The 272,042-nt window shown below is 41.8% G+C and overlaps 3 protein-coding genes across 9 annotated transcripts; 2 read left to right on the top strand and 1 right to left on the bottom strand.

Annotated features, from left to right (window-relative positions):
• The first annotated feature begins 15,686 nt into the window (after nt 1-15,686).
• ASB4 (ankyrin repeat and SOCS box containing 4) lies at nt 15,687-26,037 on the top strand. Its single transcript, XM_005010941.6, has 5 exons — nt 15,687-15,900; nt 19,028-19,327; nt 21,979-22,469; nt 23,703-23,816; nt 25,270-26,037. The coding sequence occupies exons 1-5, from the start codon at nt 15,687-15,689 to the stop codon at nt 25,456-25,458; spliced, it is 1,308 nt and encodes a 435-aa protein (XP_005010998.3). The 3' UTR covers nt 25,459-26,037.
• A 14,451-nt stretch (nt 26,038-40,488) lies between these two features.
• PDK4 (pyruvate dehydrogenase kinase 4) lies at nt 40,489-50,380 on the bottom strand. Its single transcript, XM_027450819.3, has 11 exons — nt 50,115-50,380; nt 49,450-49,591; nt 48,388-48,459; nt 47,649-47,833; nt 47,085-47,174; nt 46,507-46,584; nt 45,819-45,895; nt 45,020-45,118; nt 44,624-44,734; nt 43,889-44,002; nt 40,489-43,015 (listed from the first exon to the last, which is right to left on the bottom strand). The coding sequence occupies exons 1-11, from the start codon at nt 50,281-50,283 to the stop codon at nt 42,884-42,886; spliced, it is 1,269 nt and encodes a 422-aa protein (XP_027306620.1). The 5' UTR covers nt 50,284-50,380; the 3' UTR covers nt 40,489-42,883.
• Nucleotides 50,381-82,027: 31,647 nt separating this feature from the next.
• DYNC1I1 (dynein cytoplasmic 1 intermediate chain 1) lies at nt 82,028-270,754 on the top strand. Of its 7 annotated transcripts, none has more exons than XM_072033627.1 (18): nt 82,028-82,209; nt 82,696-82,768; nt 97,783-97,897; nt 99,813-99,927; nt 102,196-102,337; nt 119,111-119,170; nt 123,614-123,729; nt 182,013-182,102; nt 190,878-191,040; nt 192,212-192,311; nt 197,262-197,387; nt 218,701-218,847; nt 223,076-223,189; nt 226,005-226,138; nt 229,467-229,611; nt 245,630-245,770; nt 251,424-251,549; nt 269,781-270,754. In XM_072033627.1, exons 3-18 carry the CDS (start codon nt 97,790-97,792, stop codon nt 269,889-269,891), a joined length of 1,938 nt encoding a protein of 645 aa, XP_071889728.1. In that variant the 5' UTR covers nt 82,028-82,209; nt 82,696-82,768; nt 97,783-97,789; the 3' UTR covers nt 269,892-270,754. The 7 variants fall into 7 exon arrangements, with proteins under 7 accessions (XP_071889728.1, XP_027306625.1, XP_027306630.1 ...); XM_027450824.3 differs by having other exon boundaries at nt 97,780-97,897; XM_027450830.3 differs by having other exon boundaries at nt 82,029-82,209; nt 97,780-97,897; nt 102,280-102,337.
• The last annotated feature ends 1,288 nt before the right edge of the window (nt 270,755-272,042 follow it).

Raw genomic sequence — 272,042 nt, 5'->3', positions numbered from 1 at the left:
TATCTCAGCCTGCTGCAGCACCACTTTGTTGGCATGTTATTTTTCATTTAGTTATTGACACCGCAGTTAAATTTGAAAAAGCACATACTACTTACTGCCTGTAGTGTCCCAAAAGTGGGTGCCATTCATCTGAAAAAATGTGGATATCCACGGGGGAGATGAAGAGTAGACATCAGAGCTGGTCATAATGTGCCAAGTGTCTGTCTCGACAGCCAGCAGCGGCTGTAGCCAGGGGCTTAAGGAAGCATAAGAAAACGAGGGGCAAGTTGGATTAATCCCCCAAGTCTCTTTCCCAGCTTCTAATTTTTTTTTTCAGCTCAGTTTGATGAGCTTTGCCTGTTTAGTGACTCTCGGTAGATCTCTTTCAAGTAGTTCCCTGTCTCCTCTTGAAGTGAGTGGTGCTTTTATCACATTCGTTGCTGATACCACACCACCTAGGCAGTCTGTATAGTCAGGGCAGGAAAACAGTTACATGGAGGTAGTAATTCCTATGAAAGGAGTATAAAACTTTGTGATTGGGACGTCTTCCCTAAAAAGTGGCCATTTCTCTGCGTTCATTAGACAAGGAGCCTCTGGTCACTACTCCAAGCACAAAACTCTACTCTCTGGGGGAGTGAATCTCCCTTGAACTCTCTGCCCATCAGGTCCTCCTTGACTGAGAGAAGAGCCTGGCTGTCTCAGCAGCTTACCTCCAGCTTACCTCCTCAACATAGCCCCTCCAGCCCAGGATCTGCCCCTCGGCACTGTCAGCCCCCAAGCAGCCCCTCCCCAGCACCCCCTTGGCCGGCCGAGCAGCTGCAGCAATGCTGGAAACCCCCTGTTGCTCTTTGGTCTGTTACAATTTCCCCTGAGCTCTTTGCCTTTGGGAAAATCCGTGAGAGACCTGGGAGTGATCTCCTGCTGTGTAGAATGATGTCTGAAAGCTGAAATGAGTTGTATGCACATAATCAGCTGTAGAGTTCATGTCAGGGGAAAATCTAACAAGCTGGGGAGCAGAGGAAGTGAGCAGGGCAGGGAGGTGGGATGTATTCTTCTGATTTAATCACTTAGACTCCTCTAGAGACAAGGAAAGCAGAGAGGCCCCCTGTAAACATGTTGGAGGGGATTCATTTCATGTGGAGAACCAGGTGAGTAGCACTCCGTAGATGTCTAGTCTTCCTCTCTGTCTCTGCTCACAGTAGAAGGACATTAGACAGCTCTCTGAGTAAACACAAGGTAACAGTCACATGGCTAAAGGTAAAGGAAATCATTTCTACTAAAACCTGTGGAAGCCTTAAATGTCTCACTTGTGGAAGATATGCCCTTTATGCCTGCTTCTCTATCACGTATCATCTTTTTTGGGAGATAAGATACAGAAGCTGTGTCCACACAGATTTGGATTTCACAACAAACTATTTCAAAATGCATCGTGTTTGAATCATTAATGAAACACAATGTGTGTTACCAGAGCAACTTTTAAAAAGCTAAAACATTTTTAATGGCATTTTTTACAACACAGACGTGACAAACTTAACTGGACTCTTCAGATTATTTCAGGATGTATCAACACAAAATGGGCCCATGCACTCCTCATGAGGTTCAACAAGGCCAAGTGCAAGGTCCTGCACCTGGGCTGGGGCAATCCCAAGCACAAATACAGGCTGGGCAACAAAGGCATTGAGAGCAGCCCTGAGGAGAAGGACCTGGGGGTGTTGGTGGATGAGAAGCTCAATGTGAGCTGGCAATGCGTGCTTACAGCCCTGAAAACCAACTGTTTGCTGGGCTGCATCAAAAGCAGTGTGGCCAGCAGGGCGAAGGAGGGGATTCAAGGCCAGGCTGGATGGGGCTTTGGGCAACCTGGTCTGGTGGGAGGTGTCCCTGCCCATGGCAGGGGGTTTGAACCAGATGATCTTTAAGGTCCCTTCCAACCCATATTGTTCTATGATTCTATGATAAGTAACTAATAAATTAGAAATCTTCCTAATGTGTTATCTCACTGTTAGATGGAAGAAGCTTGCAAAAACATTTAGGAATAGATCATTATTGCACTGATTGTAGAGCAATAATTCCCAAGCTATGGAGGGCATTGAAAGCAAGTCTGATCTATAACCAGTGAGGAGTCAGACAGCAGCCACTGTCTGAGAGCTACTTTACAAATACTGAGTCAAATTTGGAAGAGGACATGTGGGCATGAAGACAAGGCAGACATGAGGAAGCAACCAGAGACCAACCTTGATGCTGCTACAGCTTAACTTTAGAAACAAGCTGAACATGGCAGCACAGAGGGGAATGTCTCAAAGACAGACTGCTGAAATCTTAAACTGAACCCGTCAGTTTTGCTGAACACAGATCATAGAAGTGGACTAACGACAAGGGCAAATCCAGCAGATGGCTGCTGACATGCAGGTGCTGAACCAGCTTCAGGTAAAAATAAAATCTGGCAAGCAAGCAAACTGCTTACCATGAAATCAGGCAGAAAGCACAAGCAAAGCCTGTGGCTTGCATACTGAAAGATAAAAATGAGGGAAAGAGCTTCAAAAGCTGCCAATCATAAAAAAAAATACAAAAATCTCTGCAAAGGCTATGGCCTAAAACCATTTTAACCCCGTTAGCTGATCAAAGGGAAATTGCAGATTGCTTACTCAAAGATCTCAGCAATTTCTTAAGCCCTGCGTTCTTCGTTTTTGCTGGAGCTATAAAAAAAAAATAATAATACTTCTCTGCTCCCCATTCAAGAGCAAGGAGCACAGATTCCTACAGCTGTTGGGCAGCTGTCACAGAGCAAGGCAAAGTCCCTGCTCACACCTTGCTGTTATATGTAAATGTGGTGGCACCAATTAGTTTGAAAGCTGGAATTTATGATAATTACCTACTGAAGAGTTGGCATCCCAAGGGGTTCAGGAATACAGATTCTTAGTGTCTTTGCAAAGAAAAAGGTAAAAAACATTCCTGCAGTGACACCAAGGTATATCGATTTTCTCAACTGCTGAGAAAAATCCATGTCAAAATGACATCAACAGATTTGTTCGGGAGGCTGTTGAAAAGGCTTTTGCAGAAACAGTCTGGCTTTCATCCTCGCCCTAGTTTGAGGAGAGCAGAGTCAAGGTCTCTACCTGGCCTTTGCAGAGCCAACCAAAGACTCCAGCACTGCCAGCCACAAGCAGCCCGGAGGCATATGCATAAATTTGGATGTCCAAATAAGTTTGTGAACATATTTTGCTTATTTCGTGATGGCACGGGGTAATGCAGTGGCTCTTGGTGATGACAAGATGTCAAAACCTGTCACTGTCAAAAACAGCCCCAAGCAAGGCTATGTCCTAGCACAGCTCTTGTTTACTGTCTGCTGTGCAGCACTACTTCTTGCTGCATCTGGAAGCAGCAGCGAAGGGAGATGCTTTAATTATTTTATAGGTGGCAGAATTGCTAAGCTGGAGAGATGCCAGGCTAAATCAAAAGTCAAAGAGGTCCTCCCAGGGAATCTGCCCTTTGCTGCTGACAGAGCACTGGGTGTGCAGGGTATTACTGATGGCTTTGATCGCGCTGCCATGGCTCAGCCTTGTCACAAGCATAAAGCAAATAATGCTGCCTTTTTCCAGGCAGAAGCATGCTGAGCTAGTAGTGTGCCTTGCAATACAATACTGAAGACTTACAGGTGAAATCCCGCTGTCTTGGCTGCAAGCTGCCTCGAACAAACACCACGACTGATAACAGTCATGCAAAGGAGGGAGAGGGTCATGCAGCTTTTGAAAGATTAAAGCTGTGTGTGAAATAAAGGAGCCACTTTACTTCAAATGCAAGTAAAGGTGAGTTGTGTTCCTGTCATCATCACTCTTCTGCTCATTCGGGGTCTCAGGCAATATAAAAGCATTGCACCGAGAGTATCAGCCCATTCTGTGTGCGCTACTTTCATGCTCTTTCAGATAAAAATGCAGTCAGGACAACACTGAACAGTCAGATTCAAAGCACTGTCAAATATTAACCACTGTCAGTGTCTCTTGGAGGCTTGGCTGCACTGGTGTGAGCACCAGTGCATGCAGCATTCAAGGCACAGCACATAGTTGTGTGCTGAGCTGGAAGGTAAGGTAAAGTCCAGCCCAGCCTTATGAGAAGACATCCACAACGCAGGAGGCTCGCTGCTGTCTGCTGTGATAGTGATGATGTATTGATGCCATCACAGCCTCTCACTGAAGTGGAACAACCCAATGACACAGAAAAGGAACGAGAGGGAAATGCCTAATTAAGCATTATTTCTGTGCTACCATGATTTTTTTTTTATGCGTTGCAAGTAACAGGCAAGTTGCTCAGAAAAGAAAATTCAAGCTCTGAATTTTCAGGGTACAACATGCCAGTAAAAAGATACAAAGAGAGATTTTTTAAATTTTGCAGCTTTTAAAATACTTCAAGACAAAGAAAGGAAGGAGTTAGCCTTGACACACATACCCTGTAACAAACAAGAAAAGCTATTATACACACTATGCTCGGATATTTTGTGCTAAAAAAGATACTTTTTGTTTAGGGGTTTTAGTATACAAAGCTTATTTATAAAATGTGGGGAAATGTGGGGTTCTTTAATTGTATTGACACCATGCAGCATAAAGAAAAGGATGAAACGGAAATGAAGAATAAATACAGAAGTGTTTGTTTCTTCATGAACTATGGTTCCTACACCTGGTTCCTCACTTTCTCGACTGTCCCACATGTTTACCAAAACCTACTTTCAGATTTACATCAATGTAAATCCAGTTTAACACCACCAAGATTGCTTTAATCTCGCAGCTCCAAGTCCTGGTTACTCTTGCATTACCAGAGTTGCTTCAAATACGTAAGTGTAGGTGTTGCCTGTGTAGGTTTTACATGACTCAAAGGTAAGGAAACCTTCAAAGCAGAATGTTATAATAGTATTATCATCAATTCTGTGTCATGGAAAGTACTTCGTACTCCTTAATTGGAGGGATGGCAGCCACACCCTGAAACTCTACAAGTGAATCAAGACTACAGGCAGTGTATGGCTGGAATATTCAGAGAGCCAGGACCAGCAGAGACCAAAATTAACATCCTCACCTCCAGGTGAGATGGGAACAAGCCTTCGATGGACCTGTTTGGCCTGATCACCCAGTGTGCAGTGAGCTGGCTGAGCCACTCTCTTATCGGGCAGGCAGAGATTCGTGTACAGCTACAGGCAGGAGATGTGCAGGGAGAGGCAAGGGCTGTTGGCAGGGTGCTCAGGGAGCTCCAGCTAAGGACCTTCTCTTAGAAGTGAGAGAATCAGAGATTCAGAGAAGACAGAGTTGCTGTGGTAGGGAGATTGTTTATATGGGTAAACACATACCCATAACCCTTCATCATTCATTTTGTTATTGGTGTACAGGGCAAAGTGTTTACAAACCTGAGAGCAGCATTGCAATGAGCAGCTATTGCCTTTAGCATGGGAAACATACCTAGAAGGAGGCAAAGCAGTCTGGAGGCCAAGACAGCAAGACAGAAGAGTCAGTGCATGAGAAGTAACAGAATCAATTCTGCTCGTATTTTCTGGCAATTTTGAGTAATAGTCTTAAAAGATATTTGGCAGTTACGCTGGGTTATTGCAAACCCAGCCCACGAGCCTGCCTAAGCACCAGCAAGCAGAGTGACACATTCTTAGTGCTGCTTTCAGTGGGAAGAACTTTACGCAGGTATTGCTTTATTGTTTTTGTCTGTGTCTAGATTTGTTTTCTGAAATTTCAAACCCTTCTGGTACAACTGATGTGAAAACTAAATATACTGTCATAAAGCAATGACTTGAAAACATACTGATATCTAATCCTCAGGGTATACAGGGTGAGGCAGACAACTAAATATAGAGTATGCAAGTAACATCTGGTCCCTACACACAGGATGATTACCCTCCCTCCACTAGAATTAAGATGAAAATAATGTGTAAAATCTTTCAGCTAAGATTTACTTAAGCTAGAAGGGCAAACAAAACCAATACTAGCCCCATGGAAGAGTCCATTTAAATTATACTCACTGTAAGTCTGAAAAAGCAAACAGATTCCTGTAGTTACACTGCTAAATACAAGATGGTTTACCTATTTATGGTAACGCTCTTGTTATTTAGCTCTCATAATATTTTCATTCAGATATAATGTTATACACATATATACAGATATACACTGTTGTAACAGTGTATGTACATGTAAAGGTATAATTCATAAGCTATTTTCATATTTCATAACTCATAAGCTATTTTACTCTTTTAAGCATAAAGCGTGAACAGATAATGTGGGGAAAAATCTAGGATCTGATCCAACTCTCACTGAAATCGCTGAGTTGCTACATCAGAGCCTCTTGCATGCAAACATGTGCCAAGGAGCAAAGAATGTGGCCTTGGTGGAGCCAGAGCCTTTGCAGAGTCCAAAAACACCCCTTCTGCACTCTGCCTTTCTGCAGGAGGTGAAATACGAGTGGCAGACTGAGAAGGCATCCATGGGGTGCTGCAGAGCACTGCCTGATGTGAACTTCCACCCTGCTCTCAACCTTATTCAGCTCAACAGCAGGTTGAATTCCATTAGGCCATGATGGACTTTCTAGAAAAGAAACTAGACTTTGCCTTTTCTGCCCAATATCATCACAAGGAAAACACAAAGAAGAGCTAGAAGGTGCACAGAGCGGGGTGTTGGACCCTTGATACCCAGAAACACTGAAATTTCTCTTCATCTGCTTTGAGTACCCTGGGTGGCTGGTCCTAGCAGCCCTTCAGCAGGTGTACAGCATGAGCAGCGTGGTATCGTGTAGTTTAAACTTTTAGGATTTGGCTGCCAACAGCTTTTTAGGAGACACTGCTTGATTTTGACTTTGATACAGATTTTTTATAGCAGACCTATCCTCCAAGAATCAGGTATATTTGCAGGATAACTAGTTCTTTCACTGCACTTTCCCTTTACTCAGTGATGAGCAGTTAGATGAACTTAATTCATTTTATTCTGTTGAACAGCACAGCAGTTGTTTTTATCACAAGTTTGATCTGGGTGTTAGACAAATAAGACATATAAATAATAAAAGAAAAATAATGTTCTATTTCTTCACAGGATTTGAAAGTAGTCTCTAGTATGACCACGGCACATTCCTTATTTACTAATTAACTTTTATTTCTGTGTATTTTTACTAAGCATGCTAAAAATCAGCTGGTTTAACTAAGTATTGATGAAAATACTGCATTTTGAAAAATCTGTAATTTCCTTTTAAAAGAAGGTTGGAAAATTCTTTATAGGACTTGTAAATGTTTATATTACTCTTGTATCTGGAAGTCCTAGTAACAAACCCCTATGATGCTGCACTAAGTTCTGCACGTATAGAAGAAGAAAAAAAAATTACCCTCTCAGAGCTAGCAAACTATTAAAATAGTAGTGGACTTTAAAAACAATGCCTCTAGAAAAGGTATTATTGAGTTGTGCATCGTGTATGCCTAGTCAAAGCTGGTTAAAACAGTCAGCAGGTACCAGTCTTGCGTTGTCATCTTTAAATATTAGGCATTCTCAAGAGAATTAAAAGTTATTAAATATTTTTAAAACATCTGTATGTTTTTCAAAAATGATGCTACAACACATCCCACTATCCCACTCTCTAGAAAATGAGGAACTCAGCCAGGAATCTACATTAAGTGACTTAAAGTACGTGCAGCTCTCGGTAGTCAGGACTGAAACTATACCACAAAACCATGGGCCACCTCACTGAGAAAGGGATAAACTAGCCCAGAGACCAGCTGAAATTCTGTCTGGCAATACACAGGAAGCAGAACCTGCTGTTTGAAACACAGAGAACCTGCTGTTTTCCCACACAGTCTCCTTTGTAGAGCTGGCAAGAACTGGTTTCTAAAGAAAAAAAATAAATAGAGAGAGATATTGTATGCTTCTAATCTTCTTTGTATCAATCAATTTTTTTGCACGCACAGCCATGCTGAGAACAGTGTGTTTGGATTATCGTTAACCTCACATAAATCATTACTGCTATTAAGTCTTTCCCATCACTTTCACGATTGGCTTGCCTTTACAGATTCAACCACTGAAGCAACCAGATTGCTGTTTCCATTTACTGCAAACACAGGAGAACATGCTACTAACATAGGAGGTTGTGGAATATTTTACATTATGCCACTTGGTAGCTACCCTCTCATAAGGGCTCTGTTGAACTCTATCTGTTGCTGCCTCAGTTTCATTGCTCGTCACTTCTATTTCTTTGATGGCTTTTGCAGAGTACAACTTGTTTGGTTTATTCATTAATAGTGCAGGTAATATATTATCTGCCCATTCTTTTGGCAAACTTCACCTTCTTGCTAGTTGCTTCTGTCTGGCAGTGGTTTATGTGTTGCTGAAGGCTATCTGCTCAGGCTTTATGCAGGTTAGGACAGCCCTCCCATGAGAGCACAGATCTCCAAAAACAGATATTCAGTTACAGTGTAGCTGGACTCTGACCAGAAGAGAAAACCGTGCTGAAAAATTGGTGTTGTCTGAATTTAATAATAATAAAAAAAAAAAAAGCAGAACAGATTATGGTGATGAGGATATTTCTTCTGGCTACAGAGGGATTTGGTGTGAGGGATTTGCTCAGGTCACGCTGATCTTTCCCATTTAGCCATTAAACATCACTGATGTGAATGAGAAGGAGCCAAGATGACAGCCAGAGCCAGCTGGTGGGGAGAAGTACCAGCACCAGACTTGAGAACATGAAGATCTATCTGTCTATCTTTGCATAGTTTTCTTACGCTTCTCTGTGCATCAAGGAAAAAAAAAAAAAAAAAAGAATAAAAAGGCTGGTCTTAAGAAAGGTGATGGCAAAAAAAGAGTAACTGCATCTCTCCTGCCTACTGACTGTTGCTTCAGAAACATTCTCACTGCCTCCCCAGTGCAACAATTTTCCAGCAGCCTCACGAGGAGAAAACAGGGTGGTATGCAGGCTCCTTAGACTGTTCTTCCCTGGAAGAAGACACATGCCTCAAGCAGGAATATAAACACCACTTCAAGTTATCATTTCTCAAAAGGAAGTACATTATTGAAAAGATTAGGACTGCAGCTGAGTGATAAGTGGGTTGATTTTTTAAAAGGCTTGGTTACAAAGAACCTTCTTGAAATAGTGAGGCTTTTCTCCAAGTGCTTTTCAGCTTTAGATGCAATTCAGCATATCTTTGACATGACTATTATATTGATACTAAAAGGTACCAGCCTCCCAAGGCTTTTGATACTTCAGGACTCTTTCTTATGTTAGGTTAGCATGCTCTGTTGGTGATAAAATTAAGCACACGGTGTGCAGCGTTGTATCTTTTTATTTCTTAAGTAATTATTGAAAAGGAAGAGCCAAAGTCATGACCTTTGTTTTAAACTCAGTCTGAACTCTTACTGACTTAACTGAGAATATGGTTGGAAAAGGACAGGTCATAAAAAGAATAAAAATTACTTAAATGAGTACTTGGCCCACAGATTGCAGGAGAGAAAATAAAACAAAGCAAAAATAAAGCCTACAAACAATTCTTAGACAAGGCTACTGAGGAAATTGTGGTTGGTCACTATGGTAACAGATTTTAAATGAAAATAAAATTATTTTAATACTGCAAGCACATTTTTCTATACAGGTCTAGTAAATGCATTTAGACCTCATTAAAGTGAATATAATTTTACAATAGATATTCCATATAACATTACTGACACCCATACGTGGAGAATCAAAATATAAACTAGAAGATGTTGATGTTTTTAGCATATTAATGGTTCAGTCATTCAGAAGCTCAGGAGATAAATGGTAGCATTAGTTATTTTCTTTCCTTAGGGAATCTTATAATAACTGGTGTAAATCATGGCTACTGTAAACTTAAAGGAGAAATATTTGCTTTTGTTTTCTCTGCTTTTGTGCTAAAGGACTCAGAATGGTGAATCAACATATTTAATTCTTTCGATACAACATAAGAATTTTTTTTCATAGAGCCTCAACTGTGATGGTCAGTGGGAGAGTAAGGATTCTCTTCTCATTCCCTTTGCTTTACATCCCTTACAATACCACCAAGGCCACGCCAGCCTTGCATCACTCATGTAAATTTCTGATATCTGTGAATAAGAGCTGGGATTCCTGCAGTGTAAGTAAGATTTATCCAGTGCCGTACTGATAAAAACCCCATCTAATATGCACGTTCTTACTTAGACTAACATAGCTGTATTATTACTTACTCAACTAATGATTTGGTCTGTCACATTCAGGGAAGGTAGGTGTTAACACTAGAAAGAAGCAAGCTTAACAGCTTCTGTTGCTTAGAAATGCAACAAACAAACTGCTGTTTATCAGACTGATTTATCAGGGAACAGTGGGAAATACAGAGAACACAGGAGACTGAAAATATTCACCAAACCCTTGGCACCTTCACCCGAGTGCATGATGACTATTGAGCCACCACAGGCCTGCACTGTCCCTATCCACATCTCTTCTGCATCTAGCCTTGGTGGTTATGCACTGCTTATTTGGCGATAGCTCATCTTCCCTCTTCACACATTCCACCCTTTTGGCAGATTATTCCACATGCTTTATTTCAACATCAGTTCAAATTTAGTCTTTGAGAGCAGGAATAGTCATTCCATACTGCTTCTGCTGAATGTATTAATACTCCTTCATGCATCAGTATGTTGACCCCCAAAGTCTGGCATTTTAGAGCCTTGCCACACTTGCAAAACATATATAGGAAACATCTCACACACAACAGCTCAGCTCTGCACAGATTTCCCTTCAGCAGACAAGGCAGAAGTGGCTGGGAACAGCCTGATGAGAATGTCTCGTCTTCAGCCAACAACTGTCAGAGTTCAGCAAGAGCCAGCCCTGCCAGGGAGCGTGGCCAAGCCACAGTCAGCTCTGAAAGAGAGTGGGAGAGACACAGCCACCTGCGGGGCTCTTTCTGTGTGCAATGAATTATTTTTGTCTCGCTGTTGTGAAGCAACACTTGTCTTTAAAGAAATGCTTTCCACAGGCTTCGTTTAAATCCAATAGTCCTTGCTTCATTTCAGCAGGAGGAAAGAAGTGTAAGAGATTCATGTCAGTTTGGTTACAAAATCCTGCTGGTTTAAATATTGTAAGATACTACAATACAAAGCTAAAAGAAAAAAAAATCCAGTAAACATAGCTAGGTAAGATTTTTTCCCAGTCATTGAAATTGCTGTTCATCATAAGATTTTAATTTGTCTTTATATAGATGTATCTTGTTTACAATATTCCTGCTCTTTGAAGCAAAGAGAGCCTAGAAGCATTGTGTGTGGGTAAAGGTGGAATCTGTTTTAACTGTTTCGCAAAGGAATTGGGTCTGGTTCATACTTTATACAGGTCAACAAACAATTATATTGTTTGTGGTCATTTTTGAGGGATTATTTCTTAGTTTTGAAACACCCTTAATTCAAGAGCTAAGATCCTAACATCAGTAGCTAAGGCAACCCTAACCCCCTGTAGCTTCTGGATATCCTAATAAATACATTGATAGTAGAAGCTGGAACAATCTGCAGAAACGAAGCAGATCCTTGGAGCTGAAGATGGAAATAGCACTCATGAAAACCACAAAGAAACCCATGGAAGAATAGGCTAAGCTTTTGTCACGAAGTTTTCAGTCATGAAGCTCCATGAGAGCACAATTCAGAATTGCTGGTGTCAACCTTTGGTTTTGTAACACACATGTCCCTAAGACAAAGCATCTCTGTTGACAAATGTTTCTAAATTATACTTGCTTTACTGAAGACAAAACTAGAAGGCCCAGCCTCTGGAAGGTGCCTCACTTCTGGGATTTTGACTTCCAGGGACTCAGAAATCTGATGTCTGAATGCCTTTGAGGAATCTGTGTCATTTTTTTTTTAATTTTTTTTCCCCCCATCCCTAGCAAACAAGAACAAGAGTGAAACAATGCATCAAAGAACAAGAGGAGGATTCCAAACTGATGATATTTAGGTGGTTTCAGGTTAAGCAGCCACAGGGGTGATTTTACAGAGAGGGCTTTTCTCAAAAGATGATTTACAAGCTGAGCACCCGGAGAAAATAGTTTGCACCTGGCACAGCTGAAGAGATTTTTGTATTATTTTTATTCTACTGAGAAATAAAACAAGGAACAGAGAAAAAATTTTTGTAATCTTCACACTCAGAGCCAGCACCCTGGAAGAATAAAATCAGATCAAATATAACAATGGCTAAAACAGGCAGAAGGTTGTACAACAAGGAAAAAAATCAGTGCAAATATTGCCAAAAGAAGTGTGATACAAATAGATAAAAGGATCATGCTTTATCCAGTTTGGGAACTGAGAGCAGCTAGGGAGAAACAAGGGATTTGTAAGCAGCATGGGCAGTGGGGTGGCGGATTTGGCCTGGTACTGCAGGTGCTGTAAGAGCCACAGCAAAGCGAGCGGATTGCGATCACTACTGCAGCAGCATTTTTAAGAGCATGCACTGTTCAGAAGAGATGAAAGCGTGGGATTAGCTCAATGATCTGTTTCTTGCTTCAGGGACACAGACCTGAACGTCAGTACATTTTCCTCCTTAACATGCCAGGCTTCTGAGCAGCACAGACGGCTTCGCATGGAGGCTGCAGTATTACTGCCTAAGTGACCTGCTTTAGCCAGCGATCTGCTGAGGCAAGGAAAGGGCAGAGTTGAAACCTCACCAGCCAAGTGTGCTCACGCTGCTGCAAGGTTCAGAGCTGTGGGGTGCACACAATGCTTCAAGGTCCCCACTACTGTCATCGCCACTGGGACAGCGGTGCTGTACAGAGGCTGATGGGGAGCTGTGCTCACCTTGGATCTCAGCTAGGATGGGTTTCTATATTCCTGTATATCCTGTATTGTCTCTTCCACTACTCCAGCTGTATCACAACCCTTCTTTTGGAGCATTTTTCCCTTTTGCTGGCTTTCTGCCTGCCCCAGCATAGAGTTCAGGATGTTGATCTTCACCTCCAAAGCTCTGTGGTGCTAGAGCTGTTCCAACACTGCTGTGGAGGTGTGGGTTGCAGAGCTGCCAATATATCATTGCTCTGCATCAGCAGGTGCTAATGAGGGGGCCCTGGCTCCTTCAGTCTCCCCAGGAGACACACTTCACACAGCCTACCAGTACATCTTTTCTCATTTTCTCCTTAAGGCTGTCTTTGTCTTTTATTAGCCATCACATCTCTGGCTTTCACATGAACTCCTCTGCCACCACTCACACATCTCATAATATCACCCCGATGTTACCTTCATGCACTCGCCTTCAGGCAGCTCTCCCTGGCTCAGTTCTGCTGCCCAGTGCCCAGCCTAATAAAGAACATGAACCACTGAAATCAGTGTAAATATTTCCCTTGACTTCAGTGGACTTTGGAGCAAGCCTGTGATAACCTGCTTTGTTTGACCAAGAGGGTCCTCACAGCCCATCTGAAGTCTGTGATGATGCTCCCATTGCCTGAGGTGGAAAGCAGCATGTGCCCCAGAAGTGTTGTTTGCCCTTTTTCTTCTTTCTGCAGCCCTTCACACCTGGTTCTTCTGATCTGCTGCAGTCACTTACAAGGGACAGATGCAGCCCCGGTGAGGTGCAGGTGTTTGTGTGCCTGTGGTTCATACGAGGAGGGGTGAGCTGTGGGGCAGAAGGAGGGCTTGGAAGATGGAGGCAGGAGCTGCCTTTCCTCTAAAAACCTGCTTTTGTGTTAACTGTGTAATTTGGACAATTGATCCTAAATACCAAAACTACATTTCTTAAAGGATATAATGTGTGTGTCTGCAGTGCCCATAACAGTGGCCTCAAGTCTATCCTACAAATACCATTAATACCAGTACTGTTATTTATTTTAAGCAAGTAATGAGCCATTGTTTCACAGTGAGATGTTCAGAATATTTGGCAGCTTTGGGGCTTGGTTGACATCAGTTTTGACTTTCAAAATCAAACTGCCACCTTGTGGTATGGTGATGGAGAAGTCAGTAGGAAGTTAGATATATTGCACAAATATTGACACAGTAAAAATTGCTCCTTTTACTCCACCAATAGCTTACCTTATTTTTATATTCTTAAATGTGTTTTTACTACACTTTAAGCTAATAAATAGAAGTTATTTTGTCTCCCTGTGAAAAAATAGTCTCGTCTTTTGTTATTATTTTTATAAAATTATTTCCTTATTCTTGTATATAATTGTGCTGAAAGCACCAGGGTACTGAAACAACCGGTGTACTTATGGGAGTAGGTTTGTCAAGGTTAGACCCAAATGCAGCTTACAGGAAAAGAGTAAATATAAAGGCAAGAGGTATCTGTAATTGTTCCCTTTCTCTATGTTAAGCTCATTAGTGTTAATGAAGATTTTTATGAGAATCAGAGCAGAGCCACACAAAGTACTGAAGGCGAGCAAGTTGTAGTGCCTCTGAAGTGCACTCTCTGTGCACCCTCTTGGACCACGACAACTATGAGGTAATTGTGATCAGCCTTCTCTTTCACTGTGGGCCAAGCTACCATAAATTACTTCACCTTGGTTGTCAACCAAGAGCAAGCATGATGGCTCAGCAGATGCACAGCAGTCTGTCACAGCGACATGCTTGTCTGTACACCTCAGCTTTGGTGAGGTGGCAGAGCAGGATGGAGATGTACTGGCATGGTCCTTTATACAGCTAAATTGAGTGTCTTTGTGCCATCTGATAATATTTATGAAAGACAGACAAAAGTCCATTTCAAACTGGAAAGTGTAGCTGAGGTGAATTGTTGAGGACAGCCAGATATCGGCGCTCTGTACACCCATGACTTCTCAGGAATATCGTGGTTTAAAAAAGCCATGTGAGTAACAAGGATGTGACATAGGATGTGAAGTTCACATCTTGTCTCTCTGCTCGTGCCAGACAAGCATTCTTCTCCTAAAGGATGGAGTAGAGACATCCACCATTGAGAGGATGAAATTAAGAGGGAGGCAGTCACACAGGAGGGAGTGTGAGTGTATAGAGAGCTCCCCTGTCCCATAATGTGGCCATACAGCTTTGCAGCCCTTTAATCCTTGCATTTCTCCTTCCTGGGTGCACTTCCACCTGCCACCTGTGGTCCCTGAGTAAACTGGGGAACTCCTGCTGCTCAGGGCATTGTACAGCAGCAGACACGGCTGGATCAACACAGCCATCCTTGGGGCTTTATGTATCAGGGCATCTCTGAGACCTGCGTGGTGGGGGGGTCTTGTGGAGGCCTGCCTGGTGGCTGGAGGAATGCAAGCGGCACCAACAGGATGAATGCTGTCCCACAGGAAGAGTGCCTTGGATTTTTATTTTTTTCTTTCTGAAATGCATTAGCTAAAAGGCTTCTGCAGAGCGAGCACCACATCCCTCTTCAGTCAATAAATCACTAATGGTAACTATGAAAGGAAATATAAGTATTTCTCCAGCTGAGAAACAGCACCAAGGACGTAGTGTCTTTTAATGTGAGTGAATAGCAGGAGCAGAGGGCGGCCACGTGGTTAGTGAAGCTTTATGTGTATAAAGCCTGTAGAGATATCTCTTATTCTGGTTTTATTGCTAGTGTGTCTGTCCTCGCTTTCACAAAAAGAGTGTGGTGATATCTAAGAGTGGTATTTCAATGCCTGAAATGCTCCTCATATAAATAGAACAAGCAGATCAGCATGACCAAGTGATAAAATTACCTTCTGGTCTTCAGGAACTTCAGCATGTAACTGCGCTATAGGGACCTCAGTGTACCCCTCTTCACAGCACAAATAAATACATTTGGAAATGGATCTGGAGGAGACATGCAAAGAAGGAGAGAACACGGAGAGGAAAATGACTCGAAATGCAGCTGCAAAGTTGGTGAAAAAGGCTTTCCTCGAAGCCCTGAAGTCCAATGACTATGAGACACTGGAAGAGCTCTTGAACCAAAAGAAAATAGACGTGGACACGGTGTTTGAAGTGGAAGATGAAAACCTGATCCTGGCATCCTATAAACAAGGTAAACGTGGCAGCACTCACAAGCCAGGAAGTAGATGGGTTCAGGTAGTTTTCCAGGAACTGTGGCCTCGTGCCCCTCCTAAAGCTGCAGCCTAAGTTGACTCATGGGCAGCAATGTCAGGAGGCTCATACGGCTGCGGTCACCCCAGGGGAGCTTATCAGCTGTGCTGCAGGGCTTGGTGCAGGGCAGGCCAGACACCAGCACCAGCCTCCACGCCACCAGGGCAGCTGCTGTAGCTTTAGGGAAGTCCAGAAAGTGGGGTCCTTTGCCATTTCCTTGCAGAGAATTAGAGTGCAAAGCCCAGAATAGACACATGCAGGCTAAGTGTGGTGTACAAATGTCTTGCATGTTCCCCAACACATAAACAGACAGTTCAGAAACAAAATATTCGGTCTCTTCCATTTGCAGTTTACAATATAGTACAGTGAATTCTTCTTGGCTTAGGAGAGCTAAAGAAAACCTATGGACCTTGAATGTTACTGGATAGGAGGAGCTGTATTTTTCAAGCTCACAGAAAGCGAGGATTTGCTGGTTTATCAAAATATTTTGGATTAAAATTAAAAATAATAATTAAAAAACAAAAACAAAAACAGAGAAGACATTTCAGCTGTTCTGGAAGGTAGAAAATCCAAACCAGCTGTCAGCCAGATACTGAGTTTCCAGAAACTTACAGTTCAAAACAATGAAACAAGTTTGCTGTCTGCTGAAATCAACAGACTTCATTACCTACTTGCTAACAGACTCCTCGTGAGTATCTGAAAAGCAGCAATGACCAACTTTCGCCAGAAGTTAGGCATACGTGGAGATAAACACCTCCAGTCTCAGCAGCACAGCAAACGCACTTTTTTTTTTTCCTCCCCTGTGGCATAAAGGAGGGACAACATCCCACCCCTTCCCCTTTTCTGTGTTTACCTCCTATTTAATGAACAGCTGCTGTTCTTTTGGTTCCATAAGGGTGAGGATGATGCAGTCATGACTTACTTCCCTTGGGGACAGCATCTGAGCTAACCCACACAACGATGAGTGTATCCTAAAATATCTGCTCTTCTGCCCTCAGCAGGCTAAAATGTGTTCTGGTTGTAGTTTAAGACTATGGGATTTTTAATTGTAGATCATTTGGCAGCAAGAATTAACTCGTTTCTTTTGGAAAAAGAGATAAATGCACCCTATGGCCTAAATCACAGCAGTATACCTGCTGTGTCTTTCTGAAAGGCAGAAGGCACCCTATCAGCTACAATGCAAATTTTGCTTTTGTTCTGAATCCCAGATAACCATGATTTAAGAGGAGGATTTCCTTGGGGAGGGAGAGGGGAGAAAAATTAAGCTCCACCATTCAAACAACTTGAGCTCTGCCGTAAGCAATGCAGTGGGAAGGAGATGCCGTGGGTGTCAGAGGGGCTTCCTCTCTTGCAAAAGAGGCTGAGAGCTGCCAAGGACACTGACCTTTCATGCACCATTGCTAGTTTCCACCCCAAGAAACAGATGAGCTTAAAGAGGCCTCCTGCAAAGCCTGTGTCTGCTTCCTGCTCAGTGCCAGGTCCCATCCCCTTGGGCTCAGGGATGTCTGTGGGTTTGGGCAGCAGACGTGGGAGATGCTCACCTGCAGCAGCACAAGTAAAGGAAATAAAGGGTGGTCTCAGGCAGGAAAACTGTGGCTGTATAAAGGGGTAACTTGACTTTTAAGGATCACTGTCCTGCTGTTCACATCATTTATAGCTGGCATCTACATATCTTCAGGCCCAACACCAAGTTCCCCCTTGGTGTTCCCAACAAGGGGAACACCAAATGTGAGTTCAGTTGGGGATCCAGTTTCAGCATCCTGCTGTGCTGCGTGCATAGACTCTGGGATACAGCCCACCTACCTGGCATCTAGTTTGGGGACAAATGATGAAAAAGGTGTTTCTCTCTGCCACCAGTGGTTTGTTTCTGTCTTCTTCCTTCCTCTCCATCTCTCTTCCTGTCTAATGCAGTACATATGATTCCTGCAAAAATTGTATCTATGAGAAATTAAGGTGGAAAAACTGTATAAAACTAATGACTCAGAAACAAAGGTCTGAATTAATTTGGCCTCATTACACATCTGCAGCATTTTTCTGTCTTTTTCTTGATAACAGTATTTTACCAGGCATTTGTCCAAGTAGATATAAATAAATCAAACCCAGATTTTTTTTTTTTCTCCTGCTTTTCTGCACAGAATTGTTTTCATTTACTTTATATATACATATATATATATATATTAAACAAGTGATTACAGTAATCACTTTAGAGACTGCATTAAACATGTAGTCCTATCTTGGGAACAAATATTGGTCTTACACCTGTTTATAAGTTTAAAAAAAAAAATCCATGAAAAATCTGAACATTTTGGAGCCAAATTTCATACTAAGCTGCCCCTGCTTCTATTTGGCTCTTCCACCAAGTTTACATCAACATCAAAACTCTTCACTCCGTGCTCCTCAGGGGCCGTAGTTGGCAGAAGGTCTGTGATACAGCTGCAGCCACATTGCCAGGGGTCATCTATGTGCAATGCATCACTAGGAGTCTGAATCCAGCTCCTGACATGCATGATCCTGCAGTCTCCCACGCAGAAACAGCAGGATAAGCTGTCTGTTGAGTCATTGGCCTGAGTAAATACTGCCTTCTTATTCCAACTTACTCCTTTTTATTCTTACTTGTTTAGATTTTGGCAGACTGAAGAGCCCATTTCCCCCATATTTTTAGCTAGTGGCATTTCAAATGCACTAAACCTTTATAATTATTGTTATTATTATTATATAAATATTATTATATTTGCATTGTTATTATTGTTATAATAATATTGTTATTATTATCATCATCATCATTCAGTCTCCAGAGGTCACCAGAAAAACAAAAGCTGCCTTTGGAGTACATCTACATGGGAATTATCTCTCCAAAAGACAGGCTATTCAGCGCACATAGGAAAAGTACCTAATGAAAATCAAGTTATGCTTGAGAGAACTACATGTGCACTAAACTCTAGCTGGTGAAATTATGGCAAATTAAGCCAAAACTCCAGCCTTTTCTTCCTCCTCCGTTGTTCTCAGTAGGTGGATAATCCAAAGGAAAATCTTAGCCAAGGATGGTAATGCTTTTCCGTTTCATACAGGGTATTGGCTACCTAGCTACAAATTAAAAATATCCTGGGCAACTGGGCTTCATCTGGCTGTCATGTATGGGCATCTGGAGAGTCTTTCGGTCCTGCTCAATCACAAAGCTACAATCAACTGCCGGCCCAATGGAAAAGCTGCAATCCACATAGCATGTGAAACAGCAAATGTTGAGTGCCTCAAGATCCTTTGCAACCATGGAGCTAAGCTGAACTGCTTTTCAATGAGTGGGCAGGCGCCCCTGCACTTCTGTACGACACGAACCTCCATGCCTTGCGCCCAGCAGCTGATTTGGAGAGGTAAGGTAAAACTCTGGAGAGTCTCTCGTGGCGTGACTAGAGATGGTGGGCATGACTTGTGGCTTGCCTTAGGAGGCGAGATGCCAAAGTACGTATATTTATCCGTCCCATCCCCAGCTGACTTGCCTCTTCATCTCAGACTTCTTTTCCCCATCTCTTTGATCAGCTGAAGTTTCTCCTGCCCTGATTCCTCACCCCATCTGACCTCCCCTCACCCTGGCCATCAGCCCTTACTCCAGGGATGTTTCCCATTTCAGTGCTTCCAGCCTGCTGCCCAGCCAGTCCTTCAGCAGAAGAGCTCCTCTGAATGAGTTTCTTCTCTATTTTTGTTTCTGTCTTCTTCATCTAGATTTACTATTGAAAAGTTTTCACATGAAAGTGCACCCCTACCCTTGTCTTTGCTGCTCACGTTTCCTTGATCTCGATAAATTATTCTATTCATTTGTATTTGACTAGTCCCTGAAAAAAACATGCAGTTTTTCATACAGTCTCTTAATTGCCAGCTACCAAACTCCTGCACCTACTGGGGAAAAAATGTGGTTATATAAAATTTAATTTTCCTGGAGTAAGATACATGTACGTTATGTGGTTGATCATCTGTAACAAATGAAGTTATGAATAGATATAACTCATGGATAAACAACTTGCTGTTCCTTCCACTGTGTTCTTTACACAGGAAAATGTCTCAGGACCTAATAAAAGACAGATATCAAGGGGTACAGCAAAGTCAGGCAGTTCAAGAGCTCTAAGTTACAAGTAGACAGATTCCCCTATTTGTCACACTGTGCCATGGCAAATACAAACATGTGTTGTTGTTTTTTTGGCTACATGTTTTGAAGGTTTTTCTTGAGATGTAGAGCCCAGGCATGATTTGTGGGCAAGGCAATCTGAAGTCCCAAATGAATAACCACATCGCTTTTCTTCTGCTGGAAAGATACATATTATTTTGTTTGTTAGAAAGGAAAATAAATACTGCCAGTTGTCTCCTGCCCAAAGCAAGCAGTCCTGACAGCAGGAGTTGAATTTGCTACCATGGAAAAGCTTAAAAGTCGAATGTACTCTTATAAAATGCTGCAAATGAAAGGTTGTATTCTGCAGGCTTCCTCCACCCTCCCATCAGTGAGTGAATAATAGCACTGTGCAAGCCAGCCTTCATCCCAAAGCACCCTGCAAACACAAATCTCCACGTGAAACAGAGATTCAAGGTGGGCAAGGTCTGGAGCAGATCATGGCAGGTGTGCACACACCCAAAAGCCAAAGACAGGGTTTTGTTTCTGTCCCTGTCCCAAGGATTCCCACTGGCATCTCCCACCCTGCTTTCAGCACTGGTGCTCTCATGCGGGTCAGCTCAGGTAAACGCAGTTTAACCATTTCTCACCTGGGCAAGCGGCCAGCTGGGCAGATCTGTGCCCGGGTTTGCTTACCGCCTCCAGACCTGTGCTGCTGATCCTCTCAGGGCCGTGTAACGTGAGTAACGCTCAGCGTGGTTTAGTGGGATTAGCACTCAGCCCAGAGGTAATTTCTCACGCCTCTTTCTCCCTCTCCGTCAGTACAGCTCGGTTTTAGTGTAACTTTGGCCATGTAATGGCTTCGTGAGGCTGGAGAGAACAATTTTATTTATTTATTTATTTATTTATTTATTTATATGTAAATAAAATTATATAACTATACACACACTATATACATTGTATACATGATATATGCTATACTGCAGTTCTGCTTTGCTTTCGGGAATAGGCTCTCGCCGATCTTTCCTCTAATAAGCAGTGTTAAGAACTATTCCTCCAGCAATTTGCACTTCTTCAGAGCAAATTGCTGGTAGCTGGAAAGGAAGGAGGCAGCCGGGAAGTCCCAGGATCCGGAGCCCTGGCACTATTTTGGCAGAAGGCAGGGGCCGGGCTCCTGTCCGTCTGTCCTGCAGCAGCTGCCCTTCAGTGCACAGTAGATGGTGCTGTTGCTTCAACTGGAAAATAAATTCGGCACAAATAGAGCAGTTATAGCAGTCCTGTTAACAGCTTGGGAACAGGATCTAGACCCTCAGCTGGAGACTTTCTTTATTATTTTATTTTATTTTATTTTATTTTATTTTATTTTATTTTATTTTATTTTATTTTATTTTATTTTATTTTATTTTATTTTATTTTATTTTATTATTTATTTCATTTCATTTCATTTTAATCATCTACGGATCTATCATAAAATGTCCTTCTAGGCTCACAGTCAATGAGGTGCTGCAGGAAGCTTTCTCAGGGTACAGATTTGAGCAGAGCTATTTTACAGAGTAGGAATAAAGGTCTCCTTTTTCCTTCAGTTCTTAATTTATAGGAAAAAGCACTTCATGCAGAGATCAGGACCTGAATGCTGCTCCAAAGCAGTGTTCAGATAAGGCCCTCTATCAGCTCAAGGGCCAAGCTATGACACCAGAAACTGGATCCAAGAATGTGAAGTTTCTGAGGGTTTCCCAGAGGCCTAAGCAATGCAGAATCCTTGACTGTTGCTAATTGTATTTTGATGTGAAAAAAAAAAAAAAAAAAAAAGGATTTGCAATCTTTTACCATCTCCTTGGGTAGTAGGGCTCCAGCAGAGAGCTGTCTGAACTGGGATTCTGTTCCCTTGATTATTATTTTTTTCCCATCATCTTTCCTTGGCAGGAGCAAATGTGAACATAAAAACAAACAACCAGGACGAGGAGACCCCTCTGCACACAGTTGCACGTTTGGGTATCCCCGAGCTCGTGGCCTTTTACGTGGAACAAGGGGCGCAGGTGGATGCCCTCAATGCCCACTTGGAGACCCCGCTGGCCTGCGCGGCCTACTGGGCCCTGCACTACAAGGACCAGACGTACAGCCCAGACCACCACCTCATCTGCCGCATGCTCTTAGACTACAAAGCTGAGGTGAACAGCCGAGATGAGGATTTCAAGTCACCGCTCCACAAAGCTGCCTGGAACTGTGACCACGTGCTGCTGCACATGCTGCTGGAGGCAGGGGCAGAGGCAAACATCATGGATGTCAACGGCTGTGCGCCCCTGCAGTACATCATAAAAGTGACGTCTGTACGGCCAGCTGCCCAGCCTGACATCTGCTACCAGCTGCTGCTGAACCACGGAGCAGCCAGGATATATCCTCTGCAATTCCACAAGGTTAATGGGTGGCTTTGTACAGAGCAGGGGTATGGAGAGAGGGGATGTCTGGAACAGGAGGGGGGTGACAGACCCTAACATCAGGGTTTGGTGGTACCAGGATTTGCAGGAGTCCTGTAAACTATGGACTCAGAATGCCCAAAATCTGTTATAAGGTTGATATCATTTACCTGAAGCAAAATTGCCATTGCTAATGCCAAAAACCAGATGCAGGTCCCATACTCACTCTTAATCAGCCTGAAACTCCAAATTCTAAATGCTGGCTCGAGCCTAATTTTTCAGAGCTGATTCACATTCTCATTTCAGAAAACCTACATGCCTTCATCAAACGTGGCTCCAATATGCTGAACTGGGTAGTACAAAATGCATATTTCTTGGCCTCTACCAAAGACTGGAGGTCAGCTGAGACGATTCAGTTTGTCACTTCTGACCTTTAGAAATACAAATCCATTCAAACTGAAATGGATCTCACTGAAGCTTGGGCTTGTTTTCAGGAAATGTGAGAAATAAGGGGAAATTCTGGGCCTGGGTTCATAGCTGATTAATAACAATAACAATAACAATAACAATAACAATAACAATAATTGCAAAATCCCTCCCAAAGAATTTCAGCAGCTCTTCAAAGCCCAAAACACTGTAGCTGGTAGCCTTCTGATATCAGGCAATGAGGTAAGCTTGCTCTAGTCAGGGCTCATTTTCTCTCATCCTTTGCCTTCAGCATAATTTTGCAGTCCCTCCACTGTATATATAAAATTTTATCAGTCCAAGCAACCAGAAACTTTGGAAAAAAATGTTAAAACTTTGTTTTGCCCTCCTGAGCTGAGGGTGAGCTGGTCCTGTCTGTAACAAAACAACTAATTTTTCTAGAGTGTGTTTGAGAGCCAGGCCTGGGGACTCCTCTTCCTGCTTCCACCTTTCCCCATAGCATGGAGTGGGGCTCGGTTCCAATCTATCATTTCCCATCTGCAAAATGTGTAGGATGATGTTTATCCCAGAGGGATGCTCTGCAGCTTTATCCGAGAAAGCCTGTCTGCTGTGTGGGTCAGAAATGCACATCGTAGAGTGTGAATGCAAAGTGTTATTCCATGGGTGTGAGCAACAATTTCCTTCTTCTGAGCTAAAGTTAGTAGGCAGAGCTGATTTTAGACGTGTCCGTCCCTGTGTGTCCTCACAGCCAGGCTAGCCCCAGTGCCTCTTGGCGGTGCTCATGGTCTCTGTACGTCCTGACTGCAGGTGCTACAGGCCTGTCATTCCCACCCCAGAGCTGTGGAGATTGTCGTCAACTCCTACGAGCACATCAAATCAACATCTAAGTGGAAAGCAGCCATACCTGATGATGTCTTTGAGGTAAGCTCTTAATGAGTTGTAACTGAGTAAAATCCAGGCTTATTATTTGTTCTCCGTACCTGGCCACAGAAAACTGAGAATGCTTTTGAAAGGGAATAACACACCAGAGGATTTGGACTTCTCCATTTAATATCATTCACTTCACACAAGCTGGCCCAAAACTGGGGATTTTTTCTTTTGAGATAGGTACCATATCCAAATCTGCTGAAAACCATCAAGAAATACAGATTGTTCTGTGTTGTCCTGGTGACAGTGGGAATTTCAGTGATGTGGGATGTTCAGGGTCACGCTGTGGCTTTAAATAATAGTTTATCTTTGTAAGAGAGAATAAGAGAGTTCAGAACAGTCTGGACATACAAACTGTTTATTTATTTATTTTGTGAAATGTTTTCACAATTTAGTTGAATATAGTTTCTCAGAAAAAGTTATTTCCAATAAAAATATTGCTTTTCCAGCTATGTTGGGTAAAAAGTTTTTGATTTTAAATTGAATCTCCTTCAATAAAATGAAGATAAATGGATCTCTATGTCACCTGGAGATTTCAATAGACTTTTTTTTTTTTTTTTTTTGAGAAAGTGTCATAGTGACATTATCCTTTGCTGCACTCCCTGTCAGGGGTGCTGCAGAAGCTCAGATATCCCTGCACTCAGCAAGTGCAAAATATTCTGGCTGTGACTGGTGTATCTTCAGATCTTCCAGTGAGTGTATTTATATATTTTTTTCAGATCAGCAATTGATTTAAAAGCACCATATTACAAGGTATATATTTAGGTAGACATTTAGGTTCTGTTGCATGGGTTAAGTTTCTGTAGTTTCTGTAGTTTCTGTTTCTAACCATAGGACTGGTTAGCTGCAAATACAAGGGAGAATTTAAATGAAAAATGAGGTCAAAGAGGGAAGAGATGTTGTCAAAGTGCCAAATTGGGGGATGGTCTTTGACATAATTATCCCATTACTTCAGAAATCTGCATAGTCCCAATATTCCATTTTAAAGCTAGTTCTTGATTAATACCAGGGTTTTTCAGGATGTTCAACTCAGTGCTGAAGTTAAGTATACCAATGTCTGCTTTACATTGTCAGTGATGCTTAGGGAACATCATCTTTATTATTAATGCAGAGCTATGCAGCCAGAGGAACTGCAAGACTAACTGTTTTTTTCAGGTCAGTTTTATTCAGGAAAAAAAAATAATCATGTGAACACAGAATGAAACATTAAGGACCTTTTTCTCCTAAATAGTAATAATAAAGCGTAATAATAAACACGACATATTTGAGGCAAGCATAATTTTGGCTAAACCAAATTCCCACTGCGGTGAGCGGCTCAAGGTGACAGGGCAGCTCTACAGGTTTTTACCCTTGCTAAGAACCATGTGTTGGGAGGGGAAAGGGAGGACAGGAAAGAAGCTTTAGTGCCCTAAAATACTCTTGTGGTTTTTTTTTTCGTGTTTTGCAGCGGTACCAGGATTTCTACGACTCATTGTTCACTGTGTGCAGCAACTCACCGCGGTCACTCATGCACTTGTGCAGATGTGCTATTCGGGTGATGTTGTCAGAAAGATGCCACCGAGGCGTCCCCTTACTCTCCATCCCCATGTCCATGAAGAAGTACTTGCTGCTGGAGCCAGAGGGGATAATCTACTGAGCTGCAGCAGAGCTGGCTGCACGCCCCAGCCTGCCTCTTCCCAGATCCACACGCCTCTGCGTGGTGCTGGAGGTCTAGGCTTACAGAGACCTTTGCTTCTGTATGGTCTCCGGCCAGCTAGCAGCTGGGCTGGCATTTATGGCCCTTTTTAGGGCTGCAGTCCACTGAGCAGGGCAGGGAGGCAGAGCTGGAGCAGCCCCCTCCAGACGAACACAGGGCTGCGCGTTTGGATGCTTTGTTCAGTCTAGCTTCAATGACCCTGTCAGTGATGCTTCCATTTCTTTGGGTATTTATTCCACTGCCTGCTAGATATCATTAGATTCAATCCAAGCAACCTTTGGTACCGTTTCACTGTAATTTTCTTCAGCTGTCATTTTAGGAGTAAAAGAAAGGATACTGTCAAAAAGTAGTACATTCATTAGTCATAGAAATGCTTTCCCAGAAGGAAATGGGGGAACTGCTTTGAATCATGACCACAGACAGGAGTTCAGTAGTTGCCTATGGATTGATGTTGAATTCAGTCTTAGTTCAGTCTTCACTACACCTGTCTGTACCTTATAAAGCTTTGTCATAATAATATCATTTTTAATTGTAAGATTATTTTTTTTCTCCCACTATCAGTCATTGTATGCGAACAGGATCAAAATCTGCAGCACTGAAATTTCTGAGCATTCATATTTATGCCTGGGTAGGTCTTAGTGAGAAACTGTCCGTGTTTCCACTCTCAGTGTGACCTACATTTAATTCACGTCCTGGTATTGAGAAAGGCAGAGGGACTGGAGTTGTCCATGTAAGCTGAACAGCTGTGCTTACACACGTGCATCCCTCAGGATGGTGTTGGATGGGATATGTGAAGAACACAAACATTTCTGTCCATTTAATACAAAATACTCCTAGCCTATTAACACAGACTATATTCCACTTATATTCCACATTTTTGTTTTGTTTTGCTTTTGTTTTTATTTTGGTAGCTAGGCACAGGAGAGAAGAATCCCACCTTAACTGAAAGGTGTTTCCACACTGAAGAGATGCTGGCCAAGTTGTACCAGCCCTGCCAGATGCTCTGTGCTTTCAGACCTGTCCGTGCTGGTTCCCTGCTCAGCAGGAAATATTTAGTTCTTACCAAGCTGTTGTCTCCTGTTCATGGGGTGAGATGCAGGGGCACACACTAGGTATCCTGCAGCAAGGGCAAATGTGTGATTTGACCTGCAGATAAAACCCATTTTATTGAGCACATTAGGCTCTTCCCAGACACACAGGAGAGGCCAAGCTGTTCAGTGCCTCTGTGTCTTGCAAGTGGCAATAATAGCACTTGAAGAAATGTACAGATTATTTAGTATTACACATCACTCTGTTGGCAGAAAGAACAGTGATAAGAGTTCTTATTAGCAGTAAGAGGCCTAACAAGTGTTCTATCAATATCACAAATATCTAGTCAAACCCATCCTCTTGATTCCTGAGATAAAATTTAGTTCTAATGTAGCCCAATATTTTTAATCAAGCCTTTATCTGAATTGCTCTCCTTTCATCTCAGTTTTCATGAATCAAAGCTTGTATGCTGAATACTAGTTCACAGGTCTATGTTTAAGTTAGACAGCAATGTCAATAGTTATTTAACTGTTTCCAGTCCTAACAGAGTGTTTCAAAGTGAGCACAGGCCATGAGAAAATGCCTCCTGATATGAATAAAGTTGTGACATAGGTCCTTGTACTTTACTAAAATGATGAAATTTTTCTAAAGTGAATTTTGAAGGACAGGGAAAGCTTGAGTTATCTAAATCCACTGCTTCTCTAGGCACTGTATCTGTGTAAGTCAAGAATGGGGAAGAGGATTTTCAACCAAAACAAGGCAAGAAAATGTTTGTTGCTTTTTAAACAGTCTGACAGTGAGGCAAGCTGGGCAGCCCAGAAGAGACAGATGGAGGTAGCTGGCTTTATTTGGAAGACATCCCCACACTGGCTGCTTCTGGAAATGAAATTCTGCATCTGGAAGAGGGAGGTTTAAGGCAGAACAATAGCAGCGTTTTTTGACCTGTCGTAGTGAGGACTCTCTTGCTGAGAGAGAAGAAAAAAGGCTGTCACCAGTGTTCCTAAATTCCCTCTGATCCTCCCTCTTTGCAGTGAACACACTTAATTTTTATTCTGTGGGCACCCAGCCTCACTTCCAAGCTTTGTACCCAAGCAGGTGCCAGATTACTGCCATTGTGGTATCTGACAGGGAGCACAGTGGGATCAGGCTGATTATAGTCATAGGAATTTGCAAGCCGTTAAAAACGCTGGAGAACATCCCCATCACAGAAAAAAAGACCCGATTGATGCACTTTAATTGCTTCTGTTGCTGGAGTTAGAAAGAACAACAGTAAGCAAACCTTATTATTTGTTACTTTTTAACAGTTCTTTATTTTTTAATCTTACTGTACTCTATTTCCATGCACTAGATGGAGCTGCCCATGTGAGGCATGGGGGTACCTCATCATTTCTTAGGTTTATGAGGTACATATATTATTACTCGTAGTGCAGATTCCTTGAAATTTCATGTTGTCATATCATTCCTGATCGTGCTTTTACATTTTCTAAGCTTCAACATATTGGATGTCTGCAAGCGGCAATAAGAAGAGACTGGGTTGTAACACCTGAAAGTCTGAACTTGATCAATAATAGCATAAAAATGGTTTCAGGGTTGCCTGGTGTTTTCTGTGAAATGAATTGGTTTTTGCCATTTGGCCTCTCAGTAGAGATGTAGCCATATCTGGCAAATTTTCACTGCACTTCACAGCCTGTTAGAATATTTAAAGCACACATGGGCACAAAGACTGAACTGCCCTTTCCCACTGGCAACCCCTTCTCACTGTTCCCTCAATGACTTGCCAACAACCATCAACCAGATTACATTTTTTACCCCTCTTGCTTTATAAAAGGTGCCACCTACAAACACAGAGATGCTTTGCATGTTTTTGTGGCCAGTGCAGAGTGATAATTCAGAAGTTCATGGAAATATGGACATCCACTTTTTAAATCACTCTTTTAACAATTTTAAACCTATACCCTGATTTATGATGGGATCCAGCTTGACTGAAAACCCTACTGATTTATCCACAGAGAGAGCATGTAGGTGAAACTAAAGACAAAATCAGCCTAACACTGTTAAGGACTGTATTTTCCTTCAAAATCTTTAAACATCTGCTTGTAGTTGGTCTGTCTTTAAATGCTGGAACGAGCCCCAGACAGCACAGCCTACAGTGCTGCTGCTGCTAGTCATGCCAGCCTAATGCCAAGAAGAGGAGCCAGAGACCGCAAAGTGGCAACTCGGGACATTGGAAAAGGAAGCAGCACATCTTGATCAGCTCCCGCTCAGCCTCCAGCCAACCATTTATCATCGAGACAGGCTAGTTTTCCACTGTTGCTGGTAAAAGGTGAGGAGAGTTATTTCCTCTGTTGCCTCCTACTGTGTGCAGAGCTATCAAGACCTCATGGTTTGCACAAGGCTTAAAGATATGGCAAGTGGGTTTTCTCTCTGCAAACATGACTTTGGCTGAGTATCAACAATTGTCTGCATACAGAATGGTCCTAGAGCATGATGCATTTTGTTAATGCATTCATTGCTAGTCCTTCAAGGCAATACTCAACAGTCAGCATCATCCAGCCCTCCTCCAGACACAAGCTACCTGTTAACAGTCTGTTGTTTGGCTGAAAGGCAGCAATACTCTGCCTTGGGACCTCCAGCACAAGGGACCCCCAGCACAAACTAGTTCCACATCCCTTGCTCCTCTCTCAGTGAACTGCAGTAAGATGAGATTGGATTATAAAGAGGAAAAGGTTCAAAGCCCAGATCACAGATATAGGGCCTGGGGATCCCATGGCATAGGCAGGCAGGATCTCCATCTCTTTCTGCCCTTAGCAGCTGAAAAGCCATCAGGGGAAGGAGATGGGTTGCCTGCATCCTTCTTCATGATCTTACATGGCCTTGTCATTGGGGCTGTGTGGAGGATGCTGCTGCTGCCTGAATCATCTTGAAAGAGTTAGGACTAAAACTCCTGACTACAAGAGAGCAAACTCTGCACAGGTCTGCATGCGCATTGGCATGTGTATGCATTCATGTGTGAGGAGACTTGGGGATAGACCCCAGTCGAATCTTTGCTCCGATTCAGAACAGTTTTTCAACCCAAGTCAGAGTATCAGGACATAAACCAATACATTCCCGTAAGTGTTTTAGCATCACTGAAATTTTATTTATTCAGAACCACTTATCATCTTGAAAGATCACCTCCTTTCCATAGGACAATATGTTACAGCCCATACACTACTTTTGATGGAATCAAATTAGCTGTTGCGAACATGAACTTATATATATATCCCAAACAGAGTGAGACTGAGCACTATTTTTATAAAATGTCTGAAACAGAATTATTAGGGGGTAGGAGAAAAAGTCTGGTCTGCCATGAAAGGCGGCAGCTTTACTTTTAGCTGCAAGCACTGCTGGACCAATTAAAATGATCACAGAGGCTCAGCTCATTCATATATAGGATTTTATTTTTTTTTTCAGAATGTGCTAAGACTTTTGGCATCGCATTTATCCCAAGGGATAAATGCCTGTAAATTAAACATAGAAGAGTTCAGTCTTTAAGATTGGAAGGAAGATTGAAACGGTCTGGGGTGGCCTGTGCTATTATATACCTTTATTAAACTCATAGAAGCCAAAGAGGCATGCCAGCTTTTCAGTGTGCTGGAAGGTTTGCAGGGCTCTTGATGGGCTGCTGCTGCTTTTCTGAGACACTGCAAGATACAGATGGGTCGGACACAGCAATATTTCCATTTACTTTCAGGATATGGAAGTAGCATTTCCCTGTACTCCCTAGGGTTTGCTCTTCTACTAAATGACAGTGCAGAACATGCTATTAGCAGAGATGCCAAAGCCTAGCTAGCATCTGACACCTTAACCTCCCTAAGAATTATATTAAAGTAGTGGAAAGATCTACCACAGTCTCTATTTGAAGAACGGCAGGGACTTCTGCTACAGCAGATGAGTGGGTCAGAAAAGATTGCTATATACAGCAGCTGTCAGATGAAATTGGTTGGCGGCTCAGAAATTTGTTTCTGACTATTTCTCCAAATGCATCTTAAGCTTCGTAACACATGAAGTGGAAAGGTGACTGTGTACATTATGCATTCCAATGACCTGCTTGATTTTAATACACAGCTAACATTTTCTTAGCCCTTTACCTTGCACAGGCACTCTATGTGCTGCTAAATTACAATTAAGGTATTTGAAAGGAGGACAGCAGGGCACATGATGATTTTTACACCAGTAGCACACTGTTGTGTTCTGTCATTTCCAGCAAGGGATGGCTAGTGATGCCTTCTGCTTAGTGCCAGAACACCTCTGCATTTCATCCTTGTATCAACGTAATGGATACAGCTGCTTAGCCTATTTGTACTGCAATTAGCACTGAGCTAGGTGATGTCAGTAGTAACTATCAATGGGGAGCTGCACTGCCCGAGTACAGCAATAAGCCTACTATTTTTGGGGAGAGGGTGTTGAATGCAGACAAGTTTGGTCAATGAAATGGACCTTTACCTGTTCCTGATAACCCCACAAAAACCACTAGTTGGTCAGGGACAAAGAACAAATAACTCTTAATATCTGAGGAAAAATACACGGGAACAAAAGAGTAGCAACACTTGCAGAAAGTCTACTTCAGAATAATGCTCTTTAAAAGCGGGAACAGAATCGTGTGACCTATAAATACATGGACACTGGTTCATGCAGTACAAAAACGCAGGTGCTGCTGAAGGGCAGGGCAGAGCCTTGGCAGGCTACAAGCACACAGCATGTTGGAGAGCCCAGGCGAGGAGATGACACTGTGGTCAGGGCAAAGCTGTCTACTGACAGAAAGTAACATAGGTATTTTAACATCCACGCAGAGCAAAACTGACCCTGAAGACCCAGCTGCAGTGAGACCCATCGAATTAAATCTACCTGCCAAAGCTGAGTCACTCCTGTTGTTTCCAAATGTGCACGGCTCCCTTGAACTCAAGGGCACTCTGTCGTCTGCCTGTGTCAGTGCTGAACAAACCTCTCACTGTCAGCAGCTCTCATTTTCCTGCTGGAAGTCTGGATCCCAGTCTGTCACCTGGGTTCATTTCTCCCTTAGCCCTGCCCTTCCCTGTACTGTAAATCCACAGAATTTCAGTGATTTCTTTCTCTCCCACCTTATAGTGGTTTGCTTGTTGTTGTTTTTGTTGTTGTTGTTGTTATGTGTGTTTGTTGGTTTTTTGTTGTTGTTGTTTTATTTTTTTATTTTATTTTATTTTATTTTATTTTATTTTATTTTATTTTATTTTATTTTATTTTATTTTATTTTTGGATAGCTTTTGTTTGGGGCAGCTTTTTGGAACACTGAAGGTACAGTTAAAAATAATCTGTAATGAATTACGCATACACATGCACACACAGACAGTAATGAGCCATCAACAAAGTCAGACTCCTCTAAACTAAAGGAATTTTGACCAGCTGGAAAGAGAAGTAGTAAACTTTTATATTTACATTTGTTTGTGCAGATGTCAGGGCACTGACTGTGCAATCTGCAGCTGTTGGGTAGATGCAGTACATTACGTGCCACAGCATTATTCCTGTCTTAAAGGTACGTAATGCAGTCAAACCTGGTGTGACCTTCAGGTTGTGCAGCATTCCAGTATAAAGCTGAGAGACAATTGCTTAATTATTTTTGCTGGATTAGTTAAGAAATTATTTAGAGGGCTTAACACAGGAACATTAAGGTCTTCCCAGACCTGTTGTTTAAGACAGCATTTATGTATTATTTCAGTGTTTATGTGACTCCATGCTCCAGCATTCAGCGGCTGAATTTCCTTGAGGATGCAGATGGAGAGAGCAGCGTGCCACCCCCTCCCTGCACGTGTTGGCTTCTGCACGTTTGGGGGTGATGTTTGGTACTCATGACTTTCAACCTGCATTCCCTGTGGCAGCCTACAGCCTCCCAGGGCTCATGCTTTTAATATGAGTTTCAGAGCGGTTTTCTGGTTTTCTCTGAGCAGAAAATGTGCCTGCTCCCTCTTCTAGCAAGGGAGGTGGGAAGCCCTGCTGGGGCCTGGAGCTGCTGCACCTCTCTGCAGACCTGTGCCACCCAGAGCCAGGCCTGCATTTCCAAACCCTCAGACAAAGTCCCTTGCTCATAGGGTGGGTGGGCAGATTTGTGGGGCAGGCAGCTCTCTTCTTTCATCTCTTTTCAGCTGTTTGAGACTGCATCAACACCTGGCTGACACTGTTCCCCTCTGTGTAGCACCCACACACCTCTCCTTGCTGCAGGCCATACCCGGCCCTGCCTGGCCAGCACTGAGCTGTGCACCCTGTGTCCCCTTAATGTCCTTGTCCCTCTTCCATCCTCTCACGAGCTTTGGCAGAGGTTTTCTGGCTGGAGATGACAAGGAGGAAGGCTCCTTTTTTAGCTGACCAGGACACATAAACCAGTGTCGCCTGGCCGTGCTGCTGGGTTTGCTATTAAGTGGCAGCTGGTCCTGCCTGGTGGCTGGCACCCGCCGGAGCTGCCCTTTGCAGCCCTGGCTTGATTTCAGGTGAGCTGGGTGTACTGGCCAGGCTGGGGCAAGTGGCTCCATGCCACTGCCAGCAGCACCTGGAGCAGCCTCCAACACAGGCTTGGACTTCGGCACGGCTCCTTCGAGCAGCCTTGAGAGGGAGGCAGGGAAGGAGGGAATGAGGTGGCGTGACCGGCCCGGGCGGCCTCTCGCTGACTTGACACAAACATGTTTTCAAGTCCCCGGAGCAGCCAGCAGGGAACATGCTGTCCCTGCCGTTCCGCAGCTTCTCGCTCTGGAGAGTATGAGAGCAATGCCAAGAGAGGCACCACTGCCTCCCACGGCCCCAGTGTTTGTCCTGGAAACCAAAAAAGGGGAGAAAAAAAAAAAAAAAAGGATGGAGAACTGTAAGCAGAACAAAGGAGCCAGCAGCTGAACAGCAGCCACGCGTTTCCTGAAGGCTATTTTTAAGGTTTATAATCGTTCTCTCCTTATTTACAGTACTGTTCTGTGTCCTTTTATCTAGCACTGGCTGCAGATCTGCCCTCTGCTTAAACCAGCCCATTCACTTGCAAGTGTCTGGGGCTACGCTGCCTATGGGAGGCATGCTTAGCTTTTTTAGGCTCCCAGCCCCAAACAGCTGGAATAATCTTCTAGCCTTATTGAAGCAGGCCCTCACATTGTTCAGGTTTTGGACATTCTTAATCCTTTTTTTTTCTAAAAAAGCCTCAACTGTGTGAAATGAGCACAAGCTGTGGCTGGTCACTGCTGTGTGCTGCCTCCAGGCGCAGGCATGCCCTTTTATCATGGTGGCACAACCACAAGGACAAACTGACTGTTTTTCTGGGCAGGGACACACTAACACCTCAGAGCCAGCAGCACCTCTGCTCTCAAGCTTTCCCAGCACGGACCTGGGCTTTTGATCTCACCTGGCTTGAATAGAGAGGCTCAAGGAGATCAAGGCTTGTTGGTTTACCAGTTGCACCATATTGGATTAGCGGGACAAAGCTGAAACAAGAGATGTCAGCCAGCTCGATCCTTTAAATTGACCATTTGTGCATACATGTTTCTGGCCAATGTATCTTGAATGTCTGAATGTACATCACATTCTCCTCTTCTCCCCCTAGGTGTGTCATTCAGCTGTAAATTCCTCCAGCGTATGCTATCTTGCCGTCCACATGGCAGGTAACACCGTGATCCTCTTCTCTGATCCTACGCTCTGAAGGAGTTAAAAATGAGTATGTTGTTTGTCTTCTAGAGGCCTCCAGGAGTGGATATGTCTCCCTGTTGACCAGCTGCTCAAACCATTTTGGCTCTGTTCACAGTTCACTGGTGTCAACTGGAAGCTTTTCATAGATTTCAGTGGGCGTAGTGTGAGGTCTAAAAATGAATGATTATTGCTCTAATGTTCATAATTTACATTGCTTAGTAAGTTGATCACAATTTATAGTACACTTTGTACTGCCTGACAAAGAAAAGATAAAGGTTTATCATAGGTTAGAAGCATGTTACAGAGAACAGTGTTCACTATGGAAAGTATAGTCACAGCAGCAGAAGTTCTTGGATCTGCTTATAGACACCCTATTGCTATATTAGTTATATTCTATAAAAATTAGAACAATAACTGCTTCTGAAAGCTATTACCTTACAAAAAGACTTTTAAAAGGGAAAACAATATATTGTACACTAATGTACTTTGGTTCTGCTAGAAATATTGGCCTTAAAAAAGAAAACTCAAACTTCCAGCGTTAACGTACATCAAAAAAAAAAAAAAAGTAAAGAAGAGCATATATTTTAGCTTTTCATTGTCAACAGCTTTGCTGAACCTCCTCCCTGTTCTTATGAAATGAAATGACCTCCCTCTGACAGAACATGCTGTTGAGGACAGAACTTCCCCCCAGACTCTCATTTCCTATAGCAGTGGCTGTGTTCATTCCTGGGAGGAAATGGGAGGATCCGTGGTTCTTTGCTGCTCTGTTTGACTGCAGTGGTGTAGATTTAAAGTCAAGGCACATCCTCTCCCTTAGCTTCAATACTCTCAGGTGGAGAATATGATTCTGCTGTAGAGCAAAGGAGAAGGCAAGGACAACTCTTTGGAGAAGGATAAAAACATCTCTTTCAGTCACTGCTAAATGCTAATCTCTATAATATAATTTCCAAGGTCTCCCTGCAGCAATTTGTGGTGCTCCAGTGAACAGTTTTGCCATTTCTCCAGCTGTTTTAGCATGGATGTTGTCATTCAAGAGAATATGCAGAAGGTGATAAGATTTTTTTTGCTTAAGTGAACTGATCATCCAGTGGCCTTGAAAAATCATCAAAAGCTTTTGGAAGTGTGACATGCACTGTCCCCATCGTTCTGCCACAAAAGATAAACTCAGAGTGTGCACAGACTGGCACGAGAGCAGGAATGGGAATAGCAGAGGAACAGGAGGGCAAGGCCATAGAGGCAAAGCACATGAAGTTATTTGGACCAGTGGAAATTTTCTGGTCATCTCCACAAATAATACAAATTATGAAAACTTAAGAGTGTCCCTGGTCACATTTTCAAAATGAAGCTTTCTTCATCATGTGTTTATGTAAAACCTGAGGTGAAGTTGATTAGAAACAAGGGAGAGTTAGACAATTTTATATCAGGTCCTAACTCCGCACAAACAAGTTCTTCTGTGTCAACAAACCAAATCTAAGTTTTATGCCTGAGCAAACAGCTTCCTATGGTCTGTGAAGCAATGGCACGTTAATATCCAGATTGGCATAAACCATCCGATCCACCCCAGCACGAAGGTTGAATTCCTCCAATAATACCTCTTGTAAGCAGGGGAGTGGCAGTGTGCCACCAATATCCTTTGCCACGCGTGCTATGGTTTGAGCTGCACGCTACACTGATTGGAGGAAAGGACAAGTATCCCTGCCAGGTATCCCGGACTGTTTACCAGCAAATTTGTTAAAAATCAACCAATAGTGTTGTGGATGGCGGTGCTGCTAGAAAAGAGAAAGCTGCAAGCGCTCAAAAAAGGGCTTTCAATGCAACTGGGTTCTTGATATGCCTAATACTGTTTAATAGTCAGTATCAGATGCAGTTAACTCCTAATTTTCTGTAAGGCTAGCAAGTAATCGGGTGTCCCATGCAGAGTGAGCGTTGCTCCCACAGGCTGTATGAGCTCAGACAGAGCTCTCAGGTGCCTGCATTGCTGCCACGCAGGGTGCGGAGCCCCAGGTGATGCGCCTCGCTGTCTTCTGCTGCTGTGTGGCACCACATCCAGCCCCAAACCCAGACAGACCTGTGATGGGAAATGCAGTGCAGTGGTGATGAGCTGCACAGAGGCATCTCCAGGCTGACACAGCTTGTGCAGGCAGCCTGTGGGGTTCCTCTGCAATGTTCCCACTGGCATAAATATTGCCTGGGATTTTCCATTATCTATCCACTGTGGCCAGCAATGGCAGCGGTGATGTTGTTTTGAACTCGGTGTATCTGCAGCCTCCCACAGCCTCCCAGAATTAGCAAGGGGGCCTGAGTCATCTACCTAAACATACACGTTCACCGACACTTGAGAAAGCCGAGGGCATCCATACAAGGCGTGTGCATGGGCCTGGCGGACGTGACAAAGGACTTGCAGCAGATCTCTCCTCGTAGGGAGGGACAAATGAGAGGCAGGCCTTCTCACATAGCATCGGGTGACTATTTTTAGGCAACTGAATTGGCTGGGAGTCAGCTCACAGCTGAAGCCGTCTAAATGCAAGTGCCTACATGTGCCCCCAGTATCCATGGTCCCACCACAGGCAGTTGAGCTCAGCCGCTGAAGCCAGGAGAGCTATGAGCTGGCTAAATGGAGGTGTCTGCTTTGGGAGGAGCTGAGAGCCTTCAGAGGTCCTCTGGATAGATATCTCTGGTCACTAGAGTGGGAGCTGGACTTTCGCATAGGCACATACACGTAGGCACATACATACTAACATTTATGTGGTATCATGACAAGATGTTATACCTGGTGTGCTGAATCCTAGGTCAACGTTCTCAGTTTCATGCCCAGACAACTAGGATGACACAGCACAGAAAGCCCAATGTGTAAACAAAGATTATTTATTTATTTGTTTATTTATTTATTTTTACTGGCTTGTCTTATTTGAGCCTCCCAGGCAGGGCCTATCTGGATGTATCACATTCACGTTAACTTAAGGTGTGGCAGCCCAAGCTCTCCCTCAGCTCCATGAGGATGCTCAGCATCCTTTCTCTCTCTCTCTTTCTCTCTCTCTCTCTTTCTTTCATTCTTTCTTTCTCTCTTTCACTCTTTCTCTCTTTCGCTCTTTCTTTCAAGGAATATGTAGGAGAGGTGAAGAGGAGCAGCTAGTGATAACTTATACATATTATTCTACTTTATTTAAAACAAAAATCATTAAGAGTCACGAGAATGTTCCAAACCCACAGGACTGCGTTCCAGTCTCTTGTTATGCCATCCAGCATTTGAGAGCAAAGAATTCAGACTCCCTGTAGGGCTTTTCTGCCCCTTCCTCCCTCTAAGGTGAGTGGAGAGAAGCGGGGCTGATGGAGACTGCCTGCCGCAGTGCCGGCAGGGTGTCCTGCTCGCTCTCTGTTGACTGAGCGGAGGAGCAGCCTGGCCAGGTGCTGAGTAAGTCATTCTGTCACGAGCACGCATGCCAGCACAGACACGCAAAGCCACTTTATGTCCCGTAATACTGGACTGGGATATGGGCATTTAAAATTGTGTTGCCAGCTTCTAGGGAATGCAAAATCAAAGATGTTAACAGAAAAGTGCTCCCTTCTCTTTACACCACAGCTCCTTCTCCCACCGCCTTTACCCCTCAGCCCCAAAATCAGATGAGCCAAGAAATGTCAAAAACTGCCAACTTCTACCTTCTGTTTGCCAAAATTACTTTGGGGTTTCGTGGCAGAGCGTTACTGGGGGCTATAACCTGATGACTCAAGCCACCGTCACCCGCTGTAAGGGAAAAAAAAATTGTTTTTCCAGTCTGGTAGTGTTTCTTATCAAAGGTATCAAAGCTTATATTGTAATAACGCTATGGGAAGGACGTTATCGCCCACTAAGGGCAAAGTCTGGTGTATTTGAAAGCTTGGTTAAATGATAGGAAAGAGATGATAACGAACAAGCCCTTATCAGGCGCCGGGGAGATTAATTTGGAGGTGTGCCCAAGGCACTAGTAACAAAATCAGTGTAAGCATTTTAGTTAACGAGCTGGAAGAGAAAACACTGGATGCTTTTGTGTGGTTTCTGTTGACTTCAGGAACCTTTGTAAGGTCCAGATCAGGGGGCAAAGGGGGGAAGTGCAACATCTGCTTATCTTCTGTGAAACCAGAATGTCTTCCAGCCATGGGCAAATTTGCTGATTTCAGTGAACCTCTGACGTACTCAAAGCAAGCCAATTGCTGTACCTCCGGAGCTTTGCTGAATCAGGAGTTGGCCTCTTCCACTCAGTGAGTTTATGCAGAGGAAGAAAAAAAACGAAAAACATTACAACTTCTGGAGCCTTCTGGACAGCAGGAGGTTGTCTGGAACTAACAGCCTGCGTGCAGCCTGCCTGGGGGACACCGTGCACTGCCTGCTGGGCCACGTGCTCGTCTGGCTCATGGGGGATCTGGGCTGCACGCTGCAGAAAGGGGCTGCTGCCACATCCACAGCGTGCCTGGCTCATGCCTGCACCGCGTGCATCCCCTGAACCTGCCACTGCTGGTGTACAGAGCAGGCACATGCATTTCTGCTTGGAAAAAAAGGAGGGGAAAGCTGCTAGTCCTGTCTCTAGGGTTAGTAACACGGTAAAGGTGGATGGGGAAAACAGGCCTGTTTTGTTTTCTTTGCTCTTACTAAAGTCCCAGGTGCAATTAAGTTGTGGGTTGTTTCTTCCAACACACCTGTACTGATTGATGTATGTCAGGGTGGTGCTTTTCCGTAATTCCAAAATACTTGAAGTTCACACCATCTGATCTACTTCGCTAGCATTAGGGATGGTGGGATAAAAAAAAATTAAGAAACAGAAACAGCACACAAAGCTGTAAGTCTGTAAGTTGTAGATTTACTGCTAGACACCCAGGGTTTGGATATTTTTCACCTCTTGACTCTCAGGCTAAACACTTGTAGGTACTTTTACAGTTACTCTGTCTTTTAAAAAATCTGGGATGCAGCATATTCCTGGGAAAACACAAACCTCTTAGAGCACCACTTGTACAGGACCTGTTTATTATGGTACAGCCTGTTCTGCCCACTAACCATCGTTGTATTCATCATTGTATTGCAAACTAGCTATTAAAAGCCCGTTGTCCTATTATTCCAGAGCTGAAACAGACTTTTTTTTGTCATCATATGGAAGAAGTTAAGGACTGAATCCCACTGGAAGTCTGGACAGTTAGAACCAGTGCATGCTGTTAAGAGTCTCCCATTGGCAGTCAGTTTGATCCTTTCTACAGTAGCAGCCGTGGGTGATGACAGACAGAAAATCCGCTTACCAACTTGGCCTCCGAAACCACTCATTTTGGGACTACCACTGATTTATGTTAGACAACATGTTTGTTTCTCCTTCAAAACTTCAGGAAGACCTGTCTATCTCTATTCTGCAGCTAGGACTCCGTGGGGGCAGGATGCATTTTTGGAAGCAAAATGTTTGTGGAAGCAATTATTAAATATGTATTCCTGATCACAGCCTTGAGGTTGGGCAAATCAACCATCAGGAGTTAACATCAAACGCTATATGATTAGAAATATGATGTTCGCATTAAGAGAATTGCTTAAGCAAGTCACTTAGCAGTGTGTTTGCCCCTCAGCTTTGTGCCAGTGAACCTGAAAGGTTTTTTTGATGACACAATTGAGGTCTAAGCCAGTTTTCTTGGAGGCAGATTTCTTAGCAACCACAAACCACATGACTTGTGCTGTGTCTGATGCCTCTCAAAACTTCTGAGCGTCAAGATCAGATTTTGAGCTGTTACCTAGTAGCTTGGTAAGACAACTACAGCCAAGCACTGCAAGCTTCTTGCATCATAAGCCAGTTAATTTTAGCAAGGTGACTGTGATGTGTCGGCAATCCTCCTGCACCCCACCACCTTTAGGATGTTGGGTGAAAGGTAGCAAATTGCCTTCACTCATACAAGCTCACTACCGGAAACATAAGGGTCCAAGTAATTTTGTCATTGAAGCTTTTAGAAGAAAGTTGTTCAAAGAAGCCCACTGAAACTCATTGCTCAGATCCTACCTCCCCTTAAATACTTCCTGGAATTAGGAGCAACGCAGAATTCAATCTACTTTTGATGTTTAGGACCCCCTGAAACAAGTGAGCTCCACTAGAAAGATCACCAATATCAGAAGTTACCTACTAGAAGAATTCTCCCCGCAACCAAAGAGGTCCCCCCAAAAAACAAACACACCAAATCCAGACCTCACTCAAACTAAAAGCCGTAACTAAACTTACTGATTAATACTTAAAAGCCCATGCTTGCAGTAGACTTTAAAGAAAAATAAGATACTAGACAACCATTAAAAAGATTTTATTATAAAATTATTTAAATATCTACAAACCAGTAAAAGGCTCAAAACTACAAGTCAGGAATAAGAATTCAATAAGTGTTGAAAGACACCATTGTATCTAGGTTGATAGCCCTTAAGTATTTTTTAATACTAAAGAGATTCCACATAGGTTCCTTAAGTACTACACACATCTGTCTGCTTTGTGAATGTGTTCTGCATATACAGATTCAAAATTACACTTATCCAGAAAGCTTCTACTTGTAAGCTCTAATACACATTTGTTTACAACACTCATGTGCTTTGGCTGCTTAAAAATAGTTACAGCTCCAACCTGGGGTAGCTGCAGCTATGGTACATATATACAGTATATCAAGAGATCACAACTCACATTCAAGCGTTCCCGGGTGCAGACAGTATTGTTTGTGTTTAACAACAACTACCTAGGCATTTTTTGTGACCTTGTATTCAATACAAAGTCAAAGTATTCAAGTATATTATGGCAGTGAAAGCAGCTTTTTCACACCTGTATCTTCTAAACAAAGATATTTCACTTTTGTTATCCATTTTATTCAGTAAGCTGAACTAAAATATACCTGAATTGGTGACCTTTGGTGATTGCAGCTTATTCACTGGGATAAGAGTGGCCCCAATGCAGTACTTAAGTCATCATGCTCAGTAATTATCATCAACACTTCAAGGTTTAGTTTTTGAAAGAAATACATCATAACAGAATAGTATCTTCCACTGAGAAGTTTACCCCAAGCAAGAACTTTTAGAATAAAGTTAGTTCTTGCTTTCTTATTGCTATTAAAAATTCAAGATTCACAGTATAGTATGGAGTAGGAGTGGCTTTCTGCCCAGTAAATACTAATCTGTCATACAACTGAACAAGATGCTTTAAATACTGTATTTGCAACTTCTTTCCAAGGATTGTATACACTTAAGATAATAATGCTGATCAGTCAACAAAAATTCACATAGTATTACACAGCCCCAATGAACTTTGACTGTACGGCTGGGTAACCTCCATTAGCTTCACTTTATCCTGGCATTCAGCTTACCTTGCTTACAAGGAGGGGAAAAATCCAAAAGATGGGATAGGGAGAAGAGCTTACTAAAAATGGAGTATTTTCTCAACGGCTCTCTCCCACTAGCACTGTTCCTATGGCAATTCCCCATTTTGCTGTTCTCTACAGTTTTCAGTGTTGTTGATATTTTAAATCTTCACTTCACAAGCCCTTTCCATGACATAGAACAGTTCTCAGAACAGCATTCTACTCCACCACCACTGCTCCTAAAAACCTTTCAAACAGACCTTCAGTGCTCCCAGCTCTCAAGGCTGAGAATTCCCCATGTACCACATGATAGTGTGGTACGATATATATTTGGCAGACATGGTAGTAGGCAGATTTTCGTCTCGTGTATCGAGCCCACTAGTCATCTAACAGCATGACAAAAGGGAATCACAGGACAACACTTTAAGTATATTGTTCCCCATGCCATGCTTGCATAACACAGACCACCAAAACCTTTCAGTACAACTTGCATGTCTCACTTCAGTTCCCAGAAAATCCTAATCTACTTGGCACTTGTTTTCCAGAGTGCTGAGATATAGGCTAACTTTATGGATGTTACAAATAAGCGGCTTTCCAATTTGTCCCTAAAAAAATCCTGATTTCCTTATGCACAGTAGCCTTGTTTCACTTGCCTTTCCATGAACAGCTTAAAAATATATGCTTTTTAAAAAAATATAACTCTGAGCAAGGCTTCACATAACTATTACTGGAATACAGGATTGCTTCTTTTGTTAGAATGGGACTTCCTTATACATGGAAAACACTCTCTCCCTACCTGGCAAGGGTTCACCCCCTCTTTCCCATTCAGGCTGTATTCGGATACTGTTTATAAAACAGCAGTCTTGTAGGCAAGGTAAGTGGCTATTTTCCAAATGTTATAAATACAGCTATAAAGTACGAGTGCAACTATCTACCTGAGGAGTTCTGTAATAAGATGAACTGCTGATATCTATTCTAGGAGAAAAATATATACCAGCCTAACTGATATTTATCAGTATCCAGAATTCAAGCATTAGACAGGACTCAATTGCACGCTTCTACCACATCAAATGTTTGATCACAAGAATAGCCTGAATTTCCTCTATACACACCTCTTCTTAAAAGACATATGTACTTGAATTTTCTTCAGCCTGAAGTACACAGAAGCATTTCACATTTAATGCATACAGCCTAGGCTATAACATCCTTAGCTTCTTACTCTTTTGCCAGTCCTGAAACTGAAGAATTTGCCTGTTTGAAGGTAGCTAAGTACTTCCAAACACTAGTCCTTGAGAAGCCAGCTTGATCCCGTTGGGTGCCTCAGATACCAACTTCTTCAGAGAGCTGCACTCTGTTTTGGGCCTCTGCTTGGCACACACCAGTCATCTGCCTCTGATGTAGCTTGGTAATGCTTAGAAGCAGACTTGTTGAAGACTGGGAGTTTTTCTACTGATTCTGTTGATAGGGCCTAAAAACAAGAAGAGTTACTCAGTTTTTCCCCTCTCAGTAATACCACTTTACAAAAGTTGACACAGTATGCTTCAACTGCCAAGTCAGTGACAAAGTTGTTTACACAAATGTTTCTGTAATAGATACCGAAGCAAGTTAACTATAGCATCTAAGATTGCAATGAGTACTTCGGCAGGACAAATGTCATGACTTCAAATCACGTTTATGCATTTTTATAGGCCTTAGAAGATATTCTGTAAGCTATTTTCAATATAATGCCGAAAGCAATGTATAAGAACTTTACAGAAGTACAAAGAAGCTTCAAGATGTGATCCCTTCCTACTTCCGTATTCTTCTGCTAAAAGAATAGCTTGTGTTTATTAGGGAGTGATATGTGCCAGACTATGATTCAATATTACTAATAACCAAGTCGCATATATGGGCTATATGGCAGATGCTGAATAGGAAAGTCTGTATGAACTAATACTAAAAATGCCTGGTTGTCAGAGTAAAAAAAAGCACAGTAAAGAAAATGGATCTGTTTCTCACATCTTTCTATTTCTGTTACTTCACTTTTCCCTGGTATTTTATGTTCCATGAATCGGTAAATATGAAATCTATCAATACAGGGAACCCCCTGAATTTGATTTAAAGCTCTTAGCAGTATGCATTCAAGTCGACTTGTTATAGCTAGTTTTTTTTGTTTGTTTGTTTTTTGGTTTTTACTTCTAAGGACCAGTTAGAAAGTTTACTGGCATTTCTTAATGAAAATGAAGTCATTTTCTACTTATAAGCAGAGAATTTGTTCACTTCATGATACTGAAGTAGTCACCTCACTGCATTAGTGGAATTTATCAGTATTTATTTTATTTAACCAAATCAAAACACATACCTTCAAGTAGATAATAGCATCTGTTCCATAGCCACATATGGAGTAGAGATTTAGGTCTCCTTGGAAGTATTTAGCATATAGACGGGAGATTGGCAAGCCATACCCAAAGCCAGCCTAAAAAGAAATTAAAACAAAATTATTTACTAGCTCTTAGGACTTAAGATAGCTGGAAAATGTTCAGAGACTTTAGACTGTTAAAGTCTTTCGTAATTCTCTTAAAAGAAAGGAGTTTTCTAATCAGTTTCACATGCAAATTGACTATTTGAAAAGAATCTCTATTGAGGAGGAAAGGTACATATACAGGTGTCACTTTTACACATTAAACTTCTGTATTTCCCTGACTAGTTTTTGCTAGCACATCTTGATTACTGGAAGGTTATTACTAGAGTGTAACTATATTCCATACCTATTCCAGTAGTGCTTGCCTCTGCAAATATAGTATTTCTTTTAAGTTCAATAACTGAGAGGAAGTGAAGAACAAGTAAATTACTGTCATTGGAGTAGAAGAAATGAGGCTCAGGTAGGACTATGCTTCCATTTATACCTTTAAAAACTCATTTTGTCCATTAAGCAAGAGTTAATGCTAAAGAGATCTAAGATCTATGACACTGGGTCTTAATATACTCCACAGAGCAGTAGGGCAGATATAGGGTTTCAGTATTTGTTATTAACCTATCAATCTGCCCCATATTTATGGTAACCTCATTAGCAACATGAGCATTAAAGTAAACTTACAAGAGGAGTATTTCGGCCATCATCCATCCTTGGCCTTGGTGCTGTGGAATACATGTAGCTGAACAGCTGCTCAATTTTCCTCACTGGAACACCACCGCCTCTGTCAGAGATCTGATTTAAGAGGAAATAAAAATTAACTATGATCACGTACTAAAACTGATATTTAAAGCGTTGGTATTTAAACAAACCCTCCAGCAGTAAGAAGTGCTATTTGTTTCACACCAGATTATTTTCCAGTTAGATAATTGCTCTATATGTAGGCTATCAGCAGAAAGCTTATGCCTTGTATCTTTGATCTGTTGTCACAGAACTTGTAGCAAGTTACTCTAATAAAATTTGCTGTGACATGTGAAACCAAAGATTACATGAAGCCCATATTGTAGCTGGCCAAGATACCTTAATTGCCAAGTCTTCTTGTCCTAGAACGACTGTCACTTCAACTGGAGAGAGGGAAGGACTGTTTTCTTGAAATTCAACTGTTGCCCTCATTGAGTTCTGTGGAAATGAAGGTTACCATCATCAGAAAGCATTCAATCTGTGCACTTAATCACATCACTTTAATACTCCTGTTATTATGCAGAGGCTGAGCATTTACCATCCACTTCTACCACTGCCTAGCTTCAAGAAAAAACGCTTAGCAACTAAGCATAACAAGAACAGAAGTCTCACACTTAAGACTCCTCTCCACTTCAGAGATTACATTGTTTTGATGAACACCAAACTAGGCTAATATCTCTTAAATAAACTAAATCCATGAAGTGTCAGCAGGTCTCTAGAAAAAAAGAGTTGAGCTCAACAGTTGCTATAGACTGTCAGAACTCCACATCCCTTGTTGGCAGCACATAGTTCAGCCCCATTCAATGCATTTCCTACTCCACAGGAAGGCACTACAGCAAAACTGCTCTATAAGTGTAGTCTAAAAGCAGAAGGCTTTCAGAGTGGTTGTCACAGCCTCATGTCCCACTTTTACTCCTTCTCTCCCTTCCCCCAGTTACCACTACATCAAAGTGTCCAAATATCCTCCAACAAACTGCAGTCATTGTTTTCCCAATTGCCAAAGCAATCCCCCCACATTAGAAATTTTTCGAAATCTGTCCTATGCACAGCTCTATTTCACTCAGGTCTAGCTAGATATTTTAAATATTGATGCTCCTGCTCAGAATACTGAAGGAAGAAACAGCATATACTGCCATACCTTAAAGAGCTCAAAAAGCATGTGAAAGAGATGAGATGGAACATATACAATGTTAATTGGCTCTCCTGGAAATTTTCCTAGATGAAGAGAAAGGGACAAGCAATACTTAGCAGGGAGATAAAATTTGGATGAAATACCAACAAATTTTACAATAAGCAAACAAAAAAAACCAAGAAAGTTTTAATTTGGGGGTATATCCTCCCCCACCAAATGAAGGCGTTTGTATACTCATAACAATGCTTAGTTGGTAATCATCACCTGCTTAGTAACAGTTTATTTTCAAGTACAGTTCAGTTTCATAAGTAAATAAGTTTAGAGGTTCAGAAGACTGCCCAAGATCAGATACATGCAGGCAGCTTAGACTAGAACCAAGGTGTCTCAGTCAGTAGACTCCCTTTCCCACCTGAGGAGTAGAACTCCTCTCTAGCAACCTATTTTACTGTTACAGCCTAGTCTTCCTCATCTCAAATTTGTAAATACCACCTCAGGACATGTAGTGTTAGAGATACAGTGACATCTGAGTTCAAACACAGTAGATTAAATGAGGCACTTAGAACAAAGGGAAGAGGAACCACCACATAAGAAGTCAACTGGTATGTACCATCATGGCTATAGAAGTGGGAGCCCTTTGAGTAAACACAGCAATTTGATCACAATAGGAAGAGAGACATAAAAGCCCTCATCTTACCATTCACTTGTTTAAGTTTTAGCTCTGGAGATGTTAAGTAATACTGGTCACATAGCATCTTGGAACTTTCAAAAGCATCTGAAATATTTAAAATAAATGAAGTATTAAATGCTGTAGAACCAATGCATAGCAAAATATAATTTCTAACTGCAATAGCTGCTAACATGACATGGACTAAGCCTGTGTTTCACAGGGGATGATAATATTGCACCTACACCGTATGCACTGGAACTGAGACTAAGTAGGCAATTATAACAGTATGGGGAAGTCTTCAGCACTATTTGGTGATTCTGTAAAACAGATGCATCTAGGGTATGGATTAAGAGTAAGTAATGCTGATTTCAATACCAGAGTTTTAATTCCTTCCTCATCTGTTACTTACTAGGCCTCATTCAGACATTTTTTTACTGCTGCTTTGTATTTTAGATTCTGTCCTACAAAGACTCATGTTTTGATAGACAGCTTTCACCTATTTCAACAAGAAACAGTTGGCATCCTATTACACTTGCTGGTTACCCAGTCTGCTTGCAAGCAGATAAATACTGATCACATAAAAATTATGGCATCAGAACACTTACCATTCACTACTTCAACAACATCACAGCAAGGATCAATACTTCCGATGTGCCTTGGGTGCCCTGAGCTGGATTTATCATCAAAAAGAAGTGCTGTTTTGGATGAAAACAAGTATTGTATTTAATCACAAATACTGTACTATTTGAAAATTATGTTTATATTAAAACAGTGCAATCATATCATGTAGTCACATAAGATGGTTTGCTGGCAGTGGATTGCCTTTTTAATATCTAAAAAGGCATAGATAGCACTACAGTGGTAGTATCTGTGTAGATACAAAGACTTTTCAGATGTAAAGGAGATCCCTGCATTTTCCATAAAACTTATTTTCTAGACTACAGTCTAATTACAGTAAGTTCTCCCATTACTTTAAGTCATGCACTTTAACTTTTCAGCATCAGTTATCCGATGCAGATCTCCAACAGTTCTAAGAAACATTTGCATTAAAATGTTTTTCACTAAATTGAAGGCAGTGGATTGGAACTAGATGATCTTTAAGGTCCCTTACAACCCAAAGCATTCTATGATTCTATGAAGTGTTTCCTCAGTTAAGAATTTCTACTTACTGTGTTGGTTCATGAGCATCCGGGTGGAAATACGGCTCATATAAAAGCGATCCAAGAAATACTGAATGTTTTGATTGGTGACAGGATCTACTTTAAACATATCTTTGTATTCAATTACTCCTTGTGCCATTGTAGGGACCACATCATGATGTCTGTTTCGGACTCTAATTAGTGTATCTATAAAGCTAAGTAAAAAAAAAAAAAATCTCATTAGAACTTTGTTCTAAGACTACATAAAGGCAAGCTGTGTACAAAAGTCCTTATCTAATCCAGCAACACAGATAAGTAAAGTAGCCTTATTGTTCAGAGAATGAAAAATAGACTGTATTTTTAAATTGACCTACATTGACCTACACCAGAAATAGGATATTTTTAATATAAACAGTGTAATCATTACTCATGTCAAATTTATTGCCTGCTTCCTCATGCATAAGAGTTTAAGCAGGAGAATGCAGGGAGTTAAGATGACCCCTAGCTGACAGCTTGGAAAGAAGCAGGGACATGACATCAAGTATATTTTTTGTTGATCTTTGTTAGACAGTTCAGGAGGCACTACACCCTCAGAACCAAGCTGCCAAAGGTCATCTATGTGCAGTATTGCTTAACATATTGTTTGTGAGATGTTCAGCAATTCATGCTAAATTACTAAACTCAGTTCAGGACAGTGATCTTTCTGAAGCGACAATATGAAAAATAGAGCATATGATTAAAAGCTCAATGAAACAAATGGAAAACTTACTCAGATAATACTTTCTGGTCATCTGGGCTTTTTTGATGGAACTCAACCAGCTCCATTAGACTTTGGATGTACCTATTAAAAAAAAATCAAATGAATAGGATATTTCATTAGTCTAGGAACAGTAAAGACACTTAGTATTGTCCAAGTTATTACTCTTAACAAGTCAGCTAAGAGTCTGAAATATCTTTGAAGTATCTAAATTCCATCTAAGCATGGAAACAGTCACTTCTGCCCGAACCCTAGAAGTCATGCAAGTTTTCTCATGCCTGCCACCCGGACAAGAATTTAAAACATCACTTTAACATTGGCTCCTCTTACAGTTTTAGAGAAGAGGGGCATTTCAAAAGAAGATCAAAATAATGAATAATAATGGAAGCCACCTGAGCAAAAGTTTTTCCAAGTCTAATCAGCTTTGTCACAAGCTAAGCACTTGAGCCTCTTTGCTGATGTCTGACAGCCTTGACGCATATTGCAAAGGCGCAACTGTAGTTTGCTAGATTAGGAACGTTTCTGGATCTTACTCTAATGCTTTTGCCCTTTGTGTCAGCCTTCTTTGCAAGTGCTGCAGTTGTGCCAGTAGAGCAAGGTTAAATCAGATCCAATCACCCTGTCAACCATAAGGTGAATGTTAACTGAATTCTAAGATGCATGGACCAAGGTGATTTGCTGCAGAATGGCTGTTCTGCTACAGTTCCATCAGTGAGAGATCCAAACAAAAATAGAGCCAGCTCTTCCATTTCCATGTAACTCTGAGGGTCTCTGCATGTTATGAGAGAAGAGAGCACTGTCTTCTCACTTCTTAAAAAGCAGAGTTGTGTTCTAACAGCAAATTCTAAACTGTTAAGCAATGTTTTAAAAACAACAACATGACCACATTGCGATTTCAGTTTAATTTTAGCACACCACTCAAGTGTAGAACAGCTTGCACTTAAGCTTTGATGAATGAACTGCATTTCTAGTTTATTTTGTTAGTGTCTTCTGTTATTCAAAAAAAAGTCTACAACAACAAAGTTGTTGGAGCTGTGTTATTCTGCAGGCCCAGTTCAAGCAGTTCTTACTTACCAGCTTTTTACTAACTGCACCGATGGTGTGCTTAGCAATCTGTCAGGAAGAAGATCAATTTCCCTCAGTATGTTTGCAAACCTCACAGGAAGCTCTTGTCTCAGAAAGGCGAAAGAAGTTCTCTCACATCCATTCGTTGAGCCTACAAAGCAAATCCAACCAAAGAAAATGTTGTGTGTTGGGGGAAAGAGAGAAATCACAACACAAATTTCTGTCTTTCTGCAGACTTGAAGACTATAATCCTTTGCAATCATCATGGCAATGCTGGCCAGTTCTCCTGCGTGTGGGTTTGCAGGGCAGCAGGACACTGCCCACCCAATGGAGGCACGTTTGTAGATTTCCCATTTTGCCAGGGGGGCTCCGTGATCCTCCGGGAGAGCCTCCGCAGCCCTGTAAACACGGGCTCCTCCAGGCCAGCGCCGCTAAGGGCAGGCTGGGCGGCTGCCAGCAGGGCACCGCAGCCGGGTACAGGCTGTTCTGTGCTCGCTGCTGCCGCCCCCATGCCCCAAACCCCATCAAGGGCCCAGCACAGAGCCCGGCAACCGCTGCGCAGCCCTCAGAGGGCGCCTGAGGAGAGGGGCGGCGGCGCCTCCCCTCACCCAAAACACCCCCCCCGGCCACCCCCCAGCCCCAGGGTGAGCCCGGAGCGGCTCCGTGGCTCTCACCGAAGTCCAGCAGCTGCTTGATAGAGAGCGGCGAGGGGGAGAAGCGGGAGAACTGCTCCACCTCCCGCGGCAGCCGGCTGCTGCTGCTGCTGCCGCCACGGCCGGCGCTGCCGCTGCCAGCCCCCGCCAGGGGAGCCGCGGTGCGCAGGGCGATGCGAGCCGCCTTCATCGCTGCCAAGGGTCGCTGAGGGTCTTGAGGGGTCTCCGAGGACCTTTTGGGATTGGTCGGGCTGTAGCTGCCCTGTGGCGAGCGGCGGCACCACCGCCCCTAAGTAGAGCCCGCGGCGGGCGGGGCTCCCTCAGGCCCGGCCCCGCCGCCCATGACGGGGCCTCGCCTCACAGGCGGCTCGTGACGGCCGCTGGCGGGGCGCCCCCGGCCCAGGCCGCTGACCTTGGGTGTTCTCCGGGAGGCCCCCGAGGGGCAGCGAGGGGCTGGTGTCCTGCTGTCGGCCCTGAGGGCACGCTGGTGGAGGGGATATCCAAACGGGGAGCCGCTATGAGGTGTGCAGGCTCCTTCCCTGCGCTAAATGCAGCGGGTACTGCGGTTGTTAAAAGCCCAGGCTTTGTGTGGAGAGTACACTGAAGCACAAAGGGAGCAAAAGTGGATCCTAAGCACACAGTTTGACATGTAGGTCATTGCCATAACCTGGGTTAACGGTGACCAAATACCTCCAGACAGCTGCTTCGGTGACGCACTGGCTGCAAATCGCCAAGTGACCCTTACTTACTCTTTCTGGAGCTGACCTAATAATTGATCGGCTGAACCGCTCTTTCACTATTAGCTTATCTTCCAGGGTCACAGATGTGCTGGGAAAAGTCTCAACAACTTTCCTCGTTAGTGGAGAGAGAACCTGGAAGTCCAGCGTTGCCTGGGATTTTCCCAGGCTGTTGGGTCTACGTCACCAAAGACAGAGTTTGCACAGCGTAACTTCCAGCAGAGGAGTTCCTGACATCCTGAATCTCGGTCATCAACAGCAGGACCATGATAAAACAACAATACAAAATACAAATCCACACTACAAAATAACTGAGCTTTAATACATACATATAACTTCAGTCCAAATGTAATATATATATGTTTACAGACAGTGCTGTACACGTTTGTATACATATACACAAATACGTATGCTTTTTCATGGGAAGCAAGATATATTCCTAAAAAGAAATCTACATACTTTGATACTCAGTGGAAAACACTTTAACTTATCATTGGATATGTTTTTGAAGCTTTATCTTGTTTTTGTCTTCCTAGTCATTAATCTATTATCACTGCCTAGTGTTCTACTTCCTAGTACTTGCTGTTTTATTATTTTATTGCTGTGTTATTGTTCCAACAGATAGATCAGGTTTTACCACAGCGGTAGAATATTGGCGTATGAAATGTGAAATAAAGCAAAATGCCTTATGATAGCAAACATAACCTTTCTGATTTTTTCTTGTGTTTTTCTGAAGTTGAAAATCTGGGAACGGATGATGGGGTTTGCTTTTGACTGGTTTAACTTTGCTTACCTGCAAGTTGCAGATGACTCTTGGAAGTGCAAATATCCAACACAGTTGTTTTAATTATGGAGCATGGGTATGACAGCTCTTCTTTTGCTTTAGTTTTTTCCTAAAGCTGCTAACGAAGGCAAAGCAAGAATCTCACAATCAACATTTTGCAATAAAATCTGTGTCAAGAAGTCTTCTACGCTATGCAGTTATTCTAAGTTATAAGGTCACTGTTTCTGTTCCTATTGAGATACTTTATTTTAATTTACTGGCTGGTGACCCTGTTTAGTATAAGTAACTTGTATTACCTTTGTGAGTAGACTTACTACACTCTCTATTCTGAACAGAAGAATGTTTATTAGAAATAATTCCTGTTGTTTGCATTTTTTTTTAATTACCGGAACTTGTTTTCTCATAGTTTTTCTGGTAGTTAAATGCCATAAAGGATGAACAAAAATCTTGCATGCTCAGTTTAGCTCGTAACAAACAGTACAACTGTAGTTGCAGGAAATATAGGAAATGTGTTGCCTTCCTCAATTAGTGAAAGGGCAAGGCTCCAGTAATTCAAAACTTGGAAGCTTTTCAAAACAAAACAAACTTCTACAAGAATGTTATATACCCACAACCCAGCAACTAACAGAGTTTTGTTGCTCTGGAAGAACTGTGTCTCCTTCATAATGCTTCTCAATGTATATGATAAGTAATACCTTGCAGTAGCTTCTGAGCAATATAACTTTTCACTCATGTAAACAGAAACAATACGTTTGGGACACAATTGCTTGAGTAATGGCCAAGAAAGATAAGTTTTATGTGTGAAGTTAACACTATATGGGGATTCACTGTCAGGCAAGCTGCATGTCAAGAAGACTAGGCTGTGAAAGTTGAACCAGTTCAGATAACTCTACCATCTGTCCCAGCTAAAGTACTGTTTGTTCCCGCTTTCTTTCCTCTCTAAACCACCATTTCCCTCTCCTCATGAAGCCCCTGTGCACGTGACAGCTGTAAGTGCTGGTGTCAGGGAACAGCATTTTGATAGTGAAGAACAGTGTCAGGTTCCGAACTGCAGCATTCATTGGATATGGTCTAATTTCTGCTATTTCAATATTTTGTTGTCCTGAACTGCCCTGGGGCATGTTTTGAAAGGCAATAATAATGCTCTCCGTCACCCAGTCACAGCCTGGGCAGTGTTGCTGACTGTCCTTAAGGAAATGGAGCTATGTGAACACTGCTTTTTTAGCACAACAGCGAGGTCCAGACCAGTCAAATGATTGACACGTGGATTCCTGTCTGTTTTCCCCCTAAATGCCATCCTCTGCACTCAGCTATGTTCCTCCTTGATTTTCCGTATGCCATCCGGGTGCCGGAGACACATCGTGCTGCACTGAGGTCAGAGCAGTGTTCCTGGCAAGCCAGGATACGTGACAAGTGGCTGTGCTGCTGGTGTCTGACAGAAGGTCTCTTGGCTGTTTTTACCATACCTTTTCCTCTGTGGGGACACAAATTTAAGGCTCTTCTCCCTCACCCAGCTGCCAAAGAGTGCTAGAAGCACAACGTGCTGTTCTGGGGTGACACCTCTCCTGACCAGCCAGGATATGTGTGATGACAGCTGGCAGGGTTGCTGCTCTTCAGCGGAATGAGCTTTGGATGAGTTTCTCTTGCCTTTTCCTCAATGTGGACCAAAATATGAATCCCTCCTCCCTAAACCCTCTGCCAGTTTGCACAGTTAGTGGGAAGGCAATTATCCGGTCAGATTTGGCTGTGGTGGGGCAGTGGTTAGCAGGGCTGGTTGGCCAAACGGGTCAACAGGCAGCGCTGAAGTTCTTCCCCTCAGGGAACCAGGGGAACCTCCCCACATCTTCTAGGGATGGAGACAGCTTCCAAGTCAGCGTTTTAAAATAGGGGTAAACAGTGACCCAGTGTGAGCGGTATGTCAGGGTGGAAACTAACAGTACCACTGGGAAGTTCTGAATGTAAATGGAAGCAGAAGTCTGGTGACTGAGGGGTGTGAGTTGTACCTCAAAGAAATTTCCAGCAGCACCGCGGGCAAAGGGCTCCCCCCCCTGCACTTACGCGGTGGGATCGATACTTTAATCCGGCAACACGTTTGTGTTCTAAATATTTATGCGTTCCTGCGGGTGGAAAAAAAAGTCAGAAATAGCCCGCAAACAAGGGTCATATCTTCCTGTTCTCGTCTTTCTATCGGCCGCCGGGAGCTGCCCAGGGCTCCCGGCCCGACAGAAATAGCAGAAGTAGGTGAAAGTTTGCGGCGCGGCACACAAACAGGCTGACGGGCCAGGCCCTGCTGCCGAGTTCAGTGAGGGAAAGGTCGTGCTGCTCGGGCGCTTGCGCCGCCTCATATCTCCCAAAAGTCAAGAGTACAGTAGCTGGATCGCTTTCCTGCCGCGGCGCTGGCCGGCAGCCTGCCCGCAGCTGTAAACAGCCTTCAGCACGCCCGTGGCAGCTGGGCGGCCCCAAGTGGGAGACACCCTGACTTCTGGTCGTCGTTCGTGTCTGAAATGTTGTGTTCACCGCTTCAAAAATCAGGGGGAAGGGCAGTGGATTTTCCAAATTAGCATTTGGGAAACGTAGCTAGGGACTCGCATGAGATGAGACGTCGGTGAGTGTAAGCATAGCAAAAAGAGGGAGAAAACCAATAGGGAGGGTAGCTGTACCTCCAGGAAAAAGTCCAGGACACAAACAGCAATAAAACATGACTCACTCCAAGTATTTATGCTGAAAAGCTTCTCACTAGGGTGCGTTGAATTCAGGAGGCTGCAGACTAGGTGAGAGAATAGCAACCCTCAGCCAAGAACCCACTGCAGAGGGAAGGCAGGTGAATTGTCAGGTGGGCTGGGGATGACCTAAAGTATGTAGTTAGACAAAAAATGCCTTTCTCTAGCCTCAGCTGGCTACCTTAGCAGTTCCTGTGGAAGAACATGTGCCATCCTCTATGATGAAGGAAAAAAGGAGGAAAGGCACCATCAGGACAGCCGCTGGTATGGGATGAGGCTGCCTTTTCTCTGAACAGCCCTGCCCTAAAGAAGAGCTCCTGGGGAAAGGTGGACAGCATGAGCTAAGTCAGAAAATATGAGTGATAGCAGGGGAATACAGCTTTTAAGCCCCAAATATGTTTCAGCAGAATTAGAAAACAGATTATTATTTAATAAAACCAAATGGTTTGGTTTAAAAGTTTTGGATTACACATCTTAAGAGCACCACACCGTTAGAGTAAGAAGCTCCACCTTCACCTGTACCCCTTACACTAGTCTTGGGCTTTGTACTGGCACACATTCTGCTTTTCCTTTTCAGCATGAGCCGTTCTGGGTGAAGATGAGATGCTTTTGCTAATTCTTTTGTATCTGCTGCCCTTGATGCTGTTGTCTGAGGCTGCTCTTAGCAAGCATTCTATTTCCACAGTTGTTGCCTCTCCGCATCCCTTTCATCAGATCTGTAAGAATTTATTTTCTTTTAATATCCAAGTTAGGAACTCAATTGAGAAATGTAGTCCAGGAAGTACTGAGACAAGACGAGAGACATCATCTAGAAGAGGACTTGCTGCGTTGGTCTCTGGCCATCTTTTCCCAAGAGATGCGAGTTCATGTGTATTACTGGAATGCTGCCTGCTCCTCGTGTTTCAGGTTACCCAAAGGAAGTTTGTTTCCTGTTTGCAACATCATGAGTGTTATTACTGAAGTGTGAACTTGCAGATATTCAAAGACTGAATTTCTATAATACACATGACAGAAGGTATCCACACAGTAAGCTAATGAAATTTTTCTTATCTGATGAAATGCATAACCTCAGGCTACATCATAATAGCTGCGGTTAAATACGAAAATGAAGTTTGTGTGTTAAGAGTCCTGGTAAAGAAACAGGATAATAAAAAAATGTTGCACAGCACAATTAAGATTGTTTGCCACTGGTTCTGAAATAGTACTGCAATGTTTGTCTGTCATATGACTAACAGGCCTCTAATTATGGGTAAATCATTGACTGCAACATTGCTGGAACATTAAGAAAAGCCTAAACAAGGGAAGCTTTCCATTAGTTGTAGGATTGTTTGAATCTTGTGGTATACTAGACTCTAACAAAATAGACAGAGTTTCACTATGCAGTATTAGTATGTTTTATTCTTGCTGTAATTCCTTTATGTCCTTTATTACTCTACCCACATTGGCATTTTCAAATTAAATTTTCAATGTAGTGCATCCAATAGTCACTGAAATGAAAAATAAAATAACCAGAGCTATGCTGGTATTTGGTTTCCAGGATTTCAATATATGTAAAGTGACATAAAATGACATACTAGTTTAATTATTCTTCATTTCACTGGTTTAAGTGACACCAGTATGCTAAATGCATTGCAGTGGTTATGTTTCTATGCAAGCATTCACAAACGTATGTCATTTAGTTTCTGTATGGGAAAAGACCCCTAGACATTCAAAAACACTGAAAGTAGGTTTTTAATCAGCATGTTCATTTGTTTTAAAAATGTTCAAAATATGCACAGATACAAATCTTGATTCCCTCCTGTTTGGAAACTAATACATTAATACAAATAATAAAACCAATGACACATTTGCAGGCATTGGTTTCATGAAGCCTTTTTTGGGAAAAAAAAATAGTAACATATAATAGCAGTATGTTACAATATGCTAGTCATACTAGCAGGAGAACACAGTCTGTGAAATAGAGGTGAGAAATGTCTTTCTCTCCTGTGAAACCAATTGAATTACAAACTTAAATGGAAAAAGATGCATTGATAACAATATAGGTTTTCAGTGCACAAAAATAGATTTATCTGAAATGTTCAAGATCTCTACTTACACCTGATAGGAAACATTATAATTTCCCTTCATACAAGTCACACTGCTGCTGTTGATGTGTGAATTGTCAAGCCTTCCATTTCACAGCTAGTCATTATTAATACGTACTTAAGTAAGTTTGAATACTTGGGGATTTCTTCATTCCTAGAAAGAAATATAAGCTTACACTCTGGTTCATTCAGCATTGGAGAGAAGTTATGACATTTTAATAATCAAATCAATTAATAAATCTACTTGAAACTGCTGGATGATAAACTAGCGAAGAGAAAACTTGGTGAACAGCACCAGAGGTCTTGCTGGCTTTCAGCAACTGAAAGGGAGGGCAGTGCTTCCCCTGGGCTTGCTGCCGGAACAGCAGTCTTCCCTCTGCTGCTGTTGTGGAAGCCTGAAAATCTGTTCCTTGTTTGCAGCTCCTTATATGCTGAAGCTTCAGGATCAGTGAAAATGAATTTATCAAAAAATGCAGATGTAGCTCCAGCCAGAAAGGAGTAATCATGTCAGTAAGATACATGTACACTGCTATTGCATGGGTGTTGTGACACTGAAGGGAAGAAGTGTTATCTGCATTTAATCCTACTGGTATTTTAGGCTGTCCTAGAACAGAGTATGCACGTAAAATGATGTCTATGTGAATCTCTTCTCATACATGGAGACATAGCATCTTTTAATTGTAGGTACTAAATCCAAACATGGAATCCTTGATGGATTCAAGAATCCTAATTGGGATGTGATTTTATTGAAGGTGACCTTTGAGGCCTTGGAAACGATCAGATTTTGTGAAAGTAAACTAATAGAAACACTCTATCACGTTTTCCATTAAACAAACAAACAAACCAAAAACCTTAGTCAAACCTTCATTACATTTTTTTCTCTTCTTCTTCAGTGTATGGAAATGTTATCCACACTTCCCATGAGAACGACCCAGAGAAGTGGTGGGCTGCATCTCAAAAAGCAGTCTGTAATTTGTGTGACTCCGCTGTGGCTGCCTACTAAAGGCCGTGAGACTCTGCAACTCTGAGAGACTTGGGTCAGATTTGTGAACCCATTTAGCCTTGGAAAATTAGGTGCTAGGTCTGACCAACATCCTGAATTTCATTGTACTTTTGAAAATGTGGGAAAAATTTCTGCCCCCGGTCCCACAGACAGATGGATTACAGCACTTTGACTCCCAGAGTTTTCTCTTTCAAGTAAAAAGGGGGTGTGTTCCATGTTTAACCATTCCTGGAGAAATCTATCTAAAATTGTACTTTTGAAACATCCAGATAATTCTAGCCCTTTATAGTCAGTTCATGTTTCAAATCTTGTGCCAAATGCTTGAAGACCTTGGAGTAGAGAAGACCCAGAGGGAACATATAAAATTATATAGGAAAGGCACCAATTCACTCGCGCTGAGCAGTAATTTGGTTTGGTTTAGTAACCTGTGAAGTGGTTCGCTAAAATGATGAACTTTAAGGTAACTATAAAGAGTGTGATTATTGATATCTGCTGTAGGTGACCTTTATGTGCTGAAAAGATCATGAGGTAGTCAAGACAAAAAAATTACAGCTTCTTTTTCTTCTTCTCTTTAATGGTCTGAAATTGAAAAATTGGATCTATTGAACCCCAGTTAAAAGTTAGGACAGCCAAATAAAACAAGGCTACAACCCGCCACTTGCAGTTTTCCAAGGATGTTATTTATATACCTTAGAGACTAAATGCTCCTGTTCCAGGGAGTCATGCCACCCTCATCTGAACACAAATCACTTCAGGTTATTTCCATCCATCCGCTGCCTCTGCCATTACCTTTCTCCTCCAGTGCAAAGAAGCACATTCCAACATTTCAAAGAAATGGATGAGGGCACAGATGCAGGTTATCCAAAGCTTTTTCTCCTGCACTTTTTTAAGCACTGCGATAGGAACCACGTGCCTCGCTATCTTTTCTACTTTTGAATATCTTTATGGGTGCTTTTTGTTTACTGCTTGTATTAATTTAAACACCTGTCAGCATTGCCAAATTTACACTTGCATTGAGCAGCTTGCAAGAAGACATGGTAAGAAGACAGGATAGTTCCTGGTACTCCGTCAGTCTATAGCAGGTAGCATTGCAGATGCATCAGCTATGCAGGTGACCTTTGGACTCCCCTCAGGAGCTTCTCTCACAGTTCTGCGCTCAGCATGCCAATTACCACAGCGTTACGAGGGTGGCATTTGAAGTGTGTCACTCAGCATCTTGATAAGGGACCAAAAATGCAGTAGCATGCCTTTGGATATGTCCCATGACCCAGACACTGCCTGTGTGTGTGCTAGATGCTGGGAACTGGTGGAGGGTCCAGGCCAGAGCCAGGAAAGCATCACCTTTCTCAATTTAAATAGCTCCATAACAATTTCCTTGCAATCATGTCAGCTGAGTTATTTTTTTCCACAGCTCCTTCCCTGTTTCTGTCCTACCCTCTCCTACTCTTTTAATTTCAACAAATGTTTTCTGGAAATACGCTGACCAACGTGACCAGTGTTTGTAATATATCATTGCCATATTCTTCCAATTCTTTCCTTTAGGAAAGTTTCTCATTTGTACATTTTCAAAAATGATAATCACACCTGATATACAGTTTACAGCATGGCCAAAATGTTGTGTTTTCCAGCTCCAGTAGAAATATATGGAATGTCTGATCCCAACTGCTGTGTGTACCTGCTACATAGCCTTGCTTTAGCCTAAAAGAAAGTTTTTATGCCTGTAGAAGAGATTTATTCTATGCTATGAGTGAAACTGAGCTGTCACCAACAATGTTCAGCCCAGCCTTTCAAGTGCTTTTTTAAGTACTTGTGGACCTGACAGCTGTGTGTCTGAAAATAGGTTAAAGGAAAGTTGTTTACAGCAAAGGACAGGCTGGATGTGCTCGCTATCTGCTGCATTGCTGAAGAGCCTGCTGTAATGTTCTGTACCAGGCGGGGTTCAGATAATAACTGACGTGTTCGTGTACGAGCAAAGTGTACGATTTTCATCAGGGTGGCACGAAATCTTGCTGGCTGTGAATAGCATTATGAATGATGCAGAGACATTGCAGCGTGAGGTATCAGAGAGGAGGGATCACCAGGACATCCCTGAAATGATGGGTTAACGCCTCAGAGAGAGGGAAGCTGTTTATGTGTTATTTCCAGTTACCAGACAGTGTGTGAATGACTCTGAGTGAGGTCCTAGTCCAAAGTCCACTATATTCAGCCAAATGTTTCTAGTTATTTCACCTGTAGTCTTCAGTGGGAACTGGATCAAATGCCTCTAAGATGGCAGAGACATTTTTTATTTTTTTTCATTGTTTTAGCCATATTCAGAAAAATTCTTTGGAATCTAATTTGCCTCTTGTTCAGCTTCCTATATCACACATAGACTAATTTGATGAGTTGAACATTATTTTCTTAGGACTGTCAGTCTTGATGAAGGCAGTGACCTAAACCACATCTACAGCAAAAAAAAAAAAGAATAAGAATTCAAGTTCTTGTTTTGAAACCCCTTAATGTGCATTCTTTGTTCCTTCTGGCTAAATTAAGACATGCTTTGTTTTTTTAAAATGCTGTGAGGATTTCATGTTCACCATTTGTCGTGAACTGTTGAAGGAAAGAGGTACAAGTGTCTTGACTGGGACAGACAACCAAGGGGATCTGTTTCCAGGACCCAGGGGGCAGGAGAGAAGGATGAGCACCACCATCCGAGTGCACTCAGATCCAGGAGGGAAGCAACAGACACATTACCCTTGAACTGCTGAGTGCCACAGCTGTGTTACCTGTCTCTCCTCCAATGCCTTGTACTAAGTAGAAAGAAACTAGGAAGGTAGGGTGGAGCTCTGCATGAAAGTGTATAACACACCAAATTTTGCTCTATGTAGGACTGCAGTGAAGTGAGCCTCCCTTTTCAGCCATCTGTTGGGACCCTGGCCATAGTGGTCTGTTGGATAACTCTTGTGATCTTCCCAGGTATGACGTGTTAAAAACCTTCACTAAAACAACCCAGTTGTGTCCATACAGTGTGGACTCCTTCCAGGACAGATATCCCATATAATGGTCCTATCAAGGCTCTTTTAGGATCCACATTGCCGTGATATAATGGGCTCTGATTAACTGTTGCTATTAGCCTTTAGCACCTCATAGCTAATGGTTGAGAAGAAATGGTCTTGCTGGTTTTGTTTTGTTTGTTTGTTTGTTTGGTGTTAGGGAGTGAGAGGAACTGGAAGAGAAAGTGAATTGAAGACCCATACTCAAAATAAGTAGTCCACAGATGAAAGGTGGATTCTAAGTGCTGCACACTTTATTCCCAGCAAGGGACACAAGCCTGTATTTTTCTCAAGAACAGTAAAAGAAGTTTAAACATCTTAACTTTCCTTACTCCCTCTAGACTTTGTGTAGATGCACTTGCTATCAACTTTAACAAGACTATTTTTCCCCGTGGCTCAGTGTTGAACAGTTGTTTAGACTTAGACATTTTACAGATGTAATTCTGTTGCCTGCTTCACCTTGAACTCTGAAACTGGGTACTCAGCAGACAAACAGAGGCAGACCACCTGAATCCAGCCAGTGCGACTTATGAGATATGGCAAAATAATAAGAAATCTCTGTTTATGTGGCCCGTCAAAGAATTCCAGAAATTGTGTCCTATAAAAAAAAAAGTCTCTAGCTCTAAGGTACATAAAATTCTTTGGAAGTTTTTCACACCCTACTCTGGCCTTTTGTGTTAATACCTAAATCAAGGTTGTGAGCTTTCTGCCCAGTTAGTCACCACCTGGAGAGAAAAAACCCAAGGTTACTATTTGCTACTGTCTGCAGACATCCAGTCTGAAAATCCAAGTCAATGGAGATATCTCTCATTGTAGAAAGGTATCTAAAATTATCAGAAGCTGAAGGGTTTTCAGAAGGAAAAAAAAAAAGAGGAGTCTGAGCAGATTGTCATAAAGCCTGACTCTAGGAAATGGTCTGACTGCCTTTTACAGAAGATTAAAGGATAGGGAGAGAAGACAAAGCTTAGGAAGAGAGAAATGCTAGGGCTCCTTAGCAAGCCTATTCCTATGTCTATTTAGCCTTTGCAGCCACCAAATGTTCATCCTAGGGTACTGATTGTAAAAGTAGGAGCCAGCACTTTTGTGGTTATTAAACTGTATGTGAAGATTCCCCTTCTGCTCTTTCCCACTGCAGCCCCATATGTGACACAGACATGTATACATTTCAACCTTCCCCCAGATGTCAAAGGTAGGCTGGAGACGCTACCATATACGTATATGCTTTCCAATAAGTCCTTGATCATTTCTCATTCCAACCATCCTCCCAGGCCTGGGAACCCTATAAGCATCACCACAAATATGGACTTTTCCATTCATCATTTTTGGAATCCCAGTCCTAATTCAATCCTAACCTAGTCCACTGCAGTGACAGAAAATTGAATGGGAGATGACAAGGAAGAGTGTCAGAAGCCAGAACAGTTGGCTCTGGGCTGTCTCATAGTGCCAGGAGGAGGTAGGCCACAATAAGAGGGAACCATGGAGAAAGAAGTCATTTCTGTTTGACTACCTGTTGGCAACAGAGTGGCTTTGCATGTGAATAGAGGTCAAACAAGAGTGGAGAAGCCTCACTTTTTGGGTGGCATGAGAGGACCTGTAGGGCTAAGGTGAGCTGCTCCTAGAGGGGGCCAAGCACCCCTCCTTGAGGTCAACTTCATCTGGGCCATGCCTCCTTGAGGTCGACTTAGGAGTGAGCATGAAGGGGTTATGAGAATGAGACAGATGACTCCCTCTTTGTGCTGGCTTGGTAATGAACCCTGGGAGATTATGAGAGTTGGTGTCCACAGAGGCTGGGAGGACACCTGAATGGAAGACCTCATGCTTTTTCAATAGGAAAAAAAAATAGGGAAGTTGTTTTGCAGACAACTTCATGTAGATGCTTACCGGTTGGCAAAGCAGATGAGGAATGGGAGAACTCTCCTCAGCAGTGGAGACAGGATTCAGAGGAGGCTGAAGTAAGGACTGGGCTTGGGAGGCACTGGTGGAATGTTTTATATCAATCTCTGTGTCAGAGTTCCCTAATCTTTTCAGATTAGGGTTGAGTTGGATTGAGGAGCAAGCAAAGGTGGTGGGTCTGAGGTGGACGCTTAATCCCCAGTCCCAGCCTTCACTGAGTGTGGGCACTGTTCAGCACTGTGTTCAGAACCAATATCTTGTGCTTTATTTAGGGGTAGACAGTGGTGGTAGAATTAGAGTTACTGCTAAGGAAAGGAAGAATGAAAGGCAAAATGAAAGAACCTAGAGACTGCTGTGTCCTGGATGATCTTCATGGACATCGACTGCGGTGTTGTTGACAGTACACTTAGATGACATTTTAGTGTACATGCTCAGCTCGTGTTTCATTTTGTTGTGGGTACTGGTCACTTTGCTCTTTTCACTTCAAGGACTATTTCAGATTTATGTTTTTGTTTTCAGGTTTATGTTAGACCCAGAGAGGTTTAGTATGGCCTATGTACTATGGAGTTCAGAAGAAGGTTGATATCCAAACAGGCCAATGGTTTATGACTGATATCAATGAAAACTTCAGTCATAAAGTATGTTGAAAGCAGTGCTTTAGATTCAAAATGGGATTATGAATGCCCACCATTGCTGAAAATAACATCTAAAGCAAAGGGCTTCCTTCTAGAATTATCAGTGAGGTGGCAGCTTCTTTATGATGGCTGGAGTATGAAGCAACATGAAACACTTGAGTTCCTTTTCTGCAATTTTTTATTTTTCATACTTCATATTTTGTATATAGAGTTTTCTGAGGGTGGCATTGTCAAAAAAACATCTTGAGGCTGTTTTTTTTTGTTGTTGTTGTTGTTTGTTTGTTTGTCTTCTGTAAACCTGCATCAAACTGTCGGGCTTAATGGGAATTTATAGTCCTGAAAATCAGTCCATGGAGTGGACTGTTTTGAGGAAGGCTCTGATGACAGAAGAGTCTTCAGCAAAGGCAAACTTCTGTGAAAGGATCCTAATCCTATAGTACTGAAAGTCACATTGATAGGATGTCAGGAGAATTGCAAAGAGCATTGTTTGCACAATTCATGTCCCGCATCTTCCTCTGAAACACACTTCTCTCCCCACTCCCATGGTCTGTTATGTACCTTTTCAAAGCCAGCAGTCCATAATCCAAATTTAATTAATGAATTATAGCAAGTTCTGTTCAGAGGAGCACCTCACAATGCTTCCAGGCATAAAGTTAGTACCGACACTTGTCCCCCATGTATAGTCCAACTTTTTGGGTCAAATCTTTCATTAAATCACAGTTTGTAGTTCCAAGGTAGCTGGAAGGGCAGAGCTTCCATGTCAAGGACTGACTGACATAAAAATTGTTTTACCACTCATTTTGCTGAGAACATTGAATGCAATCTGTTTCCTTATATTAAAGGACAAATTAGAGGATTCCTGTTCTTAGCACTGTTCAGAAATTCTGAATTAACCTGCTCCATCAGCTCTTCCAGAGCTTGCTGGTACAGCGTACCTTTTGGAGAGGATGCCTGTTTATTTTACTTCCTCTCGCTGGTTGCATGAGTGCATACCTTCCATCTTCTCTTTTCCTTGCTTAAAGATGATTATCCAGTTATTATTACAGAGAAGCTTCTACAAATGTTATTACAAAGAAGCTTCTTACCTGCTTTGTAAATGATGGATTTGTCCCTGAAAGTAACATGTCTATGAAACTAGTTTTCTTTTAAATACATATTGACTACATATGAATTGTGCATTAACTTCTGCCTTAAATCCTGACAGCATACAGAAAATGAAAGGTATGTACCTGTGGGCTCCATTTCATTTTAAAGGTTGGAGGGATAGAAGGGAGAAAAAAAAATATTTTTTTTTTCTGTGGGGGAAAAAAAATTGAGGAAGTAATGGTAGTGAAAAAAAACAATTGAGTGGAAGAAAGGAAATGAGGAAATGAAAGAAGAAATGGAAACAGACTCCCATATGTGTTCTTCCTTACATTTTGGGGTTTTGTTTTACTTCCATTGTACTTTTGCCTTATTCCATCTTTTTATTTTCTCTGTTGTCCTATAGTATCAGTGACATAAACACCCTCTTGATAAGATAACTTCTATAAATTGAAGAGTAGAGGTGCGATGACCAAGATACTTTTGAATAAATCTTAAAATTCAAAACCTCCCAGAGCTTAAGAAATATTTTTCATTTATTTTATTTTTGTTTCTTTTTCCAGAAACAGTGCAGTTAAAAAAGAAGGAGGTGAAAGAATGATTTTTACTTTTACTCATTTTCCCTTCAACTTACAAAAATGTTTCTAAAATGTCAGGGAACTTTATTTAAAATGCATTTTTATAGCATTTGTTTCACTTCCTTCCGTGAAGAATCCTTGATTGTCTCACGGTGGAGCATGTTTTATGGTTCTGCCCTGCCCGTAGTTTTGGAATAAAAACTATCTGTGTGAAAGGTTGCCTGCACAGATGCTGCTGAGGGTGAGTGGCAATGTACCCTGCAGGGTGAGGCAGTGCTGCCACCTATGTGCATTCACTCCGCAGCAGTTCCAGACCTTTTCTGAACCTTGACTTTGAGATGAAATTTACCATCACCTATTAAGAGTAATGTTATAGTCGGTGAAATGGAAGAAAAATACTGGTATGGAAGGAAAAGTGTTCATATGCAAGCTGTTTGGCCATATCAGGCAGATAGAGGGGCTGGTTTACAAGCCTGATGTTTCCAAGAACCATTAGTATTTCAAACTGGTGACTGCCACCCTATCTGATCACAACTTTCACAGAAGGGTTTACATTCCTCTCTGAAAATTTTAGCCATTTCTCCCTTTCCTTCCCCCCAAATATTATTTATTTTATTGAGCACTTAGGAATGTTTCACTGTATTTCACCTCTCCAAAGAAGCCCCAACCAGTCAACCCCAAAGCAGCCAACCCGGTAAATCAACTCCCAAAAGCTTGGCAACCTTTATGCACTATTTATGCTCTTCTGGTGTGCCATATTCTTCTGGTGGACAGAGAAACAGACTATCTTCCTGATCTGGAAAGCTTTATGATGAAAAGTTTTTGTGTCAGGAAAGGATGATGACTAGCTAGAAGTGACTTATCTTCATAGACGTGGTCAGATTTGATCTACCTGGGTAAACATTGGATTTCTGACGATTTTTGTAAAACAGATTGGTAGGTTTTATCGTATTAATATAACATAATGTAACATAACTGACAGCACCTGACAGAATAGATGACAGAATAACATAACAAAACCAAAGCAAAAACTACAAATTTTGAGCTACTATGGGCTACTGTGGGTTATGAGCAACATCCTCTGATGTAACAGGATGGTTTCTCCTGCTCAGGCTCTGTGCTGCTAAAGGTGAGGATGTATCCCTGTCTGTTCTGAGATCAGTAAGGTTTTTGAGGATATCAACTTTCTGTAAGAATTAAGCTCACCGAGCCTCCTTTGCCTGGCAGAATATTGGTGAGAACTGACCCCAGTTCTGCAAGGGACTTCACTGCAATTCTGCACCAAAGATTCAATGTGGCTAGGACAATGAGCATAATAGTATATTATTACCTAGTTTCCACACAACCAGGCTGTTAGCATTTGAGCTAAATATAGACATCGTTAGAGCCTGGATTACATCTGCTGCTTGACAGAAACCCAAAGCCACTAGCTCACATACATGGAAAATATTTAGTTTAAGAACAGTATGAAGGAGAGAAACACAGCTCAGACAAATCAGTGTCTGTCAGTAGCATGGCAGTTATAGTTGTTGATCCTTTAAAAATAGCCTATTTAGGAAAAGCATGCAGCAACAAAACTGTATGGCATTCCTATTTTACCCTAGAGAGAGTATGTTATATCACTCTGCAAGTGAACACAGTAAAATATAAAATATTATTTACATGGACCTCTCCCCCTCCCTGTGTCTGACATCCTTGAAGATGCATTGTTTTTCTCACTGGGACAGTGTCAGCATCTCCATAACCCTGGACTCTTTTCCCACTTTAGACAGAAGCAGTTCCTGATCCATCTGCATTTGGCTGAGATCTTGGTGTGCATACATCACAGCATCAACATGCAGCTCAATTTGTGTTTTGGCATCTGTGCAGAGACGGTAAGGGAAAATATTAACGAGGTGCACACAAATAGATTATGCATTTAGGATTCAAAACAGGTCATTTTCAAACCTAATCTAGACCTGTGATCAAGTTATACCTGTTTTCTCTCTTAATGCAGTGAAATTCTCTAACATTTTGGGGGGAAATGTTACTGAATTGAAAATGAAAATAATATTGTTCTTCTGAAATTATTCTATACATTTTCCGTCTAAAATGTTCAAAGCTGTACCAGTCATCACTAACTGAAGGTCTATTCCTTTATTTAAACTGATACCAGCTGAGCAATTAACAGGGGGCAGTATTGCCACTAACTCTCTGTGTACCTTATGCATAAATGGAAGGAAATGTTTTTAAAACTGACAAATGCATTTCATATGCCCCAGTTTCTAGGAACACAAAGTATCTTAAATGGACAACAGATCCTTCTTTCAGAATTACACTGAGCAGTCAGACTCCATTGTAACCCCAGTTTTAGGCACAGTGAAAATAATCGTTAGCAAAGCTGCTGCAGAACATAACGGCTTGTTTGTCTTGTCCCCCAAAACTAAGTTCCCGTTAAGTGCTTTTAACTAGAGTTTACTCATGAAATGTGGAAAATCTTGGTGTGTACTCTGTAAATATGATTTATGTGGCTGTTAAAAGAATGTATGTTGTAGCCATTCTTGGTAAATAATCAGAGAGAAAACTTGGAATTTGGCTAAATCCTGAAGTTATTGTATTTTAATAAATGGAGAAGAAGGAACATTTTGAAAAAAATATATATCCTTATTTTATATAGAGAGGAAAACTTTTTGAAACAGATATAATAACAGTAGATGAATTCTGGCTACTGCTCTTCAAGACATCCCACACCCAGACTTCTGTGGTGATGCAGGCAGGCTATCATGACAGCAAACCCAGCCTGGGTTAGATATACCCATGTGGAATCGTGTGAGCCCAAGGCTGATGCTTGCTGAGATCCTGACATGTTTTTTTCTTATTATGCTGATACTTTATTTTTCCTGGTTACTTCTATTTTTCTGCCTTTTACATTCTTGCACTGTGTCATGAGATAAACAAAAAGCATCATATCATATCATCATATCATATCATATCATATCATATCATATCATTATTACATATGAACAACAGGCAGCTCTACAGGGCATGGAGAGGCTGTAATTTGCAGGTGATTTATTTATTTTTTTTTTCAAATTCTAGTGAAAGAATCTTTCTTTTTTCCTGGACATTTTGCCCAGTATTTCCCTTATTAGTTGCAGGTCAGCTCATGTTTCTGATGGTGGCAGTAATGATTTAAAATAAAACAGGAACTCTTAGCTACAGCCCACACAGTATTAAAAACATGGTAGAAGGGGTTCAGTTGCAAGTCCCTTCACCCACAGACAAAGTGGTGTTGACCCCCATGTGATTAGGTAAAGGGAATCTGGGGCAGTGCTGTGGATCCTGTTCAAAGGACTGCCAAACCCATGCAAGTGAGTGATGTTAACAGAATAAATCACACTGAATAATAGACTCAATATACAGGATAAAAATTAGACAGTAACATCTTCAGGATAATAATGATAATATATTGTTAATATGTTAAACACCTTTCTATTAGAAGCCATCTCTTAAGTTCCAAAGTTACAGGAAACATTACATACTTTTACTCACTAGGAAGGTCACTTATCTGCTGTGCAGTATGTAGTCCTGATTTTTCCACCCAGTCAGATTATTTACATACGTTAAAATAAATGGGAAATTTTTAGGGGAGACATTCGGCATTCATTATGACCAGACACTACTTGCTTTTGAAGAAGTATAGACAGTCTGCCAGATAATCACAAATAAGATGTTTATGGCAGAAGCAGCACAGCATGTAAACTCTGGTGTATACATTATGTTCTTCACTTCTGTTTTGCTAAAGAAATAGATAGGTCTTTTGTCAAAATAGGTTCATGTTCAGCTTGGTGTCCATCAGCATCCCCACATCCTTTTTGCTTTCCAGCCAGGCAGCCCCTGGCAGGTCCTGGTGCCTGGGTTTATTCCTCCCCAGGTGCAGGACTCTGCACTTCTCCTGGTTGAGCTGCACGAGGTTCCTGCCAGCCCATTTCTCCTGCCTGTCCAGGCCCCTCTGGATGGCAGCACGACCCCATGATGTATCCACACTCCACCCAGCCTTGTGTCATCTGCAAACTCACTGAGGGTACATGCTGCCCCGTCTTTCAGATCTGGGGAAGACATTGAACAAGACTGGGGCCAGTATGGACCCTGGGGAACGCTGCAGGTTACTGGCCTCCAGCCAGACTTCACGATCAGTGGATCACCACCCTCTGAAATCACTTCAGCCAGTATTTTATTCCACCTTGCTGCCTGCTCATCCAGCCCATATTTCATCACCCTCTCAATGAGGATCTTATGTGAGGGAGTGTCAAAGAACTTACTGACATCTGGGAAGACAACATCCGCTGCTATCCCCTTGTTTTTATACTTTCTTTACACTTCTTTAATTTGTGGTCCCCTCACCATGGTTGCCACAGTGGCAAAACTAAGTGCACTGTTATATAGTCTTCAAAAAAGTGACCTCTATATAGTCTTCAAAATGGGCCCTCTCAAAGACAGCATCTGCAGCACTTCATAGGAATTCCCAAGTGTGACCGACACTAACAAGTGTACTGTCACCTGTAGGATCGTTGACAGTTCTGCTGCAATTTTAAAGGCCTTCACTAAGAAGTGTAAGGCAGTAGACAATATTAGCACTTAACCCTCGAAGGTTGGGAGCAGGAATTTAAGCCAGCCAACCTGTCGCCGTTGCGGAGTGAATTGTTGCTCTGCCACCTAGTGGCACCAAATCACTGGATAGCAGTAATTAAGGCTATACGATACTCGCTTTGTGATGATTCTCACACTTCTTATCTTTCCTCACAATTGTTTCTTTTTTTATGTGTTAAAATCTCTCTGTAGTAAAAGAAGAGCAAGCATCAATCAATGTCAGAGCCTTTATGTGTTCTTTATGAACACATTAACATGAGAGAACTGGCAGAGGAGCTGGCCAAGCCCCTATCCATCATTTATCAGCAGTCCTGGCTATCGGGGGAGGTCCCAGCTGACTGGCGACTAGCAAATGTGACGCCCATCTACAAGAAGGGCCGGAGGGCAGACCCGGGGAACTACAGGCCGGTCAGTTTGACCTCAGTACCAGGGAAGCTCATGGAGCAGATCCTCTTGGGAGTCATCATGCGGCACTTGAAGGGCAAGCAGGCGATCAGGCCCAGCCAGCATGGGTTTATGGAAGGCAGGTCCTGCTTGACGAACCTGATCTCCTTCTACGACAAAGTGACACGCTGGGTGGACGAGGGAAAGGCTGTGGATGTGGTCTACCTTGACTTCAGCAAGGCTTTTGACACCGTCTCCCACAGCATTCTCCTCAAGAAACTGGCTGCTCTTGGCTTGGACTGGCGCACGCTTCGTTGGGTTAGAAACTGGCTGGATAGCCGGGCCCAAAGAGTTGTGGTAAATGGAGCCAAGTCCAGTTGGAGGCCAGTCACTAGTGGTGTCCCCCAGGGCTCGGTGCTGGGGCCGGTCCTCTTTAACATCTTCATCAATGATCTGGATGACGGCATTGAGTGCACCCTCAGTAAGTTCGCAGATGACACCAAGCTAGGTGCGTGTGTCGATCTGCTCGAGGGTAGGAAGGCTCTGCAGGAGGATCTGGATAGGCTGCACCGATGGGCTGAGGTCAACTGTATGAAGTTCAACAAGGCCAAGTGCCGGGTCCTGCACCTGGGGCGCAATAACCCCAAGCAGAACTACAGGCTGGGAGAGGAATGGTTGGAGAGCTGCCAGGCAGAGAAGGACCTGGGAGTGATGGTGGACAGTCGGCTGAATATGAGCCAGCAGTGTGCTCAGGTGGCCAAGAAGGCCAACGGCATCCTGGCTTGTATCAGAAACACTGTGACCAGCAGGGCTAGGGAGGTGATCGTCCCCCTGTACTCGGCTCTGGTGAGGCCGCACCTCGAGTACTGTGTTCAGTTTTGGGCCCCTCGCTACAAGAAGGACATCGAGGTGCTTGAGCGGGTCCAAAGAAGGGCGACGAAGCTGGTGAGGGGCCTGGAGAGCAAGTCCTATGAGGAGCGGCTGAAGGAGCTGGGCTTGTTCAGCCTAGAGAAGAGGAGGCTCAGGGGTGACCTTATTGCTATGTATAAGTACATTAAAGGAGGCTGTAGAGAGGTGGGGGTTGGCCTGTTCTCCCATGTGCCTGGTGACAGGACGAGGGGGAATGGGCTAAAGTTGCGCCAGGGGAGTTTTAGGTTAGATGTTAGGAAGAATTTCTTTACTGAAAGGGTTGTGAGGCACTGGAACGGGCTGCCCAGGGAGGTGGTGGAGTCACCATCCCTGGAAGTCTTCAAAAGACGTTTAGATGTAGAGCTTAGGGATATGGTTTAGTGGGGACTGTTAGTGTTAGAGGTTGGACTCGATGATCTTGAGGTCTCTTCCAACCTAGAAATTCTGTGATTCTGTGATTCTGTGATTAATTCTTATGTGCTATGAGAAGCCTGAATAAACAGGAAGATCAAGAATGCCAAATAACTGTATTTTACTAGCAGTGTATAAGACACCTCAAAACCCTGGTATTTGAACAAACACCAAACACAGAGGTGAGTAAGGAGACAAAATTAGCATTTCAGTGTTTTTGTATTAAGTCACTTCGGGATGGTTTTCTTATCTTCTAAATTAAACATAAATCTCAGAGCTTAAACAAGAACTGAAATGGGAAAAAAATAAAAAGTGAATGATGACTGTTCCAATCACTGTTATATCACATATACATTCTACTCTGAAATGTGCCCATCCCCTGCCATCCACCTGTGATATCTTCCCGAAAAATATGATGGTTAATTATACAAAATATAGTGAAACAATTTCTCCCATAAGAACTAACATAATAGAAGGTATATGAGCATGGACTATAGAAATATTCATAATTTAAGTGCACAGGGCCAGAATTCATGGTTTGGGTGATGGACAGCAGGTTCATCAACTGGGTGAGATGCTGGCTTTTCGGGGCTGGCATTGTGGATCACCGCTCACTTTCTGAAAGATCCCAAACACTTTGTATGGCGACTGAGCATCCAACTGCTTCCAACTATCAGCATTTATTGATCCTGACTTATCTGAAGAGGATGATGATTATGAAAATGTACGTTCCAGTGGGGTAGCAAAAGCACTCGCAAAAGAAGACTTAGATTGGGCATCTCTGCAGGGAGAGATCACAGGACCTGAGAGAGGCTGAAGCTTTGGGTAGCAGAACCAAAAACATGTATCCAGGTATCCAGCCTAATGATCTGCTGAAGTAAGCCCCAAATGCTTGCTATGAGAATGGCCATGCCAGACTGATCTCACAGCTTGAGAGTCACTTTGTACCTATCTCAGATGGTCTTCAAGGAGGGCGATGGTCTGAAATCAGTTCTGTGGAATGACAGTGGGATGTAATGCAAAAGCTTCTCCATCAATGTAACACTTAGACAGTAATGCAATATATACCTTTGGTTTGAAGTTTTTCACAATGCACGTTATATGGCCTCTGAGCAAGGAGGATTTTGGCACTGTCTTCAGTATGACCAGCATTGGTTCCTGTACACAATCATAGGCCCTTGTGGTCTTGTCACTGCAGTGTTGCACTCTTACATGTCCCACGTTGCTCACTGAAAAATTTTGCAGTCTGTTTCAGTCTACCAGAGGTTTTGGGACAAGGACAGGATACTTGCCAAATATGAAGAAAACCCATTAAAATAAAAATATGAAAGAACAGAACTGTCTCAGTATGCATTGAACTTAATTGAAATGATGTTTCCTGTTCATACATAGAAAAGCATTCTTTAGGTAAACAGGGAAGACATGATATAAAACCTGTATTAATAAAGCAGAATATTAGCTGTCTTCCTTTAGGATAGTCAAAAAGAAAGTACATATATAGGATGAACCAGGGGAAAGCAGAATAGCTGATCATCCCCCCAAAAGAGATTTTTATTGATGGGAGAAAGACGACTGCGTATTATCTAGACACATATACAGAAGTGTTTTTGTTTTTGTCGTAGTCATGGTGAGAAAACCATGCTGGGGTGAGATAGATTCATCTTCCTAGCATGGAGTGTGACACACAGGTAATGGTTCTTCTTGCACAGTTTGATATTTTTTACAGATATTTACTTTTCTGTTAACTCTATGCCTGCTTTACAGTAATACCACACAGATACTTATAGGGGATGTGGGGAAAAGCAGTACACCTTTATAAAACTATCTACTCTAATGAGTGGTTACAAACACAGAAGTCCCTCATAGTAATAACTTACAATACAACATCAGCTGTGTCTTTCTAGACCTTTATATGATTATTTTTTTCCTTTATAAACTTAACACAGGATTTCTTGGATGTTTAATAGCTGCTTGGGGGACAACTATAGCACCTTTGTAAACTCCTGTTTTACTCCTAAGCTGATACAATACTTCTAACGTGATTCCATGTTATCATCATTTTGCCTTGGTGTACTTGTATTAATAGGACATGAATAAAAGCTGCTGCTGGTGAAAAGGACTTTACATGTGTACCGCACTGCAAAGCCTGACAGTTCATTTTCAAACACTCATTCCTGCTAATGAGTTACTACTCCTGGATGGTTTTGGAGAGGCATTAACAACATGTGCCAGAGCTGCCAGCAGCACTGCTGGGAAGTCATGAGACAGCAAACAAGATGCAGGCAGCACGTATGGGCCGCAGGCAGCCGACAGGCAATTATGTAGGATCAGGTGTTAGAGAAAGCTCTGCACAGCAGGGGCAGCCCCAGGAAGAAGAGGCAAGGCTACCTGCCAACACAGAAAGGGGAAGGATTGCTGAGATGTGAGCTGGTGGCACATCATGGGCACTCTCTGAAATATGTGGTCCTGAGGCTGGGACCACGCAGGACTACGCAGGAACAGGCTGTGAGAACTGAAGTGCTTGTCTTAGCCACTGCAAAGCATGCCTTTTGCCTACTCCATGAGGAAACAACCCTTCCTAGGAGGAGGATGGTGTGGTGGGGGGCCTCTGAATGACATAACTCTGGCAAGAACTCCCTTTCCTCCTCGACATTGGGCATCACAGTTTGGGGTTGTCACATTCCCTACGTTGTGCTTACACAGCCCAGCAGGGAGCGTGGGTTTGTAGGTTTCCTACTACAGCACCTAAATGGTGCTCTGCTCTGCTCTGCTCTGCCTGCATCACAGACAGCAGCCTGAGCTGGGACTGCATTGCAGCAGGCAGGGATTTGGTTCGTTCTGATAGGAACAAGTAATTTAATGCAACCAGGCTGTGCATTTTCTCTTCTTCTGCACAGACTGTCGTCAGATGTCTCACAAGGTGTGTGGGAATATAGCCTGGGGGTGGACTCGTGATTTGGCCATCACAGGATCTGGCCACCTTGTAATAGTCTGAGGTAACGGACTTTTGTACACAGACCTCCACCTCCCTAATGCTCCCATCCTCTCCTTCATTTTCACTGTAGCCAATCCCTCCTCCCAGCAAGCAGCTTTCCAGCAAAGAGAACTCTTCTTTAAAGATGACCTTGGTCTTAGCTTCTCAGTCAGCATCTCATCTTTTGCACTGTCTTCTGCAAATGCCAAATGTGCTCCAGATATCTCCTTTTTCTTGTGTGGATGCACAGACATGGTTTCTTTTCTTCTTCTGTCACTGTCTTGACACCATTTGGGCTGTGCTAGAGGGATGCCTCAACTTGACATCACAACATCCTCATCTTTAACCATGACCATCTCTTCCTTCACTGCTCAGAGAATGGTCTTCGTGATTGCTGTCATTTATTCTGAGAACTACCCCCGGAGTGACCACCATCCCAGCTGCCGCAGTGCCTGCCAGCCCCTCCATCCTAAAGAAAGGCTTCCTCCATCACCATCACTCTTTGCCCCAGGCACCTCGTTCTAGAGATGCCCTTTTGGTGCAGATGTAGTTACATTATGCATGCAGACAGCAGCTGGGCAGCCCTTGAAAGTGGCACTGGGCATGAAATGCCTACCTCACGGGGGATGGATTAGGGGAGATATGTCAGTTGCATATACATGAGAGTGGCATAGGCTTGCCTCAAACCAAAAATGTCTGAATCGAACTGCCCACCTAGCACAGACATCTCAACGCGGGAGATGGACGTGTTATAAAATTGTGGGGAAGTAGTCAAGACGAATCATTGTCATGCACTGCAATGCCTGAAATGGCACTAGAAGCCTGCCCACTTTCAGTCACAAGTCATGCTCTCAACGTCCTGCAGTTTGAGAGATCCCAAATCACCTCACCTTCTTTATGCTGCTGACCTGCTGCTCTCTGCTTAGACACGAAGTGAGGACAGATAGCCTATTAATTTTGGCTACATGGAGGCAGCTGCCTAATTCTGTACTGAAATGCATAAGTGATCTGATTTTCCAAAGAGCTGGGTATGAAGGCCACTTGTCTGCTGAATTTTAATTTGCACTGTCTTGGTGGAACACCCTGTGCTGCCATATCTTCTCCCTTAGGCTTCCTTACTAAGACGGTTACTGTGTCTGAAAGCTCATCACATTCAAGAACAATTTTCCCCAGCTCCTCCACTATTTATTTTTAGATTTAAATAAGAAAAAAAAAAATCTACAACTCTAGATACTGACAGCTATTTGGGATCAGAGGCAATGCAGAAATAATCACGCTCACACACGGCAACATTAAATTCCCTTAACCAAGCAGCGATTCAAAGCACTGAAACAAGCTCCACCCCAGAACTGTTTTATCATCCGTCCGCTTTTAAGAAGATTAAGCTGTTATATTTCTCTGCTGCTTTCATCTTCCCTCTGTGAGTGCCATCCAGGCCTCCAGGCAAGCATAGCTGCTTATCCTCATCAGGAGACTTCCAATCAGGGAAAACAAGAGAGGGAGCAGAAAACACAGGCTTACTTGTTGAAAAGCAGTGGATATGTATGAGGAGAGCTATACATATAAGACTATGCATATATGCTGCATAGAGCATAAACTCAGAGCTAGGACATTGCTTGGAAACTTTTGTCATGCACTAAAATGTTGACAGTGTGGTCTAAAGAGATCTACATAACCACTATAATAGCCCCTATTATTGTTGTCTCTGCAGATGGGACATAAGGATACAATTTCCTATTAGTTTACACCAACTAGTCAATCCAATTCATGGTTAGAGCATAGTGGATAGGCTAGCAAAGGTGCCTTTCTTCACCAGAAATATGGATAAGAAATAAGGAGCATTTCAAAGAGACATTAGAGAAACACCTTTTTTTAAGGATCTTCTCTCCAGAATGCATTTCTGCTTCGTTCAGTCATATGAATAATTTGCCACAAGTTTCAATTTGTTGTCAAAAATACCACTTACTTAGTCTTATACACTTTAATACATCTTCATGTTGTGTTAAATTAATGTAACACCTTCCATGTGCCACAGATTTTACCTTTGGGTGGTAAAGCTAAGCTTCAAGTTAATATTTAGTAGGTCTCTGGAATCGTATAAAGAAATGCACCATCCTTTGATGTTTGTTGCTGGTTTTAATCAAACACAAAGGACTGAATTTTAAACCAAAGGTGGTATGGGGAAATTAGACAGGATTTTGCAAAAAGAAGCTAACTACTAACTACTGTAAAAGTCTTCAAGCTGCCAGTGCTTCTGTAAATTCAGCCATTTCTTCTGCTGCCTTTGACCAAGTTCTTGAGTCATCAGGAACTTGACACAGACCCAAATGGAGTCACCTATTTAGTAGGGGTTTTTGTTTGTTTGTTTGTTTTAAATAGAGTAATTCAGTATATGTCTCCTAATCTACTCCTCCAGTCCCACTCCAAGCCTATTCCTCTTCAGGCCCTACATACAGAGCTCTGCAGCCCTCCTTTTGCAGCTTCCTCAGTAGTTCAGACAAGCAGTAACAAAACACTGTAAAACCCTTCAAACCTGAAGTCTTCTACAGGCCACTGATTTCCACTGGCAGGAAGCTCAGGGAAGTGGCTTGCAGAACCATCCAGTTCCTTCCCCAAATGCCTGGGTTGCAGCTGTGTTTCCAAACTCTTCCCAGTACACTGAACCTTTTCAAATAAAATCAATGAGTTGCATTATGTGGCAAGCACTGTTATTTTAAAAGTCAGCAATAAAATTTCCAAAGCCTTTCTTCCTTGGATGCCATTTTCCTTCCTCAGTCAGAAGTGCAAAAACAGAAGCTGGGTAATGCTGTGTTTGAACGGGCAGAGTCTCAAACATGAACTCATGCCCGTGATTCCTATTTCAGATGTGCAGTACTGTTGAGTTTCAAGGAGACACAAAAAGGAGTATTTCTTGGATAATGATGGTTACCTTTTATGGAAGGAGTAGGATTCCATAGGATGAATTCCACCTTGAGAGCCAGGTTTAATTCAGAGTCATACTGCTTGGTGTTGCTCTGCTGAGGTTTGATTCATTAATTTGCAGAAATGTACACCTAACTTCCAGCTAATTGCTGCTTTACTTACTGCTTATTATCACGTAACATTTATACTACAGTTCACCAAGCTTTTCCAATCACAGTTGACACATTAATCTACTAACTACTGTATAGGTAGATTGACAGAAGAATTTAGTCTCATATAAGTAGCAAATATAAAGTGTACTCCAATCATTATGTATGGTTAACATTGTAAATGCAGCTAGCAATTTTATTTTTGAAAGCAGGATGGAAAGAAGGGCACACTGATATTTCTCCTTCTCTTGACCCAAAAAAGGGTTCCTTTTAGAGTCATACATTGGGCCATACATTATCCTCCCTTCAACTTTGTATCTCCACAGGCCAAAAATCTGGGAGAGCTTCCAAGGTGAGGTGAGTCCATCCAAAGAGAAGGCAGGGCTGCAGAGTGCTGGTTGCATGAGCAGTGGGGATGGAGCTGTGGCTTTCTGAAAAAACACTTCATACATGCATTTGCATCAAGTGCTGCTCTGTCTGAGCGCAGACATGCTTTTCTCTCTTGCAAGTGCCACTGTGTTCTTAGTCCTCCTTCATTTGCTTTCCTGTAGCCTGAACAGCTGGAAAAGCAAAATGAACTGTTGCAGCCTTGCTACTCCTACCCTGGACACCAAAGGCATCATGTGGGCCAGTGCAGTCAGGCTGATTTGTAAATCCTGAAACCAGTACCGCATGTCTTCTAGGTGTCCCAGTTATGTACCAATGCTCCCACAAAACCTTGTTGAAACTATTGTTACCTGACCTTCCAATTGATCTCTTTGGTGACAGTGTTGTATGAAAGTGAAGAACAAAACAGGAAAAGAGGTTTAGAAAAGAGTCTGACACAAAAATCATTGTTTCTAAGAGCACTGAGTTGCAAGGTCTTTGAAGACTAACCCATGTTTGGACCCATGTGGAGCTCACCCATTTACCAGAGAACCTCTTTGCCTTCTGCTTGTACACTGCATCTCTTATTTTTGTCATTCCTTTCTGAGAAAGAGTTTGTCCTTTATAAGATACTTAAATGCTTTTTCATCTTTGAACATGCATCTGTGCAAAGATCTTGGAACTGGCAATCTACCAATAGCAAATCAACTGACAGAGGAATTATTAAGTGTCTGGGTGCCAGATACCTTTAAATTCCTTGTTTATATGCTTCTATCTGTTATGGGTATTCAGACTATGTTGGTTTGCAGAAATTTCAGCCCAGGGCTCAGTGATCTGCCCAGAGAACTCTTTGTAGCAAGCTGTTAAGAGAAGTTCTCCAGTGCCTTCTTTTTAAACAGCTTTTTCATAACTAACCAACCACTCGTATTTCTTGCAAGACCAACAACTGGTTCATCTGTGAAGTAAAGATTTCTAAGGCCATGCGTAATAGTGCCCTATAGTGACATTACTGACATAACAATAAACCTGACTTCAGAAGTGATATTCCACATTTTTTCTGAAGCTTGCTTTGATTTTTTCATTCTGCCTTTTGATCCTTTGTTTAATCCACTGCCTTTGAGAAGCTGGAAGGCATTTTGTAACATCCCCTGTTATTTGCAGAACCCAGGTGAGCACTATCATGCAAAGTGTCTGAAAAGTAGTGCCGTTTCCATTAAGCCTTAGAAATGTCGGCTTTGAAATTAATTTTTAATCTTCCAGTGGCACAAACTTCTAAGAGGGTTTGCCTACTTCTGTTACTTTCTCTTATTCTGTTTTGTGAAGTAGCAGTTGCTGGTGCCTAAGGCAGGAAAATACAATGTACTGATAATTATTTGTCTCATATTGCATCGTAAATGGTTATTGGTTTGTCAGAGCAACTTATACCAATCTTCACTAATAACTTACAAGTGAACAATGCTATATAAAGTAACTTCCAGAAGAAATTATGTCAAATCATTTTCCCTTCAACTTCTCAAATCTAGAAATCAAATGTATTGCACTTATTAATGTCCATGGAAACCTCTACATTTTACTTGTGTATCTGTTAGACAGAAGAGGAGAAACAGGCAAATACCATATTTTTGTAATTTTATCAATAGACTTTTTTATTTTCCCACACCATCCATGGGCGGCAATGAACTCCAAATTTCCCCTTAATCTCCAGTTTCCCTTCAGATAGCACCATGACTGCTGTGTGTACATGTACAACTGACCTCTGCTGGAGAGAAAGCAGCTTGTCAGATGTGAGTAATTGCTAACTGTTTTGCCCTCTGTTGATCTAATAATGCAATCTGAGGCTAAAATAACTACCTTCTGAATTCACAGAGCAAGAACTTTAAATTTAAAGTTTTGAAAATAATCTTAGCTTTGCCCTACTGCACATTCACCTGGTAATTAAGCCAGATACAAAATCGCATAATGCCTGCTGGCAGAATATAATGAGTTGGATAATATTATGGATTTGTGTTTAATGGGAAAATGTAAAATTAGTACACATCCCATGTTGAACTGAAATGGCTGGATGTTTCTCATGAAGCTTTGTTAAAAAGATTTTATTGATCATAATGATATATATTTAATAAAGATTTTATCCCTCTTTTGTAAAATTATTAATGGTATAATTTACCTCCCTAGAACAAGAAATCCACAAAAATGACAAGAGCTTGTTCTGTGGAAGGTTAGGGAAGACCTCATGAGAATGAGGTCAAAGAAAACAGAGCATTGTTTGTAGGGAAATTAGTTATTCCTTCAGATGGCTCTTTAACAAGACTGGTTGTATGTTTTTCTTATGTTTCCAAAGTTCATAGATTCTGGGGCCACCTAATAAAAATTTAGAGCTAGACTTGCTTACCTCCAAATCTCCTCACAGTAGACAATTTTGAAGAGAAGTTTTATATTTTTTATACTACCCTGGCCACTGACATTGTTTCCAAACTCTTTTGTATGCAGTTCCCCATTACTCAATAAGCTTTGGACAAGATCTGTCATGTTTCATGAATAGTTTTGGTGTTTGTTGTTTTTTTTTTTTATTTATTTATTTTTTTTTTCTTTGACATTTCCATTTTGGTTCTTTGTTTTATATTTTAAAAAGAGTGGATCGCTCATGACAAATATTGCAAATTTTAGAAAATATCAAAATCGTGTCCCATTTGACAAGTTCTTACAGTGCTTTTTAAAAAGATTTCTAAGTGAGCTATTGGCAGAACATCAGATGCCATTACTGCAACAAAAATGTAGGACTTAACAATCCTTAAAGACTTATTTATGGTGTGTCAATAGTACTTAATAATGTTATTTTAAATTTGTGGCTACTTAGTGTGAAATAGTTGAGAAAGTGTTACAAAAATGTAAGTTTTTGACCTTCATAGTCAAAAGGCAAGAGGACAGAGACACTGCACTCCTTTATGTTCAAAAAATGCTTGATATCATCCTACCATAGGATGGCATGATATGGTATATGACACCATGTTTTATGTATATGAGTCCAAGGAATCTTTGTATAAGAATCCACGTATAAGATATCATGTTAACAATAGTAAATCCCCACCTGGCATCATGGAGAACAAATCTGATTTGTCAATTCAGGAATATTAAATGACACCAAAGCCCTCTTAGAAACCAGTCCTGAACACTTCAAATCAATCAGCTAAGTTTGCATGGAATTTGCAAATGACACAAAATCCAAAGAAACCTAGACAAATCCCAGGGGATTTATGCTAAAGCTGAAACTAAGACCAACACTTACAAAAGCAACCAGCACCTTCTGCAGCTCAGTTTTGAGTACCCGATTTTGAAAAGGCCTTATTTTCAGAAAGAGTGGCAAACTGCCCCAAACTTGAAATGTTTCAAAACATGCATTTAAAACCACAAACTCTTTCCATTTGCCCCAGCCTGCACAAATAGAACATGTTGATCTTTAAGGAATCTTACAGGAGAGCAAGAAATGATTCTTTTCAGCTTCAACTCCAGTTAAATTGATAAACAATTGTTTCATCATTGTGTCTTCATCTTCAATGGATGCTGTTGTTTCTCTTCAGGGCTCTTTGTTTCCTGGCCAGGTGCAGTCCAGGTGGGTCTGAGAGGAACTGTATGTGATATGAACCCTTGATGGATTTTCAGTGGTCTGGATATACCACAATATTCTCAGAACAGGTCCTAGACCTGGAATGACAGTGGTTGGAGTTAGCACTTCCCACCAAAATGAACCAAATGTGGCTCAAGGGACACATTTCAGAATGATAACTCTCTGACCAGAGGGCTGGATATCAGTGAGACATATGTCCTGGATATTTTTTAAAGAGCAATCCAAGTACCAAGAGGCACATGGTTTCCTGTGGTGTGAGGGCAACATATTTGTGTGTTGGAAGAGGAAGAGGGAGGCTGGGTCCAGGAGATGGATGTACCTGTGCTGGGAGAGGAGCTGGCGTACTGCTAGAAGGAGCTTGGCTCTCCTTTCTGTTCTGTGTTCCCTCAGGAACACTGTGAGGAATCAGGGCCAAAAGGAAACCTCCACTGTTGGTCAGCCATGCCTTCATCTAACTGTGAAAGACGGGGAGAATCCACCTGCTCTGGAGCTCTCCCCTTGGTTCCCCAGATGGACAGGGCCTTGGTGGGACCTCCCTGCTGCCACAGCATCTGGCCAGGCTATGATGGGGTTGATGGCCAGGCCACCACGGAGATGACATTGAGGTGACTGTGGGGTAGCAATTAGGGGACTGACACCTAGACTGCTTTGAGGGTGGTGGCTAATCAGGTGGCTAATTAGGTCAGCGTGGAGGTGCTGGCCAGGCTGGCGTGGGGGACACTGAGGCAGCCGTGGGGGTGATGCTTTGGGTCCTGAGGGGACAATGGTGAGGCCACTGCAGGGCTGGCAGCCGGGCTGCCGTGGTGCACCCAGGTGGGGGTGACACCCGAGGGGAGCTGCTGGTGGCCAGGAGGGGCTCGGGGCTTGTCCCGACCCACGGGGCTCCGGGCCTGGGGGGCTGGCGAGTGCTGGCCGGGGGCCATCAGCCAGGGCCACCACCTACCCCCACTGCCCCGCCCCGCCCGCCCCGGCGGCGACAACGACAACGACAGGGGGTGTCGCTGCCGGGGGCGCGCAGGAGGAGGAAGAGGAGGAGGAGGCGGGAGGAGGAAGGCGGCAGCGCTCGGGAGGAGCCTGTCCAGCGTGAGACAGCACATTCAGCCCGCGGTCCTGCTGCGGGAGCGGGCGGCACCGCGCTCCGCCGAGGAGGAGGAGGAGGAGGAGGAAGAGGCAGCGGCCATTTGGGCGGCTGGCAGAGGTGAGGCACGGCCGGGGGCTGCGGGGGGAGCCGGGGGGAGCCGGGGGGAGCCGGGGGAGCCTCGGTGCTGCCTCCTCGCAGGGTGCCGGGAGGCCGGCACCCGCTGCGGGAGATGGGCGAGGTGAGGCCGGGCGGCTGCAGCGGCAGGGAGGGCCGCCGGCACCCCGCACCTGCACCGGCACCGGCACCGGCCCTGGTCCTGATCCCAGTCCTGGTCCTGGTCCTGATCCTGATCCTGATCCTGGTCCCGGTCCCGGTCCTGGTCCTGGTCCCGACCCCAACCCCGATCCCAGCCCGCCCGGAGGGCAGCCGCAGTCTTTAAACCTCCCTGCCTGCGCCTCAGCACCGAGGAGGTTAAAGAAGAAGGCGACTCCCCCCCAAAAACAAACAAACACACAAACAAACAGACAGACAAACAAAAAAAACAACTTTCCCATCTTTATTTTTTTTCATAAATATACCTAATTCTATTTTATTTTTTTGCAGTGTGAGCAACAGAGGGTTTGCCGAAGTCCGCAGCGACAGCAGATGGAGAATTAGATCATTTCCAGCTCCAAAGGTAATTCCCTGAAAGGGTGAGAGGCCTTTTTTTTGCTAGCGCTTGGAATACATTTTCAAAAGGATGTTGTTACAGTCACATCCCCCAGGAATGCCTCTGGGTCAGCAAAAGCGTAAGGCCCCTAGATATTCCCCAGACAAAGCCCTTGTTTCATTGACCAGAACAAAGTGTGGTTCTCCATCAATATTAGCATTGGCAAAAAGTAAAAATTTCAGCTGTAACTACATAAAAAATAAGGATCCTAAACAGACTGAGCAATGTAACCTGCTGTTATATGGGGAATGAAATGGAAAGACCTGATGTGAAGTCAGCACGTGGCTTTGGCACTGCACCTAGTAATTTATCCTGACATAGAGTTTTGTCAGCTCTTCGTTTCTGCGTGAGGCCATTGAATTACCTCTGAAATTACTATAAATATTACAAAGCACGGTGCTGCAAAATCTGTTTTCAGAATGGAAATCCAAATTGTGCATCTATCTCCTGATAGATGGTGTTATCAGAGCCTCTGGGAGGAATTTCACTGCTGTTGCCACTGATGTGATTTGGTAAAGTGCCTCATTTGTTCTTGTTACGTTAATGGGAAGAAGTTTTGTGTTTTGCTTTCTGATTTTCTTAAGTTCCTCTTTCCACCTGCTTTCCACTTCAGAGGATATCTCTAGTGGGAGTCTCCACTACAAGGGTGGATAAAATTCCTTCAGTAATTTCTATGTAGTGTTTCTCAGCAAGAATGGCTTTCTTCAGCATGATTGTATTCATTCCCTGCCTTGGGGCTGCACCCAGGTCTTTGTCCCTGGGAGTGCTTCATGTCATAATCATTAGGTGCTCCATGTTGTCTTCCTAGAAACATCAATTTATAGTCCATGAAAATACAAAATGTGTTGCACCTTCCACTCCTCCTCTGTGCACAGACTGTTCTGGGCATTGCGTTTTGCTATCCTCTTCCTTGATGCTTGAAAGACTTACAAGGGGCTTACACTATACCAGATAAGTGAAGGTGCAAGAGATTGTTTAGGGTTGGATTAGCGAGATTTTTCCTAGCTTTAAACACCTCTACCTCACATTAGTCTACCCTAAAACTACAATAACTGCAGTGCCTTCTTATCCGCAATTTAAGAGAAGAATCTTCCTTAAGGGAGCAGTGGTAAACCACACCCTACACAAGCAGCGATTATTGAGAATTTGGAAATCTGTTTACTCAAATGACATTCAAGCAAACACTTTTTTTGTACCCTGCAGGTCCCAAATTAAGAAGCTGACCTTCCAGCTTTTTCTGTAGAAGAAAGGACAGTGTGCTACAGCCCTTCAGTAGCATTTTTTTTTCAGTATTGAAATGCATTTGTTTGTTTTCCAGTTTGTGTTTTTCCAGCGTCAGTTTCCTGGTTCCTTTTATGTTGTCTCGCATAGATAAAAGGCTTGGTTTAGCAACTGTCTTTAGTGCAGCTACTCTAAGTGATGCACCAAGAACTTAGCTGCTTTGATTTCAAGGAAATTAACAGATCAGGTTTGCTGTTTCTTCTTTTCTTTTCTAAGACAGATTTCCAGAATCATTCATTGCTGCTATCGCTTTTCCAGTCTGGAAGAAGAGAGGGAGGGAATATTGGATAGAGCTGGATGCAATGTGCTGCGGCAGAGGTCTCACCATTGCAGTGGACTGGAGTGAGAGGGAAAGAGATAAGGGAGCAAACCAGGAAAAGATGAGGTTATAGAAAGAAAGAGTATGTATGCTGTTTTTCAGAGCCTTACCAATTTATACTAATGATTCAAGTAATTAGGTGGAATCTTTCAGCTTCTCAAACTTGACTTCCTCTCACAGAGATTTAAAGTGTGTTCACGGTCTCTCTCTAGGACTGCTCAGGCTTATTAACTAGTGCTTACTTGAAACTAACGTTTCAAGTGCCTCGTTGAGCTCCTTTGGCATGGTTTGACTAACAACAGAAATAGTAATTAGGAATCTTTCAGAGTCTCATGTCTACTGCCAACGTGAGCTGCTACTTGGAGGTGATGGTGGGATCTTAAATGTAAGATCCTCGCTGTCCTACCCCTGGGCTGTAATTTCCAGGGAAGTTAGAGAGGGCAAACACTGAAGTCCCCGCTGAGGTGCATGGGGATATTCATATCTGCAGAGGTCTGATCTCAGTCTTTCTGCAGCCACAGCCAGACATTGTGCAATGCTCTTCTTATATTTTTGTGTTTTCATTTAAAAAAACCTTAAATGAAACAAACCACGATGACCGTAGATGTAGTTTGTGTATACAAAAGGGACATTTTCCAGCAGGAATACTGATGGAGTGTGCTGGCAAAGTGCCCTTAGTACGGATGCATCTTGAATTAATAAAATAGCGCTTTTGCCAGGGGAGCTTATTTTAGTTCATCTGAGCAACACAGGTTATACAGGTGAGCACACATTTATATATCTGTAAGGAAGCTTGCTTTCCAGATGAGTGACTGTATGGTCTTCCACTCAGCTGACCTATATAAGCAGGGAGAAATGGTAATACAGAAATGACATGCTGAAAAACAGAAAATTTGAAAAATCTGGGGAAAAAAAGCATCTGAAAAATCTGCAATGGCAGCCTGAGGGAGACATTGTCTCCCTCTGAGTCTCGTATAGACAATATGTCCATTTTGCTACTTGGTAATCAGCCATCTAAAACCATGCTAGCTCTTTTTAGGCAAACATGACATTGGGAGCTGCTGTTCACTTGGCCATCTGCAAGCACTCAAAATAAGGCACTACACAGTATACATGAGCCTGCTCCTCCAGTACTGTTCATTTTAGGTGGCGTAATCTTGCCAACTTCTGTGAGGAATGGCTACTTCCAGGCAGACGGCAGGAGATTCAGGAAGATGTGAAGCAGATTGATGTGTAGGTCTCACAGAGACAAGGCATCTCTCACCACCTGCGAGAGCTATGATGGCCTTGCCTCCAGAGTGATGCCAGGAGACAGCAATGTACATTGTTTGAAGACCATGAGGCATCTCCAAATTCTTACTGAAGTCAAAAAGAGTTTATGCATTGATTTAGCAGTTTTTGGATGAGGTTTTGTGTAAATGCTGCCTTGACCTGCATGCTAATACTTGTGTTACCTGATGATTAAACACTGCTCAGATGACTCTTGTGGTTCTTGGCTGTTAATCTTTAAATGCATGTTATTTTATTTTCATATTTAACACTGCTGCCATGCCTGCAGATCAGTTTGCCTGATCTGGAGAGACTAGGGTATATTCTCCTGAGGTACAAACTTCCCTGAAGTCCTTACGGATCCAGTTCAGTCCTACGCTATATCTTCCCCAGGTGCTTGCTGGCTGACCCTGTTTTGCCCTAAAGTATTTATCGAGTAATTCAGCAGCTGAAGAAGGCTCATTTACTGCCACTCAGCAGGAAATGGTAACACAGGCAATCTTTGAAGGATGTAGCATTTTGTTTCCATTGATATCTTCTCCTTTTTAGATTTCTTTTCCTTCTTGCTGATGCTAATGTCGCATTCCCTTCTCACTGGTCTTCCCTTCTCTTTTGTCTTCTCTCCCTAGGACAGAACTAGTTTTAGTTCCTTATTTTTATCTATTTATTTTTTTTCTTCCTTCTGTGGTGTAGTAGGAGTAATTCCGAATCTTGTTCCTCATTTATTTATCCTCATTTTTCACTTTGGTCCAGGAGAAAGACATGGAGGGTTCTGTTTTCAAACAAGGGGGAATTCTACTGCAATGATATAAAACTGCCTAATATGATTAAATATAAATAAGGATATATGAGGATATATGGATCTATGTGTCTTCGAGCCTGTTGTAATGCATGATTTGAACATTTTCAGGCTGAATCTTACAGAAAAAGCTATCCCCTGGACTCTGCTTTGTTACTATTTAGAGTGAATCATTGGAGGTCCTATACCGCATGCAGGGAAAGTATGGATCCCTCTTGCTTTAAACTGTTTAGCCCTTCTGCTCTGTATCCATTAACACAGATCTTAGCTTTTAAAGAGCAGAGACAGTGGTATTAAATCCATACTATTCAAGGCACGTCCTTGTTTCATGTTTTGCACATTAGGCCACTGCTGTTAGGATCGGAGTGGTTACCAGGTCACTTGGTAATTGGGGCAAAGACATTTCAAATGATTGCTATTGTATATTTTGAGAAATTAAAATATTTAACAAAACAGGGTCAAATTAAAAAACAAACAAAAGAGACTGCTATCTAGGATGGCTCCTAGTGTTTGAAGCTGTCCATGCTGGTTTAAAGAGTGAGCATTTAACAGGTTCTCTTCTCTGACTCTCATAGTGCAGACAAAGTTGGGGAATTATCTAAACTCATGTGACTACCTACATAATGCATGTTTGTCTTCTCTTGGAGCAATAAAAGAGAATCACCATTTGCACTAATCACACTATTCAAAGTCGTATGACATTGTATTTCTTTTGCAAGTTTGTTTCTAGTTACATTTTGAGCAGCTGATGAACCAGAAAGTTTTTTTTGTATCATAATCCTAAAGGATTGCAGTTCTTCATTTGCTACTAAATTAATTCTTTTTTTTGTTGCCCCTTTTTAGCTGGGAGTACTCATAGTGCTTTGTTACACTCTCATAGCAGTTTGCTACAGACTATCAACTTTTGCCTGCCTTCATTGCCTAGGAAAACAAATTACTTCTGGAAAAATCTGTGGAAAGATATTTCATGTTATATATAAGCATGGATGTAACCTGTGTGATGCATTAAACAATGAATGGCTTAAAAATCTATAGCCTTTTGGAATGAAATAAGAAATCTGACCTAAATCATACCCCCTGGTGTGCAGTTAGCTATTCATGTACATAATCTGCTGCACTTGGCAAAGCCTGTGAATGTTGTATTCCTGCCTTTCAGGATCTCCATAGTAGTAATAATAATACAAAAAAAAAAAATTGTGCTGATGGGATAGGAGGGTATTGTACTGGAGACAAAAAAACAGTGATGCCATTCTCTGTTTGGACTGAAAGAGCCCGTGGGAAAACTGCCCCATTATTTCCCACAACATTTTCTTTTTCATGGAAAATTGATTAATAGCAAGAAAACACAGGAAAGCCTAGTTTGTTAGCCTGCCAGGGTCTCTTCATATATATATTTTTTTTTTTTTTTAAAAGTGCAATTTCAATACTATTTTTATCTGATAATTATAAAGTATATTGATTTAATTTATTTCTCATACATTCAAAGTGTAGAAGTCAAAAGGTAGCAGTATATTATATTATTTGGAAGTAGCTAAGATTAAAAAAAGAAGTCTTTGCAGCTTTACTTCTAACGTTGCCCCACACTTTGTACAGCAGCCCTTCCTTTATGTACAAGACACTTACTGATTTTTATTGTTTACTCACATTGTATCCATGAATCAGAGGACAAGGAAGTAAAAGAGCTATTAGGAAGCCACCGTGACACATGAGGCTTTTCAAACAAAGTTATAATATGGCATAATATTAGTATTAGTCCATTTTGGTGTTGTCTTTAAGTGAAAATCACGCCTTCTCAGTGTTGATTCAGTAAACTTGGTTAAAGTTCTTCTCAAGGAAGTTTCTGATCTCACTAAAATAAGTGAAGAATTAGACATAACTGTAATTAGTCAGTGACCTTTCAGTTCTTTGAATTACTTTTCTTAAAATAAAGGACTGCTATGTTTTCTCATTTCACATAAAGGTAATTTTTTGCGAACAGGCTAACTGTATTACACACTTACTCCTGGGTTCTCCCTTGTGGTTTTGCAATGATTTCTAGGCTTTTTAAACTGTGCTCCCCTCTTAACCCTCAGGAGGAACTGTGGGAACCAGTAAGCCCATACATTTTACAGTTTAATGTGGCTGGAGACAATGCATGGGGACCAGGCTGGTTTCTGGCTGCAGTGGTCCCGTATTTTAAGAACCACAAGTAAAAGTCAATTTCTGTTCCGCAAATATCTGTAGCACTGAATTCCTTCCCTGAAGAGAACTGGTGGCATCAAACTGGTGTCCTGGGCTCAAATTCTGATCTCAAATTTCTACCTTTCCTTAAAGAAATTGTTGCCCACTTCTGTGCTCTATTAAGCAATCCATATGTATGTCTTCTACAGAAGGCACCATCCCAGTATTTCCTACTGAAGCTGCTCCGCACAAGTATTAAAGCTTCTTTGGGCACAACAAAGCATGTGGGAAACAAGAGAAAACACTCTCGAGCTCCTTGCATCAAGCACCCAGCAAGAAAAGAGTCCTGGGCTCTAGCTACTAAATACAGTGTTGTACTTTAAGCTAAACAGTCATTGGATATAATATAAACTAACCCTGAAACAAAGACTAGAACCTAGGGGCCTCAGCTAGGGACTAGTGTTTGCTCTCTTGCATCTGCTTCTCCTGAGCCAGTGAATCCTGGCAGAAAGGAAAACACTAGAAAATAGTTTAAGGGATTAGGAAAGTACTCTCCATGCCTCTGGTCTTTCTCACCTGCTAGCCTACAGCCACACTAGGCAGGTGGCTTTCAGTCCAAAAGGTAGGTGCCTTCTGGCAGGGCTAACACACCAGCCTCTGAGGGAAGTGTGGAGCTTCCAACCAGTTTCATGCCAGTTTCATAGCTTGTTCAGCACGACGACTTCTCAGTCCAGGACATCCGTAAGAAGCTGGGGTGAAGAAGGGATCTTTATAGGATCAGATGCCCTAAAATGGCCTTGCTGAGCATCGTAGTAACAGGCCCCTGAGAAGCTTTAACTCCTCGGCCTTAATTTGCCTTAGATCTTCCTAGGTAAAACTGGAATAAGTCAGTACCATTTGAATTAAAACTTCCTTGAGGCTGGAAGAGTCCCTTCCCTTGTCTTTGTGGCACTGAGTGCAGTGCAGCCTTCAACTTGGCTGGATCTTTTAAGTACTGATCATAGTGAATGTCACAAAATAATATTTCTCTGGTTTATTATCACTTGGTACATTCTCTGGGTCAAATATGTAATAAAGTTCATCGACTGTCATTAGGTCTGAATCTCCAATCTCAAAGATTTCAGATGAACATGCAGCTCACAGAGCCAAACCAGTGCTAGAGTGCACAGATATCCTGAATTTGGTTCTTGTTTCCTTCTCATATACAAATTATTTGCAGTCTTTGAAAATATGCCATTAGACATCCGTGTTTATAGTCATGTGTTTTTATCTTAGCATATTTTTTTCCACATATGAGGATCAGCAGGGATGACTGGCTCTGGTCCATCATGTTGCTTTTTTACCATGATTGAGGAGGAAACACTGGGCAGTACAAGAGAAATGGTAGTGTTGTTCCTTCCACTTTGCTTCCCTAAAAATGATGAGAAATTGTGTGAGATATTCAACATATTTCTTACAGCAGGAGTTATTGCCTACCTTCTAAATCTTTAGGTATATTGATTTCAGAGATTAAATCAGTGTGTGTAGTTTTTAGTCTAATAACATAATCACAAACATCAATGTCAAAGTAAAGGATATTTTTGTTTTAAGAAAGAACTGATATCTGGGTAAGTCTTCCAGTAAAACCTGTATGTCAGCAGCATACCTTCTTCGATATCTGCCTGGCAGTTGTCATAACTGGGTTCAGAAGCAGAGACTAGAATGTGCATTTTTCATGTTTGGGTAAATGGCTTGAAGTATCAGGTTGCTGGCCACACACCACTGGGATTATTTCTAGAGGAGGGTAGAAAAGTCAGAGAGGTCACTCATATTTCCATTCCTCATTTCCATTTTTCTTCCATTCCCCAGTAAGGAATGGAATTATATGTTTTAATGTCTGAAGTGTTTGCAGGATGGAGAAGACTTCAGGAGAGACTAACAGACAGGTTGAAGTGTAGTTCTACATTAGCTGTTAGCATACTCCTGGGAGGCTCTTTGGTACTGTTGTAGTGAAGGTCTACATAGAACCAAATATTCTGTATAGGTTGTGAAGAAGTGACGGTCCATTAGCAGCAGATATCATTGAAATACGAGTCTTGTATAAAAAAGACATATCGAAGAAATTGAAATTAGACACATGAAATATCGGGTGCTTATTTGTCTAGACAAGTGATCTTCAGCTGTGGATTAGATTTTGTCATCTCTTAGACATTATCCATCTCTAAAATCACACCAGTTTATAGCTTGTATTTGGTTCTCTTTGAATATCAAAAATGTTATTTATCTTGCCAGGTCCTCCAGTTCCTTTCTGAAGTGAGCTGGGAAAGTTACAAAAAATAGCATAGAATAGATAACATACAGCCAAACAGTAAAACGGATAGAGAGGGAAATGAACAAGAATACCCAGAGATCTTCTATTCCACAAGGTCAAAATGTTTTCAGGCATGCAGGTGATTGTTTTATTAAAAACCTCCACTCTTTACAGCTAGGGCAGTATTGCTGAGCCGGATCCTGAGGAGGTACAGGTCAGTGTTTGCTGCATCACTGAGGATCATCTCCCAGCACCACGTGAGGTCATTGTGCAGCTATAACTGTGCTTGATAATGTTCACTGAGGGGAAATCTAAGGCAGTTTAAAAGACCTGTTTTACAATTTACTTGCTTTGAGGTAGTATACCCAGAGAGTTCTGTGCGACTCAATGTAAAGGAAGGATATTTAGTAGGAGATAGGCAGCAGCTTTGCTGCAGTGACCTGTTATTATGTAATACTTAGTTTCTTTATAATTCTAGCTGGAATGCTGTGTTTTTCTTACTTATCTCTAGCAGGTTGTTGCCAGCAGCTTGTTCTCTTCAACTCTGATGACTCTTTCGTGGAACTATGCTTGTTGGAATTGAAAAGGTCATGGTAAATTTAAGAGAATGAGGAGACACGAGAGAATGGCATGATGTGCAGGAGATGCTTCATTGCCCCTAAGCCTAGTGCCAGAAGAATGGGCAATAGAAGAGCTTTGCTTCTATGCAGCAGGACCCCGTAATTCTGCTGTAACTGAGTTCTTTTTGTAGAAGGGCCATTACGGAAGAGCAAGAGTGACAAAATTAAATGGGAATAGATTACAAGGGAAGCATAATTGAGCAGCTGTGGGCACATATCTTATACCCTGTCAGCCTCCAAATAAATAGGCTAGAGATGCACTGACCTGTTGCATAGCAACCAGGAGGTGCACGGTACCAAATCTCTGGATGCTGTGATTGTAAACCTTGACAGAACAAAGTACAAGACCATTGCCAATCTGCTACAAATGTGCAGAAGCTGAAGGATAAAAACATTACATTCCCTGAAATCTAACACTTAACAACCACTTTTATTTATGGATAAATATACGGATGCGGTGTTAAAAGCCTGTCTGTTTTGCCTCAAGGTTATGTAAAAAAACAAATCTTAGTCTCTCCAATTTTATGTAGTTTCCCTGAATTCATCACACAAGAGACTCTAAAATACCGCAACTGCTAAGCTCTTGCATTTGCAAATATTTGCCCATTGTTGTGGTCTAGTAAACATTGATGTGTCTAACTAACAAAAATATTTATGTTATGTGACTGATGTCAAGTACATATTCTGATGCATGATGAAAATAGGTACTCGTGTATTTACTTAAAAACTGCTGTCAAGGAGATATTTCTAGCCCCTCTTGCCTATTTGAAGTGTGTTTCAAACACTATTTTAAAATGAATACCATGGATTAGAATGCATTTATGCTAGGGTAACAACTCCCTCTTGTTTCTTGCAGACCAAAGATGTTTATCTGCTTTGTATAATTCATACTTCACATCTGTACTTTGACTTGTAAAAGTCCTAGGTAGATCCTATGGGAATATTTTCTATTGTAAAATTGTGTAATTCTCCTAACTCTAGGAAATGTGTGAGATTCTGCAAAAGAGAGATGAACGTGGTTCCTTATTCAAAATGAATCATTCCTTTCTGTAGAAAACTCCATTTGTAATAGTTTCAATAATAGTAGTACTCCCACTCTGCAAAGCCATTCTTTAGAACCAAGAATTGCCAAGTAATATACTTTATCTACATACTTTATCTTTCAAACAAAAGACATTTTGCAGCTTTGGACTCAAGAGTAACTTGCTTTTTATTAAGGCATTTAAATAATGCTCGTAAAGCATCTACAGGTATCAGATCTCTCATATATTTTAGAAAAGTGTATTAACTAACCAATTAATTATGGTTAGCTATACATGCTGACTAATGCTGTATGTAACGGTGTTTGCTTAACCTCTTTGATAATTACAGGTGGAGATTATTGCAGAAGACAACATAGGAAATCACAGAACAGGAAAGACTTTGAGGCTTATGAAGTGGTGAATACAGCTCTACTGCAGTGCAGCTTACTGAATGAACAGCATGTAAAAATTCCCCAACTGCCAGGAAGCAATAAAATCTGTAGGCTTTTTTATCTCCTACTAGCTTTGGAAACTGACGTTTCTTTCAAGATGAGCTTGGTGATGGCAAACAGACGAGATGCTATTCTAGGAAATACAGGCTTTAAGAGGAGGGAGATGTTATACCTCATTTTCGTTTTCTGCTAATAAAAAATTTGGACTGTCATCGTTTTCTTTGACTTTGTGTTTAATCTATTCACCATCTGTTGTGCACTTTGTGCTTCTTGTTTTTTATATTCATTCCAAGCTATGGACTGAGTATAGTCCACAGGTCCACAAGGACCTGAGCTACCACTGCTTGTACCTCTGTAACTTGGGGTTTTACTCTAGCAAGTGTCAATTTCTTAGCTTTGCAGTTGTAGTAGATCTCTTTAGGTGTCTGTGGTGGTTCTCACTGTTAAGTGCTCATAGAAACGGTCCATAAAAATACCTGCTCAAATATTGCGGTGATGATAATTAATAAAGTCCTTGTAGCTTGTTGTAAAACTGTATTGCTTACTGGCTTGTACTTATAGAAGGACTTGCATGGCTTTTAGTCAAATCAAGGGTAAAACACTATTATTACTTGCACCTTCCATGCTTACTGCTGCCACAGAGGAAATGGTCATGAGATATTGCCACCTATGCAATACCAGCAATGGAGTAGTTCCACGTGCACCCCTTGTATCAGAGAAGTTTGCACAAACACCATTATTATTTTAAGATTACTGTAGATGGCCTTCCAAAGAACTTATTCCACCCACTGACAGGAATTACAGGAGCTGCTGGGGGGATATGAGGGGTGGGATTCCTCTCATCCACTTTGAGACACTGACAATGGTGATTTTGATGAACTTAACTACAAACCCGGGGCCCTTTATCATCGCTGGGGAGAAGCAGGCAGCTTTGGGGCATGGTTAATCATAGTCTCTTTTAGACATCTGCTTTAGGCAAAGAAGAATCACATCCTAGGATATCTCTTCTGACTATGCCTGCACTGATAGTAAGGCTAGCTCTGCATTTATGCTGTGGAAGTGCAGACGCAGTGAGATGAGCTCCGTGGTTGATGAAGCCCAAAAGTGCAGTCCTCAGGAGCCTCGGCTCTGCATTTGCACACACCCAGGTGGCTGCTGTCAGATGACCCTGTCATGTGTAAGTGGAATTGGCTTCATTTCCTAGCCCGAGAGAGGACTCTGAGGCTTATAGGATTCATTCAGGAGAAACTGACAGTTTGAAATACAACAGTCAAGTTTCATTAACAATCATGCCAGGAGGAGCATACTCGTGTATCCAGTACCTCAAAGAAAGGAGAATTCCTTTAGGCTATGGGAAGTGCAAGCTTCTCCATGCAAGGCAGCTCACGTCCAGCCACATCTCAAGAACCTACCTTAGCTCTTGGTCTGGGAGCTGGAATGGGCTGGGATCATTCTCCTTTTGAGGCAATGTCACTTGGCAGCTAACTGTGCCAAATAAAAAAAAAATTGGATCCAAGGTAATGCACTTCCCTTGAAGAGGGGAGTCCAAGGCTGCTGCCCTGCTATGAGAACGATTTCTATATTTAATGCAGTCTTCAGTGTCTTAAATCCTGTGTGCTCCTTCTGTCAGGTAGGTGATTTAATGGCTTCACTCCAAAACGTGCTCCTTACAGTTTCCCTCTGAGCAGCACCTTTTCCCGAACTGTGGAAAATTAGGTCATGCATGAGCCTTGGGGCTGACATTCAGCACCACAGAGAATGTAAAAAGTAGATAATTTTTAATGTTTGCCTTTATCTCTCTTCCATTTGGCACACGGAATGACAGTTATTAAGAATTTGTTCCCTGTAATGAATACAGAGTATTAACTCCATGGGTAGTGCCAAACAGAGGGATGGGTACATTGGCATGCTTCCTGACACTTGCTGACCTCTGAGAAAGGTGGTCACATATCCCTGGTGTTCAATTTGGGCTAAAACTGTAAATGGCAAATTTTCAGGTTGATAAGCTGGTTGGGGTAGCTAAGGAATGACTATATGCAGGAAGAAAGTAACTTCAGATGAAATTATTTCTATAAATCCAAACTGGCATCATTCTTTGAAAGAAATTAAATACACCACCTTTGTTGTATTTAAGTTTTGTCTCGTTAAAAATAGGGCAAAACTATAATAGAATTTGATCACCCTGACTGGGGCATTGTAAAGAAGGGGCCAGGCACTAAGTAGCTGATGCCTAAGTCAGAGAAAAAGTTAGTTTCCCTGACATGAAGGGAATGAATTTTTAGAAAGCTGTTCATTGATATCTGACAAACAGCTTGAAAGGGATGCCAAACCCTCCGGGTTTCTGTCATAAGCCTTAAAATGCATTTGCATATTTTCTGCATAGAAACGGGATTTCGCTTTCTCTTGCCAAACTGCAGAACTAAAAGGATGCAAAAACTCTATCTAGTCCAAAGGGCTTGGAGGGAAACTTCATAATAAGAATTCAAATGTGTACAAAAGATTAGGAAAATGACTTCAAATGGGATTTCAACCATATCTGAGAGACCCGCAAATCCTGAGCAGCCTGGTAGTCAAAATACCACTTATACTGTCATTAAAAATCTCCAGGCATTTCTCACTTAAATATCTTCACACAAATTAATGTTGTCAAAGGTGCTGTTGCTTAGTTTTATTGATACCAAATGCAAATTTTCTGAGAGTTTTGATTTCTCTTTCTCAGACTCCCAGCAGTATGGCTTAAGTAACATCATGAATAGGATCAGAGTGAGGGAGGAATAAAAAAATGGTCTTCCTAGTGCACCTGGTGGTGGGGTTTCTTCATTTCTTAATGTCCTTCCTAGCTGTACCATGCACTGAGTTGTTGTAGGTTGATCCAGGAGGCCCCGAGCTGGGAAAGGCGAGCAGGTCCCGTGCCAGAAAGGGCAGCTCTGCTGCTGTAGGTGCACAACCTGCAATGGTCCTGAGCAGGATGGGTGTGACTCCTGCAGGTGGGCTTCAGCTGGATACTTGGCTGGTGAGCATCATCACCCGTGGTGATGATGACAGATGATGACACCCCTCTGGCATCCCTTAGGCTGCTCTTAGGTCTCTCAGTAGAGGAAAAAGCTTGCAAAGACAACAAAACATTTGGGCTGCTTAATATGCAGGTGATGTTTTGTTGGCAACACCCTCCACATTGTGGGCTAATTATGCTTTTTGCATTTTGAGGAGAGGGAAACATATGACTGCAAGAGGAATTGATGACGAGTGAAAGTCCCATATCATTTTTAGCAACTCTATTTACTCTCTGGTTGTCAACCAGACCAGGGAGTAATATGGATGGAGTTCTCATTTGTATTAATGGAGGGCTGCCGTGTAATTTCCCGTGCATTGAGCAAACAATACACTGCCATTGCGAATACGTGGCGTTGCCATTGACCTGATTGATTTTGAGTTGCAGTGGGGGATGTGCTAAGTGATGTGTGAATTAGTAGTACAGGAAAGGAAAGGTTAATTTCCATTCATTTCCGTGAATGTCTGCATTAGCCAGGGCTGTCTGAAGTGAAGTGCAAAAAGGAAAATCAGTACTGATACAGTTAGATGCCTGCCCATAATGCCATTAGATGTTACGATGTTGGAGAATAAATAAACTATCTGTGATTTAAATTATGAATCTGTGAAACACTGGTGAGGTTTCAAAACTGTAGGAAAGGGTTGGTATCACAGAGATCTGATATCTTTAGAGATCTGCCCCTGTTTGTGTATGATATGGCTTCATATCCTTCTACTCCTCTGTTTCAAGGCTCATGTAACACCAGTGTAGGTTGACAGAGTTTCACAACATGAAGAGTGTAACATGGCTTCACATCATTTTCCTACAGAGAGTTGTGTTTAAGACCAAATAGTGGAGGGGGGGTCTATTAGTAGCTAAGAAGTGCTTTTGCCAGCTTTGCTTCTTTGACTGGAGTTCCCATAGGAACAAGAGGCACACCTCCTGCCTCTTGGAAGGGTGATCTGAGCACAAGACTTTAACACGTGCCACCTTGTTAAAGACAAGTTCAGCTTTCTTAGGTTGCCTGCTTTTGTAATTTGTCCACAGGCAAATTGGGTACTGTGGCCCAGCTTTCCCTGGAGAGCATGGAGGAGTTTCCTGCCCACAGCTTGGTCAGCGTGCTCCACTGGGGGGTGAATGAGTGGTGGAGAGTCCTGCAACGGGGCTGCCAGGCTGTGCCTGGCTGAGCAAGTGGAATGAGAGGGGAATCTGGGATAACAGTCACTCAAGGCACATGCAGAAGCAAAAGCTACCAGATTTTCCAGTTTTTGCCATTAAAATTACTAGTTGTCTAGGATACGTCGGACTGCTTGGGGCACATCTCTTTCAGGTACCTAAAATCAAAATCTGTTTGTGGACCTGGGTCTTACAGGCTGGCAGAGGTGCTGAAGCTGATGAAAGTCAAAAGACATCAGTTTCAGTGCATAAAAGTGTTAAAGCATTAGTTTGAACAGCAGACAAAAATGGGTTTGCTTCACAAAGGTGGTTTTCTAATAAAGACAATTTGGAAATATATTCCATGGTTGGTGATGTTCTGGTCTGACTTCTTGAAAATAAAATTACAAAACAAATACTCTGCTTGCTATGATGTATTCCAAGGGGCAGCATTTATGTAGGAGTATGTTTGTAGCAATTTTAGAAGTGCTATTTTTGATATAAGTATGTGGTGTTTTTTTCAGTAGATAGGGAAGATGTTTATTTATTTTTCACATTGGTTTCCATATTTTGTTTCCAGCAGAATCAAAATGTCAGACAAAAGCGATTTAAAAGCAGAACTTGAGCGCAAAAAGCAGCGTTTGGCTCAGATAAGAGAAGAAAAGAAACGGAAGGAAGAAGAAAGGAAAAAGAAAGAGGTAAATATGCAGAGTGCCTGCTCATTTCTGCAGAATGGTCTTGCTGAGTGTTGTATACTCCAAGATATCTGTCATGTGGAATGAGATCCTGAAACCTGAATCAGTCTGGCCTTAAAATCAAAATGCTTATTTTTGTCAAGAAAGTTGGGATGAGGGTATTGCTTTTAAAACCAACGTGCTGTCAGATGACAACAGTTTAGACAACATGATGTGTATGTGTGTGTAGAAAGAAAAATTGATTTGCCACGATGCTTTTTCCTGGGCTTTCCTTCAATGGAAAGGGAGTGGAGAGTGCAGAAAGACAGAAAGACGTCTTACATTTTTTTGAAGCCATTACAATCTAAATATGTATTTTGTTCTCTGAAGACCAGCTTGATTACTGGCTAAGGCAACAGATTTACAATTATTATTCTCCAGTAAAGTATAACATAATTGCAATTGCATTTTCATCTTCTGGCATGGGTGCATCTTTCAGTTCTGTTAAAGTTTGATTGACATATTAGTTTATTTGTCCTTGACAATATGCATTAGGTTTTTCATTAAGGGATTTGTACTTCTTTTTATTCAGTCACTTAGTGGAATAGAGGTGAGAATTGACAGGGAGTGGATATTCATTTTCATGCAAAGTCAGAGAAGCATTAAGTGATTATGTTTCTTTTCCTTCAAATGTCAACACTTACCATAGTTTAAAGCACCTGTTATCCTTTACTAATAACTGGTTTCCTTTTAAACTGACACTTTAATATTGTACATGAATTTCATGGAATTACCGTGGAAATGTGATGTGATCCAAGAAATCCACGTTCTAGTTTTGGCTGTCTTTTTAATCTTTTTTCATTTGAGACATTTTTGTGCAATTACCGACACACATCCCAGTGAGGCTTCTAGTGGTGCTACGGGAGTCCTCTGTAAACAAGACTTTAAATGCTAACATTTTCAGTGTTTGTTACTAGCCTGTTAATGAGTTAAAGAGATGGGAGACAAGCTAATGTCTTGAGGAACCTATTAAGTTCTTTTCTTTGTCCCCTGCCTCTGGTTGGGGACCAGATCTTGTGGAGATCCCGCTGTGGTTGGAACTTTCCCTCGGCCCATATAGCCAAATGCAGCTAAGGACACCCAGCTCTACAAATTAGCTGTAGTGCCTGAGTGTGGCACCATAAATGTGTTATGCTGCCTGATTTTGAAGTTTTTGGTCTTCAGGAATGAAGTCTAACATTCAGTTAGATGAGTAGATGGTGCAGAAGACTTTTCTAAAACCTCACATACTATAAGATACTTCAGGCTAGCTCGTGGGAACAGCTTGAGCTCAGGTATGTTCTTTTTCCTCTGTCCTGGCTGCATACAAACCAGAGAAGGTGGAGATGCTTCTGAACTTCTAGGTTTGCCAGTGTACCTAGACCACTAACAACAGCAGGCTGGGGCACTCTGCAAGTCCCTTATGTCCTATCCTCTGGCTTCAACAGAGAGGGAAACCTCTCTGTTTGGAGGCTAGACAAGATCAGCCAATACAGAAGTAAACATAGGATCCAAAATAGAGAGGCAGGTGCCTCCAGGCATTGTCTATAAGAACTCTTCTGGGATTGGTATATTTCAGGCATGATAAAATAATAGACACAGCCAGCTGTGTTTTGCGTTGCAGCTCACTGGTTACTGCACTAGACTATGAAGTAGAAAATGGGTTCAGATCTTTTGTGTGCTTGGGCAGCAAGCCTGGTTCTTTCAGTGGACTGCTCTAACCACTTGTCTGGAGTACCACTTCTATCCATCTGCCCTACTAAATTAGAGAATGGTGACCCAAATATAAGGGATTCTGGCTAATGGAGATGTTGCTTCTCTTATTTCTGGGTTCTGGTAGGCCTGCGAAAGCCATTCTATGTGGATGAATTATTATTATTATTATTTTTTTTTAATTCAGGCTGATCTACAGCAAAAGAAGGAACCAGCTCAAGAAGATTCTGACCTAGACCGCAAAAGAAGAGAGACAGAAGCTTTGTTACAGAGCATTGGTATATCTCCAGAACCACCTCTAGGTATTTAAGAGGAGCATACTGTGAAGCATTCAGTTCTGCCATAATGAATGCGTTCTTTCTAATAAAGCATGCTTTGCTTTTTTGATTTTTGGCTGTATTAGTGAAGTGAACTCTTCTGTTTGAATGCCCACCATACCATTCACATATACCAGCTCATGGCATTTTAAGTACTTATCATTGCCAGAAACACCCGTTTCATTTCTTCAAGAAATTTTTGTGAATGTAACGCAGGCGGTTTTGCATACCAGTAGTGATTTCTTTTCTGATGGATTAATAGATTTTCTGTCACATCTATCTGATGACCCACAAATAATATAATAAGTGCTGTACTTCATTAGCCCCAAGTTTTGTTTCATAAATACAGATTAAGCATTTGCTAAGGAAGGAGGAGTAAAATTGTGTGGGAGCTCCCATTGATTTTCTCTAAAAATCAAGCAAAATGGGAGAGGAGAAGTAAAAAGACAAATCACAATTACCAAAAAACTTATCATCAGATCATTATTGTAGATTTCAGATCTGGTTCCATGTGCTTTACTGCTTTTTTGTTGGTGGCTTTTCAGTTGTGGAAACTGCAAAGTTTAAAAATACATGTGGCAAAGTTTTTAGTATCTAAATATTGGTTATCTTGATTAAGTTCCGGCTGACACATTGGGTGGCCCTAAAGTGAGAACTTCATAAACTATATTTTGTAAATTATATAGTGATATTACAAAATCAGATACATTTTTAATATTTGAGCACTTAAAATTTCTATTTCAATTTATATATAATTTATTTATTTATGAACTCATTTTATCTTTCAAAGAGGAGCCACGGATTTTATCTTTCTATATATGATAAAAATAACACACATTCGTGTTGTAAATTATTGGTTCTTAGTTAATTATTATGTATTTGATACTATCAAAAGAACATGAAGATTCACATATGAAATGATCCGTTTTAGATAAATAATAGCATTCTATCCTCTTTCATTCCCTATGTATACACTGACAATTAATATACAAAGGAAACTTTAATTCTGCCTTCACATATGCATATGATACTCAGATCCCACTGTGAATATGGACGGTGTGTGAATATACACAAACAGCCATGACATACCTGTAACCTGCCAAAGGACTGTCATGAAGATGAATTCACTTTTCATACTGCAGTCATTTCTGTGACAGTCTCTAGTGAGAATCCATGTGAAATGTTTGACCACATGGAAAATCTAAGTCTCTTGACAGGTCTGTCATTATACATTATAGAGCATAACAAAATAGTATAAAGTTTCACTCTGTAAAATCTATGAAAGGAAATGCACATGATTTAAACCAAATGGAAAACTTATTTTTTTGCATAAAAACCCCTTTTTGTGTTTTCTTCAGTGTAGCTGCTTTGAAGAATACTTGCATTAAACCTTGAATTGAGCCATCTCTTCATTTTAAATATTTTTGAGAAACCATTTTAAAAGAAATCAAGATATTTCTACTTTTTTATTTTTTTACTTCCTTGCTGAAGAGCTTAAACTTGGGCTGACCTTGAGCTATTAACTTCTTTTCCTGTTAAAGGAAACAAAACTGGATTTGCATGAAATATGCTTCAAAAGCCCTGGCAAGCCAAAAAGAAAATCATTTCTAGAACTTTTGCAAATAGTATCTAAACCAAGGGAAACTTTTCCTTGAGTGTTGAAATCATGTCCCACCTAAAATGGCAACCTTATACAACCTAAATTACTTAAGAAAACAAGATCACTACGCAAACTAATGTGTATTCTCACCATGTTGGGAAATGATTTTAACTAGCTGGATTTCCTTGTTTAGCTTTTATTTGAGATGTCATTTCTGCACTGCAGTCTTAGAACATATCTAATGGACATTGGCTTTTAATTTAAACGGAAATTTTGAAAAGTTTGCTTGCTCTGTTGCCTCCTTGACATTACCAGAAGAGTTCACTCAGCTTTCTGACAAGACAAGGCCCTGATATTTCTTCATATCTTTAAAATCTTTTGCAAATCATCTTCAAAATATATGCGAGAAAAAAGTGCTATTTCCACAGATATCTCTTCCACTGATTAGCTGTAGAATCACATTGGGCTTTCAGTCCTGTCTAAATTCATGTCAGTTTTAACACTTCTAGAAGACTTAAAATTCACTTGACTCTCTTCCTTTTCTTTTTCTTTCCTTTCCTTATTTGCTTTCACCATTTCAAACTCTCCTAATCATCCATCCACTATCATTTTGGTCCATTGGTTTTGATTTGTCTGACACTGCTCTTCATCAGTGCAGTCGCTGCATGTGTTAACATGGGATACCTGTTATTTTCATTATTTAGTCCCAACCCCTATGTCTCCCTCTTCGAAATCAGTGAGCACACCCAGTGACGCAGGCAGCCAGGACTCTGGAGATCTGGGACCCATAGGAAGGTAAGACATAGAGACAATGGTGTTGAATAAATATGTTTGTTCACTTTGCACTTAATTCCACGCTTTTACCTTTGCTTCCATAAATAAGAACATGCTGTATCTAATGTGTACTTCCGTTTCTGCATTTTCCACTGTGTGTCACCATCCTGTAAGACTGGTCTTAGACGTGAGGTAAATAAGTGCACACAGCAAGCTGATTTTAAGACACGAGACAGAACCTTGTATTGGAAAGAAAAGCTGAATTTATGGTTCTACAGAGGCCAATAGAAGTCTGTCATTCTGTGTAGATATAAGCTAAAAATAGAGAAAGTGCTCAGTTACAGTACCTGTTGCTCATGTGATTGTTTACAGTAATGTTTGTCCATATAACCAGTCCCCTGTGAGGTCCTGTAGAACGTGTCTTTCTATGTGTAACACCAGGCTGTTTTGGGCTCCTACATAGCTGTGCATTGCAGTGTGTGGAACTGGCAGTGGTAAAGCAGAGCTTGTATAGAAGCAGACTGAAACACCCCAGGACCAACTGGCAATTTTGTCTTAGAAACTGTGGCTATCAGAGGGTGGGAGGGAAGCGGCTCTCCTCTTGTGGAAAAGAGTGTAAGGGATGGGCACAAGAGCAACCTTCGTGTCTTTGTTCATATGGTCAAAATTTGAAATGCAAGTGGCAATTCCTGAGTAATTCCTTGTCTGGAGTAAGAAAGTAATGAGGATGCTGCTGTTAAAGGAGCATGTGTTCGAGTAAGAAGAGGCCCAAGCAACTATTCTGTGTATTTTGAAAAATGTAAAACATGGGTCCAAATAGCTTTTTTTTGTGTGTTAAACCAACTCAACATAAAACCAGCTCATCAAATCTGTGAGCCAAAAACTCTGATAATGGCTTGAAAACACAGTGATGACTGTCTGCAGTGAACAGTTGTAAGGAATAGGTAACATACTTCTACCTACATAAACGCTAATCTCACAGAGCTTCAGGTCACCAGGTTTAATACCACACCAGCCTTCTGCTTAAAAAAAATGACATTTCTGTTAGCTGAAAGTATATTGTGTTCCCCTTCAGCCAGATGCAGATACCTTCCATTGAGAGGAGGTTGCACAGCTGTTGCTGAAAGCTGCTCAGCCCTTCCCTGTCTACCCTCTAGAAGGAATGGAGTTTGTTAGGAGGGAAAGCTCCAGCCTGTGAGATTTATCTGTTCAAAACATGGTAAATAGTACAATGCTATATTCATAAGCAAATGCAGTAGACTTCAGCACGTCAGAATACTTTGAGCAGAACAAAAAATGTTTAGACTACTGTTTAGGATAAAGTTATTCCCCACAGTCCTACAGGCAACTGTGACAATGTTGTCTGGAGACCTCTAAATTCCTGTTTTCCTTCTGAGCATTAGTGGCGTAACTTTTTTGATCTTAAGATAGTGAAATACCCTTGGAGGAATGTATTTTAATATGGCCTACACTAGCACTTTAAATTCTGCCCAACAGCCAACAAAAGCACATGACCACATATCCTTACAGAGAACTTCATTTGCTGTCTTCTTCAAAGCTCACGAGGTATTACATTGTGGGGTATCATTTTAGATCCATTTTCTGGATTAGTGAGACCGTACTGGGAATTCTGTGTTAATTCCAAGACCTTACTTGCTGTCCACGGGTTTGCTTGCCATCCTCTCTGGTATTCACAATGCTGTGTTTTGTACCAGGACAGCCAAGGGTGTTTGTGCCTGTCCTGACTGATGTGTGGTAATGGAAGTTCTACAGGCCCCGGGGAATCCCTATAACCAGCGGGTAGCACTGGGTGGCAGTGAGCTTGTCACTGGGTGTGTGTAGGTGTATTCAGTGTGGGTTTGTGTGCAGGAGTACACTCAGACATGCACGTGTGATGGAGCTGTCCAACTTGGAGAGGAAAGAGGCTGCTACTGCCTTTAAGAGAGGCCCTACTGAGAGCTCTGAGGAAAGCAAGAGATCTTTGTGTGTGCCCATGTGAGATAACAGTGCAGAACTAGGTCGTGTTCAAACTCCTCTGAGATGTTGGCACCTGGCAGTTGTCAGACTCAATCTGTTTATCAGGTATATCTGAAGCTTGCTTCCACTGGCAATTTCCTGTGAAAATTCCTGTGATTTCTTACAGAACAGTGAGTATAGCTGAGCTAAATCTAGAAATACAAGTTTCTGACAGCCGCTTTTCAGGAAGGTTCTTGATAAATTGTGAGGGTTCAGACAGTGTTAAGTAGGCCTTGTCCTGGAACCAGAGACCTCATTTGATTTTACATAAGAAGATGAAAACTAGCTGATAACTTGTTCACTATGGAAACTAGTTATATGGGGAGAAGAAGGGCCCCATCAGGCAATGCGTAACAGCAGCAAGTTTTTTGGCATTGAAGCTAGACAAATATGAAACCAGAAAAAACTTTGTAAAATTTTAATGATCAGACAAATTAATCACTAAAGTGATTTACTTAAAAACTCCATTGGATCTTCTATCACTGGACATTTCTCATTCAGGATAATGTGCCTGCCCAACAGGCAGATAATAGCTCAAACAGCCATTCATTCGGAAGAGTCATACAGCTTTTTGTTGCACAGGATAGTCCCTTTTGGCAGAAGATCTATACATGAGTAGTGCTGCCGGCCTGCAGCACCATTGTCCATTATCTCCAGCATAATAGCTCAAACAACATTGCCTTTTCCCTGATGAGATTAAGCTTATTAGCAGAAGGTGTGGGGAGGACTATGTAATAGCACTGAATTATGGAACCATTTCTGTCCTGTGTAGCCCAAGTTTTTATGTTTGTTTTTTTTTTTTTGTTTTGTTTTGTTTTGTTTTGTTTTGTTTTGTTTGTTTTGTTTTGTTTTGTTTTTGCTGCTTGACCTTTAGTACCATGTTGCTATTTATCATAGCCTTTTCACTAAGGACAACACCAGGTTTCAGGAGCATTCCAATGTCCTGTTTGATACATGGCAGGACAGTGTTACAGCAACAGTAAGAAAGACCATGTGGTAGATGAACAGTGGTGCTTGGAATTGCTTTGAATGCTTTCAGTTGGACAGGACAGGAAACTTTTTTTTTTTTTTTCTTGGTTGTAGTAGGGATCAATTCTGGGTAAGCAGGGATGTGTTATACGTTGATTCTGGAAGACTTTACCATAACTGTAAGCCTAAGAAATAGGTTCAGCATGTGCTGCTCTTTGTTACCAAGCTGCTCCAAACAGTTCATTACAGCCCTATTGCACAGAGAGCAGTTTTCCTATTTCCACATGGCTTTGCACACCCTTCTTAACTGTCATAAACCAGTGCCCATGGGAGAGGCATGGTTTGCTAGCTATCATACCTCGGACATTCTTACATCTCATCTCCTCAGCACTCACAGCTTCATCTGGGGGAGTGTACAAGGACAAACCTTACACAGTGCTTCAAAGCTATGTAGTGCAATATTAGGTCTTGTGGATTAAGCCAGCTTTCTGGAGGAGCCTCAGTACCATGACACAGGTAGAGCCAGAGCACTAGGGTTGGTCTGCACTTTGCATGCAAGCTCAACATAAGACACTAGAAATGTCTCTCTGCTGGAAGGATGCGCTCCCGTGACCGAGCAACTTTCATCGCTAATATTAGCCTGCTCTGGTGTGTATCCTTGTGTTACCTGTAAGGTGTCTGTGTGCTCAGCTTGGTGTATTGCATGCTTGGAGGAGCTCCATTTGGGGATGAAGGTGTGATTTAGCCATTTGGCCCATTTTTTTCTCCTTTCTCCTTAGCTGTTTCTGTATGTTCCCAGTTGGATTCATTACCATACAGTTACAGGTTTGCACAGTGGCATCCCAGTTACATGTATTGTCGAACAATGGGCTTTGTGTGCGTGTGAGTGCAGTGAAGCTCCATGCACATAGCACTTCCCTGTGTGCATTTTGCACTGGAACACAGGAATCCCATTAGGCTATGTATAAGGTTTCCCACCTTCCATCTGCTCAGTAAAATGCAAAAGGCTCAGCTGTCTTGGACATGTAAAGGTTAATGGTTGCCTTTCTTTCTGCAGCAACTTCATCTGTGCTCTTTTGATTTCTAACTTGCATATTTTGCAGCCCATATGTTTAGCTACCTGATTATTTTGTGGGCTACCACAAAGGCAAAGATGATAGGAAGCATTCTGAATCTTCTGGTAGCTGCTATCAGAGAGCGGTTACTTCAGTGTAGTCTTTTATCTGCTGTAATATAATTCAAGCATCCAGGTTGATTATTTCATACTATTTCTCTCACAGTCCATTAGTTTTGGTGTTTTTGTCTAGCTACAGCTATGCATTCTATAATTGTTGATCTTGCTTGGATTAGGGCACTACATAATACTTAGTTTAAATGGTTTTTACCTGGATTATGTTGTTGCTCCATTGTCAACACAGTTTTTGAAATGCATTTGATGCACTGAAATCGGTTAGCTTCCTTCAGGGCCTGCAGTTTATTTGCAGTAAAGCTTTGCAGGGTCAGTCCTTGTAAAGATGAAGCTGTAAATATTTAATGAGAGATAGTGAGAAAATAACTTTGAGCATAGCATTAGGTAGCAAAGGAAAGAAAAAAAAATAAAGGGAAATAAAATCTTTCAAAGAAGTTCTGTAGCAGCAATGTGCAATTTCTCATAGGAGTTAGACCACTACGTAACCCTGGCTGTCTCATCATCACTGCAGTTTTTTGTTTCTAAGTGAAAAGCTGCAGCCATCCTAGGAATAGAACAGCTGTCTGTGATGCTGGAGGGCTTTTCCCAGGGGAGCTGTATTGCCTTTGGTTGGGGCTGTTGGCATGCTTTTTTGTCCACTGTGTCAGTTCATCTTGCAGTGACTGTGACCTCTGAATGTGTCCCCAGATTGTGTTCCAGACAGCACAGTAGCAGCTGTCACATCAGCTTGGATGTTCTTACTGACAGGGAATCAAGAGCATGTCTTCTGTTCTCTTACTCTCTTTTGAAGTTTGCTGACAATATTTGTCTCCATCTGTGTAAGTTTTCATCGAATGTGACTCTGAGTTTCTTCCATCTACTGTGCATGCTTTGAGCCCCTTGGGTATAAAAAGAATACCTCACGATATGTTTTCTTTCACTGTCTTGATGTCTGCCCTCAGTTTGTATTGACCTGATGCAGGGAGAAGCAGATGTAATTCCAGACCTTTTTCTCTGCATTGTGGTATTTACTCCTTTTTGTGCAGTTATTCAGTGTTCTGCTTTTATACAGTGCCTAAACACACACGTTGGACTTGAGGTAACTCTACATCGCATCACGTCTGAATCTTAAACACAAACATTTCTTTCTCAGATAATAGTCACAAGGGAAGGAGGTAGCTCTGGAGCATCTGGGCACTGAATGAGTCAGTGCATGGCACTTACTTAAACAATATATTTACCCTTTTGCAGTTTTGTGTGTAACCTTGCTCACTGTCAGCCAAGACTAAAAAAAGGTACATCTAGTTAATAAGTGTGTTCTTTGCCACGTAACAATTAAAATCATAAAGAATTTGTTTGCTGATCTCTTGTAAGTGTATCCAAATGCCACTGAAGTCTTTACGTTCTGTGCTTTTCAGACTTTCTGCCTGAAAAAAAACAGGCATTGCAACTCAGCTTTTATTTTCACTGTTTTATTTTTAAACAACTCCTTACATAGTCAGTAATAAAACACACTGACAAGCTGAAGAAAGGGTACCAGGATGCCACTCCCCTTTTTAGATGTCTGCTTTGCTGTTTAGATGCATGCAGAAGGCAAAGGAAGAGGTTGGATCCTGTTCTCTAGTTCAGTTGTACAGGAAGGTTGGGTTATTGTAGTGGATTGTCTTTTACAGTCTGTGCAGCATATTTTCTGTCCTCTCTTTAGGTACAGAAAACATCTCTTATAGACCGTAATAAAAACACATTTCTGTAAGATCTGCTAAAACCACTGCCACATAGCCACATTGCCTAAGGCTCAGCTACTTTATCATTAAGTAAGTGCGTTTGACAGGTTCTCTGCACTGATGCTGTTCATCATTGCTGCTTAGCGTTAAATTCTCCACACTTCATTGTGTTACCCATTTCGCAAATGACAGGGATCCTCCATAAATGTGACCGGTACAAGTGGGTCTATATTGTGTTGCCCCAGGAGCAGCAGCTTTAACTGTTATTAGTATCAGATTTATTTGTTTATTTATTTTAAGACCAGTTTATATGTGCAAAATGGCTTTTAAATGGCTGTTTTACTGGCATACATATTTCATAAATGTGCTGAGCCAAAGGGAAGCACGGAACAATGTAAAGACTTGAAGAGAGCTGCAGGAAAGACCAAGGGAAAATAGCTACTTTATGGTGATCTTCACTTGAATGGTGTTTTATTCAAAAAAGAAGGTTTTTAACCCTAGGGACTGTTGTGCAGCACAGACATGAATCTGAGTGGAGAGTCAACAGAAAGGTTTGTCTGGTGGCTAGAGGCACATGAGGTAACCCGTGGGGTTGTCGCTCTGTTTTGGTGGGTTTGGGCTTGGGATGGGATGTTTGTCATTACAAGATAAGGCAGAATTATACATCCCAGCTGTTCAATTTTCTTCTATATTTACCGTGGTACCCTCCTTGGGATCTCTTGGCACATGAGTTTCATCTTACAGTTTCTTTCAGTGTTAGAGGCCAAATTGTGCCTTAAGTCTTCCTGGCCTGAATCTTCCTGGTGTGTGTGAAGGAGTGACCCAGGGACTGGGTTCAACTGCCTCAGCTGTCATTGCTGTAGAAATTCACTGAAATTCACAGAAATTCTCTGCTTTTTAAAGCAAAACAGCAAATCTCTCACATTTCCCATTTGCAACCCATTTATGTGACAGGAGCAGTGCTGGCCAATCCTTTTCCACAGAGCACAGACTGCTCGGCGTGAATACTGCATGGAGCTGCTTGCAAACGTCAGGGCTTGCCCTATATAGGTCCATACATACAGCTGGAGGAAATGGTGGGTTTCTTGCATCCTGCTCCCTCCTTTTGTGCCTGCACAAGAACAACCATAATCCTACTCCTTTACATTCGGTGTATATTTAGCACAAAATTTCTGAAGCCTCTCCCTGCCGATTTTTTTTTTAGCCTATAAACATAAGCAGACACCTTCGGGACTGATATTTGGCAGTCGCTTTCAAGTGTCTGCACATCTGACCTAGAAAGCAAGGAGTGTTTCTCAGTGCGTGCCAGTTACAAAGTCAGAATGGTCCATATTAATTAGAATCATCTGCAATCCTTTTAGCATGTGAGCCTGTGGCATCATTAAGGATTTTTGTGCTTTCATTCCTGAAGGATGGATAGAGTTCAGTCCTCCAGATCTTTGATTATTTTTCTCATTAGCAAGCATCTCCATGCTATAAATTAAAGGAGAAGGGAAGATTGCCATTCCCAGGGTGCTTCATAAAATGCCTTGGAAACCTGAGCCCCAGCTGCATCCAGAAGAAAATAATATTAATGTTTAAAGCCCCACTTAACCATTTAGATTATCAGCAGTAATTATTTTTCTGTAGCTTTTTCCAGGCATATCATGCATATATTTAGTCAGATAATCAGATGATTTGGGGGACTAATACACTAATGCTTTTAGAAAAAAAACAGGTCATTTTATTAGTCTTTAAAACAACTTACTTGCTAAGGCCAGCTCAGCCTAAGCAGAATTTTTCTTGTATAGAATCTCATCTTGATTTAATTAAATTTTGTGAGATTATCTCTAATGTTAAACAGTTTAACGTAGTTAAACTGGTACAGTTTGTACATGTAGACTTTTTCTTCCTCACAAGCCTGCTGAAAAGCTCCTCAGAAAATACCCATTCACAATTTTATGTTTAATCTGGTAAAATAAAAAGAGACTCTGAGTAGCTATTTCAGTAACTCTTTTTTTAGGATTTTTCTTCAAGTCCATAAAATGCAAATTCTTGCTACTGGAAAGATTTCACTAAATCCCCAGATCTAACAGTTCTAAAGCAGAATAAATCTAAGCTGGTCTATTAAAAGACAGATAGTAGTGTTATGAACATTTTTGACATTTTAACTGTTGATGTGAGAAAATCTAACATTTTGATAACTGTCATACAGTGAGTTCTTGCTTTCAATTTTCTATTTTGTAGCAAAAATCTCCTCCTCTTCTGGAAGGATTTTGCTGTTTCTGTTCATACACATAGGTACACTATCACAAAATAAATTGTGTAAAGGAAGGAAAGCATCGACTCTTCTCCTAGGTACTCAATTACTCTGACACAAATGTGAAAATTTGCCTTTTTTTCACGTTCTTCAGTTGAATAATACCAGACAGTATTGCAGCTTCTGGTTGCTGTTTGACTCTTCTGAAACACTATGGATTGTCTTTACTAGATTTGATTAATAAGTATAGCCTTGTCCTTTAGGGGACTGTTTCCAAAGTCCCCTGAAGTTTTTGAGAAAACTTTCCTTATCTACACATCCTTTTGGATCAAAGTGCCCCAATGTGAGTACTGCAGTTCCTTTAAAGCATCTGCAGGACCCGATAGCATTTCCGATCATCTGAGTTCTGTTTTGTTGCTTAGACATATTCTTGGTGTAAAAAATAAATAAATAAATAAATATTTTTTTAAAAAGAATTTTCAAACTGCTTCAGGGTTTGCTACAAGAACAAAGCGACTTGTGCCTTCCCCCTCCTGAACATGTTTTTTATTAATGCATTTTCAAGATGACACTTCATGCTATCCAGCACTTACAGTAAATCTGTGTGAATTCATAGGCTCAGCAGAAGCTTCTAACTATGTGACCTTTTGTCCTCGCAGATACTGCCTGCTGTTCACAGTGACCCTTCTGGTAAACCAGCATAAATTTCCAGACTAAGAAAGATTTCTGTAGCTGTAGCATAGAAACTGTGCGAATGACAAGGCTCATTACATTGCCAGGAGATCATATCCTGTAAAGTAGACCTGAATCAAAAGGACAGACTTCAAATAAATGAAATAAGTCCATGATGAATTTAAATTCTGATTTACTTAGCTGAATTCTATGGAATTAAAATCAACAAGGTGTTTGTCCTGTTATATATCCTTATAATTAAAACTATGCCAGAATTGTCCATTCTGATTTAAATTTCAAGTGGATTTTGCAAATTATTAAATACGTTCAGCAATATAGCCTTGATTTAAGAAGGATGTTGAAATATACATAGGTTTTAAATATTACCATGTCTATAATTTTTTATAAATATACCTTAAAAAAAAAGAGTTTTTTAAACTCATGCCCTTCTGAGAAGTGCTGCTAAGGTTGCCAGGCAGCTGAAAGACGGTGTTCTGCTCCCAGGGAGGTCATAGTTGCTCTTTTTATTGGTGAAGACTGGAAGTCTGAGGTGTCAGCCTGCTTGGGAGTGTAAATGCAAGCCCAAGTATCTGGCTGAGCTCCAGCAGTGGTGCCAAACTCCTTGTTCGCTGAATGCATTATGGCATTTTATTTTATGATTACCAGCCCAGCTCCAAATACAAGAATCCACAGTGATGTCAGGCCATTCTGCTGTATGTGAGAGTCTGCGTGTAAGTGAGCGTCTTGTTGAGAGGCACAAACCCTCCCTAAATGCTGATAACCATCTTGCTTATAATGTGCTTCAGAAAACAAGTAGCACAAGGAAGGTATTTTGTTTTTGCCAATCCTTTCAGAGTGGAACAGATCCGCTAAACAGAGCACAGATGGCACCAGAACAGTGGCTTAAATGCAAAACACCAATTGAGGCAAGTGGCACTTTTCCATCTCTGAGTAATAGCTCTGAGTCTTCTTTTTCTTGATTTTTTTTTTTTTTTTTTTTTGGAGACATCTTAAGTGTATGACAAATATCAGAAAGTGAAAATTACAGAGGAGAAAATTAAGATTACAAAAATCTAGAATGAAAGGAATAAAAACAAACAGCTTATCTATACACTTATATGTTTTCAAACGTGCAGTAGTTTCTCACTGACAGTTTTCTAGTCTTAAATTCATTCTGGCAATGTTCAGACCTTGGGGAAAAAAAAGTCTAGATACACAATAGATTACATATTAAACTTGCAAATAATACTGGATTGTAATTTAGGTGAAAATATTTGGTATCATATTGAAGAAATGCATTTAAACGTGTCTAAATCCTAGTATTTTACCAGCAATTTTAAAATAAAATCTCACAATTGTTATATCCGGTATTTTTAAGAATACAAGAGTTGGGTGGAACCTATTCTTCAATATATTATCCATATGCAGATGCACAGTTATAATGTAAGCAGTGCCGAATCTCATGGAAATTGTGATCTATGCCTGTATTTTAAGCATGGGGCTCATCTTTGCATAAAAGTAAAAAACAAGAGTCTCTTTATTCTTTACTAGTTAGGACTTTTGCCTAAAAACACTTTTTTTTTTTTTTTACTGCTCTTTTTTCCAAGTTTGCTTTTTTTCAAGTTGCATTTGAAGTTAGAAGAAAAGAAAGCAAGAAGTAGGTAGAACACTGCAGGCTTTCAAATAGCTCTCCTGTCAGAGCAGATAGCATCTTGACTCTTCAGCGCGTGCTAGCAGAGGATGAAAGGGGGAGCACTGAATCACACAACCCCAGAACTGGAAGGCTGAGGATGGGAGGTGTTCACCTAGAACAGGTTGCTCTGGCCATGTCCAGTTGGGCTTTGACTATATGAAATGATGGAGACTCCACAAACTCACCAGTACCCCTGGCTCTTTTTTCCTCAGAGCTGCTCTCCAGCCAGGCAGCACTTGGCATGCATGGGGTTTTTCTTCCCGAAGTGTAGGACTTTGCCTTTCTTTTCATTCAGCTTCATGGTGTTGCTGCCAGCCCATTTCTCCAGCCTGTAAAGGTCCCTTGGATGGCACAGCCATCTGGTTTATCAGTGATTCCTCTCAGCTTTGTATCATCTGCAGACGTGCTGAGAGTGCACTTTTCTCTGTCCTATAGGTAATTAATTAAGATATTTAACAGTATTGGACTCAGACTTCACCTCAGGGTACTCCACCTGTGACTGGCCTCCAGCTGGACATTGTGCTACTGACTGCAGCCTTGTGAGCATGGCAGTTCAGCCAATTTTCAATCTCCTCAGTGTTCACTTACCTAGTCCATACTTCATCGGTTTGTCTATAGGGATAGTTTGGGAAAAGGTATCAAAAGCCTCACTAAACTTGAGATAAAGAATACTCACTGCTCTCCATCAAACTAGTCATTTTGTTGATGGGGTTTCTAGCTGGTTAAGCACATTTCCCCCTTCATAAATCTGTGCTGACTACTCACCTTCTTCTTCACTATCACATCCTTAAAAATACATTCCAGGAGGATTTGTTCCTTTGCCTTACCACAGACTGAGATGGGCTGACTGGTGTGTAGATCCCCAGACCCTCTTTCAAACATGACGTAGATATGCTCATGGTCCCACCATCAGTGGCCAGGGGAGGGATACTTTCCTGAGAATGGCATGGCAGAGAGGAAAGATGCTCGTGCTGCTCCACTGTGGGCATATAATGTAGATGCTTCATTGGGTTGATTACCCACCCATTAGTTGGCCTTTCTCCCCAGATTCCCTGTGGACAGGCACCTCTGACACTGACTCGTGGTTGGAGTCTAGGTTGGGTACGCAGAACTCGTATATGGATCAATCTCCTGTCTTTCTGCTCCTGTGTAGGAAGGCAGTCATGATTGTTTCCCTGCTAGAGCACTTCCTTCAGGTGCCTGAAGATAGATGGGTATAAACATACCTGCTACCTTGGACAGGGAAAGTGGCAATAGTCATTTCTTCCCAACATTCATATAATTTTAGAAGCATTGCTCTGGTAAGCAAAGGCGTTTTGAGACTTGATATGCTGTGAGTGACTCCCCCTTCATTTTTTGTCTTTCAGTTTGGGAACAGTCTGTATTTTGCTTAATGGGGTTGGCCTCTGATCTCTGAAAACATCTGAACAGTTCAATCTGTGGAGCCATGGCACGCTCCTTCAATGTATTTTGGGTTAGAAGGGCACAGTTGTTCTCCACACAAGGGATCATTGTAAGATGTTGCTGTTAGTGCAAAGGAAGATGCTAGAGCTGGGATCTGTCCCGTCTAATGGTGTTTCATTAAATAATGAAGTGTATCACCTAGTAGTACCTGGTGATAGGAGATGCTGTAACATGGTATTTATTTTTCTCCAGTTCTGCTTGAAGGAACGATTTGCAATGCAGCAAAGAGATTTCTACCCTGCAAGAGGCCCCTTGGAAAAGCAGGGTTTGCTGTTACTTCTGTGAGTAGCCTTTTTCAAAAGCACAAATTTTCAGGCCTGGCTGCTCTTGACCTGGGAAGGGAAAGTGGGGGGAGAAGAGAAGTCATGCAGAACACATGTTCTGCAGCATCAGCAACGGATGAGGGAGGATTTGATTTTAGCTTCAGGGAAGAAGAGACAGAACAAAGCTGCCAACATGCTGGATTAGGGCATTTACCAGAGCTGAGCTGTACCACAATCTGACCATAATTCAGGGTATTAAATATCCTTTCATGATGAGGTCTTAATAAGTGTATGTGTTGGCACTGATGCCTTACATATTTCATATAGTATCATTAAGGCCAGATTCAGAGTTTTTTAAATCAGCTGAGAAGTTCTCACAAATTCCAGACAGTTTTAGATGATAAAAGTGATGTTTCGTTAATGCATTATGAGGTTGGGAATTTCCTAAAAGAGTTCAAATGTTTTATTTTATTTGTAGCTTATTTGTTATAGCCTTTTCCACATTTTTAATCTACATAAACAACATGATGCAGTTAGAATAAAACAGTCTGGAAGTAAGGTTCCACAGGGCACCCTAACATATGGCAGAGTGTCTGCTTTTCCTTTGTAATAATAATACAGAAAAGGGAATGCTTCTGTTCAAATGCCTTTTACTTCCTTAAATTTTGCAACAGCTCCCATCCTCTTGGAATTCTGTTCTGAATATCTCCCTAAGGCTGTGGACATGAATTCAGAATAGAAAAATGTCACAAGTTGCTTTACCATCTAATCTTTTCTTAAATGTGTGACATCTTGGTCTCTTTCTCCCCTTGCTTTCTTCTTCCAGGTTATTCCCTTATTGACTGGGGAGAAAGAAGATGCGTTGCATCAAAATGAACTAGTACTTTTTCAGTACAAATAGCTGAAACAGCAGCAGCATCTAAGAATGCTGTCCTAAATTCCTGAATTACTGAGATCATAATACATAGCAAATACAGAATACTAAAATAGAGGATCTAAAGGCATGAAAGCAGAACATTTTAAAGAGAGGTAATAACACCTCTACGTTGTCTACTTAGTGCAAGATCTTAAAGTCCTTGTTCCCTTCATGCTGCTTTAGAACAATCTGTTGTTTGATAATAGTTAGTTTTTATCCTACGATCACTCAAGGGCAGCCGTTGTTCACCAAACGTGTGGAAGGAAGATTGATAGCAGGGCTATTGTTTGTCACTGCGTGGGAGACTTATGTAGCAACCAGCATTGAAACAATGGGTAGTTCTCATTAAAACAGTGTCTCTGCTTTCTGGGTGATGGGAACAGCCTGATCTGGCTTAGTCCTGGCTGGGACTCCCATGACCAGTGAGTTTCCTTCTGTGGAGTTTCCAGGGTCTCTTTCCATGCCATGTGCACTCAGTTCACCTGAAGAAGGAGGCTCAACTCAGGTGGACTCCAGGAGATTTGTGGAAGGACAGTAATGTGCAAGGGAGTGCTGCTTTTAGCTGCTGTATAATGCTCAAGTCTCTTTTCCCCATTAAAATGTGGCAAAATGCTTTAGATCTCTTCTACATAGACCTGTGCCAAAATCCATTCAGCCTGTTCAAGGGAACTTTTCCCAAATTATGCTCACTCATACTGAGTGGGAGCACCTGTGCCTGACTGCTGAGCTACCAGTCAAACAGTTCTCCTAGGTCCATGCACTTGTCTTTGGGGTCTGCAATGTTACAACCTCTGCCCCTATCTTTGGGTGGCCAAAGTCCCAAAGCCAAAATCAGTTTTTACATATGAGGAAGAAAGAAAAAAAAGAGCAGCAATACGCAATCCTTTTCTTAATGAAAAAAATAAATCTTTTGGGAAAGAATTTGTGTACTAGGTTTGATAAAGGTTAACACTGATTTTTCACCCAGATCCAATGGCGTTTCACAATCCCCATTGAGAGCTGTCCACAGCAGAACAAACATAATGGTAATACTCATTGAAATGATCAGGGAATGCCATAAAATCTGCTCTTCACAAAGAGATTAGCTTTACTTTCCTAGTCCAGGTAACAGCACAGGCTAGTTAACAGCATCTCTGTGTTGCTAGTCCATCAAGAATCTGTTTATTTCTTCTCTGGTGTTATTGCCATGGGAACTGGCTATACTGCAGGTCCATATTACATCTCTACTGCTCACTCACTTTCATTTTGATCTGCAGACATTCTTCAGGTAGCAGGAAGAGGCAAAGGGCAAACCAGTCTTCTTCCTTGAAGCATGTAGTTGCTCCCTGATTTAAGCGTAGCCACTTGCATCGTGTCTCCTAGGGCAAGACTTGGGACCTGACGATCTGCTACCTGCAGCCTCAGTTTTTGCAATAACGTTGTTCAGCTGAGCTTGGGAGGACAACACAGCAGATCACTTCCTTATTTATTTTTCAAGACTTTTCAAGTTGTAGCATGATACAAAACAAAACAAACCAAAAAAGTATTATTTGGAGTACAAATCTAAGATTTTATTATTATTATTATTATTGGTCTAGGGGTTGAATACATATCTTTGCATTGGAAATTTCCACAATAAGTATTGCTGTGCTCATATTTGGGGGATTTGAGTGCTGTCTCAATTGTGTGAGGTCTCTAAATCCATTTTGTTCAGGCAACCAGCTGAGTGTGAGGTAAATGTGCCCTCTTGTAACTTGGTCTGGATTCTCAGAGGTGGACTGTAAGGTCTGGGTCTTTGCAGAGACCTGTTGCAAGCTCTTGCTTTAATCATTTGTTAATGGAGTTTTTCTGATGCAATAGTCTTTATTAGTCTTCCCTTGGGAAATTTTGTACATTTGGAACTGGATGGAGGGGGGAAATAACTGAAATGAGTTATGTATATTTTCTTGTAACTGTTTGGAAAGCCTGTATAAGTAGTCCCTAGGCAGCTATAACATTAGAAATAGGCATATGCATAGTGAGTCCTACTGCATGTTACTGACCTTGGTGACATTACAAGGCATTTTCACACAGATAGCATTTTTAATGGTGTATATGTAATGCATTAGACACTGATGCTTTTGCATTGCATCAGGCATTCAGATCTTTATGTCCGCTTACCTTTCTGCCGCACTTGAGCTACAGTCCTGTTCCAGGGAAAATCATCTGTTGTTTATTACTTCATTGTTTTATCTCTAATCCTTTTGTAATACTGTTTCATTTTAGAGGAGTCTTTCTGCATTGTTGTAGAGTCTTTAATGGCAATACACATCACTATGGATCATGATATCTTAAGAGGAAAAAGTACCCTTACACTGCATGTAACGCAGGCACCTTTTCATTACAATTCTTCATTGTTTTTGTACATGCAGGATGTTGAGATAGGTTATCTTTCACTCTGACACAACAAAGTGAATCACATGCCTTTGTCTGTCTCAATAGAGGGTGAGTTAACATTGGTAACAGAACGGGTGCATTTACTGAGTATAGGAGTGGCAAAATTGTATGGCTGTATGTGATCTATTTCTAATCTAATTGAATAACTTCTTAGTTTATATGAATGATTAATTGGCAGAGGTTGCTACTGTTGCAGAAGGGCTTGTGTAGATTAAACATGGCTAGTTATATGGTTGGGTTAAGCTGGGTGTGATAAAAGTATATTCTCTGTATCAAAACACTATTCAAAAGAAATGAGTGGTGTTTTTAATTTTGAGGACTATCATTATCTACTGCATAGACATGACTTGCTTGCTTTAGTGTGGGAGTGCAGTGCTTTCCTTTACTTTAGCCTCTGCTAGTGAGTACAATGCATTATCTCGTGTTCATATCGCAGAACAACGTGGCCAGGAGCCAAACTTTTATTCCTGATGCTGTCATGGACAGTTCTCTTGCATATGATGTGTGGCTTCATTAGGAGGAAAAATAAAGTAAAATAAACAAAATGAGTAGGCATTGTTGAAAAATTCTTGAAATTTTTTAAAATTTTCTATGACAGTCCCACATGACCATAGTACATTAAGAGACTGCCATCATCTGATTTCTCCAGATGGATCATTCCCCTCTCCCCCAGAAATTTTCTGTGGATGAAAAGAGGAGGAATTTATTTGTCCCAGGTGCCTCCATAACACATCAGAACTGGTGTCAGTGTGCCATTTTGTGTTGTTTGTACCCAGAGAACTCTTTACAGGATGGCTTACAGTCAGTCTTAGGAGAATACAAAGGGTTAGACTGCTGTTCAGTGGAATTCATGGCAAGTGTTCAATCCATTTTATCAAAAACAAACAAACAAACAAAAAGAAAAAAACATGATTACAATAAATTTTGCCTACAAATTGTACATACTGAGTGCATCAACCATAACTGGAGGGTTAGAAGTCTTTCAGGAAAAAAAAAAAAAAGTTTTATTAATTAAAATCTGAAAAGAAACCCAGCTTCTTCCCTTTTATTTACTGATATCATGTAATTTTAATAGTCCTGTCATAGGCTAGTAGCAAACCTTGTTTGACATACTGTGGCTCGCCCTTGCACTTGGAGGTTGAATGTTCTACGTACAGCATGTAACTAATGAGATGGGGTTTTGTTCATCCTTTCAGTTAATTCTGTGTGTTCTTTTTTTCCCCCCGTTGTGCTGCACGGCTGATTACCACCCTAGGACCTTGCAATGGGACACAGACCCCTCAGTGCTGCAGCTCCAGTCTGACTCTGAACTTGGGTATATGTCAGCTCTTTTTGTTATTCATTTATCATTTCTTTGCAAGAATTATGTTGCAAATGCTTCCCAGTTGAGCTGTTTCTATGTGATTTTCATTTGCTTTGTGGTCAAAAAGACCATAATTTTAGTTTATTTTCTTTACTTTAATCAATAAGAAGCTTCAGCAAAGACATATTTGTGGAAAAAAATAACACTTTGAAGGAAGCTCATTAAAATATAAGCTGCTGCTTCTGTTGCCTGAAACACAATACAAATAACTATTTCATTACAGATGAAATGTTATTATTGTGGCACTTCAATGTGCATGTACAGTTACACTGCTCTTGTTTGTACCTGTTGATTCAGAATTTTCTTGCTGAATCATTTGCAAGGTACTTTTGCTCCCTCCTTCCTGTCTTTGCCATAGTTATGTTGTTTCCCCCCTTTCCTCAGGAGCTGTATATGCATTTATAATTGTGCACTTAAATATGATCACAGTCCAAGGGTAAATGCCATATTATTTGAGTTGAGGTCAATCAGGCATTTCCTACTTACACTAGGGCTAAGATTATTATTCTCCAGTTTGGGATGGAACTTCTCTACCCCAACTATCTGGAAAAGTTAGTTACTTTAGATAGAAGAATCTAACTGGTGCAGTTAACCAAGCGTACCAAATTTTTACATTTTAAAAGATCATTATATTAAAGAACAAAGGTTCATGTTTGTTATGAATGTAGTATAGCATCATCAAGAAAATCCTGATAGCATGAACCGTTTCTCTTTTCTACTGTGGGCAATCAAGGAAAGTCAGAAACAATAGCTTTTCTCTTGAAGCTTAGCTAATGTCAGTACTGTGTTATTGCTGAAACTCCAAGTACACAAGTATGGCTTGGAAACTGCAAAATTATGTTTATACACGTTTCTCAATCTGGATCACCTGTGTGATCACTGAAGTTATTAGATTGCATTGGCAAGTGAAAATGCTGTTTATTAGCATCTCAGACTGAATGTTACAGTCTCTTCCAGATGAGAAAATTTGTTGCTCTATTTTCAATTACCTTGAAAAGTAGCAAAAGGAGAGAAAATTAATAGTATAGGAAAAACAACAAGACTTGAAGATATGAAATGCCTACCTGCAGACATATTTAGGATAAATTGTTCCTCTAAAAAGGAAAGGTAAAGGTCCTTCAAGCTCTTCAGAACTTGAGTCATAAGCAAAACCATATCTCTGTGCTGAAAAAGTTGTTCCACTTGTGAACTTACATGCTGTCTGCATCTCCAAGCAAGCATCTTCTGTTTCGACTAGTTCTTGGTGTTTTCTCCCCAACAATTCATGTGAAATTCATTCACCTTTCTCTAGACTTCAAAAAAAAAAAAAATCAAAGATTTTCCTTTAATTATTGATTGACAGTGCTCTCAGCTGCACTTGGGGAGGCTTGACTGTTGACCAGGAAGGAAGACCAGAAGTATCCAGAGGGCTTTCTAGGCAGGCTTTCTCCACACCCAGAACTGTTATGTTTGTTATTTCCACCTGAGTGTGACTTCAGATAGATCCAGATTCTGCAACATCACCTGGATCATAAGAAAAAGGAAAAAATTCTCAAGCTATTATAGCATACAGATATGTTTTAGAAATCTCAACTGCCCTTTCCCAGAAGTTTGGATTTAAAGATGAGCACTTACAGAAGCAAGGTTCCTCAAATGGCTGTGCAAGGCAAGGTGGTTTGACACATGTAAAGATAAGCCTGCATATAGCCACAAAACCTTAATCTTCTAGAAGCCGTCAGCGCAAAGACAGAAAAGGATGTCAATGAGTGAACCCACAGGTATTCTGTAAGAGAAGTCCTGTCTGTTTTGAAAGAAAACTTCAAAACTGAGGCAGAGTTAAGACAGAGAACCACACTTTCCTCTGGTGTCATGAAACTACATAGAAAAATACCAATACAAAAGAAATCCTGCAGTCAACATGCAAATGATGTGTTTAGCTAAATGCTTCCAGAAGATACATCTTTGTCCTCCTGTGGAAAAAGGAACCAATTTTAATGTATAGGCATTAGATACTGTCTTCCTACTGATGCATTTTTCAAAGGAATCCTTAAAGTTTATGGCCTCTCTAAGTTGAATATTCAGCAAACTGTAAATGAAAAGAACTATGAGCATCTCAGATGGAAAGTATGGAAGGGAAATAGAAATAAGACATTTTAATGCTGCCCTAAGGAGTATTAGAGACCAGAACAATTATAGTCCATGTTTGAAAGAGTCCATGTACTGAAAGGATGTTTCAGTTGTCCCTAAGTGCTTGAGAACAAGAGTTAGGCCAACTTTTAGTTAGATAAGAACCATTGCAGGTTGACCATCAGGGTCAAAAAAGAAGAGATGATGTTCCTCCAAGTGAAGACCTCTCTGCCTTCACCAGTAATTACCAGGATATGAGTAACTCTGTACATTTGTACAACCATCAGCAATTACTGAATTATAAATGTCTGAGGTGAAAAATTCAATATATTCTCTCAGCACAGTGTTCTGGGGTGGTCATAGCTCATGTCTTGGTTAACAGCCTACACAGAAGCTAACCCAACTAGCAGTTACATCCAGCTCTCCAGTAGGAGCAATATTCCCCCATCCCCAGTCAGTCAAGGAGATAGGGAATGACCTCATGTGAAACTGTTGTTAGAATTAGCTGAGATTCTAATTAGGCCTAGATTAAACACGTAATCAGAGCTGATACTTAACCAGTGAAGAAGCTCTTTTGATGAAGGAAGCTTAAGAATCTCACTAAATGGAATCAGTGGTTTGGGGGCACTGGAGGACTGATTTTGAAGGAAGTCTGACCAACCAAGTAGGCAACAGAGAGAGATTTTCCATCTGGTGTTGAAGGATAGAAAGCATTTTGCTGGGTAGGGTATTTATTGAAGCTTGAATTCATACAACCCCCTAGTTAAATCAGCTACAAAAATGTAGCAGTACTAAAACATTTGTTAGCTGTTACAGATTCTTGAAGTGTAACACAAGCTGCAGAAGTTTTTCTGCCCCATCCTAGAGGATTTTCAGACAACCATTGCTTTTGTTCGTATTGTAAAGTCACAGATGTTTGTAAGGAGAGTGACTTGTTATTTTTTCCTCTTTTAAAAGAAGATGCTTAGAGCTGTAACAACTATTACTACTCTAATTGTTTGTGATACAGCTGATTCATTCTGATTACCCATTGAACCAAATTGCATTCAGCTTAATATAAACTCAGCCAGTAAACCAGATTAGATAAATATATAGATGATATAGCACTAACTAGATTAACAGTTCAGTAGGTGTCTTCCAATGATGACAATTTCCTTTTAGAGACTCATTTACTTCCAGACATCAATCTTAACTGAATACCTAAAGCACTGTAAATGAATTAGATTATAAAAAAAAAAAAAAAAAAAGTTGACCTCTGTTCTTCTCACACTCTGGAAGACAGAGGGGATATGGATAATGTGTATGAATTTACTGCTTTTCCAAATTGTTCTTTTTAATAACGTGGCTGTTCAAAAACACTGTGTCTGTGAATTTATCTCCTTTAAATGTGTAAGCATGCTTGCACGTGTTGATCTGGGCGACTGGACTTATTTACTAGATCCATTTATTATTTGCATATTTTTTTGTCTGCTAAAAGTTGGCATTTTTTCCAGTAAAACATTTGCAAGCAAGTCTTTGTTTATTCTTCCCTCCCTACAGACAGTCAAATAATATTCAGGAAACAAACTGATTTCCTCAGCACCATTGAGTGAACTGTGTATGACTAAAAGTGTTCATGATCCTGTTCAGCTGGCTCTCCTTATCCAGTCACACCATTGTTTGGCTTTACTGATATGGTTCATATGGCTTGTTTAAAGTTAGGGAAGTAGAAGAAGAAAGCTATCCTTGCCCTGTTCCAGGTGTGTCTCAGAGCTTGCATTAAAACTCACAAACTGACAGCAAATCCAGTGCTGATAATTTCTGTGGAAGAGAGAATCTCCTTTATGGAAATTGCTCACCCCGCTCATTTACTACTCTCAGATGGACATCTAACACTCCTAATCCAGCCTATTTTACACCTATAGTGTCTCTTCCACTGTTGGGTATCTCAGACTAAGAATTAAATCTCTTGAGCAGGCAGAACATTGTAGTAATAACAGTATGAAAGAGGAGACTGTTTTGTTGCATGTTATGAGGAGCATGAGCAGGTCATTTCTCCCATTTACAGTCCCTTTCAGCAGCACGATCTAGGTCCAGAGGCATTTACTAACTATATTTTATTATGGCAAATGGTTACCAGGTTAATTTTCTTCACTGTAATTAGGTGCTTCTCATACATAGTGCATTGTGTTTCATCTTAGCAAACACTGAAGTATTTTTTTTAATCCTGTTCATAAAAGCAAACACTTTTGTTCCTGCTACTGATTTACACCTAACAGTAACCTTTTGATGTCATGTATTCCATCTTAGACGCAGACTGCACAAACTAGGGGTGTCAAAGATTACCCAGGTTGATTTCTTACCTCGGGAGGTGGTATCCTACTCCAAGGAGACCCAAACACCTCTTGCCACACATCAATCTGAAGGTAAGATGATTCCTAATTTTTCTTTCAAAAGCATTTTCTTAGAAAATAAGTATTCAAGTAAGACTAAAAGAATGTAAGAAAAATAATACTAAATCATAATATAGCTACTTACCACATATTTTCTGCAAGCCAGGTATTGTTTATGTGATTAATGGTTGTTCTGGTGAGAATAATTATAATAATGACTCTAAATTCATGTGGAACCAAACTGCTTTTGGCTTACAATGGGTTGTGCTTAGATAACAGTATAATGAGAACATATTTTCAAATAAATCACAGAATCACAGAAGAAATCATTATGAATATAATTTAAACAGTGCTTTATCCCACTTTTTGCTTTTTCAAGGAAATTATTCATTCTGTGCTTTGTAAAGAGGCAGTGATGGAGAGTTGCCTTCATGTATTTGGCGAGTGTAATTGTGTCCCCCTCCAGCAGGTTAATCTTAAGAGAAGTTAGTTTAGCCGCATGTGCTAAAAAAGGAAGCTTATTTACTTTGTGGACAGTCCTGCTTTCTTTCCGCTGACAGTTGTATTATCTGTACTCGTGGAGCTGTTAATTAACTGTTTGTCTTTCCTGCTGACAAATAAACATAGAGGAGTTAGTAAGAGAGTACTGTACTTTAACACTGTACGCTTGCTAGTGTTGTGCTACAGAAAACTGATTGCAGGTAAATTGAAACTCTTTAAACTGAATATGAAACTAGAAATTAGCCCGACATAATTTACATGTTATTACAGTCAGGAAGAAAAAGAAAAGCTGAAGAGAGTCTTGGTTATAATTTTTGCTGAAGTTACTGTCAGGTAAGATAGAGGGATAAACACAGTCAGCTTTTCTTCTGCAACTGGGTTTCCATTTTTGCCTCTGAGAGACTAGAAATGAAGACTCTTGAGTTAGATACAGATTCTGCTTTCCCAGACCACAAATTTACCTTAGTAATCTGTTGTCTGAAATGGTGCCTTCATCTACAGCCAACCCAGTTGCTTAGATGCAGCTTCATGAGCAACACATCCTGACAGCTTTGTCTTCTCAAAAGGAGAGGCTGTCTCAGAAGCCTCCCTAGTTCAATCCAGCTCATTTCTGCTCATCTGTCTGAGGGCTGCTGAACCCCACAGTTTTCACTGGTCAGTGAAAAACCTGGGACATGATCATGGAGTCATTGTTAGATAAGATGGAGAAGATGCCCTTCCACCCTAATACAGTACCTTTATCCTGTGCAAAAGCCTATGGATACAGGGATTTGAAGACATGTTTTTGTTTTACCTCTCCCACACCTGTTAGTGCAGTACTCGGTACCTACCTGCTTTTCTGAACAGGCCAACCTCTCTTGAGGAAGCAACTTCTTCCATTAAGTTGCTCTTGGGTATTTTTTTTTTTTTCCAAAGATTTCTATATATATATGTTGCAGTGAAAGGTCGAATGGTGATAAGTGGTTTTGGTGACTGGGTTTATAACCTTTTGTATGCTCTGTGTTGTCACAGTCAAGGAAACTGCATCAACCAAAGTGAAGTTTTAATATTTAAACATAGCAAAAGTATTACCCAATCACTTCTCTCACATGAGTGATTGAGAAAGTTGAACTTACTTCCTTTCCAACCTGCTGATAGGGAGTTCTCCATGGATAAGTTGGAGAAATGGAATATCACCATGCATCAGTAAAGACGAGTCATGAAAATTTGATTATTCAATTGAAATGGTACTTAACTGGAAATTTGCTAGAGGGTAAATAAGCTCTGTGACTTTGGCCTTCCAAGTCCAATGGAAATTGCTTCTCGGGTTTTCAATCCCCTCAACCTCTTTATGAATGCTGAGCCCTACTCAGCCCTGCTCTATACTTGAACAGCAAACAGAAAAATTCCTCAGGAGAGCAGTTTTGAGAAATTTCTATGCTGTTCCTGTGCATTCATGTGACAAAATATAGCCATCATCTTTTCAAGAGAAACAGTTCAGCCATTGCTATGGTTATGTGCTCGGTTGTTCAGTATCTGTAGCTTTAGAGTTTGAGAAAGGGAAAAAGAAACCACTTATTTACATGTACTTAGATAAGTCTGACTTCAGCTTTCAGCATTCACTCTTCAGCTGCCTGCCTTGGACACCAGAAATCTCAAAATGCAGGATTTTAGAATGAGGCCATCGTACATTTGCTTCTGGTTTGAAAGAAGACAACTAGTAATGGTACAGCTGGATGGAAGAATCTTGCCCGTATAAGTCACCAGATTGTTTCTGAAATCTTAGTCTCAGGTTTTCTGCAAGTTGTTTCTCTGAGAAAGAAAGAAAAAAACTCTGAGGTACATTAGACGTACTGCCATTCTGAGCTCGGTGGATGTAGGCCTCTCTTGTAATGGCTATTCCCTACCAATCATTATAAAACTGGTAAAGGAAAGCTTCATTGTGATAAGTACAGTGTGGTGCCAGAGAGCCAGATGCTATGAGCACTGAAGTCTTAGCTTGTCAGCTGCTAATTTTAGAAGAAATAATGTGGCATTATTCTTCACTGTATAAAAACAGATTAACTCCTCTTTTCAGAACAGGTAATTCGCTTTATTTCAGAGAAATAATGGCATGTCATTTCCCCCACCCACTATATTATTTAGGGAGATGTGTATATGCATCATTCAACCCTTTGATCACAAGTACCTAATTCTTCTGCTTTATTTAGGTCACAGTAAGCTTCAGCCTTTTCCTTTCTTCCTTGTAGGATGACTTCAAAAACACTCAGATCTTGGCTCTGGAGCTTGAGAAAAAAAGAAAAGAAAAAGTGCTCTTTTATTTTCCCCTTCTCCTTCTGTAATTGAACTTAAATTTAGGTATTTGTAGACAGTGAGAGACATTTCACTTGTGCTGCCTTTTCCATTCTGGAGTCAATTAAGACACAGACTATGCCAAGCATTTTCTGAGAGGTCTCTGGGACACATTCCTTTACTGTACAGAGGCTCACCCATTGCCCCAGAAGAGCAGCCCCATGTAGCCTTCAACGCCAGACCCTCCATAGCACTGCAGAACTGCCCTTTGCTGAAGGCACACCTTGGAGAAAGCAGCAACAGGAAAGCTCCATCCTGAGCTCTGCCCAGGATGAACTACTCACTGCCATATGGCAGTGGGAGGAAGTTTGCCTAAGATAACTTTTCAGGTAGGAAAGCAACCCGTACATTCAAGCTCTGCTGGGTGCCTGCCTCAGGTCCAGCCCACCACTCTCCTACATCTGATGGGCCAGGAGGTAAAGTCTCTGAGGAGAACAGCACGTTGTCCCTGCACTGAGAAGAAGGGTACTTCTCTGGTCTGCCTCACCTCAAAACCAGAGAGGGCAGCAAGAAGAAGGAGGTTTGTGAGCTCTCTGGCTTACCTGCCCAGTATCAGGAATGCCATTATTCCTTTTGCATGAAGTAGAAACTACTTCCTCATCAATGAAGTGAGATGTTTTCACTTTACTGGCTTCCCAGACTGTCACTGTAAATACGTTTGTCTGAAATGCATTTCTGGAAAATTACAGATCCCTCATACAGGAGAGATCTGGATTTCTAGAAAAATGAAGGTCCCTTTTACTTCACCTATTGATCATCTTCACATGGGGAAAACTAGTGTCAGCATACGCACTTCATGAGCAGGGTAATATTGTACATTGCAAGAGTTTGCCCAGTTCTGGCAAAGAACACAATTCAGACCCATGCTCCAGTTGTTTATCTGCTGTATTCAAATAATGAGAATATTGCGGATATTAGGGAAAGAAGTGAAGTAAGTTCTCTATTCCATTTGGAAGTAGACCAGACTGAAGTGGCAAAACAGAGGTAAAATTTCAGAGTTTGGGTTGGCTTCTGCATCTCTTTGACATTGCAGTGCTCTGAATGAATATTCCTGAAAACTATACTTATAAAGTGCTGAGGAAGGAGTCAGACTCTGCTCATAATCTAAGATTCAGGGTCTAAGACTAAGACACATGAATTTAGGTATCCATGTAAGAAAACAAGTGATGGTGACTACTGTAGGATGAACCAAAACTCTCTCTAGGCCCCAATGACTGCCTGGTCTAGGTCTAGGTCTTCGCTGATGAGCTTAATAGCAGAGAGCTACATGGAGGCATATTAATGTAGGTTTCTCATTTCCCCCCAATTGCTGAGTGAGTTACATAAGACTAAAATTGTCATTCACTGGCAATGTATGAGGGCTGTGTCCTACTTTAAGTTTTGGTAATCAGATGAGGAGTTACCAGTGACTAGGACCGACAAGCCCAGTTACCATAAAAATGAATCAGGCCCCTGGAAATCCTAAGATAAAATATTTATTAACTTATTTTTATTTTGATACTTATGAGTTGAGATTCCCATGTTTAAGCAGCATTGAACTCTGGCTCTGTCTGTCTCATAAGACAACATACAGCAGACTCTGTGCCCCATGTCCTTTCCCTGTGACTGTAGCTCAGCTCTAGCTTTGTGAATGCATGCTGTGCTTAAGCAGAGCCAGTCTCAGAACTGAGCAAGATCTTACCTGAGCTTTCCCATGCCCAGTCTTTCTAGAGCTCACAGATCAGCAGCTGGGGGTTAAGTTAAAGAGCTTACTTTGGCTTTTCCCTTCCAGGGAATCTTGCAGTTCAGCTCAGTCTGAAGAGTGAGAGACAAGTCTGGACCCAATAATAGCTTTGAACCCCTCCTTTAATGGGAAATATGGATGTACATTTCTGCATTGCCATGCATGCACTGTTTATGTCAGGATGCATGAAAACATGTGCAATGGAAAAACAGTGGGCAGAATCAGGGAGGAAAGCAGAGACCCTCTGTAGTAAACAAAAGATGGCATTAGAAAGTAGAGCAGAACTGGGACATAAATTACTGCTTTAAAATAAAAAAGACAAACTGAGGATGAATCAGTGCTACAGCCAACTTCTGGTTCTAAAGAGACAGCCTTTTTTAATTTTTATTTTTTTTAAGTACACATTAGTACTAATGAACACTAATTTTGTAAGAAAAATATTATGATCTATCGTAGGCAGTATCACATATCATTGGCTGGTTTCAGTTAGCTATAAAAGTCTAGTTTGCCTTTTCTTCTCAACCCTCAGTCCAGCAGAGTCATACTGTGGATGTCAGTGGCTGGCATAAACACCCTAATTCAAAACTGCTTTGTTTGATTAAATCAACAAAGCTTATTTTGTACTGTTGTACCAGACAGTACAAGATTGGCTGCGACTAAAAAGAAGCAAAGCAAAGATTTGAAGCATTGCACTGTATAACAGCCTTTCAGTAATCTCTCTATGCCTGTCACAGCTTCACAACTGCACCCCCTTTTCTAGATAATGAGATTTCAAAGGTGAGATTTTTTATTTTTTATTTTTATTTAGTCATTGAAATCTGTCAAAGGCATTCAGGCAGCTCCCTCTGGTGGTGCAGCGATGAACCAACACATCGTGCCTGAGGGATGCTGTAGGTGAATGAGCAACACGGGGATTATGTGTAGAAAAATACACTTGCCTTATCTCTGTGTGAGGAAAGAATTGTATTTAATAGAAGTGCTTGAGTTGTATAACTGAAAAGCTGTATGAAGGTGAGTGATGATGAAAGAAACATGAGAAGAGACCAAGTCATTGTATAAAAAGTTGGGGGGAAAAAGAAAAAGATACTATCTAGAAACTTAAAAAAAAAAAATAATAATAATAATAATAAAAAATAAATCAGTTATAGGTGTTACAAAAATGTCCAGGGGTATAATATACTAGCTCTTTTCTTGCCAATCCTTCTTTGAAGTACAATTGGTAAAGTACAGTTTTTATGAAGTACAAATCCTTCAGGACAGCCACATTAGGCAGGTACCAGCTGTGGTGGGTCTTAGCCCCCCTCCTAGCAAACTACAGGCAATAGGTGTGTACCTGTAAAGGATTTCTTTTACCAGCAGCTCAGAACTTTTTGTAGTAAAAAATTGGAGTAGGGCTTCACTTTGGAAAATGTTTTTCTGTTTATTCCTGTGCAGCATAATATATTTGGCACTAACAAGGGTTTCTTCTGAGTGGAAGAATGAAGAGGTTGTAGTCTGTGGTCATTCATGGGTTTGGTATTTAAGAGCAGGAGCAGACATCGACTGCCTAATGTCCTAAAATAAGCTATGCATGGGCTAAAATAAGATTTCATTAAGACAGTCCCAGTCCATTTGTAAAAGCTGGCTGGTTACGGGCATGGTCTACTGTTTATTTATCAGTGATAGTTGTGCAGTATTTGTGTTCATTCTCCCTGTTTCTCCTCCCAGGTCCTCTCTAAAAACTTCTTGAGAAGGGTGTTTCTTATACTTGGGATAGTTTTCAGATGGTTTTCAGCTGAGAGCATTCTTAATGCTGAACTGTTTTGAGCAGGCAGATTGGAGAATTTATTAAGCATCAGTAATTGTCTGGGATTTATCTGGTAAGAACTGATTTAACAGAGACAAGATTGGTTTTGGCCACACACAGTAGGAGGTTTGAGAAGGGAAAGCTCTTTAGGGATCTTAGACTTCTTCCCTGATCATGTCATCACACGGGGGCAGAACAGTAATTTTACTCTTTGCAGCTCCTCCACAAAATCCAGGGAAGGTCTTCTGAAAAAATCAGGCCCATGTGCATCAGTTTCCTGCTCCAGAGTGACCCAGGCCTGCTGCAGCCCCTGGTTTCTCTAGTACAAGGTAACACTGCATTAAAAAACAAAAACAACAACAACAAAAAAAACATGTCTAGCAGTCCTCTGGAAGGAGAACAGACATACCATGGCTGTGCCTGCACCTTCTGTAAACCATTCAGGCTCCAGAAGATGAGAAACAAAACAGAAAGAAAGTTGCCTCGTGCAGAACCCAGCCTGCTCCTTTGGCTGCAGTGGAAAATGTGTAATTCAATGAGATCCTGGTACATCTGGCGTCACTTGGTGGAAAACAAGAGCTCTGATGTTAGCAGTCTTGACCTCAAACTACTTGAAGTAGCCGCAAGTCATCTCAGTGTGCCTTTGACCCATCTTTTTGTCTTGACATCTGAAACTAGCAGTGATCCATGAGTTCAGAGAGAAGCCCGGTAACACCTGTATGTAAATTGCATCCTTTGTGGGCTGAAAATGAAAACCTTCCTCTAAGTCTTTCCTCTCTGGAAAGGATCCTGCCCATGTTTTACACATGAACAACTGTTATGTGTTCCCCTCAAGCAACCAAATAGTTCTGAAGTTATTTGCAAATATACGACCATCACTATATTAGAATTGAGAGCTTTAAACAGAAGGTAACTCTCCCTCTAATGAACAGCACCATAATTTGTAGAGTCAACAGCAACACAGTAGCTGATTTTTTCTCTGTATGCCATTTTGGCATGTTCCTAGTTCTCACTTCACCATATTTATCATTTCAGTAGTGTTTGAATATACTTTAAATTATAAATTATGTTTATGAAAATGTAAAATGGGGGGAAAGTTGGTTTAACAGTACTTCCAATAGAACAACAAAGACATAGATTTTCATTTTCTTCAGAAACAAAGCCTGCTTTTTCCTACCACCCCTATAATTCCTTCTTTAGCCTAATGGATGATGCCTATTCAGCGTATACAAGAAAATTAATACCCAGCACCTTCTATTACATGTTTAGTAAGCTTTGGCAACCCCTGGCTTTGTAACATGGACCAATTCTACTGGAATTAAAGACAAGATTAAGAAAAATGTGCATTTCAGAAGTAGCAGTTATTAATCCTCAGTGCTCTAATTAGCACTTAATCTTTCTAATCCTGTAAGTAGATACAAAATCAGTGCTGAAATAGACACAGGCTGTAATGTAAAAAGCCCTTCATTAGTAGTGTAAAAAAAATGTACTAAAAAAAAAAACACTGTTCTGTTACTTCACACTTCTCAATTTGCTTCTTGGCACTTTTCACTCAAAGAAGGGGAAAAGATCCACATGCCCAAATCCCTTCTTCTGTTTTAACCCATGCTACTGATGTAAATGATCAGAAATCATGCAGCTGAAAATTCTCCTGTTCGTCACTTCTCTATCTTCAATTCTATAGCCGAGCCCCTGCTTAAGGAGCTGCCCAATTGTGCCCTTTTGTAGTCCCTCTTAATTGGCTCATTTCCATAGGAGAGGACACCTGCCTTGGAGAGCATCAGCTGCTTGCCCTCAGCCTAACTGGAGAGGGAGCCAAATGGCTGGCTTGGGTAAAATGAAGAGGTTTTGCTAGGCACCACGTTACTACCCGCCTTAGAGACAAATGGGGGATGCACCCCAAGCTGGGTCTTTGTTCACCATCTTCCTCTTCACGGTCTGACCCCAGCACCTGGGTAGAGCCTTCCAGTGGCAACCCTGGGACCCCCTTCTCCCTCCCAAGGACTGCTTGCAAAGCTCTGCAAAGCCTTTATTTCTTGTAACGACAGGTTGTAGATCTGATCTGCAGTGCCTGAGAATTCCCCCTTCAAAATCAGTAGTAGCTGGATCTCTTCCAGAGAATCTTTTTGCTTGCTCACACACACTTTCAAGAGTTACTATGAAAACTGAAGAAACTGGTAATGAAATGAATATGTCAGTGAAGTAAAAGTCTGTGTGAATTCCCGCTGACCACTATTAATAGAAGATGGAATTCTCTTCTGCTGCAACACAATAGACTGTCTCCACAAATAATGTCTCTTTTCACAGGCCCTGGCTGCCTCTTGCCCATCTATCTTATTTTAAATAAACTTAGCATAAATTCACTCTAATAAACTTAGCATAAATTCACTGTAAGCCACAATTAATTCAGATGTATGTTCTAGCTATTACCCTCCAAAACAGTGCTCTTTTTTCCTCCTACAAGTTAGTGTCCTACTGAAGGCCCACAGAAAATGAATAAATAATCATTATTTTTCTAAAATTTGTTGCACTCAAGCCATAGAGCTTCACACTTATTTAAAGTCTATAGCTGCATTGTTGCTGTGGGTACTCTTTTTTTTTTTTCCTCACCCCACTTGCCTTGTGAAGTTTGCCACGCCAGAGTTCAAAATGGGTCCAGTTCCTTTAATTTTGGCACAACCAAATCCTTGCATGTATGAAAACCCCCACTTGTCTCAGCAGTAGCCGCTGGGTTTTGAGGAGTCTTGCAGATCTCACTACTTGATTTGGAGCAGGAGTTTTTTGGAGGTTGGCCCCAACTGTGGAGCTGGAAAATTTTTGAAAATGTAGTCCTTCATCATGGTTGTTTCATATGTCATTTCTAGTTACCTCCACTCACTTAGCTGCTATGAAACACAGAAGGCACTGAAAATTTTGCCTGTGACTACATGAAGAACTCCCTATGCTCTGGTGCTACATCATAGATAATGTGCAGGTTGAAAACAGATCAAATTGAACTTCCCGAACAGAGTCTCGAAGTTGTGTTGAGCTGTTGTCTTCACAAATGAAAGCTGTAGAGCATGCATTGTGGTGGTTGACACTAGCCAGGCGCCCACCCAGCCACTCTCTGCTGCCCTCTTCAACAGGACAGGAAGATCATTTGCCAATTACCATCACGGGCAAAACAACCTCAGATGTAGAGGAAGTGCCTGGAGCACCTCCTTCCTCTCTTTCTGCTGTGACAGTGGTGTCTGCAGGACTGTTTCTGACACTTTTTTCTCCTCACTCCTTTCTCTGCCATATGATATTTTGCCCTTCCTAAAAGACATTTTCCCAGAGGCATCTCCAGCTGACAGGCTCAGCTGTGTCCTTTGGTGGATCCATTGGAGCTGGCTGGAACCAGCTGTGTTGAGTGTGGGGCAGCCCCTGACATCTTCTCACAGAGGCCACACATTCAGCCCCTGCCAAACCTTGCCACCTGTACCCAATGCATACACGTATTTAGAAAAAAATGATAAATTAGTAGCCAATGATGTTTCATGAATTATGTGGCTGGGATCAACTCTTTGTTTTGCCTCTTCTCTGTGTAGTCTGGTGATAGAGAATTTAGTGATAGATTTGGTTCTTTGGAGGAGATCCATTGCTGAGGATGTTGAGAAGTTGTAGAAGCTTGCTTCTGCTCAGGTCAGCTACACAGGCTGTATGTTACTGGTGATGATTCTAGAAAATGGTCCACGATGCCTGTCCCTAGTGGTATGGACTGGGTCATCCCATATTAAAAGTTTAGGAGCAGTCAGTTTTATTCATACTGCCTCTTGTCAGGCTCATAGTACACTGTGGTAGCTATCCCATCATCTTATACAATGAGACAGCACGAACCGTTTTTGCATGCATGTCACACACCTCTAATCCTCAAGCGAATTATGCTTGGGGTTCTCTTGAATGGATGGTTCAAGCCAAGAAAGGAACTCAACAAAGTTTTCTGAGGTGGAATATGGATCCTTCAGTCCGTGCCCAGGTTTCCAAACTAATGGAACAGCTGGGATGGGTCCAGATCCGAACTGGGTAGGATATAACTTGCGTACAGTTCATACTGATTAGGAATAAGGGTTTCTTCTTGTTTGCATTTTACTCTTTGCTAGATCAGGTGATGTGAAAGTTTGGATTTAGGGCTGGGGATTTCAAAACAAGCATGCATTTTAAGGATGTAGGAGTTGCTGACTAAGCTAAGGTAGAGTAGATTTACATCTGGGTCTCAGTGGTGCAGTCATGAAAAGGTGATCGGTGGAAGAAGTGAGCTTATGTTTTCAAGAAGGCCTTGGACACAGTTACAGTAGAGCATGCAGGCATAAGTGCTCCACTGGTAATGTATGCTTGGGAGACATCAGTCCTGTGATTTCCTGACTAGAACATGGAGGCAGAGAGTGAAGAGGAAATGAAGTTGGTGACCCTCCTTTTCTTATCCCTCTGGTTTGTGGACTGAACTGTGTTAAAAAGTTATGGTTACATTTATATAGCTATTTAAGTATTTACCTATAGTTATAGTACTTAGTCTTATCTATTCACCAGTACTGTATCTGTGGATGTACAGATACTTGTCAATGTATCTATAAAGGTGGCCCACTACAAGATCTCACCTGATAGTCTTGAGGACACAGCAATGGTGAATGTCACGAGTCTTATCTGTATTACAGTCTAGATGTGTAATTCAGGTCAAATCACAAACTGAGCTAGAGTCACCAGAGAAATATATCTCTATCCCCAGGGGAGGCCACTAACAATCTAAACATGAATGAAGTAAATTCAGAGCAGCCAAATATGCTATGATACTTTTCTATCAGATAGCTGATACTCAGGCAGCACGCTGATACTCATTCCCAAGCTAACAAGGTACATCCCTGTTGTGATACTGCTGCATTTCAATGTAATTATGTGCAATGGCTCTACTGTTAGGTGCTTGACCTATTTGTTTAGGGTTGCTATGGTCAAAAGAGTGAGATAGACCCTTCTAGAAGGCCTATATCCTAATACCTACAATATTTATCATAACACTGAAACAATTACCTTCCATTTGTGCCTTTCTCCATTGCCTACAGAACTTAGCCAATATATTTCAATTACAAGCTTCATTTTTAGGTGGCTGGAGTTAGATGAGATAATTCTCACCATTTTGCAATGACAGCATGGACAAATGCATTATGCGGCGTTTTCTGTCAACCTCTGAAACAGTTCTGGGACTGTTATTACTCTTATTTGTTTTCTTCAGCTCCTTTATCCCTTACCTTTGAAGTTGCTTGTTGTGCCTGTGTGAAAGTGAAGTAAAAAAGCAGACATCTTATTTTCCTCTAAAACCTGTGTGATTGAGAACAGTGCTTCTACAGCTGCTATTTAGACAGTTGGAGTGAGAAAAAATAGAAAAACAACTCTGCTCTTTTGTTTCTTCAATTAAGTACTGATTTCTTACTAGACAGAATACTTTAATGTGTAGACTCAGTGCAGCACACTTCATGTGCTAACATTGATTTTGATCTACCCAACTAATCTTTGTATTGTATAATTGCTCAAATGCATGTTGCTGTCTCATCTTGCTTAAGGCGTATGTCTTATAGTAAACGTGGAAATAAAATCAGACAAATTATTTGGTCTGAAGAGCACTGAGCATCAAATGGATACCGATCTAAATCTAAAATTTATAGCACCATGACTATGAAATGGCCAGGAAAACCACAGGCCTGATTTCTGAGGTGTAGAAGTACATACACTTTTATCTGCTCTTTCCCCTCTTTCGACAATATTACATAGATCGTGGGACTGTTCATGTGACCTGTGATATTTCTTGTATCTAGGCAAAGTACAGAAAACGAAGATCCACTCTTATGTATTAGCTATGCAGTGAGTATGTTTTCATACCTAATTACTGAATTAGTTAGTTCTACTTTACAATTATCCTTAATAAGTCTGGATTAGGAATGGTTAGTAAAAGTAACTTTGCTGTTTCACAGTTCATCAGCTTGAGATAATTTAGTAACAAAGACTCATGTTGCAATCAGGGAAAGGACTCCCACTGACTTCAATGGGACCTGGACTGGGACCAAACTGAAGTGCTTGCCATGAGTCTAAATAGCTGACTTTGTCACTGACTCATCATGTGAAACCCTTCAGTACATTGTAGAATCATTTTATTTGGATTTGATTAAACATAAAAGTATTTTGCAAGGCTTTCCAGCTTTGAAAAACAAAGTCATTTACATAAGAGCTAAGCGACCACATAGCTATCCTCTTTTACCCTGGTTAATAGCCTTAATCCTGCAAATATTTATGTATGGTTTTAGCTCTGTGTTCATGATTAGTCCCCAGGAATATATGATTTTCTGACAGGCATGTATGTGTTTGCAGGAGGAGGTCTGGTGCCATAACATTTATTTGCTGTATACAGCTTTACTAATGGACTGTAAGCTCTGAAGGGCAGGAAGTGTAATTGTATATCATAGTTATTAGTATGGGACATAGAGGACATGCCGTAAAGAAATACTGATCATGACAAACTTTTACATATATGCGTATGTGTGTTTTAAAGGAAAAATATTCTTCTTCCTTATATTTTCATGTCGACTCACTTTGTCAACTGCTAAAAATGTGCCTTTTATTATTAACACCTTTTATCAATCCAATGAACAATAGAAACTACAACTGTGCTCCACGACTGGCCACATCTTGCAATGATTTATAAATGTCCCATATTAAAAATAATACACTTATTCGAACTTTTTCAAAATGTCCCGGCGTGAGCTAATGCTTTTGTATTATTATTAGTTTTGACAAACCTGATTGTGTGCTGGCCATTGTTAAAGGGTTGTATCTGCCCCCACACCCACTGAGAGACAAAGAATTTTTAATGAATTTAATTAAAACTTTATGTGGTTTATGGTGTTCACCTCCAGCTGGTGTGCCATTCTTCTCTGGTGAATGAAGTTTCCTCTAATGCATAATGATGTGTTTTATACGAGGGATGTTTGAACCCCCTTCCTAGTAGCCCTGAGGTAGTTTCCATGGTATGACACAGTGGTGAAGTATTTAAAAGCAGGTCTCTTAAACTTAAGTGAATTATGTATATGGTTAAATGCACATGCATGAATGCATAGATATGAATCTTAAAATAAGTTCCAGAATACTTTTTTTTTTCTTTTTTTCCAGAAACAGTCCTTGTGGGCTAGCTTACATGACCCATACTGCTAAACACTTGCCTGTACAAATGGCACATTGACATGAAAGGGTCTGGTTATTTGACTGCTTGTTTTGGGAGTAGGAAGTTAAATAACGTAGTCCCCTTTGGTCAACACAATGGAAACTGACATCTATACCAGACACAAGGTCCTGCTGGCGGTGGGTGCTCCTAGTGCTGCTGTAACAAAAACGAACAGTAACATGCAGATAGTCATGTTAGCAAATATTTCAGTGTGTTTTATGAGACACATCGAGACATTGCAACGAGCTGGGTCATTCTCATGGCTAGTTAAAGTTAATGTTGGAATTTTAGTCCTCCAAATCTCTTGTGCTGGTGGGGTTTGCATGCAGGGCCGCTAAAAAAGACAATGACCTGTCTGCCTTCGCTGCAAACTGTTCAGTCAATGTTTCTTCTGCTGAGAATCGAGGTCTTACTAAAGAAGGTAAGTTGCTTATTTGTTTTAGACACTTGCTTTTCAAAATCTTGAGTCTGGGTGCGGCCAAACTGAAATACAGAGCTGTCTTTTTGTGGTTCTTTGGAGGCTGAGATCTCAGTTGTGCAAGAATCTTGAACAAGTTCCCCAGGGAATGAATGAATGAAGCAAGATGTCTTCAGCCAAAGGAACAGGACTTAAGAAGAGCTCACAACTCTACAGGGAGTTGTGTGATCCCTGGAGAAGTCTCGTTATCAGAGTCTACAAACTTTCAGTGGTTTTGCAGACACTGAAAAAACTCGGATGAATGTGAAAAAGGCATCTTCATAAATAATGTCTCTTGTTCTGATGGTTGTGATAATTTGAATAGGAAACTGGTTACAAAATCACCATCTGCCAGCACCTCCCTTTTATATTATTGACCTACTCACTGACGTGGGGAGAGCCCTCTATATGGCCTTGTTGGAAAGTGACTAATAGGGGAGGCTTTCCAGGAGGTGAACCTTCAGTGTTTCAGCTGGAAAACAAATAACCAGTGCTTGTCAAGAGATAATACCTGTTTCTTGTGAGGAGGGATTTCAGATTTTGAATAGAAGTGTAATCTCTAACACAATTTTCCAAGGATTACACAAAAATAATAATAGCAGTAAATCAGTGTATGTCTTTTTCTCCAACTGATGAAGAAACAACATGATACAGGAGAGGACCAACCATATGCTAAATCAGGAAAAGGCTTTGGAGAAAAAAATAGACATTTGGCACTTGGTGGAGTGCCAAAGAACTTAAGAGTTGCAGACGCATCATACGCTAAAGAATAACTCCCGACTGTGTGGATGGACAAGAAGTCAAGATGAATAGAGCAGGCAGGCGGATGAATAATAGATTGTAAAAGATGGAGAAATACTAAAAGGGAAGTGAAGGAAGTGCTGAAAACCACAAAGACATATTTGTATTTTCCTAAGAAATTAAGAGAATGCTCCTGGAGGTGGCAGAGGGAAAGGATGTGAGGAGTTGACATCCTGCACTGGAAGAAGTCTGACCACGGACAATGAGTCATTTTGTTGTATCGCTCCTGATTCCAGATGCTCTGATTTTGGTATCTCCACTGCAGTTTTGTTCTTTAGGTAGAGTGAAGGAGAAGTAAACTTGGCCTGGTCAGCGGCAATGTGCTCTTCAGAGAAGGTAAGGCTTCTGTCAGGCACCACAGAGAGCTCTTGGATGAAGTCCTAGAGATAGACCCGTAGAGGCTTATATTTAGAAGATTATCATCAAACATACACAAACAGATGGCTCCCTTCTTTCTTTACTTATACCCAACCCAAGCAAAGAAAACATCAGTCTACTAGAGGCCTGTTAGGGAATTAACAAGCATCAGGTGGGTGGGCGATCCTGATGCTCAAAACTATTGGAGTTATTCGTAGAGGAGAGGTCCTGAAGCAAGTGGTGGAAGAAAACTTGAGGTGACAAAAGTACTCAGCTAAATTCAGTAAGTTATATCAATTTGTCCCAATGGCATATTGTTTTCACAGAAAGCTACTTTTTCTACTGGAGAAACATTGTTAGACATTGTTAGACATTGGAACAGGCTGCCCAGGGAAGTGGTGGAGTCAGCATCCCTGGAAGTCTTTAAAAGATGTTTAGATGTAGAGCTTAGGGATATGGTTTAGTGGGGACTGTTAGCGTTAGGTCAGAGGTTGGACTCAATGATCTTGAGGTCTCTTCCAACCTAGAAATCCTGTGATTCTATGAAGTGTTCCAGCAGCTGAGCACTTGGAGATGTTCTGTCTTAGGGGGCCGAACATATGTATCAGGGTAGAGCTCAGTCTGTTGTCAGCTGGGACATTAGGTACTGTGCAGAGGCAGTGTAAATCAGAACAACCCCGACTTAGGCTGGGAGTGGAGGTGCAGGTCTCAGAACTGCCACCATGCATCCTGGCCTGGGAAGTCTGGCTCTGCGGGTGGGCAGAGCTGGATGAAAGGAAGGCTGCACAGCTATAAGGGCATGATTGCATCATGCAGCGTGGGGGCGTTCACTTCTCTAAACAGTAGCAGTCAGGGCACCAAAGGCTCTACAGCTCATCTCTTGTGCTATTCTTTGCCTTCTGTTCATGTTGCCAAGTGTTCAGGCTGTGAGGTTCCTGTACATATTCCTGTACATATCCTGTTCTCCAGCTCTGAAACAATGCCATGCTTATCTGGAACTTTTTTTTTTGTTGTTGTTGTTCCTGGAGTTACTTTTGATGAGCAGTTTGGGGAACAAAGTAAAAGAAAACTTGAGGACTAAGACTTGGACTACAAGGGTAAACTTGGAACCACTTCTGTGCATGACACACATCAGGCTGTGAACACTGACAGGTTTGACACTAGGCCAGTGTGTCCTTTGCAGGCATGAGCAGAAAGGCAGAACAGTGTGACAGCTTTAGAGTCTAGGTGTTGGTCGTAGTCCTGCTGTTAAAGGCAGAGAGAGAAAAAATCAGGTAGGAGAGAATTAAAACTCCTGAATCCATGATTTATTTCCATGGTTTGTAGATTCTTTGTACAAGCTGGCCAATTAACAAAGGAAGAAGATGTATGAGAGTCTGATTTGTAGCAAGTTTTATTAGCACATGAAAATGCCACAGCATAGTGAGGACTGAATAATGAGCTCAGCTTGAAAAAGGGGAGCTTTCTCAGCTCAGCTGAAAGACAGAAGGTCAACCTCCCCTGCCATAGTCCTTATGCAGAAGGGCATTTTCTGAAATGGTGCTGCTAAGAATATTGGTGTGATGAGTCTTGGAAAAGCCGCCTTGAACTCATGGATAAGTTCCTTTCTACTTCTTCACTCTTTTCTTTTAGACCCAGCCTTTCCTCTAATTGACATATTATTTCCCATTACAGAGTCATGATCCCTGTTTGCTCCACTTCTGCTGTACTCAACTCACTAACCCCATCCATCCTTGTTTCCAGCTCAGACCATGCACTGAGTTTCTGCTAGCCCAAGGCCCCTGCTCTCAGGAATGCCCTACATGTCAGGAACCCAGAAATTCATTCCTCTGTGGGGACTCAGAACCACCACCAAAACTGCATCTGTCTTCTATTCCCACCAGACCTGCTCTTAACACCATGCCAGGCTCTGCACTGTGTCGTGTCCTACAGTCCTTGTGCCCGATTGCTCCAAACTGGAGCACATCACTCCTCCCTCTTCCAAAGGAAACCAGGGCACTGAGAGATGAGGCAGGTGGAGGGAAGATGTGGTCCATGAGTCTCAGCTTGACAGGTTGCAACCAAGGTACACATCCAGGGATGTGCCACAGGAGAGACTTCTCCTTCAAGGTAGACTCAGGTCTAGGTCTAGGTGATCCAAGTGGGAAAATTCTGGGTGATTTGGGCCAACACTGGAATTTGGAAGCCAAGCTGTGCACAGATGTCCATAGTAACTGGTGGCATGACAAAAGTGGGAAACAGAATCAAGAAATAGGTGCAGCTCAGTCTTTCACCCACTTTAGAGGCTTATTGAAGGGCAAAGTGATTTAGTACCAGATAGGGCATGAGGAGATATTTTACATCCCTGTCTATATATAAAAGTGCCCATTTCTCTTTCTTTGCTTACTTTAAAAGTGTCTTAGGACTCAGACATGCTTTTAAAAGATGAGTTCCTCGTGCTCTTCTGAGCTTACTGGTACTGCCATATGTACTGTTGCAGGACAGCAGCATGTGATGAGAATTAAGTGATCTTTGTTGCATTATCTTGTGGCTTTGCAGCCGAAATCATGTAGTCATTGGAAAAGATATATATCTGGATAGACATAGACCAACTTGTCATTTTAGTGTGAAATTGAGTCATTTTGATGAAAAACAATTAGTAAGGTGCACTATCAATATCCTTTAAATATTCTTGGATTGGAAACACTGATTCTATCAGAATAGGAAGATGATTTTATAACGATAGAAAACAATAGAAATAACAGACTTTGAACAGTAATGGGCATTTAAGAATTCTGCCTGTGTTTTCCTTTGTCTCTGACTTCAGGCCAGATTGTCTCTGTGTGGAATGTCCTTAAAAGCATAAAGAAATTATACCACATTTTCTTAAGAAGAAATATGATATTTGGCTCCTGTATCTTCCTTAAATGCTTGAAAATCCCTGGATCAAAGCCCACAGAATCTCTCCTGAGGAGAGATTTGAATGTGGATAATTATGCAGGAAACTATGAGCACTTTTATGTTTTAGCTTCATTTACTATTTAAGTAGAAGTTAAAATGAAATAAAAAGATGTATCATGTCTTATCTTGACAGGTTTTTTTTCTTTGTTTTGGAATCCAGTACTCACACTGTCTCTGAAGACATAATGAAAAATTTTATGTAGAATTAGTTTAAATCTTTCCTCCAGTATTCTTTTTATTGAAAAATATTCTCTTTGAAAAGCAAAACTTTATACAAAGCTTGCCAGTATTGTCAAGATGACACACTTTTTGGTGACCTTTGCTAAATCTGAATAAATATTTCAGTCACTTGTGGTTGACTTTTTTTTGTTTGTTTGTTTGTTTTTTTCTGCAGTTCAGAAAATGCTATCCTATGTGATCAACAAAACACACTAGCACCTCCTTGTCCGAGGTCAAATTTTTCTCTCCTAAACTCACCCACCCATCTGAAAAATGCAGTCTTCAGCTTTGAGCCCTCAGAGGCTCTTGGGCCTTTCAGTGAAGGGACAGCAGTGAAGAGTTACTCGGGGGAGGAGGGTGTGTACAGCAGAGGATGTAATCCAGTTGTGGGGGATATAAATCAGTCTTCTGCATAGGATATGATTCGGTCACTGTTTTGGCAGTTCAACATGCTCCTTCGATCACTTTGCATGGGATGCCACATGTAGCTAACCTTCTGAAGGTGCATGTCGTGTAGCCAGTGAAAGCCATTCACTTCCCAGACTCTAGGGCAGAAATACTCACTGAAGCCAACTACAGAATCCTCACTGACACAAGTGAGATCAAGGTTTTACCCTATGGGTCTGAATCCCCTGCATAGCCAGGCTGCTTTACGGTGTTGTGTCAGACTTTAAGTCACGTTCATATTGGCTGTAATGCCCTTCTGCACTCCCAGGGCTGCACAAAACAGCTTCCATCTACCCCAAAGTGAGGCCAGAATTGGCATGCATTTGAATGATTTGCCCTGAATTGATAGCCATTTGAACCATAGTGCCATAGGAGGAAAATCAGCAATTACACTGAGACCTCTTCCCCCTGCCCACCCCAGCCCCATCATCCCATTCCCAGGTTGGCTTCCCTAGGTCCTGCTGTGAGAAGGATAGCCCAGAATTGATCCCTCTTAGACGTGGTACTGCATGGGGGATGAAGAAAAGCACCCCACACTACAACTGAAGCTGGTAGGCTTTGAGTCTGCACCATGCAGTAACAACCTGAAATCAAACAGCTCTCTGGGTTTCCTTCCAGTACAGAACCGATTCATTTCAGTGGTCATAATTTACAAGGTGGATTAATGAAAAAAGGCAGTGGATGTGTATTGATCAAAGTGCTGACGGTTCTTCAGCCTAAGGCTGACTCAGGAAATGATGGTCTCTCTGCCCTGCTGCTGGGATCTCCTGCTTTATTGAGGTGGACATGCATGTGCTTCATATCATTAGTCGGTGGCACGTTGTGTAGTTATAAATATGCTTGTTTCAGGTCAGGATTTAAAGAAAAAAGCAGCCTCTCTGCTTTGTTGTAATGACGGTGTGCTGTCTGCACTGTGTCATTTTCTTTACCCTTGTAGTGGGATAACATACAATTAGGGACTGATGTCAGCCCGTAAAATTTTGGTGTAAAATTTTGGTCGCACCAAAATACCATACTTCTTAACAAAGCTGGCAGACGTGTCCTTTGGCAGCAGCTGCTTGCCATGTGATTTAAAACTTCCTGTCACTATAATTGATGTGTTTTTATTCTTTCCACTTCCTGAAGCCTGATCAGAATTAAAATTGCTGTTGGAATTTCCTGTCAAAGCAACTCATTTATTCGCTGAGCGGCGCACTGACAGTACTTTGATTGGACATTGCCTTCAGCTATTCTCAGGCAGAGAGATTGCTGTGAATTATGCTCCGTGCACAGGTTTGACTTCCATGCATGCCACATCTGCAAATATATACAGATTGTCCATCATGTGGTAACCTTGTCCTAATGAAAACTCCACATGTAAAATGTTAATGATTTGAATATCAAACTTGGCCACCTGCTGGGGCCCTGGCTTTTGTGTTTATTTAGGAAACCCCACCGAGTTTTCAACTGATTGTCTCACCATAACTTCTGCATTGCCTACCAAAAGGGCTCTGGTGTATTTCTGCGCTAAGGAGAATTTACACCCTTGTGCAGCTTTCCTTTAAAAAAGCCAACATTTATGTTTTGTTTTGTTTTGTGGGTTTTTTTTTTTCTTCTTCTTTAATTTTCTGCTTCAGTATGCTATCTGCATTCCTTCCCAGAGGTGGCTGTGTTATGCCGCCGTGTGGCAGTCCTCAGCTGCTACTTCAGAGAGTTTGCCCAGTGGTTTGGGATCATTCAGGGTGAAAGGCACTGTATGGATGCGAGTTGTTATTATTTGCAGCAGGAGTGCAATGCGGTGCTGATGCTGCCCATTAGGAGGATAAGCCATTAAACTCACTGATGGGTGAATTTTTCAGTTACCCCATTTGTAACTTCATTTTCCTGTTAGAGTTGCTAGAGAATTATAGGTTATTTTGGGAAGCTGAATAATGGATAAGTATTGGATTGTTCTGCAGTTATAACTGACACAAAGTCATTGTCACCTCAGAGTAGAACAGATATAATGATACTTACTTAACTGCCTTTGTAAAGTGTTTTGATAACCTAGGTTGAAAGGTACTTACAACCCTGCAAAGTATTACTATTATTATAAGGGGCAATATATTATTTTTAAAGTTTTAACCTACATTATTTTGAGAAGGTTGCAGGAGTTATGTGCGGTCTCCTTTCCTTGGCCAAACTGGAAGCAAGTGCTCTTCCAATATTTTAAGAAAATGACCATGACAGCTTTGGCTGGTAGCAGTGGTGTGAGATCATAATTGTCTGTATGGGATTTGCACTCTACCTGCAGCTTGTGGAAGCAAATCCCAGTGGCCTGTAGTTGGTGGCATAAGCTGCAGTTGGGTATTTCTAAAATCTACCATTTTTCCCACATTAAAAAAAAAAAAAAAGTCTTTTTTTTTTTTTTTTTTTCAGAACAGTTTCTTTGTACTTCAGTACTTGCCTTGTATTCATTATGTCTTCTTTGTGGTCAGGAGCTTGGTCTTTTTACTTAACACAGAGACAAGCAAACAGCATGTCACCTCCAAGCCTCTGTGCCTGCAGGAATAGAGCAGTATTCCCATGCTATCCAGCTGGAAAAGTGGGAACAAGCATGCAGGAGTTTTGTGGAGATGGGAAAGCGTGGTTACAAAGTAGAAGCTGTGAAAGGGAATGGGTTTGTAGGGAAACAGATGTCCACATGTGGAGCATGAGGCAGGGCAGCAGGAGCCCCACTGGCCACTCCTTGGTGGAGGAGGTAGAGCCGAGACGTCTGGGCAAGTCGAAAGGAAACAGCACGTTTAAGCAGTTTCAGCAGGTCAGTCGCTTACCCTAAGCTGACACCTATTTCTGTCTGAGAAGCTGTAGAGACTGCATGCTTCAAGACGTTTGTGAGAAGAGGCTCAGGGTGCACGTCTGGCCCTGGGCTGGCATCCTGCCTCCATGCATGGTGAGGGAGGGCATGCGTGCAGGTTCCTGAAGGGGAGGGGAAAGGATAGGCAAAGCCAGTTCTCCTCGTTTGGCATTTTTCTTTTTTTTTTTTTTAAGGGGGGGGGGGGGGGGCAAGGATAAAGAGCGAGGTAAAATATGAAACACAAACAAATAAAGGCGGTGTGCTGCTTCTTCAGCTGCCACGTCAGCCCAGCTGTAAATGCCCAGTGTAGGAACAAGCCAAACCAACAGTGCCGAAGGCTCCAGGAAAGACATAATGCTGACACAACAGTAACTGAGTTCCCAACTGATTTCAATCACTAGATAAATATCAGTTTCAGCCCTAAATGGTATTCCCAAGTAATTGTCCAATGCCCAGTTGGGCTGGAACGGTGTTCCCTTGGAAGCAGCTCAGGCCGACTTTAACTGCTGGGGAACGCGTGGCCAAGAGCAGACTTATGTGCTGGAGCCTGAAATGCCATTAAACAGGCTGTAGTCAGGAGGACAAAATGCCTCGTGTTTAGTCTAATACACCATGGGACTTGTTTGCTACAGTTACAGTATTAAAGCTGTAATTATAGTCAGTGAACCGCAGATGTACTGTAGCCATAGGGTTTACACAGGGTGTTATTGCAGTAGAAACCACCCCCAGAAGGTTATAAGTTCATAGGGTCATTTCTCCTCTCTGTTTAATCAGATACTCAAGCCTATAGACTTCTTCATAATCATCGTCAGGTATTTAACATCCCAACCTGTTTTACTCAGTCCCCTCTGTATCGTTTTAATTTTTGTTTCTCTTTCAAAACAAAGGGTATAGCTCAATGCTTGCATACGATTTTGTATTAATTTTTTAGTGTGAAGTGCATTTCTGTCATGTGGCAGTTAGACAGAGATATACCACTGCTCCAACACTGAGCCACAGCTCTCAGTAAATAATAATGTAGATCCTTTTACTTGTATGGAGATTGGAAGTCATAGCAGAAAACATGGATTTTGGTGCAGGAAAGAATAGGAGTAAACTTTTTGAGACAGTATAAGAACAGTATATTTGGAGATGGTATTAAAAACATTTTTTATAACCCTACACCAAAGAGATTCAGGGTTTCTGATGCTGCCAGTTACCCTGCATGGTGGCAGTCTGTACACAAACGGTCTGCACATGAACACAAGTGCTGTGCTGGCAGGTATAGGTGTCAAGTCCAGATTTGAAGTGACTGAGGAAAAATGTCAAAATTCATATTCCTTTTGCTCCCTGTGCTTGACAGACAAAATTTCATATTGAACCTAAAAGAGATGATAGCTGAATATTGACTTTCCATTTTAGCAGTGAGCATAGCCATTTTTTTCTTCTGATTAAGCAGGACTGTAATGGTTACCATGTAGGAAAATATAGGTAATATTAAACTGAAATATGTCTGTCTAGGGATCCATTCATTTCCCCAAAATAGCCAGTTTCTATTTATATATGAATGTCTGTATGTTTATATATATTTAAATGCCCCATTTGCTACACTGGTTTTAGCTTCTTGTTAGCATCACTTCTTGTTAGCATGATGTTCTACAGCACAAGGCAGCTGGAAAAGTGAAACATGTGTTCAAGAATTTATGCAGTGTCTTTACTTTCTTTCATTAAGAGAACTAACAATAATAGGTGCATATTATAAGTTAGCAGTGTTAAGCAGTATGTTATAGCCATGTCTGACAGACATGTTGTTTACATTCATATTTTATATTGGTGAAACTGTAGCTTTTTTATCAACATGACATTTTTCAAATGCAATATTTATACCTCTTCTTCCATACAGAGGAAACTTAGTCATCTAAAAACATGATATGTTTTAAATCCACTTGTCTCCTTTTCAATAAGAAAATACTTCAAATTACTTCCCCAGCAAAATGCGTAAGTCATCATGTTCTGTATCCCAGGCCTTCTGTTAACCGACGAGAGAAAAATTTCTCACCTCGTACTAACAATAACCCATCTCATTTTAACATGGCTGAAACCTCCTCTGTGGGTGTGCATAACCCTTGCTCGTTGCCTTAGCAGTTTCTTTCGGGCTGTGTATAACCTCATTTTGTATGTGCTGTCTCTGCTAGAGTCAGTGGGAGTTGTTCAGACAGAGCAGGGGTGGTGGAGCACATCCTACCATTTTCCCAGAGGAATATCCTTGCTTAAATCGTCTGACTGTGGTCTCTGTGGGCCTTAGAGACAGCTAAAAATGCAAAATCTTTTCTTACCTATGTATGCCCCAGAGAGATCATGTGGTATCAAGCTCCAAAGTTTAATTGCACTCTATGCGAAATAATTATGTATGTGGTGTGAAAAGACATCTCTGTCACTAAAGTAAATAAATATACAAATAGATAATCAATCCAGCTGAACATGATGCCCATAAAGAAATACAGGCTGCACAGAGTACTGTCTTACTGTAGTACAGTCAGCAGTACAGTGCACAGGAGATACTCAGTAACATAAATGACAGTCTGCATCAAGTCTGAGTTTGCAGCCAGTGTAGAACTTTTATTTCAACAGCATCCAGGACCTGGTATTTCAGAGGAAGGTTTTCAGATGCTCAGAACAGCAAAGGTGGATAATTCCTTTTTCTTTTCATCACACCCAGAAAGATCTCTGTCAGTAAGCTGAGATTGCTTAAAATGCTGAAACATAAAGTTTCTTTTTTGTTTGTTTTGTTTTGTTTTGTTCTGTTTTGTTTTCTCCCCAATATTCTTTCTTTCAGCATTAACTATTCCAGCCCTGGATATTACTGCTCTTTTACTCTTTCAGTACATGCCTATGCCCTCATAAGACCATAACCCCAGCAACATCCTGTCATAATGAGCTCCAAGGTCCAATTACACCTTGTTTGAAAAAAGTATTTCCTCCTCTCAGGTTTGAATTTGCTGCTGTTCAGTTTCACAGACTATTCTCTTGTTCTTGTTTAGTGCGATAGCAATTTCAAACCGAAGGTTGGCAGCTCTGTGTTATACACACACCAGTACCTGAAACTTGCCCTGGTCTTCAGCTGTTTGCAAATATCGCAAGCTTTTGTCATATTCACCAGTGGATCAAATTCAAAACTGCAAGAGACAAAAACTCCACTTGTAAATAGAGAGTGAGAATGGTAATGTAGGGAGTGTTCACCAGGTCAGTGGTTAGTTGGGAGAAGGCACTCTCCTAACCTTTTCCTGTGTGCTCCTGGTGAAGCCTTAAAGGGATGCCACATTTATCGGTCTTTGAACCAGGGATTTCTGCTTTGTTCTCTGCAGCCCCTTTGGAGACTCCAGCTGCATCCTGATCACTGAACACAGCATGTCTTACTAGCTTTAGACGTGAAGTGCCTCCTTTCCTTTAGCTGCTGGGGTTGCCTGTAAAGTCAGGGACATCTCTGGACAGCAGCAACGTAAGAATCTAAGGTGGGATGAGCTGTCTTAAGGACATGCCCATTTCAGTCTGTTGACCACATGGAGAGCCCAGATAACTTGCTTAAATTGGACTAAATTTTGGTAGGAGAAGACCCATCCTGAATCCATGGGCAGCAACTGTTGAGCAAACAGTGGTGGTCGTTGGCCCACCAACACCATCATCCATCATGCATTGACAGGCTCGGCAGCAGACAAAGTACTTGAAAGATGCTTTGGGAAAGAGAATGAACATATCCACACAGCTGACTATTTGCTTGGTAATCAATTTCCAGTGGTCAAAAGTTTCCTTCCATATTTAGATGATGAAAGTAATGCTAGACAGCTCTCTGATTACTTCCTATTTCATACCGCTGCAGGTTGTAGAAGCATTTCTCTTTTTGCTGTGCTTATGTTTCCTCAAATTTTCACAAAATATGAGGTCATAACACAGAAATAACTCCATGCATTTCAGACGGTTATTAGTGTGTAATTCTGAATCTATTTTAGAAGAATATGCTTGTGTGTGCTTGATGATGAGCTGATGCGATAATTAGATTTCTTCTCTACATTGCCATGTTTTCTAAAGTACTAAACGGGAATTTAGTGACTGTGTATTCTAGAATGTTGCTAAGTGATTAAACAAGAAAATTGTTAGAACAAGTTTGGTAAAGAACCAGGGAAAGTTGCAAACAATGCAAAGTGCATGTAGTTTATCTCATTTTTGTGCAGTTCAGGCAATCCATTGATTATAATGGAAAAGGTATGAGCATGCAGACAGGTTTGATAGACTGCTGCATTATCCTAAAGGATCATTACTGCAGTCAGAGGAAGGAAGAAAGAAAGAAAGATGAAAATTAGTGAGCAGGTGTTAGAAAAAAAGAGTGGTTCTGGTGGCTGTATGGCTTTATAGGTTGATTGTGTTACACGCTGTTGGTTCTGCTTTGGAGAGTGATATTTTTGCATGTCGTATTCTCTGCAGTGATGAACTAAAAATACTAAGTTTTCCTTTCATCTGCTTTGCACATCTCATTTCAGCACAAGGATTTTTATCCATAAGTTACACAGCTCTGGGTATGGAGAATTACCAATAAATTAATGAAGCTAATTTTTATCCTGATGTACATACTGAACGCATTTGATCCTTATCACATCATCCCTATTCTTTGTAAGCTCTCTGTACTGTTTTATCCCATTTTTTCTGTTGTTAGACCTTTAGTCACAAGAGCATTGACTATATTTTTCTGTAGTTCAGCAGTCTTCTTTGTGTTGCTCATTTAGACCTATGGGATGCACCTTTTTTCCAGTAACAGGGAAATGCAGTGTGATTTCAGGAAATGCTTATGTGGTCAAATGGCTTTGATACAAGTACTTGACATGGGAGAGCTGTTCCTGGCGAGTGGCTCTGCCAACGGCCCTTACTGTCTGACCATTGCGCTGGGCCTGATAACAATGAAATATAATTCATTCTGGTGAAGGGAAAAAAGGACCCACAGATGTCAATCATGTTGCTCAATGCTCTACTGAATAATGCATGGATGCTAGAGTACCACGGAGATGCAGATTATAGAAGGAAAAATAGAAAGGGAGCACCTCTGCGAGAGGAACCCGGGGTTCTGGATGGCCTCCTGCTAGGATTTGGCCAGGCTTAGAGACACTTCAAACATGTGAATTCTCCCTCTGTAAATATAGACTGATTGTAATCACCATATAAAAGGAGAGTCCCTGTCCATCCGACCCTGACTGTTGTATTTATAAGTGCCTGTTCTGTTAACTGGTGCCGTCGGGATGCGGGGAGCCTTACGCCATGCATGGCCCCCTGCAGCGAGGCTCTGGGAGCCCAGCTCTGAGTAGGCCCGCGGAGCTGGGAAGGAATGCAGTGCTGGGAGAAAGTTGCCTTCTGAGATGAATTGTTGTAGCTGTTTCCAGCCAGAACCTGGTCTTGTTTTCTGCCAGTAAAATAAAAACAGCTGAATTAGTTTTTGGGTATGAATTCCTTTGGCACACTAAAAATCTTCGCTGTCGCAAGCCAGCCATTCTTCTGAGCCCATTATGGAGATACACCAGAGGAGAAGGTACAATAGATTGATGCTGCACTCCCCCAGTTAGTTCTTTGGGAGATAATATTAACTAAAGGAATTTAGAGCAGCCCCGAGGCTCCTCTAAGCCGTGAAACATTCCCACTGGCTGCAAGGTTTGGGAAGGAGGGAGGGCGTAAGGGTGATTGAAAGGTATGGGAGCACGGTTTTAGGATCCGAGCCAAAGTTACTGCAGTTAGGGGAAGTCTTTCTGTTGACTTCAAAAGGTTTTGAATCAAGCCCTAAGGATGAAGGAATTGAAGTCTGACTGGTTGAATTATAATACCAAAAGGTTTTAGCTTCTCTGACAGGGGTAAATTTCATCCCTCCTTAGCTGTGAGACAGAAAGAAGTGTGTGACATGTGCTATCTGCCCCAAAGTTGCCATTCTACTAAAACTATCAGCTGGCAGGCTTTTCTCTCTGTTTGCCTGGGGTGCTGTGTATGATCCTATGTGCTTTTGTGCAAAGTGAAGTGGTTTCATGAAGCAAACTCTCGTCCTGTTTTCTGGAAAAATGATCCGGGTAGTCTATTCATAGGTGTGGTTGGTTGAATGTAATTTCTTGTAAACATAGAAAAATAAACTTGAAATTCTGTTGAGAACTTGATAAAGGGGAGTTCAGCTTAGTGCCATTAGAAAGAGTCTGAGTTTTGTGGAGATGGTATTGATGGTATTGATTTGTTTTCATATAAACTAAAAATTACAGCTGAACATAAGAGCCAGTTTGACTTTCAGTGTCCCCGGGGAATTGTCTCTTTCTCTGTAGAATAAAAGCCTGGAAGTCTCTTGCAATCTTGTTGTCTCTTTTGTAGACTTTGTAAGAGTTTGGTTGTATTTCTTTACCTGCAAGAAAATAAGACAAAGTCCTGTTAAGTGAATTTATATTAAGGAAATAGATTATTTATGAAAATGTTTCTGTGTAAATATGAAAAGTATTTGTAGGATCTCTGTTTTTGTTACTTTTTCTTCTAACTTAATTCCATGTCTCTAATAAAAAGCTGTAGTTAGAAAATACTTTCTTTTAGTACTGTTATAAGTAGCCTGTACGTATACAGAACTGTACTTGGGCAATGAAGGTATGTTCTTTTTGACTCACAGAGAGCTTAGTGAAGAACTATGATAAGCACAGTTTTTATAAGGGAAAAAGATATTTGTAATAGTGAAATTCTACAAATAAAATGAAAGTTACAAATTTGTTTCAAACTACTACAGTGGTTTTTCTTTTTGAATTGGGATTTTTTTTTCTTTTTTTTTTCTTTTTTTTTCTCTTTTTAATTAATTAATTTATTTTAACCCAAAAGAAGAGTTTCTTGTATATGACATTTGGGGATGTGTGATATATTCAAGTATGCAAGCTGCTTTTTTAACAGTAACATTTTTTGGAATGTACTGAATCAGTATATTTCGAAAGGAAAAACACGTTAAACCAATCAGTCACATGAAACTGAGTTCTGTGTACTGGGTGCTAACAGCAGAAACCTCACACAACACTGGAGCACCAGTTTAACTGTTTCTTGTGGTCTAGCACACAACTTGGCATGTAGGGCATATGCCTTTGAGATGGACTTTTCATCAGGGTGAATGACATCTCTTTGTAATGTACTCCATGCAAAATCAGCAAAATAGCAGTCTTCAGTTTCATCAGTTATATACTTTCCAGGCAAAACTGTGTATTTGCACAGAGACACAAAGTTAAAGAACAGAAAAGAAAAAAGAAAAAAAGAAAAAAAAAAAAGAAAAAAACAGTTTAACCACAAACATCTTGATATGTATACAGACATGCATTCTCCTGAGACTTTGCTGTGCTAAAATGTGGAAGAATCTTGAACTACTGAGCTGGTATGAAAAATGAAATTTAAACCTCTACCATTGCATTTCTGTTGTTGATGTAGTAACAGCAGTACTAATATTCCATTTCTGTGCCTTTCGTTGGTGTCCTTGTCCCTGCTCTTTTAACGTGGACGCTGCACTGCTGCAAGTGGTTTGTCTCGAGTAATATGAGCCAGTGGCAGAATCAGGACTCACCAGCCACGTCCTTCAGTGTTTTTTTATTTTTTTTTTTTTATTTTTTTTTTTTTTCCAGCTAGGCTATATTGTCTCTGATTGTAACGCTGGAATGGTAAAAGAAACTGATTTACAGTATTGCAGAAGGGTTTACCTAGAAAACTACAGGGAAACAGCCAGTAGAGTGTGCTGCTCTCTTATGATGAAACAAAAAATAAATAAATCCCCAGTTCCTTTGCCTAAAACCACCTAAATATCTTTTCTTTTTCTTATTTTTTTATATAAAATTAATCTTGCCAGGTTAGAATTTATATCCCTTTACTATTGCCTTTTCTGGAGCAGCAATCACAAAGCCAGCAGATAAAACAATTCTGAGGCATGGGGGAGACCATGAACCCAGAGCCAGAAGTACAGTATAGGAGAGCAATGGAGTCAGATTATCTCATTTTTCCTTCAGTTCCTATTCTGAGAGTCCCATTCATGAAGGTCCAAAAAAAGTGTTTACATTTCCCCTGTTCCAGCTGACCTTACCAGTTATCCTCTGACCCTGTGTTATGATCTCAAAACATCTGTGAAACCCTGGCAACTTAAGTATTTGGGGGAGGGGTAAAGAGGGGGGATTGAGGTTGTACAGGATCTTTCATCGCCTTTTGCTTCGGTTATACAGACATTGCAGTATTTTCATGCCAGAGCTTGCATAAGAATATTTAAAGTAGTTTAATGAATTGTTTCTGAAAGACTCTGTGACACTGTTATATTATCATTTACGATGTTGTCATAAGGGTTTGGTTTTTGTTTGCTTTTTTTACAAATAATTTATTAGAAACAGCATTCCTCTATGTGTCCAAACCTTTCCCTACATGGCACTTTCCCACCAACTGGGGATGGAGGTGATGAGCATCCTTTGCAGCTGGTGGGTGCCACTCTTGGCTGGCTGACCAGCTGGCACAAGATGCATCGTGACAGCATGAAAAATGTCGTGCATTGGCAAACGAACCCATGCCTTCTACCACGCATGTTGCATTTGGGCTGGGAGTTCAAAAGAAGAAGGCATGAGTCATGCCTCAGAGTGGATGGTTTTTGCTGCTCACTATAATTTGAATCAGCCTCTATCTTTAATACAGAAACTGGGAGAAAAGATTGGAATAGCTCTTCATCTTTATTTCTGGTAAAATCAATAAATAAACAAAAGGAGGGCTCATATCTTCCTAGGTTCCCCAGTATCCCCTTTGCAGTTCAGCTTGTTTCCAGACTTTTGTATAACAAGAGAAGATCTCTCCAGATTAATATTTTGGCTTTGTATCAAAAAATATTGTCATTTAAGACAAGCCTGTTCCACTCATACGATCTTAATTATTTAACTAGAGACATGAAACTTGAAAAATAAAATTCAGTCTATCAGGAAAAAAAATTGACTTCTATGTTAACAAGTTGAGATTTCTGGAAGCGGAGAAAGTGACCGTAATTAAGAAGATGGGCTCAATAGTTAAAACTGTAAGTGTATGTGAGATCAAAAGACACCAATACTCAGACGTAGACAGCTCTCTGTGGCTTGTATAAACAAGTGCTCCTGTTGTTACTACCTCTGTTGGAGCTGCAGGCATCGTAATGATCACAGAAAACACTATGGAAAAGGGCAGATTTAGCAAATGCCTAAGATGACTGAGGGAAGATCACAGCTCTTAACGACATTTGTTTAATTTTTCAGCCATATACTTAGCAGGATAGGGCTGTGCTGACTGAAGCTACCATGAGCCTGTGGGGACCTAAATGCATCAATGCCGGAGGATGCAGCAAATTTAGCATGAGAATCCATGCTGCCTCATGTGGGTGCCATTTCTATTAATGCGTAAGGGAAATATTTCCGGTGTGATTTCTTCAAAATACTCTGGCCATGGCAAAATGTGGGTGCTCAGGCTTTGCCTCTTCCATATGCTGGGTGTTCCATGAGCAAAGGTTGCAGCATGGCTCGTGCATGGTCCTGTGGCTGCACGGGGAGTGTGGGCAGACACAGGGACCCTTGTCCCATCCTTATCCCCTGCCTAACCTCAGTAATACGTTGTGTAGGCATGCCGCCATCAGTGACTCCTTACCAGAGGAGTTTACATTTCTCTGTCTTGATGTTGGCCTCAGTCTTGGTGACAGCCCCTCATTCACATGTCTTGGCCAGAAGACCAGACCTGTTCCTCCTGCACTGCATTAATGAAACATGTTTTCCTTTGCTGCCCACCTTAAAACAACAAGAACAAAAAGAGCACAGATGCACTTCTACTGTAATCTGTGGGAAGTGCACAACTGACATGAAGATGGGTTTTCGTTCTGCTTTCATTTGGGGTACTCTAAGATCTGATTGTATAATGCCTTTGCGGTATTGCTGTGCATACGTAGGATGAATTCATTACTCTAGAACAAAGCATATAGTGTTCAGGAGGCAAAGTCAATTGTGCCTGGCTTAAAAATATTTAAGTTAATGAAAAACGTGGAGGTGCAAAATATAGTAGGTTGCTAAATGACAGTAGGATGTAATCCTAAATAATGCCATAAGAATCAGCCAGAGAACATCTCAAATCCTGGTGTTTTTCTGTGAGGAGGAAGAAAATGCAAAGAGAGTGTGCTTTGTGTGCTTGTCCTTTGCCTGCATGCCTTTGTAATATAATTACTAGGTAAAAACGTAACTCTGTAAGAAAAACATGGCGTGTCTGAAGTAAGTACTGCCTACTGCATGCGTGCGCAGGAGCAGAGGCTTCTGTTAAACCCCTTGTGTCCTGATGCAGCTTGTGCAGGAGGCGCACAGGTTTTATTACCAGCAAAGAACATGACTTCTGCAGTTACGTAAAGACTCAGATTCTGATGATCAGCATGCTGTAGTTGGGGCTGTATTTCTTAAAAAGTTGGTGAGAACAAATGCTGCTGCGGTACACACTTCTAACAACACCCACTATCTGCTTCCTTGGCGCCTCATCCTCTGCTTTTATATGGCTTGCTCTTGTTTAAAAGAACAATATATCTTCAGTTTGTTGCTAGACCCTACAGTTGCGTAAGGCTGTCTGGGGGTGATAGACGGAGTTTCCAGAGGATAATCTGAAACATCAGACCGATTATTCAGCTGTTGACAAAACAGTTACCTATCCCAGGCAGAGGAAGTTCATCGCAGTAAGACTAAGCAAGCTGGAGCGCTCCAGACTTGGGGGAGAGGAGGGCTGCAGCACCCATCTTTTATACAGCAAAAGCAGTTGAGCATGGATTGTGCACTGGGGCTCTGATTTTCCAAGGTCAAAGCTTTGCTCCTTCCCCAGGCGGCCGTCACGTTGACGTGGTCAGGGCACAACATGCGTGTGGTTAATTGCGGGTGGCTTTCAGCACTCGTCCACAAGAACTTAAGACCTGTGTCTCTGTGTGCATAGCAAAACACCTCAACCAGTAAGCTCTGTGAGCCCTGGTAAACATCTCCTGTATTTATACACACACATATTTGCACACTCCTGGTGTACTCCCACCATATAGGTTTTGTCTGTGTGGATCCTGGTGTTTGCATGCCTGAGGGATGGCTGGCGTGTAAAAATCGTGCCCACAGAATTATGTGTGACTAAACCAGGCTATGCTGGGTCTTTGAAAATGTGGCATTTGCTGTTAAAAAGACATACTTTTTTCCCCAGAAATAAGTGCAAAAGTTACGCGTTGGTAGTGCGATCTAGGTTCTCCAGTAAGAGAACACATTTTTTGACCCTTAGGAGACTGGAAAATGAGCAGTTTTTGAGAAGTGCATCAAGCTAGGTATGAGTAGATTTGTGACAACTATCCAGAAAGATTTACCTAGGTTTCCCAGCACAGGCAATTTGCATTTTAACTAGCATGTGGTTACATTTTTTTTCTCCAGGTTTAATCATTAAACACAGAAAATCTTAATTTCATCAAATGCAATCAAAGAATTTTGTATAGTAGCAATTAAAAGTATAAAACTAGCATTCGAGCTACAGCAAATTAAACAGCTGCATTGGGGTATTTTTAGCAGTCATCCCAATCAAAATGCACAAAGGGCTTTTATTTGTTTTAAGCAGTATCTGCTGGATGTAGCTCTAGCTTCTGTAATTCAACAGCCTCACAAAATATACACGTGTACTTTTTAAAATCCAGTTACTGATAAGCAAGAAACTGTGTTTTTTTCTACAAGGCAACTTAGGTGAAAAAGTTCAGAGGGCTCGTGCTGGCTCAGTTGCTTTTGCAGAAGGGGAGCTTCCAGCTATAGTTGAGCTGTTTAAATAAGGAAACCAAGAACTACTTTGTTGTTTCTGTTACTTTTACTGTACTTCATGTGTGGCATTGAGTTTTCCATATTGTAAATGCCACACATGAAGTCAGAGGACCTTGGTTCTCATCATTCCTAGCTCCTGCCACGTTGTGGCAGTAGGTCTTTCTATTTATTTTAATATTTTTTACTGAAATGCCCAAACTTTTTTTTTTTTTTTTACTTTTTTTTTGTGTGTGTGTGTGTGTGCAAGTCAGCCAACAGGGCCCTACATAATTAGCTCTATAATTAACCAAGTGGTAGTTCTAAGCTTCAAGTACCAACATGTTCCACATCCCAACTGTATTTAGACATTGAAAGAAGAAATTTGGAGGAATTTTAGAAGCCTGTGCAATTTTGAGTTGCACTGTGGGAATTTGTCTGCATTCCTCTGCTCCAGGAGATAAAAAAGCTCCCAGTCTTGTTGATGCTACCTTGAAATATAGAGTGCCTTTCTGTCTTGACCCCTGGAGTCTTTTGGCCAAGTGTTTGGGCACAGAATTTAGGGAATAAACTCACAAAGGGACAGAGTGGGTCCAGGACACAAAACTCTTCCCTGTAGGCATGTGTAGAGAAAGGAGTTTCTCTCCTTGTCTTCATATTTTTTTTTTTTTTTCAAAAAAAAAAGAGTAAAATAAGTGATCATCCTAGGCATCTGTTGGGGTAGAGATCCTACTTTGTCTACTAAACACTATAGGAACCTGAATCTGGCTTTGTTTTTGTTTTTGTGTGTGTTACTGGTCTTATGCTCAGAGCCCTTCCATTCCTCTAACCTCCTCCGTCTTCCTCTGTTTCACCCTTTATTTCATCTGGCTTTTGGGCACTCCTGATGTTTTACAGATCATCTCCTGTTCATCAAAGCTGTTCTCCCTCCCCTAGTGATTCAGTTTGTAGTCTCATGAAATGCATTAGCTTAACGTTAATGAACTTTCACTAGTGCTCTTTCCTGTTACTTGCTGCCATGAAGCATCAATCAGTATCACAACAGTAAGTGCTAGTTTAGTGTGGATGACATCCTTTGAAGGAGGGATGCAGCTGAGGAGGTGAAGGGAAGTGGCTATTTAGAGCTCAAGTCATCAATTAAATTACTCAGTGATAAAGTCACTGTCTTGTTCCTCAGCGATGCTCATGTCATGTCGCCGTGTGGGGAGGTGGCGATGCATCATTGCGCTCTTGCGCTTTGTGATGTTGTAGCAGCACTGGATTTGGGACGGTGCCAGCATTCTGCGAGCTTTGCAGGCACGGGATGCTATAATGAACAAGAGAAATAATTACTGAACCTCCCCTCCCCCTGCACCGGGAGCCGGGCCTGGAGCTCGGCTTTCCTTTCACAGCACTTCCCAGGGTGACAGAGGCGGCCTCCTCGCTGCTACCAAAACCACACGCTCCGGCTGGCTGGAGAACATGTTTTCATACATCTTGATGAATGTTTAAGGAAGTGGCATTCTGTTTTTCACTGCACTTTTGAAACCTTTCAGCCGCTGCTATAAATAAACAAAACGGGTGTTGCTTCTTGTTGTGGGCTGCTGCTATCAAGCTGAGGGCCCTGCAGACCTTGGCCTAGCTGTTTGGATCCCTGGCATCTGCCTAAAAATTTACTTGGACATGAAAGGAAGGGATGGGATGTCATCAACAGCTTATCTGAGAGGGTTTTGCAAAGGAAGTGTTTTCTTGGAAGACATACAGAGGCAATAGTGAGTATCACAGAATTAGGAAAATACAGACATTCAAACGGAGAGCAGCAATCTGAAGGAAGGATGGGCACGTGCACCTGTGCACTCCCGATTTATTTCATCAGCCAGCTTCCTCAATCACCGCTTATTGGCATGGGAAGCCTAGAAATATTGGTGAAGGTGCTCTTACACACCCAGCTAGGAAAAACACGTGTGTGCTGTCAGCCAGTCCTGGCCATAGTGCTGTACGGTGGACACTGTTCATCGCAACTCCCATTATTAAACATTTCTCTTGCACAAGACTGCTGCCTCTGAGTTTTGTAGACTCATGCTTTTGGGAACTGCAGCATGCGCTGAAAGCCATTTTGCTGTTAACTGTTGACATGAAAATACCTACCTAAGTGTATGAAACACATGATTGCAGTGGCATTAATTAAAAATACTTATCAGTCTAACCTGTTGCCAGTGCCTGAAGAGGTTTCTAAGGGATTTCACCAGCAGCACTGCAAATTATTTGTCAGTGAATGATGAAAACATTGGGTTGTTTATACTTCAGGGATATCCTCTTAATAAGCGACTGTCTGCCAACCCCCAGTATTTCTCTCCCCCTTCAGAAAGGTGTCCTAAGGTGGGGGTCCATTACAGGAGTTAAGGTATCATGTTTATATTTCAGAAAGCAAGCCGAAACCCTTAGCTTTGGACTCCAGCTGCGAGAAGCACACATTTAGAAATTACAACATTGGTATTGGCTATCTGGAGCTTTAGGAAGTGGCTGAGAGCTGGCAGTCAATTAAAACTGGGCTGGAGTTCAATATCAGAGTTATGCTGCCTGTTTTTGTAGGATGTGTTTGAATCCTGGGCTATGCTGCAATATGGTTTTGATGTAGAAGTATGTAAAAAGGAAATGTAACCCTTAAGAAGCTGTCTGCATTTTCTGGTACAGACAGGTTGTTCTACATAACCCCAGTTCAGGACCGTATTTGGGCTGAAAAGTTGAACCCCACATACTGTGGTTCAGACTCTGATCCCATTTTTTCTGGTGTAAATGTGGGGTAAATCTGTCAGCTTTGCTCCTTTGGGTGAGGAGCTGCGTTATATGAATGTCAGTGTCTCCACGGTCTGTCTCTGTGCTGGCTGTGGCATAATATGCTGCTCAGTGGCACAAATAGGAGAGTGTGCTTCTGTCACACCAGGCAAGATGAGTCCGTGTATCCTAGCAAAGAAAATGCCGTGAAAGATCTAACTGATCGCAGCAAACCTCTGTGCCCAGCATTTTTAAGAAGCTGGTTTGTACAGCTGACTTCACAGCTGCTTCTATGTAAGAACCCTGTCTTGTCTTTTACTGCGACACCTTTCAGTGGTTAGGATGCTATCCTGCAGCTACACAGATTAGGGCCCTAAAAATAATTTGCCTTGTCTATTCCCTGTGAATGACTCGCCCAGATCTATTACTGCCATTGCATTTGGCATTTGCTGGAAACTTCTTGCTCCTGTCAGAGAAAGTTGATAATATTCTTATTCCGGAGACTTTTTTTTTTATTATTCTCTCTTTCTCTTTCTCTCTCTCTTTTTTCCAGCATGGTTTGGGGCTTGTAACAAGAGCATTTGCGAGCATTTGCAGCACTGTTGTGTGTGCATGAAAAATACCACCTCCTGGCCCCATGAGTTGGAGAACAAGTTTCGAAAAGGAATATTTGCCCTAAGGGCCTTCCCCAAAGACACTGAAACTAATTAAAAGGCTCCCATTAACTTCAAGAAGTTTTGGATCTGATCCCTGGTGTTTTTGTTTTCTGAGAGCTGACTGTAACCACATTTTTCAGACCATGGTGTGAGGCAGCTCAGCTCCAATGGCATTCCCATCAACTGATGCCCCTTGGAACAGGCCACAAATGTGTAAAACAGATTCGTCTGTTTACAAAACCGTTCTCAGATGAAACCATTTAAACTCACTTTAGAAAGAAAGGAAATAATCGTTCCATTTGCTTTAAGAGTTAATTATGCTGGCTAACTAGACTATGTAATAAGGAAAGGATCCAGGGATCTTAGACCTAGGAGTGAAGTCATGCCCCTTACCAGTAGAGAAAAGAATGGTAATTGCCTGCTGTGAGTATGAACATATTTTGCTGGCTAGCAAAGAAATGGCATTGACAACTGGCAAATCCACTCTTCTGAGGAAAAAATGTATTTTTGAGGCAGGCACATAGCCAGCATTTTCATTCGGGAAGTCTCATAAGTGGAATCAAAACTCTTGCGGAGGTAACATGAAACTGTGCGTTAGAAGGTTGTTTTTTTTAATCCCACATTTAATTCTGTCAACATTTCATGCTGGAATAAGAAAAATATTCCTTAGGTTGGTTTTAGTCAATTCCCCTCGTCTTTTTTTTTTTTCCTCTCTCGGTTCCTTTCTCCACCCTCTCCTCAAGATTTCTTTCAGCAACATACTCTTTTAGAAACCCTTTAGGTCTTTAGGAGAACGCCGATACGCTCTCCTCTCAGACGTGCTATGGGATTGTGCCCCACGCTTTGAACCTGGCCCAGGTTTGGCGATGTGCTGATGACCACAGGTTCACACAGGAAGGACACTCCGGATTTGTCCCAGCTTTGGGGAATAGCTACCCATTTGGTGTGTCCCTGACACATAACATCTTCTGTAGCTCTTCCTACCCTTGCATTGTGGTGGCAGTTTTGAACCGAAATTAGAATTTATAAAAGCTCCGGGTACTGGTGAGATGCTCTGGAGGTGAAGGGGCAGAGCTAAGGCTGCCAAGATGGGGCAGGTCTTACCCAGTGCATCTAAAGCAGTAGGAACAGTAGTTAATTATTACACCGTAATTACAGATAGAGTGCTAGGGTCATGTCTGTTATATGTTTACGCCTTATTAAGGTGTAAGATAAGCCGACTTTCTAATTGATTCTCCACAAGCCCCAAGGTGGCCGCAGTGGGAGTTGTTTGGTATTGAGGTCTTCTGAATGTCTTCTTTACAACATAGATTCACGCCTAATTTTAATCTAATTGAAAACCGAGCATTTCTGAAATATTAACCCTCTGCTTTTGTGCTTAAGGAGTTACAAAGAGCTGGAACTTTGGTCATAAATCTGTATAGGCTCTTAAACAAATAGCCTGGTTACCCAAAGTGCTGAGCATTCAGCCTTTCTTGGTTGGTTTTCTAGGGTTTGGCCTAAAAAAAGGGCTGCTGAGCTGAGCTCCCATTCTTTCCTTTCCTCCCACTCTTTTTAGTGGTTTAAACTGTGTTCCTCTCTATAGTGCTTCCCTTTGCAGTCATGTCTGCTGTGTTTCCTGTATGTCACTTCCAAGTGATATTACAAGCTACACTCAGTTGCACACAGAGTTTGAAATCACAGGTGTCCTGATAAAGCTTCATTTTAGCAAAATCCTTTGACAAGCCCATTTTTAGTTAACCCTCTGTTACACTTAGTGCCTATCCTGGTCTCTTAATGCTTCACTATATAGTTCGCAGTTAACATGTGCATTTTGGTATTTACCTGTTAGATGAAGGTCACCTTCTTGCTTTGTACACTCTGGTGAGCAGCTGTCAGTTCGCAATTCCTTCTTGTCAACAGACAGAGATTAATCCAAGAAAGGAAAGCTCCCTGAGACCATTTCGTTGTATAATTCCTTTCCTCGGTCATTACTCCTCCTTATGACTTGAACACTGCAATAAACGCTCTGTTGTTGAAAATTTACCTTAGAAAGCCCATTGTCTTCTGATCTTCACTGATATTCTTTGGTGTGGTTCTTAATCACAAGGAACCTTCACTTAGAGGAAATAAAATATCTGATGCCATGAATTTCTAACAGAGCATCTTTTCTTTCTTTTTTTTTTTTTTTTTTTTTTTTTTTTTTCTGGTTTTAAGAGACTCTGTAAGTGAGCATTCCTGTTACCAGCAAATTGGTTTATTCAGGCTTTGTTATTTGTTGCAGGACGAGTAGCATAACAAAGTACAAATGTGCAACAAAACGTTGTGTAAGAGAGGAAGAGCTATTGGAACAGGAGCTATAGGATATATTAACATAGCCCTTTTTATGGGTAAGCTTTACAAAATGATTTGGAGACAGGAAATAAATGTTTTAGTTTCTGTAGAAGTGATTTGCTGTTCTTTTTAAGATTTTTGTACCGACAGTTTTCAGATGGTGCTGCAGTGGCAAACCAGAAAACAAAATCAAAATTCCTGAAATTCTTAGAAGAGTAAAAAAAATATCAAATGATTGTTATGTGCCTGGAAGAAAAATAATGTTTTAGTAGTCTGTCTGGATTTCCTCTAAACAAAGATGAAAGTCATTTCAGATGGAACTCTGCTTAGAATGGATTGAGATTTTTTTGCCCTGCGTTGTTTGATAGCACTGCCAACAAAGTATACTTGACGGAGGTAAATGCTAAAGATAAAATATATTTGTCATTAACTCTGGGAAATATTTTTGTCTTTTTACAAAAGCATGTATAATAACTGTAATGGGATTGAAAAGTGAGGGGCATACAGAAGTCCTCTATTGAGCAAGAGACACAGTGCACCTGCCTACCATTTTATTTGGCCTGGGTATAAATAGAGGGCTTTGGACCAGGTTGCCATTAATCTCTCATCTTTCATTATTATTCAGTAATTTAATACACAAAATACTTTAAGTGGTATATTATGACCCTTTGATTTCTAAATGATTTTCCTCGCAGATCTTTTTCTCCCTGTCTGTTTCTTGCATTCCTCTGCACATGGAAAGTCTGGGTCTGCTAGCAAGGCCAGAGCAAAGTTTTCTGAACAGAAAACAGTTCACCTTTACTTCTGAGTTGTAAAGCACCTCTGAAGAGAGGCTGGACCCTTCTAAACATCAGAGGAGAGCTGAGAGTGAACAGACGTTGCAGGATTGAGTCCTTCAGAAGCAAGGCTGGCTTTGTGCCTGAACTTGCACTCGCTGAAATTATGAGAGAGGTGTGAAGCAGAGCCTTGCTCATGGTGTTTTTTAAAAAAAAAAAAAAAAAAAAAAAAAGCTTCTGAATGGAAATGAAATGTAGGAGGAGGTGAGGAGGTTCTAGATGTGTTTCATTATTGTAGACCATGGAAGAATGTGCAGAATTAAAAGAGCAGCACTTTTCCTCTCTTCCTCTACTAGATACAAGTAACTGCCACTCTAGTTAGAGGACACCGGACTATCAAAAAAGAAAGAGACAGAAACACTATGAAGTTAATTGTTTGTTCAGAAACACATTTAGCATTTTATTAGTAAGTGCTGGTAATAGGAATGTTCAAATAAAAAAGCCCACTGATTCATCTTCTGTCCAAAATTCAAATGACTCATATTTCTGAAGACCTGTTTAATTTCATTTTTAGTCAGTTTTCACAGAATCACAGGATGGTTGAGGTTGGAAGGGATCTCTGGAGGTCACCTCCTCATCATTTTCCTCTAATGAAACAAAAATGTGGGCAAGCTGCAAAATACTTTTTCTGACCTAGAAGAAACCTGAATAATGCAGAGATTTGAGAGTGAAAGTATTTTCTTGTGAAATTTCCAGAAAAAAAAAAAAAGAAAAAAAAAGAAAAAAAAAAAAGACGTTTGAATGAATTCCCCTAAACTTGGGAGAAACATCTGAACTTTGGGATATTCACCAAAACCAGACTTAAAAAAATAAAAATTAAAAAAAAAAAATAATAAAAACAACATTGAAATGAATGTTTATGAAAGACACAAGATTGACATCTGCGGACATCAAGCATCTCTGCTTATGCACTGAGCTGCTGGCAGTGTGAGTTCACACACACCAGCCTGCCAATGCTTCTTGGTCTGGGCTGGACTGATGTAGTGCTTTTCCTCAAGTGAACTGCATGCCCCGTGTCCACAGCCTTGTAACTCTTCCGTTCCACTGAAGGACTGATCCAAAAAAAATCTCAATATTCCCTTTATAAAGTGTTGGAAATACCTCCCTGGTGAGCTTTATCATTGACACCAGTGGAAGTTGTGATTTTGTTATCAATTTTCATTCCCTTTCATTTGTGTCTTTCTCAAAATAGGTAACTGACTATTATTTTGGAATAATTCCTCCCTGAAATCTGCTGGTACAGTGCACATAATGGCTGGGTAGTTTCACCTCTCAGTCTGACCTCCTGTGATTTACACCCATGGCTACTTCTCCTCACAGATGTGGCTGGTACTTGAAGACACCTACTCGAAAAATCACAGTTCCTACCACCAAAATCACCCAAAGCATGGATGCACCTTAATTGTTGGACAGAAAGCTTGCCTCTAAGAATTAGAGACTAATTCTTCAAGACCTTGTCCTTTTTGTGAGACAACCAACCCATGTGTCAGGTAGTAGAAACACCTGTCCTTCAGGCTTGGAGCTCTTCACTCCACTTCATTGCAATCCTGTACTAGAAATAGGCTACGGACCTCTTTAATAATTGCCTTCTTTTGTTTGTTTGTTTTTAGTTAATAGGAAAAAAACAGAAACATTGTAAACTTAGTTCAAAGGGAACTTGGTCATCTCTATTTCCCCATCCAGGGGAAAAGGGGTAAAATCTGTTTTGAGTTTAGCTATCAATCTAGAAGTAAATTAAATTAAATACAAAAATGTTTGAAAGCCGAGTTGTATTTCATTCCAACTGCACTGCTGATTTAAACGGGGGTGGTAGAATGGAGAACGGGCTGAAATATTCAGCGTTTTTATGATTAAGTATCCCTTGTGCCCCCCCCCCCTCCACACCTCCTCTGGAAACAAAACACAAAGCATGTTTGGAACAGCTCATTACTGCTGCACTTCAAGGCCCCGATGCCTGTTCTATTAAAGCATAGCCCAGAGCAAGGTGAAATGCTGAGCTGCACCAGTGCAGGTTAGCACCGTGTGTTCGAATGTGCGTGTGCATGCTTGCACGTGCACGAGATGTTGTACAAACGCATCAGGAGAGCCAGAACCTGTACATGTTACAGTGGACTTCCAGGGCAAAAGAAGGAAAAGAAAGAAAAAAATGTTTCCTGAAATACAAAGCGTGCTAGTGGAAGAAAATGCTGTTTGTATGATCAGTGGACAGAAGGAGAATAATGCTATTTAAAGCTTTCCAAGGGCAGGGAAAGAAAAAAAGTCTGGCCTTTAATTCTGAATTCCGTGAGGAGGACAGGGGGGCAAGTGTATCTCTGGTATTTATTTCATGTAAGGATTCTGTACTCTACAAGTGGTCTCTGTCACCAGTTTGTGTTGAGTGTTATTTGGTCCTTAGAGTGGCAGCCAGGCTCAGCAGGGTGACTTACATACCAACTGGGATGAGAAAAGTGACAAGTATAGAGATGAAGGCTGCTGCTCACCAACATGTAACAGAAAGAAATAATATGAAAGAGCATGTTCCTGTTCAGCATACCCGGAAAGTTTGGCATTAACAGCAGTGGCATCATCCTGGCATAGCCTTCAAGCAGTGACGCTCATTCAAAACCTGGGAGATCTTATTTGTATTCCTGATGGTTAAGATCTTGATTCAGTCACACAGTGTTTTGTGTAAGGCATGAGATCAAACTACAGAGCCCAGGTTTCAGTTCTCTTCACTGACACTTGGGATTTGTCTTTGTGTTGTAATGAGGGTCCACAGTTTGAGCCTGTGCATGGAACTGGCTGAAGCCACATGGTGCAGAGAACACGAGCATGCATCCAGACTTGGCTATGTAGGAAAGGATAACACATCCTAGACTGGGGACTTGTAAAGGGAGAAATGGCAAACAGAAAGGATAGAGAAAGCATTAGACCAAGTGCTGAGCCTTGGACTGACCTGTACCAGGAGTCCAGACCGAGTGTAGTAGTGGGACCTGTGGGTACTGCTCAGCAAGCACTGCAGTGGGAGGCTGGGGCAGCAGGACCATTTATGTACCTCTGATGAAGCTGCTTTCCTTATTATTTGTAAACAGCTCCTGAGTGCACTACCCAGAAGCTAGTGAAAAAGTCTGCTAGATTAACCTGCACTGATTTTGCATCCGCTTGTACGGGATGACATGTATTTTTAACACTAATTCTGCTGCATCTTTAAATGAGACGTCTTTTACAATGTAATTAAGAAACCCTTCTTTTCGCACAATTGTCAGCTCGCACTTTTCCCACTTTGCTAATGCCTTCAATGCACAAAAGCCATGAAGAAAATCTTTCCGTGACATGATGGCATTACCAGCTCTTTTCAAGTGGGAGGACTGTACTCCTACACAGCAGATTTTCCCTGTGTTGTGGTATTCATGCAGCAAAGAGCTGTACTTCTGAAGGGTTTCTTGTTTAAGCTCTTTCATGCCTCTTGCCTTGGAGACTTCTTTCAGACTTGTAGCCAAGAGGAGGTCAGGAAGTGCTCCGTGCTGCAGCTTCTTTTTCTGTATATGTTTCTATGTGGTTCTCCACAGATCCGTGGAACACATTCCCTCCCATCTCTCTCCCTTTCAGAATAGTTTAGGTTTCATTATTTGCAGATGGAAAAATGACAACTTGACAAACAGGAGGATCTTTTTATTTGAATCATCATCTTCTGTAAGGCTCCCATGTAACGTAGCATGGTGATATTGAGAATGCAAAACACTATCAGATTTTATTTGTCCGGTGCATGAAAAATAAAATTCTGTGCACATTTCTATATGAAATTATTTTTAGCTGTCATTCTGCTGATGGAATTTGCCCATCATCATGACTTTCGGATTTAGCCAAATGACCGACGCATTTACCGATGCATTTGCTGCCATTGATTTTAGGGCGCCAAGTTTGGCTTTAAGAAGTCTGTATTTCCATCCCTTTTGTACTTATTTTTCATTGCTAAGTACACAGACTGACAGCCAGGGATAAATGAAATCTTGAAAAAGCCACTAGGAATTCAGAAGCCCGAACCATCCCTTCTAGCCCAAGACACACAAGCTCCATTCCCCAGTTTTGTTTATTTTTTTTCTTACCATGATTTACAGCCAAAACAGACTAACCATGCTTGCTTTTCAGATCCTGATCACAAAACCAGGGAAAACTCTCTTGAACTGAGCAGGACTTTTAAGCCCTTGTCTCTCACAGTTCCAGGTTCAGTTAACTGTGAGCACCAAGTTAATCAAGTTTCATGAAGATCTGGATGTGATCTCAGACTTGTGAGTAGGAGCTCTGAAAAGTGGTGAAGATTGAGGGCAGTGCCCTGCCCTCTGTTTGTGCTAAGCTTCTCTTGTGCTTCTTTCCCTGCTATTAAATTGCTGTGCAGTACGGGAAATGAAGCTCTGAGAGAGCACGAGGCCACAAGCCAGAACTGATGCAAAATCTTTCAATAGCAGATGCAAGACCGAGTGGTGGGGAAGGATGGGACAGGCTCAGAGATGAGCCTGACATGGAGCAGAGTGATCATCTCAGGGAACCAAAGGCGTGCACCATCTGGCATTGCCCAGCCATCACCTTTCCGTTCCTCCAGCTCTGCTTCCACCATTGCTAGCCTGCCCATGGGAGAGGACAGTGCTTCCCCTTCACTCCCCATGAGTGCAGCACCACTGGGGTGCTTTCCTACCCAACTGGCTGATATGCCTGTGACTAAGGCCAGCTGACCCTGTAACACCGTAATCAAGAGCAATACAGCTCAATTTATATTATAGAGCTGCATCCATCACAGCTGTGGGGTCAGCAGAGCTGAGCTTAGGGGCTGTTAATTAAAGAGGACATTCTTCTGCCTTTCTGTACTACTGGCCCTTGGGCACAAAGGATGGTCTGACCACTGATTCACTACTACATTTATGTTTGTGTCCACAGAAGATATAGTGCACCCTGAGGTCTCCTGCAGCATCCCCATTTTCTAGCACAGCGGCTGAGCTTTGATGAGACTTGTGATCACGAAAGCCAGCGGTAACTTCACAGCAGTGCATGCTGTCATGAGTTTGTATTAAGAGCCAGGAGCAAACCTGTAAACTTTCCCCTACCCTGTGTTACTGGAATAGGTGTTTTCACAGAAATTGATGTCATGGAATCAAAACAAAATGCTTCATTTTTGTCTGTATTTTGCTCTGAATCATGGTTGTTACTGCAGTATAACAGAGTTCTGCTGTTATCTTCCACCTTCTCCCTCCAAAAATCAACCCATAAAAAACCTGTCTGGATTTTAGCCACCTGGTTATAGTTAGTTTCTTATTTTAAAATAGCTTTCAAAATAGATCAGACATTACACCGTTAAAAACAATTTTCCCTGTAGGTATTGAATATCAGACAGGGCTTGTAGTAATAACTGATAGGTATCTAGAATAATCTTCAGTATGGACTGAGACTACAAAGATCTGTCAATCACTGCGTTTAACTTTAAACACAGATGATTTGAATTCATGTTAGCAGCATGAGGAAGTCAAAAAGATGGAATGGTGCTGTCAGAGAAAAGATGATAGGATTACCTCTGCTGTTAGCCTTTCCTGCTACTTGTTTGAGATACTAAATCAAGGTGAAGTTTATGAAAAAGGCTACAACAGGGGTTTCTAACTCTTCATTCCTGCTGGGATTTTCCTATTATAAATCTGCTGTCAGAAATAAGTGCTTTACTTGTGGCTTAATTTTATGCAGGCACAAACACCTTGGTTCAACACGTTTTGCCAGAGACAGTCTTGACTGTCTTAATGCAACAGAGTCCTCATTAACGGGAACCTGTGAAAAAGAAAAATGCACACATGCTCTTTTGTCGTCGGTCATTCATGAGCAGTCCGATGAAAACTGAAATAAAACATAAATCCCGAGGTGGTGTGGAGCTGGTGTGGAGACATGAATGTTTGAATCGCACAGCTTATGTGAATTATCCATCTCGGAAGAACATTACACTCCACCTTTTGAATGAAGTTCCATTAATGTGGTGGAAAGCTCACAGTTTCTATTTATTCTGCTGTGGCTGCTGAATTTAGCACTAACCCCAATGCCCACCCCCAAAGCAAACACCGCACTTGTGGTGATTTTTCCTTTTTTATCCGACTGTGTAGCAGTACAGCAACTAAGACAATAGTTTCAGGGAGGCTCATCAGACTTGCTCGGACAGTTCTCATTTCACCATTCAAGGGCCATCAGTACAGATCTGTGCTTAGTTGTACTTTGCTGTCTTCATAATGCATTTGTCATTTGTCCTGTTCATTTGGAGCTCTGCATGCAAAAAAAAAAAAAAAAAAAAAAAGCAGGACCAGTCCTCAAATGTGATAAATAACCATTTGCACGTTTCCTCCTTGTTTTGGCACTGATGTGCTGGGCTTTCAAGTGTGCTCCAGGTAGACTTGTCAACTGTGTCTGTTCGCATCTTCTCAGAACAAGGATGTAAATTTTGCCTTCAGGCATTTAGTACTGCAAGTCCATCCCATCTAAAGGAAATGATTAACCTAAAGTCACAGGAGAGGGAATCTCAGATCACAGGAGAAGAAACCTTGCCATTGTTGATCACAGTAATGTGTACACTGTGCCGCTTCTGTATTGCTTTAATACCAGATTTAAAAATCCTCACTCAGATAAAATTGCATCACTTAGGCAGTGACAGACTTAGAGCTGGGAATCCCTTCTTCATGCAGTGTGGTGAAATTTGAAATTTCAAAATATAACTTTGTTTCAGTTTGGAAGAGAACTCCAATATCTTGAAAGACCACCTTAAATAATTTTTTTCCTTATTTTCCACTCTGGTCAGTAATGCATGTATGTTTTAACAAAAAATATATCTTTTCATTTTGATTTTCTTCATCTCCTATTTCATAACAGACCAGAAGAACCAAAAAATGAGAAGTGCTTTTTAATGGAAAGTCCCCAAAATTTCATTCAGAAAAGGTTAAAACAAGCCATTTTGATGTTGGTAGGACTCTCTCTTCAGCTTTCTTTTTTAATCTATCCCCTTCCGTGAAGAATGTGGCAATGTTTTGCAGGAGACTAAGGTTTTGTGCAACTATGTCTTTTTGACAGAATATGGCTCCAGCATTGCTGGATTTCTTGATCAGCTCTAGACGGAATAGTCAACTGATGAAATACAGTGTGCCAAATGCTTCGCTTGCCGTGAATTCATTGGCACGTAAGCACACTGTGTTTCCTCAGACCAGGATGACAAACAGCCTCTTTGCAGGCTGGCTTGTGGCATCCCCGGTTAATCCATGGAAACTTTGCAGCTGTGAGTTGTGTTACAGCTGAAGGGATGTAGGAGCTGAATCCAGCGAGATCTTTCTTTCTGTAAAAAAAAAGCCTACACAGGGATGCCTTCCTAAGTGAAAGACTATGAGGTAGCACAATCCAGATTATTTGATCTCTGTTTTCATGTGGTTCTGTTGACGTGATGCCCTCATCTGTACCTGAGACCTCCTGCAAGCTGTCTTTGCACTGTTTGGAGAGAAATGGTAGGATTTTTCTTTACGGGCAGCCTGTTGTATGGCACTTCAAACATCCATTTTCCAAAGTGTGAAAGATAGAAAGTAGCCACAGAAACAATTTTCCTGGTGAATCAGAACTGTAAAGTGGAGAGAGAGAAGTGAATGCTGCTGCCCGGTTGCAGTGCAGTTTTATCATGCCCTGCATCCCAAGCGCCAAATGCAGTCTGCCTGTTTGCATCGTTCAAAGCTATTCAGCTCTGATGAGCTTGAACACCACACAGAAAAGCTGTGAAAATACCTGGTCCTCAGAGCTGCGGTGGGTTTTCTAGCCCTAGCAATCTGGGACTTGTTGGGATTGGGGCTGGATTTTATGTTTTGTAAATCAGGGTCTCAAGACCCAAGTTCTCAAAAGACGTTCAAATGTTCGCCTGAGAATCCAACTCAGAGGGCTTTTCTGTGTCAAGCAGGTATCTGCAGGTGGGAATGGCTCTCTGCATGCGCCAACCGCTTGATTTCAAGTAGGGGATTTTTGATACCTGCCTCGGGAAGCCCGATGCCGGGGAGGCTGGAGAGGGGCCAAGAGGAAGGAAGAGGCCTTCCTCTGGGGAGGGGGGGCTGGAGCCTTTGAAGCATGGCCCCCAGCAGAAAGAGGGGCAGGAGCAGCTGGAGCCACCCTGCTGGGTTGTGGAGAGGAGACGGGGGAGGCTGCGGGCTGAGGGGACAGCAGGGCCAGGAGCAGGGCGCCCACCAGGCCTCTGAGGGGGAGCCGGCTGAGGGGTTTGACAGCTCGTCTGACTGAAGGAGGCTGAGCAGCCTCCAAAGCTGCCCGGGGCAGGCAGCAGCTGAAGTATCTGGCCAGGAACCAGGAGACCAGGCTTTTATTCCATCGTCTGCAGCTGTTTCAAGAGCGGCTTTGGGCACCTTGGTTTCCCTGCCGCCGAAAAGTGTTGCTCACTAACGTGCCTTGGTATCCCTGAAACTGAGATATCAGGAAAGAGTAACCTCTGCACTCCCACTGTGGTAGCACAGAAAGGGTGAAATTAAAACACGGCAAGTTCAAAACTGTCGGAGGGAATTCCTTTTTCACATAGGCTGATGCAAATCAGGGCTAACACCGATGACTAAGGTGAAGTGGCGTCAGTGGGAAACTGAATTAAGCAGGGTCTGCTTGGTGCCTATAAAAGCAATAAGCACACACTCGTAGCACCCTGACCCAGCCATTCTTCTGTACTTTAATTTTTTAATAAAAATTTTTTTTTGCCTGGCTTTCTAAAGACAAATGGTGAAATGAACCTTTGCTCATGTAAAATGCATTTGCCACATGACTAATGGTTATTTTTAAAGTGCTGAGCAAAGTGTATACATGTGTGTGTCAGGGAGGCAAAGAGAGAGAGGTTTTATGTATTTGCTGTGGTAATTGTTTATGAATATAGTTATTTTTTCCAATTATCCTTGTAATACATCAGCATTCTTGTCTCCATTTCTCTCTGTTGAGGTTTGTGTATAAATGCAGAGATCTGCGCTCTCAGATGTCTCAGTTACAGAGGTAAATGCTACATTTTAATCATTGATCTTTGTAAAGAGCCATAGCACAGAGAAAGTGAGAGAGATTTGTGGAAAAGTCGGAGTTAAAAGTTAAACCATGGTCATACAAACAACTATATGGCCATACAGATAATTTCAGGGTATTGGACCAAAATGTTACCTCATGTCCAAAAAATAGAGAAGAGAGGAGCTTTTAAAGGCCTCCCAGTCAAAGAGCCCATGCTGATGCTTAGAGGAGAAGTTAAGCCAAGAGTCAGCTGGCGAATTTGACCTAACATCTATCAGTGTAGCCAAGAAACTGACTGAGACACAATATGGAAGCAGAGAATTAATTTATTCCACAATGGCAAGATTTTATAATCTTGCTCAAACATGATGCATGATGGAAAATAGGAGAGGTGGCCTGTGGAGTATAATGTCATTAGCACTTGGGGTAAATGAGTCTGTGAAGTCCTAGCCCCTGTGTGTCAGCAGTAAAAATCCCACAGGCCTCGCTCAGTCTGCAGTGTAGTTAATGTTTTAAGTACCTAGTGCCCAGCTGAGGCAACGGTCTGGGACTGACCTCCGAATCAGGCACCGTGCAAATGCCAGATACATCATCTGCGTGTGTGTAATATGAAAGCGGCTTTTGTTTTACAATTGCTGCTAGTGCCATAGGTTGTGGGGACTGGTTTTCATTAACATACTTAGGCTTTTGTGCTTTAACACTATTACATGATCTGAGGGTTTGAAAATGACTTGAGCAGGCCCAATCCACAAAGTCTGCCACGTGTCTGGGTGCCCTTTCCCAGGACAGGAGTCGTTTCACGTCGCTGGCAAGGCGCGACTTCTTCCAGCAGCGCTGTGGGGAACAACCTCTAACAGGTTTCAGAGGTTGTGGAAACCTGCATGATTTAGCAAACCCCTTTTCTTCCACACAAATGAAGTGTCTCGATGGCTTTTTTCCTCACGGATAGCACTATTGGGGTTGTACTCCAGCAGCGTATTTTAAATGTATGCTGTTTGGTTTTGGAGCTAGCGGTCTGTAAGTGCTGCTGCAAGGCTTCTGCTGTTCCACCATTATTTCATGTTGGCATTTTTATTTGAAGGGCCAATCATGGCCAAGAAAAGGAAACTTCTGTACTTTTCTTTTAGTGCTACATCTTCCAACTGGAATATTTTCAAGCACAATAGAATTGAACATGAGCTTTGGGGAGGGAGGAAGAGGAGAAAAGGGAATCGGCTGGAAGAGATGATGACTCCAGTGGGGCTCTCTGCAGTTTAGTTCTCTGGGGACTGAAAAATGCTTTCAACCAGTGTGATGTTGCAACAGTCCAAAAGAGGAGAGAAAAATCCATGTCTGGTCTAGACCGACCAGAAACTAAAAACAAGGGACACTTTGAATTCTGAGACTTTCACCACAACTGAAAACTGTGTGCAGGCCAAGTAACTGGAAAATCAGTTTCTTGGGTTAGAGAAATGCTTCCCTGAAGAATCACAGGCAGCTTTCCATTTTAATTAGTAAAGAAACGATTACGTTCTGAAGCATTGATTTTAATACTTGAACCAGTGCAAAGGTTTGCAATCAGGGCTGTGAAGAGATGTGAAGAGATTTGAATAGTTTAATATGGAGCTTTGTGAAATGCTACAGTAAAAGAAATTTTTCTGTGACATTTTCTTGCCATTTGGCTGTGATAGTCTATCATTTGTCAAAAAATGGAAAAATAAGATCTGTCTTCATAATGTACCAAAAAGAAATCTGACTGCAAACACAAGTCAGGAAGAGGCATAGGAACTGGAGCTGAGTGGTGAAACCCTAGATCGGGAGATGATTATGAGAAATCATATACCAGGAGACCTGAGAATCCCCCAACCAGGAGTAATTGAATGCAGTAATTGTGAAGGAGAGCCTTAAAAAGAAATGTTGAGTAAAAATTGCTTATGGGGTACTTTAAGTGTTTTAAGAGGGAAGTGTTGTAAATTTCAGGACATATTTTTAAGTGGCAACCATACAGACATGGCCTATGCTGTAGGCAAAATAAATTTTCTGAGCTAAATTACTCCTCTCAGTCAGTCCAGCTATAGTGTTTGTTTTCTGGGTGAAATGCATATTTTCTTCATTGAGCTGGTATAGGGATGGCTGAAGCCTGAGAGGAGGACTCTAGGGATCTGCTTGTAATGCCCAGCAGTATCACCTGCTCCTTATAGGATAATGGGTAAACCTTTGCAGAGATTTGCATTGCAGGACAAGGGATGGGATCAGAAAACTCTTTTGAGATGTGGCAGACTGATATGTAACTAGTATTTCACTTTGCAAGAAACAAGAAAACAGTTTTGTCTCTCAGTCCTGCACTTTTAAAACTGGTATGTTATGACTAGGCTGCTCCCTGTGGAAGATGTTAGGCTAAAAGCATTAATTCCAGGGAAAAGCGTCCTGCAGTCTTCTGGATTATAGTGGTATACAAGTGCCCAACATTATCTATATTGTTTTGTGGTTAAATTCTAATACAGTATTTTCTTCAACAAGATTCATTCAATATACTTAAGTCTGTTAAAACTAGCATGAGTCATACAGCTTGTATTTCATCAATTTGTATAGCCTCTCTTTTTGTGTTACAAAAAAGTAACACGGCACTTCAAGATAAAAGACAAAAAAAAATCAAGGGAGTTTGAAGATGCCAACCAGTCTGTTTTTTGTAGCACTGTGATTTATTCTTGCTCTTGCAGAATTGCAGTCAAAACAGATACAGACAGACCATTTTTTCTGCTCAATTTAAAACAGTGTAAATGGAAAGTGAAGGAAGAATGTCACATGCTTCTGCTCAAGTCCTTTAGGTGCCATGAACATACAGGAGTTCCAGACATTCATTCATCCACTTTTGCTCTTTCTTTTCCGAATGTTCCCTTTTTATATGGCAGATATTCATGCTATTAGAAAGCATGACTCTCTGTCCATGAACCCTGTCGTGTCCATGAACAAAGACAAGATGATGTGTTGGGAATGTGTCATATCAGAGATGGGGAACTTTAGAAGAATAACATGGAGCTTTTTAATGATTCTTTTATGCAGTTAAGTTCCTTTCTGGGAACGGGGCAGAGATACCTTGTATGCATATGATTTTTGCATGCAAATCTGCTTGCAAGCTCAGACTCACATGAAATTCTAATCTGAAATTTGTTGCCTGTTACACAGAGCTTAGGCTAAGATCTGTTCACCTCTGTTTTTTTCAGTATTCAGCAGTCAGTAATCTTCCCTGCCTTGGCTAGCTGAAATATATTTTAGGAGGCAGCTGCCTATTGCCAAGAAGAGCCTGCATGCGAGAATATTTCCATCTGGTATGACTAACATGTGCCCAGTGTACGTCCAGTCTCACATCCCACTCTGCAAGCAAAATCCACTGATGAATTAATTCTCTTCTTGCTTCAAAGGGCAGTCAAAAGATGAAAGTGAAAAACTGGACATGTTTCAAAAAATTACATTATATGAAAAATAGCCCATTCAGCCAGATTGCAAATCATAGATTTTCAAAAATGTGAAATGTCAAGCAGTCCTATTTTAAAAAGTATGTGTTTCCTTGCTTGTTGCATATTTTGCTAGCGATGGAAAAAATGTATTCAATAAGGAAAGATAGTGTTTTAACTTTTTATCGGGATAGTGCCAACAATATTTGAATTGTTTGATCCAGGCTTATGTCAATGTAAACGTGATGCATTTGTCCTTGCTTAGTTTGTAATTCTTTCATATCAGAAACAACAAAATTAATCTGAACAACTGTAAATATAAAAGTGATGCAACAGTTTTTGGTATTTCACAGTTGCAAAATTAAGTCTGCTTCTTGTGAAGACACTTGATTTTATTGAATTTCTTATGCATAGCTGAATGTTCACATGCACTAAGCGAATGTCAATGCTGATATAAAACCCCACAAAATAACCTGCTGACTTCTCATATATCCATTACTTAGACAATAACATATATAATTGTGATGCTAACTGAGTTGCTATTTTAAAGATGTGCCTTTAATGAAGGTATTGTTTGTACCTACCCAAAATTAAAAACAGAGCTGTCAGTTTACTTCAATATAGCCATCGATACTCAAAACAATGCACAGAAGCTGCAACTTCTTAGCTAGTCTTAGAGGTGCAGGTCTGAGGAAGTGTAAATCCTCCACCCAAGAAGAATGCACAGCATGCTGCCCGGTGTTTAACTGGTGGTACATATATTAATAGAGCAGATGCCTATAATTACATAAATCCTCAGGAAAAAAAAAAAAAAAAAAAGCTGTTTAGTAAGCTATTTGAGCAGTACCAGTGCTAACTGCCTAAAACTGGTAATCCAAAACTCAGACAACCAACAAAGATAAAATGTTCACCCAAGCAAAACAAAAAAGCAAATCATCTCAAGAATTAATCCCTGAAGCCAATGTCATGTGAAGTCCTCACAGATGTAGTTATTGTATTCTAGTTTGTCCTGAATGTGCCCAGTATTTTTATACGGGGTCTGTCTTCCTAAAATCATCTTTGTGCTCTTTGTGAGTATTTGGTCCAGTTCAGCACATCTGGGCTTTTCCTCTGCAGGTGCCAGCAGATTAGCTGCATGTTTGCAGGGCTTCCCCCTCCACGTACTGGGATTTCAAAATGGTGATCCATCCTTGCAAAGGCCAGGCTCATTGGAGCTAGCAGTTGGGCAACATTTGAAAATAAGTAGTTTACATGCAGATTAAACGAAAACAGGTTTGGAGGGAGAGGTCATACTTTTTTATTGGAGCTGTTTCTATAGTTGGAAGAAAACAGGCAAGTTTTTAGACACGTGAGACCACCTTCTGGTCTGGAACAGAAGCAGGAATGTTCAAAGCTAAGTAGGAGCTGAGAACAATTGTTCTGCTTTTATTTCATTATGTTAAACAAAGCACTGTTAGGACTAATTGGCCACCTCCTAGAGCCCAGAGAGTCATCAGGCTCCGAGTTAGGAAGAAACGGTGTTTGGTCCAGCTCTGTCAGCCTGCATTAATCCCACGTACGACCCCACCAGCTTCAGCAGACAAACATCTTGTTTAACACAAGCATTTAATGACCATTTCCATCGAGAAATGGTTTATTTACAGTGAAAGGCAGGGTGGCCTTAGTGGGCAGGACTCTAGGCTGAAACTCTGAAGTCAACCCTCACTCTTCACCTAGCTGCTGGTCTACCGAGTGATCTCCAGTGAGTGGGGCTATGCGTCAGCTTCTGCGTGGTAAATGGGATAATAAAACTGGCCTCCTTGCGAAGTCCTTTGAGATCTACAAAGAAGTGTTACACGGCGGCCATACACTTCATTACTAGCTCTTTTTTCATGTGGTTCCTTTAATAGACATTTGGGTTCTGATTTAGATCGTCTGAGCAGGGTGTAACACTCCTGGTGTTGGTGTGAGTCTGTGTTTGCCAAATGTGACTAGGAGACTCCTGCTGCTGCTATGCGAGCAGCTGAAAAGTTATTTCTCTAAACTTCCCATTGTCGGAAATGCTCTTAAACAGGGAAAGGCTATTTGTATTCAGTAACTGCAGAGCTGTCTTCACCTCCCTGCACAATTTCTGCAATGGCATATCCTATCCAAACAGGCATATGTGGAAACAACTGGCCATGTAGGCACTTACAGACTCTCCAGTAAATGTACAGTAAATGTTATCTTTTTCGCAATTAAGTAAATCACAGGAAAATGAATGCCAAAGCACTTCACATTATTCTATAATGCATGCACAGTCAAATGTGCATGTGCATAACCATCTTTAGGCACAGTGGCAAATGTATGTTCTATGAACATCTACAAGTGTGTATGCATCAACATGAAATAGTGCATGGTATCCAAAATAAAGCTATGGCAAATAAACATTCATGTTGCAAAGCCAAGCTACATTGGTTATTCCAGAATACAGGTTTCCTGGGCATCCTTAAGTAGCCATTTAGAATATGTATGATGATACAGTTTTAATTACATGATATCATGTGGGGTTTTTTTCCTTAACAGATTCTTGTATCAGCCAGTTAATAGGGAGTCAGCTTTTTAACCCTTCTGGTTTTTATCTTCCTCCACTCGGTGTTCTGACCTCGGATCTCATTTCAAAGCATCATACCGAGCACAGAAAATATTGATCGCCTTCCATGCTTTTGTTTCTCTGGTGCACCCTTCCTCCAGTGTTATTCTCACCATGCAAAAGCACTGAAGCACAGGGAAAGAAAGGACAAAAATGTCCAAACAACAGCAAGTAGTCAAAGCTGCATGCGAGAGATCTGGGAGCTTTCAATGTGCAGCATTTCCATAGCGCTCTCCACTCAAAGCACAGGCCCAGTTGACTTCAGCTCTCAGTACTTCTGCATTTCAGGCCCCACGTGTCTCTTGTTGAGCACCCAGAAAATGAGGCCAAGCACTCAAGAGGGAGGAAATTCCAAAGTGAGGTCATCATGCCTCCACGTGCGGAGGGGAGGGAGGTAATCGTGCCCAGGCAATCCAAATTCTGGCATTTGCTAACATTTTAGCATTTGGCTCACAACCATATCATTCTTTTTGCTGAATTTTTCTTTGTGTGTGTATACGTTTCTCTGTAAATACATGAGGACATCTGAACTGTATCAAACCTGCTACAAGCTCTTGCGCTGCCTTCCTGGTAAAACTAATATATTGGTGTATGTGCTCTTAGAAAAAAAAAAAAAAAAAGCATGGCATGTGTTATAATAACCTTTAGTTATTTTTCCTGCTGCAATTAGATCTAGAAAACTCTTGGGAAACTTGGTTTTGATTGTTCCCAGAAGGGAAGTAAAGAAGATCTACCTTAATAGGTGCTGAAGTATCAGTACAGTCCCCTGCTCCAGCTGTGCCACAGCCATTCAGTGCTTCTCTGCTTTAGAGGCAGGAACTGGCAATCAGTCTGCCTCCCAAAAACAGGGGGATCAAGGACTTGTAGGGAACAGTGATGAATTTGCTTCATTTCAGTCTGGAAACCTTATACTAAATCTGAAGTTTTAGATGTCATCCCTGTGCTTTAGCAAATTACGAGTCAGGCATTGACAACCATGGCATGCTGCCTTAAAAAATCATGGTATTTTCAGTTAAATATTTATTTCTGTCTGCTTTCTGCAAGTTTTCCTAAACCATTCACCTTTTGAAACTTCCCTGCGCAAGCAGACAGGTTGGAAACAGGTTAAAAATGGAAGCTGAAATCCATACATAAACCGCTGGCTCCAAGAGCTGGTGCTCGAGGGAATGAAAACTCGTAAGGCGAGACTCACAAAACTCTTGTGGGAGTTGGCTTCATTAGGCACCTACCAGAAGCGTGTCTGTGTGCATATATCTGCACACCGTTGCGATCCTATCTGCGGGTGCATGCATATCTGAGGTTAGCAGAGCGTTCCCTGCCTACCCTGCCCGTCACTCCTCTTTCTTCCCACACTTCTCATCTGCTCCTGGGGAGTGTCTGTCTCCTTTCTGCATCCCCGTCCCCGCTAGTGCCACAGGCTGAGGGCAGAGGGAACCTTTTTTACCCCTCCTCTGTGTGCACACCAGGCAGCTTCTCTCACTCTCTGCTGACTCTGTCGGATGCTGCCTGCCTTTCAGCCAGTGGACAGAGCAATGTGTGTACTCTGCCAAGCTTAAATGCCCCGGCTTGCTGTCTGAAAGCTCTTTCAGTGAATATACAGGGTACCTAGGGAATCGTGATTGCCAAGTGAGGCATCAAAGTGAGTGCATATTGTACCTTTCCCCCCTTTTTCTGAGCTTTCCCTCTTTTCCTCACTAGCAGCAGGGGAGTGAGGGCATATCTTCTGCCAAGATTTCGTCGTTTTCCCCAGAGGGAAGAGCACACTGTCCGTGCTGAGACACTTCCTTAGCTTTGTGGCTAAGCCATGCTTTGCAGCTGAAATGTCAGCTAGCAACCAGCGCTCTGTGGGCTTCTGGGAGGAGTCCTGGGGTAGGCAAAGCGGTGGGAATAGTATGGTGCCTATTAGGTTATTGAAAACAAAATGCAGCTGTGTGTTGCTGTTGGCTGAATGCAACCTGTCAGCACCAGCGTCCCCCCAAGAAGCTGGGACCGATCAGAGCCAGCCTTCGCAGAAGGTGCCAGTAGCCAAGCAGCTTGAGGAGCATGACACGTTGCCCCCTCCCTGCTCCCAGGCCCACTGTTAATGGGGTGGTGTTAGAGCAGTCGGCGTGCCTGGAGAAGTGCCACATCCCGAGGAACCATATGGTGACAGGCGGATTGCTCAGGGAGTCCCAGAGGACCCACAGCAGTTTTGCTGATGGCTGAGTGCCCCAGGCCAGGAGAACATCATTCCCTCGTGTGGCAGACCCACCCAGGGCACCATGTGTTTGCTGTGCTGTGATGCTATGTCTGCTTCACAACCATTCCCAAATAATCCCTGCATAGCCCATAGGCTTATTTATCCTAACTGTTAATTACAGTAACTCCCTCTTTTGGGATCACCTCTATTTTTCTCCCATCTCATGAGTGTGAGTGGGGCAAGTGCAGGCTGTGGGCTCTGGAGAATGAATCGTTGCTCTAGCTGGGAACAAGTAAGGAGATTTAGCTAGATTCTGAGATATTTTGGTATATCACTTTGTCTTTCCAGCTCTACTGCATTATGTTTTGGTCTGGACAATCAGAACCTTTGTAACTTCAAACAGACATAAAGAAAGGAATGAATAGTTTGCCCTTCTGAATAAAATGACAACACATGAATGTGGGGAGAAAAGCAAAGGGAGAGAGGCATTTGCATAGGTCAGGAAAGGTCATTAAAACATCTGGCAGTGGTAACTGACATGTGTCAAATTTTAGTGTTCATTAAATTCATATTAATGCAAGAATGGCTCTTGGGCTCCAAAGGCTGCTTTTGGTTGCTGTGTTCCCCCACTTGCCACTGATGACTTTTCAGAACTGTACCATGCCTGTTTGCTTGCTAGTGGCAGCTGACCTGAGGTCAGATTTCTATTTAACCCCTTCCTGTAGGTCAAAAGACAAATTAATCTGGTGAGAATTGAATTGGAAATGAGGTGTCTGGATAACAGGTGTCCCGGCTGCAGAATAGCTGCCAGGCTGAAACGTGTTTGCATCTGTTCTTATGCCATCCAAGAAGTCATCTCTGAGGTCAAGGAGACATTCAGATGACATCTGAGATGGGAAGTTGCCACAGGGGGCACAAGGGGCAGGTGCCTTGTGTTAGCAGATTATCTTGCAGTCTTGGGGAATATTTCTGAGAGGGGCACTTTGGGTATGAAGTAGGCATGTTCATTTATTGTGCACTGTGCTTTGGCTGTGTTTGCTAACAGATTATAATTGTAAAGGACATACATTGTTTCCCTTTTACCTTAAAGAAAAGAATCTCACAATTCCTTGTCTTCCTTTTTCTAGAGGATGAAGACGATGAAGAGATGGTGGAGCCAAAAGCACAGGATGACTTGGAGACAGAAAATCAAGACCAGAAGCAGGAAGTGAAAGAAGGTACTTTAACAAACAAAAAGAATTCTCTTACAACATAAAGGGCTCGATCCTACGAATAGTTATTCTCATAAGTAGTGTCCATTAGAGAGAACACTGCAAAATTGAAACGGTCACAAGTTCTGTTGATTCAGAACCACACAAATGGCATAAAAGCAAAAAATTGTATCCCATTGACCCAGCACAAGACCTCAGCTGTTCAGAGGAAGCAACTTGTCCTCATAGTTTGGGATCCAAAACAGAGATTCTTGGATTCCAGGACAGGTGCTTACATGTCCTCTGGTTTAAATAGCCTACTTAAGTGAAAGATTTAAAATGTGAATGCCAGGCATTCCAGCAGCTCCACAGACTTGGTTGACCTTCAGAGGTACTCACTTAGAGCCTGTAACTGTCTGTCCACTCGAGAGAGGAAAAATTACACCTAGTGGGGACCAGGAATCTTCCAGGGAAAAAAAAAAAAAAAAAAAAAAAAAGTGGAAAATGTACACTATCACAATCAAAGTTTTTTTTGTTTTGTTTTGTTTTTGTTTTGTGGGAGCTGCCCCCAGGGAACTTCAGGTCAAAATTGAAGCCAGCTCTTCTATATTTTTGGACTGAGACATTCTCCATTGTTACAAGGGACAGAAATTCAGGTTACAGCTTCTTTCTGGTACAGGTTTGTGTCACAGGGGTGCATGCCAGCACTGGACACACTGGATGTTCTGGGTGTCTCTCATTTGCTTCTTTCTTAATTAGAAGAGGGATGTGAAGTTTGGTCTTCCTCATTTGGGAATTTACTGGAGTATTGGCTATTCTGCAGCAGCACTTTACACGGTCAACACTTACCCCGAAGTGAAATAGGGGAAAAGGGCTGAAATATCAGCGAATTCAGTATGAGAGGAGATGAGCTTCTTGTCCAACATTTCTTAGCTTGTTATTGCCAGGATTGCTCACTATGCTGCTTACCCTCTTGTAAGATAACTTACTTGCTTACTTCAGGTAGGGCCTAAGTCACTTCTTGATATGGTTATCATCATCAGGATGATTCTGTAACATTTTTCACAAGACAGTCTCAGTATGGCAAATATACAGAGTAGGTTTACAGAGAAGGCCATGAACTCATTGTCTATGAATAAGCAGTGGGTACTTCCTTCTCATCCAGGAGAGTTAGTCATGATTTACAACAGTGACAGAGAAATCGGAGTCTGATGTATACTGACCACATTTCACTGTCCTCACGCTGAAGTGAGTTACAGTACTAGTTTTGATTATAAATTGATCTTTCTTCCCTTTTAAAAGCGTCATGGAAGTCACCCATGCATAAGCCCTGCAGTGCTCATTGCTCATTTGGTTCTCACAGAAATACAGAGTGGGGAGCTCGCTCCTTCATCCTGCTGCACCCACTGCTCTCAGTCACCGCTGCTGCAGGCAGAAGGGAGCAGTGGCAGGAACAGGCATCACAGGAGCGTCTGCAATTGCAGAGCTGAAGACATGAACGAGTGGCATGGCAGCACAGAAAAACTTTTTCCAAAACTTTGTTTTCCTCCCAAAACAGTGGGGGCAGTCTATACATAGGTTCTAGCAGTCACTGGGCTAGCACAGTACCTCTTTTCTTAATGACAACAGGAAGCCATAAATGCTGATATCTCTGCACTTAAACACAGTCCTCAGTTGCTCTTGTAGTATTCAGCTAACAGTTGATCCCATCCCCATTTATTGCCACATAAAAATAACGCTAGTGCTTATAGCTGGGGAGAAGGCACAAACTCCTGTAGGAAGAAAAGAAGAAAAAAGCTAAACACGTTACTGCTTTGTTTTCCTTCTTCATGGGCTTTCAAGTGAATGTTTTACATACTTTGCTGACCAAGCACCATCTCCAACATCTTCTATTACTTCATTGTGTTTCAGTCTAGAGGAAGTGCTTTCCTTCCTTGCCTGGCAGACCACAGGAACGGTAGCTGAACGGGGTTAGTTTAGCACTAGTCCAGGACACACGAACTGCAGAATGCAAAAGCAAGGCACAGCTTGTTTGAGCAGATCCGGCTCTGTGAGGTGCTAACACTTGACTGGGTTCAAGGAAGAAGAAAGGATGTTCATTCACTGATAGAAAGTGAACGTGACCTGCAGTACATGTCATGACAGAGATTAAATAGTGGCATGCTGATGACTAGTATTAAATGCTGTGAATCAAATGAAGCAATTGTCCCCCCAAATTGACAGCGATCGGAGTCCCATTTTTAACGTTTAGCGTAGCTCTCTCCCTGTTGGCTTCAGCCTTTTCACCAATAAAATCCTGTTTTCCTCTCTGTTGTAATCACCCTTCTCATGTTCTGAGCAACATTCAGAGTTTGAAGCCATCGTTTGTGTTTCATGGAAGTGATTAAAACCATGTTACAAGTCAAACAGGAGTTTAGAAGAACATTTCCTGTCGGTCCTGCACTCTGTGCGCCTACTCAGAATTAATAGCTTTTCTGCAAATTAGCACATAATGGGTTAAAAGCATGTTTATGTTGGCATTAAGTACTCTGGCTTCTTTTTCTCTGCAAGGCAAGACAATATTTTGCAAACTTTTTAAAGAATCTCTAATAGATATTATAGTGGCGCCATTCACACTGCTATATAGTAGTTAAGGCTGTGTCAGCACTTCCATTATGAATCCTGTTTTTCAGGGATTTATAACCCAGCCGTAAAAATTTGCTCTGGGCTGAAATTTGGTTTCAGCTCAGGGAGCACATTTTTAACAGATTAAAAAAAATCAGCATGGCCTTTTTTGAGTTATAGGAGTGTAAAAAGAAAAAAAAAAAACATGTGAGAGAGAAGTGTTGGGAGAGAGAGGCAGACAATTCTTTCATGAAAATAACTCAGAAATAGGTCAGGATGAAAAACAAAGATCGTTCCTTCTCCCTCTCCCCAAGCCAACGGGACAGGAGTGCTCTATTTTTATAATGGTATTTTAAGAGGAAATGTGATTTTTTTTCTTCTCTCTCTGTGGTTTATAGGTAGTCCCATTTAATTCTACAGACGTTTATTGCACGCTTAATTTCCTCGTCTTCCCCCTGTGTGCCCTGGTGCTACTCTGCTGGGCTGGAAGGGATCGCATGGCCACTGGCAGGGCATGGCCTTGTCCCAGTGTCACCATGAGGCACCTGCAATGGGGCAGCCCACCTGGCACGACCCCATGGGGCAGCATTTCGCCACCCTGCAGGCACAGGGGGCAGAGCAGCAAGCCCCACATTGTTTTTGGTGCAGGAGGTGAAGGCCTGGCAGGCGAGCTGCTGAAAACTTGGGCCCCCGCCGTGTTTCTTCCATGTGGCTGCTTGTTGTCACCCATGTCTCAGGCTCACGGTCTTCCCAATCTGCTGGGAAGAGCCAAGTGTGGGATACCTGCTGGTGAACCGGGCCCGGTCCTGCCTGTTCCCAGCAGCTCCTGACCACATAAACAAGAGACTGGTCCCGAATCGTGGCATCGGGTGGGATGGGGCTTTCCACCGCCAGAGAGCTCCGGAGCTCCACCTTAGGCGCCTCTTTGTGTCAGTAGAAACCACATGAACAGCGGGACGGGCTGGGTCTTGAAAGTGGGCCTCAGCCTGCAGTTATCTGCAGCCGTAGATATATCCACAGAAACTTGTGTGTGATGGGGGAGGCTGGGATCCGCCGCTTCAAAGGCCCGCCGTGCCCTCCCTGGACGTGTGCATGGGCTTTGTGTGGCCATGCTGCAGGTGGGGGAGATGGCTGCGATCTCGCAAGCATCAGTAAGGAAGCCTACCTGGGCAGCCTGCTCTAAGGAACCTGCTTTGGCAGGGGGGTTGGACCTGTTGATCTTTCGAGGTCCCTTCCAACCCCTTCAATTCTGTGATACTGTGTGTGATACTGTGTGAAACAAGGCAGGTGGCTGGTTTTGCCCCTGAAATCTTGCTGGGGTTTGTTAAGAGACTGCAACGCCACAGTTTCGCTGCTGTCAGTGCCACAGCTAGGTCAGGAGGGCCCATCCGTCCTGGTAGCTCAGCTCAGACGTGCTCAGGGGATGGTTTTCAGCACACACGGACCCTAGAGAAGTTCGTTCAGTGGTAGGAGCCCTGTCTGGCAAAGCTCTGAATTCAAGGCTCCAGACTCTGCTTTTCCAGCATCGGAAAATTCCTAAATGTGCCTTGAAATCTCCCTTTATACGTTCAGAAATTGTGCCATGCGGGGACTTGTAAACCTAACACAACCAGGACATGGCACGTATCAAACTAGGACATGGCATATATCAAGCCTGACATGAAAGCGAGAAGCACAAGAAAAACAGGAGGATCACAGGGAGACAGGGACTAAAAGCTGCTGAGAGCCGATTAGCACCTTGCGGTTCTCACGCTGTGCATTTCTGCCATACTCAGTAGTCAGCACATCTGAAGTTTACGTGGATTTAAATACACACTAAAAGAAATAATGCAGCTCTTAAAAGGGTTTTTACTAATCTCCTTCTGTCTCTCATTATATCTCTGTGCTCATAACAAGGCTGCTTCCTGCTTTACTGTTTTTATTAGTTCACCCTTTCTTTCATTCACTTACTCTTTCAGTTCTTTTTTTTTTCTCCTTTTTTTTTTGTCTTTAATGCACTTCACATATTTTGTCAGGTTTTTACAATTGCTTAGGCTGCAAGAGAATATTTTTCTATTCTATTGTACTTACCTAAATGAGGGTCTTTCTCTGTTTTTTAAATATCCTTTTGGTTCCCTAGGGAGAAGACTTGAATCCTGTTTTTTTAAATATTTGTGAATTTGATCCAGTACTGCTATCACAACTATTTATGTTGTATTTACTACAGTCCTGCTTCTGTCAGATAAGAACAAGACTGGAGCTTTTTTTTTTTTTAGCCTAGCTTCTAGCGATCCAAGGAAATGCTTTTATATCTTTTTTTCTTCTTTTCTCTTTTCGCTCAAGTGTTGAATAATTCTGCTGTTTTCATGTCATGTTTGATCTTTGTTTGATTCTAGGCCTTTTTATTCATGCACAAGTATGCAATATCTCCTATCCAGCAGCATCCTCTGTGCTTGTACATGTATAACTTTACAGCATTTGTATTTTAAATGTAAATTCCTTCTTATTTTGTACAATATTATACATTAAAATGAGTACAGGGCTCCTTCAATACATGTGAGTGACCTGGAAGCTCCAGAGGCAGCGGGGCAGCACCCTGCTCATGGCTAAGCTGCAGTGGCTCTGTGACCAGACGGGATGCTCGGTGGTACTCTTGGGGTCAGGCAGAACTCGGAGGTCCCATGTGGGCTGCAGCACAGGACCTCTTGCAGTGAGCTGTGCAAGGCCATGGGCTCAGTCCAGCTCCTCCAGCCGGGAAGCAGAGCACAGGCACAGCAGCTTCATTACAAAGCTGCTGAACATAAGCGAGAGCAAAGTATGGAGCTTCCTTTTTGGGAGCTTTCATTGCACTTCAGGCAATAAGCACGTAACTTACGGCACTGGTAAGCTAAGCATCACACCGGGCTTTGCTAGACGTGGAGGGTTAGATGTGGTTTGTTTGGTTTTTACTTTAGGTAGAGCAGATATTTGAAGGCAATTGCTGTATTCCTACCTAGAATTTCTGGAGATATTGTCACATCACATAGGTCTCTGTGACAAAACAAAACAAAAAATACTTTGATCAGCTACTTATATTTCTCGTAGCTTTCCTTGAAGAGAGTCTGTGTCTCCTGAAAGCTGAGATCAAAGTAACTGTAAGCCTCTAGATAGGAAGAGAAATTGCAGAAAATTACATGGATTCTTTTATTTTATTCAAGGTAATGGACAGTCAGGAAAAAGGAACAAGGGGAAAATGGAAGTGGCTCTGCAAGATAAATGGTTACAAAATCTTCATATTTGAAAGAACAAGCTTGTCTATTTTTTTTTCTTTCTTTCTTTCTTTTTTCTTTTTTTGCTTATACTCCATGTATTTGCAGTAGTTACAGAAATGTTTTACACTGGAAAAAGTAATGATGTTAACATTCTTGTAAGAGATTGCCTCAAATAAAACTTCAGAGGCAGACGAATGAAAGAAGAAAATAAGGTTAAAATATGAAGCTTAATATCGCCAGGGGGCATCTGGTGTGTCAGTCAGATGAATGAGGTAAGCTGATTTATGCCCTACAAACTTTAGCCAAGGTGTTTCTGATGCCGAAGAGGGTTTAATAGGCTGCTGGCCTCCCACAGATCACTGCTAACTGCTAGGGAGATTTTGCTGAGGTAGAACTGCAATCATTTGTGTCTCCATTGCTTGTGAACACTCCACAGCTCCCAAGCTGTTTATTTTTTGCCTTTCCCCTTTCTATTGATTTTTGGTTGTACTTTCTTTGCCAGTCCAAGTAGGCAAATGACCAAGTAATAAATTTATACTTCCAGGCTGTAGAGAGGATTTGATTTAGCGAACACTTTTTAGCATTTGGAGCAGTTTAAAGTGAGTTTTCCAGTTGCAGTTATTTGCTCCCCTTTTATGCCGTTTTGCTGCATTGTCATGCTTGTTGTCTTTGATTCTCGGAAAGTGATGCTTTAGTGGTGACAGTGGGATATTGCCTCATTACAGCCTTCCTTGCCAGATGAGTTCCCTTGGTGCCAATTCCTATTCAGTAGGGGATGCTGCAATAGGTCAACCTGTACTTTTTTGCTAGTCATTCTTTTTTTTTTTTCTTTTATTTATTTTTTTTTTAACATGCATTGCTTCTGTCTAAAGCACTTAGAGGCAAATTGTGCTTCCACCTTGGTAATGGTTGCTCTGCTACTCAGGGGGACCACGCAGGGGGACAAAGATTTTCTCTGGACATGTGGAGCTCCACGGGGCCCCCTAACCTGGTGGCAGGAGGCAGAGGGCCACAGCCACAGGAGATGGTCAGAGGCTAAAGTTTCTAACTTCCAAGCTGCTTTGTCTCCCGAGGGCCAAATTGCTCCTCCACCTTTCGCATTTTTCCTGCCCTCTCTATTTAGACTGGATGAAGTGCAGAGATTTTGTCTATTAGAGCGAAAGCTTTGACCAGGTTAGGCAAACCTAAACGTGGTGATAACAGCCTCTCCCGACCACAGGGAGTGCTCTAAAAGCAAATACCCTGAAAACTGAGGGAGCTGAGTACTGCAGAACCGCTTTACCGTGCCAGTGCTCCTGCCTGTAGTTGCTCCTTTGAATCTCTCCCTGCCCCTGGAGCTGGCAGGGGAGTCGTAGCCAGTTCCTGCCTCTTCAGGCAGCTGTCAGCACAAAAACCTAGCGTGAGCCACGGGGAAATGGGATGGCAAGCAAGGGCTACATCTCTCCGACACCTGAAGGTAGCTGTGCAGCACAGCAACTGGGAAATAATTTTGAAGTGCAGCTCTGAGCTGTGTCACTCCGCATTTAATTAAACGTTAAGATACAGCAGGGCTTGGAGTTAAACTTTAATGTATGCTGGGTGTTCTCTGAGGCACTGTGCTGAATTATCTTTTTTGGCTGCTGGTATTTTAACCCAGTATGGCCTAGGGAGACTGCAAGGTCACTTGCAAAAGCAAACACCTCAAATCTGTAGTGCGAGGCCAAATGTGGGAGACCTTTGGTCACCAGTTAAACTCTAAGTACAAGCCTCTGTAATTTTGCAATAAATCTGTCTGTTTATTGAGTGATGTTTGTGTACCTAATTATGAATTTGGAACAGTGTTCCCTGTTAGCATAATTCCTATGATGCCAGCAGAGCTCTTCAGGCTGGAAATGTGACACAGCTGCAAGGTTGGTTTGGTGTAACTGCAGAGATACTCATGGCATTTTTTGAAAATACAAATGCTTCTGAAATACAGATAAATTGATTGTTTAAAATCACAGGTAGGTAAAGGCATAATTGATACACAGATTAGCCACCTTATCAGTATGACCCTGCTAGTGTAATTGTAGTTTTGCAGCGTAGAGCAGCATCCCAGCTTACCTTCCCACAGTTGCTCACGTTTAGTTGTAATTTACCACCAGGTCATGAAACTGATGGAGGGGTGAAACTAGTACATCCTGATTTTTTTCAGACGAAGGGTCATACCGGCTATACCCCTTTGGAATTTCACACCTACACCTCCGTGTATGTGGAAAGGAGCAACTTCATCCTGCTGGCTGCACAGGGACGTGAGCTTCCCCAGCCCGCAGCCTGAGGCAGCTCCCACCCCTCCAGGGCAGCTCTGCCCAAGCTCTCACTCTTAAGATTGCTTTGCAAGGAATAAATCCACCTGAAATAAAATGGGGTTTGGTCACTCGCTTTAGATTTTGCTGCCTCGGAGAATATCTTCAGTTATTTGCTTCAGTGCTTTACAAAAGCTCTAAAGCGAGGACAAAATTTATCAGTGACACCAAGAAGAAATAGGAAGAAGTGAAGGGAGAGATTATGAGAGCCCTTTTAATACAAAGAAGTGCAGTATAAATTGAGAAGATTATTTTATCTTTGGCTCCTCTGACAGGTCCCCCGTTACATAAGTGTTCTGCTTTTTCAAGTTAGGTATTGCCTAAACGTCAGGCAGAGATTTCCTGAAATAGGAACGCTGCGTTTATTTAATCTGGGGCTTTAAGTATTTTCCATTTCAGAATAATAAATATGTGAGATATAGGATCTCTTCTGTGTAAAGTCTACATTCTGGGAACATACAGGAGTATGTTCAAACATACTGAAAAAAAAAATCTTAGTCATGATTTTAAGAGTAAAGCTTTAATTTTTGTCTTGACAGTACTACAGTAAGCTTTCCTGTCTAAAGAAACTCCCTGAAGATGTTGATTCACTTGGAAAGGAGTGAAATGTCATACTCTTTAACTACATCTTTTTGTTTTCCAAGCTCCTCCCAGAGAACTGACAGAAGAAGAAAAACAGCAAGTTCTCCATTCAGAAGAATTCCTGATATTTTTTGACCGGACAATACGTGTAATTGAGCGAGCTTTGGCTGAAGATTCAGACATATTCTTTGACTACAGTGGCAGAGATGTAGAAGAGAAAGATGGGTCAGTTTGGGGTTTTGTTTGCTTTTGTAAAATAAGCTTATTAAAAAAAAAAATCCGATGCCAAGAAACCTTACTTTTGAAACTAAACTAAACATTTTAATAGCTAAGAAAATGGTAAAACCTCTCCTTGAAGTCCTGGGTCACTTTGTCAGCCTAAATTATTTTGTAAAATAGCTTTGTGCTTTATCACTGTATTGTGGTGCATTTTTTGTTTTGTTTTCTTGTCTTTAAAATGTTACTCAGATGGTTTTATTTTTTGTTTCATTTTTTGGATGAAACTTCAAATTATGAAGAAAAATATGAATAATTGAAACATAGAAATGTGTGTGTACACAATGAATATGTAGATGTGCACGTGTACATTCCAGTGGTGTACATCTGTGTACTTAGATTATGGCATTTTTACAAAAGCAAATTACTGTTGTTTATATCATACTGCTGCACCAGGTCTGTGATGGATCCCGCTATGGGATGCAATGTGTGGATGGAAATGATGATGTCCCAAAGTGTCTGCAATCCAAACACATAAGACTGGAGGTGACAGGTTGCAGATTGTGCAGTTTATAGGGGTACAAGAAGCAAACCTTGTTAGCACAAGAGGAAATATTTAGGTTTCAGCAGCTGCGTATCCGTTGAAGCCTTGTGGCAAATCAGGAGCTGTGTTGTGTGTTAAAGCTACTGCATGTTAACCCTGTGACCAGCTAAACACATCCCTGCAGCAGCATTGCACCAGCACTGAGCTTCAGCAGGTCCTAGTGGTGCCAGAAAGCATTTGCCATCTCCATGGCCAGGGGGAGATGCTGTAACTTCATGATTTCAGCAGTGAAAAATAAGAGAATGTTGGTTATAGCTTAGATGTGAAGATTCAGAAAAGGGGTGCTGAATGCCAGGTACTGAGAGACAAAGGTAGCAGGGGGGTCCCAGGGTGTTTCAGAAGAGCCAGCCAAAAAAAGAGACAGGAAGGCAGCAGAAATTAAGAAATCTGTTTTTGTGAAATACTTGTAAATCTGTTCCATAGTGCAATGTTGCTACTCCCTACAAGACTGTCAGTGAACGCAATTAAATGAAGGTGGCAGACTTCTCCAGAAGTTAGTCAGAAACTTTTGCATTGATTTTCACAGCATTTGAACCCTGCTTCCTCAAAAAAGTGTCACTTTGTTTGGATTCACAGAGATGTTCAAGCAGGAGCCAACCTTTCCTTTAACCGTCAGTTCTATGATGAGCATTGGTCGAAGCATCGTGTCGTCACCTGTATGGATTGGTCTCTTCAGGTAAGATGTGAAGCTGGGAGATATGTTTCTATATAGCTTCCAACTTCTCCCTAAAAAAATACAGCCAGTATAATTTTGCCACTCGTTCTGCAGAGTATAATGTTATTTCTTAGCTAACAGCAGGGCACTGAGTGAGCAAATGCATGTTTCTCCGTAACAAAGAGTAGGGGGCAGTAATGAAGTTGTTATTTTTGCATATGCTACTTGGTCTTCAAAGTCAGGACTTTAAAGGTTAACAAACCTAACAAGACTAAGGAACTCTCCTTTTTTCTTCCTCCCTCCACTCCTCCAGCACACAGAATTCCTTTTAGGGCAAAAGTTTTAAAATTAAACCAATTAAAAATAATTAGGTAAGTAATAATAATAATATACATAATAATATATAAAAATAAAAATAGGGAGGAATATATGTTAATATACTAAATATATTTTAATATACTAAATATATGTTTTAATATACTAAAACCCAAAATATGAACAACTGAACAACTTTGACAGTTGTTCAGTCCATGACCAACTTGAAAAGGCTGAAAAACCATCTTTCTAAAAACGTTGGGTCCTCTCTCCAAGCTGTGGGAGACAAGACTGCAGCTGCCCAGGCAGCACGCTACAGTAACGTGCCTGGAAGGTTTCCAGCTTCTGTGCACTGCAAAGCACTGTCATACTGCAAACTAAGACTAAAGAGCTGCTTAAGCTTCCCAAAGGCAGCACAGCCACATCAGCAGGGCACGGAGATGAGGTTAATTAGTTACTCCACTGGAGAGCTGGTGTTAGTATACACACATCACCACAGGTCGTAGTTTGACCGAATGTCAAATTCATTTGGTCGCAGTTTCTCTCCAGCTGCTGTCATCCTCTCTGCATCATCCCTGTCAGCCTGTTCCTAGGTGCCAGCCTGGAGCATAGCAGATGGTTTCCTTGGGGAGGAGCCCAGGGAGCTCCAGGGTCCTTAGCATAGAGCTAAGGGCAAGTTTTGCTTAGCCTAATTGTGGAAGAAGTTGCTCTTTCTGCACCCCGTTAGATATGCCTGGGGACAAGGAGGGTGTTTAAGGCCACGTATGAGCTGAGTAGCACAGTGATTCTTCATCTGTCACTCTCTCCTTCCCTGTGAAATGGCAGCTGGGCTCCTTCCAAGATCCCGGGAGCTTCTCAGGGTTGGTGGCAGTGGACTGTAGGAGGTGGCAGGACAGGAGCGTGAGCATTGCTGGTGTGCTGAGCAGGCCTCGCAGTCTGACCGGGGTTGTGTGCACAGCAGCCAGCTACAGACTCTTCAGTGTTTAGAGAGTCTGCTTGTGACATCCAGCTCACGCCCCGTGTGTGAAATGAACGATTTACCCCTTTGCTTTCATACAAAATATCAGCTTAACAACAGGTATGCGCTGGTGTGATGTGGGTGGCCTTTAAGCACATATGGATTTCCACAGAAATCAAATATAAGCCTGAGGAAACACTTATCTTAGGTTGTTCACTTGTTCAGGGGCTGGAAATTACATGGAATTCTTATCTGATATTTTCCTAACAGGCAGCTCGTACTGTATTCCCAGGGCAGCAAGAAAAAAAGCCGCCTCAGAAGAGCACTGCCAAATGTAATTGCTCAGCCCCTGGGGCACACAGGCATGTTCTGCTTCCCACCTCTTTGTTCCCGGGTGGCCCCTCCTGCCTTCCCCTCCGTTAACTCCTCACACTCAGCTCCTCAGCACCCTGCGGGGGCTTCTCCACCATGGGGGCTCCCGCACGCCGGGGGCTCCTCCACACCACCCCGTGCCGGCCTGGGAGGAGGCACCACGACTTCTCCTCCCTGCTTCGAGGTGTGCAGTGGTATTTCACCTAACCACCAGCTCCTCTTCTCGCACACGCTGCAGGCCACGGCAGTGTCCAGTTTGCCAAAGGACAGCTTGAATAATCATGGGAACGGCCGAGCGCATTGCTCAATTTTCTGCGATACAACTGCTGCTGCAAAACACCCCGGAGGCGAATAGAAACTTAATCAAACAAAGGAGCTTGATGCATTGATTAAACAAGTTTTTCTGTTCCGAGTCACATGTAAAATATGGCCCCAAACATGTGGGATCATTCATACCATTAAAGCTGACCCACCAGCCCCTTGATTCTTTTGCAGAGCAAAGGGAAAATGGGAGAAATCCTTCATCAAGGATCTAAGGGAAAGGCCCAGCAGAGCGAGTGTAAACAGAGCGTGGGAACACCTTGCTTTGTCTGCGAGGAGGTAACTGAGCTTGCCTAAAGTCAGGAAAGCCGCAGCCGCGGGGTTATTGCCGTGTCCCTCTCGACTCGCAGGCAGCAGCCTTGACTGCTTTTTCACACAGCATCATTCCCACGCCACTCTCAGCTCTCAGTGGCAGGACAGACAGGCACCCAGCGAGGAGCAGAAAGCTCTAAGTGCAAGCTGATTGAGAAAAGCATCGAGGTTGTGTTGCCAGCATGGATTTGTGGTGCTGCACTTGGCTCTGTTTCTGTAAAGCAGAAAGCTTCCTAGTGCTGCTGCCCAGCTAGGTATGACCCCACCGTCTGCGTGGAGTTGAAACTGCATTTCCAGTCCGATGCATAAACTGTGATTGCGAAACCTACCGGCAAGATTTGAGTCAGTGAGCACCTGAACGTGCTTGGTAAACTCTCTAGAGGCATGAACAAGCCCCAGAGTGCCTGGAAAGTGGTGCTTCAGACCTGGTCACACAGCCTGGCTGGCTGCCGGTGGCAGGGCTTGTTGCTTCTGCGTGCCAAGGTCACTGCTCCTTCGAAACCGTGGGCTCAGCTGCTGGCGCCGACGGTAGCTGACCTGCTTGGTAAAAATGAGATGCACTGGCACAAGCCTTCTGCGCACACGGTTTACTTGGACCGGGGCCAGACTGGGATGAGAAAGTTCAAAGAAGGAGCTAAGCTGACTGTTCTGAAGTGGTTGCAATCCCCGTCGTGGGAGAGAAGAGGGTGCCCAGATGGGGTGAGAGCAGTGGGGGGCAGGCTGGCAGGGAGGCGTCTGGAGAGGTTTACCAGCAGGTGTGGGATTGAACCACTCTCAGGTCTCCCTCAGTTCTGGAGGAGGGAGAAGAGGTAGTTGGTCTGGCATATGCTCCAAATCCCATACAAGTGGTTTGGGTGCCCTTATGAGCTGTGCCACCAGCCAGGGTCTGGTGGGATCTAGGTACCTCTCAGTCAGAGCCCCCTTTTTCTAAAAAGGGGAAGAGGCAGCTTTGGTGGCCACATGCTGTTGCTGGTTCTCCCACCCACGGGTCTGGAACCTGGCTCAGGTCTTACAGGGAACGATGACTTTGAATAGAAAAATCATCGGCTCCGTGATGTATTATCCATGGAAGCGTACCCAAAGTGGGAAAGAAGAGCTGCTGATGGCAAAAATTACAGCTGCGCGCATTATTTCATCCAAATGGATTTTGAGATCAGAGGGTGCCCAACCGCACTGATAATGATATAAAGGGGCTTTTGTAATATCTAAGATGCCTGGTGTGGACCAAATTCATAGCTCCCGGTAGCACCACTGGCAATTCCTTTGTCCCGCTTCCTCTACATCCACCAGCTGCGTGGTTCCCCTGTGAAGTGGGGAATGGTTTGGCAGGAATTTACCTGGGAAAGGCAGAGAAAATGATTTGCAGGCATCATTGTGAAATTTTGAGGGGAAGCATTCCTAGTTTACAAGAGGAGAGTGTGGGTCCTGTGAGCGTGGGCTGCTGGCTTATTGGCCTGCCAGATCCCTGTGCTCTGCTCCAAATGTGACATAAGGTCCACTTCTATGTGTGGATTATTTAGAGGGAAGGACAGAGGTTACCAGAGGTGCGGAGTGTCAGAAATACAGGAAACTGGGCGCTGTTGTACCAGCAGAAAGTAACTGTTTTGTTTTGGGGGGCAAAGTGTTATGTCTTTGCTGCTGGGAGCTGAAAAGGGGACTTGAAGTATACGAAAAGAGCCCAGAATATACTGCAGAAGTGCCCGTTGTGCAGAAGGCTGTGAAGTGTGCATAATGTAAGCCCTTTCTGCCAAGTTTAAACATGATTTTGTCTTAGCAAATGTTTCAGCAGGATTAGGTTAGGCTGTGTGGGACAGAATCCCAGTGTAACTATCATCAAGCAGTGGTATTCTATGAGTGATACTTCAGACTTGCTGTTCTTTTACTAGTTTTGTTTGTGGTCTTTCAAAACAGCACAAGGTCATCAACAGAGCATGAAATACTGATGTTTCATATATGATATCATGTGTATATATGTATATATAAACAGCAAATACATATGTGTGGTGCATATCTGCTTATATACATCAGTAGATAATGGCTGTACAAGAAAATACAGATCTGATTTTGCAACAGTCTTACTAAGTCAGTGGAATTTGAGGTCACCCTGTGCTTTATCAGATGTCCTCAGCATCTTGCAAAATTGAGCTTCTGTGAGGAAAATGTTTTGTTTTGCTCAAGAAGAGCTTTTAAGTCTTTATGTATAAGTGAATTGGAGGAGTGCATAGTGAAATAAGAACGAATAGTTCTCAGGGATGCTGAAGAATTGTGAATTTCAGAATAAGAGCAAGCCAGTGCTGTACTCATACTGGTTTTGTTACCAAAATCAATTAAGACAATGGTTTGTCCCTGAAGAAATGCTTAAGCAAATTGCTCAAACCTTCAATTTTTTTCCTCTTAACCAAATTCCTTGCTTTGCTTTCCCTTTATGAGTATCCTTTTAGTTGTCTTTTCTGAGAATTATCTACAGAAAATAATGTTGCCTTTGTGGTATGTGAGAATAACTGCAAGGAACAGGGGCTTTAAGGACATCAGGGACCAGCAAAATAGAAAAACAAAATGTAGCTAAATCGTAGGTATTATAATTAAAACCAGATATTCCATATGTAGTGTGAGATTATTTCTTTCTCATCTGATTTTGCACAGCTTCATCATCCAGCTTATTTCATTCTCTTTTCCTTTTTTTTTTTTTCTAGTACCCTGAGTTGATGGTTGCATCTTATAACAATAATGAAGATGCTCCACATGAGCCTGATGGGGTAGCCTTGGTATGGAACATGAAGTTCAAGAAAACCACACCAGAATATGTTTTCCATTGTCAGGTAAGACGGAGGAAGCCATTAATTTCACACTAGACAAAACAGAGTTTACTACATGGCGCATCTGCCCACTGTTTATACGAAGAGGTTGAAGTTAAAAATAAGCATTTTTGGAAAAAGTACAAGTGGCAGTCCAGTGTTTTTAGAAGGCATCCAGCCCTCTTTAACAATGCTGCAAGCCTGTCAGGGACTGCGTGTCATTCTTTGTCTATTTAAAACAGTCCCTAAGAGATTTAGTTTATAAAACCCTTGCACTTATGAAGTAACTGTGGTGTACCACTTCCTCATCCAGGCAGCAACATATGCTTTCCCACCCACGTTAGCTTCCTCGCATCCTCTGTACTCCAAGCTGCCTACTGTTGCCTTGGCTCTGCTCAATATCATGTTTTGCCTGTAAAATTCCTAAGCACAATGTGCATTTCTGGGCATGCGTCTTACAGCTTGATGAAAACTGTCTCAATTACAAGGATTACTCCACCAATTCCTGTTTGACCGTCCTTTAGGTTAGCAAACCAGTGTTTCCCTTCACTCAATGGTACTTTATGACCATGCTGTTTTGGAAGTCTGTAAACAATTCAAAAATAGTTGGATGTTTTACTTTTTTTATTTTTTTTTTTAATTCTCTTTTGCCACTGCTTTTCTGTGTGAAGTGGCACAACCTGATATTGACAGAAATGTTCTGCTCATTGGCTCTATCTCCATCAAGCTATCCAAATGGTGGAGCAGGGCTTGGGCCAAATTTCCAGCCTCTTTATTAATATCCTTCTGTGGTAATTAAATACAGGACAGTGGCATTCAAAACACCATATGGAAAAGTTTCAGCAAGTAAAACTTAACAATCAGAGATTAGTAAAATGCAGATTATACTGCGGTAAAAATTGCTTCTCTTGGAAGGATATGTATTACCTGGCTAATTGTGTAAGCTAAGTGTCATTTTACATTCAAGGACCAAACATCTTTTTGAACTAAGTTTATGTTTGGACTTGGGTACATTATCAGATGTAACATAGTGGGAGGGAGTTGCTGGAATTGAAGTTACTGCTTCAACCCGATTAAGTAACCTTTAATTCTGGGCATGTTTTTCTAATTTGCTATACTGAAAAACAACTTCACAAGGAGTCTAGGCCTGCATAGCAAATATGCCATACAGATTTATATACATATATATATGTGTGTGTGTGTGTGTGTGTGTGTAATACCTTTGAAATGAGAACTTGCATTTTTCTGGATATCATATTCAGCAGACTGATGTGTTCTTTCAGACTGCTTAAGATCTTAGCTCAGATCCCATCCTCAAATTCTTCTAGGATGTACATGCAGCTTACTGTTTTAAACAAAATATTTAGGCGAAGAGATCGCCCATTGCTGTTTTGGAAGAATAATTCTTGAACTAGATTGATTCTGCAAGTTAATAATCAGATTCAGGGTAGCCCTACTGCCTACACAAAAGGGAGATTGACTACAAACATAACAATGTGTTTTGTTAATTAAAAATTCTATCTAGTTTTAAAAGCTGGTGCACTTAAACAAGGGAAGGCATGGCTCACTAAATTGAACTGAGATACTGAGACAAGCTGTACTCTCTATTAGAAAAGCACGCATAGGGCAAAGTGATGGGTAGAGGTTTGGATTTGTCGGGCTTCTGTGTAATTCCTCTATTAAGTTGCGTGTCCTGAATTTTAGCATGAGAACCATAAAGCATGTGAATTTTGAGACACATGTGGCACTGTGCTTTCTACACATGTGGCACACATGGCACCATGCATCCTGGACTAATCATATTTCAGTGTAATGAAATCAGTTCTTGTGTTCATGGGAAATATTTCTTTTCTTGGTCAAACTCTCCTTAGCTAATTTGCTTTATGAGTTCATTAGGAGCTGGAACCATGTTTGAATTACCATTATCAGGCTTCTGACGTGGAATATCTTCTGCATCTCCGTATGGATGGGATTACCTGCATGAGATTAAATGGGGAAGTGAAATGCATTGAGTGTTGGTCTCTTGAACAAAGGCTTTGTGCTAACTGAGTCAGATGGAAAATGAGAAAAAATATCTTAGCCCAAAGTTATTCAGTTATTCTGTTAGTTAGTGGAAACAAACTGTATCATTAGTTAGCCCCATGTCATTTATATTACTATTTTGCAAGAGAAACATTCCATCGATTCAGTCATTTCTCTAGGTCTTCCGTGAGACATGCCCAATTTTTCTTTAGCAATGCATGACTTTTTAACAGTCCAGCCCAGCAGCTGTGATGAACATGCACGTTATTGTTACAGCTAGGTTGCACAGGTATGACAAACACACATTACGTTTAGCACATTTTCACAATAGATCTCTGGTTTCTTTTCCAAAGAGTTTCTATAAAAATGTGGTCTGAATAAACACTATGTGAATGTGACTAATCTTTGCCTTTCAGTTCTTGGGCTCAGAGTGAGATACAAACAAGTAGAAAGTCATTTCAGATGTGACATGGTGAGGAACTTCACCCCTTCTGTGAAGCCAAATCAATAAAAAGGTTTATGAAGCCATTTCTCAAAAAGGTCTAAGAAATTCTACCACACGAGTTCTGGTAACATCAATAGGAAAAGATATGTGAAACACCTCTGGACAGTTAAAAAGTTGGGTGAACTTCAGCAGATAGAAATTTAGGCAATTTTACTTCCTTGTGCACATTTAGTGAATTCTTGAATCTAGGGACCATAATGTTCTTTCTGTGTTTCCTGGGATATTACAATGATTTAAACGAGTTGATTACCAAGGGATGTCTTCATTTTCTTTAACTCTTCCTGACTTGCTGTAGTGTTACATAGGATTATTGAAAACGTCATAATCAGACCAACAGACAGGCTTTTCTAGTGCCTTCATTGAAAGTTGCTAGAACCTACAGGCTTCTACTGAAGTTATCTATCAGCCATGGCAGGCAATGATACAAAAATCTATTGATGATGATAGTTTTTTTCCTAACTCTAGTCAGCAAAATGATTGATTTCAGTCCTTAAATGTGAGGGATGATGTATTCTCCAAATGTTTATCTTAGCTGTTGTCAATAATGATGTTACTGTTACAAAATTCTTGCCCAATTTGAAGTCATATCAGGCTCATTAATGCTGCGTAGTTGGTAGTAAATTTCGTAGTGCTACAATATGCTGTGCCACAAATACTGGCTTTAATTCTAGTTAGTATGTATTAAGGGAAAAAATTACTATCAGCCAACTGGACTTGTTTATCTTACTCATTAATTCATGTGAATTGTCATATGATCTATCAAATCCTTTCTAAACAAAACAGTCCTATTGGTTTCTACTCTTTCATCTTGTGGAATATTTCCTTTCTTCTTCTACTTCTACTCATTTTATTTTTGCCCTTCTTCAGCTTTTTATATTTCTACTTTACCCAGTGATGTGCTGCCAGTATTTTAGCTGGGAGTCCCACAGATTTTTTCCTCTATAGCTCATCATACATCTCTTTACCACAGGGTTAGAAATGGGAAAGCAAGGAAGAGTGCGGGATTGGGCAATTTGTTCATTTGTTTTCCTATGCAAGCAAAAAAATGTTGTCTCGGAAGCATAATCAAAGTAGAAGGGTGATATCATTTGCCAAAGGAATGGATGCTCGATGCTTTCCCTAGGTAGCAAGGAATAAATTGAGCATGTCATTAATGCTGCGGAGTGCAGACTGGGAATTTCCTTGTAGGGAAAAGTCAGGGATGTCCTCTTCCCGCACGCTGGAGCATCACAAACTCTTGGTGTAATGCAGTGCATTCCAAAAGCAAAAACCAACCCTTTCAGAAGCACTTTATGAAACCCTGTGGATGAGTCATGCCTGGTTGGGTTGGTTTGGCAGTATCCAGAGAGGCAATGAATTCCAGCAAAGACATGGAAATCACATTGACTCTCCCTCCGTTTGGTGGGAGAATTTTAAGCAGTAGTTCACACTGCTTCTCTCAGCTACTGTTGGTCTGCGTTTAGATGAGGGTGACGAAAATAGTATGGCAGGGTTATTGATGATATGACTCAACATGTGCTCAATCCTATATCAATTTATGCAATGCACGAGGCTGGCCTGGGCTGTGATTGTTCCTGTACTACTGGTTGATAGAAGAACTTACTCTCTTAGTAAGTGCTTACATGTCCCTTTTGTGTTTTTTTCCCTAGAAATAAAATAAAATAAACATTTAAATTGCCCATTGATTATGGGGATTATTTGTAGTACAGTGCTCCTTGTTTATGTACTACCGGTCATCTCCTCCCATGATGTTGCTCCAATTTCCTGGGAGGCTGATCTAAGCCAAACTTTCTAAGCCAAACTGTCCTAAAATATCTAAAAGTTTGCATCAACATCTCTGGTGGAGTGAGGCAAATGAGAACTCCAGCTGTCTTTGCCCGAAAAAGACTAGCTGAAGTTTGAGCTATTATACTCTCCCTCTTGGCAGGGCCTATAAGCGTGGGTACAGCGCTGCTGTTATACCAGATTTGCTAGCTTTTGGGTTAGAGCTGGTCTGCAGGGATGGAAGACAAAAGAGAAAGAAATAATCAGTGGTTCTAGGGGACTGTAAGGTATTAGAAACCATTTCCTTTCTTCTGGAGCTGAAGAGGGGTTATTAAAGTTGGCTGAGGTATCTGGACCTCAGCTTCAAACATCCATCACTTCGTAGAAGGAGGGGTAGAGCAATGCAGCTGAAGACATTTGTGTCATGCAAATAAACCAATTTGAATCTTACTTTTTCATGTGGAGGACTCTGCATTCTGTTTGGAAAGGTTAATGAGCCCTGCTTTCTTACAACCACTGTGATGCTGGAAGCGACAAGAAAAAGAATAAAAGACTACATCATTTTGATTTATTTTATATTATTTCCTGATATATTAATTTCCTCCTTCTCAGCTATGTCTTTTGCAAATGTCTCTAAAGTGCAGTGAGAAGTACAAAGCTGACACTTAGAAGTAACTCCATTCAGGGTATTTTTGAGGAAGGAGAGCATATGTGAAGTAGCTTTCATTTAAGGAAGCAGTAACCATTTAAGAGCTCTCTCAAGGAGTCAGATCGACTTTTAGCATAATCACAAAAAGATTTCAGCAGTATATCACTTTTAATAGCTGCAGCTATTTCTGTCCTTTTCCTAAAACGCCATGCAGTCAGATTTACTTGGTTGGTTCCATCTCATTACTAAACTGTCAGGGCTTTTTTTTTTTTTTTTTTTTTTTTTTTTTTTGTGGTATATGGGACTTGTGTTTTCTATTTTAATTTCAAGAAAAGCTGTCCATGCTTGGAAAATATTGGTAGATTGGGTACAGAAATCAGCCACTCAACCGCACCACAAAATGTTTCATTCTCCCCTGGCTTTTTTGTAGTGGCTTCTATACACTGTCATTAAGTTATGTGTTTGACCACTCTTCATTGCTTATGCTGGTGTGGTCTTTCCCTTTTCAACTGAATGGATGGAGTCAGAAATGTGTATCTTAGAATTAGATGCACTGAGGTAAGCGAAGGGCTGTATTTAGTGGCTGATATTGGCCAGAGTTGCCTTTTTTTTTTCCTGATTTGGTTCCTTTGTTGTTGTCTGCTCTTTCAAAATCAACATAAATTCCTTCAGATGTGCTTTTTGCTCCAGCAGCCTGCCTCCTAAAGGTGCTGAGTGCCCAAATCCACGAGGCTCGTGTGTGGAGCAGGCTGAGGTAACAGCATGTATGACTAATATCCTCCTTTTCCTCCAGCCCTTGAGTTTCCTTCTCTGTGGAGGCCAAGCCAGAGGTCAGTCCCTCCGCAACTCTAAAATTATGAAAGTATTACAACAAATATAATTGTTAAGGGGGTATGCTTGGAATATTTAAAACCTACGGATTTTTGGTGATAATTATATTGGTGTTTTTCCACAAAGATTTACTCAGTTTGTTCCTGCTACCTACGTTTCATGTGGGATTTAGATGCCTTTGGAAAGACGCTAGTTTGGAAAAGGCTTTTTCATCAACAAACGTTTACAGAGGAGAAGTGAGTTTGATGAATTATCACTGAAACGTGGTACACAGTAGGAGAACAAGAATCAATGAGGTTCAGATTGCGTGTAAGCAAAAACTCTTTCCCCATGAGGACAGTCAAGCACTGGTGCAGGTAGCCCAGAGGTTGTGCAGCCTCCACTGTTGTCTCTTCAAGGCTGGATGAAGCCCAGAGCAACTTGGTCTGATCTCACAGCTGACCCTGCTTTGTGCAGGATGTTGGACTAGAGATTTCCTGAGATTTTTTTAAGCCGAATTATCCCGTGAACCTATGATCCTAAATGTGAAGTGCAATCTGCCTGGTTTTGTAGCAGTTCTCTGGTAAGTGGACCTCTGAATGTCTGCCTGTGAAGATGCTGGGACACCTCTCATACTGGTAGTGCTCCAGGGCCCAGGGATCCAAATTTGGTGGAGAATTTCTGTAATACATACCAAAAAGAGTTGAAAATGGAATCAAGCTTCTTCATAGATACAGAAGTTTGTTGTTTTTTTTTATTATTTTGTTTTGTTTTGTTTTCCATTTCATTTCCTGCTGTGCACTGTTGGTAGGATGACTTTTGTAGAGCTCTTATCTGCCTGTTCTGCAAAACACATCGTTACTGTTACACTCACGTCCACAGTCATCAGCACACTGTAATAATTCATACAGATGAATAGGTGCACCATTTTGCATTTAAATTTTGGAAAATTTCTAACTGTCCTGTTGGGAAGAACGGTTTCAACTACAGCTAGTGATAGAAAGATATATTTATTCTTACTTTAAAGAATAAAAATAAGAACAAGAAATATTTGTTCTTATTTTATTTTTTCTCTGTCCTGTTGTGTTTGTCCAGACTGGAACACAGGAGTGCAGAGCAGAGTTTGTGCTGTGAGGATTTCAGTAAACAAGAGCCCACATTTGTCCTCTTAGGCTTTTGTTTTAGATTCTTCCTCCTGTTTTCAGCTCATTGGAGTTTACACCACTTCTAGCCTTTGGTGATTAAAAATAACTATTGTTTGGCCTGAGATTACTGTTCCAGTACTTGTAGAGAGATTGTGTGTGAGTCAGTAGAAGTTACACCCACACAACCAAAGGATGAATGTAGTCTTTGGAAAAAGCTTCTCATGCTCTCAGGTGAGAGAAGAGAGTTGCCTTCAGCCAGTATGTAGAGGAGCCAAACAGGACTAAACATACAAGAGACAGTCTCCTGTCTCCCAGATGCTACTGCACTCAGAGACATCACTGGGGGAGGACAGAAAAGAAGCTGGAAGTGTATGTTCTGTCCTGGGTGCCACAGTCTTATCCAGTCCTGAGATCGCCAGCACGAAATGCCCCAGGTGAGCCCCGAGTCCTGCTTTATTGCTGAAATGCTACAGCTGTTAATGGGGTATCTGCTGCCATGTGTAGCTCAAGAAAAAGCATGCTGTGTTTTCCATGTAGCCTTTTAATACTAATCTCTCTTAAAACTGACTTTGTTTCCACACAAAACCAAATCTTAGTATTTTTCATAGCAGGAGTGGGAGAAGGAAACCTTTTTTGCAGAGAAGCTAAGCATCAGTATTTAGATAGAAGGGATGTGAATTGGGCCCACAGAGTTGTGTGCCTTCCCTTGGATTCACCTTTATCTTTCCTAACCCTTAGCAAAGCTGTTTCTTCCATGATGACTTTGATCTATTGTTATCTTGTGCAGAAAAGCAACACTCCTATCAAAGCCAGTGTGTGAATTATAACAACATAATTGTATGCCATATCCCATCAGTCTGTGAAATGACTGCTCATACAAAAGGTGGGTGCAGTTTCCCTATTAGTAATTAACATTCTGAATTACTCGAGGACTGTATTTACACATACAAAGTCTGCTAGCAACAGAATGCTCCTTCGCTTAGAGCAGTGCTTACCATAGATCATCCTCATTTGAAACTAAGATTTCAATTATGAATCAAACAATCAGGAAGTGACAAATTTGTGAGATTTTTTTTGGATAGAAAATTTTAGGCGGATCCTGCTTCTAAGCCTTTTTTGGAGGGGGTAGAGTGTCATACATTTAAATGATATGCTGTCACTACTAGCTATAGTGTTAGGCTTTCTGTATATTTTAAAGTAGTGATTTGTAATGTATCTGTCCTTAAATATGCTATTTCTCTTCTTCAATTTCACACATTCTTCCTTTCAGACCAAATACAAGAGACAAATGCAAAACACAAATATCAAGTGTTGGGTACTCTTGATACAGCAGGCATTCTGTTTGTTGTTTTTTTTTTTTAAAGTCTCTCTATTTCACTGATAACTTTCATTGTACCTTTCTGAATTACTGGCATCTAATACACAATATTTAAATATAATGCAACTTGCAGAAAACCTAACCTTTGAATTTGCAGAGTTAGACATGCAGTATTTTTAAACTTTAGCTAGCTAAGGGAAAAAAAAAAAAAAAAAGATCTCAGTCAAAAACTATATTTCATAAGAGAAAATTATAGTGATATTGATGGTTTGCCAAAACCTCAAGCAGTGACAAAATCCACAGTGTCCTGAAAGAGATGCCTTTGCAAAACCATTCCTTTGCAGATGGCTTAGATTATTGATACTCACAAACACATGACATTATTCGTTCAACTGAAAATTTTGGAAAAGTCTGTTGATAAAAAATGCAAATTTGTCATACTATCCCAAAATCGTGGGGGAAAAAAAAAAAAATCACCTAATCCTGCAATTGTTCCTGAGGGTGTTTTATAGTTTAGTAGTTGTTGATATGGTTACATTTTAACATGACCTGGTGTAAAATATTTTGAGAAAGGAAGAGAAGAAAGAACGTAACTTTCCTTTGTTGATGCAAACATTACATTTTATGTATATCTGAAACTCCCAGTGCTGAATGAGTTTGGGGTGCACAAGAAATGCGGGATCAGATGTGAAATCACTAACAGGGATCCTTCCACAGAATTTTTTCCATAAAGGATATAAAATACCATGCAATTCCCTAGCTGCACTGCAAATGATAGATAAACAGCCATAGGCATGACTTTTCTGTTTGGGTTCTCTAACTGTTCTCAGGGCAGGCTACTTGCAACGAAGAGTACATTTGGTCCAAATTCAAGAAAATTATTTCACCTCATGATTTTTGTCTCTGTGGGAGCTCTATGTGAGGAGTGAAGCCTCTTTCTGTGTTACCTGGCACAAAATATAAAACAGCTACTCTTTCAAAGTGCTGTGGAAGGCTCCACAAACCAAGGAATCTGTCATTACAGCCTGGGATACAACTGTCCTCTGCCTTAGGTCTAAAATCAACAGTTTTCTGCCCTCTGCCCCCATGGCTGGGTTACTGACAAGTAGTTCCCTGAAAAGAACTTTTGTATACAGGCAACATCTATTTAATGATGATTAACGCTCCATGCTTCCCACAAAGGGAAAGTAGAAGCACGTGCTGGCTGGCTGTGATACCGATATTATCCTTGGAAGACTTTTCACATGGGGCAGAGTCTTCTGCAAGCCAGCAAAAAGGGGAGTCTCCATCAGCCCACTTGGTAATTCTTACTGTATGAGCACTGCTATGCATAATGATGCTGTATTTGCTGTCACTATAATGGTAATTGTAAGAAACGAGCCCTTCTTAGAAACAAGTGCCTGTGTGAAGTGTTTTGTGGAAATTTCGTGGTTCGTTGTATGGGTCAACCAAACGGCGGGACCTTGCAGGTGAGGAAAGTGGGGCATGAAATTTCCTGAAACTAAGGTGTGTTTGGCGAAAGGGAGATTACAAATAGGGTGTATAATGGGATGTAGTCTTGTATTCCTACACAGCCTTAGCTGCTTCCTAATGCTCTGCTTGGTGCAGAGCCGAACTACTTAAAATCAGAATTGGTACAGGAGTTTCCTGTAGGAGACGGGAGAAGTGCAGAAGCAACTGCTCTCACCCTTGTTCTTAAACATAGACTTACCTATGGTGTCTTCTGCATTTCCCCTAGATAGCTGTTTATCTGTGCCTCTCAGTCTCAATCCTCATATCTATGTGCAATGTTTAATTAATTTTCAATTATTTCCAATTATGCAGTGACACTACGTATAAATGATACATCAGTGAAAGTGATGGATTTGGGCAAATATAATAGCCTGTCAGTCTTCAGTAGAAGCTACAATTAAATCAAAAAGATAAGAAAAGATTACTGTAATTATTTTGACAATGAACTGATAGAAGTTTGCCCAAGTGACATAGACTGCAGAGTACAAAATGCCAATTGCTTAAGAACAAGTAAAATAAGACTCACTGTTGTCCCTTTGCTCCCTTAGGACTTCCTGCTGAAGTTACCTGATAGCCTTAAGCTGGAAAAATAAGTGACTTATCTCCAGGGTCGGGCAAAGCTCCACTCAGGCAAAGACTTGTAGTATCTTTGAGAAGTGAGAGGGGTCCAGATTTGTTTAGTTCTGGGCTCCCCAGTGCAAGAAGGATGTGGACATACTGGAGCAGGTCCAGCAAAGGACCACACAAATGATAAAGGGACTGGAGCATCTCTTATATGAGGAGAGGCTGAGAGAGCTGGGGCTGTTGCAGTGGAGAAAAGAAGGCTTGGGTGTATCTTATCAGTGTGTCCAGTGGGGATTTAAAGAGATGGAGCCAGTGCCAGGGATAGGACAAGAGGCAGCAGGTACAATTCAAAATGCAGGAAATTGTTTTTAAACATAGGAAAAAAATCCTTCACTGTGAGAGTGACTGAGCACTGGCACAGGTTGCCTACAGAGGTCATTGGGTCTTCATCTATGGCAGGAATTAAAGCCAGAGTGGATGCAGTCCTGAGCAGCCTGCTCTAGGTGACCCTGTTCTGGACAAGGGCTTGGACCAGACAATTTCCAGAGGTGCCTTCCACCCTTAACAACTGAATGATTCTGTCTCTGATGTTTCATGCTCCCTTTCCCCTCTCTGTAGCTCTGACGTTGTGCAGAAGTCAGCTGGGCCTCGACTGTCTCTAATTTTAGAGAATCGTACAGGGAGCAGATGAATGTGAGAGCCTCTTTTCTTCCTCCTGAAAGGATGTCACTGGCTCTCTGAAGTCCCTAATGAAGAAAAGCTGTTTAGGAAAGCACTTACCAATGTGCTTGTCTCTGAGTGGGCTTTAGAGTCACTGAAGTCACAAGGGACTTAGAAGAATTATCTACAGTGAAGTTCATGGATAAACATCCTTACGAGCTAAGATGGACTTAAGTATATAGAGAAGTTCCTCCCTCAGCTGGGGCCCTCAAGTTCTCTTGGTGTGGTGCGTTCAGCCTTCTGGCTGTGGTTGTGTATTCGTGACCTGTGCCTTTGGTGGGGTGGAGGGAGCAGGCAGACTGAGTGCTGCACTTGAGATTAATTTGCAATTTGAGATTAACTTGCAGCTCTGTCATAAGGAGCTGTGACTGTGATGCTCAGCTTTGCAGGACGAGTTGTAGGGAACTGTTCTTGCAGCATTTGTAGTGGCTTCTAAGCCATCTCTGGCTTTGTGTAGTTTGATCGTGTGCGTGGTTTGGGGAACTGCTGACACAGAAACCACCAAGTTACCATCACAGCTCAAGAACAACTCATTTCTATTCCTGTTCTCCATGTCTGGAGTTTGCCACCTCTGTGTGCTCTGCAAAGTTCAAATCTGGCATTTCCAGAACTTGCCATCAAGTGATCATTTGTTTTGCTTTCTCTGTGAGGATGGGAGTCCAGAATACATTGAAGGATGAGCTGGCAGACATCAAGAGCAGTTTTATTTGCTACAGTTGTACAAGAGATCAGTGGCTTAGGATGCAATCTGGTCCACACGAAGACTAGAGGGGAAGAACCCTTCCATTGCCTCCAAAGTGTTTTGTATCAGTTTTTATTAATTTTAATAAGAAATAACATTGAAAGATGCTTAAAGTCTCTTTATCCATCCTGAGAGTTAGGCACAGGGGCAGACTTGAACAAGCTGTATGAGCAGCTAAACTGTTGTTTAGGCAAAACATTGCTAGGACAGGGCTGAACCTAGCCTACTTAGGCCATCCGTATCGCTGAGATGATGCTAATAGGAAAGCATAGGAATAACTGATATTTATCCAGTGGCACCCCTTTTTTTTTTTTTTTGGCCAGAAATTTCTGGAAATGGACATCCTGGTACAGTCTGCCCTTTTAGGGCAACAGGATGCCAGGCAAACCTAGCCCATACCTCACTCTCCAGGGGTTCTCTTCTGCTTTTGAATAGTGCAAGATTAGGAGTACCCTGGGCTGGGATCCTCAAGCTTGCTGCTGCGGCCAGGCTGTGGCCCCAGCAGAAACCAGCCTCTGGGGAAAGGAAGCATGGAGCAGCAAGAAGCTGGAGTCTTTAGCCTGGTGGCTGGGACACCTTGTGAGCAGGAGGCTGAGCTGCCAAGGGTATATCTGTGTTTTATAGTAGAGAGTATTCAGAAGTAATTCAGAAAAAGTGACCAGAACTCCTCAACTTGTCCTTCCAAGCCAAGTTCTCCAGGCGTTTGCAAGATAGAAGTCACTTCAGCTTTGTAGATACTTTTGCCTGGAGTTGCCTAGCTGCAGCACTTTGGAGGTTTTGGTTTGTGTGCTATTTTGTGTATGTGTTTTTCAAGCCCTCTCATTCATTTTGCAGTGCTTAAAATACTGTTCCACTCCAAAACCACTAGGATAAGATAATGAGTATCAACCAAAATAGGCTAAACTAAACTCTTCCTTTTATTTTATTTATTTATTTATTTATTCCACCATGGACTCTTTTCTTATCATCTCTATTCTGCCATCCACACACATGAATAATAATGCGTGGAAATGCAAACTGTGCTTTAAGGCTACGCAGATGGAGATGGCTTTTGAAAACTTGTCCTATACTTAACACACTGCCTTTTTCAGAACCATCTGGCACTGAACACTGCAATCTCTGCCCTGCTTGCCAATAGGAGTGCTAAAGAGAATGAAAAGGAATCTGGAAAGCATCAGTTTTCATTCTTTATTATATTATCAGCATGTACTTACAATAGATTTAATATATACACAGCAGCCTGTACATAGGGTATAGTTTTCAAGACAGTGTGTAACATTAGGGATATTTGCCACAGTTGTTGTTGGAGTCTTAGTTGAACCGTCCATAAAATTGTGCAAAAACCATGTCCTTAAGCATAGTTCTTTAGAGTCTGAGGGGAATGGAGAATTAAGCATTTCAATGGAGTTGAAAAGTCAAATGTAAAATGTTTTGTTTGACTTCAGTTATTGTCCCCTTATGAATTACTGCAGACAGTTCATTGTAACTTATTTTACTGATCTTCTGAACCAGATGAAATCCAAACTCAACTGAGCTAATATGCAGCCACTTCCCTGGGAGGGTGGTCATTATTAGAGAAAGACAGAGCTCATGGTTTGGTTGAGATTTTTTCCTTGGGGTAGCTATCTGTGTTATAAACAGTCCTTTCATATTCAACGTTGAATCCAATAAGTCCTTTACTGATTAAAAAAAAATATATATGGCTGACAATTATAACCTGACATTACTTACTGTTGAAAGGAAAACTGTGTACTTTCTCCATAGCAGAGTGTACAAGTAGAAAATAAAAGACTCGCATCTTGCCCTGAATTAACAATGGAATATAGTTGGGGATTGATTGTTGGTGAATCTGAATTTTGGCCGCTGACAGACAGAAACTGTTAAGACATTGATTTATGTTCTAATGATTATGATCCAGATTTACAAATGTGGTTAGGTGCCTAAAGACAAGGAGAAAGGCAGGCGATGGGATTTGCCAGAGCACTTGCAGAACCTAAATAAATATCTTGTGTCACCAACCAGTGCATGGACACCTTTTGTGTTTGAGATGTTTTTTCAAACAGAAGCCAAAGTGAGTAACAGTAAATGTGAGCACAACATTAAGGAGGTTTCATCACTAGAAAATTACACAAGCTGCAATTCACCAAAGATTTTAATATTTAAAATCTCTTGGAATTTCCCACTGTATGGAAACAGCAATCACTACAATCAAAAGTGTCAGGAGAAACTCAAACACACCAGACAACTTCTGTTGTTTGTCTCAGGTACATGATGACTTATTTCTAAAGGATTTCTTTTAGGTGATAGGAAAATTCTGCCACCAGACACGTATTTTCAGAAAGCAACCAAACATTCTTCAGAGTAAGAACTGCTTCTTACCAAGTGGCGTTTCAGACCTGTGTGCCAAGAAAAATGTTCATGTAATGCTATTATGTGTTAGATCCTAGAGGCCTTAACCAGATTGAGATACCTTTGAAAGACATTTGTTACAAACCCATTGTAACAAAGCAATCTCAAACCCTTCACTTAAGACTTGTGGATAATTTCATCAAAATAATTAAGAGTGCTGATGTATAACTGTCAGAGCATCATTGCCTAAATAAACAGGCGAGCCAAGGAAGTGATTTCCTCTCCATTTAATGCACATGCATACAGACATTAAAGATTTGACCCTGCAATTTTGGGAAAAACAACAACAACAATTTCATGTGCTTCTTATGTCTTCATGCTTTAATTCTTTCATCCTTGCTCTAATATAGTATGATATTCAGTAAAGGCTCTATTCTTAGGCTTGCATGTATATGTAGTAATTGAGGATTATCAAACAGATTTGTTGTTGCAGTCATGGATAAACGCAGGCAGAATCCCCCCATATCACATTTGAATAGTATCATGTTTATTTGCTTTTTCAATACAGCAAACAGTCTCACTACTTTTCTGAGTCATTGCAACGCCACTGAATGAACAGTATTAGCAAATACACTTTCCAAAAGAGCTGAAGTGAAGATTTCCTTTTGGCAAGGCAGCTTGAGGACTTTGTTCTGATTATTTTATTCTTGTAGTTACACAGGCTGAACCTGCAGTTACAGAGATGAAAGTAAAAGGTTCAGCTTTCTGCCCTGCTGAAAAAGGCAGGCACGAGGCTTGATGTTGCCTTTCTGCAGACTCAGGCAGAGTGCTCTTATTCTGCTGCAATGCTCAGATGTCAGCACTGAGGTTAGATGTCAGACTTACCTACCCTGTAAACTCAGCTAAGAAGGAGCTGTGTTTCCTGACCTACTCTTTCCCTTCTTTTTTAAGGACTTAGTACTTTTTCAATAAAAATAAATTTAATTTGTGGCTACATTTCAGCTCTATCGGTTTGATGGTATAAGTGGAGCAATACCAGCTTTGGATTTAGAGCAGTCGTGTGGCTGCGTCTCTCTGTGCAGCTTTCATGTGGTCGGGTGAGACATTCTTAGAATCCCCAAACATTTTTGAAGATCCTAAACTGGAGACATTCACAATTCTTCCCTCCCTTTCTACCATTAATCCTTCATGTTTTAACAAGCACTGAAGTTAATACAGCCTACACTCTTTCCTGTCACACTGGGCCCCCCTCCCTCTTTTCTTTCCCTTGAATAAAGCAATCTGTTCTTTCCAGTCCATACTCTTGTAAATCAAAGGGATAGATGTCAACACACACCATAACCAAGTATAAACTTCCTTTTTTTAATTAAACAGGATTTTGACATTTGGTTTGAAGAAGTGTTTCTTTGGTTTTATTTATTTTTTTAAAATATGTGAAGGATGTCAACTGCTTTTATTTTATTTTTATTAGAAGCCAAATTTTATGTGGTACCAAAGATAATATCTAGCACAAGATCTTTCAGATGCTATTTCATAGTTCAATAGGAAGAGAGTCAGGGGAAGTAATACAGAATATCTTGGAATTGAAGGCCCTTGGAATTTAGAATTAATCTCTTTGTTAAAGGTTTCTATACACAGAAATCATGTCTTAGGTAACTTTTCAAACTTAACTGGGAAACACAATTTTATTTGCGTTATTATCCTCTCCACTGTTTGCTTATTATCTCATAATTATACTTGGACATTTATGTGAAACCGAAATATCCAGAATTATAATGGCTGACACTAAAAATAAGTAAGACTCCTGGAGGGAACGTAGTCGTCATGTCAGTGTACAAATACATGTATCTCAGTAGCCAGGGCAAAGTCAACTGAGAATTGTCTCTTTCAAGGTATCTCACACCTTTCGTGGTAATAGGATGCTAAAAAGAGGAACCCGTGTTCTGATCTGATACCGCTGCTTTCCCACTCTGATTCCCAGTCCTTGGTATGACAAGAAAAAATGACTTTATTTAGTATCTCAGTTCCTGCTTTGTTTCTAGATGATGATTTTAATCCACCTGTGCAGTTGAGGTGTATCATCTATATTTGTCCTAGGGTCATATATAAGTGTGTGTAGTGTCTCCTCATGTAGGCAGGAGAAGACAGTCTCCTGATTGCCTGGTCAGAAGATGTGGCAACTCTCAGAGGGACTCTGCTTAGACTCTTCAAATGCTCTTCTTGATGAGCAGTTGTGAGAGCAAAGGGTTAGAAGTAAGTTATGTAAATAATGTGAATTATTGTCTTTATTTATTCCTCGGGATGGGAGACATAGGTGGTCAGAGGTTCAGTCCCTATTCTTCAGTTCCTTTAGATAAAGTACTATGAGTTTGGCACTTTTCCATGGTTCTTGCTAACAGTACCACAGCTTTGTCTCTGTACACTCTGTCCCTCAAAGCTAATTCCCTGAAGCTTGATCTGCTTCTTCATCACAGGCTTTGCAGCGCTCGGCTGCAGTTAATTTTATTGCCTGCTGTTGTCTGTGTTAGACTGACCTGTAGTAGCGTGCCACAGACTGCAGCGCTCTTTCACATGTGTTTGCTCAGCTAGAAAATCTACCCAGGAGTTTCCTGAGTGCCTGCTGCAACATAACCTGATGTTTTGGAGCCTAGAAATGCCTGTGAACTCCTCCGGTCTCTTCTTCCCACTGACAAAGTATTGTCTGGAGAACCATCTGGTGTCAAGTGTAGTCATATGGCACCAGTATGGCAGCGCTGCCTACGGGGGTGGTTTCCTGCAGAAGAGGTCTCGCTGAATGCAGTAGTTGTTGGCTATTTAAAGTCATTATTGTTTAGCACCCAGGTCCTTGTGAACTTGTTCAACTGGTGGCTGGGCAGAGTGCCATCCGAATCTATGGACACGAGCACAGACAGCTGAGTCTCTGGGGCCTTGCGCACATCAGATGTGGGTACTGAGGTCAGGCTTCTCAGTAAGGAAAATCTAAATGACTGTCTGTCCTGAGCATGTGTATCTGTGGTTGAAGGGATGTGCCATCATTAATCCAAATCTGGGCTGGATTAAGCTTCGAAAATAAAAAACAGCTCTGCCAGCCACTTGAAGAGGGCTTGGGGCCTGTTTCAATCGAGTGCATCGGCATGGTGGGAGGAGGCGAAGGTGGCTGAACAAAGCCACCACACCACCACTTCTCCCCATACAGGGTGAGACAACTGCCCACGAAGGCCACTGGGACACACTGCTTTGTTCCCTCCATCTGCAAGCCTCTGGAAGGGATGGACAACATTTATTTTTCTGAGAACAGCTCTCTCTCTGCTGAGACAAAGAGCAGGGCCATGCCATGATCCATTTCCTAAGCTACGTTTTCAAAGCTCAGTGTCACAGCTGGGAGCAGAAGCTTTAGCACTTGGGAGGTGGGATCACCTCTTTGCCCAGCAACAATCTCAGGTGTATCAGCAGGGCCTGGCTCTCCATCTGCACAAACATTACTCTGACCTGGAGCTAACTCAGACCTGCTTGTTGGTTTGTGTGAGAGTGGCTCACCTCTACAGATAGGCAGCAGCACAAGCATGATGGCACCCACCAGGAAGCCATCACTAGATAAAGAAGTAGAAATGCTGGGTGGAAAATCACAAATCCAGAAGTGCCAGAAGTGTCCTGGTGGGGATGTTGGGAAAGCTAAGGGGAGGCAGAGAAAGCTAAACCCAGTAGACTACATTTGCATAGAGGGAGAAAACACCAGAGTGTTAAGCTAAAGGGAATAATGACATGATTCACTGCACAAAGCAGTTCAGAAAAATGAAGGTGACCAAGCATTGGAGGTTTCTGGGCTCTGGAGGGTACTGATGACAACTTGCAGACGGAGATTCTGTGGTACCCACAAAAAGACCATGCTGTTTATCCCCTTATTCTACATGCTGCTTTTATACTGTGGACACAAAACTCCCAGAGGAATTCCCTTCTGACATGGCCCCTCTTAAATGCCTTTATGCATTGTGGCCAGATACTGTGAAACCAGCTGCTTCTGTCCTTTGCAGTATGTTACCTACACATATACAGCAGGTAAAATATAGCCCGTTGAAAACCTGGGAAGCTTTACTGTTACTGGAAAGTGCTGTGAGATTTCCCTAGAAAGGTGTGGAAGAAGTGCAAAGAAGGATACGCTGTTATTTTATAACCCTACCATGTGTTGGTTCTTCCCCCTTTGAAGTCAATGGCAAAACTCTGTTTTAGGGGAACAAGACTGCCTGAATCTGCATCAAGACGCAGCCTGGAGGCAGAAGAGGCTTACAGGGAATGGTTTCTGCTGCTCTCCCTGAGCACAGAGCTGCTCAGACAGACTGGAGACCTGTCTGCCGCTTTCTCCCATTAAAGCTAAGAAATTAATGCTTTTAAAGTTCTTAAATGAATGGGCTGGATCTTACAGCCCTTACTCATCTGAGTACTGCCATTAACTTTAAGAAAATAATCACTTTATTAAGTGCTATGGAGTGGAGTCCTTAAATTGTTAAATTCTAATATCTGACAGAAGTTTTTCCTCGGTAGAAAAATAATATTGCCATAATTAAAAGGATGTGCACATTTCATCAGCTAAAGAATGCGAGTAACTTTGGAACAAGTAAAACTAGAAGCAGTGCAGAGGGCTTAGGTCCGTGTCGTGTCTGTAGGTTATTTTTGAACTTTATGAAAAACACACTCTAGCAGTTTATATCCTGACCATTCAACTGTATTCTGGGATTCTGAATTCAAAAACATTCTAACCATGAAAACACAGCATTTAAAAATACACTGTCCACTTGGCTACTGTGCCCGGCTTCAGAGTCTCCCAAAAGTTTGTTTCGGACAAACTGAGAACTTTGTTGTGGAATGACTGTTTGAATTGGGGTTTCTTAAAATACATGTGGAGCCTTGTAGCTGCTGTGGGGTGTACACAGCGGTGTAGCTGTACTATTTTAGAATCATCTGGCTATTTCACTTCGTGTAAGAATATCTGTCAGCTTAGTTATAAGGAATGAGCAGGGTTGATTAAAACAACTCATGAAGCCATTAAACAAAGAGATAAAATGTAGAACATGTGCTGTAGGGTCGTTTTAATTATAATGTATGGGGGTTCTGTGGAAACCGGATGGCAGCTGCATTGTAGCTGAGTTTTAAGTCCCTCTTAGCAGTACCAAAGTACTGTTAATCAAAGGTATGTTGTTTTCTTTTTCTTATATGTAAAGCTAATAGGTCTTTTGGAAGTGGTGGTTGGGACCTACCATTTGTTGCTGCAGCTGACCGTAGTATATTATCGCGTTTAAGTGCTTAGATATGAACTGAAACAGACAATTATATATATATGAATCATCTAGTCACTAGATACTAGACTATATAACATCAGAGAAATGTATGAAAAGCTTTAGTAGAGAAGAGAAGAGATCAAAGATGTCAAATGAACACCCCTGAAAATTCAGAGAAAATGGGAAAGAAAAAGGTAGTGGCAACTTATGTCATCATCTTGGTGATTTTATTATTCTTGACTTTACTGGGTCAAAAATACAGGTTGAATATATTGCTGTATGATGTAAGCATTTCTGCTAGGTTATTTTAGCAAAAGATCTGGCTTTAAACAATGGATATCAGCCAGCCACATGAATTCAGTAAAAGCTATTTAAACAGCACATTTTGTTTTATTCTTATTAACCTAGTTATAAACATCAAGAGTTAGCATAATTAATTCCAACCCTATTGGAAAGGCTATTAAATCTCTGGTGTAAGAGCTGAAACCAGTCTCTAGATGCTAGGAATCATGATGAGGCATAGGAAAGCAAGATGACCACACATCTGCCCACGTCAAAGTTTTATAACTCCGTCTACTCTTGCCAGAGACAGGAACTTCAGCTAGGTAGACACTGGGTCTAGTTCAGTCTGGCAACTCCTGTGTTCTCAGTTCAACAAAGTTTACTTAAATGTCTGCAATGCTTTTCACGCAACTGAAATGCAGCAATACAGTTAACCCTTTGTCACTGAATTAAATGGGATAGGAATATCACCACTTTAGAACATCCAGTCATTGAGCTATAACAAAGATTTGTTACCAACACTGGTTGGAAACAGTCAGAAAATGAAATTTTAAGAATGTGACCACTAACAGTGAATTTAACTTTCTGACTGCAATTGCCACAGAAGTTAAAGTCTTGCTTTGTGGCTTGTAAGCATCACTGAAACTTCCCATGGAAAAATGACATTTGCTTCTGTTTGCAAACTGTCCTTATTAGTATGTGAATTCTCTGGAAATTATATGAATACTGTAACTTTTGCTTTCCCATTTACATAAAACAGAGACAAAACCAGGACCAATTATATAAAAATGGAAAATAATTCCTTAAAAAGAGAAGGGAAGACTGAAGGAGTTACTGATTGTTGCTGTTGGCTGTAGCGTGTTGGCACATGAAGGTTCTGGGGACTGTTCCCTAAAGGACTTCAGAATTTGTATGTTATTTTAAAGAGACTTGAAGGAGGTAATTGGGACAGATACCAATCTCTATACTGGCTTGTGGAGCACCCTACCAGATGGCAACTGTTATACCAGTCTGGCTCCTCGGCATTCCCAGTTAAAGAAAATGTGCAAAGGCAACCCAGCTGTCATTAAAATGATGAAGAATTCACTTCTGCTCAACCAGTGTAAAGGAAAGTGTGAGTCCCTTAGAGAAGGGCTTTATCTGTAGCAGAGAAATCAGACATTGATCCAACAATGAGACTGCTTGTCAGCCAGTGCTCTCAAGGCAGCACACCTCGAGGTGCACTTTGGAGGGCCTCTCACAGACTCACCTCAAATTGTTTGAGAGTTAAAAGTTGGAAGAGCAATAGAGAAAGCAGTCTCCCTGCTGAGAAATTGTGGGCCAGGAGTCTCTGTTGGCTTGACATCTGGTCGCTTGAAGTTCTCACTTTTGGAAAGGAAATGAAGCACTTTCCTATCACTGTTAAGGAAAGAACATCTCAGGTATTTATCATCACGCTAAAACTTATCCTATGGTTCCTATTTTTCCTAGGACTGATGGAACTACACATCAGAGGCTCAAAATTTGTTCCTTGCATGTGTCCTATTAGCTTTAGCAGAATTATTGGTGTGCAAGGAATGCAAATAGGAGTCATGCACTAATTTCTAAAATACAAAAAGCTAAGTACAACGTGCTTCCTTAAGGATTACTGAATATGACTGGCCATCTAACCCCTCTCTTCTTTTCTACCTGTTTTACTCCAGTCATCTGTGATGTCTGTCTGTTTTGCCCGCTTTCACCCAAACCTGGTTGTTGGTGGAACATACTCTGGCCAAATCGTGTTGTGGGATAATCGCAGTCACAGGCGGACTCCAGTTCAGAGAACTCCTTTATCTGCTGCTGCTCACACGGTAAGGCTAAAAATCACCTCATCCTTTCCTTAGAGGAATTAGTCAGCAGGGAAGGGGGGATATCTACTTGTGTCTATAATGCTGGTAGCCACACAGATGCAAACAGAAATTTGGCCCTTGAAGGGAAAAAAATAAATTAGGAGATGTACAATCACCTACTGAGTTAAGCCATCACACTTCACATGGTCAGGTCAGGAGATTATCCTCCTTTCCAAGGAAGAGGGCAGGAGCAGTTACAACACTTGAGTGAGGCCCCTGTGTGCCACCACAGTGGCACTGTGAGTATTGCTCTCCATTGCCTGTGCAAGAGAGCCAGGTTACTACAGGGACTGTGTGTCTGTCAGTCCAGCACAACAGACAATTTGAATCATTTATTATTCTCTATTTGTACAAGAGTTTGTCTCTTGAAACAAGTTAGGCACCCACAGTGATCTAAATGAGTCTGGCAGGTAGACACTTGTACCTTTGAAGATTGTGAGGCAGTTTGCTTCTGTTTTCCAGTAGAGAAATACATAAATCTCCTATTCCAGACAGGACCATAGGGCAGAGCCTGCACAGAGAGGGGCAGTTTGTTTCAAGAGTGACATAGAAGTGCATTTTGCCAACACACAAACATATCTGCAGATAGAGTGATGATGGCACAGGATGCTGGTGATGTTTGGGAGGTAAACAGGCAGAGCAGTACAAAATGCTTGAGAAGGAAGAGTTTCTCCACAGTAAAAAGATTGTATCTGTAGTAGAAAATGCTCTTACATTGCAAAATACCCATATTGTGCTGGAGGAAGAGAAAAATCTAGATGGCCTACTAAAGTGTCCTCAACATACCGTACTGCTGAGCTCCAGTCCATCCTGCCCTGAGGTGCTGAGCATCCTCGAGCTCTCTTCTTTGAGAGTTTGGACTCCGACAATTTGTATGAGCTGGAAGGTTTACTCTGTGGATGGTAAATGTATCTCATCCTGGGACTGGGCTTGGGACCATACCTGAGTGGGAAGTGGAAAAGAAAACATAAGCTGAAAAGAGGAAAAAAATGTAATTATATAAGAATATAGTAAAATGTGCAAGATTTCCTGAAACATAAGAAACCGAACTACACAAAGCAGTCCGAAAGATAATAATCTTGTTCTAGCAGAAAGGAGGATCAGACAAAGTGATAGATCTTTTGCACCTCCAGCTTCTACAGTTATGTGATTCTTGTCTTTGGAATTTGCAGATCAAGGTTCAGCTTTTACTTGACTGTGACAACATAATCCCTGGAGTTAAAAGACAATGTCTAAAAGCCATGTCATATGAATTAAAGCAAAAGATTTGATGTGGGGCCAGTAGTATGATGGCATGCCTCTCATATTAAAAAATGACAGGTGTGCACAGACATGCTTAGTGGGCCAGGCGATACAAATATTTTTCCCTAAATTTCCACTATCATGAATGTTGATGTAATAATCTAATGATCTGTGCCATGGGTTGCAACTTCAACATTGCTTTTCATTTCCCTAATGTTTTTGCTCATTTTATCGCCAGTAATGGTGTTCAATCTCCATGAAAGGAAATAGTCTCTCCTGGAAGTGCAATTTAGAGATGTAGTAGACCAGAAAACTAATGGCAAGAAACTGACTATCACTGAAAATTGAACAACTGGGACTCAAAATCTAGTGGAAAAGAAAAGATTAATGGGAAGTAATTTGTTTACACTCAAAAATGTCTAAGACAAAATTGTACCTCCTGGAATTATGTATTAAAATGGGTTTATTATTGCAATAGGACAATATGTGATGTTTTGTTTCTGACAAATAAAAATAAATTACTTTCTGTTGTGGATGCGCACTTTATGTGCAGTCGTGGATTAGTATAAATAAGTGTTTATACAGTATAACATGAGGAAGCATGATGTTTGTAAGGAGTGATCAGATTTTACAAGAAAAGAGTGCTTACTTTATGTTCATATATAGAAATCACTTACATAGACTGTAAATGAAGTCTTGGTTGCAAAAGGCTGGCTTGAATCCTAGCTACCAAGTAAAAGGATTAAATTAAGACAACTCTGCTGTGGCAATGTTACTTTGTGCACTGCTAGTTAAATGAATTGAATAGTCAGTTTTTGATTTGTACTTATGCCAGATGTGAAAATTTTGATTTTTCTCTTTTCTTTCTCTCACTTTGTTCATTTGAAACAGATAGGTACGGTGCTATCTCTGACTTAAACCTTCCTCCAGTTTAGCCTCACTGACTGCTGCTTCGATTCACCAGGAAAGAGAATTCTACCCGCAGCTTACTCACTAATTTCCTTTCACACCCACCACACATCTGCACTTGGGACAACAGGAAATTTTAATTAGGACAAAACCCTGTTGCATGATGATTTCATTTCCAAAATAAATAAAAGCAAGCTGGCAGCGACCCTTTGAAAGGAAGAAGCCTGTTTAGACTTTCTGTTACATACAGTTGGTTGTCTTTTTCATCCATTCTCCTTAGGTCTTTTCATTTCTGCCGTGAGCTTTATTGTGCATGAAATTGATGGTTGGCAACCTTGATTAAAGCCAGACCTGGCACACAGAGGTGCTGCTGGAATGACATGGCTCGCTTTCTGCCTTCCCCCTAAATATTCGAGCTGCAACGCTGGTTGCATTAGCTCCCTCCCACCCCTTCTGTCCCCACTGGCCTTCTGGAGGTCAAACATCCATTAAGAAACAGGACTGTGCTAATTTCGCACATCAGTATGCACTAATCATATTAAGCACTGTGGTAATTAGCTCACCGCTAGTCCGTCGTAGGAGGGGAATAACATGAGATGCATGAGAAGAACAGATTGGGGTCCCCGTGGATGATCTGATGTCCCTTTGATGGTCTGGGGGAAAACAGCTCCATAACAATCCTGGGAGAGACAAAAACAGCATTTAGAGTGGAGCTTGTGATGATTTAGCACTCTCTGGTGTGTACAGGTGATGTCCGAGCAAAGGCACCATTTCAGGAGCAGTGGCCAACGAGTCCATCTTCGGCACATGCACACACACACTGTGCATTCAGATGTGCCCTTTCTGCACTTAGAGGAAGGGACATTTACTGGGCCCACTCTGACATCGAACCTGGCAGCTGGCCAGTGCTCTGAAGATTTCTGCCTTTCATTACAAGCTGCGGAGGTGACCAGCATCAAGGAATTTTAAATAAGTGCTAGTTCTGTCTTTTGTTTCTGTAGGACCAAACGCTAGGTTTCTAACCCTACATGGAGTTCCCTTAGAAGCTATGTAGGGATCTATTGTAAGTTTGGTCCCAATTTTCTTTAAATAAGGAAAATATAATGAAAAGCTTTTTTTTTTTTTTTTTTTTCTTGGAGACAGAAATCTTCTGTTGACCTGCACAAGAGGCAGAGAATCACAGTTTTTCTTTGGTGTATATGTCTTACCCTTAATTCATCACTATCATTTGTACTGGTCAAAGGAAATTAAATTTCATTGTTCAGTCTGATTGATTATTCACTGTGGAGATGGCTGAACTTGGACCATCCCTCATATGTCACCATCAGATATCAGATGACACTTTAGGCTCAAAACGTTACCAGGTTTCTTGGAAAATGAACAGACCAAGTTTCATTATTGCATGCTAAGCAGAATTCAGCCTCTGTGGACCAACAATGTGACGAACCAGGTGTAACACCCTAAATTTAGCCACTCTACATTTGTAATGACAGATCTAAAAAAAAGGTATATTGGCCAATACTGGAGAATGCTGATGGACTAGTTCACATTTTTTCTGTTGAAGTACATTTGCAAATATTTAGCACGCAAGCCAAATTCTGGAAAAGTTCAAGTTTTACACAGCTGCTTTCTACAATAAAGTTTTCATTTTGATTCCATTTGGACAATTTGTCTTTTTCTGCCAGTTATTTTCAGTGTCAGAAGCCATCAGCAGAATAATACACGTCCCTGTGGGTGAAATCTCATCCACATAATTCAGTATTTTCACAGCATTACTCAGCTGAGTTGTTTTATGGTGAAGAAAATGAAACTTTGAAAACGTTTCCACCTCCATAACATGCCTAAAAATTAAATTAAAAAAAAAAAAAAAGTTAAATTTGTATCTCGTGAAAGCTGAGTCCTGTGTCTTCTAGGCATTATGTGACTACTTAATCATTCTTTACAATGACATAAGAAATAGTAAAAATGTGTTGTTGTAAATAGTAATAGTAAAAATGTGAGAATGTCGCTCTGATTTCCAGTGTTAATGTGTTTCCAGCACCCCGTGTATTGTGTCAATGTAGTTGGAACACAGAACGCACACAATCTCATTACCGTCTCCACGGATGGCAAAATGTGCTCCTGGAGCCTGGACATGCTCTCAACTCCACAGGTGGGTTTGTTTTCACCTATACAGGAAAAAAAGCAGCTTCGGTAGAGCGGGATACCTGCTTAATGGAACATAGCTCCTAAAAGCCAAACCTCACATCCTATACAAACTAAAACCAATGGATGCACTTGAAAGAGTACAGCTTGCTTCCAGCAGTCTCTGCTAAGAGCCAAAACCCATTTCCTTTACCACAAATCATGTAATTATTGTAATACGTTAATACATAGGTCAGTTTCAAGTGAAAATGAAATAATCCGTTTTAAAGCACGGTAATTACAGAAGTCGCCTGTGGTATAAATTGTACTTACTCTACAGCATTGTTTAACAAATATGGACTAGATTGCACTGCTGCTGAACATACCCTAGGCATTCATTTCCAAGGCACAAAAGTCAGAAAGCTTAGTTTGTTGCCTGCTTTCAGTAGCCAAAGGAAAAAACAATGCAAATCAAAAGTTTCAGAGCTAACTCCCCCCTCTGGAATGTTTATTGCTATTGTCTACCTCCCCTCCCCCCTCCCCTTTGTATCAGAAATGAAAGGAAATCCAAGAAAATTGTCCAAACCACTGGTGATTATAATAATGGAAACTAAACAAAGAATCTGATGCTGAAAAGGCTCTATGGAAATCATCTTTAAAGTGTTATCTTTTGGAGTAGTACATTTTCTGTTCCAACCCATCATTCATTTTTTACTTCCTTTTTCTTAGAAAAAAAAATATGTTATTGCTGTTTTTATTAAACATCATAGGATCTGATCTTGTTTCAAAATGCTGAGTAGAAACTCCTTTTAATGATTCCATTAATCATCCATTAATCATGCATTAATGTGCAATTACTCTTGAGTTATTTGCTTTTCAGTGTTGACACAGAATGTGGGACTCCTCTCTCCTAACCTCATCTGTTTCAAGGTCCATGTCAGGTCCAAGCTAGTCATTTGAGTTCCTTTTACATTTAACGCAAAGAGAGACTAGGCACTTACAGAGGACAGTTCCTCCCATCCCAGTGTGAAATACCATTTTAGATATTCTGGGTTACAGAACTGTCAAATTTGAGACTGTAAGTTGGTTCTGGAAGTCATCCCATCTAATCAGCTACTCAGAGGCCAACTTCAAAGTTAGATCTTGTTGCTCACGCTCCTCTGAGACAACATTATGGGTCTGGTAGTTGTGACCTGAAACCATGAGAAACCACTGCACTTCTGGAATAAAAGTGGAGGCATCTAAAATGGTCCAGACATCTGTGTTTAGGCACCTGAATCCCTTGCCCCATTTCTCACTTAAACATGGCAAAGCTAAATCCCACCCGTATGTGTTCACTTCCTGGAGCACTAGATTTCGAGTGAGCGATTTGTGAACATCTCAGTTCCAGAGCTTCATCACTCAGATGGAATTTCCCAGCTCCAAAACTGGCTTTCAGCAAGGCAGGGAACACACCCCACATTACGCTGAAATCTGGCGCGTGGCTCATGGTGATCTTGAAAAGCAAGGCCCGGGACTTGACGTCAAGCTACATGCCATAGCTTTAAACTGGGAGGAGTAGAGTGTTGCTGATTTGTGTCAGTATGAAACTTTCCAAAGACACAGATCCAGAGAACTCATGTACAGCCATCGTGTAGGCACTGGGAGGAAAGAGTCCACCACAGTATCTGGACGTATCTAAAGAGACACTAAATTGTGACTTCACCCCAGAAGATTTTTGCAGAGATATACAGCCCGCAGGTGCTCTGCGAATGCATTTTCCAGATCTTATTTTGCCTTTTTAATAGAAGCAAGTATATTTGTAAGAAAAATATAAATCAAGGAAGAGTTTCTCTATGGATTTGCAGCCCTCCCCTCCCACAGGGGTGCCCACTTTCTTTAGCTACAGCAAAAATCCCTTCTGATAAAAATGCTACAGTCTTTAGCACGAGAAGAGTAGCAGGTTAGGCATTTTAAACATAGAAAACATATGCACTTAAATAGCTGCAAATGAAAATTGGTAAATCATCCAGCTCCTTTGTGGATTCTTGGGTTACACCATTTAGGCTGCACAACCAAAAAGCTTAGGGTTGTGCAAAATCTGCTCAAAGCAGACAGACACATCTTGCAACAGCCGCAAACTGCTCATGCTGGTTGTACTTGCAATAGCAAAATGGGCATACTGATTTTACTGATTTACTTTGAAATATAGCTAGAAAAAAAAAGAAAAAAAAAAAAGATATGCTTTCTGGTTTGTAGCTTGATGCTGGGTTCTAGAGAATGTTTGTGGTTACCTCAGAAAATCTCTGAAAAACAATGCTTAGAGTGGCAGGAGTGACATGACCCCAGCTTTTTAATGTTGTTCTGCAAAGTGACAAATGTCACTGATAAATGCCTCAGGTGCACATGACATTACATGTGTTTCCTGAAAAACAACTGATTTCAGAAATGTTTGTAAATAGAAGGGTATTGTATTTTTTATTAGAGCCTGGGGCTGGCAAGTATAACCATTAAGGTATTATCTTTAGTTTCTGCACCATTACATTGTAAATTCTCACCTGTCATCTCTGCCTGATTTACGATGATGTAGCAAAGACCAGTGCGTTGCAGCTGCTCTGAAACACATGACAGACAGCGGCAGGGATGGCAGGAGCACTGCATCCTCGTTTGAGACATTGCATCTTCTTGCCACGTCCTGTGCAGACACCAAAATCGTGTGAATGGGTCAGACAATTCCTTCTTCCCTTCCTGCTGCTCTGCTTAACATTTAGAACTGAATTAGAATAAATAAATAAATAAATAAAGGAAAAAACAGCCAAAGAAAGTGAGAGCTGTAGAATAATAATGAAGCCTTGTTTTGATAGGAGAGCATGGAGCTGGTGTACAACAAGTCCAAACCAGTGGCGGTTACAGGAATGGCCTTCCCAACCGGAGATGTCAATAACTTTGTTGTTGGCAGTGAAGAGGGAACAGTCTACACGGCCTGCCGGCATGGAAGGTGATGTTTAGCATTTTCTACTTCTGTGATACTGTCTGTCTGTGCTGGAGTGAGGTAGCCAAGTGTGTGTGGAGAGCGTTTAGATGTTTTTTCTCTTGGATCAACAGGACCTGTGCTGCTCTGCTCCGCAGGAGAGGGATGGGAGCTGCCCAACTTCGCGCGTCGGTGTCACGGCTGTTTACACGGGGCGCTTGCCCCAGGCTCCTTTTGTAGTCAGTGGGGAGCAATAACTGCTGGGAAGGTCTGATTTCTCTCACCTTTTTCAGACATCCACTTGAAGCAGAGATGACTGGCACCTCCGAAATGCCTCCTTCTCAGCCGTGATTATAACGGAAGTCTAGACAGCTGGCTCAGGTGTAGCTGTCTCAGTCTGGGCAAGTTGAATCAGGCCCTAAGAGACAGTTTTGTTGCGGGGTAATCAGGCCTAAACCACTTGTGAGAGATGGTAATCCGCTTTATTTTTTACCGTCCTCGGCTTCATCTTTGGTCTCCACAGGCAGACAGCAGAGAAAAGCCACCATGGGCATGTATGTCTGTGCGTGAGAAGCAGAGCAAGGTACTTGGGGCCTAATACATGGCCACCTGTGGAGCCAGACCAGAGACCGAGCTCTCAGCGGGCAGTTTGGAGATGCCCAATGCCCACCCTCTCCTGGAGGGCAAGACAAGAGCAGTATCCCATCATCTGGCTGCAGTCAGAGCTGTTTTATTTGTCAGACGTAGCCTCAGCTTGCCATGCAGACACATGAGCTTGGGCAGACCCTCTCCCAGGACTGATATGCTGTGCTCCCTCAGACAGCATAGTTGTTTCATGCTACAGTTAGGGTCAAAAGTCTGCCCTTGTCCCTGAAAATCCTCCCCAATGGAGGCAAGCCAGAGAAAAACACACCAGGACAGAGCTAGTCTGCCTGCCCAGGCCAGGACTGAGGCCAGCAGTGAGGATGGAGCAAGCAGTGCTGCTCCAATTTTCCTGGGCATGCCTCACTCTTCGGGTGTGTGGTTGACTGTAACCTGTCCTGGGGGGCTAACTACAACCCTGAATGACTGAACTGCTCTTTCTCAGGCCCTTGAATTTGTATGCATGATGTTTGTTGTTTTTTTTCTTGTCTGACTACACCAAGGAGAAGGCTGTTAGGACTGTTGTTTCCCAGGGCATCCTTTTAACTCAGACTCAAATTTTACCTCAGTGTTGTTCAGGAGGGTTCAGCCTTACAGTATTTTTGCTCCTCTGCCCTAAATTTCTGCAGATAACATGTCTGACTTGCCCAGGCAGGCCATTAATACAAGACTTGAAACAATGACCTGGGAAAATCAGTCTCTCAAATATTTTCTAATAGCATTTGGAACAATAGCTGAAATACTGTTTTTCAAAGTATAGATACATCTCCTAATGACAAGGACCTGAGTGCTTTGCTGTTCAGCACTGATCTTCTCTCTGCTTCTAAGGTGCAAATCCACGTTCATAATTTAAACAAGTTCCTTATTTTGCACCCTGTAAACTTTTTAAGGCTGCAAGAGACTCTCACCACAGGCTGCTGCAGAGATCAATTCCTTCTGTTCGCTGCAATGATCTGCAGGATGCTTGTGTGCTCTCGTAGCTTCTGGTAGCAGTTTCATCCTCTGGGACACTTGAGTGGCTTCTGTAAAGAACAGACTTTTTCACTGATAGATTTAAAGCTGACCCCTCACTTCTGTAGTTCGCAATATTTTTTGAATTCCTGTTTTATCATAGTCCCCGTTTTGGTTGACCAAATAGGCATTGACAGTGGTTTAAACAGTGGTTTAAGATTGTAAGGCTTCTATTACAAGTTCCTAAAATTGTACGATCACAGTTTTACATATGTGTTCTTCAAAATATTTTTTATATTAACGTGTGTTTTTTTTTCTTTAGCCTACTGACAGTATTGCAATATCGTGTCTATTTAGGCATTACACTGGTAGGCTGTGTGGTGGCTGATGGTTTGAATTAGTCTTGGGCTGCTGGGATAAATGAAGCATGCCCAAGGGCATTTCTCACTTCTGATCTTTCAAAGGTGCCTGGTTTGTTCCTCACAAGAGGAGGAAGGTGTCAGATCCTCTTGTTATTCCACCTTTTTAGCAAACCTTCTGCTGACCATCAAAGAACACGTTCTTAGTCCGTCCCCGCCTGTCTTCCCTGAAGCTTTTTGCTGTCATCCCCATTTTGTTTCCAGAGGCCCGTGTGTTCCTCAGCACAGCACAGCAGAGAGCTGTGGTATTCTGGAAAAAGGGGTGTCAACGTCTCGCAGATACATGCGGTGCGCCTGGTGCTTGAGAAGTTCTCATCTCACCAAGTGCATGGCAGGCCGACGGGGATGAAACAAGACAAATTTTGTACCGAGCACCTCAGGCACACACGCTAGCAGCATATACTTGCTGCATGGGCTCCAGGGGGGCCAAGGGAGGCCACACGTCCATGGTCAGCAGGAGAGGCTGGGGACACCACGCTGGTGGTGCTGCTGATGGGGCGAGGGACTGGCCTCCCTCAGGGCAGCTCTTCAGCTCTGGGGCCTCTGTATTCGGGCTGGCAGCCTTGTAAGAGCTGTGGCTATTTTTAAAGCCTTTTCTTCCCTTGGCAATTTTTGTATAATCATGTAATTAAATAGGTAGTTTCATCACTCCCCTCTCTGTGTACAGTGTGACACAGAAGTGACAACCGATTTGACATCATTTGCTTACAGGAAGGACAAAATTGCACATGTTCACTCTTACATAGAGTTGCACTTTTTCTTCCTAAGGACTATTTTAGCCTCATGCTGGTGCAATGCACATCTTCCCATGTTCAAGTTAATGACTGTGATCCCTTATCATGTGAATAGTTCCTTCATATGTTGTGAAGAGGGATTTGCTTCCTAGTGACTTGACTGACTGCTGTGCAAAGTTATTTTAGATATTTAAGAGAAAAAGAACTGCAAATTATAAGTCATTAACATATTTGCATTTTTATTTTAATGGTTATTCCTTGTAATAATGGTATACTTAGATGTATAAGCTGTAGTTTAATTATAATTTCTAATTATTTTATAATTATACATAAATGATATTTCATGCTATAGTAGTAGGCAGTGTACGTAAAAGTCAGTAATGCAAGTCTTGAGAAGTGAAGGGAAAATATCTCCCTGGGCTGGATCCTGAGTATTAATTGTGCCCACAGCAGTAAGGCTCTGCAGGCAAAGGCCTTAGCGAAAGGAGAGAGCTCTATAGATTAAATGGAGCTTTAAAAGGAACAAACCAAAATGATCTTAAAAAACAAAAACAAAAACAAAAACAGATGTTAACTCACTCTGAATGAAAATGTCTCTTCCTCCTGCAGTAAAGCTGGCATTGGTGAAATTTTTGAAGGCCACCAAGGACCTGTCACGGGAATCAATTGTCACATGGCAGTGGGCCCGATTGACTTCTCCCATCTCTTTGTCACATCATCATTTGACTGGACGGTGAAGTTGTGGACCACAAAGGTAAGAAAATCAAACCGGGATGTGAGGGGTAATAGCACTTGTGCAAATGCCGTTGTCAGAAATGGTCCAACTGAAATTCATTCACTGAAAGTGTGCTTAGGAAAGGCGTAGTGATATGACTGTAAGTGAAATGCATACCCAGTGTAACTATGCCAACCATGTTTGCCTGGAGCCTACCCTATAAAGGTAGTTTCAGCTGGCTTGCACTTCAGTATTAACCCCAGTACTGAGCAATTTCACTAGGGAAGGAGATTAGGATGTCTTGTAGTGGCAGTCATCAAACAATCCATCCAGCACACCTTGTGCAGGCTAAATTGCCAGACTAATACTGTGCACCGTGACAGTGCAGCAGCAGGAGCATTTCCTTCTGATGAAGCAACAGGGGAGGCACACGTACGGCTTAATGCAATCAATATCCATCATGACATTCATTGCTGTAGGAGGTTTTCATAGCCAGAAAGTATAAATCGTCCCAATGACATTAGACACTGATGGCTGGAAGCCGGGAGGAAATACACACTGGAAGTTACATTCATGACCTCCATCAGTCTGTTACTGACTGCTCTGTGGATGCGGCCACACAACCTCTTACAGGGAGAGCACTGCGAACAATGGAAATGAAGCTTTGAATACCCACACCCCACAGAAGTGTATGAATATAGACTAATGGCAGAGGGACTAAAAACTGCAGGACAGATTAAACAGGCCAACCTCTTTTGTTGTGCTAGGTGAAATACAAGAAGTAAAATTCTAAATATCTAAGTCATCATATTTATTCATATTTTTTCTTTCCTGAGTACATGCTATTAGTTTCTCAGCGGTGTTTGCTGTATTTTTTCCATTTTTAATAGTTATTTTTGTTGTATGCCAGAGTAGAGAATTGCATTTCAAATGCCAGGCTTTTGTCTTTATCGTGTTTTCATGTCTGTGTTTGGTTCACATCTTGAGCTGCACCCGACAGATTTCCAGCTTTGGAAGTTGACCCCAGCCAGGAAATATCTCAGCGTGTGTTCCCCAAAGACATCAGGGCTTGGAGATGCTGGGACAGATGCTCAGCAAATGTAAATACAGAAGTGATCAGAGAGGGCCATGTGACAGCCTTGTGCTGAAAGCAGAAGCACTGTTACCTAGATAATAACTTGAATTAGCCTCTGTAGTAGGTTCATAATGCATTTGTTAATGGTCTGATCCAATGCACATGCTAATTAACAGGTATCTTTGCCTGATGAGCAATGACCATAGCTGACAGTTTTGTCTGAGTGTTACATTTTAGCAAGTTTGTAAGGAGGAAGGTGCATGATTTACCTAATTTGTACTATATACATCAGTGGACCCAGCCTTAACCAATGCAGAAGTGGTCCTGGGGGATGGTCATGGGTGGTAAATATTGGAAAGGGCTGCAGGATAACCCAGTGATAGAGAGCTGGCTGGGGCTGGTGAGGCTCTTTGGTGTCTGAGACAAGGGAGTGCTGGGCAGGGGTAACTGGGGGCAAGGGAACATCAGATAGCTGAAGCTGAAGCTAAGTAAGGTGAAAAAAAAAATCTGGGAAGACTTTGTGGAAGATGAGAGGCTGGTACTGAAATACCTGTACTCCAAATGTACATGCCCAGAAAAGCCTATGATGAATATCAAAGCCACAGCTTGAGGCTGAATATGTCAATAAGGATCTCATCCATCTGTCGCTTAAATGAAATTATATTAAGGAGTAAGAAGGCATGTTTTTGTTTTTTATTTTTTATTCTGAACTCCTGGGATGTCAGAAGTTAGTGGTAACACTAACACAGCATATTTTGGACACAAAGACGCTGCAGTTAGCAGTACAGAGTTATCCTTGTGGAAGAGTGCAGTGCCAAAATGGCTGGGTCAGATGCTGTTCAATACAGTCAGTTTTCAAAGAACCAAACCATTTAAATTTCTAATACCTATCAGGCTGTGGCTCATCTGGCAAGAGGGACTTCCTGAGAAAGCTGCTTGACCTTGCTGATGTGAGCAGGAACGGGCATGTGACACACCACAGCACTGGAAGCAGTGTTATTGCTGTAGTGGATCCACTGCTTGCTTCTGGAGCAGGTTTGAGCAGCAGCAGCTCCAGGCTGCAGCACCGCTAGCCACTGCCCTTTGAAGATGTACTCTGAGGCACTAGGCAAGATCTTGCAATGTGATGAATGTTTTCTTCTTCTTCCAATCTGACTCCTGCAGAAATTTCTTTCCATACTATCTCTTGGCTGGAGTGAGTTAGGGCTCTCTCCATTCCATTTCCACAGTCAGGGGCCAGTTGATCAGTGGACTTTGAATAAATCCATTGGCACATTTGATAATGAAAAAAATAGTGGATTACTATGAAGCTTTGAGTACTACTCCTGGTTTATAAGACCTTACTCAGATTGTTTTATTCCTTTGGTTTCTTATTTGTAAACTTAATCTCTCTATCAACATCCAAAGCCATGCTGCTTTCCGGCTTCTACCAGTGTTGTCTACTTAATCCTGTGCACATTATCCTCTTTGGTCATGAAATTCAATTCCTTTCTGTTTCACAGGTTCAGAGTCAATGTCCAATTGTAAAGTGAACCATAAAAGCTCTGTGTTTATATTGTCTATTGATGTGGTGTAGCACCCTGGGGTGCTTACAAGAAAGGCACTTTCATAGCAGGCATTTGACTGATGGATTGAAAGCCCTGTCTCCCTTAAAAACTCTGGATTGACATTTTATAATCTGTTTTTGCAGTTAACACATTTTCCATCCCAACTGCAGTTCAACGAGCTGACTGCGAATAAGGTTTTCCCTAACGGAAGAATGAAGGTTTTGCAGATAACACTAATAAAAGGTTCCTCTTATCACCCGTCATATTAGCCAATAATTAGATCCTTGGGTAAACAGTAAGCAACCAGAAGCAGTAGGAAAAGAAAAGTAATTTGCAAAGATAGTCACTTGATAGCCAGGGCATTACCTGGTTCCTGCTGAAGTCAATAGGGCTTTCAGCTTGAATTCGTGCTGTACTACGTCAGTGAGTCTGGGATGCAGAGCTGTCAAAGGAAAGTCCTGATGTGAAGTGTCTGTGGAGCTCTGCCCCTAATTAGGTATCGTTTGTACGACGCTTTGAAGAGGTAAAGTGCTAAGTGGAAATGCTAAGTGTTGCTAATTAATTAAGCACTAATCCTCATGAACGAATAGCATGAGGTTAAATAATGAAATGTAAGTATTGTTATTATTGCAGCAATTGCTGTGTGGAGTGGGGATTTTTAGATATTGTGTCAAGGGACAGAAGCTAGCTTGGAATTGTTAAAGCATAGCAAAACAAGCTAGTTTCAGCTAATGCCTAGAAAATGGCTTGTTTGCTGCTGAGGGAGTTAATAAAGGTCTGGGTAAAGAGGTGGATTTTGTTAGTTTTTTTTCATCCTTCACATATCTCGTTTATCTTTTATCCTTCCGTTGAGGATAGGTGCTAATGACTGAGTGTTTCTCCTAATGCATCTAATATCTAAGTCATACTCAGGTGGGCAGCTGCATAGAAGAGAGACTGGAGTAACAGTAGCAGCATTGCTGTCTCCCCCTCCATGCTTATCTCCTTCCTGCCCAATGTTAAGGAATGGTGGTGAGTGTCATACTCAGAGGGAGGGATGGGGATGAGCAGACTGGTAGTAGGACCACTGCAAAACCATCAGCAAGGACTAAGTGAGCCAGAGGACGTGTGCCTTCAGCAATAGACTATTTTGTGTCCATGCTCAGCTTTGCCTTACTAGCATATGCATCAGTGGTAGCTCCTTCTTCCGGGTCCCCCTCCTTTTCTTTTCTTCTTCTCTTTCTTGTGCTGTTTTCTTTTGGTGTCTGCAGTCCATTGCAATATTTGAGAAACCACATTTTAAAGAGAAAAATTTGCCTTTCCAGTCTATGTGCCTTATGTACGTTTCTGTACCTTCAATATCTTATCTGTTCACTCGTTATCTTGGTATGAATCAGTCCTGCCAATTCTTGAAGTAAATGATTTTGCCTTGCACTTTGATACCTTCCTACCAGCATAAGACTTCAAACTCCATTTGAGTCTAGAGGTTAAACACGATCTCCTTGGAGGTCAAGCCTTCCGCTAGAACAAAAAGAAGCACATGTGGTGCTGTTGTCAAAGACTAGTAGGAACTTTAGCTATGTTCCCCAAACCCTTCCCCAAAAAGCCTGGCTGATAGCAACTGATAGGAACAACTTGATAGGACTTACTGTGATGAAAAATGGTATCGCAAAATGAATCAGAGCATTACGTGATTGTGTGGATTAGTCACCAAGAGAACAATTCACTCACAAATAGGCAATTTTTAAAGTTTACAGGGTCAGGTTGTCACTTTTTGAAGATTAATAAGTTACTATTTTTTACAGTACAAATGCCATGTATCAAAATACCTGGTTACTGGCTCAGATGTTTTCTTGTATAATTTCGATCACGTTAAGTGGGTGAGTGAGAGCCTCTTATGTTACAGATAGCATTGCCTGCAGTTAAAGATCCATGTAGAGATATACTCAAATACTATTCACAATAAAAGGACAGTAGACTTAGTGAACTATTGCAACAGTTTGGTGAATTCTTCCTCATGAAAATTGTTCTTACCTCTTATTGAAGTGGTGGGATTAATGACTTAATGTAGTGAAGGCCATGGCGGCTAATTAGAGTTGATCATTGATTAGAGAAACTACCATTAGTGGTTAATAGGACAGAGTATTCCCCTGTCTTACAGAAGACGTTCCTCTTCCAGTGAATGTGCAATTATTTATGAAGAGCTCCACAACAAGAGCATCCTGTAAGCCCGTGGTTTGGGCACCGAGCCATGCTGCAAAGGACTGCCTGAGTAAGACTTGAACATGTGTCTTCCCTAAGGGGAGGAAATGCTGTGATGATCTTGCCATTTTGCTCAGAGCTGCATCTCGGGTCTATGAACAGCTATGGATTTGATGAAAGCAGGATCTTCTTGGAGTAGAGCTTTGATTTTAATGTGCTGACACTTCCTGATGAAAACCAGTTTTGTCCACTTGGGGCCAGCCCTGCTTCTCCAGTTTGTGACAGGATCAGACTGGTCTCTGGAGTGGTGAAATGCAGAGGTTTCATAAAGGATCTGTCTGAGGCCTTGAAGTGGGTGCTGCTAGGTGGAACTGCACAGGGGAGTTGGGGGAGGGTGGAAGCGTGTGGTTGAATAGCACTCGTATGTGATGAGATCCTCAATTCGTAATTTTTGCTTGATCCAACACAAAAATATTTTGGGGCATTATTTCAGGCACTATTCACGTACCTTATCTTGTATACTCTTAAGTAGTTTTGATCTGGATTCAGTAAAAAATAGTCTTGAACCTGTTGATTCTTGACATTATTTTCTAAGCTTTCCTAAATTTGTTGGGCCACATTCAGTCTTCTTATATTAGCACAAAATAGTAACTTATTAATCTTCAAAAAGTGACAACCTGACCCTGTAAACTTTAAAAATTGCCTATTTGTGAGTGAATTGTTCTCTTGGTGACTAATGACTAAAGGTCAATGACTAATGGACTTTAGATCTGTCTTACTGCATATTGGAAGTTAGATCCTCTTGGTTCCTTTAATATTTTGGACTTCCATTCTTTGGTTTCTTACGCAGCTGAATCTGAATGCAATCTCAATCTGTCACTGGTGCCATGGTGGGCTGGTCAACTCACAAGGGCTCCAAGAGTTTAGGGCAGCAAAAGAAATAACAGCAAGAGGAAAATGATGAAAAGCAATAATATACAGTGAGGGAGACCACAACTTTAGTCTATTGTCAGAGCACATAGACTGAATATGGACTGCCCTCCCTATTTTCTTCTCTCCCTCTCTCCCATTTGTTTTGGTGGAGATCAAATGCCCAGCTCAATGGACTACTTAACCCTTCTTATTTCAGATACCTGGCTGGAACAGCCCCCCCCTGCTGGATTACAACATGGAGCTTGTTTGTGAATCTGCTCATAAGGCTATCACTTTCCTTTGACAACACTTACTTTTCCAGCACAAGCTTTTTCTTTTTGATAAAAGCCATTAAAATGACTAATCTGATTAATCACTGTCCAAATGCTAATTTTATCTGATTATAGGGGAAGACAAAGGATGATAAAATAGTATGCTGAATTTCATGGAAATGGTCTCCCTGTGGTGTGAGTTCAGAATTTTGAGTTTTGTCCAAAAACAAGGCAATGAATGAATTTGCTTCAGAGCTCACTTTCTGTCAAAAGGCCAAGTTGACTTGGGGAAGAGGGTGGAGTTGCCTGTTCAGACAGGATTTTTTTAGTTTTTGCCCTTTACCTCTGGAGCCAGAGGTCTGGCTCTCATCCAGCTGTACAAAAAAGAAGATTATGGTATTTTCTAGGTAATTTTAAGGAGCAAAACCAAAGTGAAGTCAGGTGGCTTGAAATCAACCCCAAGTTCTTCACATGAAATTTTTCTCATGATTTTGGTTTTCAGTGTAGCCGTATTTGAAAAGCGATAGGAAAATATTCCTCAGCTGGCCGACATATTTCATTTACTCATGCCAACCATGCTGCTCCTTTGTGAATCATTTTGTGAAGAATGGCATACGCAGAGAAAAGTAAAAGTCATCTAAAATGCTGAGGCTGTTCCAAAGAATTCACAGGGCTAACCTTTACTTCAGAAAATCCTAAGAGAAATCCAGCCGTAGCCAGTGAAAGCTTTATTTGCAAATGGAAAGTGGAATTTGATTTCAGGAGTCCATATAATCCATACAAAACAGAGTCTTGATTCCTTTTTCCCTGAAATCAAAATGCAAACCTCCCACTGACTGTTCTGTTGCAGAATTATGCTGAAGGATCAGGCTCGCATGTAGCAGTGAGCCATTTCAGGAGAATTATCAATATATAAAAGCCAGGATTTCTTCACTAATGGAAATTTTCTCCCACCTGCTTCATGCGGCAGTCCTTTCTCTGCTATGCGAGAGACTTTTGTTATCAGGAAAAAAGGAACCGTATTCAAAATCCTACAAGATGGAGTTCTCTTCAATAATAATTAGCCTCAAAATCATTGCTTGCTGACCCATGAAAGCTCTGCAGGCATCCTGGTGGTAGCAGCTACAAATACTAATCGGGACTGTTAGCAGACAGTGCTGTCACATCAGGCTGTTCTGCAATATTCCCCATGCTCCTGCCTGCTCTTGCTGGCACTTGGAACACTGAAACTGAAGCAACAGAGTTGCTTGAAAGCCTAATAATTCCCCGAGTCCGCACGCAATGCCGGGCCAGGTACCCTATGATGAAGCAGTATTTTCCATTAGAAAGAAAACCCGAATTTTCCAGGGCCTCATACTGAAGGTTTCAGTCAGAGTGACGGGGGTGGGATCACAGCAGTAACGATCCCCTGAAACCGCAGCTCCATTATCCCACTCCCCTCCTTGCCTGTCGCACAAAGTAATTTTCCTGTACCCAGCTGGAGTGGCAGTGGCGCGCCTGCAGGCAGGGCTGTGAGCGAGCTGGAGGAGTGGGGGCTGCAAAACAGGGCAGGCAGCGATCCCAGCACAGAAGCACGGCTGCAGAAGAGCATACCTGGCCCTGTAGTTTAATCAGGAAGGACAGTGGAAGGAGAGAAAAAGGTGGAGAGGAAAGAGAAGGAGCTCAAGCTGTCTGTGTTACTGAATGCTGGGTGAGTGAGCTACCGAGATGAACAGCAGCAATAAAATATTACCGCAAGATTTTTTTGTTTCTAGAGCTTTTTCCAGGAGTCAGGAATACATGTGCCTTACCATTTGGTATGAACAGAAAAGTTGGTAGGCAATTGGAGCTGAACTACCTCTCTTTAGCAGCCTGAGGCCTGAGGCAGGGAGACAGTCCCATTGACTCAAGCAGGAGGTGGCCTCTAAGTGAGTGCTGCTGCCTCTCCTGCCTGGCAGGAGAGCCCTGTCACAGCAATTTGGCTTCCCCCGAAGCATCCCACTCATCTCCAGCGCTGCTTCCTGATCCCACCTGTGTGGGATACAAACAGCGGGTGACGACTGCAGGTAAAATACCACATCCACCCTTCTTCAGTATTTCATGTACGCTCTGAGTAGGGTTTGGTGATTCTTCCTTCTGTCAGTCTAGCAAAACCGTACCTGACTCACATTCCTCAGCAAGTCCCCCAAGTGCTCCTCTGAAAAAAAAATCTGGGAAAACAGTAATATAGAGGCAGGAGTAGGAGCGACAGAAACTGTGAATCAGTTTGCTAGGCAGGGACAATAAGACCTTTTATAGTTTTGAGCTTCTTAAAGAAGAAACTGAGCTGTCTTTAGAAGTAGTTATAAATTCCAAAAGAAAATGACATTTTTCAAGTAATCTGGTGATGGAAGTGCACAGTTAGTAGCACAAGATGAAGTGCTGGCTTGCTTAAAGCATGCTTTAAATAAAAGGTGGAAAACTTGATTAACATTTCGCAATGAAGTCAGCAGTCTGAGGAAATACAGAACAAATGGCAAGTACCTGTACAGGCTTCTCCGCTGTTTTGATCCACACAGCACCCAGCTTGATGTGGGCAAGTGGAGCAGAAGGCATTAACCTCAAGCAGTGGAAACCTGTAGGCACAATTTTTGCGAGTGTGCAGTAAGAGGGACTCCAGACTGGGAATAAATCTGGATGATCTAAAATGTAAAAACAAGCATACACCAGTGGGAACTGGTGAGAAAAGTCAGCTGGGGAACACTGTTCTCCATGGTGCCTCACTGTAACCCAGTCTGCATGTTAGCCTCTTTGTACAATCTTTCCTCAGCATGTATTGTAGAGTTTTGAGGCCTTACATACCTCCTGATGCATTGTACAGTTAATCTGTGGCAAGCAGATCTCAATTAATTTTATTTTACATCAGTCATCACGTAATACACGTTTATATCAAACTCACTGAAAATAGTTCCCCAGCTAATGTACAGTGGTACAGAGGAATGCCGTACCTCATGCTCTTTTTCCTGAGAAAATAGAAAGGTCTTTTTCCACTGAGTAAGTGGAAAGGCAGGGTAGAAGACAGCTAGAAGACCAAAGAGAGCTGTCATCTGGCAGCACAGCCTGAACGTGTTGCATCTCTGTGGAGGACTCAAAACAGATCATGAGGATTAACCAAGTCAGCAGTTTACCTGTCAGTGTAACTTCCAGGCTATCTCCGCAGACCCTGAAAGCTCTGCTGTCTGGCTCTCTGACGCTCCTAAAAGTCAGGTGATGTCTGACTTTCCAAGCTCTTTTATGCTTTTTCTCCATGCTACAGTATTAGGCCTTAAGATTGGTTCTCATTAAAACCGCCTGTGCCAATCATCAAACCTTTTTTTTCCTTTGCTTCCTTCTTATATGTTCACCCGTGACGCTTTGACTTTGAAGGAAACCACAAAAATGTAATCATCATGTTATCTCCAGACTGGTCTGCTCCCATACCCCCTTCCCTTTCAGTCTCACCCTTGTCCCCTCCTCCGTCTATAATAATTCCCACATGTTTATGCAAAAATACTGCAGTTTTTTATTGTTGTCAATTACAAGAGGCAACAGTTTTAGCATCTCTGCAAGAACAATGATTTCTAAATGTGAAAGGTTTTCTGCCTTGGTGTCTACAACGTTTAGGATGCCACAAAACAATCAATGTAGTAACACTACAGTTCTTAAATAAAACAGGGCTCCTAAGAGCATAGGGGTCATTTCCACTCTCACTTCTTCCTCCCCTCTATCACTGCTGAATCTAAAAAGGAAGCCTGTTCCTTGATTCACAGATGCAGTTTTACACTTGATTTAGTGACCTAGTCCTCTGACAGTGAGGTGACACTGTGTGAAACTGTGTAACTGGATGCAGGTGCCATCATCTCCGAAATGACAGAAAAGCAGCGTATATGGGGAGTCAGTCTTGTGAGGCACTGAGCTCTCATTCCCACTGCTGTTGTTAGGAGGTCAGGATTTTGGAGAATTTTCTTCCTTACATTTTAAACAAAAGAAGTGCGGTGCTTCTAACAGCAAAGCTGCAGACCTGAGGAGTAACAGCACAATAAATGGCTGTGTTTCCATTTAGTTCAACAGGGCCAGGAAACCAATCCCATCTTGGAGAGTAATTATTTTACTAACCACTGACTTTGCATTCAGCATCATTAATCAAAGCAGAGGGGCCTTTACTGTTCAACAGCTTGCCTTAAAGGTACTGAATCATAATATTTAAAAATACTTAGTGGTAGTATCTCTAGCCCAATACACCAATAATTGTCCATACATACTGGAAGATATGTTAGGCTATGGATCACACCTTGCAGTACTTAGAACATACTCACAGGTCACAGCCCAGTGAAATGTCCCGTGAGCCCCAGAGGCTCGACTGTAGTTCAGGACTGAATCTGACTGCCAACAGGAATTTAACAAAAGCTAAGGGAGTTACTACTCATATAGCTCAATTTAGTGCCCCTCAGTCAGACAGTGAAATTGGGGGGCTGAAGTTGAAGAACATAAACGTCCACCTTTTGCTTTCCCACTGTCATCCATGAAGGTCTGGCTCTGCTTGGAGAAGGTGGGGCAAGACTGCATGTTCTGAGTTGTACAGTATCGGGGTCTGGGGGATAATGATAGCCTGTGGGGAGAATGCAGACAGGCTTTGCTGAGCCATCAGGGATGTACCTGTAACTAGCACCTCTGATTTATAGCTTCTAGTGCTAGCTCTTGTAAGGCAATTTAACAGTTCCTGGGAGTACTGTGTCTTCTAAAAGTTAGCGTAATCTGAGCTAAACCAAGTCCCATAAACATACAGTAAAAGCAGAAGATGTTGGATTATCCAAAATTGTCATAACTATTGGAAAACAGATTTGGGGAAAACATGGCAGTCCAGAACTGGCAAAACTCCCATTGAGATCAATCAGTCAGAATAAAAAACGAGGCATCGTTGACTCCATACTGAGTCAAATGGAGAATGTAAGGGCTTACAAGAGTAGCAGACCCTTACACACAGCAGAGGACTTACTCCCCCATCACAAGATGTCTGCACAAGTAACCCCAAGCACTTAACACCTGGTGGCCCAGAAAGGAGACCACTGAAGGAGGAAAGGTCAAGACTGGGATGCAGCTGATCCAAGGAGTATTCACCTCAAAATTCCCAGCAGCTTTTAGGTTTCACTTACTCTGTCTGCATCTTTTGGGTTGGCCTAGCTAAGGTGTCCCTCTCAATACAGAGAAGGCTGGGCCTAGCACTTAGGTCTATGAAAAGAGTGAAAGTACTCAGTTCCTAACCCAAGTGGAAGACCACAAGCTATGCCCTATATTGGTATCTTTTGTATCTGGTCTGTTTGGCTCCTTAACACTTGCCTTAAAGACAGTGGAGTTTTACTTCCCAATGTGAAGACATGGGAATGAAATGCTACATCAATGAAATGCTACTGCCGCCTTCTAGTACTTCAGGAGAGCTTATAGGAAAGATGGAAGGGGACTTTTCACAAGGGCTTGTAGTGATAGGACAAGGGATAATGATTTTAAACTAAAAGAGGGGAGATTGAGATTAGATATAAGGAATAAATTCTTCACTCAGAGGGTGGTGAGGCCCTGGCACAGGCTGCCCAGAGAAGCTGTGGATGCCCCATCCCTGGAGGTGCTCAAGGCCAGGCTGGATGGGGCCTTGGGTGACCTGGTCTGCTGGGAGGTGTCCCTGCCCATGGCAGGGGGTTGGAACTGGGTGATCTTTAAGGTCCCTTCCAACCCAAACCACTCTGTGAATCTAACGTGTTACCTATGCTGGAAGAGATGTTATCTTTTGACACCACTTTGCAATTTTAATTTTATATATATATATATATATTTAGTGTATAAAGGCTAATTATACAAGTTGCCTGCCATAGGGGCCAAATTTCCCTCTTCCCTTGTTCAAGGGCCAGACACAACAGCCACTCTGCTCGGGAACACTCTGGGACTGCTCTGTCCAAGTGCCCAAGAGCCAGAGTTTGAGCCTAAAAAAACACGCCACCTAGTTTGGAAAGTTTCTGTGCCAAGGATTAATGAATCTGTCATATTTGCTGCACACACAGAAAAATTAAATTTGTTTAAATCAACTTACAATACTGCACCACATTCATGGCTGTAGTTAATCAGCGTCAGCCAGAACCAAGGATTTTGTCTATTGTCTTTACAAGAGGAGAAAGTGGAGTGAAAAGAAAAAGGAGATAGGATGCTCAGTAAGTGGAGAGTATGGTGTCACCATCCATCTGCAGCATTGAAGGTACAGTCTAGAGAAGTACCTTTAGGTGGAGCTGACACCCACAGAAATTGTGCCAGTGTGTAAAACACTCCTTTCATGAAACAGGCAAGGCCAATTGCTTTTTCCATGGCTTTTAAGAAGTCAGATGCTAGTTAAAACCTGTGAATATGTATACATTCCTTTATATGGCTAATTAGCTGCTTTATGTGTGGCGCCTCCTGGATTAAAGCAAATTCTATGCAAATAAGCAGAATAGACTGGTCAAATTTATACGTGGAAAAAAAATACCTCTTTTATATAAATATCTACTATTTTTTTTAAGATGAGTTTCTTATTTCATAGACAAGTGCTAATTCCTAGACAGCTCCCACGTATTTAAGATGTTCACTCTGCATTGTTCTTTTAAACAATGACTGACTGTATACAAACACTGAGGAGGAACAATAGATTTTGACTATCTGCTTAAATAAATGAGACAAAAACACGTCTTAGAAATGGCTTTTTCACTTTTTCCGCTAAATGCTCAATTTCTGTCCTGCTGAAATCAATGGCAAAACTCCATTGATTCAGCAAGGCCAAGTTTTCACCCCAAACAGTCTTTTTTTTTTTTTTTTTTTTTTTTTTTGTAATAAGTAGATTTGGTGCAAGTCTGTCTGAAGATACTGTTTTAAACTATTTCTTCTGTTCTATTGAGTAACAGAGCGGGTTGATATTTAAGAATGAAAGCTCATCAAGTTTAAATTTCAGTTGTTTTATAATAATAGCCATATGTTAGTTATAGATTGTGTAAGTCTGAAGTTTTGGTAATTTAAAACTGCTTTAAAGTGACCTTTACATGGTTCCACATTTCAACATTTTCTAGAAGTGGTTGGTATCGGTCCTTACTCATAAATCCTTACATTAAAAGAATCTGCAGGGCCTGGGCCCTTAGTTAAGAGGCTTATAGTACGGAAGTCCTGCAAACATTTATATACACACTTAATCTTACAAATCGAGTCTTCACATTGAAATCAATATAACTGTTCTCAGTGGGTGAAATCAGACAGGATGAAATGTTAGGTTTTAAGAAAGGTCAGTCTCTTTTTAATCATTGAAGACAGGATGCTAAGCAAGAGGGACATTCAGCCTGATCCAATGCAGTTGTTCTTTAGTTAAAGGGTGCAATACAGAAAGACATGGTATGGGAAATGTGTTTTTTTTTCCCCATTGAACACTAGACAAGCTGGGAGAGCAGATACACTGCAGGAACTATGAAGGCTGTAGCCCAGCTGCACTCCCACTGCCTGGTGCTGCTGTATGATGGGTCTCTCTCCCTTTTTTCTCAACCATGCTGCAGTTGATCTTGCCTTTTGCTTGGGCTACTTACATGGCTGCTGCTGCTGATGATGATGATGATGATTATTATTATTTATATTTTTTTCCTATCTTGCTCCACTGCCTATTCATCTCCATTTGTGTCTCACTCTTTGTATGTCTGAGATCGTTCTAAAAAGATAATTTTTGTCCAGGTTTTAGCTCTGCTTTCATATCTGACTGAATATTTCCACTGTTAAGTTAAATGCAATGCACACTGCGTATCTGCTGTGCTTTTCACCTCAAATACCATTACTCAGAAAGTGTTTTTCTTTTGCTAACAGGGAAACTGAGGCACACTAGCTAAAGCCATTTGCTAGAAATTGTACAGGAAGACTCACAGTAGAGCAACATCTCCTGACCTTTCCTTCTAATGCTTTATTCTTTGGTCATGAATTAGAAAAGAAACTGGCAGAACTAAAAGAGCATTAAAAGTGTCGCACTCAAAATAAGATCAAAACAAGCTTTGATATGTGGACAAAAAGGAAACATTGATTGAAATCTGCTCTGGATTGATTGATATCTTAATAGTCCCTTTACTTCTATGGAATTTTGGTACTTCTCCCATGACACTTAATGTTAAAGTGCTATATGTGCTGCACATTTCCCATGTCTAAGAAAAATATTGGCCACCTAACGGCTGGCCAGATTTCCTTTCCCTTCAGTATAGTATTGTGCTCCATGCCCATTTTTCCAGCGTTTAGATGGCTGATGTATTTGAACCTAATTTTCAGTGAAAACACACAATGCGGCAGATAGGTATTGTGGCTCTGTATTGACCACTCTAAATTCTGTTCCCTGGTTCACAGCTGAAGAGATTCACTCTGAAATTTCCTATGAAATACCCCTGCCTCTTCAAAAGCTGAGTCTTCATTTGGCCCTCGACCCTGCATACGCTTTAGCATGGGCATGCAAGTAATTCCATTAACACATGTAACTCCCTCCACTGCACTGATAATGTACTAAGCAGATACATATGTTTGGAGAGTTGGGGTTTGTTTAAGTAAGAAACTATTCTTGTGATTTTTTTCCTTTTCTTTTGCAAAACTCCAGCTTTGGAAAAAAAAATAAAGATGTTATATAAATTTGAAGTAATAACCTCAAGCTCTAATTTCATTTTATTGTCACATAAAACAAAATGCTTGATACTCTTAGGAAATGCATAAAAACTATTAGGCCAGTTACGAACATTTGGGACCTGGTCGTGTAATCATTCAAAGTGTCTTTCGTCAATCCAGGTATAGGGAAAACTGGCCTATGGAAGCCAATCCCTTAGCATTTTTAGTGTTGTTTTGCAAATGACAACATCTTGTAATTGAATCTCTGAGCACTTTGTTATAGTTTTGTTACACCTGCAGTGAATGAAAATATTTCTAAAAAATCTGCCATGTGCAGTTGCCCACACATCGAGGGAAGCCCTGTGTAGGGCTGGAGGACCGAACACAAAACTGGCAAGGACCCGGCAGTAGGCAGAGATTAAGCTATTTTATTGTGCAAAATTAACAATATACGAAAGGAAAGCGATGTCATGATTACAATCAGCTGCTTCACGTCCCGGAAAAAGTGTGTCACGGCCATGCAGCGCGGTGCCAGCACCTGCAGCGCCGTTTCCCCTGCGAAACGAACAGAGGCGTGCTCTGCAGGGAGCGTGCTGAGGTTGGAGGTGCCCTGTCAGTCCCATTTGGGGGTTTTCGGAGTCACCCCGTGCCACTCCTGGTTTCTGGCCCGAGTTTTCACCAGGCGCAGGTCCCGTTCCCGCGGGTCCCCGCCGAGGAGCTGCTGCAGGCAGCTGACGGGCTGAGGGAGACAGTTAAAAAAAAAAAGTCCCATTGTTTAGATTTCTGTCACAAGCCGCGAGAACACTTAATTCCCTTTATCTCCTGAGCTTTCATTATCATTTAAATTTCATTTCCCATTAATTGATCAGGGATTAGCGAAGCCATTACGCCAGAATTAGACAAGCCGGGCGCGATGAATAATTCATCAGGGACAATTACAGCCGCTTCCCGCTGTACTTGCTGCCTCGCCTCCCCACACACCCCGCCGCTGCCTGCCGGGGCCACCCGCCTGCCCTCTGCGGCCTGTCGCGACAGCCGCCCCCTGAGGCGACATGACATGACACGACATGGCCGGGCCGCCCGCCGCTAGGTGGCAGCCGCCGCCTGCGGTGCGCGGGGGCCGCGGAGCCCGGCTGCCGGTGGGGTCGGGCCGGGCCGGGCGGGTGCCTGCCCGCTGCCTGCCCACCCCCGGGGCTCCGGGCTGGGGCTGGAAGGGGGCGCCCCCCGCCCCGCCGCCCCTCACGCCGGGCATCTCCTTTATCCCAGCGGACAGTCGCTGCCCCCATTAAGGCGCGGTCCCCGCCCTCCGCGCGGAGCTTTCATCTCGGGGCAGTTTTATGGCGCGCGGTGAAATGTGCAAAGTTTTTAATTAGCCTCGCCAGACAGCCCGAGGCGGCACTAGCGCCACGAAGTCTTCACGGCTGCTCTCTCCGCTCCCACAGCACAACAAGCCGCTCTACTCCTTTGAAGACAACGCCGACTATGTCTACGATGTCATGTGGTCGCCCGTGCACCCCGCGCTCTTCGCCTGCGTGGACGGGATGGGGCGCCTGGACCTCTGGAACCTCAACAACGACACCGAGGTGGGTGAGGGCAGGGCGAGCCCCGAGCCCGCAGGGAGCCCTCAGGGGGCGGGCAGGGCACGGCAGGGCCGGGCCGGGCCGGGCAGGGCAGGTCTCGTCCCGCTGCCGGGGGGGGGGAGCCGGGCCGCCCCCTCCGCCCTCCCCGCCTCCGCCCCGCTACCTGCGGGGGCCGGGGGAGGCTGCGCCCTCCCCTCCCCTCCCCTCCCCTCCCCTCCCTCCTCCCGGTTTGGGGGGGGAGCCCCAAAACGGGAGCCCAGGGCGCTCCCCCCCTCCGCCCCATGGCCCGGGGGTGCCCAGAGCAGCGCCCCGGCCCCTTCCCGCACCCCCCTGCCCCGCCCGCGTTCCGCCTTCAGCGGAGGGAACCGCCTGTGATTTTCCGGCCTCACCTTCCTTTTTCCCCCTTTTTTAAAGTTTGCCCAAATTGCGGTGAAACTTAAGCAAAGGAAGCCAGGGGTTTCTGTGCAGAGTGGGGAGAAAGTCCCACCTCTACACCTCACTGATGGGGAAGGGTTAACCAGAGGCAGGGCAAAGCCCCTCATTTCAATAAAATCATTTTCTAAACATGCTGCGTACCCCTTTTCCCTTCCCTCCTGTTACTTCTCCTCACCCCCCTCAAAAAAAAAAAAATGCTGCAGGTGTATATTGGCAGCGTGTTTTCTGGATCTCATTTTCCTCTGGAAATGTTTTTCAATAAGAGAACAGCATCACCCGAACTCTTAGATGGCCAGCAATCAGTTGTCAGAATAAGAACTGAAATCTTTTTCCAGAACTGAAGTCTCACGGATTTTTATTTAATACCATGTAAAACTAAGAACGAGGGAACGTAAAAGTAACGCGCATTAACTGATGGTTTCTTCATTTCCAAAAAAAAAAAAGAAAGGAAGACTGAAGAACAACCAGCAGTATTTTCCTCACACACCCTGTTTTCTACAATATTGTTTTGTTGTTGTTTTTTTAAGATTAGTTTGTTCATTAATTCATCTTTCCCATAAACACAATATACGTTTCAACCCAAGTGAAATACAGGCAGGGTTTATGGCTCCCAGTGAATGGTGCTTGCCATAAATAAGCACGGACAGGTAAGAGGAACCAGCACTGCGAACTGCATTGTCAAGGGGAGCAGCGAGGCCTTTTGAAGTGCTCTGAGCAGGAAGCAGCACAGCCTTTTTAATTAGAGCACATACAGCTGGAGGATATACAGGAGGAGTCTCTTCAGAATTTATTTTGGGAAGGGAGGGACATATCCTTCAGGTGTTCTCATTAATGCAGGCTTAAACACAGAGCATAAAACCCAGTGTTTTAAAAAGAAAAAAAAATAACCCTTTTCCCCCAAATACCAGGGCTGAAGTCCTGCTTTGCTTAAAATCAACTGATGTTTTGCCATTTAATTCAACGAGACCATAATTTCTTTAAAAAATAATAATAATATGGACTGCTTGATCCCATTCCCATCAATAATAAGGCTGTACGTAGAAAACTGCTGCTGTGTCTTCAGTGTGTTTACATATAAATACACAGGAACATCAGCAGAAAAATAAAAATTAACTTCAAGCTCAATCCTGCTCTTCTTCTGCATGTGAGGCCACCCTGATTTCACAAATGATCTCCGCTGAGAGGTTGAAATCCTCTCTCATGTTGGGATCAGAATGAAATTATTTCTGTGGTATCAGAGCTTTGTATTTTTATGAGAATTGAATTTGTGTCTGGAGGAAGAAATACCATTTGGTCTCCTTACTGAGCGCTGATAAAGTAAATTTAAAAATCTCTCAAAACGCTAAACTGGCAGAATTTGAATAGATGTAGGGTTTTGTTATGTGAGAGAAGCAGTACCAGACATACAAATACCGCTGAAAGAACTGTAAGGAGTTGTTTTAAACATCATAGCTGAAAGTGATTGTTGTTTGCTTTTACCCTCTATCTGGTAGGTCATAATTAGTTCATAATTTTCAAGATTTCTGCATTTGATTAAGCAGTTTAATTCTGCTTTGCTGTTTGCTAAGAAGAAGCCTGCCAGCACTTTTGCCTGTGCATTAAGAAATCTTGAAATACCTATTTTTGACTTTTAGACGTCAGATTGGTGATGTCTAAGTATTTATAAAAACGGTAGAAAATAACAGGTATATTAATGGGTTTAACTGCTAGCTGTTTATAAAAACGTCTGTGTGAGAACCAGATGTGATTGTTATTAATAGTTTTGTTTAATTCAAGAAATAAGCCACATTATTATTTAGGTACTATTTTATAAACCAATTAAGAAAATAGCTGGTTTTAGTTCTGATATGCTACCTTCAAATTTTTGAACTGTAACACAGTTTATGGTAGCGTTACTCCCCATATTTATTAAAAACTGTTCTCCCGCATACTAGGTGCTTTCTAATCAAAATAACTAAAATCATTTGCCCGTACCATAGATTTAATCGATCTAATTGTTCTTAAAATCTCAGTGTAAAATAGCCAGGCGTATTTGTATGCTGTGTTTTGGTCTATGGATACCAGAAGTGATTTTTTGTAGTAGTAATGCAAATCATCATGGTTGATTTATATTTAATAAATCAATATAAAAAACTTTAAAAAGCAAAAAAAAAAAAATACTTCCCACCTTTATTCTTTTGCAAACTGAATATTATTATAGGAATCAGGATATGAGGTTTCCTGATAGCTTCAGGTTAGCAAATGCCAATTTCTTATGTATGTGTTCATTACATTTCTTTTTTTTGATCGAGTTTGGATAGTCTCTAGGTTATTAATGAATCTTGGTTATGGATGAGGTTAATAGCAGCTTATAGATAAAATTACTTATTCTTGCTCTGTTATATTGCTTTCAAACATTTCAAACATATTGTGTGCCCTACCTTAGCTTCGAAAATACGAAGATGGTGTCTGTTTCTAAAAACAGGTAGAAGATCTATTTGCAAGCAGGTTTAGACGTTACATAAGTAATAGAAGTGTAAATATATATATATGTGTGTGTGTGTGTGTGTGTGTATATATTCCTACCATGCAGGTTTTTCTGACTGCATCTTAATCTGTTACCTTGTAAAATCTTATTTCAAAACTGTAAAAAATCTGACAAGCAACTTCAGAGAATTTATAAAGTATTTTAAATGTAATTTTAGCAACATAATGCTACCATTATAAAATAACCTCGTATCTTTAAAATCTAAAATAGGCATGTGTAATTTAACCTATCACTTCTCCAGGTAGACAAATCTATTTTAAGATACTATGGTTTGAATATATTTTATTCTGTATCACTGGAGAAAAGGTTTTCTATTTAGATTTTTAAACACTATTGCAAGATTGCTTTTTATTTTGCTAGATAGTTTTGTGGAATAGTAATAGGATTTTACAAAACCATTGGGTTTGAAAAAAAAAAAAACATGGGTTGTGTCTTGTGTCTGCAGCATGCATGCTGCTTGTTTTTATGTGGAACACTGCAAGAATGCTGTGTTAACAACAAAAAACAGTTCTGGAGTTACAGATTTCAGCCTTCTGAAAGATTTCGTTAAAAATTCAGTGCCTTAAATCTAAGCTGTGTAGCTCATTTGAAACAAATATCTTTGATCTGCAGTTTTCTGAGAAACGTAGCTGGGTAGTGGATTAGTGCTCGAAAAATGTGGCATTTAGTCGTTGTTTGAAGAAACCCATTTCCAAATGTTATGAAATTAATTTTGGCTGGAATTAAAATAGTTTTTATTTTCTTTAGAAATCAGTGATCAGAAGGGTAAAACTTGCTCATTTTTTAATGCGATGGGATCCTGGCTCAGTGACCCCACGGCAGATTGGAGCCCTCGGCTGTAGCGCGCTAACGAGTAACATACTTGGGACGGGGAGCGGGAGCGTGCCAGCGCTCATCAGTGAGGCTGCCTTGGATGGACCTCGGCCTTGCACAACCCAGGGACGAGGCCAGCAGCTTATTTGCATCTGAATGACTTCCTAAAGGGGGAGGACAGGATCTGCTTTCTGATTGTTATCCAGCCTTATTTCTGCATTGCCTACGGACAAAATCCTTTTTCATTCCACTTGCGGGGCTGCCTAAAGGGGAGTTTCCTGAGTCCTTTATGGAGAAGACACCTCAGTTTGCCAGGCCCGGTGGGCTGGCAGGTACCTGCTCGGTTTGGGCAGGGTCTGTGACAGGGAACATCCAGGTGGGGAGGTGCAGGGCCAGCAGTGCCCTGAGCCTCAGGCAGCCGCAGGGGTTGGGCTCCCTGCCGCCACGCACCCCGCTGATGTGCCGAAGGCCGTAGAGCTGACAGCAGGGAAGCTGCTCAGTGTTTCCTTTAAAATCATTTTTCTTGTGGATCTGTAGAGCTGTCTGGCAACTACCGTATAACGCTATAGCCTGGGAACTGAGGTGAAGTCAGGAAAAATTCTCGTATTTTAGACCTGGTTTTTATACTGCCTCCAAGCTGCTCACTCCCCTCATGCAGCAGCCTGCCCACAGTGGGGACCAGAGGATTCCCCTCGCTCCTGCAGAGGTGTCCCAGGCTCTGGCTCCTGTCCAGCTGCCTCTTCTTGCCAGGACTGTTCTCCAGCTCCACCTCCATTTGTAAATCCCACAGCATCCCCTTGTCCCCATCCCAGTGTGTGCCTAAGGCCTGTTCCCGTGAGGTGGTCTGGTGGGGGAACCGCTATTGAAGCTCCCATCCGACACCAATTGCCCTGATCTGAAAAATAAAAGCTAAAAAGCCTCGTTCAGGAGGCTGCCGTGCCAAGCTGCAGGCTCCTTGCTCAGGCAGGTTCTCCTGTTAAAGGAGCTGGGTGGAGCATCAGCAGGCTCGCAGGCCACCGTCATTTGTCTTATGAGGTGACCTAAATCAAGCGAGTGATCTCCCTATCTGGGACAGACACCCACACGGTTCCTTCCTCCTGCAGCTCCTTTTGATGCCCTCATTCCAGCGTAGATTACAAATACTTCTCCTAAGATCGTGTTCTTTATTCATCCCACATGTTAACCAGCGCCTTGATGTATTCTTGTGGGTCACCTGTTAAGTTTGCCAGTCGGCTTGGGGCAGGGAGGGAGTTTGGAAATTAAGCAGCATCCAGGTGGAGTTCAACAAGAAGAAGGCTCCTGGGAATACGGGGATGTGCAAGAGAATTGTGGGAATGTGCTGTAGGAGTTCCTAAATGTCAGCTCAGCTGTTCTCGCCTTCTGCTGTGTCCTCACTGAAGTGATTAGCTCAGGACTCTTCTTAATTAGTACCTGAGCTTTGACCTCTGCATCTAGCTGCAGAGGTGAGTATGAAATCCAAGGGTGCATCAGGGATTTGGCTACAGCAGGCAGGTTATTTGGGCCCTGCTCAGAAGTCGGGGTAGGACCGAAGCCAAGTCCTACCCTCAGTTGGTTCTTGGTCATAAATCAGTGAATTTTGAGAAAGAAGCAGACGCAGTTTCACGCGTCTCTGAGTTAAGGGGTACAATTGTTTCGTTTACTGCCTTTTACAGTAGAAAAGTCTTCCCTACTCATTCTAAGCAATCTCTTACTCTTTCTTTTTTTAGCACATGTGACTGAAGAAACAATGAACCCTCTTCTTCTCCTCCCCCCTGACGAGAGGCTTGTGACTCACCCAGCAAAATAGGACGTTCAAAACTGACCCCTGGGTCTGCAGGCAGCGTGATTTTATTGTCCTGTCTGTTCCTATTGTTTCAACAGGTTCCCACAGCTAGCGTGACAATAGAAGGAGCTTCTGCCCTCAACCGTGTCCGCTGGGCCCAGGCTGGGAAGGAGGTCGCAGTTGGTGATTCAGAAGGCCGCATATGGATCTATGATGTTGGAGAGGTATTATTTTTATTGTGTTCAAAGCTCAGGTCCTGCAAGTCACCACATCCAAGTTTGAGAGAAGATCTTACCTTTTTAGTCAGTAGGACACCTCCAAAGAATATACGCTCTGGCTTTCAGCAGAGTCCCTGTTGGTTCAGGTTGCCAACAGCATTTTAGTTGTAAAGCTACCATGCGAAAGAGTAAATAGTGAAAGTGTCAGGAGGAAAGTCTTTTTTGAAAATATCCAGCATTTTTTATTTTCATAATTTTTTTTTTTATGTACAGTTGGAAAAAGTTTAAAAAGGAACACAAAGAGGAAAATACAGGTACAAAGAGAATCTCTTTTGTTCTGAAGTTGGTCCTGTAGGGTTCACCTTTTATATTCCAGCATCTCTTATTTCATGACTGGCTTAATGTTGTAGGCTTCTCTCAGCATGACATGTACAGAGTAAGAGGCTGTTGTTTTAGTGCTGAATAATGGTAAATATGTTTGAATATGTGCAAAGGTACTAAAAGGAGGAAATGAAAGGTGTCATTGTGGAGGATGGTAGCTGCATGCGTGATGAAGGGTATGTGGGTGCTGAGAAATAGCAGGATGTATATTCTGTGTCTGAGGCTGCTCTCAATTCACCCTACTACATATTGTAAAAGCCATCTAAACTGCAGTATGTTTGGCACTGATAGAATCTACTTCTGTGTTGATGAATAAGGTATAAAATGTTCTGTCGGCATTACAATTCCTTGGAACAGCTAAGGGTGAATCTCTGAGCAATCAGCTTTTATGTAGGGAATTTGTTTTCTGTCATTATCTGTGATAGGATACTGAGATATCCATCTCTACACAGTAGGGAAACATTATGGAATACATACAGAATTATCTGTAACTCTCATAAAGTGATTTTATGGCCCATAGCAAAATTGCTTGTGCATGACTCATATTTTTGGATTGCATTTGCTTGTGCAGGAGTTGCCTTTCCTCACAAATGTTTGCTGAAACTTTGTGCTGTATTGTTAGCATAATCTCTAAATTGGCTGAGGTTACTGCATTCAGACTTCCACTACAACACTGCAGGTCAGGCTGTTTTTGTTTATTTTTCGTTTTGCATGACTGTTCTGAAAAGGTGTTTTTTCTGTCTTCAAAGTGATGTGACAGGCTATGGAAATGTCTGTGATGACAGCACGATCTGATCTTGTCTGGGAGTCTAGACAGGCTCCAGAAATGTGTTTTTTTGCATATCATACACCAGGCCATTCACAGGATTGTTTATCCCTGCAAGCTCACCCAGGAGAAAATAGATTTACTGTTACTGTGCAGGAGAAGTAATATTTAAGTTTTTGGCCTTTTCCTCTCTATAATCAGAATTCAACTTGCAAAATGAGTCACACTCAGATCAAAAAGAAAGACAGTTTTCTATTACTTGAGAAGGAAAAAGAAAAGAGCCATTCAATGGTATTTATTTTCATGAGTCCTGATCGGTTTCAGAGTAACGTGCTCTGCTTTGTCTGTGTTCTGTCTGTGCAGAGCCCCAGGCTCTCCAGCCCAGCTCCATCCCTACTTGCACAATTGGATTGATGTCCATCCACATAGCAGCTGACAGGTCATGGGCCATTGCCACGCCTCCTCCTCTTCTGTAATGAAGGAACTCTTTAATTTGTTGCCTGGTTCCTTCTGACAGCATCAGTCTCTGCAGTAATTCCAGCTTCAGATGCTGCCAGGGCTGCTGTGCTGTTAGGGTGGCTTTTTCTGGTTTAAAAGAGAAGGATGCTCAGCTATTCTCTGGCACAGCTCTTGTCACTATAAAGCCTGAGGTGAGCTGCAGAAATGCCTTGCAGTTTGACAGCCTAAAACTGAGGGCTCGGGCAGTGAGGAATAGCTTCTTCACTCGTTAACCCTCTGTGCTGGTTCATAAAGAGCCCTCTCATGAGTTATTTTATGGGCAGTCCTTCTCCCTCTGTCAGCAGCTGTCCCGAGCCATATCCTTTGCTGTCCAGTTTTTGTGCTGGTACCAGTAGCACACAGCAGACCCCACATTATGGTGAAGGAGCTAAATCAGCAGAGAAATACTGATTTTTCTTTTGTTTTGTTGGGATATTTTTCGCCATGAACTGACTCAGTATGAGGGCAGACAAGCATCAGTGACAGCAGAAGGGACGTGATATGGGTGTGTGGCTGTGAGCTGGCCCACACGGCACCTGTCAGTGCCCAGATCTCCCCTTTGTCTCAGCTGTGTTGCAAAGCCTGACACACAGCCACGACAGATGACCTTTCAGCTGCTGCACCCCACCCATCTCCTCCGGCACTGACTTTTGAAAAGGCCTCATCACTGGAAGAACTCAGCCCTGCCTGGCTGATAACTCAGTAACATCCATTTATTTGAAGGTGCATCTCTCTGATTTAGGACGGCGAGCGTGATTACTTGCATTAGAAAGTCAGCAGGCCACTTTACAAAGCCCCTAAATATCTTCACCAAAGACATCAATGCTCCACTTTTACTGCACCCTTTGAAAACCTTTTTTTTTCTTGTGGGTGATCCAAATTATCATGTTAGATTAGCTGTCAGTTCATAAAACATTGGCTCAGTCAAAAAGATCTGGATATATATGTTACTGTGCTTTATTATTGTAGAATCATACCACAACATCTTTGAATTTCACATTACTATATAAGCAAATTTTCTTACCTGCTTGAACATACAGATTTGATCCTATGAATTTTGATCAGAGCAGAAAACATGGCACTATCATATCATTAAGGAGTAAATGTGATATGGATTTTTACTTTGGTAGGTTCATCACAGTTTTAAAGACCTGGAGAACACTGATTGCTGCTGGTAACCTATATGGTGTAAAGCAAAAACCATTGTGTGGCCTAAGTGAAAATGTAACCTTGCATTGTTTGTGAGGGCCAGGAACTTGAGGAAGGGGCTGTTTTGCTTAGATTGCTTAGGATTTGGCCCTTCTTGAGATGCTACGCAGTCACAGTCGTTATGACACAAGATACGGCATGAAGAACGTGGCAGAGTCCATGATCAGGGAGTTAAAAATACTGGTGACATTTTCAGTTAGGCTATATGATGTTATCTCCTTATAGTGTGTACTCTTAGTTGTTTGATTTCAGCATCGTGTCTGAAAATAACTGAACACATTTATTTTCACAGTGAGGGGTCTATTTTCTCCTCAATGCATGTGCTTTATGCCCATTAGCATTAATGGGAGTTATACACACACTTCCAAGGGAGAAGAGACTTAAATAGTCCATATAGATGTGCTCTTGTGGATCAGTAACCACTGATTTAAAGACTGTGAATTACAAAATAAAAACCTAAACAAACAACAAAAAAAAAGAGATTGTTTCAGTGTGATGTGATCGTAAACCTAAATAACTTGAAAAGAGGATATAACCAGTCACTGTAAATACTCTTTATGACAGGTAAAAAGACACAAACCTTTGCTGGTCTGGTAGCTGAGATATTACCGTGGTGATAGTATGTAAAATGTGTTTTATCTTATTTAGTCTTCTGGATTATTTACAGGGCAGCAAGTTTTCTATATGGTAAAGTTGATTTTAGCAGAACATGGACCACTGACTATAGATTTATTCACACGTCCAGATGATTGATAGTTAGACCTAACTGCATGTCTCTTCTGTACATGTATTTTCTAGAAAGCTTGCTCCCATTGTGCATGCTTCAGTGATGTTACACAGTTGCCGCTGTCATAAATATTCTCTGACAACCATGTTTGTTGCTTACCTGGCTTATTGAGAATGCCATTTGCACCTCTGGTTGTGAAAGAAGCAGCTTCTCTTCTACCTTCCATTCTTTCTTTTTTTTTTCATTAATCTCTTCCTGCTCATATTTTGTTTGCATTGGGAATGAATAGATTGAAACTGGAAATCAATGATGTATTATTTGATTGTAACAGAATATAAAGTAAGTTCAGTGCAGTATTGGAGGGTTTGAAACTAATCACCAGGAGCTTATTACTGATTTTGTTAAACCAGTTACAGGACAAACCACTGCATCTGTTCGGTGGTCTTTCAGGCAGCTGATTCCAGGCGTGCTTTTCGAGGATGACTGCTATGACAGGTGAAATTGGACTTTCCCTAGACCATCCAGGAAAGCTGGCTCTGCCAAAGAAAGCAATTACATGGGATGCTTTAAACATTTATTACCTCTGTCCCTTATTCTTGCAGTGAAATCAGCATCGTGTTGACATTTACACAACTCCATCAGGTTTCAGAGGTAATGTCTCTGTAAGCTGCTTTGCGGCTGCTGCATCAAGCAGTGTGTGTATTTCCCCATTTGATCCATGGTGGATGTTTGCTCTGTATCTCATTTTCAAGAACGTGAGCAGTGAAGGAGGAGCTGGCAACTGCCTGAAATACGTGGATGTGTTGGTGCCATAAGGAATATCCCATTGGTTCCTGTAAAATCAGTTGCTTTGATTTCAGCAGCCTGTAGCAGCTGTTCTGGGATTCTTGGGGTTCCAGACAGGGAGACATGCATATTCATGAGCAACTCTCACATTTCAGCATGGCTATTTAGTCACATGGCTAGAGTGAGTGGAGAAGGACTGGTACTTTGTCATCCTGTCTTGAGATTCCCGAGTTTCACCATGGATTTCATACAGAAAACAGCCAGCTTCTCTTCTGTGCAGCTGAATTTCTGTTGTGCAGAGAGAGAAATATGAAACTAGGTTTTATGTCATTAACTTATCCAGGTAGATTTTCCAGTAGGTTTACTTTTTCCATTGTAAAGCTCTTGTAGAGCATATATTGAGTGAGGAAATGTTTTTGCCACAAAAGCAAAGCTGAGACTTGCTATAAAATATTTTATTTTCAAATCTGTGTTGAATTACAAGTATTCTTGGAACACAGATAAATGGCTCACATACATATCATGAAGGCAAATTTGAGCAATAATAAGAGGTTGTGCTTACAACCAAGTTCTTTTCAAAAGCATACAAAGATCAAGCCAGACACAATAGTTACAACAACCAACACAATCCAGGCATAAAGGATGATTAAATGGATTGTGAGGCAGAGCCTCAATTTCACCATTGATATTTTTGCTGTGAAGGCTGCAACATTGGCCTCGGAGGATTTTAAAAGCATGTATTAACAAAGCAGAATCTTTTAAGAGTTGTTGGAAAATGTAAAGAACTAGGGTTTTGATTTGCTTCCCCTCTGCCCCCAGTTTTACAGTGTTCAGTCTTGAGAGACTTTTAAAACTGGAAGCTCTTAGAGATGACCAAAAAAAAGGCAACGACAGCATATTGGGAACTCTAGCTTTATAGTTAAAATAGTAACTGAAATATTGAACAGAACAAGCTCTTTGTCCCTCGTCATTTGAATTTAGACTGATACAGCCAGTATTCACAAAGGGATTTTTTTGAAGTAGGTTAAATAAGAACTCCCTAATGAAAAAAATGCACTAGTTTGAAATCAGTCAATTTAATTACTGTGTTTTATGAAGGCCATTACCCATTGCTGATTACTAGGGTGATAAAATCTTTAAGCTTTGGTAGCCTCCATAGGGGGTGAGCCGATCTAAGTAGAGCAAAGTCCAGTCATTATCACCCTAAATACTTGTGTTTCTCATTACAATATTCATTACTTTAGGTTACTGTGAATGCTTTGAGGTCTTTATGTAAGCACTGGTTTATTCTCCTGTAGAAAAACAACATTGTGTTGATCAGTTCAAACCAAACATTGAAGTACTTCTGCAGTTCAAAATAAGACCTAGCTATATCCTGAGATCTAAACGCACACATCTATGCTTGTGAGTACCCGTATACACTCATATTGGTGACTGTGGGATTGTCGCTGCAGTCTGGTTCTAGTCTGATGAGAAATGGAGACAGAAATGAGTTGTCTTGTTTTTTCAGTCTGTTTTGGTACTTCAGTAGGCTTCGTCACAGCAGACTGGAATAGGGTCTTGCGTTAATTGTAATGTCTTATTAGGGACGTATTTTTCTAGAGGGAAACTGAGCCATGGAGTAACTCAACAGACTTACCCAAGACCTGCACCTGGGGGCTGAAGCTGTTTATCTCCAGTGTCAGCCTAGGGCCACGAGGTTTCCCTTTCTCTGCCACTTTTTGCAGGTTGTGGTGCCTTGCTGCTATGCTGCCCCTCTAAATTTCCATCACTGTGGCCTCCTGACTCACAAAGCAGCTTCACAAAACGAATGTTATTTAAAAGATGACTTCAGCATTGTTTCCCTTCATATTTAAAAATGCATGTATTTTAAAAGACCATTTGAAATATGCTCGTCAGGGAGAGATGTGGGTCTGCACTACTAGGAAATGGGACTGGCCTGCGGAAGGAGACTGAAGAACTTGGTGTGACTAGCTGAGGAGGTCTGAGCCTGGTGGGAAGATACGTATTCCCACATGAACCACACATATTAGGAGTGCTTAGTCCCAGAGAGGGCGAACTTCTGGAGCTGAAGATATGGCTGTCACCAGAGCATGTGGCTGCAAGCTGACCACAGGATCACAAAATGGCTGGGAGGGACCCCAAAGATCACCCAGTCCCAATGCCCCTGCCATGGGCAGGGATGCCAAGATCAGGTTGGCCAAGGCCTCGTCCAACCTGGTCTTGAACACCTCCAGAGATGGGGCATCCACAGCTTCTCTGAGCAAGTAGGGAAGGTGGGGAAAAAACATCCTCTCAAGGTGGAGCTTGTGATGTGTTTGATTGTGATCTTGCAGTAGATCAAACTCGTCATACAGGGTCACCTTCCTGCCTGATGCCATCATGTACACTTCTTCATGGTAAAGATGGTGTTCCTTCTGTTTTACTATACATGTAAATGAAGTTTCACCTTCCTTTTAGAACTGGAAGTTTATTTGTTAAAACTGAAGGAGAAAGTACCAGATTGTTAACAAAGGTATCCTGTATCTCATTTGTTAATTAGACAATAGAGGTAGCAGGCATTAGCAAAAACAGCTAGAAAAGGAGGATTAGGTAGTCATCCTAAAACTTAAATTAATTCTTAATCCTTACCTTAAGATAATATCTTACCAGCTCCCCAGAGAATTTCACAGGGTGAAAAGACATGAATTTCCAGTGTGATACAGATGCCTTTTTTAAGAATTCCTCAAGCCCTCATCAGATGAAATAAAAAGCTTTAAAAAAAAAAAAAAAAAAAGCAACCAACCAGCAGAAATCTGGCTCCAGTCCTTTCTGTTCATTTGCACACTACTTTTAAAGCCGACGTATGTTTCCTTTTCCCTTGCAAAGGCCCAGATTCTCCCCCTGCAGAGAGGATCAGAGGGGACAAGCCACATGTAACAGGAGTTAATCATGTAGCTTAATGCACTATTAGAAGGCACTCAGATAACGAAGCGCCGAGAGTGGCAGAAGAGAAACTGTAAGAGATCTCTGCACAGGAAAGCCTGCAGGATGGGTGGAAGGGAGGGCAGTGTGTGCTGGTCTTTGTGTAGGTATTTTCCTGCTGTAAAACAATGCAGAGAACAAGAGAAAGAAGAAAAGGCACGCACTGGATCTGATGTACGGGTCCATCCACTGTGTATTTATTGCATCTGCAGCAGTGGTGGCTTCACTAGTAGCTCCTGAAGAGGCTCAGAGGAAAAGACAATCTGGGTCCAGGCTTTTCATGGTAGATGTACGTGAGGCAGTGGAGGCAGAGTAGATGCTGCAGCTAACCTGCAGTGTTCTGGACCTGCATCATGTAAAACTGGTGGGAAACAGAGCTCAAGTAAATGCACACTAATAGTTTAGCAGGGTATGTATTTTAAATACCTGGTTAGGCCATTGGGTAGTGTTTTCTCTGAAAGCTTTTATCCCCTTTCTGATGCATGTGAGGAAAATTTTCATAGCTTTAAGTAACGCGGAGTATGGAAGGGAAAAAGTACCAAACGCCAAATTTAGTTTAAACTCCGTTTGTATGCAGCAATTTGCAAATCTAATTGAAATCCGTATGCTATCATTGTGGTGTTAAACACTTCTGAAACAAGAGCTGCTTTGTATAATTAATTTTCTTCATGATGCATCTGTGGTTTCAACCTGTTACATCCGATACCAGTTTTCATTTTGGGAATCCTTAATTATGTTTCTAATTGTTTTGTTTTTTTCTTTAATGTTTAGCAAAATGGTATGTATTTGGAACATGAAAAACTAATTCATGGCTTGGAAGGTAACGGTTACATTAAAATATCAATTGAGGAAAGCTGAGCCCTAATACATCGTATTCAGCAGCCAAAACTCCACATGCAGTGTTTAATTTAAATATGAAATGTATCTTTGCCTGTGTCTGAAACGAAGGGAAAAAATGTTATTTCGTGGATGGGCTTTTGCAGGTAATAGCTGCAAAATGGAAGGGAAGAAATCCTCAAGGAAAAAAAAAACTTTTCCAAAAAAAAGAAGAGCAGTTCATAGGCTAGCTTTGGTGGGAATCCATCGGCCATCTGGGAGCCAGAAGGCAGTGGCAAAAACCCTTTACAGTTCCTGTTCTGGAGTGAACCACGGAGTGGACTTGGCTGGCTTGGTTTAAAAAAGGAAGCAAACTAAGCTGAAGGCACCACGATTTGTTTCCACCCTGAGGCAGTGGCCCTTCATTCAGCTGGACTTCCAAGGAGACACCTCGGCCAGTGCAGGTGCTCCAGAGGCTGAAGTTCTCGTATTTAAAGTGAAAATGATAAAAATGATGGGTTAGTTCTTCCAAGTCAATGTAGTTGCCAGGTATTGGAAAGAACAACGGATTGAAGGCTCCTTACCATCTCGTTTGGATCCATTTGGTATTTCTACATTTCCTAGTGCAATGATAATTGATAATATAATTGGGTAGAGAAGGAGTTCTTATGTGATCACTTAATTCAGAGCATTAAATGTCCTGAAACTAAGGAAAAAAAAATCAATGGCTTTAATTTCTATATTAAATTTATGTCCATAAATTCTACTGTCAGGACTAGGATCCTCATGAGAAACCGATCTACCTGACTTTTTTTCTTAACCTGTAAATTGGTGGCACTGCAGAAGTGGTGGAAAGGTAGGAACTGTAATGTCTTTGCTGCTTAGGACACCTCTTCTGTAGCAAAATTACTAGTTTTTTTGAAGCATGGCAGTTGCTCTTTTTGTTTTTGTAGCTGCTGAATTAGATTAAATCTCTTATCTCCAAGGACCTGAGGAGATCCGTAGGTGAGGGCTACCACAATGTGCCTGGCAAAAGCACTTGGGTGTTCTGTGGAAATCCTGTAGTTTAAGAATAGTCCCTAAGTTTATAGTTTTAAGTTTGTATTTTACAAGTAGGAGGTGCTGTAAGGAAACAAGAGTAATCAAAATTTCAGCTTTATCCTCTCTTTCAAGAATCTTGGAGTTACTCAATATTTTATCTTCTGTAGTTGATATGAAGTACAGCATTTTGATACAGTAATTGAGGGAAGAAAAATCAGTTCAGTAGCTTGGACGTCGTTCTTTCTAATTATTTCAGGAGAGTCTGAGCCAACTCTGATATTATAGGTGGAACTGTAGTGTTGTCTACAATTAAAGATACTTTCCACTTCCTTCTTTTCTTTTTCATACGCCCAATCAAGTTCTAATCCTCCAGGCTGAAATTTTCTGTAATTGGTGTTTGCTTCCAGCACAGGTTTTGCGTTGTGTTGTTTTTATTTTTTGATAAAGATTAAAGACGGTATCATACTGCAAAATGAGTAACATTTAGGGGAGTTAACCCTAACTTTGACATTTCCTATCTTTGAAGTGTTAAGAGCCTGCAGTCTTTCAGTTCAGTTAACGTGCATTTGTGTGTCTTGTATGTATAATTTACAGACTGCGTTTTAGTCTGTTCTGTTAGCCTGGCATCAAGATGACTGCTAGAGACAACGATGATCAAGTTTAGAAAAGAATTAGTAGGCTTTCAGAGCTTGGATTCCTATGTAGGAGCTTAACCCAGGGCATCTTTGCTCTTTACATGTAAATTATTAAAATAACACCATTGTTTGGTTTGTATTCAAAACACAATTTGCCATCAAATATGTAACAATTTAGCAGCTACTGTTCTCCTTAGGAGAAAAACGGGAATTTTGCTGAAATTATGTTCTGTTTCTGTTTGGGATTAAGCTTTTTTTGTCATATAAACTAATATTTTGTCTTCTTTTTACTATGGCAGCACTAGTTAAATCAGAGCCTGCTGGTGAACTGCAGAGAAATAAATCACAACAGACATTAATCTAGATGAGGGCTAAGTAATTAACTTCATGGAAGGGTGGTGTATACTGTGTCTGTGACACTAGACTGACTGCTGTGCATAGAATAAATGCAGTATTTAGGCTGCCTATGGTATTCCACCCCTTCAATTAAGTAAACAAATATATATAGAGCTACTCTGGAGTGTATCCTTTGTGGTCTAAACACTGTATCTTATTAAAATCATCTGCATGCAGTATGTGGGGTTTGAGTTCCTGCCAGTGGTTTCATCCATTGTTAGCAGTGATGCTCGGCTCTCCCAAGAGTTAAATACAGTGGTACTGCAGTTATGTGAAAAGGGTGCTCTTGGTTACTTTGGTGGCCATTCCCTTGCATATTACCTCCCACTTTGTTTCCATCCATGTGTGTGGCATAGGGTGTTGCCTGGAAAAATATAGGCTTTTTCAGGAAAAAAGAAATCCATATAGGTTGAGAAAAATGTCAAAGGCATTCTGTAATGGGTTCTGTGGGGCAAGACCAGGGCCAGAATAGGTGCGTGCCTGCTGACTCTGTGCGTGTGTGTATCAAGCCATTTAACATTTACATCTATGTATCTGTTTTTACTTCCCTGTCAGTGATGATAACATCTGTTGAACTCTGGAAGATTAAGATCAGTTGTTTAAAGGAGAACTATCGCTCTTGTTTCTGATTTGTAAGCATTATGATCGTCATCCCACAAGTACTCCCTTTTACCCGGAGAATTAGACCGATTTGTCTGTTCTACTTCGTAGAAAAAGATCAAGCTGAAATAGTTATATTTTATCATCATAAAATATTTTTACCTACAGTGTCATAAATGCATTCAGATGTTAATCCGTTGCACAAAGTATTTGCAGCAGATTTCTTTTCAATGCAGCACGTAATTTTAGAAGGTGATAAGGACAATATAGGTTGACAAAAATTCTGCCTAGGGAAAAAGAGCTAAAATGATATTCTTCCAAAGCTGCATTTATTTGGTGATGTTATTAAACTGAAAGAATATAAAGATGGTGATAAACCACACACAGAGATAACTTAGTGTGAATTCTGAGATTTCAGTCATTAAACTTGGTTTGCCGTACTTGCTGTTTTTCACAAACTCAAATTAATCTGAATGTTTTCTCATGCTTTAATTAGCTAGCTCTTCAAAGAGTGATTAACCTGCCTTTGTCAAAAATTATAATAGCAACAGAGCATTTTAGATATGAGGAGCATGAATTTTCATGTCGTTTTGATTTTCCCTGTTGAATGTGAGATTTATTTTTTTTGCACATACAGCTCTGTCAAAGTGGAGAGAAGTCAATAGGATTGTCTAATATAAAACCAACTTTTACCTCCAAACAGCAGAAAACCCAGTTGCAACTAATAAAGGATGCACGTTGGTCAGAAAGTTCCTGATCTCTACGAGTACACTGACTAGCTAGAGAAACCCATCGCAAAATTTAGGTCAGAATAAGGTTTTCTACATGAAAAAAATAAGGAAATAAAAAATAAAGCATTGTACTTACATAAACGGTTTGAATGGGTCACCTATTTTGGACTTGGGAACCTCTATCACCCTTAAAGTGTATCTTGGACCACCATGCAGGCTCGTCTGCAAATGTCTAATTGAAAACAGTGTGTGGCAGTACGGTTCGGCAGGCCGTCTGCAGACCACAGACGTTTGGCAGATTGCTCCAAGCCGTGGTGTAACGCTTCATTTTCAGATTCTCCTTTTACACCTGTGTTAGGGAACGTGTGTGTTAGAGGCGATTATAGATGGTTTGGGTTGGAAAAATGCAGTCCTCCAAATTAACCCAGGAGTCGGAGACGATGTTGAGAAAGGCTTTCCTGTGCCTGTTTTTCCTTTGAGGTATCCAAACTCCAGGTGAAGATGAAAAAATGTGATTATTAACCTGGTGATTCGGATTGCATGGTACTTTCCCCGGTAATCGGTGCTGCAGTTTGTGTACCGGTACCACAGTGACAGGTAAATTGACCCAGGAGGTACAGTCATTAAAAAGAAATTAAATAGGTTGAATACAGTCTACTGTGCTCCTTTTGAGAGTTTGGGAAGCCATCTACTCCAAAGTGCTGCTCTTGAAATTGCTATTGTGTTTTTCCTCCCTCTTAGGAGAGTCCCCAGCCCTCACAGGAGAGCGGTGCTGGACAAGAGCACGGAGGGATGGAGGCAGAAAGAGTTGTCCACCCTCATCTCAAAAATTTAGAGGCTCCGGGAAAGGCAGTAAGCCAGGAATCAAGTGAAATATCCTCATTGAATAATTCATTTGCTGGAAAGTGTTTTTTCAAGGAAGCTGAAGCTATACAGAGATTTGGATAAATTGAGCTTAAACACTTTCAGCAATAAAAAAGATGGATAGGAGGGGAATATACTGAAAAACTTAAAATATGTTATAATATCTAATTTCAACCTCCTGGATAGATTCCTCTAAAAACCATATTCAGAGGTTGGATTTTTGTTTTGTTTTGCAGTGGTGTTGTTCAGGCTCAAAAACTTTCTTTTTTTTTTAATACACCTAAATTAAAAGAACAAGTGTTACCAGGTGTTGAGCCTGAAAATGAAGTTAAATTTATGCTGATTTGTGTCTTCAGGCACTGTTTTTCTGTTGTTTTTCTGCTTGCTTGGGCAGCCCAGCACTAGCCGGCACAACTGGCGGTGTTGACAGGTGTCTGGTGTTGGGCATCTCCTTCTCCTGAGTCCTGCATGAAGATTTTCTGAGCATTAATGTTCGGTGGAGTTCCCAAGAGCACAGTTTCTGTAAAAACACAGGAAATACAGTTTGTGTTCACGCTATCTCTGGTGTGTGGATTGGAAGCTGTGCACACTGAGGAAGTCTCTGCCTCGATGAGAAGATGGAGGAGGCTGTTCCCAGTGAAACCCCCATTTGTGCTGCCGCGTGTGACTGGCTTACCTGGTGAGACTCAGGGAGGGAGGTAGCTCCCTTATTCTCTTACCAGAATGCGTATAAGCCATCTCCTTCGTCAGTGTTAGGATCAAGAGGAGTGTGTTTGTAGTTCAGGGCTGGAAGACTAGCAGGTAAGTGATGTGCTTGGCTAGGGCGATCACCCAGCTAACACCGAGGCCTCAGGAGTTTTGGATATCCAAAGGTTCTGGTTTTGGATATCCAAAGGTTCTGTGGTGGCACCTTGAGATCAGGGTTTTGTCACGCCCAGGGTACATTGTATGGAAATTGTATGGAATTTTGATCCGTGGGCCAGGCAAAGCCAGGTGTTCCTCAGGAAGATCCTGGATGTTGCTACCCTTGAGTCTGGTTATTTTGCCCTTTATCTACAAGTGCAGAATAGGCACATGTTGGAACAATCTTGCCTTTAAGCTTTACAAGCCTTCACAGAGTCGTAGAATATCCCAAGTCAGGAAGGACCCACAAGGGGCCGACTCCTTGCTCCACACAGGACCACACAAAAAACAAACCATGTGTCTGAGAGCGGTGTCCAAACACTTCCTGAACTCTGTCAGGCTCAGTGCCATGACTACTGCCCTGTGGAGCCTGTCCCAGTGCCCAACCCCCCTCTGGGTGCAGAGCCTTTCCCTAACCCCCAGCCTGACCCTCCCCTGTCCCAGCTCCATGCCGTTCCCTCGGGTCCTGTCGCTGTCCCCAGAGAGCAGAGCTCAGCGCCTGCCCCTCCACTCCCCTCATGAGGGAGCTGCAGGCCGCCATGAGGCCTCCCCTCAGCCTGCTCTGCTCGGGGCTGAACAAACCAAGGGACCTCAGCTGTTCTTCTTATATCTTCCCCTCCAGACCCTTCAGCATCTCTGTAGCCCTCCTTTGGACACTCTAATGGTTTTATGTCCCTCTCATATTATAATACCCACAACTGTATGCAGTTGCCTATAAGCCATTACGTTTCTAAGTCTACTGTAGTTTCATGACTGAAAAAGATAAGAGAGAAAACAAACACCCGTCTGTAGTTGATCTGTGTGACCCAACTAGACAGATCCCATCTTTCCAAATCTATACGTTGTTGAGACCATCTCCAGACTTGAAAGCTCAGCTCGATGCACTACCACCAAAACAGAAGGGGTTGGGAGTGATACTGGAGGCAAGGGGCTTCTGGTTGACCACAACTAGTAGGCAGGGTCCAGCTATCGCTTGCTGTGGGGAAGGAGATGAATAAGAGGAGAGAGAGATCTCAACTCCTAAATTACAATCCTGTTCAGCACACAGCCAGTCTCATTTTTTGGGTTCAGCTGAGCTCACTTTGTGTGGGGGTCTAGGGCTGCTGGTTGGGAGGTGCTGCTCAGGGCGGGTTTCCTTTACCAGCAGTGTCGGTGCTGCACCATTCGGTCAGGAGGAGCGTTTCGGGCGATTACCTCTTCTCACCTGAAGTCTGCGTGTCTGAAATCAGAGTGATGGAGTTGGTGGAAAAACTAACTGAGAGTTTGCATCACGTGAATCAGCTTCTGAGTGCCATCAAGAAGCAGTTTGCGGACTAGCTGAAATAAAACCTTAAATGTGTGTAGTGTTTAGTGTGTTACATGTTATTGATCATGTGTAAACAGGTACAGATACTGATTTTATAGATCCTGAGTGCTTTTGGAGGAGTATTTTATGGACGTGGATTGGAGGGGGGAATCTAAAATGGTTAGAGTGATATAAAAAAAAAAGATTTGATTTTTGAGAAATGACAGGACCCCAGTTGTACTGAGTTAAATAGCTCCACCCAATAAAAAATGGAATTGATGTTTTAGCATCTTGATGTTTTTTGGTACTAAGTTCTCCCTCCTGTAACCAGATGAGCACATGTAACTTCACAAGCAGAAGCAGGTTTATCTGGGTGCATAAACTTGTGGTTACACTTGGAGGTCCATAGGCTTGCAGCCTGAATTCTTTTGATGTTTTAAAAGCCAGACAGAGGACAAAACTACCCATCTTCCAACAGCTGAACAGACAAAGTCTGGCTAAAGTCATCCCATTGCTTTGATAATTCTGGCTTTCCTCGTTAAAAGTAACATCTGATGCAACCTAAATATATCGTAGTATTTAGGCTAAAGTAGTGTGGGTAATGTAGTCAATTAATTAACAGCAGGTAGTGCTTACCTTCCCTTTGAAGGGATCAAAGGAAAGCACTTAATAACGTTTATTTTCTTGTTCTGCTCCATACCTTAGTGTCAGTTCATTCAAATAACCTTATGACCCAAATGTTAATGTAAGTTATTATATTACCTTATTATGCTTTGGTGAATGTTTTTACTCTGTGTAGAGTTTGACTGCTGGAACTCAACACAGGCTGCTTTGTAGTAAGTGGAAGTGGACAGAAAAATGGCAAAAATGCCAAACAGGTGAGGAACCCCTAAATAGCTCTAAACCCCTGCCCTTCCTCTACAATGTGTCTCCTCATTTCTTCCACCCTTGCGCTGGTATTTGCCGTGTAACTACTTCAGCAGGAAGGCCAAAGAGGAGAGTCCACAGTCGGACACAGGCCTTCAACATTTGTTGGTGTAAGTACACATAGTTGAAAGAACTTTTATGGAAAATGACTGGAAGGGGAGCGATAATTCATACAAGAATTTGAATTGGAGTTTGTGGATGCTTTTGTTTTTATTTGTGGTCTTTTGCCTTATAACTTTTGTGGTTCAGCTGTAGGGACTTCACAGAAAGAAGTAGGGGAATCAAAGTCAATTTTTCCCTTGACTTCAGTATTGCTAAGGTTTCCCTCTCCATCCCTGAGGAATTTCTATTAGAGGGGTTTGTTCTACTAACAGTCTGCTAGCAGGGCTGGCCCCTCATTGAAAGCATGACGCAGTACGTAGGATTTAATAAGGTAAAATAAAACAAAGATCTAAGTAATTAGATTGCATGTGGACACTGAGCGTTCTCATCTGTGTGCTGATGGCCTTCACTTCAATCCTTATTCATTATTTCACTACAATCATAACTGTTTTGTCAATCGGGACATTAAAAAAGGCCCGGTCCGTCCTCCATCTGTCAGCCAACCGTGTTGCCGACCTATGTTTGCAGGGAGATTTTTCAAGTTTGAGAGTTTTCAAGCTGTAATAGCCGGGACTTTGATTTTATTTGTCTGTGGCCATGCTGTGGAGTAGAGGGAATTAAATGATCTCAATGTAATAAATACATTGCATTTTTTTTTCTTTCAACATATTGCCTTCTTGAGCCATTTAATACAATGTAATGCCATTTGGGATTTAAAAAGACAAGAAGAAATGAGGCTTTATTAAATTCAGAGTCCTTTGACTAAGATATTGCTCCACTTTATATAAGTCTCACTAATTCCTAGTAGTAAAATCATTAATGTTTTCATTCAGCAGTTTAATAAATGACAGTGTCATCATGAGAAATTACATCTTTTAGGGCACCAGCAATAGTTAACAGCGAATTTGCTACACAAAGATGTTGAATGCATCTGTAACAGAAGGATCTTTGCCTCATCCCTTAGCTGACTGTGTAGTAGCTTGCATAGGAGCGTGGCTGTGACCGAACCTGTGTTTTAGGTACTTCCTTCTATGTTGCAAACTGACCTTCGCTTTGGTGTTGCATTTCCTTCTGCTTAACGTCCTTCAAAGCACGGAGCTTGCTTTCACCTCAAGACCACAGCAGACCCACATGTTTGTGTGTGAGACAGCTGTCTCAGAGGGTTTGCTCCTGTAACTCCCATCGCCGTTTCCTAGAAAAGGCTTGGAGAGAAGTGCAATGAGTGGAAGGTGGAAAGAGGGAAACCAACCCAGCAACACGCCTGGGGCTCATCGCTTCACACTGATGGCGTTTCTTGGTCTGTAATGTCAGTAACTGAACTGTGTTATATCCAGTATTTTAGTAGGCAAAAACAAAGTTATGCTGCGCCAGCCCTTCACAATGTAGCTGAGTCATTGGAATATGCAATGTATATAGGAAGCTTTAAAACGTACACTGGATTTTTCTCCAAAATACTGGCTGTAGAGGCAAAGCTAGATACAAAATAGTTGAAAAGCTCATTGGCTTCGTTGAGATCTGGAGGAGGTGTTTAGATCCAGCACTGCAAATACCCATCCATCTGATTAAGGTTTAACTTGGAGCAGTTTATGTGGACCTCTTTCGCACAGGGGTAACATCAGGCTGATATGCAAGTTCTTGCTCGACTTGGGTGTGCTAGTTCATGTACTGCCTCCTTTTCTCAGTCTCAGCTGCCTGATGTTTTGGGGGTGTTTGGGAAGAAGTAAGCCAGTGCAGACTATGCTGAGTACCACAGGCTGGATTAGCTGAGGTCTTCTTCTTTAGTCTAAAGATGTGCTTTTGCTAAGGTGTCCTACAGCTTACTTTATGCCCTGTAGTATGTCACGTTGCTTCTTGGTTCCAAACAGTTGCCTTCTTCAGTACCAAGCACTGCACAGGATCTCGAAACAGCTCTTTGCTCATGCTATGTTCAGGGCACGATCTCAGGGCTTGAAGGTGGCAGTAAAAGAGTTCATTGTTAATGTGGGTGTTTGGTGCCATTTTCTGGAAATGGAGTTAATGAAAATGAAGTTTGAGAAAGCTGCTTGTTTTGTTTTGTTTTCCGTAATTAGCTCACTCCTACTTTGCATTATCTTCCAGAAATTGGAGTTTGGGTGTAGCTAGAACCGACTGCAGTGTTGTTTTGCCATATCACTGAAGCATTTTGACAGGAAGTTTAGCTGTTTGGATTACACGTTCCTCTTGAAGCCTGATCTTCAAGAGCTCTTCATCAGAAACATCGATGCTATTAAATAGAAACGTATCTTGCGTGATGATCTCAAAAAGCAGACTGTCCCCGCAGCCCCCGTTGCTGTCACGTTCCCGCTATGATGCGGTTTTTGTAATTGTAAATTCTTTAATGTAGAGGAAGGCAACCCAAATAACACAATGCATGTATTTTACTGTTAAGAGCTTTAATGAACTTCAGGAAAGTGGTTTCAGTACGCTGTTACCCTGCTCATGTTGGCCTTGGTTAACGTGAGCAGCCTCTCGTCGTCTGGGAGGCCTGACATGTTATCAAAGGGGCTAGGCTTCGCAGCAAACACTTCAGCAGAAAGCTTTTCCTCAGGTTCACAGCGTGTTAACGCCGTGTTGCGTTCCTCCCCCAGCTGGCTGTGCCGCACAACGACGAGTGGACCCGTTTCGCCCGGACCCTGGTGGAGATCCGTGCCAACCGAGCGGACAGCGAGGAGGAGGGGGCCGTGGAGCTGTCAGCCTAGAGGAGGAGGAGGACGAGCAGCGCCCGCCAGAGCAGCCTTCCCCCGCCGAGTGTCTGGTGTTCAGTGTCCGAGTCGATCTTGCTGTGGCTGTCGCTGCCAGTGTCCGTGCCAGCATCGCTCAGAGCATTCCGTATTAATCACACGGCTTTGCACAAGGCTGAAAATATCCAGAGCATTTTCATACTTTATATTTCTGTCTGAAAAGTAAGGAAGAAAAGACAAATCAACCCTTTATGGGTTTAGTTGTTGCCTTTTAACTACTTAGTAGCTGTATTTAATAGCTAGGAACCCCTGGTTAAACTTGTGCTCACATTGCCCTTCTGGCATAGTCCTATTAAATCCATATGAAGCCAGATATGATTATGTGCAGATGTGGTGTGCTTCACTGTATGGGACTGGGCCAAAGACTTTAGATGTGGTGTTTCACATGGTGACTTACATTATGAATGGATGTACTATATGAAAGTTGCTGCTCCTTATTTATTGCGGTGTGCTGCATGGAACATATTTATTTGAAAGCATTAAAATAAACGATCCTAAAGCATGTGCATAATGAGAGAACTGCATTGTCTGTGTGCTGCTGTAGAGGTTGCGTTAACGTCCACATAACAACTACGGTACATCGGTCGTGCTTAAGATGTAAGATCTATAAAGGTTGGCTTGAGTGGATGGAATGAGTTTCTTTTCCTTTTCTTCTTCTTTTTTTTCCTCAAGATGCCTATTATTTCTAGGCACTTTAACAATATTTCAGATGCAGTCGGTCACTGATACTTGTCATGCAAGTTAACACTAACAGTCTGACAAAGGGTTGTGGTTCCCGGGTGTGACACGAGTGTTGCCAATAAAACGTACCCAGCCTGTTCTGTCGCAGCGTGGTTCATCTTGCCTTGCCAGCAGCGCTCGGTACCGGGCACGGGGAGAATGCGACTTCCTGCCTCGCAGAGCACTCGTGCTGCTGTGGTGTACGTGGGTGCACTTGGGTGCCGTGCATGGTTACTTGGGATAGGAAAAGTGAGGCCTCTTCAAGCTGTCTTGAGGAACAAGTTTGGGAAGGAGAAAAGGGAATACCTTCCTTTGAAAAAATCTCTGTGGTTGGAGCAAGGCATGGGGCACAGACTTGTGCTCCCTGAGACCCAGTGGGACGTGGCCGAGTGCTGAGGGAGGTGGGGAGGCTGCCAGCTGAGCACCGCAGTGGCACCAGGCTCTAACAGAGGGGCTGTGGTGAGCAGGTGAGCACCACAGCCAGGAACACGGGTGGGTGGACAGCAACGAAGAGGCTGTAAGGTTGCAGTCACGTTTAGGGCTGTATCAGCATCCCGAACCAGGGGGAGGTTTCTGCTGGAAACTGGAGCGGTATGAGACAATCCATCACTTGGAGAAGCTGGATATCCCTTGTCCTCTTGCTTGGTAGTTGGAAGCAACTGCACAGGCTGGGTTGTTCGTGGTGGGCTGCGCCATGTCCCAGTGCCCGCGAGGCTGTGGTGAGCAGGGCACTGCCCCAGATGAACTTCACGCAGCACAGGACAAACCTGCCAGTAGCATGCTGGTCACAGTAAATCCACACCTGAGAGCACATGGCCACAGTGCAAGAGAGCACACAGGTGCGAAGGGAAAGGTTTAGACCCCGTTCTGTTGTTTCCCATTCATTGTAAGCAGTACACTGAAAATGGCAAGTTTGCTTCCACAGTTTCCATGTTGCATTTCAGGTTTGGGAACTGAAGTAGGGGAAACTGCATTTACCTTCCAAGCTCTCCCTGCTTCGTTGCACTAATAGCTTGTAAATCGTCTTATGAGATGACACAGAGCAGCTCCAAAATCTTCTGCTGTGTGCAAATGGAAGTTGTACCAAAGGTCCTCCTTCTCCCCAGCGCAGCAGTGGGGTGTCACAGAGCAGAGGCGGGCATGCTTCCCAAAAACAATGGGGAAAAAACAAAAAAAAACAACAAACAAAACCACCTTATTTTTTCCTCTTGCCTCTTCTTTGAGCAGAACTCAGCGGGATACAGCAGGAGCAAGGGGAAACTCCAAGTTTCACAGAGCAACACCATTGACGGGCCCGTACATGCAGCAGAAGCAGATGGCAGCGAACCCTACAGTAACAAACCCCACAACAACAATCCCTACAACTGGCACCTGGGCCTTGATGCCCCG

This window comes from Anas platyrhynchos, chromosome 2 (assembly GCF_047663525.1).
Source record: "Anas platyrhynchos isolate ZD024472 breed Pekin duck chromosome 2, IASCAAS_PekinDuck_T2T, whole genome shotgun sequence".
NCBI lineage: Eukaryota > Metazoa > Chordata > Aves > Anseriformes > Anatidae > Anas > Anas platyrhynchos.
This window is presented reverse-complemented; position numbering and strand designations above follow the sequence as displayed.

Excerpts from the sequence above, each read along its gene's own strand:
- ASB4 (XM_005010941.6), top strand. The coding sequence starts at position 15,687 with ATGGATCTGGAGGAGACATGCAAAGAAGGAGAGAACACGGAGAGGAAA. Across the intron at positions 22,470-23,702 it reads ATCCTCTGCAATTCCACAAG|GTGCTACAGGCCTGTCATTC; the intron begins GTTAATGGGTGG and ends TCCTGACTGCAG. Across the intron at positions 23,817-25,269 it reads TACCTGATGATGTCTTTGAG|CGGTACCAGGATTTCTACGA; the intron begins GTAAGCTCTTAA and ends CGTGTTTTGCAG.
- PDK4 (XM_027450819.3), bottom strand. The coding sequence starts at position 50,283 with ATGAAGGCGGCTCGCATCGCCCTGCGCACCGCGGCTCCCCTGGCGGGG. Across the intron at positions 47,834-48,387 it reads GACCAGAAAGTATTATCTGA|CTTTATAGATACACTAATTA; the intron begins GTAAGTTTTCCA and ends TTTTTTACTTAG. Across the intron at positions 46,585-47,084 it reads TGTTGTTGAAGTAGTGAATG|ATGCTTTTGAAAGTTCCAAG; the intron begins GTAAGTGTTCTG and ends TAAATATTTCAG.
- DYNC1I1 (XM_072033627.1), top strand. The coding sequence starts at position 97,790 with ATGTCAGACAAAAGCGATTTAAAAGCAGAACTTGAGCGCAAAAAGCAG. Across the intron at positions 197,388-218,700 it reads AATATGTTTTCCATTGTCAG|TCATCTGTGATGTCTGTCTG; the intron begins GTAAGACGGAGG and ends GTTTTACTCCAG. Across the intron at positions 229,612-245,629 it reads TGAAGTTGTGGACCACAAAG|CACAACAAGCCGCTCTACTC; the intron begins GTAAGAAAATCA and ends CCGCTCCCACAG.